At 42.5% G+C, this 288,358-nt stretch overlaps 6 protein-coding genes and 1 long non-coding RNA gene across 15 annotated transcripts in view; 4 read left to right on the forward strand and 3 right to left on the reverse strand.

Moving 5' to 3' along the window:
- The window catches only part of LOC111144515 (BCL2 associated athanogene 4), a 26,652-nt gene extending 24,685 nt beyond the window's left edge, over positions 1 to 1,967 (forward strand). For 2 of the 3 annotated variants that reach the window (XM_022498831.1, XM_022498830.1), the window contains one exon: positions 1 to 1,445. This exon is cut by the window's left edge and continues 125 nt beyond it. In XM_022498831.1, coding sequence (XP_022354539.1) covers positions 1 to 361 — 361 coding nt within the window. In that variant the 3' untranslated portion in view covers positions 362 to 1,445. Of the gene's footprint in view, positions 1,495 to 1,737 lie in introns of those variants that run through there. The other variant, XM_022498829.1, reaches the window with a different exon arrangement.
- A 12,176-nt stretch (positions 1,968 to 14,143) lies between these two features.
- Positions 14,144 to 38,516, forward strand: LOC111144418 (DDHD domain containing 2). Its single transcript, XM_022498703.1, has 18 exons — positions 14,144 to 14,354; positions 15,804 to 16,031; positions 16,763 to 16,953; positions 17,543 to 17,632; positions 18,173 to 18,293; positions 20,121 to 20,210; positions 21,565 to 21,700; positions 24,314 to 24,522; positions 24,797 to 24,864; positions 25,927 to 26,049; positions 27,410 to 27,505; positions 28,539 to 28,667; positions 28,775 to 28,930; positions 29,200 to 29,302; positions 29,441 to 29,611; positions 30,280 to 30,442; positions 35,522 to 35,629; positions 36,080 to 38,516. Exons 2-17 carry the CDS (start codon positions 15,812 to 15,814, stop codon positions 35,601 to 35,603), a joined length of 2,148 nt encoding a protein of 715 aa, XP_022354411.1. The 5' UTR covers positions 14,144 to 14,354; positions 15,804 to 15,811; the 3' UTR covers positions 35,604 to 35,629; positions 36,080 to 38,516.
- Positions 38,517 to 38,530: 14 nt separating this feature from the next.
- On the reverse strand, positions 38,531 to 44,586 carry LOC111144419 (phospholipid phosphatase 5). 2 transcript variants are annotated; one of them, XM_022498706.1, is made up of 7 exons: positions 44,484 to 44,586; positions 44,219 to 44,327; positions 43,635 to 43,671; positions 42,751 to 42,814; positions 42,146 to 42,270; positions 41,330 to 41,500; positions 38,531 to 39,693 (listed from the first exon to the last, which is right to left on the reverse strand). In XM_022498706.1, exons 1-7 carry the CDS (start codon positions 44,546 to 44,548, stop codon positions 39,533 to 39,535), a joined length of 732 nt encoding a protein of 243 aa, XP_022354414.1. In that variant the 5' UTR covers positions 44,549 to 44,586; the 3' UTR covers positions 38,531 to 39,532. The 2 variants fall into 2 exon arrangements, with proteins under 2 accessions (XP_022354414.1, XP_022354413.1); XM_022498705.1 differs by having other exon boundaries at positions 38,532 to 39,693; positions 43,635 to 43,725.
- A 90-nt stretch (positions 44,587 to 44,676) lies between these two features.
- LOC111144615 lies at positions 44,677 to 49,173 on the forward strand. The gene is made up of 2 exons (XR_002640416.1): positions 44,677 to 47,223; positions 48,143 to 49,173. It is a non-coding gene; the product is annotated as an uncharacterized LOC111144615 (long non-coding RNA).
- A 28-nt stretch (positions 49,174 to 49,201) lies between these two features.
- LOC111144613 (nuclear receptor binding SET domain protein 3) lies at positions 49,202 to 169,090 on the reverse strand. Of its 4 annotated transcripts, none has more exons than XM_022498998.1 (24): positions 168,732 to 169,090; positions 120,218 to 120,936; positions 112,627 to 112,698; positions 111,857 to 112,019; positions 102,925 to 103,079; positions 100,663 to 101,178; positions 97,872 to 97,998; positions 93,853 to 93,953; positions 91,687 to 91,732; positions 88,612 to 88,742; positions 88,106 to 88,234; positions 86,861 to 86,987; positions 78,246 to 78,443; positions 77,603 to 77,776; positions 73,208 to 73,354; positions 69,644 to 69,800; positions 63,714 to 63,916; positions 62,880 to 62,992; positions 62,031 to 62,300; positions 54,994 to 55,077; positions 53,353 to 53,494; positions 52,219 to 52,325; positions 51,541 to 51,745; positions 49,202 to 51,114 (listed from the first exon to the last, which is right to left on the reverse strand). In XM_022498998.1, exons 2-24 carry the CDS (start codon positions 120,890 to 120,892, stop codon positions 50,876 to 50,878), a joined length of 4,281 nt encoding a protein of 1,426 aa, XP_022354706.1. In that variant the 5' UTR covers positions 120,893 to 120,936; positions 168,732 to 169,090; the 3' UTR covers positions 49,202 to 50,875. The 4 variants fall into 4 exon arrangements, with proteins under 4 accessions (XP_022354706.1, XP_022354705.1, XP_022354707.1 ...); XM_022498997.1 differs by having other exon boundaries at positions 54,961 to 55,077; XM_022498999.1 differs by lacking the exon at positions 73,208 to 73,354 and having other exon boundaries at positions 54,961 to 55,077.
- A 5,277-nt stretch (positions 169,091 to 174,367) lies between these two features.
- Positions 174,368 to 192,891, forward strand: LOC111144421 (leucine zipper and EF-hand containing transmembrane protein 2). The gene is made up of 11 exons (XM_022498711.1): positions 174,368 to 174,595; positions 175,404 to 175,484; positions 176,780 to 177,230; positions 178,072 to 178,215; positions 182,390 to 182,527; positions 183,178 to 183,378; positions 184,452 to 184,571; positions 187,857 to 187,970; positions 189,903 to 189,995; positions 190,559 to 190,660; positions 191,612 to 192,891. Exons 2-11 carry the CDS (start codon positions 175,438 to 175,440, stop codon positions 191,672 to 191,674), a joined length of 1,473 nt encoding a protein of 490 aa, XP_022354419.1. The 5' UTR covers positions 174,368 to 174,595; positions 175,404 to 175,437; the 3' UTR covers positions 191,675 to 192,891.
- A 2,874-nt stretch (positions 192,892 to 195,765) lies between these two features.
- Positions 195,766 to 243,045, reverse strand: LOC111144420 (fibroblast growth factor receptor 1). 3 transcript variants are annotated; one of them, XM_022498708.1, is made up of 18 exons: positions 242,397 to 243,045; positions 234,473 to 234,651; positions 211,414 to 211,680; positions 209,934 to 210,023; positions 209,500 to 209,672; positions 207,042 to 207,165; positions 205,900 to 206,090; positions 203,823 to 203,967; positions 201,691 to 201,887; positions 200,462 to 200,607; positions 200,148 to 200,269; positions 199,578 to 199,688; positions 198,865 to 199,055; positions 197,989 to 198,111; positions 197,668 to 197,738; positions 197,199 to 197,336; positions 196,965 to 197,070; positions 195,766 to 196,856 (listed from the first exon to the last, which is right to left on the reverse strand). In XM_022498708.1, the coding sequence occupies exons 2-18, from the start codon at positions 234,561 to 234,563 to the stop codon at positions 196,680 to 196,682; spliced, it is 2,463 nt and encodes an 820-aa protein (XP_022354416.1). In that variant the 5' UTR covers positions 234,564 to 234,651; positions 242,397 to 243,045; the 3' UTR covers positions 195,766 to 196,679. The 3 variants fall into 3 exon arrangements, with proteins under 3 accessions (XP_022354416.1, XP_022354415.1, XP_022354417.1); XM_022498707.1 differs by having other exon boundaries at positions 201,685 to 201,887; XM_022498709.1 differs by lacking the exon at positions 211,414 to 211,680 and having other exon boundaries at positions 209,940 to 210,023.
- Positions 243,046 to 288,358: the final 45,313 nt, after the last annotated feature.

The raw sequence follows: 288,358 nt of genomic DNA on the forward strand, positions 1-288,358 counted from the left end.
AGTCCAGTATAGTGCTGAGCCTCAGCGGTATGGTAATGCCATCAGTGAACACCCCGGCACTCAAGATGAAAGTGATAATCTTCCTGAAGAGTGTTTATCTTCAGATGAAGGTACTCCGCCAAGTATTAAAAAAATTATACATGTGCTGGAGAAGGTCCAATATCTTGAGCAAGAAGTAGAAGAGTTCGTAGGGAAAAAGACAGACAAAGCATACTGGCTTCTGGAAGAAATGCTAACCAAGGAACTTTTGGAACTGGATTCAGTTGAAACTGGTGGCCAGGACTCTGTCCGGCAGGCCAGGAAAGAGGCTGTTTGTAAAATCCAGGCCATACTGGAAAAACTGGAAAAAAAAGGATTATGAAGGATTTAGAACAAAGGGGAAGCCTGTTACTAACTTGACCAAAGAACTCTTGATTTTGGTTAAAACCCTCTTTTTGAAATGATTGTTGGTGACAAGAAGCAATACATTCCAACTTTCCTTTGATTAAAACTTGAAAAACTGGTAAAGGACTTGAAAGAACATTTTAGTTATGAGTTGTTTTCAGTTTTCAGACCAATGAATGTAATAGGAAACTGTGGAGTTACCATTATTGCCAAGTAGACTCGCTCCTTAAGAAATTTGTGGATATCTACAAGCTGCTTCTTATCAGCAGGAGGGAAACATGCTTTATGTAACAGGCTTATCAAAAATCTACCAGATGAGACTGGATATAATCTGAGGCCAACAGGCTCTGTTTTTTTTTTAACCACCTGGATTACTTGTCACATTTTTGTACATTGTGACTGCTTTCAGCATACACTTCATGTGTAAATTACAGCTTGGGACTTTAGCCTTCTTGGACTTCTGTTTTGTTTTGTTATTTGCAGTTCACAAATATAGTATTATTCTCTACTTCTTGGTACGTTTTGTAGTAATATGTTTAATTATTCAAGAGACTATATTGACAGCCAGATAGTATGGCAGTTCTGAATGAATTTTTATCTTTTCACCACTTGAACATATTGCTGTGTGTAGTGAGTTCTTGAGGTAAATTGTTTCCTTTTTGTATAGATCGTTAAGGTGGAGTTTTACCACTTCTACTTTTCATGTTAATAGTGGAAGGCGAATTGGGAGATGGCAAGGGCAAAGGAATGAAATGCTTATGGCCATTTTCTTTTTTGCTTTTTTATTGTTTTTGGATAAAGATCCACCTTTATCTCGAAATTTCCTTCCCCCACCCCTTAATTATCTTTTCACTGCTGCTGCTTCCATGTAAAGCATTACGATAGATACAGATGAAAAATTAAAGCCACAGTGAGAAGAAATAACTGCAAAAGTAATAAATGTGACCATTTGGAAATGTGCTTCTCTATCTAAAATAATTAGCTTCACCATCAAGACCCCTACGAGCAGACTTCAGCTCAGTTTATATTCAGAAACAATGAGGGTAATAAAGGATTCATGCTCAGGGAATGAAAATCAGCCATAGAGTGGGAAATTTTCTTCTTTTAAAGGTAGATTTGGGACGCCTGGGTGGCTCAGTTGGTTAAGCAGCTGCCTTCAGCTCAGGTCATGATCCCGGCGTCCTGGGATCGAGTCCCGCATCGGGCTCCTTGCTCGTCGGGGAGCCTGCTTCTCCCTCTGCCTCTGCCTGCCATTCTGTCTGCCTGTGCTCGCTCTCTCTCCCTCTCTCTCTGACAAATAAATAAATAAAATCTTTAAAAAATAAAAAAATAAAAAAATAAAATAAAATAAAGGTAGATTTGATGTTTACCTTTATTTCCCTAGGATAAATTGTTTTATAAAAAAGATATTTATTACCATTAATAATGGTCATTTCAGAGCCAGATTTAAGAAACGGATATGGAAAGGGTCTTAGGTGGGCTTGCTTGGGTAGCTCTTTGCTGTGGTGTGGAAGAGATGAGGTAAATGACTTACTTTTTCTATCTAAGTGAGTTCTAGTATACAGTATCTGTTATTGGGAAAACAGCTGTTTCTTAATAAGATGTCCAAGTGATAACTGTTTTTTCTAGACTGTCAGGCCTATTAGTGATAATAAATCTATCAGCCATCTCCTTTTTTTTTTTTTTTTTTTTTTTTGGTTCAGTAGGCACCATGTCCAGCATGGAAGCCCAACGTGGAGCTTGAGCTTCCAACCCTGAGATCAAGACCGGAGCTAAAATCCAGGAGTCAGCTGCCCAACCAGCCGAGCCACCCAAGGCGCCCCCATCCCCTCTCCTTTTAAACAAAACCAGACAAATATATGATGAGAAAAAATGGAGTAAAAATATTGGCTGGGTCTTATGGGTGGGATGAGTGACTTTATGAGATAATATGGTGACAGTTTTATTCTAAGATTTTTATTTTTGGCCTAATACAGGAATGTTTAAAAAAGGCTTTCCATGAAAATTAGAAAATTGTACTTGAAACTAAAAATTTAGAAGGGAGAACCTTAAAGCCAGCTTAAAGGAAACCTGTGAGACAGTGACTCAGTGACTAATTCAGGAGAGAACACTATTATTTAACTGAGGGCCCAAGCTACCAATTTCCACAAAGTCTTGATTTTCACACACATACACACACACACACATACACACACACATGCAAACACACACACTGCAAATAAATGTGTATGTTTGCTAGCAGCTTTTTTTCTTGAATTTTGAGATTTTAGACCTCCCGAAGAGTTATAAAATTAGTAGTTTCTGTATGCTCTTCACTGAACTTCCCCTTATGTTAACATCTTCGAGAACCATAGAACAATTGTCAAATTAAGAAATTAGCCTTGATACAATACTGTTAACTAGAGAATTTAAAAAGTAGAGATTTTCTTGGTTTTTTCACTGATGTCCTTTTACTGTTCCAAGATCCCATGCAGAATTCTACTTTGCATTTAGTTGTCATGTCTCCATAGTGTCCTCCCAGTCTGTGACAGTGTATCATGACACCTGATGTCATAATGTGTTTCTGGTGTTGTTAACCTTAATTGCTATCTAAGGTGGTATCTGCTAGGATTCTCTACTGTAAAATTCCTACATTTTTCTTCGTAATGACTAAATATTCGCTGAAGATACTTTGAGACTATGCAAATGTTTCTGCTTAAACTACTGCCCACTTATTTTCATGTCCACTGCCAGATCTTGCTTGTGTCAGTTACTGCTGTGGTGTTTTAATGGTGATTTTCTGTTTCTCTCATTTCTTCTACATTTACTAGTTGGAATTCTTCTGTAAGGAAGAGTTAACACATTTGGATTTATATTTTTAATAAGATATTCAGGTTAAGTACAAACTTAGAACTTAAAGATGTAAACCATGTTAAAATGATTCCATATACCAATATCAAAGAAAGGAAAGCTTTGGTAACCTGTTTCAGAAAATATAATGAGCTTAAGAAGGAGAATAGTATTTATCATTTGGGAGTTTGGTTCAATATTTGACCTGGTGTTGACTCCAGACTGAATTCAAAATTTTCTTGGAGTTTCACATCTGGACTTTCTAAAAGTATCTAAATTTATATTACTTTGAGGATAGTTTTTGTCAAAGTCTTGAATAAAGTTACCCAGACCCAGCATGTTAAATACAGCTATGTCTTCTTTATAATAAACCATTATTGTTTCACATATAAATGCCAGCATAAATGTTTAGACAAATATGCCCTAATGAAGTATATGGATGGTGGGTTATGCTTATCTCTACATTGTTGGTATGGAATTCTTCTAAATGCTTTCAAAAATAGGGTTTTGAAAACAGTTCTTTAGTGGTTACTGTAATACCATTAAAGGTAGACAGACTTAAAGTTGAAGACTGTAGATTAAATTGTCATTTACAAAAAAGATTTTGGGGAGATGGATAGTTGATGACTGGGATTTTTCTTTTTCATCCTTTTTTTTTTTCTACTAAGTTATAACCTTAAAAACTGAAATAATTCTATGGAAGTTATAAGGGTAAAGAGTCAATTCTGTGACGAAGGCCATGCTCCTGCTCCCAGTCCCTTGTTTTCTTCTAAAAAAGCAAGCGCTTTCAATGGAGTTTTTAACAAATTCTCTCCATATTTTTGTGTTGTCCTATTGTTTTTTTAGTTGCTATATCACTTATTTCTGCTCTAATCTTTATTATTTGCTTCCTTGTGCTGCTTTTAGGTTTTGTTTGTTGTTTTTTTCCTTAGCTTCTTTAGGTGTTAGCTCCATATTTACAATTTTTATTTTTGTTTTAAACTTTTTTTTTTTTTTTTTAAATAATCTCTACACCCAGTGTGCGGCTTGAACTTACAACTCCAAGATCGAGAGTTGCACACTCTACCAACTGAGCCTTTCCATATTTTTTAATGACACAATTGTATTGCTTCTTTTATTTATCCGTTTTTAGGTCATTTCTACTAATTTTCTATTATAGAAGCTGAAGGTTTAGGTTTATCTCTCTGCTCTTACCATACAAACATCAGTCCTCATCCCCCAAAACTCAAAATCCCCACGCCCAAATGTAGTTATATGATGATTTTGTTTTATGTTTGTTTTATATGATGATGTTTTATGGCCATGTAAATGCTAACCAGAGCTGTCATGTTGTAAACTGTGATTACTTTTTCTTTCCTGAACAACTCCTTTTTTCCCCTGCAGTTAATCATTTGTCTTATTTATTGAGTTTGCTCATGAGTACTTATAATTTGACCTCAAACCCTCCATCATTTGTGTAAATCATACAAGATGTTCAGACAGACATTTTACCAATTTCACACTCCTGGAGAAGTCTACCCTGGAGTGTTCTGACCGGATAACTGGTATGTTCTGATTGCTTATTATCATTCTGGGATCTTCTACTTATCTTGGGGATTCTTTTTGCTTCTCCTTTTGGTTTCCTGTTTTCTGTACTTTATGTCCTTCTCTTAATTTATTCCCTCAGTTTGGTGGAATGTGTTCTCCAGTACCTCCTGCAAAAGGGTGCAGGAGAAATAGTTTTTTTTTATATCTTACATATTTGAAAATGTGTTTTCATGATCCTTTGTATAAAACCCTTCCCTGTGGAAGCTTGTATGATATTTTTGTCCCCGGTGTTCTGAAATTTCCTAACAGTGTAGCTTTGGTGTGGGTCTGTTTTTGTGCATTTTACTGGGAACATTTCATTCTGGAAACTCGTACCCCAAGTCCTATGACATTGTCTTGATTTTGTTAATTTTCCGCGTCCATCACCCTCATCTGTTAACTCTTTCTAGAATTTTTGCTGTTTCTGTTATAGACCTCTTAGACTGGTTCCTTTTTTTTTTTTTTTTTTTTTTTTTTTTTTAAGGGAGAGAGGGAGAGAGCATGGGGTGGGACAGAGGGAGAGAGAGAAGCTTAAACAGGCTCCATGCTCAGTGCAGAGCCGGGCACAGGGCTCAGTCTCAAGATTCTGAGATCATGACCTGAGCCAAAATCAAGAGTCAGATGCTTAATCCAGTAATCTAAGGGTAACCCAGGTACCCCTAGACTGGTTCTTTGATTCACTTTTCTTTTTTACTTTTTGCCTTTCTGCTGTACTTTGTGGGAGGTTTATTCCCCTTTATCTTCTAAATCTTCATTAAATTTTACATTTCTACTATATATTTTTAAATTTTAAGAATTTTTTGGTTCTCTGTTTTCCTTTTGTGGTTGTAGCATCTTCCATCTTCTTCCATCTCTGAGGACTATTAATGATAATTTCTCGGTGTTTCCTTTTTATGGAATAATGGATTCCCTCCATAATGGCTTTTTGCTTTCTTTTTTGATCTCCATCTCTATCAGGTTAGAGATATTTTCTCAGATGTCTGTTAGTTCTTGGTTGTGTTTTCCAGTATTTTACTAGAGACCCAAAATTGTTTCTAGAAAATACTTCCTCACTATTTCGTTTTTATTTTTTCATAATCTTTGTCAGAAGGGAATAGCTCTTTTAAATCTGAAATTAGGAAGGGAGGATTATCTGAATAATTTTCATTCGTGTGTAAACGGGAGGTTTTATACTCCATGTAGCTTTTCTCACCAGGAATAGTGGGCACATTTGTTGTCATGAAATGTGAGGCAGAGGAGGTACCAGCTCTGAAAGGGAGGGTTTAGGGGTTTCTGGGATCAGCGCACATTTTCTGTCCGCCAACTCTTAAATATCCTTTTTTTTGCAATATATACTTTGTCTTCATTGGCTAATGTTAAACGTAATATTGGCTGATAGATTATAGGACTCCTAGTTATATTTGGATTTCAGATAAATAACAAATCATTTTTTAAATGATTATGTTCCAAATATTTTATGGGCCATACCAATGTTAAAAATAACTGTTTTCCTGAAATTCAGATTTACTGGAGGTACTGTATTTTTTGAAGTTCTGAGATACTGGTAGATTCCCATGTAGTTTTAAGAAAATGCACAGCTTTCATGTACTCTTCACCTGGTTTCCAGCAATGGTAATATTTTGCAAAACTTAACTGCAGTGTCACAGCCAGCATATTGACACTGTTACACGTGTTACACTGTGTCACGAAACAGAACAGTTCCACCACCACATTTATTCTTACTATTGACCTTCCACAGGCACACCTACTTCTCCTTTCCTGTAACATTAACCTTGTGGCAATCACTGATCTGTTTTCCATTTCCAAATTTTGCCATTTTGAGAATGTTATATAAGTAGAATTGTGCAGTATTGTAACCATTAGAGATTGGCCTTTTTTCCCTCAAGATACTTCTCTTGAGATTCATTCAAGTGGTTTCACTCAGTTCTTTTTTATTGCTAAGTAGTAGTCTGTGATATAGATGTATCACAGTTTAACCTCACCTACTGAAGACATCTGAGTTGTTTCCTTAGGAATAAAGCTGCTATGTACAGTCATGTACAGGTTTTTGTGTGGACGTGGTTTTCATTTCTTTGGGGAAATATACCCAGGAATGCAGCTCTGGGCCATAGTGTAGTTGCATGTTTAATCTTGTAGGAAATTACCAAACTTTTCTAGAGTGGCTGTACCATTTTACATTCGCACCAGCATGGATGAATTTCTCTGCATCCTTGCCAGTATTTGATGGTGTCACTATTTTTTATTTTAGGCATTCTGATAGATGTGTAGTGATACCTCATTGTGGTTTAATTTGCATTTCCTTAATAGTTAATTATGTTGAACATCTTTGCAGGTGCTTATTTGCCACCTGTGTATTCTCTCCCATGAAATGGCTGTGTGTCTCTTTGCTCATTTTAGGGGGATTTATTTTAAAAAGCTTCTTATTTTAGAATAGATTTACAGAAAACTTAGGATGCTAGCGTTCCTTGATACTCTACGTTCTGTTAAAACTTGAAATTAGTATTGTACCTTTGACACAATTAATGGACCGATAAGCATAGATTCTCATTAACTAAAATGCATACTTTTTTCAGATTTCCTTAGTTTTTACCTAACATCCTTTTCCTTTTCCAGGATCCCATTCAGAATACCACATTACATTTAGTCTTCATATCTTTTTAGGAGCCTCTTGGCTGTGACCGTTTCTCAGACTTTCCTTGTTTTCGATGACCATGACCATCTTGAGGAGCACTGTCAGATATTTTGTAGACTGCCCCTCAACTGGGATTTGTCTCATGTTTTTCTCATATACATTGGGGCTCTGGGTCTTTGGGAGGAAGACCGCAGAGGTTAAGTGTCCGTCCCATCATATATCAAATAACTTATACTGTTGATGTTAACCTTAATCACCTGGCTGAGGTAGGGTTTGTTAGGTTTCTCCACCATAAAATTAACATTCTTTTCCCCTTTTTCATACTGTTCTCTTTTGGAAGGAAGTCATTATACATAGCGCCATGCTTAAGGACTAGGGAGTTACCCTCCACCTCTTCTCAATTTATCTACATAAATTATTTGGAATTTCCTTGCAAGGGGTATTTTGTCTGTTCTCCCATTTGTTTGTTTAATCAATTTCTATCAGTATGGATTTATAGATATTTATTTTATACTTTGTGTTATGATCTAATACTGCCTTAATTATTTTGTTGCTCAGATTGTCTTGCTTTGGCCATTTGGGAGCTCTCTCAGCTGTGTCCTTTTGACATACCTCCATCATTGTGTGTGACTTTTTTTTTTTTTTTTTTAACCCCCTTCCCTTTCTGGCACTAGAAGAATCTCCAGGCTCATCTTGTATATTTCCTGTTCTAGTCTTAGAATCAGTTATTTCTCCAAGAAACCCTGGTTCCTGTTACTGAAAAATGGTATTGAAACCAAACTTGGGCTCCATCATCTTCACTGCTGAGTTTTCAGAATTCTTTTTTTTGGCTAGAGACAAGTCCCTTGTCGGATGTGTGGTTTGCAGATATCTTATCCTGGTCTGCAACTTGGCTGTTCATCCTCTTAACCAGAGTCTTTCCCAGAGCAAAACTTTTTAATTTTGAAGCAATCCTGTTTATCATTTTTTTCCTTTTAAGGAATGGACTTTTGGTGTCAAGTCTCTTAAGAACTCCTGGTTTATTTAACCGTAGTTCCTGAAGATGTTCTGTTTTTTTCTAAAAGTGGTAAATTTTACATTTGCGTTTGCTACATTTACATTGGCTCTAAAGGGAAGGAAAAAGTCTTCCTCAACTCTCAAGGTCTTCCAGCTGGACTAAGAATTAAATTTACGTGGGACAGATTAATAGGAGAAAAACACCAAAGTATTATTACGTGTGCATGGAGGCCACATAATGAAACTGAGACCTCAAGAAGTGACCAAGTCAGGCAGTATTTATACTTTTTAGATAGACACAAATTTGTGATGAACTGACAGGACAAAGAAAACTTAACTTTAGGAGGTTCAGTTAGTGAGGAATTCTGAACAGAATTTGGGCTGTGGTAGTCAATTAGTAAAAAGTAACAAGGGTTGTTTACCCAGCCTTCTTGGCTGTAAATTTCCTATCTTTGGGTGATAAGGATGTCTCTTGAACCTCCTGGTGCAGGGAGGGTCCCTTTCACATGGAAGACTTATTTCCTGCTTTCAGGGGGAAGAGGAAGGTCTGAATGTCCTTGCACAGCCTGTCTCTTAAGTAACTTTTATTTTAAAGATTTTATTTGAGAGCACAAGCAGGCAGAGGGGCAGAGAGAGAGGCAGAAACACAGGGAGCCCGATGCAGGGCTTGATCCCAAGGGATGAAGACCTGAGCGGAAGGCAGACACTTAACCAACTGAGCCACCCAGGTCCCCTTAAGTAACTTTTATTTTTAAATAGCAGTATGCCAACATGGCCTATGGTAGGGCTGCCTGCTTTTGGCCTCTGCAGCTCAGTCTGACAATCCTAGCCAACAGGAAGCTTTTTGGCTTGATGGAAACCTCCAAGAGCTAGAGGAGAGCCAGCCTGGCATACAGCTTAAAGTGAAGTTCTCAGGTTATCAGCCTCCAAAACAGCCCTCCTTGCAAGAAGGCAGAAAAATCACAAGGGATGCATAAATCACTTTCCTCAAAGTAAAAACATTCTAAGATTATTAAAACTGAAGGCAGGAACTATTCAGTTGTGTCTATAAAATAATACAATGCATTTTCATGAATGATATGTGGACTTAACAACTTTGGGTTGGAGGAGAACATCACACTATTAATCACTGAGGTTTCTTCTACTTCTAACATTCTTATTTTATAAACAAAGTGGTATAGCCAAAATTATAGCTCGGGTCTTCTGTTTCTTGATTTAAACACCTTGCCTCAGCAGCAGCCTGTATATTCTAGATTAAAATGTAGATTCATGACCCCTCTGATTAAACTCTTCTAGTCAATCAGAATCTCTGGCTGTTGGATCTAAAAATCTACATTTTAAAGAATCTACTTAGTGAGGCACCTGGGTGGCTCAGTTGGTTAAGCATCTGCCTTCAGCTCGGGTCATGATCCCAGGGTCCTGGGATGGAGTGCCTCATTGGGATCCTTGCTCTGCTGGGGAGCTTGCTTCTCCCTCTGCCTACTGCTCCCCCTGCTTGTGCTCTCTTTCTCTGTTAAATAAATAAATAAAATAAAAATAAAGAATCTATTTAGCATATTCTTACATTCATTGAAGTTTGAGAATCACTGTCACAGCCTGAAGTCCTGTTGTTCTTTTATAGTCAGAATATCCAAGACAACTGTGCCGTGTTCTCAAACTCGGGTTGCTTAGCTGTCCACCAGGGATTGAGGACTTCTGCCTCCAAAAACTACCTTATCCTTATACCTAATGCCTTGATAGGCACTCAACACATACAATTTGAATACTGAAATATGGTTTATTTTGGAAAGAAATGGGAATTCAAAATCGAGGCCTCACAATTTCTCCTACTTTGGATATGAAATCCAGTTGTTTTATGACCTCATCAGACTCTGCTTTTTGTTCTTTAGACAACTTACTGGCAATTAGCATTATCTTTTGTATTAGAGCATGGAGTCAGCAAACTGCCTAGCATGAGAGACCAAATGTAACCCATTGCCTGCTTCTGTAAACAAAGACACAGCCACACTCGTCGCTTTACCTATTGTCTCTGGCTCCTTTGTGCTACAGTGGGAGACCTGTTCAGTTGTGACAGAAACCTTATGCCCCACAGAGCCGAAACAGTTATCCGGCTCTTTACAGAAAAAAGTTCGCTGCCCACCTCCACTAGAGGGAAAAAAGAAAAAAGGAATTTGTTTCAGATTTTGCCTTTTTAAGGTTTTTTTTTCCCTCCCCTGGTAAAAGATCTGATGTACAACTGCCAACAACAGCCAGTGAAAATTAACTGGGATTTTTTTGAGCACTTTATAAAATACTCTCTTTTTCTGAACCTATCTACCTACTGAGCCTTCTTGGGAACCTAAAATTTATACTAGTTAAGGGAGTGTTTCTCAAAGATCTCAAGTAGATCCCGTACTCTCTGTCTCTAAATCATCTGGAGTGCTTATTTAAAATGCAGATTCCCACCAAAGACCTAGTATGTGAGAATTTCTGGGGGGTATACCTGGACATTTGATAACTCCTTCTTTTGTAGCTATCAATGCATCTGGCTCCTGTCTCTGTTATGACACTCAAGATATATTTATTTGTTTACCTGCTTGTCTCAGGACTGTGAACTCCTTCAGGGTAGGTATTGTGTTATTCATTACTTTTATATTCAGGGCTGCAGGCTGGGCACATTTAATTGCTATAGTTCTCAAAAGGTAGTCCACGCATGCTGGGGCTCCTTTCAGGGATCATGAGATCAAAACTATTAAGACATGATTTGCTTTTTTTGCTGTGTTTCTGACATTTGCACTGTTGATGCAAAAGCAATGGTGGGTAAAACTGCTGGCAGCTTAGCAAGAATTAAGGCAGTGGAAATAAATTGTACCGTCATTGTATTGTGCACTGCCATGCGTTCATAATAAAAATAGTGCCCATTTCACTTAAGAATACTGTTCATGAAGTAAAAATTACTAATTTTATTAAATATTAACCCTTGGGGCACCTGGGTGGCTCAGTTGGTTAAGCATCTGCTTTTGGCTCTGGTCGTGATCCCAGGGTCCTGGGATCGAGCCCCACATCAGGCTCCCTGCGGGAAGTCTGTTTCTCCCTCTCCCTTCCCCGGTTCATGCTCTCTCTCGCGTGTTCTCTCTCTCAAATAAATAAATAAAATCTTTAAAAAAAAATTAACCCTCGCATTCACACTTTTTCATATTCTGTGTGACAAAATAGTATGCATAAAACAGTTCTGCATATTGAAGTATGCTGGTCTGTTGAGGAAAAAGCACTTAACAGGTGATTTGAATTGGTAACTGAACTAGCTACTCTGTTTTTCGTGGATCTTCATTTTTACTTAAAAGTACAAAAGAGGGGGCGCCTGTGTGGCTCAGTTGGTTAAGCATCTGCCTTCAGCTCAGGTCGTGATCCCAGGATCCTGGGATCAAGCCCGCATCAGGCTCCCTGCTCAGTGAGGAAGCTGTTTCTCCCTCTCCCTCTGCTTGCTCTTCTACTACTTGTGCTCTCTTTCTCTGTCAAATAAATAAATAAAATCTTAAAAAAAAAAAGGTACAACGGAGAATTAGGGCTAGTCAGATTTAGCTATTTGACAGAGCATCTCTTGAAAATAAAGTGAGCTTGTTACTTCAAGGGAAACAACTGATAGTATTTGTTGCCAATGATAAAATATGACCTTTCAAGACAAAGCAGACTTTAGAGAACTTTCATTTGCTTAGAGCTTGACAGCTTCCCAATACTTAAAGGCTCTTCTAATGAGACTGGTGATAATAAAAAATATATATATATTATATAATGAAATGTGTTAACATTTGGGGGACTGAATAGAATAGTGAACTGATATTTTCCAAATAACCAATGCTTGATGTCCGAAATCATGTATAGGTAAAAGATCCATTCAAAGTGCAAGATAGACCAATGGATTTTAATGTTTCGGAATACAAAATATTCACTGATAGGTTTTCAGATTCCATATTGCAACTAACCTTTAAGAAGCCACCATTTGTTGAACTTTAGTGTAGCATTAAAAAGAACAGCCATAATTGTCTGAAGAGGCTATTAAAATACTTCTTCCTTCTCCAACTACATAGTTGAAGGAGGTTGGGTTTTCTTCATATACTTCAACCAAAACTAAAGTTGTAATTTGAATGCAGAAGAAAATATGAGAATCTAACAATTTTCTATTAAACCAGACATTAAAGAAATTTATAAAAATGTAAAGCAATGTCCTCCTTTCCCCTGATTTTTTTCATTTTGGAAAGTTACTTTTCCATTAAAAAATTCATTTACAAGAAATGGGTTTTTAATGTTATTTTAAATGAATTAGTAAACATTTAAATTTGTTTTAATTTCTAGTAAACAGTGATAGATACAACCTAAATAACAATACACTTTAGGGTTCTCAACAAAGGAAAAACCACTGATATCGAGGATACAGAGATTTGGAGACAGGACCTAAATTCAAGGTCTGATTATGTCACTTAAACGAGCTTAGGTAATTACTTAGGTCCAGCCTCTGAAGACAAACACTATGTTTGGTATTTTGGCTCCATCACGTACCGATAGTATGACTTTGGATAAGTCATTTTACCTCTGTAAATAGGGAGGACTATAGTCTGTACTTAAAGTTGCGGTGAGGACTAAATGGATTACACTTGTAAAATGCTTACAAGCCTACCTAGAAACAGTAAGAGCTCAGTAAATGCTAGCTCTTACTATTAGCCTATGATATTAGCTAGTCATCTGACAAGATCCTAGAGAATGGGACAACTCTGGCATTCCTTTCCCTCTCCCTGGAGAGAAGTTTTTTAGGTGTTTTGAGAACGTTTAAGTAAACTTGTGGATATCGGTGTGTGGCTATTAACCTGTAAGAGAATTCATGTGTTATAAAAATTCGTTTTTCTTGGTTTCCGAAGAATTAACAAAACTGAAAACATCCCTGAATCCTTGCCCTATAGTTAGAAAATAGACAAGCGTCTTATTGAATACTCAAAGGAGCTGAGGTCTTCCAGAGAATTAAATACGCAGGACAGCAGGGCAGGGCCATTAACTTCACGACTGTGGGAAATTCAAACTTTTCACTTCAATTATGTCATCGTGTTTGGACAAAAATATCTCGTTTCCAGCCTCTCGTGCAGCTTTTAAATCTGGTGAAGCTCACCTCTACATTTTTTTAGACGTATGTTTTGGCAGCCTCGAAATCCTAAGAAACGTAAGCGGGAGGGGGCAAAGCCCCACAGATAAAGTTTTTTTTTTTTCTTCAAATGCCAACGGTATCCATTCTCTACACCCAGAAATGGAAGCTGCTGCTTGCGCCCTATTGTCCAATTGCTCGCCAGGGGCGTGGCATATGCGTCTCTTTCGGGTTCTCGGCATCTTTCCTGGCCCTTTAGTACAGTTAGAGTAGTTCCAGGGTCAGCGCGTGTCTTCCCATCTAGTCTTCTAGTCTACCAAGTGAGGGGGCTGGGCTGGTTAATTCTGAAGAAGCTTTCTTTCACTGAAACTCAAAATGTTCCCATACACCTACAACGTCTTATCCCCCATCCCCGCCTTTCAAAGACCTCCGACCTCAGACGGAGATTCCGCGCGCCGTCCGGGAGCTAGGGCACGCCCCACGCACCGCCCGCGCGCCCAGCGCTTCGGCTCCCTGCCCGCAGGAAGGAGCCACATCTCGCGCGATTCCTTCTACCTCTCGCGACACTTCCGGCCAGTCTCCTGCGGCCCTCCTTGCCCCACCCATCGTTTCCACGCCGCGGTTTGCACCACCTCACCTCTGCTCTCCGTAGCCCGACCCGCTGCTCGCCCGCTGGGAGCGCAGTGGAGCCCAGTGTTGGGCACGAGCCTGGCGGGGCCGCAGGCTCAGCCCTGCTGCGCTCCGCCCCGCCTGGGCTCGGGGAAAAGGCCGCCGCGGGGACATGTCGTGCCCCCCTCAGCGAGGGCAGGAGTGTGTGAAAGGCAGCGGGGCTGTCAGGTAAACCCGCGACGGCGTGTTGGGGTGGGCGGCTGGGCGGAGGGAGGCCACTGGGCTGCGGGTTGGAGGCATTGCGGGATGGGGATGCCGGTGGCGGAGGAGGACGCGATGCCTGAGGCAGAGAAGAGAGGTGCTTTGAGGACCACCACTGTGGCGGGGAGCGGGGAAGTGACCTCCATCCGGGTGAAGGGGCCAGGCTTGCCTTAGTACGGACTGCGCTTGTTCCATCGGTGGCTCCGCTCCTCTCTACAGGACTGGAAGCGGGAGGAGGCAAGCCCCCGAGATCTGAGGTCCCAGATCTGGGCTGCAGGAGGCCCAGGGTTGTGGGGGAGAGGGACGCGCCAAGGTGGCGGAGGTAAATTGGTGTCAGGAAGAAAGATAAAGCGGCCGAAAGCCTGGAGAGCGTTAGCCCAGAGGAGGCCAGGTGTTTGCCATCCCGCTGCTCTCGGTGCTGAGATACCAATAATGCTCACTCCCCTCAAATTGAGTACACTTGGGTGTGTGAAGTTCCTTGCCTGGTGGTCTGAGTGTTGAAGGGGTAGGACCACATAGGTCAGAGTCGTGTTTGAGAGAAGGAGGCATTTGAGGTCACTTGTTACTTTTCTCCTGAGACTTGGACGGTGGGAGTGGGTGCGCGCGTGCGCACAGTGGCTCAAACTAGGGTTCGTGTTTTCAGAATTTGTGTCCTAGTCACTAATTAAGTACACTTCAAGGATCAATAGAAGGTGACAGGGTCTTAAGTGAATAGTTTTACTTTCAGTATTTTAAGATTCTGATAAGCATGTAAGTGTGTAATGATAGGGGCCTGGAGCCTAAAATCTAGGTGTTATTAAGACGGAGTAAATTTTTTGCCTTTAGCAATAGATTTAGATTGAAATTGAGGTAAGATGTTTTGTTGCAATAAATTTTTGACCATGTGTTTCTTCTGATTCTGGGTTTGTCTTTTTTTTTTTAAGTCATTTTAATTTTATTATTTTAAAAATTGTATTTATTTGAAAGACAGAGAGTGAGCGAGAGCAGGAGCAGGGGAAGGAGCAGAGGGAGAAGGAAACTCCCCGCTGAGCAGGGAGCCCAGTGTCATGCAGGGCTCCAGAGCCAAGGGCCTTGAGATCATGATCTGAGCCAAACGCAGGTGCTTCACTGGCAGAATCATCCAGGGCCCCTCTGGTTTGTCTATATTAAAGCCACGCAATTTTCTGAGAGAATTGGGAAATCAGTGTAAGGTGGTTGGTCTGACTATAAAAAGCATTTTGTTTAAACCTCCCCCTCAAATTCAGCTGTTAATTTGCATGTTATTTCTGTATTCAGTTGTGTGGCCCTTGAGATTTTCTTTTCCAGAAATGACACCTTAAAATGACCAGTTGTGTGTGTGAGAGAGAGAGAGAAATTTCACTTTTAATAGAAGAAAAATGATTTTTCCCAATAGTTTTCTTGTATCTTGTCTTTTAGAGAGCGAAATGTCATCAGTGGAATCACACCAGGAACAATTGTCCCAGTCAGATCCATCCCCGTCACCAAACTCATGTAGTTCCTTTGAGCTACTAGACATGGACACTGGCAGTTTGTATGAGCCAGTTTCTCCTCATTGGTTTTATTGTAAAATAATAGATTCTAAGGAGACATGGATTCCTTTCAACTCTGAGGATTCACAGCAGCTGGAAGAGGCATATGGATCTGGTAAGATGGAAATGACTTCTGATAGATTAAGACTATTTCTCTCAGTCTAAGACAGTAGTTCTTGTATTGAGTGCTATTAAAAATATTAGATTTTTTTCTATTTTTTTTCTGTAGCATTTTTTTGGGCTGTTCTCTTCTGTAGCATATTTATATAGAAATAGAAGCTTTGCATTACTAACCAGTTACATTATAATATTTAAGAATTTGGTTTATATTTGAAAACAGTACTTAATTTCTGCATAGTTATCTAATAATATTTCTTATATTCTAGCATGTTTCAGTTTTTGTTTATGAAGAATGGGGGCATGTCACATTGCAAAAGAATGAATTCTAACTTGTTTCTTGTTTTTTCCTCTTTTATGAAACAAGAATGATGCCGGTAACTTTTATCATCATGACGGTCATGGTTGTTAATTTACTTTTTGGCCCCTCAAGAAAAAAATTCAGAAAGCCTTATATACTTTGTTTGTTTAATGGGACACTACTATCTCAGAAAAAGAACAAAACAGCATTTGGGTATTATTTTTTTCATGTTTCATTAAAACCAAGAATGGTTTTGATGGTTTGTGAATTAGTTAAAAAATATCAATTCCATTTTGTTTAATGTTTAGGCAAGTAGAATATGTTCATTCTTAGGTCTCATTACATTATTTAGAGTATAACTCAGAATTGTATTTTGGGAGGTTTATTTTGATATATGTACTTCTTTCCCCCTTTGCAATCCTTGATAGGAAAAGATTGTAATGGGAGAGTTGTCCCCACTGATGGGGGCAGATATGATGTGCATTTGGGGGAGAGGATGCGGTATGCTGTATACTGGGATGAGCTAGCATCAGAAGTGAGACGATGTACCTGGTTTTACAAAGGAGACAAAGATAATAAGTATGTTCCCTACTCAGAGAGCTTCAGCCAAGTATTAGAGGTATTCCTTTGAGCCCTTTTTACTTATTTTCATTTTTTTCTTCTTCTATTTAATAATCTTCTCTTGTGACTTGTTTTTGTGAAATTTCTAGAAAGAGTTTGGTTGTATCTGGATCACATTTGTAGCATTTCTTTTGCGAGTTAGTTTCAAGATAAAGTAGTTTTTATTTTCAGATTTTAAAATACTATGTAGAATGTTATGCCTTTAAGTTAAAATTTTTTCCCTAACGGTGATCATTGTTAATAATATTTAAATTATGACCACAGGATTGGTCTTTTAGCCTTTTATTTTTCTGGCTCTGGAAACAGTCTGAAATTTGCCTTCTTTAAATTGGAGTAGACATTAATATTATTGAAAGAAGTATATCAGAATATGAATAGTGATTTTATCTAGTCTAGATGATAAAAATAAGAGGGAATTTTGTTGTTACTATTATCTGTTGTAATTTTAAAAGAATTTTCAAATATTTGATACATTGGAGTTGGATATTCTTACCTAATTGTTTATCTAGCAGTATTCTCCTAAAAAAAAGTTCAGTTTTAATAGAAAAGCTATTAGAGAAATCTAATGAAATGTGTTTTCTGTTAAGGAAACATACATGCTTGCTGTAACTCTGGATGAGTGGAAAAAGAAACTGGAGTCTCCTAACAGAGAAATTATTATATTACACAATCCAAAGGTAAAGCAAATTAAGCCTTTCTTTCATGTGGGATTAAAGTTAATTGCATTACTAAGGAGAGCTTAATTGGTTTCTTTTTCATAGGGATTCTATTTAGGCTATCCTTTGGAAATTTTTACATTGCATTCACAATTATGAAACTTGTAGCCAGTGCCACCATTTTTTACCTTCTTCACCTTATACAAAACAATTTTCTTAGGGAAAATTACAACACTATAAATTAAGAATATCACTGACACATTATGTGGGCATATTTTACGTGTGTAGGGTATTATTGAAAGATGTTAGCCTGATTTTTTTTTCTTTTTTGGCTTTATTGAGGTATAATTGACAAAATCATAAGGTATTTAATATGTACAACATTGGCCTACTGTATTTTCAGGGTTCTCATTTCCAGCCATCAGAGTTGGGTATCAAAACTCTAGTTGAGATTTGACTATGTATTCTGTCTTGAAAAACCTGTTCCTATCCCTGAGAATGTATAAATAGAGATGTCTATAATGCAGAATATATTTATTGCTTTGATCTTTTTTATTTAAGCTTATGGTGCATTACCAGCCAGTTGCAGGGTCCGATGAATGGGGTTCAACACCCACTGAACAGGGTCGACCAAGGACAGTGAAGAGAGGGGTTGAGAACATTTCTGTTGACATTCATTGTGGTAATGTTAATTGTTTATTTTTTCTTCTGATGTACTTGTTTATGACTTAAATGTGACCTTTTTCTATGGTTTTGGATTACCTCAAGGCTTAAAAATGATTTAGTCATATGGGCTTATTATGAGTTAAGATTAGCATTACTTCATCTACTAAGAATCTTTTTTAAATTTTATTTATTTATTTTAGAGAGAGAGAGCATACAAGTAGGTGGGGCAGAGGGAGAAGGAGAGAGAATCTCAAGGAGATTCTGCGCTGAATGTGGAGCTGGAGGTGGGGCTCCATCTCATGACCCTGAGATCACAACCTGAGCCGAAACTTAGTCACTGAGAATCTTAATAGATGTAAAAATCTATTTTAAAGTTGCTAAGTATATATATTGTGGGATGGGTAAAATTTGGCAGTACTAATCAAGAAGTCACTTGGTACAAATAAACTGATTTAGTCCTAATTTTAAGAAGTGTGATTCTACCTATTTGATTAAAATTAATCAATTATTAATTCTGGTAAAATTAATGAATCAAAAATTAATTCTGGTAACTCCTGTTCTTGAAGATTGTGAACTAAGGAAAATTTTTTCAGTGAACTTTAGTGGTTATCCATCGCTATCTATCTGGGGCCATTTATGGTTGGTTTTATAATATATTTAACTGGATTAGAAAATTCCTTTTTATCTCTGAGAGGAGATGGCTTATCTTAGTCTTACTATAATTTAAAAAGATGAGTTTAGGGGCACCTGGCTGGCTCACTCAGGGGACTGTATGAATCTTGATCTCAGGGTTGTAAATTCAAGCCCCATATTGGGTATAGAGATTACTTAAATAAAAACTTAAAAAAATAAAAAGATGAGTTTAAAATTTTAGGGTTTATATATACACCAGACATTATTGGTATAATTGATAAAAATGGACTATTAGATAAAAGTATCCTACCAGTGTTATGTTGCCTGAATTTGATTACTGTGGTTATTTAAGAAAATATTCTTAGGAAATACATATTAAAGTATTTAAAGGGTTAAGTATTTAAAGAGGTATGATGTATGCAGTCTGATAATAGATGCAACCTGCTTCCAGATGGTTCAGAAAAATGAATGTGTGTGTAAACACACATAGAAAATAATAAAGCAGGGCGCCTGGGTGGCTCAGTGGGTTGAGCCACTGCCTTCGGCTCAGGTCATGATCTCGGGGTCCTGGGATCGAGTCACTCATCGGGCTCTCTGCTCGACAGGGAGCCTGCTTCCCTCTCTCTCTCTGCCTGCCTCTCTGTCTACTTGTGATCTCTCTCTGTCAAATAAATAATAAATAAAATCTTAAAAAAAAAAAAGAAAAAAAATAATAAAGCAAATGTAAGTGTTGAAGTGTCGAATCTATAAAAAGTGTATGAGAGTGTCGATACAATTCTTTCATGTTTTTTGTAAGGTTGCAGTTATTTCAAAATGAAAAGTTTAAAGTCTGAAAAATTTTTTTACAGATTTATGTCAAGATAAATTAGAAACATGGTAAAATCATTATTTTACTAAGTAAAATATAGGACTGTTCGTGTCCTTTAAATGTTCTGCTGGGGATGCCTGAATGGCTCAGTCGGTTAAGCGACTGACTTGAATTTGGCTCAGGTAATGATCTCAGCGTTACAAGATTGAGCCTCTGCTGAGCTTGTCTGTCTCCCTCTGTTCCTCTCCCTACTTCTCAAATGAATAAATAAATTCTTTTTAAAAAATGATTTTGTATTTTAATTTGCCCATTTTTATAACTTATTCTTTGTGAATGTTTGACTATAAACAGAGTTTAAGACTATTTATATGAAATGTTTTTTCTTTTTAATATCATTTACAGGAGAACCTTTACAAATAGATCACTTGGTTTTTGTAGTCCATGGGATTGGACCAGCTTGTGATCTCCGCTTTCGAAGCATTGTACAGTGTGGTAGGTTTGCAAAGCATGTAAGATTAAATCATTTAAGGGGGAATATTAGTCAGTGCTCCTGTGAGCCAAGATAAAGTGTTGTTTTTAGTCTTTTATCTGCATAATAAGATTTGGAGAGCTAAAGACAGGTGGCAAGGTAGTAAAGCTTCTTAACTTAGACCTAAAGACTGGTGAATTCCTTAGGCTAATAGTTTATACTCTTAACTAATAATTCTTGAATGAACAAGCCCTTAATCCTTATAAAATTGTTTTATGAATGTGATGGTCCTCTCTCTAACCACTCTAAATTTAAAGGGAACCAAAAAGGTGATATAGTTTATTTATTTATTTATTTATTAACATTTATTTATTTGACAGAGAGAGTGTGATCGGGGGAGGGAAAACAGGTGGGGATAGAAGAGGGAGAAGCAGGCTTCCCGCTGAGCAGGGAGCCTGATGTGGGGCTCCATCCCAGGACCCTGGGATCTTGACCTGAGCCAAAGGCAGACACTTAATGACTGTGCCGCCTAGGTGCCTCAATGATATAGTTTAAATGAATAACAGAAACTTAAGTCATTTTTGTAATTCATAGTATGATAAAGCTCTTGATGTTCTACTTGGAATATTTAGGTCATTAGTATAAGTTGATTTTAAAAGGTAGTGTCTTCTAAAACTTAATAGTACATATTCAGAGTCTCCCAACTTGGGAATCTTCTACTGGTTAATGCTTCTAAGCAGAAACCTTCTGGAAGGTTAAGACTGTTGTAGTATGAATTTCAAATAGCAGTTTGTTTGTTTTTTTAAATCTAAAATATTGGTTAGAGGTTGTTTATAAGAACCAGAAAGTTAGTTAGGAATCTAACTGTAAGGCCAATTGACACAGTCATGTGATTTTTTTGTTTTTTAAAAAATTGAAATAGTTCCCATGACACAGAAGTTTTGAAGTTAACTTTTTTTTTCTTTTTTTTTTTTAAGATTTTATTCATTTATTTGGCCGAGAGAGAGATCACAAGTAGGTAGAGAGACAGGCATAGAGAGAGGGGGAGCAGCCTCCCCGCTGAGTGGAGAGCCTGATGCGGGGCTCAATCCCAGGACCCTGAGATCATGACCTGAACCGAAGGCAGAGGTTTAACCCGCTGAGCCACCCAGGCGCCCCTTAACTTTTCTTTAGATAAAGTGTTTTGTATAAAATAATGTTCTGTGTTAAAGGAATAGCTTTTGTGCACTGATATTTCCTGAATACCACTTTGCTGTTTTTCACTTAAGTAAATATGTGTTCTAAGCAAACAGAGAGAGCATAATTATGTGATCTATTGCATCCTTATTCTATGAATTCATTGCTTCCCTGGTATGCATAAGTTAATGTCTTTTCCAGTTAACGATTTTCGCAGTGTTTCCTTGAACCTGCTGCAGACACATTTTAAGAAAGCCCAAGAAAATCAGCAGATTGGAAGGGTAGAATTTCTTCCAGTCAACTGGCATAGTCCTTTGCATTCTACTGGTGTGGATGTGTGAGTAATACCTTATGTCTTTGAGTTGTTAACTAAGATTATAATGCATTTTCTGATCATTGATATGGTTGGGATATTTCTGCTATAGCTAATTATATAAAAATTTGTTCAATGAGAAGTTTTTTGTACTTCTATGTCTTTTCTTAGAGATACATTATTAAATGCTGACCTGGTGAGGCGTAAAGAACTGTGTGTATTTTACAGTATGTCTTACTAGCTCGTTAGTATTTTCTATTATAGCTATTATTATTTCTTTAGCATTAAAACCAAACATTGCTTTATTCCTATAGTGTATAAGCATTTCCATCTTAGATGTCAAAGCCAGCCTACCTCAAGATGTACAAAGTATTTTGTTGTTCCTTTTGTGATCATATTTAGATAATATTTGTCCATGTTGGGGGAAAAAAAGGAAATTCCTGAACATTAAGTTATTAGCATTTATAACCTGAGTTATAATTCATACAACTTTTAAGTGATGGCTTTCTTAAGTCACAAACCCAGTTTTGTTTGTAGATTTTATGGTAATGTCAGAGAAGTTTGCCTTATATTAAGGATATTTTGGAGAGCCGTAGGCTCTCCAGAAAGAAGTGTGTTCATGATATAGTTCTAGGATAAAATGGCAGATGCTTTTCCTGAAGATAAAGGAAGTAGTCAGTATTATTTCCATGTTGGTCTTGGAAATGGCTTTTCTGATTCTGTGTCTCTCAGTTCTTAATACCGTATGATTTGAGCATATTCCATATGCCAGATGTTGTAGTATGGTGTTGCTTTTACTAGGCATAGAGTTCACATTCTTCAGGTTTGAGCTGATGCTAAGAGGTTCCTAAGGGCAAATTGCTCCCTAAACTACAGAAGCTGTTGAATCTTTGAGGACTCTTTCTGGGTATTTTGAGAAAGCTTTAACTGGAAGTTGATTTGGATAATGTCAGCATGGTTTTTCTTTTTGAGATGTTCTGTTTGCCTTTGGCATCTGGTAGTCTCTCTTTCAGCTTTCAGAAATTCTGCATTGAGAAAGGGAGCTGATCCACTTATCATTTGACTTGTGATCAAAAAACCTTAATGCTGAGAATTCTAGAAAAATCATCTTGTATTTTCTGTCTTTAAAAATTCTTTATTACAGAGAATTTTGTATACAAAAATAGCTTATATAATGAATCTTCATATACAGATTATGATTACCCAGGACAAACAAGCCTGAACACATGGTCAGTTCTGCTCTGTCCATTATTTTTCAACCTCTGTCTACTGCCCATCCTTCCACCATATTATTTTTGAACCAAATCTTATTATATCATTTCATCTGTAAATGTATGTTTGTATATCAGAAAGGACTTTCATTTATTTTTATTTTTTTATTAACATATAATGTATTATTTTTATTCAGGGGTACAGGTCTGTGAATCATCAGTCTTACACAACTCACAGCACTCACCATAGCACATACCCTCCCCAGTTACCATCACCCAGCCACTCTATCCCTCCCACCTCCCTCCCCACCAGCAACCCTCAATTTGTTTCCTGAGATTAAGAGTCTCTTATGGTTTGTCTCCCTGCCCGTCCCGTCTTGTTTCATTTTTCCCTCCCTTCCTCCCATGACCCCCGCCCTGCCTCTCAAATTAACTATATCAGAGAGATCATATGATAATTGTTTTTCTCTGATTGACTTATTTCGCTTAGCATAATACCCTCTAGTTCCATCCACATCATTGCAAATGGCAAGATTTGGGGGTTTTTGATGGCTGCATTGTATTGTATTCCATTGTATATCTATGCCACATCTTCTTTATCCATTCATCTGTTGATGGCGGAAAGGACCTTTAAAAATATATTAACCATAACACCATTATCACACCTAAAAAAATTGTTTTTTTAAAAGAGTTATTTATTTATTTATTTATTTGAGAGAGAGAGAGAGAGAGCATGCATGAGCAGGGGGAGGGACAGAAGGTGGGGGAGACAAGCAGACTGCCAGCTGAGCACCCAGGTGCCCCTAAAAAAGTTCTTAATATCAGCAAATATACAGTGTTCAAGTTTCCAGTTGTCTAGTAAATGTAATTTTATACACACACAATTTATTTATTTTGGTTAAAGACTTTATTTATTTATTTGACAGAGAGAGAGAGATCAAACACAAGCAGGGAGACAGGGAGGTAGAGGAAGAAGCAGACTCCCTACTGAGCAAGGAGCCCGACTTGGGCCTTGATCCTAGGGCCCTGGGATCATGACCTGAGCCGAAGGCAGAAGCTGAACCGACTGAGCCACCCGGGAGCCCCTTGTTGATTTGTCTTTTAAGTCTCTTTTAATCTCTTGATTACCTTTCCATCTCTTAGCTCCTTGTAATTTATGTATTAAAGAAGTTGTCTTGTAGAGATTCTTACTGACTTTTGCTGATCACATCGTTTTGACTTAATTAAACATGTCTCTGAGTCCTTTGTGTTTCCTATTAATAGATACTGTCTCTTGTATCTTTAAATATCTAAGTCTAAGCTTGAAGGCTAAGCTGGATAATAACTTAGAGGAGGTTATAGAATGTATTAGGTTTTCTGCTTAAAATATATATGTGTATGTGTGTGTATATATATATATGTATATATATATTTTTTCCCCCCTCAGAGATCTGCAGCGAATAACTCTGCCCAGCATTAATCGCCTAAGGCACTTCACCAATGACACAATTCTGGATGTCTTCTTCTATAATAGCCCCACCTACTGTCAGACTATCGTGGACACAGTTGCTTCTGAAATGAACCGAATATATACACTTTTTCTTCAGAGGAACCCTGATTTCAAAGGGGGTGTATCCATTGCTGGTCATAGTTTAGGTAACAAATGAATTCTCTGTGATCAGAGAGGACTACCACATATTAAGGACACCTGATTTTGAAGTACAATGTCTTCCCTGTATCACATTTAGAGGCCTAGAACTGGTCTGTGATGAAGAATTTGGAAGGGGTTGGAAGGGGGTGGTGGTGGATTGGAAAAAAAAAACTTTCTGCTTCATAGATTTTGCTACATGGGTAATTGGCTTAATACTTCTTGTATAAAAGCTGTGTAGTGCCAGTACTTAGAAATTGTCCCTTCTTTCTTCTGTTTTAGGTTCACTTATACTGTTTGATATACTAACAAATCAGAAAGATTCTTTGGGGGATATGGACAGTGAAAAGGTAATTTAGATACACAGATATACTTCTCTTGTACCATTTCTTAAGACGATTTTTAGATTTTAGACTTACTTTTTTGTCTTTTTGCTTAGTTTAGTCCCATACCGTAACACATTAATTTTACATTTATTTTAATTTTAATAGACTTATCTCTTGGTATCTTCTTGGATGACAGAAGCAAGATAGTCATAAGCTTCCACAAATATTTGCCACATTCTAAAATAACTATAGGTATCTTATTTTCCATTATAAATATGTACTTCTCTTCTGTTATTAGAATTATAGAATCATTGAACTGAAATGGAGTTTACATATGAGGAAATGAAGAATGAATTGGACACAAAGTGATATAATTTGTAGAAATTCCCTTTGAAAGCGGTGGGGGGACTTGGTGTTTAAACATCTTTTGTAGGGCACCTGGGTGGCTCAGTCAGTTAAATGTCTGCCTTTGGCTCAGGTCATGATCCCAGGGTCTTGGGATCAAGCCCTGAGTCTGGTTCTCTGCTCAGCGGGGAGTCTGCTTCTGTCTCCCTCCTCCGCTCCCTCTGCTTGTGCTCTTTCGCTCTCTCACATAAATAAATAAAATCTTTAAAACAAAACATCTGTAAAACAAAGTCCTGTGACACATTATAGTTTTGAATTAGTAGTTAGCATATACTATCTTGTATGTTTTCTCTTTTTATATAAGTGTCATTTCTATTGTTGGACTGTGAGTTCTTCCAGGACAGGGGCTTTATTTTAAGATTGTTTTATGTCTTAAATACTCTTTCTGTAATAAGAACTCAATGAATGTTTTGTTAATGAAGATGAAGAACACTTTGATAATATTCATGCATTCATTTATTTGAAAACATTGTTTCAACTAAAGTTGCAAACTTAGAGATTAACTACTTAATTTATATTTTGTACAAATTACAATTTATTTAAAGTTATGTATATCTTTATATAGAACTCTTTTTTTTATATAGAACTCTTATATAGTACATTATTTTTATTGCTGATAGTACTAATAAAGGACCATCTAAATGAATTTAGAGAATATGAGCTTTACAATTTAATTTTTAGGATGCACCAAATATTGTCATGGATGAGGGAGACACACTGACGCTAGAGGAAGATTTGAAGAAACTTCAACTCTCCGAATTCTTTAATCTCTTTGAGAAGGAGAAAGTAGATAAGGAAGCGCTGGTAAAATAATCTTTTAAAACTTCATGCTAGGGGCACCTGGGTGGCTCAGTGGGTTAAGCTGCTGCCTTCGGCTCAGGTCATGATCTCGGGGTCCTGGGATCGAGTCCCGCATCGGGCTCTCTGCTCAGCGGTGAGCCTGCTTTCCTCTCTCTCTCTCTCTCTGCCTTCCTCTCTGCCTGCTTGTGATCTCTCTCTCTGTCAAATAAATAAATAAATAAAATCTTTAAAAAAACAAACAAAAAAACTTCATGCTTATACCATTTTTAATATTTTTAGGTTTATCTTCATCTTAGTGCTGACTAAGAGCCTGCCCTTCAGAAGCATTTTAGTCATAAAAACTCTGTTATCATTAGTAATGTCCTAAAGCATTATTTATGTGTTTTTTATCTTATAAAGTGATCTTTGCTTTGTTGGAGACCAAAGTTCAGAGGAGCCATACTGACAAACATATAGTGATAGAGCAAAGACTAAAAAACAACATAGCTCAGAAAACAGAGTAAGAATAAATGACCACTTATCATTCCAGCTTATTTTCTCTTATACTTCAAGAGCCCTACTGTTGATATTTGCTTATTTGTTTTTGGTTTTCTGCCACTTTTTTTTTTTTTTGCTTTTTTTCAGGCTTGCAATACATTCATTCATTTAATAGGTATTTAGTGAATGCTTAATATGAGCAGGCATGCTCTACCATGTACTAGACTAGAGATAGAGTGGTCAGTAAGGTATTATGTAAACCATAAACATATAAACATAAACATTGTGTTTATGGCTTAGTGGGGAAGACACATATCAAATAAACATAATTAATTACAATTGTGGTAAGTTCTAAATTGGAAAATTACATAGTAGTATTAAGAATGTATAATAAGACTAGTAGTCTGGGAGGGTGAAGGAAAACTTAACCTAACCAGGTGAGTAGCACCTAAGCTGAGATCTTGATTGTTAGTTTGTTTCATGCTCAGTGTTTGCTGTATGTTCTTACTGCTTATGTCCATGAGTAGGGATAGAATCTTTCTCAGGACTGTGACATCTAAGCATGGAAATCAAGGAATGTTCTTTTGTCATGTAGGTAGATACCCACTTCTATAGGTTTTTTTAAATACATCTATATGTATAATAATACAATGTCATCTGTATTACTGTAGTATTGATACTATAGTACTGGTACCTTTTATTCTTCTTTAGGCTTTTATGAATAAAGTACTTTTTCCCCCTCAAAATTATTAATGATGTACCAGTAGGGACCCCTATTAATATAAAAAAGAATAGTAGTGCTTAGGTCTCATTCCTCTCAGAGAACAGGACATTTAATTCTTTTTATTTTGCCTAGAAATAAGGATATTTGATTTTCTGTGCCTAGGCTTTATGTACTGACAAAGATCTTCAAGAAATGGGAATTCCCTTAGGACCAAGAAAGAAGATATTAAACTACTTTAGGACCAGAAAAAATTTAATGGTATGTGTATAATATAGCTTGTAGGATTAAATGGTTTTTGACATCCTTATATCCTTTGTGATGTGGTTAGGCAGCTAAGCAACTTTGTTAACTGATCTTTGGCTCTCTTTAGAAATTAAACACATTTTCTTAATTGATATCCTTAAAAAATATTACTAGCTTCAGAAGTCTTGTCTCCCCTGGAGTCTTCCCACCATTCCATTTTTTTCCTTTTTTTAAAAATTTCATAATCACTTTATTGAAATATAATTCATATAACATACCATAAAATTGACCCTTTTAAAGTATACAGTTCAGTCATTTTTAGTGTATTTGCAGAGGTGTGTCACGATTACCACTATCTAATTTGAGAACTTTTACATCACCCTAAAAAGAAACCCCATACTCATTAGCAGTCACTCACCATTCCTCCCTCCTGTGAACCACTGGTCTACTTCCTGTCATGGTGGATTTTGTTGTTCTGGACATTTCATCTAAATGGAATTATACAGTGTGTGGCTTTTTGTGACTGGCTTCTTTTGCTTTAGAATAATGAATTTGAGGTTTATCCATGTTGTAATAGTACTTTTACATTTAGTTTTTTCGCCCACTAAATTCCTTTCCATATCTTAGCAGTTATTTTTCAACTTTGTAGCAGATTGCTTAGTTCTTATTCAAGGCCCAGTTCGTGGCCCAGTATCTATATCATTTTGTATACCCATAGAGACATTCTACTTAAAAGGGAATTGTGCTTCATTGAAACCCTTCGAGGCCCTCGGTATTCCTCTTCATCATGCTCTGCTGTTGTTTCTCTCATAATGGATGCCTAAAGTTTCAGCTGCCGCCCAGATAGCTGTGTACAGCTTTCATTGATTTAGAGCATGTAAGGATGTCCGTTCATCACTTAGGACAACTTTTGTTTTCATCAGCTTTATTTGTTTTCTGAGACTCTTCCTAGAATTATTCAAAACTTTCCTAAGTATCCTTTCAGACTGTGTATTTCTTTGGATATTTTTAGAACATAACAGCTCCACAGAATTATTTTATTCTTTAGGGTATTAATAGACCAACCCTGCAGCCAGCTTCAGGGGTGACTATATCCAACATCCTCAAAGAACCAGGCTTCTGCAGTAAAACCAATGCTACTGGAAATGGTGACTATCTGGATGTTGGCATTGGGCAGGTAATAATACTAATTACTTTGAGTCATTTCATTGCGTGCCCTTGGTATGGTAGGAACAGAGGTCACTTTTGTTATCAATGAGAGATACTTTTTTATCTTTTTTCCAGGTGTCTGTAAAATACCCCCGGCTCATCTACAAACCAGAAATATTCTTTGCCTTTGGATCTCCCATTGGAATGTTCCTTACTGTCCGAGGACTAAAAAGAATTGATCCCAACTATAAATTTCCAACATGCAAAGGTTTTTTCAATATCTATCACCCTGTAAGCATTGGACAGCTCTTGTCTTTTCACCTGAATATTAGAGCTTATTGATAAAGAACATATACTTTCCTGTTGTGTTGATTTGCTTTCTCCTATACTATTTTATGGTAATGAGACAATTTACAATAGTATGAACCTGAAAGTGATGGGGCAAAACAACTGAAGTTTTTGTTTTTTTATGAGCTTATGATTATTCTTGCCTGATACACAGTTCCTAAGGTGGTCTTTCTTCAGCAGACGTATCTGTAGCTATTATTTTTCCTATGTAGTTTGATCCTGTGGCCTATAGGATTGAACCGATGGTGGTTCCAGGAGTGGAATTTGAGCCAATGCTAATCCCACATCATAAGGGCAGGAAGCGAATGCACTTAGGTAAGTCTGAGTACAGAACTTTTAATTCTAGATGTCTGGTCGGTGCAGACTGACTGGACCTCATTCACTTCATTTAACTGTGTTGGACCCTAAACTCTTTGTAAACCATATAATGTTCTTTATTCAAATATGTTTCAGAATTGAGAGAGGGCTTGACCAGGATGAGTATGGACCTTAAGAACAACTTGCTAGGTTCACTGCGGATGGCCTGGAAGTCTTTCACCAGAGCTCCATACCCTGCCTTGCAGGCTTCAGAAACTACAGAAGAAACTGAAGCAGAATCTGAATCAAGTTCAGAGAAGCTGAGTGGTCAGTGATACTGTACACTTCAATTTCCTTCATTAGGTCTGATAAGAGTCCATAGTGTGTATTTCTTACTCATGGTATAGAACCAATACTATGAGCCCTAGTGAGCCTTCCCCTCTGCTAGTCTTTTCTATGGTCTCATAGCCACAAATTATGGAGAAACATTATTTGTGAGGAAAAATGTCAAGAGAAGCTGAATATCTGGTACAGAGGCTTTAAAAGACATTCCTTACTTGGGAACTCTGGAAGTGAGGTTAGGAGCCTCCTCTGTGAAGCACCTTGCTTTTATAGGGCAATGTCATGTATTATTGGTCCGTTTTATTTTCCTGGCTGGGCACTAGCTAGTATGCTCTCCTCTTAATTTCACAGTTAATGTTGCATTCTTTTTGCTTTAATTTTCAAATACGAAAGATTTCTATCCCTACTTCTATTTAGTTTATAAACCAGAGGCAAATGAATTAGCTGTCAGAGGTACGGGAAAGAAATGGGATTGAACAAATCAGTATGACTTGAGGAGAAGCTTTGAGGGGCTTGAGAGGAGGAAGGTGCAGAAAGCTTTCTGAGCAGAGAATACTTCATCCTACTGTAAACTTGGTAGTCTGAAGGGAAGTAAGGACAATCTTGGATGGCCGGAAGCTTTTAGATTGTTATTATGGGTCTTCTATGTCCAGATGTTAACACAGAAGAGACCCCTGTGACAGTTAAAGAAGAAGTCCCACCCATCAATGTGGGAATGCTGAATGGAGGCCAGCGCATTGACTATGTGCTACAAGAGAAGCCCATTGAAAGTTTTAATGAATATTTATTTGCTTTACAAAGCCATCTATGCTATTGGTAAGTGAGGTTTGTTTTTGTTTCTGAGTGTTGTTTCTTTTCTTTCTTTCTTTTTTTTGGGAGGGGTCTAATTGTTTCAAAGCTATTTGATAGATGTAGGAAAGGGAGGGTAGGCTAGTGTACATGTGGGATTAGAGTGATTTCTCATTTAGACAGTTATAAAACACAATTATATCATTTAAATAAATCTGATTTAAACACATTGTTTTTTTACTTTGCAGTTGGGTAGAGCATGGGCTGATGATGCCAGCAACCATGAGTTCAGCTAGTTTAGTTTTAAAAGTGGTGTCCTTTGGTCATTGGTGGGGGACAGGAAGGGTCCATATTATTGGACTGGAACAAATACATTACTGTTGCTAAAAGTATTGTAAACTCATTTGAAAGTATTTACAGTAGCTAGATCAGAATTTATTATTTTCATTTTAAGTTTATACTTTTAATATTTAAATATTTTTTCCAGATTTATTGAGATATAGTTTACACATTGTATAAGATGTTCAACATGATTTGATACATGTATATATTGTGAAATGATTAACACCTCCATCACTTCACATAATTACTCTGTGTACACACACACTGTGTGTGATGAGAACATTTAAGAATTACTCTCTTAGCAACTTCCAAGTATATGATATGGTATTATTAACTCTAGTACCATGTTGTACATTAAAAACCCACAACTTATTCAACAGAATTAATCATTATTAAATATGATTATCTGATGGGTTGTAGAATGGATTACTAATGCTTATTGAAATTCATACATTATAACAGAAAAGAACTTAATCACCAAATAAATTGAAACTAAAGAAAAAGATAGCTAGGAAAATAAGATGGATGGGTAATAAGGCTTCAAAAATGCATGCTTTTAGGTTTTTTTTTTTTTTTTTTTTTAATTTTTTTTTTTTTAAGATTTTATTTATTTATTTGACAGACAGAGATCACAAATAGGCAGAGAGGCAGGCAGAGAGAGAGGAAGGGAAGCAGGCTCCCTGGTGAGCAGAAAGCCCGACGCGGGGCTCGATCCCAGGACCCCGGGATCATGACCTGAGCCGAAGGCAGAGGCTTTAACCCACTGAGCCACCCAGGTGCCCCTTAGGTTTTCTTTTAAGATTTTATTTATTTATTTGTTCGAGAACAAGCAGGGGGAGTGGGGGGCAGAGGGAGAAGACGACTCCTTGCTGAGCAAGGAGCCCGATGTGGGACTTGATCCCAGGACCCTGGGATCATGATCTGAGCCGGAGGCAGATGCTTAACTGACTGAGCCACTTAAATTACGATTCTTTATTATTTTTTAAAAGTTTTTATTATATTTTACTTTTTAAAGGTTTTTTTAATTCATTTGTTTGAGAAAGAGACCTTGAGAGCGTGAGCAGGGGAGAGGGGAGGAGAGACAGAGAGAGGGAGGGAGAGAGAGAAGCAGACTCCTTGCTGAGCAGGAAGCCCTACATGGGGCTGGATCCCAGGACAATTCCAGGACTGGGGCTCAATCCTAGGACCCTGAGATCATGACCTGAGCCAAAGGCAGATGCCTAACCAACTGAACCACCCAGGTGCCCTGTTTTTTTAAGTTTTTATTTAAATTCCAGTTAGTTAATATATAGTGTAATATTAGTTTCATATGTACAATATAGTGCTTCAGTACTTCCACACACCTGGTGCTCATCACAAGTGCACTCCTTAATCCCCATCACCTATTTAACTCTTCCCCTCATGTACCACCCCTCTGGTAACCATCAGTTTGTTCTCTATAGTTAAGAATCTGTTTCTTGGTTTATGTCTTTTTTTTTTCCTTTGCTCATTTGTTTGATTTCTTAAATTCCACATATGAGTGAAATCATACAGTATTTGTCTTTCTCTGACTTACTTCACTTGGCATAATACTTTCTAGCTCCACCCTTTTCATTGCAAATGGCAAGACTTCATTCTTATTTGTGGCTGACTGGTATCACACTGTGTGTATATACCACCTATCACTATCCATTCATCTATTGATGGACACATAATTTGGCTGCTGTTGATAATGCTGCTATAAACATTGGGGTCCACGGTGGCATAGTTAGTTGAGTGCCCAGTTCTTGGTTTTGGCTCGGGTTGTGATCCTCGGGGTGGTGGGATTAAGCCCCATGTTGGGTTCTGTGCACAGTGCAAAGTATTCTTGAGACTCACCCTCCCTCTCCCTCAGCCCCTCCTCCCTATACTTCCTTGCTCTCCCAAGTAAATATATCTTTTTTTTTTTTAAGATTTTATTGATTTATTTGACAGAGAGAACACAAGTAGGCAGAGAGGCAGGCAAAGAGAGAGAGAGAGAGAGAAGGAAACAGGTTCCCTGCTGAGCAGAGAGCCCAATTCGGGCTCGATCCCAGGACCCTGCGATCATGACCTGGAGCTGAAGGCAAAGGCTTCAACCCACTGAGCCACCCAGGCGACCTTCAAATAAATCAATCTTTAAAAAAATTGGGGGGCACCTTCGTGGCTTTGTTGGTTAAGCCTCTCCCTCTGGCTCAGGTCATGATCTCTGGGTCCTGGGATTGAGCCCAGCATTGGGCTCCTTGCTCAGCAGGGAGTCTGCTTTCCCCTTTCCTTCTGCCTGCCGCTCCCCCTGGTTTTGGTCTCTGTCAAATAAGTAAATAAAATCTTAAAAAAAAAAATCGGGATACATGTATCTCTTTGAACTAGTGGGTTTCTGAGATTTTGGTTGTGATTGCAAATATTTTGTCTACAGATGAATTTGGGGAGAATTGACATCTGAATAATGCTGAGTCTTCTGATCCACAAACACAGTATCTCTATTTTGGTCTTTAATTTCCCTTAGCAATGTTTTGTAGTTTTCAGTGTATGTATTTTGTGTACTATAGGTTTTTTTTAAATTCTGCTTATTTATTCATGAGAAATCACATGAGCATGTGAGCAGGGGGAAGGAGAAGAAGGAGAGGGAGAAGCAGGCTCCCCACCAAGCAGGGAGCCCGATATGGGGCTCAATCCGAGGACCCTGGATCATGCATGACCTAAGCTGAAGGCAGATGGCCAACCTACTAAGCCATCTAGGCACCCCATGCTATAGTGTTTAAGTTGCATGCCTTGTATGCGCCTTTCTCTCTTCAGATCAATCTTTTGCCTTTTACTTGCCAAAAAAAAAAATTGCATTCCTCTAGTTATGAATAAGATTGAGCATCTTGACTTATATTTCAGGACCATTTTTGTTTCCTTTTCTGGGAGTTTTCTATATTCTTTATTCTCTTTTATATTGAAATGTTTTTTTATTGTTGATCAGTCTGTGATGAGTTGCAAATGCCTTTTCCCCAGGTTGTCTTTGACATTGAAAAGATTGATTTTTATGTGGTCATATTTGTTGATTTTTTTCTTTTCTGGCTTCTAGAATGTGTCATACTTAGATCTTCCTTATCCTCTGAAAAATGCCTTACCACAGTTTATTCTGATATTTTATGGTTTCATTTTTACATGTGAATGTTTGATTCACTTTGGATTTATTCCAGTGACAGGTTTAGATTGGCTCAGGTCATTTTCCAGATGCCTCTCCATTTGTCACAACACCGTTAGTGGATTTGAGAGTCTCACTTTATTAAATTCCTATATAGATTTAGGACTATTTCTGAACTTCTTTTCTCTTGATCCATTTATTTATGCACCAGGATCACACCATTTGAATATCTAGTTTAGCTAATGCCCCTAGACTGGCATAGGAGTTTCTTAACCTGAAGTCTGTGTATGGAGTTTCTGGGGGATAGAAAAAGCATATGAATCCAATGAAACTTTATTTATATTTTGGAAAAACATATCCAAAAAAAAAAAAAATATATATATATATATATATATATATATGCATATATATATATAATCTTTTCTGGGGAGAAATCCATTGGTTTCATTAGATTCTCAAGTAGATACATGATTCAAAAAGTGTTAAACCACAGATCTAGAGAAATGTTTGCTGTATGTCCTTAAGGCAGTCCTTCATGATGTTAATCAAAGTTCTTTATGAACTAGATATAAGTAATTGCTTGGGCACACACAGAATGAGATCTGGAAGATGCATGAGGAATTGGTAACTTGATTGTCAGAAGATGGGAACCAGTGGTTAACAGAGGTGGAAGTGAAACTTCATTATAACACTCTTTTAGATCTTGAATTATGAACTATATGATTGTACTTTTTTTTTTAAGATTTTATTTATTTATTTGACAGAGATCACAAGTAGGCAGAGAGGCAGACAGAGAGTGGGGGTGAAGCAGGCTCCCTACTAAGCAGAGAACCCAATGCGGGGCTCGATCCCAGGACCCTGAGATTATGACCTGAGTTGAAGGCAGAGGCTTAACCCACTGAGCCACCCAGATGCCCCTATAGTATATTTTTTAAAAAGGTAAATAACATTTAAAAAATTAAGGTGACCAACTAGATGGCTCTTCCATATTATTCCAAGAAGAAGCTCTGTGGAAAAGGAACAGTTCTTGGTTGGTTATTTACTACTAGCTTTTTTGTATTACCAGACATAATGCTAGACTTTTTTAAAAAAATCGTGGTTGACATACAATTTTATATTAGTTTCAGGTGAATTACTGCATAGTGAATTGGATAGTTCAGTGCTCACCATAAGTGTAGCCGCCATACATTATCACAATATTATCAACTATATTCTCTGTGGTATACTCTTCATCTCCATGACTTATTCATTTTATAACTTGAAATTCGTACCTCTTCATCCCCTTCATCTATTTCACCCATCCCCCCACCCCCCTCCCTTTTGGCAACCACATTGTTCTTTGTATGTATGAGAGTCTGGTTTTTGTTCATTTCTTTTGTTTTTTAGGTTCCACATATATGTGAAATCATAGGCTTTTGTCTCTTACTTCACTTAACATTCTCTAGGTCAATCCATATTATGGCAAATGGCAAGATTTCATTCTTCTTTATGGCTAAGTAATACTCCACTGTAAAATGAACTTTTGAGAAAAATGAACTGGTAAGGTGGTTGTGTAGATTACATGAGATAATATATGTAAAGCATCTAGTATAAAGGTTAGTTTCTTCTTACAACTTAAGTTTTTCTCTTTACAGGGAGTCTGAAGATACGGTATTGCTGGTCCTCAAAGAAATCTACCAGACCCAGGGCATCTTCCTTGATCAGCCTTTACAGTAAAAATGAACCATATATGGCTGCTTGATGTAAGTTTTTAAATGTCATGTATGCAGCATAGTCCCTACATATTGACACGTTATGAGGAACAGTGTAGCCTTGAGCTCTTTATAAACGTACTTTTCTGTTGCCTGTCACCAAGATCTAGGTTATTGTTCATTTTTAGAGGGACTCTGGTTAAAACTGCTGAGGAATAAGTGCAGTGGCCCATTTAGACCAAGAGTGTGTGTGTGTTTGCTGGTGACTTAGCCCAGTAACACCTGTCAGTTTAGGATCTAAACTCAGAATCTAAATAGTTCTGATCATTTAAGTTACCGTGGCAACAGTTACAATTTTAATGACAAAGAGCCCATCCTGAGATTTAAGTTCCTCTGCTTCTTAGATGTGTAACTAGAAAGTTCACGCATTAGACTCCCGAATTCTGCCTGGTCGCCTTCCAGTTGTGACTGCATCATGACCTCTGTTCCGCTCTTCCCTAGACACTGAAGGATCCTCCCCCAGAAAACGCGCCTGCTTGTCGCTGCAGTTTGCCTCTCCTCAGCCGCGTCATTTCCTGCACGTTGCCTGTCACTTACTTACCACTGGGTCTTTGGAAGATAATCTTGTTATCTCGGAAGTGAGAGGAAAAGCAAAGGGAAGACCCTATTACTTTTGACCACTGGCTTCATAGAAGCACTTGCCACTCTTCATAGTGGGGTTTGTTTGCATCTTTAATTCTGGATGACAGGTGCCGTCCTCTATTGCTTATTATTTGACATAGTATAAAGTCTGTTTTGAGTTTATTTTGGCTTGGTAGAAATTTTTCTAGGAAATTATTGCTTATCTTTAGGAAATGCTTCAGTTTGTAAGCAGGCTCCGGAGAGTCAGAAGGCATTTTTGGGGTGCGCTCATCTCATCGCTGTTCTCTGCATTTGGAGGCTAAGTGGGTGTGGAGCTGGGCAGCTTCCTTCGAGCAGCTTTTGTTTCCTACAAGTACTGTGTGAGGGACTGAAGTGTAGCTCACACACAGCATTGTTTACTCTCCGCAGCGGACCGCTGCCTGCAAGGAATCACTGATGCTATTCATTGTTTTCCCAGCTGTTCGAGCTGCTCTCAGAGTCTTCAGTGGATAATTTAGTTCACATTAGGTGCATCTTTATAAAGCAAAGATGTTATATATTCTAGACCTGGCCTTTTATATCATGCTTCGAGTGGGGAGACTCTAGATGAAATCTTAGTTATTTGATAGTAACTTCTGTTCTTAAGTTGAGGTCAGAGTTATAAGGGCTGACAAAACCTGAAATCCCATGGCCTTGACAGCGGACTAAAATCAGTAGTACATTTAAGGTGAAGTAGAATTTGTGCAAGTCAACCACGATATTCACTTGAGTGAAGGCAGTATTGTGTGTCCTCTTTGAAAACATTTTGTAAACACCATTGCCTCCTTAGGTACCCGTAATCCAGAGAGCTTATCTAACAGCCTCATGGCACAGGTCGTGTTGGCTGGGCAGGTAGCTTCAGCTGGGAGAAATATTTCTTACTCTGAAAGAAAAATCTGTGCAGCCAGTGCAGAGCCCGTGTCAGAACATGCAAAGTGAGATGTCCGTACCTTGCAGACGGCGGGTGCATGTAGACTGGTACTTTCCAGGGCATCTGCTCACTACTGTGCTGTGTATTCTTTCTCATTGGTCAGAGTTTGTCATTGACTTTGCAGTTCTCTTTGTGGCAGTCCTTTACCCTCTTCTCCAACTCCTATAGGCCTCTCTGTTTATAAAGTGGAATAGGCAGGCAAGCTGTGTCTTGTTTTTTATAAAAAAAGGGTTTTTTGGTAAATGTATCATGGTTATCCAGTGCATTGGCATTTAACATTTACTTAAGCCATCCGTGTGACAGCAGTGATCTCTATCCCTTTCCAGAGAAAAGGAAAGGGAAGGTTAATCATTGTCACCTTAGAGATGGCAGAGGTAGGGCTGGGGTACAGAATCCATTCCTGGCCTCTACTTGTCCATCTGCTTATAGACTAATGCTGAGCCACTAAGAAGTGTCAGATATATGGAATACTTTTATTTTCTTTACTATATCAGCTGAGTTTGAAGTAAGGGTGCATTCAATTATATTTTAAAGGGGAAGCTTTTGTCAAGTTGTTGTCTTCAAATTTAAATTTATTCTTCATATTAGCAGAATAGCTTAAGAGTAAACCAAAGGACAAGCAAGAAAGAATGAGTCCCTATAACCAAAGATGAACAGCGTAACCCTGGATAGCTAGATAAACCACTGTTGGTACTAAGAAAAGTTTTCTGATGGTGAGGGGCAGGCGACTGTAAAAGAGCTTCCTATCTCGTCTCTCCACCTACGGTATCATCATGGTTGTGTAGTACACAGGTTAATAAGCTTGATTTAAATTCTTTATTTAGCTGTGTTATTTGCACTACTTCAGTTGTATCATGTGCAATCTCTTGACCAAGCCTACTTTTAAACTCTGTAGAGTATCATTTTATACATAGTCCCTGCTACAGAATTTGTATTGCTTATCTCAGCAAGAGATTGTGTGCATGGGAAGATTAATAGCACTGATTAGCTTTCTAATATTTTGCACTTTTTGAAATGTTTGTTTTTTACATGATTCTATTTAAAAGTTTATGAAATACTGAAATAAAACCATATTGACCAGTTGCCTACTTTTACCTGGTTCGATCCATTATACAGAAAATGAATACAATAACCATTTTCTTCCCCTTTATGTTATTAAAGCTAATTAAAAAAGGAAGTTTGGGGTAAAGAACTAATATTTAAGTTCTTTTCCCTTGACTGGTGTTTTCATGATCATAGGCAGATGTAGTTCAGAATTAAAAGCACAGCAATTACGAAGTCAGTGCTGAGACTATTCAATATTTACAGATATCAGCCTCTACTATGGCTTAGTTGTATCACTTACGTCAGGTGGGGAATCCAGTATTTTACTTCAGAAATTTTCCAGCGCTTGAGTGATACTTTACGTACCAAAAACACCCACGTTCACCATTTTCTTTGTCACATTTATTGAAGGAAAAAGAAACATTGAAAATATAGAAAGAAACACATCAGACCAGGTCATATTTAAAGTATAATCACAAAGAGAAGGGCAGTTGTTGGTCCAATAGCATCAGTTCTGGTGATGTCCTGTAATTGTTCCTTATATCCCATTATGACGAAGGGACAGAAAAAAGTTCATTTGTTCTCCAGACAAGAACATTCTTTTCTGCCTTAGCCAGTTGCAGAATTGATGCATTTGGGCAGATCTTCAGTCATACATGGATGGAAAGCAGCTCATGAACACAGTTCAGGAGTGTGGTTTCAATACTAGCAACTAATGATTTCCACCTCACTTGTCTTTACCATTTTAAAAAATTTTTCAGTGGTTCAGTAAATAATTTATGCCCACAGGATTCAAAATGGACAGCAGTGTGTGGCTAGACTTAGATAAGACACATGTATAAGGCGGTAAAGAAGCCAGAACTGGACATTTTCCTATTTAAAGCTTGATGGAATTGTCACTAGAGAAAGTAAACAGAACTAAAATAATTTAGTTGGTCGTGCCCTGGGTTTTAAGAGCTTGAACTATGGAAAATGGAAATTTAACTGTGGGTTCTAGGGTATGTAAAGGCTTCTTTGTGAAAGATCCTTCAAGAATGGCATTTAAGTTAAATGTGAAACACTGTAGATCCTGGGATACCAATCTGGTGGGCTACTGGAAGCTCTTTTTATCAGAATGTGTGGCACAGAGTCGTGAAAATGAACCTTGAACCTTGACTCATGACAAATCCATATGAGCAAAACTGCATAAACATATGGAGACAGAATGAAGTGCTTGTGTCCTCACTTGTATCTCTTACGAGTTAACAGGTCAGACATTCTTGTCTTGGGCAGTTTAGAGGGGCTGACGCACCTAGTCTCCACTGAGGTAGTTCTAATTTCTAAATACTAAAATGATAAGGGTCACCAGGCTTCTGTGCTGTGGGCAGTCCAAGGTTGTCCTGAAACGGTTTATGACATTCTGCGTCCGTCAGAGGAGGATAATACTGCCTGTAGCAGACATAGGCAAATGTCAGGCCAATCATGGATCCAACTAGTACATCTAAAAGAGAGGAGATAAGGTACTTTCTTAATCATACTGGACTCTTAAATCATGTTAAAACACCACGCAGTGCTGGCGCACCGATATTGAGGGTTTGATTCCAAATCACTGCAATAAAGCGAGTATCTCAGTAAAGCAAGGAGGATGAATTTTTGGTTTCCCAGTGCCTATAAAAGTTATGTTAACACTATCCTGTAGTCTACTAAAGCGTACAATTGCACTAGATCTAAACAAAAGTATATACCTTAATTAAAAAATATTTAATTGCTAAAAAATGCTAACCATCATCTGAGCTTTCAGCAAGTCATAATCACTGATCATAGATCACCATAACAAATATAATAAAAATATTTAAAACACTACAAGAGTTAGCAAAATATGATGGAGACATGAGGTGAGCAAATGCTGTTGGAAAAATGGCACTGACAGACCTGCTCAGTGTAGGGTGCTAGAACCTTCCATTAGTAAAACACAATTCTCTGTGAAGTGCGGTACAGTGGGGGACACCAATATAGAGAAGTTGGCCCTCCAGGTTAACTCTACTTGTTTGGGTGCAAAAAAACCTCAATTTCAGGTTTATGGTTTCTTTAGGCTTTCTCAATTTTATCATATAGTTAACAGGATTATCTTCAGGTTCTTTCCTAAACACCAAGTCAAAACACATACTTGCGGGCGCCAGGGTGGCTCAGGTCATGATCCTAGGATCCACCCCCCACCCCCCCAAATTGGGCTCCTTGCTCAGCAGGGAGCCTGCTTCTCCCTCTGCCCTTTGTGCCTTCCCCCACTGTCTCTTAAATAAAATTTTAAAAATCCACATCTTTAATAAGTCTAAACCTTTTCCCAAGGATAGACTAAATTTTTTTAATTCAACTAGCCAACATATAGTACATCATTAGTTTCTGGGGTAGACTTCAGTGACTCATCAGTTGCATATAATGCCCGGTGCTCATCACATCACATGCCCTCCTTAATGCCCATCACCCGGTTACCCCATCCCCCCCACCTCCCACTAGATTGAATTTTTTAAACATTCAAAATAACAAAAGTTTCACTTACTGCTATTAACCCCTTTTTCACCACTTAAAGAGTTCTAGAGGAAGTAATAAACTGTACAGGAGTTGCCCTTCTTTAAAGAAAATCAGCTTATTCTTTAAAACAGGGCTCCTAAGGACTTCTGGGCAATATTATCAGCTTTTGTTTTTAATTACGGGTTTTATGTGAAGATACTCCGTAATCTGGATGTTTTACTATATCATTCAACAATCTTTGGTTTAACTACAATTTTATATTTTCTTGAATTTTAGTTTCTGAACAAAAATCTCATGATGAACTTTTTTTTTAACAAACTTTTTATTTTAAGACAGTAAATAAATTGACCTTTGAGGTTTGTTGTAAAAAATTTCTTAGAGGAACAAAATTCTTAGTTTATTCTGAACCTATGATGCTTCAAAATAACGGAAAAATTGGGACATTTCTCCTTGGTAATCTCTTTAAAAGGAAACTTGGTTCAGAAACCCAGACTATCCCATACTCAACTGTTGATTCATTTAACAGAGTCAGCGTCTCCGTGCCGAATGCTAGGGCTACGGCGGCCAGTGAAACATGCAGACGTACACGGCAGGGACACCCTGCTTACCTTGCCAGTGATGCTTATAGTCACATGTGCGGGACAGCGCAATCACAGATGCAAGGAGAAGAGGTGACAGAAAGGCACAGAACCGCCAGGACTTCCCACGGCCTTGTGGTGTGAAGCAATGTAACTTCCCTGCCAGGTAGAAGGAGGCGAAGGCCAGACCAGCAAATGCAACTAGAAGAGGGAAGACCAGTAAGCAGATGTCTTTCAAAGGAAGATTCCTTGCTCATCTGCAGACAGGTGGCTGCGGGCACACACGTGCTTTATCCTTTTTGGGTACACTTGTGGTACAGATCATCGATGAGGAAACAGAGGGAAAAATGAAGAACTTTATTGTGTGTCCCAAGTTAATAATATTTACCCTTGGGAATAGTGTCTGGAATACTAGCAGCAGGACTTTGGGGAGGGTTGCTTCTTGATGCCTTAGTTTCCTGATGTATAAATAGGAATCATAAAACTAATAGTATCCATCTCTTTGGGCTATTATGGTACCAAAAGAGATAAGAATAAAAAATGCTTTCCAAAGCACCTTCAATAAAGGTTAGTTAATATTTTCCTAGCTAGTACCAGATTGTGGGATCTAGATAAATAATACAAGACTCATAAAATGTTCAAATCTAATGAAGGTAAACTACTTCCTCTATCCTTGAACATCTGTCCTAATATTTGAGGCTCAGGCTTATGGAATCTTGGGGTTATTAAAGGAGGGGATTCTCTGGTTTTTAGCAAGAGTAGTGAGGTGGCCCCATCCTCATAAGCTTCCTAAACTAAAAGTGACCCCAAGAAAGCACAGATGCTGAGTCCACGCGGTATTCATACAGGAAGAATGTCCACTAGGGAAGCTCTTGCGGCCCTCATTCACCACGTCCTTCTCCCCTGTGCACGTCAAGTCGGAATGGGCTTGCCCGTCAGGGAAGCAGCGGTAGAAGAAGTCTGGGCGTGGCCTGAAAAAATAAACACGGTCTCAACACAGACCCCTTAACTTGGTTATATCAGATACTGTAATCCTGTTCACAGTTGGTCAAATAGTGTCCCAGGTAAAATGATGAAACTGGATTAGGATAGTCACCATTAAAAGAAAAGCTTTATTTCCAGGGTCTACATTTAAGGCAGGGGGGGGGGCAGTCCAGCACATGATTATTTTTTAGGGCAAAGAGCAAGTCACACTGCAGCTTCGGGGTATTCTAGTGGACACTGACCCCGCTGTGCTGGTCAGTGGGAAACACTGTTCAGGGCAGGAAAGAGCCCAAGTGTCACCCACAGGACAGCCATAGGAGAGGGAGGCCATGTTAGGTGAAAAGAACAAGGTCAGACTGAGGCTGGGGAGAGGAGGAGGAAGAAGATGGGTGGTGCCATGCCATTAACTATCTCCTGCAGATGGGAGGCCTGAGGCAGGCACTGGGGCGCAGACTCTGGTCACTCACCTGCCCACGATCAGTTTTATTGTGTTAGTAAAGACACCGTTCAGAGCCAGGGCAAGGCTGGCAGCTGGAAAATAAAGAAACTTACTGTTAGTGGGTTTTGCCTAGGAGAACTTGCATGGTCATGGTCTCTTCAAGAGAGCAGCTGTGGTCTTTTTTTTTTCTTTACAGATTTTATTTATTGGGCACCTGGGTGGCTCAGTCATTAAGCGGCTGCCTTTGGCTCAGGTCATGATCCCACTGTCCTGGGATCGAGTCCCCTATCGGGCTCCCTGCTCAGCAGGGGGCCCGCATCCCCCCCCCCACCCCACTCCCACTGCTCGTGTTCCTGCTCTTGTTATCTGTCAAATAAATATTTTTTAAAAATAAAAAGATTTTATTTATTTGACAGAGAGAGACACAGTGAGAAGAACAGAGGCAGGGGAGTAGGAGAGGGAGAAGCAGGCTCCCCACGGAGCTGGGAGCCCGATGCAGGGATGGATCCCAGGACACTGGGATCATGATCTGAGCCAAAGGCAGCCCTTTAGCGACTGAGCCACACCGGCACCCCAGCCATGGTCTTTTTGAGATAGGAACGGTCAGGCTCCAGCCAGAGCGGCGCAGAAAAAATCATTTAGGCCTGAACGTGGTGGAGTACAGAGAGCGCTTCTGGACTAGGCCGAATACGTTTCTGGGGTACCAGTCACTCAGCACATTGTTCACCTCGGAGGTCAACTATGTTCTCAGAGTGCCAGCTTTCTCACGGGTGACAACACGGGTACAGGGGAGACAGGATGACTTTAGGAACGTGGAACTCCGTGGCCTCCACAGAGGTCACACCTTCAGTGGCTGAGATGCCAGCACTGAGGAGACAGAGACCAGCCCAGCCAGGGAGGGCTCGTTCTTACCCAGGCAGGCTTGTTTGCTGTCTGTCGCACCAGCCTTCTTGAGACATCGGGCCAAGAGGATCAGGGACAGTGGGGAGAGAAATGCAATGACCTGAAACAGAAGATGGTAGAGGTTAAAAAAAAAAACCCCAAACCAAACCCCCAGTAAAACCACACAGCTAGTGGTTCAAGCAGTGCCGACAGGGAGGAGGGATGGAGGGGACAGCAGAAGTCACAGATCAGACCCAGGGGGTCCCTGTCAGTGTATGCAGTGGCAGCGTCTGCGGGTTGATGGGGCAGGCACCTGCTCCACCGGGAACGCCACGGCCATCAGCCATTACTCTACGTGACCGGTTACCTCAGTCCATCCTAAGGAGCAGAGCTCACAGAACGTGTCTTTTGGGCCAAAACTGGCATCCTGCGCTCTCAGTTTGGATCGTTATCATAAGGAAACAAGAAGTTGAGCCCCTCATCAAAGGAAGCAAGACGCTCCCCACGAAAGACCTCTCCAGATCACCCTGGAGCCAGACGGACCGCCGCCTGCTCCCTAGCATCGAGCTCGCCCTAAATATTAAAGGTCGGAAGAAGGCTAGTTCTCCACGCACAAACATAGGCTTGGTGGGGAAGTACTCGGCTTCCACATACGGATTCCGGTAAAGCCACATCTCCTCCGGCTGGATCAGCCTCTGGAAGGGAGGGAGGAGCTCCGTTACCCTAGAGGGGAAACAAAAATGTGCAGAGCACGTTGGTTTGCTTCCGGCCTCCCGCCGCTCGTCGGGACTTCCCACCGCTGCCCCCACCCCGCCCCCTGCACCGGGAGCCCCGGGCAGAGGCAGGGGCTGCCCGCCGCCTGCCGCCTTGGACGCTTACAGGAAGGCGGTGAACAGGGCGAGCCGCACGCCCAGCTCGGCACCGAGGGCCGCCACCTTCCCCATCCTGCCGTCAGCCGACAGACGCCGCGCTGACGTGGCAGCTCTTGCGGCGGCGGCGGGAGGCGAGGCCGCCCCGGGGAGGGCCGTCCCGGCGGTGGGGGGCCGGGCCTCGGCGGCTCGGGGCCGCGGGCTGGCGGACGCTGGGCGAACTGCACCCGAGGAAAGCGTCGCAGCCACTTCCCTGCCCAGGCGGGTCGGCCATCCCTCGGCGCCGCTCTGAGAGCCCCAGCTGGCGGCAGGAAGGAGGCGCCCGCAGTGCCATTCCGGCCATTCCAGGAGACACCGACCACGAGCGGGCGCCCGGCGTCTGGCCGAGCGGCAGGCCTCCGCGGAGTCTGCTAAGTCTCCGGGATGAAAGTGACGCATATCTCCCTTCCCGCCGTTCGCTCCATAGTCTCCCACCACACTAAGCAAGAAGCAACATTCTCCAAGGACCTTCCCTCTGTGAAAACACGACCAAGTTCCCGGCTCCAAGCTTATTTGCGACCGCATTTTGAAGGGCCTCGGGTCATCGGCAGGCACCGGGTGCCTGCCCCTCCCCATTCTGACCTCTCGCCCAGCAGTTGTGACAAGAAACTATAGGCAATGAACAAGTCCACAGTTCGATTTGGAACATACAGGACAATTTATTGAAGTCAATCTCAAGCAAAATCTGAAGTCAGTGGAATGTCATTAAGAACCTTTCCAAATTAATCCTCACGGAAGCAAAAAACACATCCGAATTCCAAAGTATTTGTAAAATAAAAAAAGGCAACATCTCAGTAAATATAATGTACAAAAATTTATGTTCCTACCGGCACACACAGTAGTAAGAAGCTTAAAATTCCAGGCAATCCTAAATATACAGTAACTAGTCAACAATAAGCTATCTATATACAGGTTAACCAAGCTTTACACGTTTCACACTATGCAGTAAAACATAGGCCATTCAACAAAACCCCCAAAATATCATATATCTTGAAGTCTATGTGGCAACATCAAGTCATTATACAGTAATGCCCTAGTGGAATGCCCCCCAGGGAAAACGAACACTAATCCCTTAGTGTCAAGAGCTTCTAGCCAAGTCACAGAAACTCAAAAGAGATTGACTTTAGTGAATATTGATGCTTTGTTATTAAAGACTCAAGTCTCAAGTGATTTAGGCAAAATAACATTTCACAGGATCTACAAATTTATTACAGATAAACAAAGTACAGAAATAACCAATCTACAAAGGTCATTATAGATAAAGATCACAAGAAAAAGAAAACAATCTGTAGGTATCTGTGTTTGCTGTGCAATATCACAAGTGGTTACAAATGAATTTCTCCTATCAATTCCAATTACGCACACACCCTTGTATAGAAAAAGGATCTTATTAGCTAGTTGTAATCATCATTTAATATCAATCATCATTTAGTATCTTGGTCATCGGAGGCAATGTGATTTTCTTTTTTAACAGAGGGTATGTGACAGCACAAATGAGATAAAGAGCAGTATTAATGACAACAGAGTAAAAGGTAAATTGTATCCAGTCCACTCCTAACCCGACAAGAATACCTCATACATACCTCGTCTCGGTGATCTGAGGGACACTGCGCGCCCCGCGTGCACACATCGAAGGTCTGTGGCAGGTGGGGGGGGGACCGGCGCCTGAGGGGGCTTGCCTGCCAACTCGCAGATCCGGAGGGTCACACAAGAAAAGTAAGGACTGAATAAATGACTTTGGCAACTGTTCATCTTTTTCGCTTTTTCTTACACGTAACTGACTTTCACAGGCTACAGAAGGGCAGGCTGCTCTCCTCCTCCCCACCACACACACATCTGTGCCACAAGCACCTGAACTTGTCACTTAAGCAATGGACTGACGGAGAAAAGAACGGAAATCGTTTCTGAAACACACACAGACTACACCCTGCGTTTCAGGAGTGTAACGTAAGTGCAAATTTTTGTTTTTTCCCCTACACAGGCATATATATTAAAAGGAAAGAAGAGGTGCATGGGGATGGGGTTGACAAAAATACAAGAGAAAGAACACACATGGGAAATACTCATAAAAATGCTGGTATTTCATGCAAGAGTCTCTTCCTCGAATGTGTACATGAAATCTGAGCTATCTGCTGTGGACACTCCATCCCATTCGCAGAACTTTGCCTTTAATCCAAGTTGAAGAGGACAAGAGACTAGGCAATTTGTTTTCAAAACAGTATACAAAACAATGCTTTCTACTTCATAAATTTAAAAATAACTGTAAAATAAAGGGAATCTGAAGAGTTTCAAGTACTTAAAAAACCTGAATTCAATGAGGCAGAGGTCTCAATGTTAAAGTGACTACTTCGTACCTGTGGTAAACATTGTCATTCCCCCTCCCTCACCCTGTTCTAACCCCCTTTTCTTCCTGTACCCTGCCCCGGGGGAAAAGTTGGTAGATTTCAGTACGTACACATTTCCAACTTTTCAATATTCATTAATACATGGCAAAGCCATCTAATCAGATCTCTCCCTAGCTTAGCTGAAAATGGAGGCGAGTTCTCCTCTCAGTTTACAGACAACCAGGGACCAACTGCAAGTGGCCTAGGCCAACGGAAATCCTTCCAAATGATCACTTTGTGTGTGCAGCAACCTGGCCAACTCCAGAAGTCGAATCTGCTCCGCCCGGCAATAAAGCCACTTGCCAGTGGCATCGCACCTCCTCCCAGGTGAGCTTCCCAAGCCCGAAGGGCTCTACCACAACCTGTGTCCTTATCCTCTTGGGACATGGCATGTGGCAGCTCCCTGATTTCAAGGTGAATGCTAAAGGAAGCTTTGTACTTAACAATGAAATGAAGGACCAGCCATGAAGCTGGGGGGTCCAGCGATGACGTTCTGTAGGGCTATCCTCTGCCGTCCAGGCTGGCTCTGACCCTGATTAGAACACGGACTGCGCAGCGAGGCCAAAAGGAAACTACTTCATGAGCCAGGGGAGAAACTTGTCCAACAGCCTGCCTGCTCTGAGAGTCCTTTACATGGTTATCTCAGAATTTCAAAACATTATTTACAAGCATGTTTCCAAGTATTATGTGGAAATAGCAGAAGGGAGCTCAGAGCCAGCCCCCCATTATTATTATTATTATTTTAGTTTTTACATTTGTTCCTGACTTGAACACACAGAGAGCTCCAACTTTCAGTGATTCTAAAAGTCAGCCTATTCTATATCTCAGGCCAGACCATTTCTGAGAATTAAGGTAGAGTAGGAACTTGTTAAGATAAAAATGAAAATAAAACCCACCTCCCTCCTGACTCTAACCCTGATTAGATATTAAATAAGAGAATCGCTTCCTCCAGACATGCTGGCCTTCCAGGAATGAGGGGCGGGTGACCACAAACCTCCTGACCCCACCACTGGCCACGGGCCAGCCCGTCTGCACCGTGCATGCCGGGAGGGCCCATTTCCTCTACAGTTGTAACCCATCAGATTTCTGAAGCTTTATGCTGATTATCAAAAACTTTACATTCACTTTTTCCAAAGAAGTAACATGAGGCTAAAAAACAAACAAAAACCACCATTATCCCATGATGCTTTAAGTTATCTCATTTTTGGACAAGAATAAAACCCCACCATTTCTGCTCTGACCACAGATTTGCCAGTGAACAAAACCAACTACAGACCACGAGAGAGCAACGCGTCCTTTGGCCCACCGGGTTGGTGAGCGCAGGCAAGCACGGCGCGTGCACACGCTGCGCATGGGAAGCACAGCTTTCTCCCCCAGCTTTCGCTTCCACAGCCTGCAACGTGAAGATACGTAAAACAGGTCGGTCGTGACACCACGGAGGTGTGAGGAGAGCTATGGGCCACTGACGGGACGAAAGCCTCTTTCTGGACCACTGAAGAGCACTCCTGGATGAAGCCTCCAGAGCTGTAGTTAGTAGCTATTTTGTTTTTTACCCTAATTTCTGAAATGGCAGAATGATCCTGTTAGGTACCCTCCCACCCCCCCAAAAAAAGATTTAAAAATCTCAGCAGAGCCATTATGACAAAATGTGACATGACGAGGAAGCTGCATGAAAATACTGAAACCTAAGGTATTTGTAAGTATACGGATGGACCCTGGCTTACCATACAAAAGTCATCAGATATTAAATAGCACTAAGTCCAAAACAAAGCAAGAAGAGAAGAGTTCATGTAGGATACGGTTTCAACAAGTTATATTTTGAACGTTAAAAGAAATCCTTCATATTAGTAAGTTTAAAAAAAAGCAAACATTTATCTCATATATATATACACACACATATATATATATAAAATAAAGTTTTAGTATGATAAAACCTAGATTTTCTTAAATTATTTTTTAAAAGGATATCAAACTATATAATTGCTCAAGAGCAAAGTTTAGTGTTTTGGTGCGCTGTGCTGCACGTTACTGTAGCCATTCGATCTGGTAACATGCACAGCATTTTCCATTTCGCTCTTTCTCCTGGGACCATATCTAATCAAGAGAATTCCTGGAGGCTCTATAAGTTACCTCAGAATTAATTGCTGGAATCAGGCAAATGGCAGTTTAGGAGCTTAAGTAAAGGAATTGTAGTGTGATATATATTTTTTTGTTTTATGTTTTTTTACAAGAGAAAATCCAGTTCAATTGCACATTTACATTAAAAAAAAAAAAAAACAGAGAGAGAGAGGCACAAAAGAGCTTTTTTTTTCTTTTTTCCAGAGAAGAACTCTAAATTGATAAGAAAAAAGGAACACACATAACTGAAGGAACGTGGCTGAGCATCTCCCCTCCCTCCCTTCCTAAGGTTCCTAGGTACTTCTTGAGGGAAAATAAATGCCACCAGGTACCAGCAATTGTAAGCAGTCAAAATTCACAGAGAAGGTTAACGTTCATTCAAGCTAGCCCTAGAATTCTACTTAGTACAGTGTGACAATGTCTGACATTACTAATTAGTTCATACAAGGACTACTGGAATATACATATCCCAAAGCATTAAATGCAAGTGAACTTTGTGGTTAGACATCTTGGTACATCGGCATCTAGGAGATCCAAGCGTCACAGCCAACCATTTTTGCTAACACTGCTTTCTTGGGAGCTTCCCTAAGTGCTTCCTAAGACAAAGTGTGTTTGTGTGGCTCTTACACACCCTGTAGAAAGGCTTCCCTTTCCTCAGTGGGGCAATTTTAATTAGTAGATAATACTAAATAGAAACTGTTTGCATATAACCGGGAGATGTCCCTACCCCTTCCACCCCCCAAATGAGGAACTAAACCAAAAAGACCTACTCAGATACAACTGTGACTCCTTTGTGTTGTTTTCACCAGGAAACATGGCCAGCAGGTGGCCAGCAGACAGGGAATGTTTGATTCGGGAAGGGAAGCAGAGACAGGAAAGGAAACACCCATAATACCCTCCAGGTCAGACTAGAAGCTCCGTTACACTGCACAGAATGACCCAACTCTGGGTCTGGGCCTTCCATCTCCCTTCAGCTGCCTCTGTCCACGTGTTGGAGCAACAGGCACGACCACTCCAACGCTGCATTCACCTCCACATAAACGCACTTCATCAAAAATGTCCACTGTCAGTGGAAAACATTTCAAACTCAGTGAGGGCACCTGTTTCTGTTTTTCCCCAGAACCAAAAACCACATTCTCTACCTTTCTAGGTAAAGGTATCCCATCACAAAGCTGGCATAGGTGCAAACCACTGAGGGTAAAAATCCACTGAGGCATTTTGTTTTCAAGAGGCCAGATTCAGGACTCGCACAGCACCCTTCTCTGAGCCAACAAAAGTCATCTGGGAGGAAAGAGAAGTGAGCCTACCTACTGCTCAGCGGAGAGGTATATAAAGGTCATCAGAGCCTTTTCTAGAGGGCCTGCTCCAAATGCTACTTCAAACACACACGCACACGCACAATGAATAGACTACCTGAACTACACTTCTCCAGAGTTTTAAAAAATGAAAATAAATAAAGGAATGAGGGCTACTTTTTTTGCTTTTTACACCCAAGGAACACATCCTAGACTTAAAATTTATCTCATTAACAAAATTTCTTTTTCTCTTCGCTGTTTTCAGAGTAAAGACATCTCTTTTTCCCCCCGCTGCAAAGGCATGGAAGCATAATAGAAGGCAAGAGAAGACCAAGGGAATTTGGCCGGCCACGAAAGAATCCCCAACCCACAAAACAGAAAAACAGCCCCAGGCCACGCGCTTCTGCCCCCGTGCTCCCGGCCCCAGCGCGCACGGCCACAAGGCGGCGCCCGGGGCAGGGGCTGTGCGCGTGGCAGCAGTTTTCTCCTGCCGACGTGCCACCGAGTCACTTGTTTCTTTTCCTTTTTTTCATCTCAATAAAAAGAAAAAAAAAATCACCACCCATTTATTCTTTCAGTTCTTCACGATCTTGTGACTCCAATTTGCATTTGATCTTGCTCCAGTATTCTGCGGACACAGGAGACTCGGGGTCATGCTCGGAGCAGCAGAGCCGGCCTTCCAGAGCAGAGGGGACCAGAGCGCCCTCTTCATGATCTTTACAAAATGAGTGTGGGCAGAACTCACAGAAGGAGACGGCAGCACGGCTGCACTCCTCGCACTGATGCCACGGGCATTCCCACTTTCCTACGGAGGGGTGCGAACAGAGAAAAGACCCCATTAGTGCCCCCTCTTGATTACCCGCAAAAAACCCAAGTTTGCACCATCTGCTGAGACTGGAGACTGAATTCAATTAGAAAACAACTCCAAATTCTGGCCAAACTTATGTCTGAGTGTACTATTGAGAATGGATGCGCACTGCATCCCAAACTCACCGCCAGAGAGAGGAGCAACTGCTCGCCATGGTAACAAGGCCCGGGAAACCAATCCTCCTGGCCTGCACCTATCCCACATTTGCAGACAGACTTTTCACTAGCATACTTGGTTTCTAGTGTTGGTTGTTCTGTTCGTTATCCATCCCTTGGCTCCTCTAAGTAGAGCAAAGTACATTCTAGGTGACACATCACTGGCCAAGACGCAAGTCAGGGAAAGGGTCCCGAAAGGCTCACTTACCATATGGTGGCTGAGTCAGGTTAAGGCATAAGAGGTGGTATGCTTTGGGACAGTCTTTTTTGTCACACATGACCAGCTCTCCACCATCTCCACATTGAAAACAGTAGTCTTCATGCATCTGCTTTGGTTCTGCTTTGATTTTTCGCCTCTTCTGCTTTAACTTAGCATTTTTGGCTTTTTCTTCGGCTGTTGACGCACATGTCGACTGGCAGGGAGAAGGAGAACACAGCGTGTGAGGCTCTACATGGAAGGGAAGCTCCCATAGCTTCACACTCATCTGAGTTCTCTTAAGCTCTGTTGTTCAGTTACCTAAAAACCAGCAGGAGGACTTCTCCCATAACAGTACTGTAATAAAAATAAGGCTTCATTTTCACTGATTTTTGAATACTGCGCTTTGCTTTTTTTAAATTGCAAGGATTCACATACCACAGAACTCACCACTTCAAAGTGGCTCATCCAGTGGTTTTGGGTATAGTGTGAATTTTTAAGAACTTTTTGAAAAGGATGTTGGTAACTCCAGATTCAATGAGAAATACAAACATCTCTTCAGAACCTGATGGATCTAAGATCTGCTTCACTGGAAAGTCAGAGAGTCTACACTCTGGTTAACATAATGGCTGCGAACTAAACTGGGGATCCATTCGCCGGCCTGGGGCACTTGCTCCCTGCACCACTGACCTTGGGCCGCACTCCCAGGAAGCCGCTGCAGTTTTCTGCCCCACAGTGGCATTCCGTTCTGCCGTTGCCCAGACAATCCAGGTTATAATTAAATGTTAACTCCATCCCTAAAGTAAGAGAAATAATTACTCATACTCGAGTCACAGGGAAGAGATATGCTGTCACACACGCACTCTCATAATGAAAAGAGAGACATAATTCTGACCTGAAGGCTTTTCTCTCACCCGTGCTCCACACTGAAGAGCGATGGGGGAGAAACAATAGAGAAAAACACCCCCATCCACCAAATACTGCAGAAAAAAACAGTTTATAAAAGCTGTCATATCCTTCTCATTGAAGTGGTCAGAAACTATGTAACAGAGACCAAGAATTGGAAATCTGTGCTCGGGAGAAAAGGGCTCTGGTTTAGCTTGCTTTTCTAAAGCTAATTTACATGGCTTTCTGAATGAACAGTAGGGCCATGGAGTAGCAGCGACCACACGGTCTCTGATGATTAATGCTTTAGAGTGTGCTCGGAGAAGAGCTCACAGTGCGGATTTACTAGTCACACCAAAGACTCAGGGACCCTAACTGGGTCGTCCAAGCTTGCTGCTGGGCTGGTCCTGAACAGAGTCCCGGGGATCAGCTACAGCTCTTCCCTTCTCACCCATTTCTCTAAACCCTGGCAGAGAAGCAGCTAAGTGTTGCTGGTAGGATGCTGGGCGGCTGAGGGAACAGGGAAGCAGTAACTGCCTTCGGAAGCTTTTCGAGTCTAATTTGAAACAGACTGATCTTTCAACTAAAAAACAAACAAACAAACCCTCCCCCAACACAAACCAAGAAAGCAGCTGATGTTAACCCAGTATGTTAATACTTTAAGAGAACAAAAGCTTAAACATCTGGTTGTATTGTGCAGACAGCAATAATTGGGAGAAGTCATTCAGGAGGGTCGTGGACACACAGGATTCTGTAACATCCTCTTGGACAGAAAGGCTCTTGCTCAACTCCCTTTTGCAGGACACGGATTTTCACTTCTTCGTGGCAGATAACAATTCCAAATGTAACCCCATTGTACTTGAATAAATACTTGAGCATCAAACCTGGAAGGATATTCTGCCCAGAGAGGGGCACATGGAGAACAAATAGCTTTTTTACCTGCAGGAATATCACAAAGGGCAAAAAGCCCCACTCTAACATCTCCATTCACTGTCCACTTTTGTGTTTCACAGTTTGGATTACAACTGTGGTTCATAAAGCGAGAATAATTTCCTTTGGGGCCAGCATCAATTATACGGTCCTTCAGAAAGAAAAGAAATGGAGGTAGCTTTGACATAAAATCAAGTACAAGCCTATCTCAGAAACATCCAACACCAGCCCAAGTCTATGGCAACTGCCAACTCCCCCAACACATGCTCTCAGGGCCGGTGACCAAGTTGTCTACTTTATTTGATGAGCTTCAAGCCAAGACAATGAAGATAAAGTGGAATTCAGTTTCTATTTTTTTAAACTTTGTTTCTAGACACAGATCACAGAAAAATGCTACTTAGAAAATGAACTGGCCGCGGGCATGCAGGAGCGCAGAGCTCAGCCAGCCGCCTGGGATGGGAACCATGCTGCTGGCTCTCAGCCCTCCTTTCCTGCAAAACCAGTGCAGGGGTAAATGGACAGGACAGCACGCCATAAAGAGGGACAGAGGAAGTATGGGAGACTTTCCTCTGAATGAAGATCCGGACGTTTGATCAATGGAAGGGCTATCACGTGAGACATACTCTGCAGTGGTTACCTGCTCCTCCTATTTTCACTTACACTGACGTTCAGAACACAGTAAAAAGCTCAACATTCTGGCCCTGAATTCAAACTCTGATCATCTGGATGAGTTCTGGTGGACGGAGCCTCCCAAGTTTCGTCAAGATGGCTGGAGGGCCTCCAACAGTGAGCAGTGGACTTGAAGGGCCACTCAGCCATTAGAAATAAATGGCATTTTATATTTATGAAATTTATGTTCCTGAAAGTGGTAAAACTGTCAAACAATGACATATCAGTTAAAATAGAGTTCTTGTAAGTGATTTCCAGTTCTTACTTTTAATGCTATTCTAACTCAGTTTCAGGGAGAGCCTGGAACATACAAAACATGGGTACTGGTCTTAGCCCGTCACTCAACTGTGACAAGATATCCAACAGATCGCTTGTCAGGGCTGGGTCTCAGCTTCCCATCCTCCGCAAATCAGAGGGCTGCTGAAGAAATGACCAAGATAACTGATGTCCCGAATGTGCGGCAAATGGGACTTATGAGCACATGGATTAATCTAGCAGCTTTACTGTCATTTCATTTATGATGGCACCCATTTGTCCTAACTCAGACACAAAATTTCAGTACACAGAACGATTCAGAGTTAGAATTTTTGCTAAATCAGAACTTGAATGGGGCTTTAAAACTTAGCATGAGAAAGCTGTCTCTGTCAGTGACGGAGAAACTGAGGGCCAGGTCCTTCAGTGACTAAGAAGAGCTGAGACAAAAAGCCCCGTATGTCCACGCTGGTCCTGGTCATCTGTCCACTCACATGCCAAGTGCAAGGCTTCAACAATCAGCCTTTGTGTAGCCTGCTATAATTAGCATAATATGGTGGCTAGCATACTGGCTACGGCAAAGCACCCTCATTCTCCAGAAAAAAACAATCAAATTAGAGGAAATGGAGTTCAACCTAAGCCCATGAAACAAAGACCAAAAATCCTTTTTTTTCTTACAAAAAAAAGCAATTTTACCTTGGTAACAGTTAACATATAAAAATTAGTTACACTGTTCTCGTGGGCTCTCTTGATTCGCAATCTGCATTCTTCTTCATCAATTAATTCGCCAACGTATTCATTTACAAATTCACCCTGCAGAGAAGCATGCACTCTGTAAATGTAAGACCAGTGTGTTCCCTTTGAGAGCATTCCTTAACACCCATGTGTAATCCAAGAGCATTAACCAAAAAGAATCCTGGAAATCAAACGCTAGAAAGAAATAGTAGTCATTCCCTGGCAGGCAGGTGGCACTATTTTTCTTGTAGCAGTGTCTCAAAAGGTGATAACCTGTCTTTTCTTGTGACAATATGATTTAGGACAACATGTCCAAGTGACATAATGGTGGGAGCCGGAGATAAGGCTAACTCAAGCCTTTGAGGGTGTATTACGCTGACTTTTACTAAGTGTACAGCATTAGGGTTAATGCCTGTTAAATGAATTCTTTTTTTTTTAAACTTTTTATTTTGGAGTAAATCTAGATATTCACAGGCAGTTGCAAAAATAGCACAGAGAGGATCCGTGTACCCCTCACTTAGCATTTCCTGAAGGCAGCATCTTACGGAGCTATAGGACTGTATTAAAACTAAAGATCTGACATTGGTACAAATTATAAATCTTACTCAGACTGCACTAATTTTATATGCACTGTGTGTGTGTGTGTGTGTGTGTGTGTGTGTGTGTGTGTGCACATGAGCACCACAATTAGATACAGAACTGTTCCATCTCCACGAAGACTCCTTGTACAGTCCATAATGACACCAGCCTCCTTCCCTCCTCCACCCCATCCCATGCCTAATCTGTTCTCCATCGCCGTCGTTTGGAGGATGTTCTGCAAATGAAATCACACGGTATGTGATTTTTTGAGGTTGGCAAAAACCCCCTCACTCTTAATTCTCTTGGGACCTGACCCATTTGTTGTGTGTGTCCGCAGTCCAGTGTGTTTTCTCCTGCTGAGCACTCTTTCGCCCTGTGGATGTACTGCGGTTTGTTTGCTGGTTCACTCTTCTGAGGCATGTCTGAATTATTTTCATATTTGGGCTATTACAAACCAAGCTGTTGTGAACATTCTGGTAAAAAGTTTTTGTGTACACATAGGTTTTCACTTCTCTGGGATAAATGGCCAGGAGTACAACTGGTTGGGTCAAATGGTGAGTTTATGTTTAGTTTTATAAGAAACTCTTTTCTGGAGTGTTTGCACCATTTCACATCCCCATCGTACTTTCCCACGGCGGGAGAGACCCGGGTTCTCCATATCCTTGCCAGCACTGCCGACTAGTTTTCATTTTGCTGTTCTCACAGGTGTGCAGTGATTAGATTCTTTTATTATTTTTTAAAGATTTTACTTACTTGAGAGGGAGAACGAGAGAGAGCACAAGCAGGGGGAGGAGCAGAGGGAGAGGGAAGAAGCTCTCAGCAGGGAGTCCAACACAGGGCTCAATCCGAGGATCCTGGGTTCAGGACCCAAGCAGAAACCAGGAGTCAGACACTTAACTGATTGTGCCATCCAGGTGCCCCATGACTAGCTTCTTTTAACATAAGGTAAATACTATAATTCAACATCTTGTGTTTATACATTCATAGTCATTAACCCTTTCACCCCAAAAGCATGGCTGATTCAATCCAGGACAAGAGCATTACCTACAGAACTTTTTGTCATATAGAAAAAGAAATGTCGTAGGAAACAATGTATTTGCTTATTGTTTCACCAGACTTCTTGTTCTTCCCACCCTGACTTCCTCCCCTATACAAATTTTCATTAGTTCTTAGAATTCATGGTTTAATCACTTAGATTCACGGTTCTTAGAATCACAGAATTGATAGTAAATTTCAGTAATCTGAAGAGAAGTACCATATTCTCTGATTTTGGCAAATCATTAAGAACATAAGCCAACATTCTTACAAATATTTAATCTTTCTCTACTGATAAAAACAAAAGATTGTCACTTCTATAATAAGAGAAAAAGTTAATGGGTCAAACTGGAAGGAACCAACCTAATGTCCTGTGCATGTCCCTTCCCTTGGAGGTCTGCTGTTAGTGGGGTCAGTGAGGCTCTGAGTCAGCCTCAAGGAGCTACATACTTGCTTCCACTGGGGAATGGTGGCCCCAAAAGTTGACCTCTGGGCTATGACAAAGAATTAGGTTAGAAAAAGAAATGTACAAATACCCAAAAAAAAAAAAGAAAAGAAAAAGAAAAAGAATTATATTTAATTGATAACTGCAACTATGTTTTCCTTCCAGTCCTTTCTCATGAAGGACGGAGGAGGGTATGCACATTTGAGCCCCATGCTCTGTCACCTTACCAGGCTTTCCCTCCATCTAGCCCGGGCTGTGACACAGCTGATGAGCAATTCGCACCATCACGTGGGACCACCGCCCTCACAGGTAGATTTCCTCACTGCCCTGTGTTACTATACTTATTTAATGGCAGGGTCGGTTTTGGGGTTTTTTTTTTAGAATAACTGACTGGATAAAAAGTCAGTCTAGTCTTTATTTACTTAAGACAAGGGAGGACTCCTCTTTATATTGGAATTAGCCCACTGCCGGTGCCATACATGCCAGACTGGGTTAATGGCAGGGTTTTTTTTAACTGAAACCCATAGAGCAGAACTGCAACCAATTGGCTATACATCATCTTTTCCACATATTAGGATTCAAGGTAAGGTTTCATTTAAAGAAATGGTTCTGTGGCTGTGAAAGCTTGAGTATCATGTATTATGGTTTATATTTACTGTCTTATGAAAATGAGTGAATACAGGAAAGTTAAAAGTGCTAATATCAATTTGATAACACTGTAAATATATATTCCTAGCTATTTTGTAAAAGAAATATTTCAGACGTCCTAAACAAACCTTAGCCTCAAAGAGTTGCTCACCGGGGTGCCTGGGTGGCTCAGTCAGTTAAGCATCTGCCTTTGGCTCAGGTCATGATCCCAGGTCCTGGGATCGAGTCCCCGTAGGGAGTCTGCTTCTCCCTATCCCTTTGCCCCTCCACCCTTTGTGCACGCTCTCTCTCTCAAATAAATAAATAAAATCTGAAAGAAAAAAACGAAAAACTAAAGAGTTGCTTACTGGACTTAAAACCATTAACTGTGGGGTACCTGGCTGGCTCAGTTGGCAGAGCATGGAACTTTTAATCTTGAGGTTGTGAATTCAAGCCCCACATTAAAAAATAAATAAATAAAGTCTTATAAAAAGACAAACAAACCCAAAGGACACCCATTAACTGTGAATTCAACTGTGAACAAAAATGTCCAAATGAAGAACTTTAAAAATGCTAGTAATCTGTCCTTAAAGACTATGGCAAAAAGATAGGGTATAATTCAGTATTTAATATATATATTTTTTTAATTTTTGAGAAAGAAATCACTCTGTAACAGGAAGTCTCTTACTTGGCTCTAGCACACATTTTCAGGAATCTGTTACATATAAAAAGGAGAGAACTGGCTGTGTACAATCAATTTCATATTTGGCTTCTGTCCCCTCAATTCACCACAAATCTTTTCTATGTTGCTACCCAGTCTTCGTGATTTTGCTTTTCAGGAATATATACTTCCAGCTATTTTGTAGAAGACTAACTGTCTTACATTAGGAATTCCTCAAGAGCTAACTGGCAGAATAATTCTAGCTGTATTTTTCTTTTCTCTTGATTATATCAATTTAATAAATTAGAATACATTTTAAAATAAATGCAATTACTCTTAAAAGTTGTTAACACGATATTAAACTAGATAAATTTCAGGATAAACCCTAAAACTCCCCAAGTCACAGGCAAAAATTTGTATATGTGATATGCATGGCATTAAAGTAACATCAAAAATTTTGCACTCTCAGGGCACCTGGCTGGCTCAGTTGGAAGAGTGTGCTCCTCTTGATCTTACAGTTGTGAGTTCGAGCCCCATGTTGAGTGCAGACATTATTAAAAAAATAATAATAATTTTTTTTGCATCCTATAATGACTTTTGTTTCATTAAGTAGGCTCCATGCTGTGTCCAGGGCTTGAACTCATGACCCTGGGATTAAGACCTGAGCTGAGCCAAGAGTTGGACGCAACCAACTGAGCCACCCAGGCGCCCTACCTACAATGACATTTTAAATGCTAATGGCCTTTGGCCAGTGGACGCGATCCATATATCTAATGCATCGGCGAATCCTGTTGGCTCTGCCTTCAAAATGTCAGCAATCCACCCACTTCTCTTCTGCTACAACCCTAGCGGTCCACACCACCATCATCTCTCTCGGATGATAATGATCTCCTTTTTGCTACTCCTTCCCCATGACCATAAATTCCCCAGACTACACCCAGTTATTCTTCTGAACCCCAAGCGTGGCACACAGGTACTTAAGATGGCCCCCAACATGCCTGTCTCCTGGGGCTCACGCTATGGTGTGATCCTCTGTCCTTAAGTGAACGGGTCCTGTGACGTGCTTCTAACCCAACAGACCATGGCAAAGGTGACAGGATGTATGTGATTAAGTGAGTTTGTTACATCAAGACGTTAGCATCCATTTGGAGTGGAGTGTCTCTCCCCCTCGCTGGCTGTGAGGAAGCAAAAATCCATGTTGGGGAACCCTATATGGCAAGGAATCGTGGGCAGCCTCTAGAAGCTAATAGCAGCAAAACAATGAAAACAACAACAAACCAAGACCAAGAAAACATCCAAAGCTCTCAGACCCACAGGAGCAAAGAGCAGAATTCTACCAATAGCCATGCAAGCAGGAAAGTGGACCTTTCTCCAGTTGAGGCAGAAGAATGAGAATCTAGTCCTGGACAGCATCCTGACTGAAACCCTGTGAGACCCTAAGGAGAGAATCTAGCCAAGCACTTCCTGACTCCTGAGCCCTAGAAACTGTGAGAAAATAAACTGTGTTACATTGTAAGTTCCCGAGTTCGCAGTATTATTGTTATGCAGCAACAGAGAATGAACACATCAAGTCAGATCAAGTCACTTCCCACTAAAATCGTCCAGAAGCCTCCCTCTTGTGGCCTCTAAGGCCACACAGGATCTAGCCCCAGGCCACCCTCTCCTGCATCTCCTACCTACCAACTACCCCTTTCCTCCTCCTTCGCCAGGTGCACTGGCTCTCCTGCTGTTTCTGGAGCATGCTAAGGCCTCTGTCCTTGCTTTTTCTTCAGTCTGGAATGCTCTTCTCCCTTATGTGCTTGCACAGCTTTCTCCCTCATGTTCACGTCATACGGCACCTCCTCAGCCCTCCTTACCCAAGCAGTCTGAAATAACAATCCCTGTCACCAGCCCTCCCCTTTGACTGCACTATTTTTTTCTGCAGCATTTTAGCAGTACTCAACATCATATATCTGTTTACTACCTGTCTCCAGCAGACCCACAAAGGTGTCTTGTGCACTACTGTTTTTCCAAATGCCCAGAGGAATCGCTGGCACACTGAAGCAGCTTCACAAACACATGCTTACTGCATGAGTCTCACCTCAAGCAATCTAACCTAGAGAAACGGGTGCCTAAAGGGCGCCTGCGTGGCTCAGTCAGTTAAGCATCTACCTTTGGCTCAAGTCATGATCTTGGGGTCCTGGAATCGGGCTCCCTGCTCATCGGGGAGTCTGCTTCTCCCTCTCCCACTGCTTTTCCCTCCTCCCCTGCCCCTCCCCCTGCTTGTGCTTGCTCTTTCTAATAAATAAATAAAATCTTTAAAAAAAACCTGGGTGCATAGAGATAGATGATCAAGAATGTTCATTATAGAATGAAATGTATATATATAAATTAATTAGAAAATAGGTGAAATAAGTTATGGTACATTTTACTATAGAATACAAAGGGACTGTTACAAAGAATGAGGAGCAATCTGTATGTACTGTCATTAAGCTGTATTTATGATACATGAAGTGGAATAAAATAATATGTATCATATTTATGTTTTTAAAAACCCTATAAGTATAAAATATCAGAATATGTATTTGTATATACATTTACATTTATAACTGTGTAGAAAAGGTTATAAAAGGCTACATGATAGCCTCTTAACAATGGTCATGTCTGGTGAGAGATGGAAGGGATGAAGGAATTTCACTCTTTATTATCTTTTTTGTATTGTTTCTCTTTCCTACATTATATGGTACTTCTTAATTACAGAGGTGATTTTTTTTTTTTAACAGGTACAAAAATGTCAAGAGTAGCTTTAAATGCCTACCAGACCTGCCTTCTCTCAGTGGAAGCCTCTCTGCATTCTCTCTCTGTGGGCACTAGGCAAGTAGGGGGAGGGGAAGCGTGGTGGAGGTGTGAAGGTGGAGGTGGGCTGGGGGCCTGGTTTTAAAATGCACACTGTTCAGGCCTGTCCCAGATATTTCAGTAAGACATTATTCTTGGTAAAGATCCCAAGAGATTCCCAGGATTTCTGAAGTCTGACAGTCACTGTTCAAACAGTAGGATTTGCTGCAGATTTTCATTTTTCTTTAAGTTATTTGCATTTAAAAATTTTTCTACAAAGACACTGCTCTGAAAAACTGCCTCCAAGTATAAGAATAAAGATAATTTGTAAGGGTCAAAGATCTCAACTTTGGCCAGTTGCTTTTGCATACATAATCTAATCCGAGACTGGCAGCAACCCTTTCAAATATGTGGGCAGGGATTACCATGTCCATTGGAGAGGGGAGGAAACTGAGGCTCAGGGAGTTGTGATTTGGCCCTGCCTGGCCTCAGGGCCAAGGAATGGTGACAAAGGCACGAAGTCCTGGGTTTGCTAGCTTTCATTCCACTATGTTCTGACTTTTGCACTTTTTTGACTCTGTGAAGCCTTTTATAGCTCTTTTGCTTAACAAGTAAACAATATTTCACAGTGAAAATGACCACTGTCCCTTCTCCTTTTTATACTTAATCACAGGACACCCAAAATTTATGTGTATTTTATTACTGCTTCTTCCTACTGCTTCTGCTTTACTCGAGAAGTGCCCAACCCTCACGTTGGGATGTTTCAAAATTTTGCCCTAAATTCCCATGTATTCCATCCCTAAGAGAAGATGAAGCATCTTCTGAGAGGCACAGGCCCTCGTCTGCCCCTCAGTCCCTGTCCCACGCTACCTTCTTAATGCTCCTCTTGGTCCTGAGGCCCCAGCCCCTTCGCTCTGTTTTGATGACCTCGGCATCAGGGTAGAGCCTCTTGGTGAAGCACTGGTTCTGGCAGCGCTCACCGGCCGGGCACACCTGCGGGTGGCACTCGTACTGCAGCATGCGGTTCAGGCACTCCGACTCCAGGCCGCACGGGTTCTCATCGGCTGGCTTGCAGTTGCAGCGGGGAATCTCGGACAGGTCTGCAACGTGGATCTGTACCTTTCCTATCACTTTGTTAGCCTAGAAGACAAAGCCACAAAGAAGACCAAGAATTTCAGCGGAAACATCAAGACACATCCAGGCGATTTCTGGCTCGGCAACTGCCTCACGGCATGACTCTGAGAAAGGCTCTTTCTATCTTGACCTCAATTTCCCCTGAAAAAGCTAAGAACAAGATGGCCTCTCCCAAGTGGAGAGAAATATCAAAGTCTGACGTAAACTCTCCCGTATTTATCCTGTGTATTTCTTCTACCAGTTGACAGAAATTTCCTAACTGAAGACAACTGTGGGCTTTTCTGGAGGAGCTAAACACCTACATTCTCATTTGGTTGCAGGACAACCTGGTCGGGCAAGGACAGGATTCCACACGGAACACGTTGCTCCCAGCCATGAGAGGGCTTATCAACGGCCTCCTCACACCCCAGCAGCCCCAGCTCCCATTTTATGCTTCCATCCAAAGCTCCCGGTCTGTTCAACCGAAGACTGGGGTGGTAAGTGGCAAAAGTTTTCATAAGTCAGAAAGTGCCTTCTAATGACTAAGACAGTAATGCGTTTCCTGTTGCCTGTCAAATACTAATGTTTTCATGGGCAGAGACTCACTTTGATGTGTTTGTAAGGAGGAGGTTTTCTTGAGTTTTTTTCAGTCTCTAGCGCTTCTCTGCTTTCTCTTTGTGCTTTCAATTCCTGGAAACGTTTTGCAGCTTCTTCCAGTGCTGCCAATAAAGACCAAACAAAGTATATAAACACTAAAAAGAAAACCCAAATAACTTCTGGGAGAGCAGCTTTACGTTGCTTTCTCAATGCCCTGGATCTGGCCTGAGGCTTTCTTTTTAAAATTATTCGGGAAATGACCATTTTCCACCAAGACACTGAAATAGGATATAACTCATTTAGGGCTAAAGTTGGGCGCTATGCAAGCTGCTGCCTCAAGGAGGAGGTCCTACTTCAATAATCAGACCCTTCCAAGTAAAGCAAAAAGAAAAAAACAAAAAAACAAAATACCCCCAACCAACCAACCAACCGAAAAACTCCAGCTTTTTACATTGTACCAGATTTAAATTCATTTTACTCTTACCCAGAAAGCCAAACTTCCTGGAAACTTGTTGCAAAAACAGTTGTAAGGCTCTTTGTGAGAAGATTTTACTGCTCTTCTGTGGCAAGGGAGCTTCACTTGATTAAAAAGATTATTTCCAAAATAATCTCTATGTTTGTAGAAAGATCGCAGAAGAAACTCCTTTCACACAGATGGCAGAGTCTACTATAATGAAATGTATTTCTCTAACTGACTGAATAAGATGTGGCTCTAACGCGACTGGATACGTAGGGGTGCTGGATCCTAACACCCGGTGAAAGTTCTCTACGCAAGTCAGGACATGGCGAGAAATCAACCGTGGAGTCTTAGTTTTCAGCCCCTATAAACATCATTCAACTTACCTTTCTTGAAGGTCTTGTTAATACTAGTCTGTCCCTCAGCAAAGCTTTTATCTCCTTCAACATAAGGGAACACTCTGCCCTGGTGTACCCAATAGTAGTCATGAGAACCAAAGAAGAACACAGGGAAGTCCCCCAAGTCATGCTTAAGGCCCTGGATGTTCAGTGGCACAGACCTGGGATTGCAGATCTCTGCTGGCCACCATCTGAAAACAAAAGCAATTTCAGATCAAGAGAATGAACAAACCATACCATTCTTTTACATGGCTGGTCCGGGGCAAGGGGGAGGATTTGTACCTGCAATTTTCATTCAGTTTCTAAGGACAAAAAATTCCTTGTTTATCTTTAACCCTACCAAACCACACATCATTTAAAAACATATTGAGGGGCTTCTGGGTGGTTCAGTTGGTTAAGCATCTGCCTTCAGCTCTGGAATTGAGCCCCACATCAGGCTCCCTGCTAAGTGGGGAGTCTGCTTCTCTTTCTCCTTCCCTCCGTCTGCCCCTCCCCACTGCTTGTTCTCTCTCTCAAATAAATAAATAAAATCTTAAAAAAAACCCCATACGTATTAGTGAATTAGTGAACACAGACTAAATAAACTATACCCTAAACACCCAATCTAGTTTTTTCTTTAAAAATTAATACTTGATGTAGGGCGCCTGGGTGGCTCAAATGGTTAAGCGTCTGCCTTAGGTTCAGGTTGTGATCCCAGGGTCCTGGGATCGAGCCCCATGTCGGGTTCCCTGCTCAGTGGGAAGCCTGCTTCTTCCTCTTCTTCTGCTCCCCTGCTCCTGCTCTCTTTCTCGATCTCAAGTAAATAAATAAAATCTTTAAAAGAATAAAAAAAAATACTTGATATAAAGAAATATGTATCATGAACATATAAGTTATAAAGCATAAAAAGAGAATAACAATGAACTCACTACCCAGTTTAAGAATCAGAATTTACCATTTTTACTATTTACTATTTTTTACTATTCCAAACCCAACTTCAATCCTAAAAACGTCATGTGTTCCTCCAAATTTGGCATTCTTAATACCAAGATTATCTTTCAAGGTATAAATGTTTATTTCTAGTAGTCAAGGGCATCATCTGAGAATAAACAGAAGCTATAGTAAAGAATGACCACTTCCATTCAAACAAACATTTTCGGGGCGCCTGGGTAGCTCAGTGGGTTAAAGCCTCTGCCTTCGGCTCGGGTCATGATCTCAGGGTCCTGGGATCGAGCCCCACATCGGGCTCTCTGCTCTGCAGGGAGCCTGCTTCCTCCTCTCTTTCTCTCTCTCTCTCTGCCTGCCTCTCTGCCTACTTGTGATCTCTGTCTGTCAAATAAATAAAATCTTTAAAAAAAAAAAGAAACAAGCATTTTCTTCTCTCTAATCAACCAGGGTAAATAATTTTTGGTCATATGTATGAGGTTTATGTAAGTATGTATTTCAGAATCGAATTCATCTCACATCATAATGTGAGATTTGGGGCAGGATGAAAACTAACGGTTTCATGCAATGACTGACTAGCACAACAATCACTAAATGAACTCTTTGTGAGGTACAGTTGACAATTTCCAACAATTGGGCCAGTGAAGGGTTAAGTTTTGGTAGTATGTAAAATAATCAGTATGAACAGTAAATACACAAACACTTGAATTTTTTCCATCTTTTACTTTACAGATGTCTGATAAAACCACTCACTTAATGAGTAATTATATTATTTAGAAGGTAAACAAAACATGATTACACTCCCAGATTTATAGTGCAGAATTTGAACATGTTTCATCTAAAAAGTACCCTATAGTCACCCAAGAATGAATTTTCAAAAAGATTTTATTTATTTGACACAGAGAGAGAGAGCACGTGCACAGGCAGAGCAGTAGGCAGAGGGAGGAGAAGCAGGCTCCCTGCTGAGCAAGGAGCCCAGGAGGGCTTGATCCCAGAACTCAGGGATCATGACCTGAGCTGACAGCAGACACTTAACTGACTGAGCCACCCAGGTGGCCCTAAGAATTAATTTAAAATGTAGGCAAGAGAGGCTTAGTTGGGTGGCTCCGTCAGTTAAGCAACTGACTCTTGATTTCAGTTCAGGTCATGATCACAGGCTCACAAGATCAAGCCCCAAGTCAGGCTCTGAGCTCTGCCCCTGCTGCCCCCCACCTCCGGGTCACGTGCTCACTTTTTCTCTCTTAAAAAAAAAGTGAGGAAATAAAAGTAGGCAAGAGTCTGTGTTCAAATTATTAAAACACTATTTTGTGTAATCAGTATTTCAGGAAATGGTTATTTCTTTCTTTCTTAAGATTTTATTTATTTGAGAGAGAGGGAATGGGGGGAGCAGCAGAGCGAGAGGGAAAAGCAGACTCCCCACTAAGCAGAGAGCCCCATGCAGCCTGGGATCATGACCTGAGCCAAAGGCAGACGCTTAACTGACTGAGCCACCCAGGTGCCCCAGGAAATGGTTATTTCTAACTCATTTTAAGGTATTAAGTGTGTACACAATAACTACATTCACTAGGACAATTAGGAAGGGGCACACTTTCTGCCAGGGGTTGTTCTGGGTCCTCCTCACTTCCCCCAGGAGGCTTCGCATTGGGGTAACCAGTTATTGAAAAGAAACAGCTTCATGTGACCCAGCTGGGCCTGACTGGAAAAAAAAATACATTAAGAATTAGTTCATGGGGAGGTGAACCATGAGAGACTATGGACTCTGAAAAACAACCTGAGGGTTTTGAAGGGGCAGGGGGTGGGAGGTTGGGGGAACCAGGTGGTGGGTGTTAGGGAGGGCACGTATTGCATGGAGCACTGGATGTGGTGCAAAAACAATGAATACCGTTACACGGAAAAGAAAAAAAAAAAAAGAATTAGTTCATGGATGGGAGTCTTTGCAAAACATGTGAAAATAACCTGACCTGCATATAGAATCTCATTGAGCTATGAACCCCAATGAGAGCACTACTTTGGGCTTTTTAAAAATGTAATGTGATTAAAATGTAAGTAAGAAAATTAAATTGCAGATACTTTCATATTCATAACTTTTTATAAAGGAAATATATAATGTACACCATGGTGACCACAGTTCATAATACTGGATTGTATACATGAAAGTTGCTAAGTGAGTAGACCTTAAAGGTTCTTATCATATCTCTTCAGAGACTGTTGCCATGGAGGCCTCATTTCAAAGGCATCTTGAAGCTATTAGAGCCACCTGGTTTTTTTTTTTTGTTGTTTTCTGTTTTACTTTTACTTTTTTTGAGGCAAAATTCACCATTTTAAGCATTTTAAGTTGTATACACTATGGTTGTTAGTACATTTGCAATGCTGTGCAACCCATGAGCATTCACCACCTACTCCCACCTACTGTGGCCCTTGGCAACCACTAATCTGTTTTCTGTCCCTAATGATTTGCCTAATTTTGTCATTTCATATAAATGGAATTGTTCAATAACAACAAAAAGTTCTTATTACAAGAAAAAAAAATTCTGTAACTATGTGTGCTGCTTAACTAGACTTGTTGTGGTGATGATTTCGAAACATATACAAATACTGAATCAACCTGAAACTAATATAATGTTATGTCAGTTATATCTCAAAAAAAAAAAACCCCAAAACCCAAAAAAGGAATTTAAAAAAGTAGACATTCTGAAATTTATGGGAAGATCTGAAGGCTTCTTACACTGTTTTAGATATTTCTTATATAGGAATGTTTTATCAATTGTCAAACTCACACCCCTTCCCACCCTGGAAAGATATATTTTTAATTATAAAAAGCAGCTGTGATTAAAAATTAAAACAATGCAGAAATGTGTAATAGAAAATTTGAAAATGCCTCCCTAATCTTATGCCTCATACTTTAACATTAGATGTATTTCTTTCCGGGTCTGAAAAAAAAACCATATCTACATCTACAATTTTTAAAAAACATATAAACACATGGAATGATAACGTATACGCTGTTTAACATGCTCTCTAAATTCAACTATATATCGTGGATATCATCTCATGTTACTACAGAGACCAGCATTATCCTCTTATGGTTATGGATATGTTGTAATTTATTTGACAAATCCCTCACTGACTGGGCATTTGGGTTATTTCAAATTTTTGCAATTAAAAATAATACTGCAGGGCGCCTGGGTTGCTCAGTGGGTTAAAGCCTCTGCCTTTGGCTCAGGTCATGATCTCAGGGTCCTGGGATTGAGTCCCACATCAGGCTGTCTACTCAGCAGGGAGCCTGTTTCCTTCTCTCTCTCTGCCTGCCTCTCTGCCTACATGGGATCTTCCTCTGTCAAATAAATAAATAAAATCTTTTTAAAAAAAGAATACTGCAATGAACACTCCTTGTCCAATTTTTTTCCCTTAAATTCCTTGAAGGGGAAGTGCTAAGTCAAAGCACAGACACAGTTAGTTTTAATGTGATGCCAGCCTGCCCTATTGGGGGGGGGCACTCCTTTCCCTATGCCCTCCCTAGCCAAAAAATTGTTACTCTTAAATCTTCGCCAATCTGTTAATTGAAGAAAAAAAAAAAACATTTTTGTTTTTAATGCACACTTATTTCTAGTAAGGCTCAACATTTTTTTTTAAAAGATTTTATTTATTTGAAGTGCGGGGCGAGGAGAGGGGAGGGGCAGAAGGAGAAGCAGCAGCAATCTCCCCACTGAGCAGGGAGATCAATGTGGGGCTCCATGCGGGACTCCTGTGGGACTTGAGACGAAGGCAGCTGCTTAACTGAATGAACCACCCACATGCCCTGAGGGTCAGCAATTTTTACATGTTTATTTTCTCTTTGCTATTCTTTGGCAAACTGGCTCTTTCCCTTCTTTGTCTCTGTTCTTGTTAAGGTATTTGTCTTTTCTTATTAAAGTATAAGTGCAAATTTTTTTACTTTGGCTTAACATTTGCCTTTCAAAACTTCCTATCTTTTGCCAGAAGTATAAAATTGTTTATGTATCTAACTGTCACTTTTTTTTGGGTGCGGGGAACTTTGAGGTTTTCTGTCATATGTTAAAAAAAATAGTGTGTATGGGGGATTGCTTCTCAACTGCAAGGCCCCTTATCTCAGCTAAAAACAAAATTTTTAAAGTTAAATAGGTAAGCAAGCAGAGGTATTTAAAACAGAGAAAATGACATAGCCATTGCTAAAATAGTACAGTATGTTTGTTATATATATAATATATATATAGAAGTATATAAAATCTATTTCTATAGAAATATATTTTACTTAGTATTCTAATCGAATAGTAGATTCTCATTGTGCTCTCTTGAATAGTATCTATTAGTAAAATGATAAATGTGCCTCAAAATGTAAAATGTGGAGTTTTTTAAAAAATAAATCGCTATTCCTGCTCAGTGGAGGATTGCTAAGGAGAGCGTTCTTAAAAGGAGAAAGTTTTTTGAAAATAATGACAATCACACATTCTTAGTCTTAAGAACTAAAAGCTCTTAATGAAATAATTTCTCTCTTTAAATTCTAAAAAGCTCTCTCCTTGCACGCAGTTTAAAGCTTCTAGCAGGAACTAAAATGGGAAAAGAGAGCTATTTTGGCCAGGATATAAAGTCTTCATTTTATGAGAAATCAATATGAATGTATTAGGACACAAAGAAAACATCTTCCCTACTATCTACATAAGACATTTTATTCCAAAATCTAGTAGTACATAGTTCATTAGTATAAAATAACTTTCAGAACATAAAAACAAGCCAACCAACCAATCAAAAAAAAAAAAAAAAAAAAAAAAAAAAAAAAAACACAACACAACTAACCTCCCAGTCCTCTAAAAACTAACTCAAAACAGGTTTCTCTTCTGTTTCTTTTTTTTTTTTTTTTTTTTTTTAAGGAAGTGGCTCTGTGTTGTTTTACCTATCTCCTTGCCAGTTTATATACAGATTATGAACACCTGTGTCTGAACAATGATTATTTCCTCTTTGTCCTTGGAAAAACTTGCCTGTAATTTCCCAATTTGACCCAAACAATCTGCTTGTAATGGAGCTTCTTGCCAGCTTTACAGTCATTACAGTTCCAGCAGCCTTCTGGCATTTCTATGCTCAGGCATTCCGGGTGGAAGGAAGCTGGACACGATTCACAGCAGAGCAATCTTCCACCTTGAAACAAATAAACAGTCTTAATAACTGAGAAAAGAGGAAAGAGAAAAAGAAAGAGGAAAGAGAAAGTTATCTTTTAAGTGCATTAACTTTGATTCAAATTGGGGGGAAATAAAGGGACTGAGTCAGGTCTATAGTGATGGATTAAAATAGAAAGCAAATGAACAGATTTAGCTATTTCCAGTCCTTTTCAGGGCTGCATGTCCAGAGACTCAAAGCTTCTGAGGAGGATGAAAAACATTACTGAGGTCTTTACCCCTCAGAAAGGTGGGCAGTTGAGGTATCAGTTTAGCAGGCAGCTAAAACTCTTAACAGATGACATAACAAGTGCATACAATCTTTAGACTGAATAGATTTGAGAGCAGATTTTCAAAGAAATATGTGGCAACTTACTTTCTTTTCTCCTTGGGAGCTAAGAAAGCAAGCAGTGGTCATCTTCATATTTTAATCCAGTACCACAGTTAACTGAATCCCTTTATAATAAAATTAGCAAGAATGAAGATAGCCAATAGGTTGACAGGTACTTTTTTCTTTCCCCATAAAAGAATGCAAAAAAGCAAAGGATTGTACTTTCTCAAATTGGTGATTACATTATCATTTCCCTTTCCAGTAAAAATAAAGTCAAACAAGCTATACAGCAGTGGTTTGCAACTTTTCATCACCAAGGATCCCCTTTCCCTTCCTCAGGGACTCATGTTTTTTTAATATTTTATCAAAAAAAAAAACAAACAAAAAAACAACAGCAGCAAAAAGTAAAAAAACCACAAAACCCAAAAAACAAAAAGCCAGCCCAAACAAACAAAAAAACCAGAATCAAAACCCCTGTTAAAGGTAACAATTTCTCCTGTTTTTATTAACCAAAGAAATATATAACTGCCAATCAGAGGTTCTGATCCCAATAGTAAAATTAGTCTTATCACATTAAGTTGTTCAAATCATAGCCAAATATAAAGAAACATATGCAGCCTTATTTTGCGCAAATGTGTGATTCTGTTAGATTTTCTGAAATATTAAACATAGTTCAAAAATTGTTTACATAACTTTTTCTGACTTCATATTGAGAACCACTGCTTTATAGCATAAAACTAAGTAAATGTCACTGTAGAATGAAGTACCACACTCAAGGAGATCCCTCTCCTAGCAAAATCCTTTCCTTTGAAATACACAAAATGATCTCTGGATTAAGACCAAAACAAGTGCAGCAAACAAAACAAAAGAATATTTTTAAGTGCAAAGAAATAAAAGAGATTTGGGGGAAGGTTAGCTATTTCTAACAGGTATTTCAACAAGTGACAGAGAAGGATGTTAACCACTGAAGATAAAATATAACATAGACATTTACAAAAAAAAAATTAATTCTATTGGAAAATCAGGTCCATAACCCATGAATATACTGAGATTTAAAATCTCATAAGCAAAAGGTTAAGAGCCCTCTACACAACTTTATGAAATCACAGCTCTAACCTTTTGAGGGTTTGCTATCAATTTTCCAGAAAATCTTTTCTTCCTGTAGACTTTCAAACGTCTAACTGATTAACAAAAAACAAAAAGAAAATCTATATACAATCAGGGATGAAATAAATTACTATATTTCCTCTGCTTAAAAGCTTCTGCTTTAATCATTGAGATTTTTTTCCCTTCGCAGTTTCAATATGGATTCATTGTTCCAATTCTCCAAGCTACAGATTAGCTGCCTGAATGCTCTTAGCCTAGGTAGGGAATTCTGTTAAATTTCAAGTAAATATGAGATAACTGATTTCTCCATCAGAAAGGAATGACCAGTAGGGAAAGCAGTCTTAGCAAACCGCTTTAGAGTACATGTGATTATTAGAGCTGATGTGGAAAAGTCAGCCTGGCCATTTTTTAACATAATGGAATAGTCCTTAATTAAAATTAAAACTTAAAAGTCTTGTTTCAGAGGAAATACAGACCCAGAATCGTCAATGAAAATCACCACGATTTTTAGACAAAAAATACACAAGAAAAATAGAAAAAATGAAAATATGAACAATCCACCTTAGTGCTATGCAAGAAAATTGCTTTAGGATGAAAGAAGTAAGACATGGTTCAAGCTAAGCAAAGAGAGGGCTCAAAATAATTTCAATTCATGTCAAGGTCAATACTGAGTACTGAAAACAACGTAAGAAACAATTGAATTAATCTAATTTTATAAAGGCGCCAGTAGGAAACAAGGCATTTCCCAAAATTAATGCCTCGGGTAGTCTAATTTTATTGCATTATGGAGTTAGTCAGACCGCTCTGTCCATCTCTGTTTTAGAAGTAGGTGGTATCACCAGTCAGGTGACATCCTCTGACTTCAACGGAAAAGAAACAAACAAGCAAGCAAGCAAGCCAATACTCTCTCCGAGCTACTTCTCCACAGGTTCTAGTCACACTGTTTAGTTAGTTGTATTTTCTTTTAGTCATGGGTTGCCATTTCAGATGTCTGACAAAGAAAAAAGACACATCAAGCAGGCAACACAATGAATGAAAAAAAATTTATTTCAAACATACCCAGTCTATTAGGTAGGTATTAATTTTTCTTTAAAGATTCTGAACCTGAACCCCAGATCATAAAGGGAATGTATACAGGTAAAGGCCTTCACCTTCGAGATAATTCATTTTACCCTCTGGGATAATAACTCCCTCAGTAATACAGTACTGTTAAATTACTTTTTCCCTGTGTTACAAGTAGGCTATGTAAAGCTAAATACAAGGAATGGGTTCCTTCTACAGGTTAAATTAACTGGGAGAATAGAAATATACATTTAGCTCTTGGTTCTCTGTAGATAAATTATCCATAAGCAATTCTTCAGTTGAACTGGGTCGCCTTTCAATACCCATTTGGGTCAATCTCCCCAGACTCCTAAGAGAAGGGCAACAAGTTTTCATAGCATCTTAATAAAAACATTTAAGAAACAAAAGGACAGCATAGACCCTAAAATCAAAATTTTAAGTATCAATTTCTTGGTCTCCCTCTCTTAATAACCTACCCTCGTTTTTTAGGTGGAAGTTCAGAACAATTTACGTCACGTCTATTCTTTTCTAACATGAATGGTAGTTCTACATCAGGCAGAAGAGAAAGAGCCTTTGGAATATCTTTCTATATATAAAGCAAAATCCTAGCTTTTCAATTTTAATAACCCACAGATATATGGAATGTGTGAGAATTTATTCAAGGAGAAGAGTAAGTAGGTAAGAATTTGTAATAATGGAATTATTTTAAGCCCTTTTTAATAATGTTGCAGCCATATGAAGACACAGTCACAACCACCAAGGTAGAATTTACCAAAAGCAACAGATGGTGTTTGACAGGCATACATTTCCCCCCTTCATTTAAAGAGAAAAAAAAAAAAAAAAAAAAAGGAAATGCAAAAATAAAAGAGATAAACTATTTTGATTATTACCTTTCTCACATTTCTTTTTGGAAGCTGACGAAGAAGGAATCATAGGTAATTTCATCAACTCTGCACGATTTGATTCATTCAGTAGGTAGTGGGACTTATAGGCATATGAACTGAACATGGGGTCTGAATGGTCCTGAACTATCAGCCCTATACGAAACAAACAGAAAGAGATGAGCTGCAATGAAACTACCCATGATTCCATGAGGGAAAAAAAATAAACCAACACCTATTACGTAGCTGTGCTAAAAGTTGGGGGTGGGGGAAAGAGAATATGAAGAAAAAGAAAGATCTGACGGAAGAGTGTTGCCAGAATTGTTTAAGGGAGTTTGAGCTACTCAGTGCCTTATCCCTTAAAAACCTACACACCCAGAAGAAAACTGCAAGTTAATTTGGAGATCTAAACTGCATCTGAAGTCATACTTAAAACCCCCTATGGAAGACAAAGCTACATTCCTTAATATTTACAAGTACTATGATGACAATCCAAAGAAATAAAATGACATATCACCTAATAGCAAATAAGAGTTATTTACATAACATGGTAGAGACACGGATCCACCTTCAACGTATCAAGTAATACCAAAAGGCAGAATTGAGTCTCTCCTGTTCTCTAGTCCTATCTTGAGATAATCTCAAATAAATTCTAGCTTTCTCTGCCAGATAATGAAGCTGTTCTCTATCAGCATGATACATGATTCTAAAGGAGCCACAATTTGTTGAACTTCACTAAGGTAACGCAAACCATTTACACTTTTTCCCTGCCATGATATAAAGTGATAACCAACCCAAGGGTTTATTAAGACAGTTCTTCTGATCTATCAATCCAGCTATCCTATTTGGAGGGAAATAGAAGATCTGCTCTAACCCACTTGTGACACCCACTTCTCCTCTCCCTCCCATCCACTTACCCTTTGCTGAGTTCATTACAGGCCACTCCTAAACCTAGGGAAGTGAGACCAGGGAACATTTCTGTTTCGTGATTAGACAGTTTACAGTGATCTGGACTTCACAATACAGATCATGACAGCAGTTTTATAGAGATCATTTTGAGAAGAGGTAAGAGTTTTGTTTTTCAAGGGGTTACCATTTACTTTTTGCCATGGGTGCTACCCTACACCGAGAAAGATTTAAGAAACATCTCCGACCTGGAGGACAGAATGGAACTTAAAATTGCTAACTGGTAATAGCACAAAAGTCTTCTAAAAAAGGTTATATAATGTCAAATGAATTTTATGCATTTAATAGAGAGAAGCAGTGTAGTGTAAAAAACAGTGGGACTGAAATGAGAAAGATAGGGTGCAAATGTTAGTCCCTCTATTTAAACTTCTGTGACCTTCAGGTAAATGATGTAATCTGTGCTTCAGTGTTCTCATCCACATAAAATGGGGAAATAACTCCTTAAGGCAACTGTGACAGTTCAGTCGGATTGCATATCCAGTAGAGTTCGATTTACAGATACCAGAAAATTGTTAGTATTTATTAAAATGAAAAGAAAGCCCTAATCTACCTTCTCCATTATAAATTACTATTACAAAGAAAGGGAGAGAATGTTAAGTAACTTGATTTTACAACACCCACCACTACCACCATCCCCCACCTGCCCAGATTGGAAAGAATCCCTAAAGGATGTATGTACACTACACTGAAATATGACTGAACATTCTTCTATGGCACCATGAGGGTCAGGGAAGGAGCAATGTTCCTCTGAACCTTGAAACATTTCTAAAAACATTTCTAGATATTTATTCAGTCCTTAAGAATTAGCTGAACGATTTTAAACAACCAATAACCATGAACTAAGAAAAATCCTTTGTGAGGAGGGCAAAACTCCACATAAGGCAAGAAACAAAAGCAAAACAAAGTTTTCTAATACCAAAACATACACAATTAAAGCCTCCTTTTATATGTGTGGATTTAGTACAATCAGGTCTCTTTTTTTTTTAAGGAGACCTCTGTAAAAACTGACGAGAGAGGGCGCCTGGGTGGCTCAGTGGGTTGGGCCGCTGCCTTCGGCTCGGGTCGTGATCCCGAGGTCCTGGGATCGAGTCCCGCGTCGGGCTCTCTGCTCAGCGGGAAGCCTGCTTCCCTTCCTCTCTCTCTGCCTGCCTCTCTGCCTACTTGTGATCTCTGTCTGTCAAATAAATAAATAAAAATTAAAAAAAAAAAAAACTGACGAGAGAATACATATTATTTACTTGTAAAAACTGTTGACTTAGCCTTCTCAAATCCCAACATCTGATCTATTTAGAATAAATTTCTATAAACTGCTGGAAAGGAAAATGAAAGTTTCTCTTTACTGTACAAAGTTTCAGTTAAAATATTTGAGAATTAAATAATCTTGATTACATAGGCATTTAAATATAGTATATCTTTCAGATATCTGTCAAATTGGTAAGATACAAATACAGATCCTGTAAAACATGAGTTTTCCCCTCATTTGCATTACTTCAAGCTTTTAATCATGGCATTTAAGCTAAATTTATAATGGTTAGTCTCTACAAAACTAGGCTCCTTGACAAAGGGCCATTTTTCTGCCTATCTTTAATTGAAAATACCGGTTTTAAATGTTTCTCAATTGTTGAATGAAAAGAAAGAAGTTCATATACTGATGGTACTTGATTCAGAACATACTCCAAGTAAGCCAACATGATAATTATAAAGTTGACACTTAAAATGTTGGCTCAGGGGTGCCTAGGTAGCCCAGTCAGTTAAGTGGCTGCCCTGGGATCGAGCCCCACATCTGGCTCCCTGCTTGGAGAGCCTGCTTCTCCCTCTGCCTCCCCACCCCTCTGCTCATGCGCACTCTCCCTCACTCTCTTGCTGTTGCTCTCTCTCAAATATATAAATTTAATAAAATAAAATGTTGGCTCAGTTACACACTCTCTAGCATGAGCCCCAGTAAAAGCAAGTAATATTAAGTGCCCAGCAACAAAGAATAAAACGTTTACAAGGCGATAACAGACTTCATGTTATCACTGACACTCATCTGTGTAAAGTCTCTAAAGCTAGCCATTCAGTTGATAACTCACTATTTCCAAACTACCATTACTTTCTTGGGCATGGGGAGACCGTAAAGACATCAGGGGTGACTTTTTATTTCTTTGGATGATTTTGAATCCTTTCTGCCACCTATTATAATGTGGCACAAAACATTTCAGACCTACTCCTCCAGGTAACAGCCAGGTTTCAGAGCAGAATACAGCTGTTCTGGCTCTGCTAAAGAAAGACACAATGTTCCCTCTCTAATGGGAGACAGCCCCAAGTGCTCACCACAAACTCTGGCAAACTGAAGGCTGTACATACAATGGACTCAGCTGGCTGCCAGAAGGGCTGCCACTTACTTAATCTTTTACTACCAACCTCCTCTGGCTATTTTTTTTTTTTTTTAAACAAAAGACACAAAACCAAAACAACTCAAGATCTGTCACACTACCTAAATTCTATTTTAAAATACTTTAGAGTACTTTCACCAAATTAAAAGAACTATCGCCTAAAGCCAAAAAACAAACAAAACCAAATAAAACCAAAACCAAACCAAACACCTCATCTTCAGTTTAGTCTAAATATAATTTAATAAGCTTGATACACCTTGAAGTCCTTTCAATTATTTCACCACTAGGGTACGTTCAGAAAACGTGGCACTTTTTATTTAAAAAAACAAACAACCAAAACCAAAAACAAACCAAACTGCATTAGGGGATATTCATTAATTTCTAAAATGTTTAATAAATACTAGAAGTTGTTTTATTATAATACAGCTGAGATACTCTGTAAAACTGAATATTCTGTAATATATTCAACTAAAGAAATTCTATTTTATATTTTTCACAAACTCAAGTTCACTGACCCCCTCAAGGACACAATATTGCTCTTACTTGGTCAGTCTCTTGGCATACTTAAATATCAACAGGTGGCAAGTAAGAAAGCTTGTGTTGCTGGCTCTTAGCTACCACTGCCACATATGCTGTCTTGGCTGTATCCCATCAGGCCTTCCTCAATGCCAGACCAAAATATGATAAAATACAACATAAACAATTAAAAAATAAATGTGCTCCTCTTGCCTTCCAAGTGAAATCTCAATCAGGCAAAAACTCTGGATTAAAGAATATGACATGGAAAGAGTCTACTTTGAATAGAATTGTTTGCAGAAGGGAATAGATTAATCTTTTGATGCTCCATACAGAAACACTAAGAGCTTATCTGTAATTCTAAATTATTCAAAAAATGCAGACATTAGTTTAGAGAAGAATTAATGTTCTAACAATTTGAATGTTTAATGTTACAAAAGGGACTACTGAAAAGTGTTACTCTCTCAGGGATATTACTGAAAGTCTAGTTTGATGGAGAAATATGCCAATGAACTCAAAGAAAGAAGGGGAAAGGACTGACACTCACCTCTCGCACAAACGAAACAAAAGCCTACATTTATGGCAGAGGAAGAACTGCTGCTCCGTTTGGAATGATTACTACAGATGAGCACGCAGGAAGACACAAATACGCTGCCAGCAGCAATGCAAGCATCTCCAGAGTGATAGGCTACTGGACATCTCAAACACCGCATCATGCGACCTGTTTAAAGACAAACCAGAAAAAAACAAAATCTACATAATTAGGAATCAGCTGGCTATAAATTAGCTTTTTGGATTTGGGCTCTTTTGGGTTCTGTGTGATGATGCTGTTATGGTAAGATAATATTTTTCTCCACACATGTGGTTCTGTTATTCCTACGCAGGACCCTAAACGCAGGACCCATTGAGAGATCACTCAAAGAAAAACTTGTTTGCTCCAGGGCTGGAGAGATGGTGGTCTCAGTATCACCTGTGAAAGAAATTTTCAAGGGTAACTTTGAATGTATGGAATTTTCTTCTCATGATCTGAATTAGAACCTAATCTCTACTTACCGTGCTATTATGGCTGAGTGGTTATATCTACAGATGCAGAGATGGATAATTACCTAATACTCTTTAAAATGATGTGCTTATTATTAGCTACTGCACTTGAAAAAAAACCTTAGTCCCCCTTTTTAACTCTGTTTTACCTTTACTTGCTTTGTAGATATCTTTCTCCATGGAACAGGCAGAGCAGCAGTGCTGAGGACAGCGGAACCCTTTTGATTCGAAGATGGCAGTGGGGAATTTGCGGACACAGGCTTCATGATAAAATTTCCCACAAGCGCCAACAGAACAACGCTTCACATCTGTACCAGACACTTTACATGAAAAACAAGGGTGCTGTCCTGAAAAATTGGTTGAGAAAACACAGATTAAATAAAGCGTATTCTTTTTAAATAGAAGCAGCAAATGACATCAAAGAGCTACTCCCCAAAGAGACGGTACTATTATGTGTAAGAATTTCACATACAAAAAAAAGGTATTGAAAAATAAGTCGCTAAATTAAAAGGTTATTTATTTTAATTCATTTTTAAATTTTAGTTAATTTACAGTGCAGTACTGGTTTCTGGAGAATTCGGTGATTCATCATTTACATGCAACACCCAGTGCTCATTATAAAAAGTGCCCTCTTTAATACCCATCACCCATCTAGCCTATTCCCCACCACCTCTCTCCATCACCCAGCAGTTTATTCTCTATAGTTAAGAGTCATTTATGGCCTGTTTCCCTCTCTCTTTTTAGTTCTCCCCTTCCCATATGTTTATGTTTTCTTACTTAAATTCCTCACGAGTGACAGTAGTTGTCTTTCTCTGACTTATTTCACGTACCATAATACCCTCTACCTCCATCCACATCCTTGCAAATGGCCAGATTTCATTCTTTTTGATGGCTGAATAATATTCCATTACACACACACACACACACACACACACACACACACACACACACACACATCTTCTTTATCCACTCATCAGTTGATGGACATTTGGGCTCTCTCCATAGTTGGGCTATTGTTGAAAATGCTGCTGTACACACTGGGTGCACGTATCCCTTCAAATCTGTATTTTTGTATCCTTTGGGTAAATACCTAGTAGTACAATTGTTGGATCATAGGGTGGTTCTAGTTTTAACTTTGTTAGGAACCTCCAAACTGTTCTCCAGAGTGGCTGCACCAGTTTGCATCCTAACAAGAGGGTTACCCTTTCTCTGCATCCTTGCCAACATCTGTTGTGTCTTGTGTTATTAATTTCAGCCAGGTGGTATCTCATAGTGGTTTTGATTTGTATTTCCCTGATGATGAGTGATGTTGAACATCTTTTCATGTGTCTGTTAGCCATCTGGATGTATTCTTTGGAAAAGTGTCTATTCATGTCTTCTGCCCATTTATTAAATGGATTATTTGTTTTGGGTGTGAGTTTGAGAAGTTCTTTATAGATTTTGGATATTAACCTTCTATCAGCTATATCATTTGAAAATATCTTCTCCTATTTAATAATAGGCTGCTTTTTAGTTTTGTTGATTGTTTCCTTCACTGTGCAAAAGATCTTTATCTTGATAAAGTCCCAATAGCTCATTTTTGCTTTTGTTTCCCTTGCCTATGGCAACATGTCCAATAAGAAGTCGCTAAGGCTGTGTTCAAAGAGGTTTCTACCTGTGTTTTCCTTTAGGATTTCTATGGTTTCCTGTCTCACACTTAAGTCTTTCATCAATTTTGAATTTATTTTTGTGTATGATGTATGAAGCGGTCCAGTTTCATTCTTTTGCATGTGGCTGTCCAGTCTGCCCAACATCATTTGTTGAAGAGACTGTCTTTTTTCTATTGGATACTCTTAACTGCTTTGTTGAAGATTAGTTGACCATACAGTTTGTGGGTCCATGTCTGGGTTCTCTGTTCTGCCCACTGATCTATGTGTCTGTTTTTGTGCCAGTACCATACTGTTCTGATGACCACAGCTTTGTAATATAGCTTGAAGTCCAGAATTGTGAGGCTTTCAGGATTGCTTTGGCTATTTGGGTCTTTTGTGGTTCCACACAAATTTTAGGACTGCTTGTTCCAGCACTGAGAAAAATCCTGGTGGTATTCTGACAGGGATTGCATTAAATGTATAGATTGTTTTCGGTGGTACAGAAATTTTAACAATGTTTTTTCTTTCAATCCATGAGCATGGAATGCTTCAAGGGTTATTTAATAAATTTGGCTAGAATAATTGATTTGCTATAATAACTGATCTGCTAGAATAACTGTTCATCAATTTGGAGATAGGCACTAAAAAAAAAAATTATATCTTCACTTCTCACTCGATAATAAAATTAATCCATAGAAAACCCAGAACAGAATTTTTCAAGGTATGGGAGGTGAGAATGGGAAGGTCTTCCCAACTAAGAATAAGTAAAAGAAATTACCAAAGACAAGACAGATTCCATTAGTCACTTATAATTTCCATATGTAAAAAAAGACATAAAACGAAAACTCATAATCCTAATATAAAACAGAAAATCACAACTGCACATCTTATTCAAACTGTAGTAAATCAAGAACAAAGAGAACAAAGAAAAATAAAATTTATTTATTAAAACAAATATTAATAATACCCACAGAAAAGACAATGAATGACCTTCTAAGAAGCAACAATAAGACTGAGAGCTGATAGCAAGGGAAAAATGGAAGTCAGAAAACAATGGGACATTATCTCTAAAGGGCTGAAAGAAAACTGTTACTAAGCCAGCATTTTATATCCAGTAAAAGCACTCTTCAAGAATGAAGTGAAATTAATATACATTGGGAAGGATTAAAAAACCCAACAATTGTTTTTTTGAAAAAGATTAATAAAACTGATATCTCTGGCAAGAGTGACTAATAAAGGGAGAAAAGGAACCAATATTAACAATATGAGAAATGGTACATCACTACAAATCCTACAACTATTAAAAAAACAAAAGGATATCACTAAATTTTTATCAATAAATTTGAAAATTTACATGAACGGACAGATTCTTAAAAATGCATAATTACCAACACCCATGAATAGTTTTATAAATTATTTAAAAATTGAACCTATAATTAAAAGCCTTCCTACAAAGAAAACTTTAAGCTCAGAAGGTTCTACAATCTGCCAAACATTCAAAGCTAGAAATAATGTCAATTAGAATAGAACAGGTAAAAAAAAGAAGAAACAGGGCAGATGTGGAAAAATACATCACATACGGAGAAAATATATGCAACAAATAAGCAAAGGTAACTGAACAAGATTTATACAGAACTATGAATCAATATAGAAACAGAACAGCCTAATAAAAAAGTGGGCAGGAGTGCCTCGCTGGCTCAGACAGTATAGCATGTGACTCTTGATCTTGGGTGGTGAGTTCAAGCCCCACATTGAGCCAGAGGGCTTACTTAAAAATGACTGACTGACTGAATAAATAAATAAATAAATAAAGTGGGCAGAATATGAAGAGGCAGTTTACAGAAAGCAGAAAGACAAACAGCCAATAAACATGTGAAAAAAAAAACCCTCAACTTCACTAGTAATCAGATAAATGTTAATTAAACCCAAGTAACATTTTAAAAATTCATCAAACAAGGAAAAAGTGTTTGATGATACAAACTGTGGATGGAGTACAGGAAACGGTGCTCTGATATATTGCTAGTAGGAGTTCAGGTTGGAAGGAACTACCTTATAAGGCTACAGGGCAGTATCCCTGTATCAATTGTACATTCACTTTCTGTGACCTAGAAGTTCTGTTTTTGCTGTCTATGTCGGGGAAGACTTGTACATGTAAAAGCAAGTTGACTGAAGCACTGTTTGTAAGTGCAAAGAACTGAAAGCAACTCGAATGTCCTTCAATAGGAGAATAGTAATATATGCATAGAACTGTAATATATGCATACTATGGAACACTATGTAGTAAATTAAATAGAACATATTTGTATTGACATAAAAAGAGCTCCAAGATAGTGAAAAAAGCAAGCTGCAGAACGATTAATACATTTTTGTTACCATACACACAAAAATGTTACATAAGTGTGTGTAGGTGTGTGTGGGTGTACACACACCTGCTTGAACTATAATTATAACATTTTCTTAAGATGGTATTTATATACTATTTGTCTAATTAGAAATAAATTTAAAATACTAACAAATGCAAGGAACATCTTTACTACCACAATACACAAATAGACAAACCATGAACCGATCATCCACTAGAGACTCAATAAAGATACAGAAAAAAATGTTTAGTTGTAAACAAAGAACTGCAAATTGTAACATTTTTGTTATTTCTTTTGTTACTCTTTGAAGGTAATTGTCTTTTCTGTGGGTAATTTTCTGCCTCTTTTATTAGGATAGGAGTTTTCACTGTGTGTCCATTTTACGTACAGAATTTTAAGTGATTATTTACTGGCTATTTGGATATCATCTTTTGGAAAGTGTTCAAGTCTTTTGCCCATTTTTCTTATAATGCTATAAAAAATCTGAAAAAAATGGAATAGTTTTTTTCTATTAATGAAATAGTTTTATGTTTTGATTTTTTTACAGAAAGATTTTATTTTGGAAGTACCTGACCTTTACAAATTGACTGAATTATAAAAATTCTTTAAAGGGGCACCTGGGTGGCTCAGACAGTTAAGAATCTGCCTTTGGCTCAGGTAATGATCTGGAGTCTCTGGATAGAGCTTCATATCGGGAGTCTGCTTCTCCCTCTGCTCCTCACCCTGCTCTTGTGCTCTAACAAATAAATAAATAAAATCTTAAAAAAAAAAAAATTCTTTTAAGTTAGTACTTACAATTTTGATGTTCAAATATGTATCTTTTATACTGGCTTTATTGTAAATAAAGTATGGTAAGGTTTTTTTGGTTGTTATCTTGTTACAAATCTATAATTTCAAATTTATATTAACATGTATGTATATATGAAAGTGATAGTATTATTTTTAAAATAACTTTGAGAAATTTAAAAAATTTTAAAGGTTAAACTTTGCCAAAATGATTAAATTGCCCTATGTAAAGAAAAAAAAAGGCTTTTATTTACATAATGATCAAAATAGGTCTAATATAAACAAAAACTGTTATAACCCATGACACTGTTATACTAATAGCTGAACTATCAAACCCCTTTAAGACTTAAGTTTAGAGCCCTAGGATATGAGTGCTTCTAATATCCTCCCTTCTCAGTAGGACAGGGTCTTCATTTATAATAATTAATAAGTAAACTTGATTATTATACATTTATTCACAAGGTCAAATGAAAGTGCTTTCTTTCCAGAAATCACATTTGTCTTAAACAATAATAAGTAATAGTATAAGGGGCTCCTGGGTGGTTCAGTGGGTTAAAGCCTCTGCCTTCGGCTCAGGTCATGATCTCAGGGTCCTGGGATCGAGCCCCACATCGGGCTCTCTGCTCAGCAGGGAGCCTGCTTCCTCCTCTCTCTCTGCCTGCCTCTCTGCCTACTTGTGATCTCTGTCTGTCAAATAAATAAATAAATAAATAAATCTTTAAAAAAAAAAGTAATAGTATAAGAACTTACTAGGTATGTATCCTATAATATTTTCTACATGCAAAGGATCTGTCTTTTGATAAACAGAAGAAAACTTTCTAAATGATCTTAAACGATGGTTTGAAACTTTTACTCCTAATCTGTTAGAAAGATAACAAATTAGTATCAAAGTAATTTTCATGTAATAATAAATAAATCGAAAGCAATTTTTTAAGTTTATTTATTTCAGAGAGAAAGTGTGTGTGTGTGTGTGTGTGTGTGTGTGTGTGTGTGTGTGTGTGTGTATGAGAGAGAGAGAGAGAGCATGCAAGGGGAAGGGCAGGAAGGAAGGAAAGTGAAAGAATCTCAAGCAGACTTTGAGCTGAGTGTGAAGCCCTACGTGGGTCTCAATCCCACAACAGTGAGACCATGACCTGAGCCAAAACCAAGAGTGGGATGCTCAACTGACTGAGCCACCCAAGCATCCCCAAAAGCAATTTTTAAAAAACTAAAAAATAATTGTCTTTCAAATTGTTGTTTAAAATGTACAATATAAAATTTAACATTTTAACCATTTCTGAATGTACAGTTCCATGAATTAAATACTCACTATTTTGCAACCATCACCACTATCTATCTCCAGGATTTTTTCATCATTCCATCCTGAATTTCTATACCCATTTAAACAATAACTCTCCATTTCTCTCTGGTTAAAACTAATTAAAAAAAAATAAAAATCAAACTCCAAACAAACAAACAAAACAAAACAATAACAAAAACACAGCCTTGGTAAAAACTGCTCTACTTTCTATCTCTATAAATTTTACTACTCTAGGTATCTCATATAAGTGCAATCAAATAATATTTGTCCTTTGTGACTACCTTATTTTATCCACAGTCATCTCCTCGAGGCTCATCCATGTTATACCATGTATTAGAATTTCATTTTAAAAAACATCCTACAGCATGTACACACCACATTTTATCTATCCATTCATTCATCAGTGGACACTTGGATCATTTCCACCCTTTGGCTATTATGAATAATGCTGCAGTGAATATGGGTGTACAAATATCTGTTTGAGTCTCTACTTTCTGTTCTTTTGGGTACACACCCAGAAGTGGAATTGTTGAATCATACAGTAAATCTATGTTTTAATTTTTTGAGGAACTGCCAAACTCTTTTCCACAGAGGTTGTACCATGTTACTTTCCTGCTGACAGCATACAAAAATTCCAATTTCTCCATATCCTGACCAACACTTCTTCTTCTTCTTCTTTTTTTTTTTAAATAATAGCCATTGCAGTGGCATCTCAGGTGATTTTAATTTGCATCTCCCTGATTACTAATGGTACTGAACATTTTTTCATGTGTTTATTGACCAATTTGTAGATCTTCCTTGAAGAAGTGTCTATCCAAGTCCTTTGCCCAATTGGGTTGTTTGGTTTTTTGTTGCTGAATCGTTAGTTCCTTACACATTCTGGACATTAATCCCTTTTCAGACATGGAATTTGCCAATACTTTCTCCCATTTTATGGGCTGCTTTTTCAGTTTGTTCATGGTGTTCAAAATTTTTAATTTTGATAAAGCCCAATTTGTTTATTTTTTTGTTTTGTTGCCCATGCCTTTGGTGTTGTATCTAGAAAATCAATGTCAAAACCAATGTTATGAAGTTTTTCCCATATGTTTTCTTCTAAGATTTTTATAGTTTTAGCTCATATGTTTTGGTCTTTGATCCATTTGAATTAGTTTTTATACACTGTTGTTAGGTAAAGTTTCAACTTCATTCTTTTGCATGTAGATACCCAGTTTTCCCAGCACCATTTGTTGAAAAGACTGTCCTTTCCCACTGAATGGTCTTTGCACCCTTGTCAAAAAATCATTTGACCAAATGTGTGAATGTTTACTTCTGGGATCCTTATTCTATTCCACTGGTTTATAATTCCGTCTTCATGCCAATACCACATTATTTTAATTACTGTAGCTTTGTAGTAAATTTTTATTTTTCAAATTAAAAAAAATTATTATTGTCATTATTTTTGCTTTGTAGCAAATTTTTAAATCAGAAAGTAAGTCTTCCAACTTTGCTCTATGTATTGTTTTTAAAAAAATTTCTCTTTTAAACTTTCTAATAGATGTGTGCCAAAGTAGATTATATCTAGACTTTGTTGGCACAATTCTGCTCTGCTGAGTTCTAGAGTTAGGAGAAAAGCCCTCAGAGTATTCTAATACCACAAAATATGGTCCTTCCTATCAGGAGTTTATAAGAGAGATTGCAACTTAAGTGCTTAAAGGGGCCAGGCAGATTACCTAAGTGACTGGAGCGATAGGATTTTAGAAAAAGGAATGATAGAGAATGTGGGGAACCAGGAATATGTGCCTGATTCTTGTTCACACACTGAAAACACATTTTGAAGGCCAAATAAAAGAATGTGCAGCTAATCTGACCCTGAGGCTGCCAGTCGGCAAACTGTTCAAAAATTTTACTGCAGAGTCTAAATGTAATAAATAATATTTTATATGGGGGAAAATACACGTTATATGCTCAAAACAGGTTTTATAGCTTAATTTGTCCATGTTTATGTACGTATGTATCTGTGTTAGGATATATGACATATGAAATATAACCTTCACCCTACTTAGTCAAGTCAGTAGAAGGCAATAATAAAGTGTAAAGAATCTGGGGTTAAGCTACTTCCCCGGCTTAAATCTCAGTTTCATTATACGTTGCCTTTTGACTGTGGGTAAAGTGTTAAACTTTCTCCACAAATTGTTTTGATCAGCAGTAGTCTGTATGAGGTGGGAGATAAGAAAAAATGGTGAATCCAAAACCCCCAGTGTCCAAAAAACAACTTCCAATAGTTCCACCTTTCCAATAAAAATATAGGAACCCTGGTTATAGATTGTGTTTGACGCTTATTCCAGTCTTTAATATTAAAGTCAAGGGACTTTAACCCAATCTATTTAACACAAAACTCACAAACCCATCTAAAAAATAATTCAATCTACATATTTTGCATAGTTGTTTTGATACAAATCCACCTCAATGATTTGATAGATTCACGATAAAAGCACTGGTAAGAGGGAATTTGACAGTAATATTGCTAACCACTCTTTGGATTTTAGGAATCTCAATCTCTGAATGGTCTTAATTTGTTGAAATATCTGTGGGAGTGGGGGATGAGAGCTACATAACAGTGGTAAGAGAACTAGATGTCATGGGGGATGCTGGCATGGCACATTCCTTCCTACCTGTCTTTTCGTATTGATCAAACTAAGTAAACTTACCGGTTTTACATTCCACACACATGAACTTTCCATCAGGGAGTGATGCCAATCCCAGGCACTCCAGGTGAAAGTGTTTGCAGCACTCTCCCTCACAGGGGATCAGAGAGTCACCAGAGCTTTCACAGATCTGCAATATGGCAAAAAGCAGTAGTTCTCAAACTTTAGCAGGTATCAGAATCACTTGCAGGGTCTGTTAAGACTCAGACTACTGGGTCCCTCTCCCAGTTTCTGATTCAGCAGATCTACAGTGGGGCCCAAGAATTTGCATTTCTTTTTTTTTTTTTTTAAAGATTTTATTTATTTATTTGACAGGCAGAGATTACAAGTAGGCAGAGAAGCAGGCAGAGAGAGAGAGGAGGAAGCAGGCTCCCTGCTGAGCAGAGAGCCCGATGTGGGGCTCGATCCCAGGACCCTGAGATCATGACCTGAGCCGAAGGCAGTGGCTTAACCCACTGAGCCACCCAGGCGCCCAAGAATTTGCATTTCTATCAAGTATCCTGACAATGCTGATGCTACTGGTCCTTGGTCCTCACTTTAAGAACCACTGAAGTTAATTTTTTTTTAAAGTTTTAATTTTAATTCCACTTAGTTAACACAATGCTATATTGGTTTCAGGTGTATAATATAGTGATTCAACAGTTCCATACATCATCCAGTGCTCATGATGACAAAAATAATAAAAATATAGGAAGACGCCTATATTTAATACATTAAAAAAAAAAAAAAAGAACCACTGAATTAGATAACTATTTCCAGACCCAATATGGTATAAAGTTTAAAAGGCATACTTGATCTTTCATGATTCCTTCTTTGAAATCTGCACTACTTGAACCTTTCTTCACAGGGCAAAGCAGTGTTTTTCAAAAAGGGCAAATATACATCACAAGAGGTAATACCAACTTAAATTTAGGAAAATGTTTTTTAAAATAAATCATCTGCCAGTTACTTTTTTGGTAAGTAAGCTCTAGACCCAACATGGGGCTTGAACTCACAAACCCAAGGATCAAGAGTTGCGTGTTCTACCGACTGAGCCAGCCAGATATCCCCCATTTACCTCTAATTGATAACTGAGTATCACAATGAAGATTGGCACTTGTGTGGGCAGAAAAGAGCCAGAAATGGCTTTTACCTATAGCTTTAAAGTAATGTAATTTAGAAAGATACTACTCTCTCCAGCTGAAGGATAAGTATATTACTGGCAGACTGTTAACAGCAATTATTTCAAGCTATCCGTCGCTGGCCTACCTGACACACAGTGTCCTTCTTACTGACTCCAACGCCTCTTCTTGACAAACTTGAATCCACGGACTGCACATCAGAAACATCTGCATCTGCAGTAGCGGAAGGGCTATCTACTTGCTTTCCAAAGCCTACCTACATGGAAAACATAACACTTTGTAAGAAAAATGAAACAAAAATTTCCTTCAAGTGAGGTGCTATGAAAATCCTACCAAGATTTGCTCAAATAAACCTTGACACCTCTTTTTTTTTCCTTTCTTTCTAAAACCCCTGGATACCATTTGCCTGATGTTTTGAGAGAAACAGTAGTTGAAATTTAAAAACACAGAAACTATGTTTGTTACATAAGAGATCAGCAAAATTAAGACATTCGTAAATTACAAGATAACCAAAATGATTCGTTCTGAGTATTTAAAAAATTCCGCAGTCTCCCCAAATAAGTCAGGCAAAGCATTTTGTACATCTTGCAAAGCAAAAGAGAGCAAGGTGCCCCGAGCCTTGAACATACTTACCTGCAGGTCACTCAGTCCTCTGGAATCGGAGTCAGAGGTGTCTCTGTACGCTGAGCTAGTCATTTCTACATCAGTTGAGGCGCGACTCCTTTTCTTTAGAGGTTTACAGGAATCTGAAATCTCGCTGGCACCTTAATACAACATACCGAAATTAATCCTAAAATAGTGCTTAAGGTTTGTTGTTTTCATTTTTGTTTGTGGGAGATTATTTCTTTCCCCAAACTCATCTGTAGTGTGGAAAAAGCACAGCTCTCTTTGTAATGCTGAAGTCACGAGTCAAAACTTCAGAAGCTTCTGACCTTCCTGATATTGAGTGATTTAATTTACAACCGCTCTATTAAAACATTTAATTCAGTGCTCCTGCTCTAAAGCTATTTTCAGTCAACAGAGCCTAAGTTTCAAGCTAAAAACCAATTCTTTCAAAACTACAGGACAGCCGATTGATTTGGAGCAATCCAAGGAACCATTCAATTTGGAGGGGGAAGACATAAAACCCAACACACTGTGTAGCTTACAAATATGGTCGCAGAGACATCTCCATCTTGTTTTTATTAGGGATGTGACAAATCTTTGATTTGTATTCGATTCGTACACGGATAGTGCCATTTTCCCCCGAATTTTGCAATTCAGTTGATTATTGCCCCCCGAATAAATTTTGGATGTTCATAATTGTTCATCTGAGACTTCCTTGGTGAAGTGGCATTTATTGTGACCATTAACAAGTGCTGCAGCACATCTACATATGTCATGCCATCTAGGAGGCACATTGCTGAGGGTTGTAATGGACAATCAATGTTCAAGTGCAGCCAAATCACGAAGAGCTGGATGAGAGGCCTCTATGTGGAATTTGTGCGGGAAGGAATAAATATGAAAAAAAAAAAAAAAAAAGGCAGAGAATAGTGTGGAATTTTTTTTAAAACTGTGTGTAATACAAATCCAGCCAAAACAATAGTGCAAAAAGTTACAAAGCAACAATCTCTTGGGCTAATGCAGTATAGGCTATACAGAAACAGCCACGATGAAATGTGCAGATCAGGCACGGTGAATACCAGGGAACCAAGGAGACGGTTAATATTTCAACCCACAGTTTGTGTTTTGGATTTTTTTTTTCCCCCAAAATTTCCATACAACAAACAGACATCTAGATCAGCCCAGCAAGCTATGGTGGAAGTGTGCAGTCCAGAAGAGACCATGGAGAAACAAGTCTCCTGAGGCCATGAAGATCCGCAACAGGCTGAGTGAGAGTAGCACTTGGAATATAGCCATGTTCTGTGGTGGAGGATGTGGGCCTCTTTAGACTGCTCAGATTACTGGAACCTTGTTATCACATCCCATTCTACAAGTTTTTTCACTGAATGTTTCCTTACATCTATAAATGAGGGTGCCTGCCCATGTTAACGCTGATTAAAAAACACAAGTACACAAATCTATCTCCTTCATTGCTGGTGTGTGGACCCAGAACACCACCACAAAGTATTTCCTTGGCCTAAAAGATCACTGGATTAACAAGGAGTTTTAACAGAGGAACAGGAGTGCTGTACTGAGAGGCTTTCGAAGGGAAAACACAGGTACCGCCATTTCCGATGAGTTTCTGAAAATGCTAGAAAAACGACAGACTGCCAAAGACAGCTGCCATGCTGTTCTCCATGATAACGGCACTAATATTAAAAAAAATAAGAGCTTTTAATGATTGTAATGTATACAGTTTGGGCTGTTTGGCAAAACCCTGCAGATGTGCATTAATGATGCTTTATTTAAAAACAAAAAACAAAAAAACAAAAACAGTCCATGTTGAAATTGATCAGTGTAAGTTAAACGGTGGTTTTTAGGCTGGACCCATGATTTAAGCTGTACCCATCCAGCTCAGACCAAAAAATAAAATAAAATAAAAAAAAAAAAAAAATCATCTGAATATTAAAGCAATTGTTCAGAGTCTTGAAGAAGAAACCAGGCAGGAAAATGCCAATAATGATGATTGGCGAAATCAAAATTGAAAACAAAGAAACTGTTTATCGAGCCGCCGACAAAGAAATCTTGCATGGAGACTCCAAGTCTGGAGTTTCTGGGATGAAATTGTACAGGAATCTCAGTCCACAGTTTCCTCAATCGCTGCGGAGACGGAGCTGTCACTGAATCTGACAGAGCCCTGCACTCCCCGGTCCGCCGACCCTGTGGAATGGTGGAAACACAACGCAATCAGGCCTCCTAATCTCGCAGCGATCGCGATGTCTTTTCTTGGAGCTCCGCCAAGCAGTGTTCCCTCCGAGAGGCTGTTCAGTTCTGCTGAGGATCTCCACGGAGACCATCGCTGCAGACTTCTCCCCGAGAATGCAGAGAGGCTGGTGTTTTTTTTTTTTTTTTTAAATAATGCAATTTGCCCAGAGTAAACTACAGGTATCAAATACAGTTTGAATGATCTCACCAAAAAACGCACGAATCATGCTATGGAGTTTGTACTGTAGTCAAATTGCACACAGAAAATACGGATATAAGTTTAAGCTTTCTTAAACTTTGTGCATATCTCAAATAAGATTTGCATAAGGTCATCTAATAATGGCCATAAATATGCTACAAATCATTTTAATTAAAAAAAAAAGATTTTACAGCACTGTCAAAATAAACGTGGCAAGATTTTTTTCAATCGGGTTGTCTTGTCTGATTTGTCATAGTCCATGTTTGACAAACATTAATAGCTACTATTCGGTATTCAGTCGAATACCAAAAAAAATGGATTCGTCACATCCCTAGTTTATAAACCAGTGAAACCCCAGAATCTTATGGAGAAAAGTTAGAAACAGTATCAAGTCTACATGGTGTTCTCCAATTTACCAAAACAAGTAAGACTTTACACATGGAGGTACAGAATAAGATCAACTCTAAAACACACACACACACACACACACACACACACACATACATACACACCAGGAAATACTTCAATTTCACACAAATTTTGGACTGAAGAGCAACAACAGTGATTTACAGAGACAAACAAAAATACATGAAGTACAAATAAGTAATTCTTAAAAATTGGTTTTAATCAAGGAAATGCAAGGCAACATTATAATAACTCACCTTTCTGTAATCCAGTCTTCACTGTAGCCTGAGGAACTGTTTCAACCTGTTTGGATAGAAAAATATACCATTAACAAGGAATTTTTTCACTTTTAATTAACAGAGGGAAAAAAACAATACTTCCATCAATCTAAGTAATGATGAATGATTAATGTATCTGAAATCTGAACTCCGTCCCATCTTCTGGGTAAAGTTTCTCTGTCTCAAGGTCAGGGAGGGTTTAAATCCTAGCTGCCTACGCTGAATTCCAAGTGACAACACACAGCCACATGCTCTCTAGCAAAGACTTTTCCCACCATTCCCTTGGTATATGAAGAGAACAGGAATCCTTTCCTCAGTGTCTGGGAGGCAGGAGAGGGGTTGTTTCTGCAACCAGCCCCGATGTTGCTATAAACCCCTCCCACCCCAAAGACGTTAGGATAAATTTTTACTTACTATGATACTCAGGTTAATGTAACTCACGCCACTTTAAGACCCTTCCGCGCCTGCACTCACAGCTAAGTTGCTGGGAATCAGGACCCTCTCTGTAGAGAGTGCTACAGGGCTCCATACAGCTGGAAGCTCAATACTTTTGCTGCTAGTACAAACTTAAGAAAATAAGTTTGTGATATTGCAAAAGCACTTTCTTGAGTGTCTTATGAACAGTGTCTTGATCCTACATTAGGAGAGCGAGATCAGAAGTTATTCTGCCAATGTATATGTAAAACACGTGGTAATCTGCGGCTTGAACCATTGGAATTAAAGAAATGATGCTGTTTGGAGGAGTTCCTGTTTTAGCTATGAATTGAATTTTAGGTTTCTTTAAGATGTGGTGAGATATGCATGTTGAAACACATTTTGTAAATATTTAAGGACTGTTCTAAGCTTTTTAAAAATTTTTTTTATTTTTTTTACAACAGGTAAAAAAACATACAACAGAAGCGCTTTTATAAGATACAATTAGTAATACAAATATAAAATCTTCTAAACAGTCACTGTTATTGTTCTACTACTAACTATAACATAGTGGCATTAACAATTTGTCCCACTTTTTATATTCATTCTGCTAATTAATTTTAAACTGACTGGTCACAGACTGAATTTGGGAACCAGCTGGAAAAATCACAACCTCATTTTGGTAATGAATGCTATAGATTTGCAAGAGCTTAGAAAGATTTTTTGGAATATAATTTCCTAAGTATGAAAGTTAATTATGGTAAATGAATGAAAAATTAGGATATTATTTAAATTTTAGTTAAATGATCCTGGGAAAATTGTTTTACATGCTTGGAGATACCATAGAGCACCCACAAAATCACCTTTTAAGTTTGTAAGTTTAAATTGTGAAGGAAATAATTTGAATAGAAAAGTCCACACTTCCATATTAAGTGGTTTTAAAAATATAAAGCTTACTGGAACTAATACTATTCAGAATTCTTTTTGTTTAACAGCAGCTGTCTGGGCTATAAAAAATGGATATTCTTCCACTTTAAAAAGTTAGGAGAAATTCTTATTGTGAGTTTAATTTCACGGAATAATGGTTTCTAAAACTTTCTTTGAAAAGGTAATTTAATATGCATATTACTACATTGATTACACTGGTTTAATACCCTTGAGTCAAATGTCCCTCTTTTTTGGTTTTTACTTATTAAATGGTGTTTCTGATAACTCAATCACAGGTGAGTGTCATTCCACTGGGAAAATAACATTCCAAAAAATCTGTGATACCAACAGAAAAACCAGATCATCTATGATTACCTGTGTCTTAAATATAATTCTCATAGTTAAATTAATTTGATTTGTTTAAAAAATAAAAACAATACATACCAGCAGCTTAAACAAAAAATCAAAATTTAAAAGGACAGGGGGGACTAAAAATCATGAAAACATGAAATCATTTTGTTCGTAACAGAAATTTCAAAATAAATGTGAGGAATTCTTTAAGAATCTTAAACCACTGGCTTCCCATCTCCTGAAGCCTGACTATTTTCTGTGAAAATGCCTGAAGCAGAATCACAGGGATGGCTGTATTAGAACTGGGCACTGGAACTTACTAGGACAGAAGCATAAGATAGTCCAGAAAAAGGAAACCCAGTTTGGGGAAAGTTTCTCTTTCTTTTAAGATACCATATAAGCCACAACATTTACAAATACAATGTTTTAACTCTCTACATGTAGGAAGCCAACCTGCTCCTTTTTGATCTTCTTCTTTGGCACAACCTCGGTAGATTTCTCTGATTCAGAACGAGTTCTAATCGATCTTCTCTGTTGCTTCTTCTCTACTGAGCCTAAGAGGTGATTTAAAGGAACAAACAAAAACTCATTTAAGGATGACTTGACATTCATTTAGTTAAGATTTGATCCAATTCCCTGCTTTTCTTATCCATTACTTTGTTTTATAATTGTTTTGTTTTACTTTTGATCTTTCAACTGTAAATCACTAAAAGTTCAATCTGTACTACATATTTTTCATTTTAACAAATGAATTAAATTAACCCTATATGTAAAATGTTTAACGGTGTTTGGTGTATCTATATGAATTTTTGCTACTGTATATTATTAACAACAACAGAGGAAAAGGGCACAAAGATGTGGCCAAAACCGCATCATTAATTTGGATGCCAAGGGGCTTGTTAAGCTTTAGAAATAACGAGTCATGAAAAACTTTCCGAAACAAGTTAGCAAGGTTTTTCATGTTAAATAGTAAAACAGAAACTAATAGTATTTTTTAAACAGTAAAATTTTTTGGAAGTAAACAGAAAAAAAGAAAATAACCTCACATGGACCCAACTCTGGACAGGATAAAACTTAGAATGAAGATCACAACTGGAAAGAACGCTAAGTCAGGAACGATTCATTCTGGAATCCTGAGAAGGAATGATGCCTGCGGTGCAGCTGTTCTCCATCTTTTCAGTGCTCGGACCACCTGCATGGTCCTTCCTACATAATAATCACCCTTCCACACCTTGCCAGGGGAGAAAGCTCTTATCAAAGCAGGCAGAAGTTACTTCAATAAAACCTTCCCCATTACCTTTATCTTTTGTGGTTTCATTGTTCTTGTCTATGTGTAAATGGTTTCCTTCACCTTAGTTCAAAGCCAAAACAAAGGATCCAACTATGTCTGTTTTGGGGAAGAAGGAGGTAGTCTGATACTAATGTATTGTTCCTGAGCTGTGTTAATTCCTAGCAGAAAAGTCACAAATGAAGGTGTTGGCTCCTTCCTTCATCCTCACTCTGCTGCTTATACTGATGGAAACATTCACTAGGACAACAGATATCCTACCCTCACAGACACCTGAGTATCCCAGAAATCCAGACTTTAGTATAATCATCAATCACCTATCAGGAAAGAGCAAAATGAAAATAGAAATGCTTAAAACAAAATAGCTTCACTTGTTTTGAGGATATCAACATAACTGTTCCATTAAGTAGAGATGGTTATTTGATCTATCTTATAGAAAATAAAGCAACACGATTTCTTTTAATTGTTCTGAAAGCTACCGAAAGAACACATAAAATCTACCATATTAAAACCACTAAAAAGTACTGCATTTGTGTCCCGAGAGAGAGGAGGTGACCATCTCTGGATAATAGTTTAGAAATCTATTATAAAGGCAAATACAATTCTTCAAATCACAGAAATTAGCAGTGCCACACTATGCGCCCCCTAAATTACTAGAAAAGGCTCAAGAATTCTGTCTAGTAGTTGACACCAACTGAGATGATGATACAACTGGTTTCTGAAGGGAGATCAAGTCTTTTCTCTCACTTTTCAACTACTGAAGTTATTTCTACAAGAAGCAAAATGGTCATTTAAAAAGGCAAAATATGCTCATCAACCACAGCTGGTAACTAAATTTAAACCAATGTCAAAGCTTTAGAGCACTCATTAATTTACAACCTAAATATAGCACCTGCTTAAAGAAGGAATTGCGCTTATTCCAGATGTAAAGAATTAGAACCTTCCACTTTACCTTTCACTTACAAAAAAATAAATTTATAGCAAAACTTTTTTTTTTTTTAAAGATTTTATTTATTTATTTGTCAGAGAGAGAGAGAGAGCGAGCAAGCACAGGCAGACAGAATGGCAGGCAGAGGCAGAGGGAGAAGCAGGCTCCCCACAGAACAAGGAGCCCGATGCGGGACTCGATCCCAGGACGCTGGGATCATGACCTGAGCTGAAGGCAGCTGCTTAACCAACTGAGCCACCCAGGCGTCCCTATAGCAAAACTTTAATCTTACAGCGAAAAGACTACATGAAAAGAAAATGTTCTGGGGCTCTTGGGTGGCTCAGTGTGTTAAAGCCTCTGCCTTCGGCTTGGGTCATGATCTCAGGGTCCTGGGATCAAGCCCCACATCGGGCTCTCTGCTCCCCGGGGAGCCTGCTTCCTCCTCTCTCTCTCTGCCTGCCTCTCTGCCTGCTTGTGATCTCTCGCTGTCAAATAAATAAATAAAATCTTTTTAAAAAAAAGTGTAGGGGCGCCTGGGTGGCTCAGTGGGTTAAGCCTCTGCCTTCGGCTCAGGTCATGATCCCAGGGTCCTGGGATCGAGCCCCACATAGGGTTCTCCGCTCCCCGGGGAGCCTGCTTCCTCCTCTCTCTCTCTGCCTGTCTCTCTGCCTACTTGTGACCTCTGTCAGATAAATAAATAAAATCTTTAAAAAAATAATAATAATTAAAAAATAAAAATAAAAAAATTTTAAAAAGTGTAATATTTAAGATCAATCTAATATGAAGAGTTTACTTTCTCCCTAAATAGGAGAATGTAGATATTTAAATAGAGATCCCCCTAGGCTAAGTATAACACTTAAACCAGACAAATTACAACAGTTTAGTTTAAAGAAAGATAACAAAATTGATGTACCTGACTATGGAGAGCTGAGGCCAAAAAATTCTTTAAATCTTCAAAGAAGGAACAGATGTTTTCAATTATGGTTAATTAATGCAAAATCTTTTAAGTCCACTTACTCATTTCTTTAACATCGTAATTTCATTTTTTTATACAGTATTGTGAAATGATACAAGTTGCAAATCTGGTTCTGGACTTTGCTACTCTCTCCTTACTTTAACACAGCTTCCCTTCCCAATTCAAATTTAGATAAAGGCATAACGTTTTGCATGCCCCATCCAATATATGGCCCATCTCCCCTGCCACCACCTCTCCCTATCTTGTAGCACCCCTTCACCTTTTTTTTTTTTTTATAGAAAAGCTAGGCCAAATTCTTTCCTGAACAATGATTGCTTTTATTTTAGCTCTTAAAATAATAAGAATCTTACTCAAAGTTTCCCTTACAAAACTATTTGCCCCTTTGTGCCACTGAGTCACAATTCTGCCTGAGTTACTACTGATTCAAGGCTACTACCTCAATTCTCAAGATTTTATTCCTTCTAGAAAATTATTTGGTCCCTTTGATTTGATTCCAAAAATTTTTTAAAAGAACAAGGTGAAACAAAGTCCTTTCTCCTAAACTAAGATTCTAAATGACCAAACCAGTTGACAATCTAACTCTTTTCTTGATGGCTGTAGGAAGCAGTAATACTGTTATATAAACCAAACCAACCAGAAACTCAGTTAAAAATAAGATACTTAGTATGTCAGTCCCTAAAAAAAAATTACTTTGACCATTCCAAAGGTACAACCTTACTAAATATAGGCATTTCTCTTTTAAACAAGAATAATATGGTTTGATTTTCTATTTGTGGTATCTGTTAATCAGAGAACAGAATTATAAGGAGAATTAGGCCCTAAGTCACCTACTTACTAACATCTACTATGCCTAAAAATAATTAAAAAAGCATGGGCATCTGTCAATTAGTTTCTAATAAAAGATTAAGAATGAAATGGTAAGGTGTTAATAGAGCTAGAAAAGTAAAGTTGTCATTTTCATGCAAAGAGAGATAATCAGATGGTGCATTTACTCAGATGTGTACAGATTTCATAACTATACTCTTTTTAATTTTAATTAAGTTTTAATTACAGAACCTTCTTATTAACTTAAACTCCTGTAAGAAAAATAACTTACTATGAATAAAGCTCCCTAGCCCCTATTCTTCCCTATTGAAATAAATGCTTTCATAACTTAATTTTTTAAAATATAATTTGATTTTGATAACTAAAAGTTTCTTAGGAATGCAGTTACCACGTTATAGCAAAACAGAACTATGACCTCTTAAAATGGATCTACATACTCTTCATTCCTTACCCACCTGTAGGACCAGATGTTGCTTCAGGAGATGATATATTCTGAGTCGCCTTTTCATTTCTCTGGTTTGGTGTAGAAATTATAAGTCTTTCCTGTCCCCTGACACTTATTTCCGTTTTGTTACCAATTCCCTTTAAAATAAGGCAAATTAAAAATAGGTGATTACCAGGCAAATGGCATTAATTGGCTTACAAAGACAGCTTAAGATGGTCATGATTTGCTTGAATTTTACACACTCTTTGATTGTAGTTAATTTATCATCTTTGCCGTTACCAGAGCAATTTTATTAAATTATCGGGATGTATTCTAAAATGTATAATGAGATTATGTGAGGAAAAAGAAAATGATTCCACATGAGGCATATCACTAAAAACTGAACCAGTATCACCTAGTTTTCTGTCAAAACCAAAATGTTTTCTTGTCTGAATAGTCTTTCCCTTTACCTCATCACAGGAAAAGAACTTGAGTCATTTTCATTTGGTTAAGTACCTTACTACACAAATCAAAATGTCAGCATGTCTTCTATTTTTTTAAGATTTAAAAAAAATTTTTTTTTATAAACATATAATGTATTATTAGCCCCAGGGGTACAGGTCTGTGAATTGCCAGGTTTACACACTTCACAGCACTCACCATAGCACATAACCTCCCCAATGTCCATAACCCCACCACCCTCTCCCTACACCCCTGCCTCCCCCCCGCCCCCCCCGCAACCCTCAGTTTGTTTTGTGAGATTAAGAGTCTCTTATGGTTTGTCTCCCTCCCGATCCCATCTTGTTTCATTTATTCTTTTCCTACCCCCCAAACTCCCCACGTTGTATCTCCACTTCCTCATATCAGGGAGATCTTATGATAGTTGTCTTTCTCCAATTGAAAATGTCAACATGTCTCAAAAGACAAGAATATAGGGGTGCCTGGGTGGCTCAGTCGGTTAAAGCGTCTGCCTTTGGCTCAGGTCATGATCCTGGAGTCCTAGGACTGAGCCCCGCATCAGACTCCCTGCTCAGCTGAGAGCCTGCTTCTCTGCCTACTTGTGCTCTGGCTGCTACTCTGCCTACTTGTGCTCTCTCTGTAGCTCTCTGTCAAAGAAAGAAATAAAATCTCAAAAAAAAAAAAAAAAAAAAAAAAAGACAAGAATATCCTTAGATACAGAAATCTGACATTCATGATGACCAAAATGTGTACCCAATAAGCAATTTGGAGCAGATAGAAGGCAGCTATAATTACAGCTCTGTCTCATTTTAGGTATTTTAACACAATGAAATAAAAGGAGTGGTTTGCAAATATATGCATTTTTAAGGTCTTCATTTTAAAAAGATCAGTTTGGGGATGCATGGGTGGCTCAGGCACTTAAGCCTCCAACTCTTAATTTTGGCTCAGGTCATGATCTCAGGGTTGTGAGACTGAGTCCCCCACCGTCCCCCCACACTAGGTGGAGAGTCTGCCTGAGATTCTCTCTCTCCCTCTGCCCCTGCCTGCGGACCCCTCATGTGTGGGGAGTGCTCTCTCTCTAATAAATAACTCTTTTTTAGAAATTTAAATAAATGAATAAATGAATAAATAAATAAAAATAAATAAAAAGACAACTTTATCCTCAATTTCATTTAAATAGCACTCTTTGGAGCACGGTGACAAAGTTTGATTTGTATATCCAAATGCAGATAAAAACTAGCTCCAAGAATGAAGCCAATTTGCATTAAAAATAAGTAGCAAGGTATTCCTTTGCTATTCCAAGCTGTCAACAGAACCAAGTGGAGACTGTAACTTAAGTCTTTCCAAGTAGTTTAGTCTTACTGAAATTAGTTGAACCTACAATCAGAAACAAATTAACAGAGAATCCTTATACTTCTCTCTAGTAAAATATTATCACTTGAGCACCGGGTGTCCTATGTCAGTGTTCAATCACTAAATTCTACACCTGAAACTAATATTACACTGTATGTTAAATACCTGGAATTTAGATAAAAACTTGGAAAAATATAGGACTGATGAGGCATACTTATATTTAATTATTTTCAGGTGCACATGACAATGTTAGGAAATAAGCAGAGGAAAAAAGGACATACACAAGGTGCCACTAAATTGAATTCATAAGCCTACAACTGTGGTAAGGGTTTGGAGGACAGTGAAGAGGTATATGGAATAAACATTACAAATGTTATCACACAATTTTAAAGTCTAAAAGCTAAAATATAAGTGTCCTAAATGGAGGTTCAGGGCTGGCTGATGGAGGTATTCAATTTGAAGAGGTATTTTTACCCATTACCTACGCTATCACCACAGTTAGTTGTTACAGAACAAACACAGTTCTGGAATTTCTCTAAAACGCATTAGCTCTCCCAAGCCAACATGAACCTAACAAAATTGCTGGTGCAACCAGACAGATTAACAGGGAAAATTATTACAGTGATTAATTCAGATAACTGAGAAAAATAATGTAATAAGCAGCACACTTTGCGGCTAAGAAAAACTAACTATACAAACTAGAAACAGGCAAAGTGCCGAGTTTTTTTCCACAACTTTAGGGAGCTAAGCTCAATTTTGGCTGCACAGCTCAAGATTAATCTAGTACAGATGGGATATTACAAAAGAGGGGGGAAAACGAAGGAAAACACAGTCTTTCTACCTTTTTTGCCCCCTCAGACACAGTAAACTAACCGTACATTTCAAATGCAGTGGTAAAAGGGTATTTAAATTATGACCTTGTGTTGTTTAATGAGGTTTCTTTTTAAATACCAAGGTTGAAGACTTATTAAATAATATTCCCCCAAAACACCAATGAAGAAAGGAGGTACCTTTGTCGAATAAACAAACTGATCGATAAATTTCCCATCTCCTGTAGCATTCTGAAGAGCAAACACTTGTTCAATCTTCACAACTGGAGACATGTTACACTTCTGCAAATCCAGGCTCCCTTTGTGCATTGTAATGGAAGCTGGTAAAGATTTCCTTGCGGCGGCCGTTTTCCAGGCTATTTTAACAGGAGGTGGTTCTTCCTCTTCCACACTAGTGTGCCGCCTCTGGCTCTGTCTCCGAATTTCAGTACTTGAGAGTGAGGAGGCCACTTCACCCGCATTGGTCTGTTCCGGCTGAGTATTCAGCACCGACCTTGGTCTTCGGGTTTTCTTAACTTCAGCTTTGGAGGTAACATTCTTCTTTGCTTGGGACAAAGCCTCCTCAGGCTGTTTATCAATATAGATAAAAGTATACTGTTCTATTCTTTCCTCTCGAGTCATTTTTAGTGCCTTCTCTGCATGGGCAATACCAATGTCCCACTGAGCCCGTTCTCTCTGAGGTCGGGGTTTCCGAATCTAAAAAAAGACCCAGGCAGATAAAAGACAGGTATTATTGGATACATTTCAATCTAATTGGTACATTTATACCAATATGTATTTCCCACATGATCCTGACATCTTTCCAGGTAACATAAATCAATATATTCAGGTTCTTCAGTCAAATACATGAAATGTTCCAACTCCCTAACTTTGATAAGTCAGTATTACTATCAGATGACATGCAGGTCTACTCTCTTCCATATTTCCTTTTTTGTTGACCACTCTTCTGGACAAGTTCCCCAAAGAGGTAGCCGTCCCTTCTCACATTACATTCATAAAAAGCTAGCAATGAGGGAAAGGGAAGAGATTGCAGAACGATTACTTTCAGTGGTCAATGAAACACTAACATTAAAAAATGACACCCTAAGGCTCCGGGGTACTACAGAGATCACAACAAAGCAAATGGCAGAGTCAGTATTTGAAGCTGTGCTGGTAGTTTGTATCATAATGCAAATAGGGGCAGAACGCAGAGAAAGGAGAGAGCCCAGAGGAACAAATGAGGGTTGATAAGACATTGGAAAGAAAGAATGTATGAGAGAAAAAATAAACCCGAACCGGTTTCCATAGGTCTCCTTCACTGTTGCTCAGAAGACTTTGAGTTGCCAAGACAGATAAGAAAACTTTGAAAGTATGAGAGATGACCAAAGCCATCAGGAATTACCTATGGCATTAGACTGAGGTAGCCCAAAATTAGCTAATGAAACTATGAGAAGGGATGGTATATGTGAAATGCTGATTTATAAATCTGTAAAATGTTGTCTGATAAAATTAATAAAAATCCTGTGTGATCAAATTTAGCTTTTAAAGAGTAAAAATATGATAAATTTCTGAACCACAAGAGACCCACCCTAAAATTAGTTAAGTTTTAAAATGTCAACCAGATAGATAATCAGGAGTTGCTGTTACAATTCTAAAATATCCACCACCACAAACATATTTCTTGGTTCCATCACTAAGTGTGTCCTTGGTTGAACAAGTTACTTAAGCTGTCTGTGCCTAGTTTCTTCATCTGCAGAAATAGGAATAATGGTATCTATCCCACTTAAGTTGTTATAAACATTAAATGAATTAATATACACAAAATGCTTAAAACAGTGCCTGTCTCATAGTAGGTGCTCACTAAATATTTTAGAAACTTCACTGTCACAAAACAAATTTTACTAGATAAGAATAAAGGGAATCATATAAAGATAATGAAATAGGAGAAAGAATAGAACTCCCTAGCAAAATCTGCGTTTCACTAGCAGCTACTAGTCTTATGTACACTAATTCAATTCAAAAACAGAATCCAATACTGTATTAAGCAGAGTTCAAGTTTTTAATAGTATTTTAATGTTGTTTATATGAAATACAAAACCTACTGGCATACAATACATTATTAAAACTGAACTTAGTGGGCGGCGTCTGGGTGGCTCAGTGGGTTAAAGCCTCTGCCTTCAGCTCAGGTCATGATCCCAGGGTCCTGGGATCGAGCCCCACATCGGGATGTCTGCTCAGCAGAGAGCCTGCTTCCCCCTCTCTCTGTCTGCCTCTCTGCCTACTTGTGATCTCTCTGTCAAATAAATAAATAAAATCTTTTAAATAAATAAATAAATAAATACAGCTGAACTTAGGTTAAAATAACATCATTCTAACAACTCTCTAAATTCAAGTAGGGAAACTTGTACTAAATTAAGTCCTCTAAAAACCGTATTCGATTGGTAATGTTAGTATGTCAGATACCTTTTGTTTCTCAGAGTGATTGCTGGCTTGTTTGGTTGCTTCAGCCAATAATTCTTCATACTGTTTATGACCTTTGTACTCTCGTACTCGCTTTTCATGAACCCATGCCCTCTCCGGCTGGTTGCTAAAAAACTGGACGTGATATTCCCGGGCACCTGAAAGCAAAAATTCTTATTAACCATTTCAGAACATAAGCATCCACATATACTCTGCCCAAAAGATGAACCTATGCCAGCTTCCCTGGCATCATTCCTATTAAAACTCATACGCTTTGGATTGTTCAAAGATATAATCCAACACCTGCCAATTACACAACTAATAGTTACTATAAAAAAAAAATCACTCCCAAATGATTAAAATTTGTCCAGCAAGTTTTAAGAGAAAGAAAATCAGAAATTCTAATTATCAGATTTGTTACCTTGGTTACACAACTTATTTTTCCTTGTCTCAAACCTTTTTACAAACAAACTTGGGAATAAATAATTTTTTCTTCAAAAAGTGTGTAACAGGGGTGCCTGGTGGCTTAATCGGTTAAGTGTCTTCCTTTGGAGGCAGGTCATGATCCTAGAGTCCTGAGATCAAGCCCCATGTTGCGCTCCTTGTTCAGCAGGGAGTCTGCTTCTCTCTGTCTGCCCACCCACCCCTCACCGCTGCTCACTAGCTCGTGGGTGCTCATGCCCGTGCTCTCTCTCCTTCAAATATAATCTTTAAAAAATATTTATAACATATTTTCTTGGACTTTAAAAGTGCTAGTCAAATTGCTTTTCTGGCTGTATAAAAGTGGGCTATACAGACTCAAGGGTGGAGAAGAGGCCACTGACTCTTTCAGGGATCCTGTGAGGTCAAAACTGTCTTCATAATAATACCAAGATGCTACTGTCTTTTCAGTGTGGTGGCATTTGCACTTAATACTACAAGAACAATGGTGAGTAAGACTGCTGGGACGTTAGCACAAATAAAGACAGTGAGTGACACCAAACTATACTAGTATCACATTCTAGTTACACAGAAGAGTAAGCATTTAGAAACTATGATAATTAGACATTATCATGACATTTAGGCACATGATCAGGGATCTTATACAACCATACACTGGCAGTTAAAACAAAAAGCCGCTTTTATTTAATGTCCTTGATGAAGTGGTAAAATGATTAATTTCACTAAATTTCAACCTCTGGACACTATCTTTTTAATATTCTGCATGATGAAATGGGAGGTATGCATAAAGCACTTTTGTTTACAAGGGTGACAGTTATCTTGAGGAAAAGTACTTGTATGACTGATTGAGCTGCAAGATCACTGGTCACTTTTTCATCATTTTTACTGGAAAGAATGACTGACAGAAAAACTATGGTTACTTGAACTTGAGCATTTGGCAGGTATTTCCTTTAAAACGAACAAAGCAAGTTTGCTATTTCAATGAAATCAACTGACAGTATTTGTTGCCAATGACAAAATTTGATCTTTCAAGCAAAAATTAAAATTTTGGAAAACCTGAGTCTTCCAACTTCCCAATAATCAAAGAATTTTCTGATGAAATAACTGGTCTTATAAACTAATGTGACTTTAAAAATATCTATAGAAGGGGCGACTGGGTGGCTCAGTCATCAAGCGTCTGCCTTTGGTTCAGGTCATGATCCCAGGGTTCTGGGATCGAGCCCCACAACAGGCTCACTGCTTGGCAGGAAGCCTGCTTCTCTCTCTCCCACTCCCCCTGCTTATGTTCCCTCTCTCACTGTGTCTCTGTCTGTCAAATAAATAAATAAAACCTAAAAAAAAATATATATATATGTATTTATGCATATACACACACATATATATATAAATATATATGGGGGGGATGGGGCCCCCCCTGAGTGGCCAGTCGATTAAGTGCCCAACTCTTGATTTCAGGTAAGGTCATGTCATGATCTCCGGATGGTGAGATCAGAGCCTTGCTTAAGATTATCTCTTCCTCTGCTCCTCCCCCTGGCTCCTATGCACACTCTCAATCTAAAGAAAAAAGATCTATAGAAAATGTGTCAACATTTGGAAGATATGTCTCACTTATTAAAGCCAATATTTTTTATTTAAAAAAAATTTTTAAAGATTTTATTTATTTATTAGAGAGAGGGAAAGAGAAATGGGAGTGGGACTGCATGAGGGGGAGGGAGTACAGGGGGAGGGGAGACAAGCATACTCTGTGCTTAGTGGGGAGGCCCATGGGAAGGCAGGGTCAATCCAGGACCCTAAGATTATGACCTGAGTGAAAGTCAGACAATTAACCAACTGAGCCACCCAGGCACCCCAAACCACTATTTTTTAAATGGCCAATATGTAATGTTATAAAATCATGAAAGGTAAAAGATTCATTCAAAGTGCAAGACAGAACCAATGGAGTCCAATGTAACAAAATACAAAAATGTTATGGATATGATTTCAGATTCCATATTCCAACTAACCCACCACTTGTTGAGTTTTGGTGTAGTATCAAAGAAATATATACACATTACCTAAAAAGTCTATTAAAATACAGTATCCTTTTTCAACTACACATCTATCTGAGGTCAGATTATCTTCATATAGTTAAACCAAAACAACAAATTTTAACAGATTGAATGTAGAAGCAGATACAAGAATCTAGTATCTAGCCAGTCATTAAAGAGATGTGCAATGATGTAAAATGATACTACTCTTCTCAATATTTTTGAGAAAATATTTTTCATAAAAATACAATGACAACATATAATAATTTTTAAATGAATTAGTAAATTTTTAATTTACTAATTTATTTTTAATTTTCTTAGTTTTAATTTCCAAATTAAAATAAATAGTAATAGATACAACCCATGTAAACAAAAGCTTTTTAGAGTCGTCAAACTGTAAGAGTGTAAGGGGTTATGGGACCAAAAAATCTGAGAACTGCTGTTCTAGAACAGTGCTACTCTCCAAGTGTGGTTCCCAGAACAAGCCAGTCTGTGACAAAATAAACACAGAAGAGTAAGCATTTAGAAACTATGATAATTTGACGTTGTCATGACATTTAGGCATATGACCAGGGATCTTATACTATATTTTTTTGCAGGGGGAGGGCCTTTCCTTTTTGTAATAGTTACTTTTAATGTATTTTACATAAGTATTGGTTCATGGTGGAATGGAAATTTTTAAGAAACGAACAAAAACTTTTTTTTTCCATACAAAGTTTGAAAAACACAACTCTACAGAAAATGTCTCAGGTTAATAGAGTACTGTATAATTGGTTTTAGTGAATCCAATTCAGGTAGGCAGAGGAAAATAATAAGCAGATCTTGACTAGAAAAACACAGGTATAAGCTTAAGTTGAACTCAGTTATCTGAAATCGACTGTATCTTGCATTTGAAAATTTTAAAATTTTATTAGACATTAATGGGAGATTACCTAAGGAAGTATTTTGAAACCAGATTAAAATTTATTATGTAAAATAGCCTATAAGAGAGAAATACAATTCAATTTCCATATAATCTGAGAAGGAAGAGCTAAGCACAAATTTGACTATAATTAATCAAAGAAGGTTTATCAAAAGTCCAAGGGTTTTTAGAGACAAAAAAAAGAAGAGGCACCTAGGTGGCTCAGTCTTGAAGTGTCTGCCTTCGGCTCATGTCATGATCCCAGGGTCCTGGGATCGAGCCCCCCATTGGGCTCCCTGCTCGGTGGGAAGCCTGCTTCTCTCTCTCCCACTTCCCCTGCTTGTGTTTCCTCTCTCCCTGTGTCTCTTTCCGTCAAATAAATAAATAAAATCTCTTTCTCTATATATATATAGCATACATATCTATATATCTATATATCTATATCTATATCTATATATATATATGTATAACCTAAACTAATAGGTGAGTTTGGAAAATAGGGTAGTGGGTACAGGTAACAAAGTTAAAAGAACATAAGGCATAATCTGTTTTCAAAAGTCAGTGAGTTATTCAGAATCAGAGTTTAAATTATAGTTAAAAACATGAAAACAAAAACACAGATGATGCAATCTCATTTTAATCTTTATTTTCAACTTCTTCCTCTATTACATCATTAGTACAGATGAAACAAATCAAACAATCTGCCTCTTTGTTATTATCACTTTATTTCCTGCTGGCCAAAGAACTATGAATGAAATAAAAACCTAAAGACCTGAAAAAATGAGAAGTAAGCAAATCTGTCTTTGAATAATAGGCTGAATTCCAAAAGAAAAATGCAGAGGAAATATTTTCTTAAAAAATTTATTTATTTTAGAAAGAGAGCGGGAGAGAGAGGCTGTACATGTGTGTACATAAGTGGGGGAGGGACAGAGGTAGAAAATCTCAAGCAGATGCCTAGCTGAGTGTGGAGCCCTCCAGGGGGCTCAATCCCATGACCCTGAGGATTATGACCTGAGCTGAAATCTCCAGTCAGATGCTCAAATGACTGAGCCACCTGGGTGCCCCAGAAATGTTTTTATTTAAGAAAAATAATATGAAGGTAAAACCATCTAGTTTCAAACTTTTAAAAAAAAGTTAGGAACAGAAGTTACAACAGGGGGCGCCCAAGTGGCTCAGTGGATTAAGCCTCTGCCTTCGGCTCGGGTCGTGATCCCAGGGTCCTGGTATCGAGTCCCGCGCCGGGCTCTCTGCTTGGTAAGGAGCCTGCTTCCCCCCTCTCTCTCTCTGAGTGCCTCTCTGCCTACTTATGATCACTCTCTGTCAAATAAATAAATAAAATCTTAAAAAAAAAAAAAGTTACAATAGGTAAAGAAGATTTGGTATACACATGCACACACACATACACATACAGTGGAATATTAGTCATCAAAAAATGAAATCTTGCCATTTGTAATGATGTGGATGGAACTAGAGAGTATTAAGCTAAGCAAAATAAGTCAATCAGAGAAAGACAATTGTATGATCTAACTCATATGTGGAATCTAAGAAACAAAACAGAGGAGCATAAGGAAAGGGAGGGAAAAAATAAAACAAGATGAAATCAGAGAGGGAGCCAAACTGTAAGAAAACCATAAGAAATAGACTGAGGGTTGCTAGAGGGGAGGGAGGAGGGAGATGGGGTAACTGGGTGATAGACATTAAGGAGAGCAAAGGGTATAATAAGCACTGGGTGTTATATGCAACTGACGAGTCACTGAACTCAACCTCTGAAACTAATAATACACTATCTTAATTAATTGAGCTTAAATAAAATAAATAAAAATAAAAATTTCATTAGGTATAATGATATCATTTAAAACTTTCAATAAAAATCTTTACTATCCTATCTATTAATTACAATATACATAAAGAAAAATAATTACTCTCAAATATTTCTTTTTTAGAGGAAAAGAGAGCAAGTGTGAGCACAGAGCAGAGAGAGAATCTTAACCAGACTGCATCCCCAGCACAGAGCCCAAAACAGGGCTCAATCTCACAACCCTGAGATCATGACTTGATTAGATTAGATTAATTCCTAAATTTAAATACTTTCTTTGAAATACAGATGCAGCACAAATTGTGCTCTCACTTGTACCACCCAAAAAAGCTGTAATTAGGTTTTCATATCGTAATTAAATGTGAAATTATATAATCTCAAAATCACTCTTTTCTAAGGAGAGAGAATTGAAGAGCCACAACTCTCACATGATAGAATACCTCAGATTGCTGTAGAGACCCAGACAGGTACATGGATTATTTTATTTAAGAAGGCTTTGCCCTAACAGACACCTGAAAAGATGCTCATCATCACTGATCACCAGGAAAATGCAAATCGAAACTACAATGATACCATCTCACACCTATCAGAATGTCTAAAATTAACAATATAGGAAACAATAGGTGTTGACGAGGATGTGGGATTACAATGCTGATGGGCATGCAAACGGGTGCAGCCACTATGGAAAACAGTATGGAGTATCCGCAAAAAGTTAAAAACAGGGGCGCCTGAGTGGCTCCGTTGGTTAAGCGGCTGCCTTCAGCTTGGGTCATGATCCCAGGGTCCTGGGATCGAGCCCCATGTCGGGCTCCCTGCTCAGCAGAGAGCCTGCTTCTCTCTCTTCCCCTCTCCCTGACATTCTGCTTACTTGTGCTCTCTCTCTAACTCTCTGTCAAATAAATAAATAAAATATTTAAAAAAAAAAAAAAAGTTAAAAACAGAACTACCTTACGATCCAGCAATTGCACTACTGGGTATTTACCCAAAGAATACAAAAATACTAATGCAAAAGGATACATGTACCCTTATGTTTATAGCAGCATTATTTACAACAGCCAAGATACGGAAGCAGCCCAAGTGTCCTATCAAACTAGTAAATAAAGAAGATGTGATACACACACACACACACACACACTCACTCACACACAGGGACTATTACTCAGCCATAAAAAGAATGAAATCTTGCCATTTGCAACAACACGGACAGAGCTAGAGAGTATAATGCTAAGTCAGATATCATATAATTTCACTCATACATGGAATTTAACAAACAAAACAAGCAAAGGGAAGAAATAAGAGAGAGACAAACTCTTAATTATAGAAAACAGACTTATGGTTACCAGAGGGGAGGTAGGTGGGGGAATGGGTTAAATAGGTGATGCGGATTAAGGAGTGCACTTGTGATGAGCACAGGGTGATGTATGGAAGTGCTGAATTACTACATTATATAGCTGAAACTGATAGAACACTGTATGTTACCTGGAATTAAAATTAAATAAGGCTTGGTCCTTTGGAAAATCTCTGTCCCTTTCTTCTCCCACTCATAGAAACATAGATTATTAAACCTGCAAGATACTTCAGAGGTTACTGAATCCAACACCCTTAATAAGTAATAAATGAAACAACTAGGACTGCCTTCCCCCAACCTTGGTAAATTATAACTAGGTGAATTCATTGTTTTCTTTTTAATATATAGTATGTTTAAGAGTAGGGGTTATGGAGGCGCCTGGGTGGCTCAGTGGGTTGGGCCTCTGCCTTTGGCTCAGGTCATGGTCTCAGGGTCCTGGGATGAAGCCCCACATCGGGCTCTCTGCTCAGCAGGGAGCCTGCTTCCTCCTCTCTCTCTGCCTGCCTCTCTGCCTACTAGTATCTCTGTCTGTTAAATAAATTAAAAAAAAAAAAAAAATTTTTTTTTAAATGAGTAGGGGTATGGAATAAGGTCTCTCTGAAACTATTCACTTATTCAAAACATAAAGATAATAATACTACCTACTTTGTAGTGTTGCTGCTATGTGGACTGCATAAAATATATAATTGCTTAACACAGTGCCTTGCACGAAAGTTGATATTCAACAATGCTGGGTTGTTGTTGTTGTTGTTGTTTTCACTTCTGCTCCACTGATGTTTCCAGTTACCCAATCTTGAATCAGCAGGGTATAATGACAGATAACTGCTTTCTATACCAGGGCATATAACTGGCTATGAAGCATAAAAGTTACAGATAATGGCTGATTCTGTCACAAATCTGACTTGCAAGACTTATGTAGACATTTTTTCTCTTTATAACAGTGAACAGGGAGCAAGACAAAAAATTTAAAGTAAAAGAAAAAAGAAATAGGCGCAAAGTTGTCACAAACAAGAAGAAATTCAACATGTAACAAGTGAGTTCACAAAGCAAATATCCAGAAATAAATTCCAAGCTCAAACCTTCCCCTGACTAACTAAGCAAGTCCTTTCCAAATGCTAGAATATCAGAAATCTAATACACATGTTTTAGACAAACCCATGGAAAAGAATAGAGAATAGTTAGAAAACATCCTTCCTCAACATTTATTAATATTCCTAAGGTAGGATTCTATAGATTCAAGCTGTAGTCTATGTCATATTGAATGTATAAAGATGTCTCAGCAAATTTGCAGATTCAAAAATGGAGTGGAGGGAAAAAGCATCTTGAAAATTTTATCAGGATGAAAAGCACTTGTGTGGGTAAAAAATTACTACTCAAAGGAGTCAATGATGAAATAAGATGTACAACAAAAGCATGGCCCAAATGCCTACTAAGCTCTATAAAACATCTTATTATTTACCCAACTGCTTTTTCTCTTTTAGAATTCACATGAGATGTCAGTCAGATAAAGGTTTTTAAAGAAGTATAGAAGAAATTATAAAACAAATGTAGGGTTGTTTTTTTTTTAAGATTTTATTTATTTATTTGACACACAGAGATCACAAGTAGGCAGAGAGGCAGGCAGAGAGAGAGAGGAGGAAGCATGCTCCGGGCTGAGCAGAGAGCCCGATGAGGAGCTCAATCCCAGGACCTTGAGATCATGACCTGAGCCGAAGGCAGAGGCTTTAACTCACTGAGCCACCCAGGCGCCCCACAAATGTAGGATGTTATAAGGGAAAACAAGGACCATATCAGTTGTAGAGACTTTCTGCCCATTAAGATGACCATGACTAGATCACTAGTTATTAAAAACTGATATTCTGGTGTCAGATTATATGCATATTCTTTTTTTATTTTTTTAAGATTTATTTATTTAGGGACGCCTGGGTGGCTCAGTTGGTTAAGCAGCTGCCCTCAGCTCAGGTCATGATCCCAGTGTCCTGGGATCAAGTCCCACATCGGGCTCCTTGCTCGGCAGGGAGCCTGCTTCTCCCTCTGCCTCTGCCTGCCATTCTGTCTGCCTGTGCTCGCTCTCTCTCCCTCTCTCTCTGACAAATAAATAAAATCTTAAAAAAAAAAAAAAAGATTTATTCATTTACCTTAGAGAGAGAGAGAGAGAGAGGGAGCATGAGTGGGGGGAAGGGCAGAGGGAGCGAACCCTAAGGCAGACTCCCCACTAAACACGCACCTAAGGCAGCCTCAACCCCATGACCCATGAGACCCTGAGCTGAAACAAAGAGTTACACGCATAACTAGTTGACCTACCAGGGTGTCCCTTATGTGCATATCCTTACAGTCATATACAACATTTAAGATTCAATTTTTTCCCCTAACCTTTAATATCTATTTGTGCCTTTACTTACCTCTCGTGTTAATTTTGGTATGAACCTCGAGCTGGGGATCACTTGAAACCATACAAGGCCACCAAGGATAGGTTCCCACCTTAGACCAAACAAGATCGCCAACCTGGAACTTAACACCAGCCGATGCTTCTGTTGTTGGAACAGAAGATAATATTGGCTGAACCTACAGGAAAAGGTTGTAAAACTTCATCAGCAAATTTTAAAAAAAGAAAAGAAACTATGAACAAAGTACATTAAACATGCTCACCATGTAAAATTTATCTTCAATTATACTTTCCCTAATACTTAACCATAACTAGCAAAAAGGAAGAGAAAGAAAATAATAAGCCCCACTCCAAATACTGAAAATAGGACTGATATTTCTGATGTCTCATTACTGATAAGGCATCTTGAGAATTCACATAATCCATTAAAAAATGGTCATAAATATATTTTTGTGATTTTGTATGGTGACAGTAACTACACTTATTTCAGCGGTCATTTTGCAATGCATATACATATCAAATCAATATGTTGTACACCCGAAACTAATATAATGATATATGTCGATTATATTTCAATAAGAAAAAGTGGTCATAGTTTTAAAAAGAACAATAATTCACTGAAAGTATCTACCTCTTAAACCAGCTCCAAGATTTATTTCAGTATAGTTTCTGAAATCCAGAAGTATGGAACTGTAATAATACGTATGGAATGTGTTATAATATAATCCCCCTGCTTTACCTCCTTACCCCATCCCTGGTTAGACAGTATTCAATACGGCAACTCACCAGGGGGTCCTCTTTTAGTACTGGCTCTTCTCTTGGTTTTTCGGACACAGTGTCAACCCTCTCATTTGGTCTCTAGGTGAAAAGGTATAGATAAAAAGAAGAAAATGGCAGCCAACCAAAGAACAGTGACATACACAAAAAGAACCAAAACTAAATAGGAAAGAGAATAAAGGACATTTATTAATTGAATAACATAGGTAATAAGAACACAACTGCTGCAGTACATGATGCTATGTCTTAAATTCATGTTCCATTCCACACCATAGCTATATCTCTCATTTCTTATTACTTTTTAAAACTTAGGTGTTGATTGTTGTTGCTGTTGTTTTTTAACCTAACAGGGTGCAGAAAAATGAGCACTCTCAGACTGCTAGTAAGAAGTAACTTGGAATTTTTCAGGAGAGCAACATGGCATGTATGAAAAACCTTAAATTTACAGACTCTGATCCAGCAAATCCACTTCTAAATGTATATGTATACTGAAAAGCATTGAGAGGTATAAATACACAAAAAGATACGCACACTAGTGCTATTTATAAGAGCAAATACTAGAAAACAATCTAGATGTCCAGTAATTTAAGTTAGCCTAATAAGTTATAGTATAACAAGATAGTGAAATAACATACATTTTAAAATGACATGGGAGGGGTGCCTGACTGGCTTAGCTGGTAGAGCCTGCAGCTCTTGATCTCAGGTTTGTGAGTTCAAGTGCCACATTGGGTGCAGAGATAACTTAAAAATAAAATCTTTTGAAAAAAATAAATAAAATGACATAGGAAAATAACAATATAATGTTATTTGAAAAGAAAAAACTGCAAAGCAGTTTGTATAATATGATTCCAATCTTGGAAAAATATTTTTTTAAATTTATTTTTTAAATTTTATTTATTTATTTGACAGAGAGAGGAGAAAGAGGCTCCCCGCTTAGTAGGGAGCCCAATGTGGGGCTCAATCCCAGGACCCTGGGATCATGACCTGAGCTGAAGGCAGACGCTTAACCCACTGAGCCATCCAGGCACCCCAAAATAATTTTTTTTTAATGTGCACAGAAATAAAAATTAGAATACTACCAGGTGATGGAAAAGTGATTGTTTTGGTGTGCCTTTCTGTATTTTCAAATTGTCTATGATAAACATTACTTTTCCAATCATAAAACCCACACATATATTACTTAAAAATTAATTTCTACAACCCTTTGGGAAGGGTACTTAGAAGTATCTATCAAAATTGAAAATATATCATTCTTCAATTGGGCAATTATATTTTAAGAACCTACAGAAAACAAAAGAACATCTAAGCAGAAGATGGTTAAGTATAGCATTATTTCATGCCATTAATCTATATGTCTATCAACATCTTCCAACTTTTTATTTTAAAATAGCCCATACATGCCTTAAGAGGTATTTGATACATTTTATACCAGAATGATAAAAGTAGTTATCTCTGGGGAATGAGGTTAGGGAAATGGTGAAGGAAGATCTATATTTTTGTGTTACATGTATTTCCTGTAAAAAGCATATCACTTTTGTAATTTAAAAGATTTTTTTAAGACTTCTCACTTGTCAAAGAACAGAACTTAATTTAGATGGCATAAAGAGATATACCCATCAAATTAAGTCTTAATTTCAATTTTAAAATATGGGTAATTCTAGAAGCTACTTAAAATTTTCAATTAATTGAAGACACTGTTACAAAAACAGCAAAAACAAAATTTTATTAAATAAAAAATTGTAGAAAGGTTTGTAACTATTAGGAAATGAGAAGCCAGACTAACATCCTAAACACCAATTATCAATCACTTATTCAGCAGTACCTATGACTTTCAAGGCACTGTTCTAGTAGGTGGGTATGCAATGATGAAACAAATAGATTTGATCACTCACCTCAGAAAGCTTACAGTTGGGTAGGACAGACAGACAGTAAACAATTAAAAACATACACTTATACAATGTAAATATATGAAGAGAAATAATGTGGGAGTGTGTATCTTTATTACTTTTTCCTTTTTTTTTTTTTTTTTTTTTTGGAGATTTTATTTATTTATTTGACAGAGAGAGACACAGTAAGAAAGGGAACACAAGCAGGGGGAGCGGGAGAGGGAGAAGCAGGCTTCCCACCAAGCAGGGAGTCCGATGTGGGGCTCAATCTCAGGACCCTGGGATCCTGACCCAGGCCAAAAGCAGACGCTTAACTACTAACCACCCAGGCGCCCCAGAGTGTGTATCTTTAAATATGAAGGTCAGGAAAGGCCTCTCTGAGAAAGTCCATTATGATCTGAGAGTCAGAGGAAGAGTAGTTAGTCTACTAAAAAGTGGGCAGAATATTCCAGAAAGAAGGCATGGCATGTGTGAAGTTTCTGGGGCTTAAAAAGTAGAAATTTCAGGAAGGCCTTTACAACTGACTTAATTACCCAAAGAGAGAGGTTATAAGATGAGAGAGGGGAGGCAAGCTATATTACAAGTAAGTATAGTCAAGCATTTTATATTAAGGGCAATAAAAAGCCACCAAAGAGGATTAGGTAGAGAAGTAACATACACCAATTTATGTTTTTTAAAAATCATGTTAGCTATTACACGGAGAGTATTTTGGAAAAAAAAGTAGTGACAAGTTGCTGATGGGCACAAAATTCACTGTCAGATGTGTCTGTGGTGGTATCATGACTATGTAATCTAATAGGACACACTCGTTGAGCAAGGAAAGAAAAATCTATGTTCAAATGAAAACTGTTTTCCAAAATGCTGGTATAAGAATAAAGCAGTCTACAGGTCCTTTGGGTAGCTTCACTTCAATCTACAGAAGTAGTTTAAGCCTTCACCTCCACTTCTCATTCTCAAGCTACCACAAGAAGACAAGGCCACTTGAGGAAGTACATACGCCACTAAGAAAGCGAGTCATCCTCCTCTGCACATTCAATCTTCGTGATGTCTGGGTGTAAGGGATCTCCTTAACTCCTTTTGAGGGCTGATAGATAAGGAGTGATTCATCTTTGCCAAACAACAGAATCCTACTATTATTTTAAGAACTGGTCTGAAGTCCATTAACCTTTTTCCCTTTCTGGATTAAAGACGGGATTTCCTTCAAAACTTTTTATTATTCAAATGTCTTATTTTGGGGGGGGGGGGTTATAAATTGTTTCCTTTTCCTCCTGGTTTGCATTTGCTACATGCAGTAATGCAATACTGCATTCCATTTGCACCCTTCCCTGGAGAAAAACTTAGTGGTTTTCTACCTTCCAGAAGATAGTAAGAAATCTTGAAATAGACCTATGATTTTATTAATAATGTTGTTTTTTTAGAATATTCCTCAAGATTAAAAAAATGATGTAAATTGGGCGTGTGGGTGGCTCAGTGGGTTAGGCCTCTGCCTTTGGCTCAGGTCATGATCTCAGGGTCCTGGGATCAAGCCCTGCATCAGGCTCTCTGCTCGGCAGAGAGCCTGCTTCTCCCTCTCTCTCTGCCTGTCTCTCTGCCTACTTGTGATCTCTGTCAAATAAATAAAATCTTAAAAAAAAAAAAAAGATGTAAAAAAAAAAAACAAATGTCTTATATTTTTTTAATGTATTATTATTATTTTAATGGTTTGTTCCAGAATGCTAGCTTTTGCTTCAGGCTAGCTTAAAACACTGTTAAAATTGTTTACAGATTCATCTTAAAAGGAAAACAATGGCAAGGGAGAGAAATAAGCCTAAGATTTATTCTAAGCTTTTAAGACTATATAAATAAAAGAAAGAAAAACAAGTCAAATAAGGATGATGCAGTGATAGAAAGGAAATATACCTTGTAAAATGTGCTAATGCATGCACAAAACAGAAATATCTAGGAGGCATTTAGTCTTATAGTCATACCACCCTGAATGTGCCTGATTTCATCTGATCTCAGAAGCTAAGCAAGGTTGGGGCTGGGGTGGGAAAAATATCCAGTGGACCCTGACTTGAGCTCAAAAGAAAGCAGAAAAGTAAGGAGATAAACCAACAGATAACATAGTATCATAAACACCAATTAAGGGGTGAAGTTTTTAAGACAACATGGTCAATGGAAGTCAAATACTGAGGAGTCAAGAAAAATGAGTCAGAAAATGCCAACAGATAAAATACTTCTGGGTATAACATCCATTTTCCTTTAGTTGCTGGAAGGATAGATAAGCTTAAAAGAGATTAAAATCAAGTAAGGACAAAAGATACCTTTTCTGGTACTAACAGTGATGCTTTAGTAAGAGAGCGTCAGAGAAAAAGATGACAATGAGTTAGCTCTCCTCAGTTTTAAATATTTGATTTTATGGGTATATACCTCTTTTTTTACATTTTTAGCTGATTCCATACGGAAAGACCCATATTCCAGGAAAGAATAACAAGAAGTTTCTTAAACAGGAAAAAATACTTTAAGAGAGCAACTAAAATAACATTATCCAAAATATTCCTTTTAAAAAATTTGCCCTAGTGCTTTTATTAAAACGCAAGAGATCTGGGGCGCCTGGGTGCCTCAGTGGATTATGCCTCTGCCTTCGGCTCAGGTCATGATCCCAGGGTCCTGGAATCGAGCCCCGCATCACACTCCCTGCTCAGCAAGGAGCCTGCTTCCTCACTTCTCTCTGCCTATCTCTCTGCCTGCTTGTGATCTCTCTCTCTGTCAAATAAATAAAAATTTTTTTAAAATAAAATCTTTTTAAAAAAAGAGAGATTTATTAGGATGAATAACATGCATCAAACCTGGCAGAATTCCAAATCCCTAAGAATTTTCAAAACATTAAGCAAAATTGTACATTTAAAAAAATCTTAAATCAACATTTAAGGTGGAAAAAAAATTCAAAGGCAATAAATTATTCATGCATTTTTCTTTTACTTTCTGAATAACCTTAAGTGCATAACTCTTCTTTTAATAACATATAATGTATTATTTGTTTCAGGGGTACAGGTCTATGAATCATTAGTCTTACACAATTCACAGCACTCTCCATAGCTTAAGTGCATAATCTCAAACACTAAAACGTTTATCTGTACAAAAAGAACATTTTGCATGTGAAAAGTTTCTAAGAATTTTAAGACCTAATACTCTGAAACAAACATAAAGTCTAACTTAGTGCTGATGGAACAGAAGCCACTATTTGGCTTTTTTATAAGTAAAAATGGCAAGCTAAGAGTTAATGAGACTAGTCTTAGTGGATAAACCCACTGAGGTGCTGGTGGAAGACCAATGTCTGAATAGGGCCTACACTCACATGCCAGAGGCATGACACCTGCCAAGGAGGAAGACATGCAGAAACACTTCCACATGTTTCTAATTTGATAGGAGGAAAAACAGCTAAACGAGCATTACAAAATATACAATTTCAGTAGTGATCTCAGATCTCTTGCTGCCGAGATGTCTGGACACATTTTATTGTTGAGAGATATAGTTAGGTTGTTCCAAATAATAGTCACTCTCTAGAAGGCCAAACAGCTCAGAATTGGAAATACTTGTAAGATCAAACACCAAGAAAAAGGAAAGAAAGAAGTAGTGAGAAATCACGAACTATTACCTTAAACGAGATTGTTTGTTCAAAAAAGAACCTATGAGTGGGCTTTGAAGGAACAAAATTATATATAAACGCAAATCCAGCTTAAGGACAAACGTTTCAAAGTTTTTCTCCAAGCACTCAGTTCTCATTATGCTTCTTTAAGCATCTGGGGAGGGGAGCTGTCCAGTGGCATCAGCAGACTCTCACTTGAGCTCCTCTTTCATTTCTAAGCCCTCTATAATGCTTAACACCAAGTAAGGGCTTGGACCCTTAGTAACAACCAGGAGGCACAAGGGTATCAAAAATTGAACACTTACAAGAAACTGTCCTAAGGGAAACAAAATAAATGTTGTTCAAGTTGAAGAAACCTAATTAAAACAACAACAAAAAACATAAGGTTACAAAACCAATTAGTTTGTGAACATCACTGGTCCTCTGTACAGTGCTGAAGCATGGTACTAACAACAAGCAAGAGCCTTGGGGGCCCTAGCTTTAAAGTTCCAGTATCAGAATGGAGTACAACTGTTACGGCATTCATTGCTTAAATTTGTAACTATTCCCCATGTGTGATAGATTTTAATTAATCAAAATTCAATTAACAAGAACTCTTTTTTTCTCTTTGGGAAAAAAGAGAGGAGGGAAAGGAGAGAGTAACAAAGAGAAAAAGGGAAAGAAGGATGGGAGAGGGAGAAAGGGGGTAAGGTGAAAAAGTGACGGGGGAGGGAGAGAAACAAAGGGGAGAGAGACAAACAAAACAATACAAAAAACCCTGGATTTTTCCCCAAAACTCAACTTTGTTCATACATTGGTACATATATATATGTATTATCTTGTTCCTCTTACTAGAATATAAGCAAACTGAAAGTAGACATCTTTAATCTCACTTATTGCTATTCTTAGGAAAGAGTCTAGCACAGAGTAGGTACTTAATCAATAATTGATAAACGAATAAATAAAACTACAGAAAAATGAGAAAAACATTTTGAAATATGTTTCAAATATTACACTGAGACTTGGGAGAGTCTAGAATCAGTGTAGCCTTACTGATTACTCCAGAAAAGAATTACATTTGAGCTGTATGAAGTACCTGAACCCGGCTACCAAGGAAAAGGTGAGTTGGTATGAAGTAAACACTTCTTTAAACAGAAGATAACAAATTAACCTATTCGGGCATACCAGATATAAAAGCAGACAAATGTTGCCAAATAGATACTTATTTTTTCCCATCAATGTCTGGGAAATGTCTTCAATTCACACCATGTATTAGAATACTAACTAAAAACTTCACTCAAGCTAGACCTGCTTTGTTACATACCTATTAATAAGGAAATTCATACTAAACCGCAGATATACTAAAAAGAATTTGGCAGCATGCATCATACCTATGAAGGATGACTCATAAAAATTCCACCTGAAGTTTTAATATATAGGAATACTAACTGGTTTTAATAAAAGGAGTCCCTCTATTACTTCAGTTTATTTATTTATTTATTTAAAGATTTTAATTTATTTCATAGACAGCGATCACAAGTAGGCAGAGAGGCAGGCAGAGCGAGAGAGGAGGGAGCAGGCTCCTGCTGAGCAGAGAGCCTGACGCAGGGCTCAATCCCAGAATCCTGGGATCATGACCTGAGCTGAAGGCAGAGGCTTTAACCCACCCAGTTGCCCCACTTCAGTTTATTTTGTAGCAAACACATTAGTAATGAGTATTAAGTCATTAACACTGGGAAAAGTTGGCCTAAATAAAAGAAAAAACAATACAATTAACCATCTTCTCTTTGCCTTTCCTCTTCATCTTTAGAAACCAGGAGTTCATTATAAACAAATAAAAATAAGTGAAGCTATTAGACAAAGAAACATAAGCAGCCTTAGTATCCCATGTTTTAAAAATATTTCTTCACTCTAATGATGTACATTCATTTAGTCAAAAAATTTTACTCAGCACCCATTAGAATATCTCAAGCTCCTTGCCTGGGATTAGGAGAAAGAAGTTATCAGAAATATTTAAATTTGAAGGGATAAAAATGGGAAAATATCTCTTGGACTTCCAGTAAATCTGAATTATTACAAAATTTTTCAAAAATATGTTTCAACTTACATTTTGTTCCTCTGGTTCTAATTTGGGGATTTTGTGTGACTTGCGCTCTTCAGATCTGGATGAGTCATGCTTGTTGCTTTTTTTCCTCTTTTCTTTTCTGCTTTCATGCTTTGATTTTGTGTGCTCACTTGCCTGTACTTCATTTAAAAGGTCTCCACAAAGGGAAGACTCAAACAATTCCCTGCCATTCTGGATAGTTTTGGTTATTTTTAGTTTAATTTCAGGTGAGCCAGTCTTCTTTGGAATCACAGTTTGTGGTACCGAAGGAGGAGGTGGTGGCTGTGGAGGAGAAGGTTTTTCCAGAATTTCATGTGGTCTTGTGTTTGGAATTTCTGAATGGTAATAGTCAGTGGGGCTAAAGTTTCTAACTGCACCAAAGCCATTGGCCGACCCATTGGGATACTGATTATATGACTGGTATTTGGTTTGAGTTTCATACATGCTGATTGATGGGGGGTAGCCATTTGTGAGTGGAGGAAGATCTTCTGTTGTAGGTGGGTACTGAAAGCCTTGCTGCAAGGTAGCTTCATATGGTGTCTGGCCACCATCTTCAACAATGTCACTGTTGTTATCAAAGGCATCCTCCTGACGGATGTTGGCGGAGTCAATGAGTTGAGGTGGTTGCTGAATTGTGTTTCCCATGATCCCTTGCATGAAAGAGAAAGAGAAATCCATTGTTCTGCTCCAGCATCCTTAACTTTCCCTTTCTCTCATCGGGCCTAAAGTTTTAAAAGAGGAGATTAAAAAGTGTTAATATTCTCACAGGCTAGAGGCTTTTCGATTGAAAAAGAATTCACTAAAATATCCTGTACCTAGTTTTCATATCCAGATATACACAAACACTAAATATTTTTAAAACAGGTAGCCAATATAATTCTGATACAAGTCAAATGCTTTTTACCTTAAATACTTATCTATTTGAAACCCTCAATTACTTCCAAAATTTTAGTAACAAAATATTATCCTCTTAGCAAACGTTCAAAATAGTTTTGCATTCCTTTCTGTTTCCAAAGTTAGAAATGACAAGTCTCAGGGTAAAACTGGTATTTGCAAAGTAAGCAGTGTTCTGACACATATAAATTAGGTTCCATACAAGCTTCCTTTAAATCACTCATGTTTTGTCCAGTAGTTCTCTTTGTTGTTACAAAAAATAACAAAATCTTATTGCAAATATTTTAAATACAAACGTAAAAAGGCCTATTCCTCCCTCTTGATCATTCCCATTCTTCTGTCATGGATAACCACTATAAATACTTTGATGAGTATTCTTCCAAATCTTTATATAGTTACACATAAAATTTTAAAAATAAGGTTGATTCTGTGATTTTCTTATTCAACTTGACAATGTATCTTAGATATATTTCTACGTCAACATGTATAATTTTCATATATGCTTTATTAAATAGTAACACAGTAAACAACTGTGCTATCTATACCACGATGTACTTAACCATTTGTGTACTGACGATCACTTAGCTGCTCACAATTGTTTGAAATTATGAACTGGTCTACAGGAAACTTTCTTGAAACTACATCTTTGGGCAGGTATGTATTCATATTAGACAAATTTGAAATTTTAATAGATACAGCACAGCCTATAGAATGGTTCTGCAGTATCAGTATACCATCATACCAGTAGTGAGGGTGCCTGATTCGCTATACTCTTGACAGTATTAGTTGTTTTTAACCAGTGGCATAAATATGATCATCTGGGGTAGTGTTACAAAATGTACATGTCAATCAACATCTATCTACTGATGATCTGATTAGATACATCTGGGGTGAGGCCTAGAGTATGAATATTTAAAGATCACATTCCAGCTGATTCTGATGCACCCTCTTAGCTGGGTCACTGCATTACAATCTTTGCATTGTAGTTATTGCATTATACTCTTATAATTATTGTACCTCCTCTAGAAGGTGCCTAAAGATGTTAATGTTATGTAACAATGTTGTAATACAGATAAGCATCTATTAGGAAATATTTTAAAACCACTCTGTGTTGTCATAAAGTGACAAGTCCACATCTTGAGACAGGATTAATGGACAGTTCAGATATTATTTTGATTATCTCATGAACATTTCTTCTAGAAAGCCCTAAAGGCCGAGAGGATTCTCTACTGTATTGAGTCTGATGACTGATTTTAGCTGCATGGAACACTGTGAAGAAGGACAGTGAGGTTACAGTCCAGTTTGATTCTATGACCAATTAATAATGTCTACTATCTTGATTGTTGTAGGATTTACCAGAGTGATAAAGCACGTAACCCAAAACAGCAAAGAAAAGCTGACAATACACTTTTCAAGGTGGATCCAATTAAACAGCTGCTGTTTACACTGCTAAAATGGAAAGAATTTTAGAAGCTCTAAAATTGCAAACAAATGAATACAAGAGCATACAGGAAATCAAACTGCCCTTATCGTGGAATGGGGTGCAGGGGGGTATTAGACAGCACTCTCATTTTTTGGCATCTACTCTGGGCCAAGCACTTTGTACATTTTCTAATTTAATCCTCGTAACAAATCTGTAGGATAGGTATGGTGACTCTTGGTTCATAGGGAAAAGAAACTGAGCTTCAGAGAGGTTAGGTGCCTTGCTTTAAACTATAAAGCAAAAAGGACAAAATTACTATTTGTATCTAAGTGTGTCTGATACTACACTCCATGATTTTTACCATGCTACCACTTCTACTTCACTCAGCCATAACTTCTGAGAGGATCTGATTCTTCTGTTCATGTTCTTTATTCCCAATCACTGCCAAAATGAAAACTAATTTATTCTATAGTAACTGCCACTAACTTTTTTTTTTTTTTTTCCTGCCACTAACTCTTAAATGGAGCTTAGTATGTACCAGGAACCAATCTCAGTGCTTTACATACAGCACATTCAAACCTCCCAACAACCTTCAGGTAGATGTTAACCTTAGTTCCCACTACAGACTGGGAAATTAGAGGCACACTGAGGTTAAATGACTTGTTCAAGTGCACAAGGCTAGTCTTTAATTGACAGGGCTGGGATTACATCTAGGCAGTTTGGTTTCAGAATCAGTAATGCTAACCAGTGGTAACATACTGGTAACACTGATAAATGTTAGGAATCACTTCTTTATGCATAGCTGAAGAATTGAAACATTACCCTAATCTGACCCTTGGCAAAAATGTATAGTTCACAGACAAAGAATTGTATGTTCTAAAATTCTATAAACACATGGGGCAACTATACAGGTGGAATTCAGAAGTTCTTTGAACTTCCAACTTGAAGGCAAATTAAATACTGACATTTGACAAGATGCAACCTGTGTTTTTGGTTCTCATAACTGTCATATACAAGATCAGCTTCCAGATTAGTCTCCCAAATTATAATCTACAGAGGTTTTCAGGCATATGTATTCAGAGAACTAAGGTTTCTAATGTTTCTGATTTAGTTCCAAACACAAACTTTTAAGAAGTTTGGTATTTTCCCCCTTTTCTTCTCTAGCCATAGAACCAAATATTTCATTTTAGTTTGAACTAAGAAAGGAAATAACATTACCATCTTAAAATTATATAGGAGTTTACCATTACACAGTATTTTCACATGCATTCTTATTTGATCCTCAAAACAATCCTGTAAGGCTGACAGGACAGGTGTTAGTTTCATTTTTTAGATGACTACATTTAATATTTGAGATGCTAAGTTTTCCAAGACCACAAAGCTCATTAGTGATTAAACCCGAAAAAGAATCAATCTCTTGCCCTCTTTACCACAATATCTAACTGCCAGAGAATATCCAGCTACCCAAAGACAACCACACTGTAGGAGTCAAATGTTCAAAACTGAATGAACTGTCCTTTCCCTAATTCATTTTTCCTTTCAGACTACCCCAGATTTGTCATTGCTTCCACTATTTCTCTAGCTTCCCAGGCTAGAAGCCTTAGTCATGTGGGTGGCTGATTCTCCCCTCTCAGTGAAGCCACAAAATGAGGCACTGAACAAATCTTGTAGTTTCTTCCACTGAAATCTCTGATCCATGTCAGGCCAAGCCCTCAGCACCTTAATTCTGAACTATGACAACTGATTTTCTAGATATTTCTCATCTTTAATTCCTCCCTGCACAATAGCTAGAAGATGTGTCCTTAAACCAAACTTTGATTAAGTCTACTCCCTTTCTAAGAAACTCTAAAGCCCCATACTATACCAAGTCCCTTCCACACCTCTCAAGGTCTTCCATAATCTGACTTTCCTACCAACTCAAACTGTATAGGCATGAATAAACTTTTCTGAGCATTCTCAGGCCCAAATAACTACAAAATGTGGCCTTCCTCACATATTACACTTTGTTTAATCCTACAAAGCAAAATATTATTCCCATTTTATAGATGTGAAGAAAGGGCATTCAAAAAGACCAAGTGATTTGCCCTTTTAACATATCCAACAGAAGCTGAAAAAAATGGTGAAACTCAGATCTTCTAATTCAATACTGTACTCTCTAGGGCAGCTGACACCTCATTTACAAATTATTCATACTTTGCACTTCTTTCCAATTATGTTCCATAGCCGTCATCCAAATGTATGTCTGACAGTTTCCCTTGTATCTCACAAGTATCTTAAAATACCCAATAACAAACTTAGTTTTTATTCTACTTCCATGTGTCTTCCTATGAGAAAAAAAGAAACCCCTATATCAGTTGCCCAAGCCAGATACCTGGGACTGCGATACATCCCATACCCTCACTTCTACTCTTCCCCAATGTATCAGTAAACTCCTGGAGTTTTATCTTCAAAGTATACATCTCATAACTGCCTATTTCATTCCATATATTTTCTTCTTCACACTAGTCCAATCTCCTCACTTAGTCTATTCCATAGCTACTTTTTCAGTCTTCATGCTTCTTCTCCTGCCTATGATCTATTTTCCCATATAACAGCCAGTCTCCTTTCAAAAATGAACCCAATTATTTGACTACCTCTCAAAATACAGCAAGAAAAAGGAACTACTGCTATACTCAATAACATGGATGACTCTCACAATGTCATTTTGAGTGAAAGAAGCCAGACACAGTGATTCCACTTATATAGTATACAATGTGATTTTATTTATATAAGGTTCAAAATAGGATAAAGTTAAGACTAACTCTATGGAGGGCGCCTGGGTGGCTCAGTCAGCTAAGCATCTGACTTCGGCTCAGGTCATGATCTCGGGGTCCTGGGAACAAGCCATGCATCAGGCTCTCTGCTAAGTGGGGAGTTTGCCTGAGGATTTGCTCTCTCCCTCTGCCCCTCGCCCAACTCGTGCAAGTTCTCTCTTTCTCTCTCATAAATAAACAAACAAACAAACAAACAAACAAACAAACTCACTCATTCTATGGAGATATCTGTCAAAACAGTACTTGCTTACTGGGAGGTAGAGAGAGTGGGCTATAAACACTGGATAAGACCAAAAGGGAGGTTTCTGAGCTGCTAGTTGTATTTAACATATTGATCTAGATAGTAGCTACATAGTCTTAAGCAAAAACAAAAGAACAAACCTTCAGGGCCTTCCCAATGCACTCAAATAAAATCAAAACTATTTATCACAGCCAGCAAGCCCCTGCATGGTCAGACCACAGTTCACATTTCCAAAGTCATTTACCAATACTCTGTGCTGTAAGGACTGCACTCCAGCCACATGGGCTTTTGTTCAGTTTCTCAAATACGCCAACTTCGCCTTTGCAATCAGGATCTTCACATATGCTACTCCAGCTACCTGAACACACATAATCCCTCTGAGAGGCCTTCTGAGATTCCCCGCTCATTCTACTGACTAAGCCTATTTTTCTCCTTTATAGCATTTACCATGATCTGTGTTATACGAACCTGTGTTTACCTTCTTATTGTCTGTCTCCCTTACTCAACTGCAGGCTCTAAAAAGGCAGACATGGGAAGAGACCATGTATGTCTTGTTCATTGTTGCTTAATTAATAAATGACAGAAACAGTCCCTATCTTCTGAGGGCTTATAATTAGTATATTCCCATTTACCTGCCAGATTTCTGGAGATATCACCCTACAGTATAACTTTACTCACCCACTAATTCCTTGCTTGGTAAAAATATGTTATACTCATTATAAAAAATAATAAATAAATAAATACATATTTAAAATACTGATACCCATAGTTACATGGTCAACTGATCTACCACAAAGGTGTCAAGGTTATTCAAAGTGAGAGGAGAGTACTTTCAACAAATGGAGCTAGAACAACTGACTGGATATTAGTTATGGGAAAACTGAGCCTTAACCCTTACTTAACATTATACCTGAAAAGAACTAAAATTAGCTCATAAACCTAATACTAAAGTCAGAATGATAAAACTTCTAGAATAAAAACATGGGACAAAATATACCACTGGGTTAGGCAAAGATTTTCTTAAACAAATACTATGAATGAAAAAGACTGACAAAGTAGACTTCAAAATTTAAAACTTTTGCTTTTCAAAGGACACGGTTAAAAAAAGAAAAAGGTAATTTAAAAATGGTAGCCATGAGGGACGCCTCAATGGCTCAGTCGGTTGAGTGTCTGCCTTCAGCTCAGGTCATGATCCCAGGGTCTTGGGATGGAGTCCCACATTGAGCTCCCTGCTCAGCAGGGAGCCTGCTTCTCCCTCTGCCTGCTCTGCCTGCTGCTCCCCCTGCTTGTGCTCTCTGACAAATAAATAAATAAAATCTTTTAAATAAATAAATAAATAAATAAATAAAAATGGTAGCCTGGAGAACAGGGGAAGATGGGGGAGTAGGAGGATCATGAGTTCCCCTTCTCCCACAGACATACCAGGATGACAACTACATGTCATGCAACTCACTCTGAAAACAAGCTGACTACCAGAACAGATCATTCACAGCTAAAGACATAAAGAGAAGACCCAATGTGAAGGGTAGGAGGGGCAGACAACTGGTCAGAAACCAAAAAAACCCCTGATGCAGTGACCTTCAAGTGGCAGGGATATCACAGGCACAGAGATGCTCCTTGAGGAGGCGACCAAGTCCCTGCACCAGGAAGACAAACCCCCATAATGTCTGGCTAGAAAATCCTGAGCTTAACTCTGGGAGATCCAGAGGGCCACAGAAAGTCAAGACTTTGCTCTTAAAGGGACAGCACTATGTCACTTGGTCTGAGACCCAGCAGAAGCAGCAGTTTGAAAAGTGCCTAGGTTATAGTGAAGGAGATTTATTGGCATTTAGGACAAATGCCAGAGGGGCAGGGATCTGTAACAGCTTTCTCTGGGAATGGAACTGCTGGTGAGTCATTTTTTTTGCCCTCGTTCAGCCTAGCCAGCTAGACACTTGCAGGAGCCAGGCCTGAAACTCTCCATCTACCCTGCTGACTCCACTTGCCGGCTCTGCAGTTTCCCTTGTGAACCTGCCCCATCCAATCCACCCATCCTAGCAGGGGCCCCTCCAAAGCAGCTCTTACCCCACCACACCCAGCAGACAACCTTCATCAGGAGTAATACTTACCAAAATGACTACCACCCACCACACCCTACAGACCAGCACCCCTTCAAAGTGACTTCTGCCCCAGGGAAGGGGGTAAGCCAGCTTTGCCCACCTGCACGCCCACTGTAGTTGTGGTCAGGTCTCTCAGCCAGCTTTGCAGGGGGCTAGCTCAACCTCTCACATGCCCTGAGCAGCTACAGTCAAACTTCTCAGTCAGCTGTGCTGGGACTGAATACACTGCAACCAGAAGGCCTGGGGGTCAGTCCTGCCCACCAGTGCACCTGCAATAGTTGTGGCTGGTTACTGCTGAGAGCTGGGCTAAGGGATAGCCCACCCACCAGCAGCACACCCACAGCAATCAGGGCCCAGTCACAATAGGAGGACAAATGCAGCCCACACAGGGGAAAACTCTGGAGCACCAGGTTCTGGTGACAAGGGGGACTGCACTACAGAATGTCTTCCAGGTAAGGCAATTACTTTTAAGACCAGGAGACATAGCTGACCTACCTAATACACAGAAACAAATAGAGAGAGCCAGACAAAACAAAAAGACAGGAATATATTCTAAATGGAAAAATAAAACAAAATCTCCAAAAAAGAACTAAACAAAATACAGATAAGCAGTCTATCTGATAAAGAGTTCAAAGTAATGGTCATAAAGATGTGAACCAGACTTCAGAGAAAAGTGGATGAATTCTAGGAGAACTTCAACAGAGATAGAAAATATAAAAAAAGAGCCAAGAGGATATGAAGACTAACTGAAATGAAAAATTCTAGAGGGAATCAACAACAGATTAGAAGCAGAAGAATGAATCAGAGATCTGGAAGACAGGGTACTGGACAGCACCCAGACTGAACAGCAAAAAGAAAAAAGTATTTTTTTAAAAAGGATAGGCGGGGCACCTGGCTAGCTCAGTCGGAAGAGTGTGTGACTCTTGATCTTGGGGTTGTAAGATCAAGCCCCATGTTGGGTGTAGAGATTACTTAAATAAATAAAGTTTTTTTAGAAAAACAGGATGGTGGGGCGCCTGGGTGGCTCAGTGGTTAAAGCCACTGCCTTCGGCTCAGGTCATGATCTCAGGGTCCTGGGATCGAGTCCCTCATCGGGTTCTCTGCTCAGCGGGGAGCCTGCCTCCTCCTCCTCTCTCTCTCTGCCTGCCTCTCTGCCTACTGATCTCTATCAAAATAAAATAAATAAAATCTTTAAAAAAAAAAAAACAGGATGGTTATGGGACCAACAGAACAACATCAAGCATACTAACATTTGCATTAGAGGGATCCCTTAAGAAGAACAGAGAGAAAAAGGGGCAGAAAATTTATCTGAGAAATAATAGCTGAAAACTCGCCTAACCTGTAGAATGAAACAGAAATCCAGGTCCAGGAAGCAGAGAGAGCCCCAAAGAAGCTGGACCCAAAGAGATCCACACCAACACACATTATTATTAAAATACCAAAAGTTAAAAATAGAGAATCTTAAAAGCAGCAAGAGAAGAGCATATAGTTATGGACAAGGAAACACCACAACACTATCAGCTGATTTTTCAGCAGAAACCTTACAGGCCAGAAGAGAGTGGCATGATGTATTTAAAGTGCTAAAAGGAAAAAACCTACATCTAAGAATACTCTCCCTAGAAAGGTTATCATTCAGAATTGAAGAAGAGACAAAGAGTTTCACAGAGAAACAAAAGTTAAAGGAGTTCATCACCACTAAACTGGCCTTACACGAAATGTTAAAGGGGGTTAGGAGTGGGGGAGAGATTTTAAAGAGACTTCCTTCAGCAGAAAATAAAGATATAATGAGAAGAAAATTATGAAAGGAAAAACCTTCACTGATAAAAGCAATACGTAAGTAAAGGTAGTAAATCAATCATTTATAAAGCTAATATGCAATTAAAAGACAAAAGTAAGTAAAGTCAACTTTATCTACAAAAATTAGTTAAGGGATACACAAAATAAAAAGATGCAAAATATCATGTCATATACATACAACATGGGAGAGAGAGTAAAAATGGAGTGCTCTCAGAATATGTTTTAACTTAAGCAACCATACACATAGGATGTTATTTATGAAACTCATGGTAGCCACATACCAAAAACCTGTGATACACAAAAAATAAAGAAAAAGAAATCCAAGCAAAACACTAAAGAAGGTCATCAAATCACATGGGAAAAAAGGAAGAGGAGAAAGGAAAGGAACAGAGAACTATAAAAACAAGTGGAAAACAATTAACTAAATGGCAATAAGTACATACCTATCAATAATTACTTTAAATGCAAACGGACTAAATGCTCCAAATGACATAGGGTGACTAAATGGATAAAACAAGACCTATCTATATGCTGTCTACAAGAGGCTCACTTAAGACCCAAAGACACATACAGAGTGAAAGTGAAGAAGTGGAAAAAGATACTCCATGTAAATGAAAAAAAAAGAAAAAGCTGGAGTAGTAATACTTCTCTCAGACAAAAGGGACCTTAAAACAAAAAACCGTAATAAGAGACAAAGAATGGCATTACATAATGATAAAGGTGTCAATCCAAGAAGAGGACATAACAATTGTAAAAACTCAATGTACTAAGCATAAAAGCACCTAAATATATAAAGCAAATATTAACAGACATAAAAGGAGAAATTTGACAGTAACACAATAGTAGGGGACTTTAACATCCCCACTTACATCAATGCTATATCATCCAGACAGAAAATCAATAAGGAAACAGTGTCTTTGAGTGACACAACAAACCAGATGGACTTAATAGATATACACCTAACATCACACCCCAAAATGTCAGAATACACATCTTTTCAAGGGTACACAGAACACTCTCCAGGATAGATAACATGTTAGGTCACAAAGCAGTCTCAATAAATTTAAGAAGACTGAAATTATATCAAACATCTTCTCTGACCACAACAGTATAGAACTAGAAATCAATTATAAGAAAACAACTGCAGGGGCGCCTGGGTGGCTCAGTGGGTTAAGCCGCTGCCTTCGGCTCAGGTCGTGATCTCGGAGTCCTGGGATCGAGCCCCGCATCGGGCTCTCTGCTCTCTAGGGGAGCCTGCTTCCTCCTCTCTCTCTGCCTGCCTCTCTGCCTGCTTGTGATCTGTCAAATAAATAAATAAAATCTTTAAAAAAAAAAAAAAAAAACAACTGCAAAAAACACAAACACACAGGGGCTACACAACATACTACTGAACAACCAATGGGTCAAAAAGAAATCAAAGAGGAAATAAAAAATGCCTGGAGACAAATTAAAATGGAAATACAAAAGGTTGCAGGGTGCCTGGGTGGCTCAGTCAGTTAAGTGTCTGACTTCAGCTCAGGTCACTGAGCTCAGGTCATGATCCAAGGGTCCCCGGATGAGTACTGCATCAGGTTCCCTGCTCAGCAGGAGCCTGCTTCTCACTCTCCCTCTGCCTGCCACTCCCTCTGCTTGTGTTCTGTCAAATAAATAAATAAAATCTTAAAAAAAAAAAAAAAGAACTACACTGGTTCAAAAAGAGGGAAATTTAGCGCAAGATAGGCTTACCAGAAGAATCAAAAATCTCATATAAATAACCTAACCTTACACCTAATAGAACTAGAAAAAGAGGGGGAAAAAAAAAAAAAGCCAAACTCAGTAGAAAAAAAGAAACAATAAAGACCGGAGCAGAAATTAAATGAAATTAAAAAAAAAAAAAAATAGAAAAGACCAATGAAACTAAAATCTGGTTCTTTGAAAAGATAAACAGATTCATAAGCCTTCAGCCAGAAAAGAGAGAACTCAAATAAATAAAAAATGAGAGATAAAAAGATAACCAACACCAAAGAAACACAAAGGATCATAAAAGACTACTAGAAAAATATGGCAACAGATCGGGTAACCTAGAAGAAATGGATAAATTTCTAGGAACACACAATCTTCTAAAACTGAATCAGAAAGAAAAGAAAATCTGAACAGACCAATTACAAGTAATGAAATTCAGCTGGTAATCTAAAAACTTCCAACAAAAGTCCATGACCAGATGGCTTCACAGGTGAATTCTACCAAACATTTAAAAAAGAGTTAATACCTATCCTTCTCAAACTTTCAAAAAAAGACGAAGAAGAGGAGGAAGGAATGCTTACAAATTCATTCTATGAGGCCAGTATTATCCTGAGATCAAAACTAGACAAAGACACTATAAAAGAAAAAGAAGAAAATGACAGAACATTATCCCTGATGATCACAAATGCAAAATCCTCAACAAAACGTTGGCAAATCTAATTCAACAATTCATTAACGGGATCATTCATGGGACACCTGGGTGGCTCAGTGGGTTAAGCATTTGCCTTCGGCTCAGGTCATGATCCCAGGGTCCTGGGATCAAGTTTCACATTGGGCTCCTTGCTCAACAAGGAGCCTGCTTCTCCCTCTGCCTGCTGCTCCCCTGCTTGTGCTCTCTGATGAATGAATGAATAAAACCTTAAAAAAAGGGGGGGGGATCAATCACCACAATGAAGTGGGATTTGTTCCATGGTTGCAAGGATGGTTCAGTATCAGCAAATCAATCAAAAGGATACACCACATTAACAAAATGAAGGATAACAATCATATGAACTTCTCAATAGGTACAGAAAAGAACTTGACATTCATTCATGATAAAAACTCTCAATAAAGTGGGTATCAAGAGCACATACTTCAAAGTAAAGACAATCTTGAGAAAGAACACAATCACCATATCATAATCCTTGGTATCACAATCCCAGATTTCAAACTATACTACAAAGCTACAGTAATCAAAACAGTATGGTACTGGCACAAAAACAGACACATAGGTCAATGGAACAAAATAAAGAACCCAGAAATAAACCCACACATATATGGTCAATTAATCTATGACAAAGGAGGCAAGAATATACAATAGAGAAAAGGCAGTCTTTCCAGCAAATGATGTTGGGAAAACTGGACAGCTTAACACAAAATACTGAAGCTGGATCACTTTCTTATGCCATACAAAAAAATAAACTCAAAATGAATTAGACTTAAATATAAGACCTAAAGCCATAGAACTCCTAAAAGACAACATAGGCACTAAACTCTTATACATCTGTCTTAGGAATATTTTTCTGGATCTGTCTCCTAGGCAAAGGACCAAAGCAAAAAATAAATAATTGCAATTCTATTAAACCAAAAAGCTTTTGCACTGCAAAGGAAACCATCAACACAACAAAAAGGCAACCTACTAAGTGGGAGAAGATATGTGCAAATGATATATCTGATAATGGGTTAATATCCAAAATATATAAAGAACTCATATAATTCAATGCCAAAAAACCCCATATAATCTGATTAAAATGGGTGGGAGGACCTGAATAGACATTTTTCCAAAGCAGACATACAAATGGGCAACAGAAACATGAAAAGATGCTCAACATTACTCTAATCATCAGGAAAATGCAAATCAAAACTACAATGAGATATCATCTCACACCAGTCAGAATGGAAAGATAAGAAACAGTAAGTGTAAGGGTGCCTGGGTGCCTCAGTCTGTTAGGCATCTAACTTCGGCTCAGGTCATGACCCCAACGTCCTGCGACTGAGCCCACATCGGGCTCCCTGCTCCACACAGAATCTGCTTCTCAGGGTGCCTGGGTGGCTCAGTGGGTTACACCTCTGCCTGGGACTTCAGCTCAGGTCATGATCCCAGGGTCCTGGGATCGAGTCCCACATCGGGCTCTCTGCTCAGCAGGGAGCCTGCTTTCCCGCTCTCTCTGCCTGCTGCTCTGCCTACTTGTGATCTCTCTCTGTCACATAAATAAAATCTTAAAAAAAAAAAAAAAAAGAATCTACCTCTCCCTTTCCCTATCTCTCTGCCTCTCCCCACTCATGCTCTCAGTGCACTCTCTCAAAAATTTTAAAAAAAGAAAAAAAGTTGGGGCACCTGGGTGGCTCAGTGGGTTAAGCCTCTGCCTTCAGCTCAGGTCATGATCCCAGGGTCCTGGGATCGAGTCCCACATCGGGCTCTCTGCTCAGCAGGTAGCCTGCTTCTCCGTCTCTCTCTGCCTGCCTCTCTGCCTACTTGTGATCTCTGTCAAATAAATAAATAAAATCTTAAAAAAAAAAAAAAAGAAAGAAAAAAGAAAAAAAGAAAGAATTATCCGTGATGTAGAGAAAAGGAAACACTTGTGCACTGGTTGGAGAGAATGTAAATTCGTGCAATCACTATGGAAAACAGTATGGAGGTTCAAAAAATTAAAAACAGAAATACAATACAATCCAGTAACACCACTCTAAACCAAAGAAAATAAAAACACTACCTTGAAAAGATACAAGCACTACATATACTGCAGCATATTATTTACAATATAATATAGTATATATGTGTATATACAACATACATATATTAATATATACATATATACATAAATTATATGTATATACAATACATAAATTTACATATTATTTACAACAGCCAGGATATGAAAGCAACCTAACTATCCACTGATAACATGAAGAAAGATGTGACATATATACACAGTAGAATATTAGCCCTAAAAAATAATGAAATCTTGCCATTTGGATAGGGTATTACGCTAAGGTTGAAATAAGTCAAAGACAAATACTATATGATTCCACTATGTTGTATTTAAAAAAACAAAGAACAACAAAAAAAAAATGAGCAAACCAAACCAAACCAAAACCAACCAACCAACCAAACACACACACAGAAACTGCTCATAAATACACAAACTGCTGGTTACCAGAGAGGAAGAGGGTGGGATTACAGGCAAAATAGGTGAAGAGGATTAAGAGGTACAAAATTCCAGTTGTAAAATAAGTCATAGGGATAAAAAGTACAACATAGGAAATATAGTCAATAATATTGTAATAAATTTGTGTGGTGACAAATGGTAACTATACTTACTGTGAAGAGCATTTTGTAATGTAAATAACTGTTGAATCACTGTGTTGTACACCTGAAACTAATATTTTAGGTCAACTATATTTCAATTAAAAAAAAATTACAGGAGTGCCTGGGTAGCTCAGTTGGTTAAGCATCTGCCTTCGGCTCAGGTCATGATCTCAGGGTCCTGTGATCCAACCCCGCAATGGGCTCTCTGCTCAGCAGGGAGTCTGCTTCTCCCTCTCCCACTGCCTCCTCTCCCCTGCTCATGCTCTCTTCTCTCTCTCTCTCTCTCAAATAAATAAATGAAATCTTAAAAATAGAAAAACCAAAAAATATTACAGAGACAAAACAAAAAGGTACACTATAGGCAGGGAGAAAATATTTACAAGGCACATATCTTACAAACAACATCCTTTATTCTGACATTCTGGAAAATGCAAAGACCCACTAAGGGTTCCCCAGGGTAAAAATGGGGAAAGGGTTTCCCAGGCAAAAATGGGGAAAGTGAATGATAATTTAAATATTTGTTACTCCACAGATCACATACTAATTCCAAACAGAAATAGATGCAATAGACCTGGCAGGCATCATTTTAACTAAGTGATTAAACACGGCTTTACCAAAAGCGGGACAACCTGGCATTATGAGCCTCATTAACACATCATCATCTCCTAAGTATTCTTCCCAATGCTTAAATTGAATCTCACAATGAGGAAACAATGAGACAAATACAAAAAGTGGAACATTCTCTCAGACAACTGGCCTGGGGTCTTCAAAAAAGCTAATGTTATAAACAAACAAAAAATGGAAAGATTCTTCTAGATTTTTAAAAAAGATTTTATTTATTAGGGGGCACAGAGGGAGGGTGAGAGGGATAAGCAGACTCCCCACTGAGCAGAGAGCCTGATGTAGGGCTCAATCCTAGGACCCTAGGTCATGACCTGAGCCAAAGGCAGATCCTTAACCAACTGAGACACCCAGGTGCCCAGATTCTTCTAGATTTTAAAAGATTTAACCACTAACGTAATGCACGAACTTTGACGAAATCACAAATTTAAATACACACACATAGGTTTTAAAAAAACATATTTTTGGACTGGCCTTTAATAAATGGAGCTATTAATTTTCAAGGGTATGATAAAAGTGTTTGGTTATATAAAAGAATGTCATGTTCTTAGAAAAGCATTGCTGAAATATTTAAATTGCCATGGGATCACAACTTTCAAATGTCTTGGGATTAAAAAATGACATATAAAGAGGCAAAATGTTAACCACTGGCTAATCTAGGTGTTGACTAATATTCTTTTAACTTCCCTAAACCTTAAAAGTGAAAAGCTGGGAAAAAACAAAATAACTTGGCTAAGGTTTGGAAGAAATTTTGAAAAGAAAAAGCTACCACTACTTAAGGCTGGCTCAGTTGGTAGAGCATGTAACTCTTGATCTCTAGGTTGTGAGTTCAAGCCCCGCACTGGGCATAGAGTTTACTTAAAAACAAGACAAAACAAAACAAACTTGACACCAAATTCTGACCAACTACGCCAAATATTCCACATTATTATCTTTTCTAGAAAGTCAAAGTGTGAGAATAGAGCCATGCTTTTTTATATTATCCAAGTGATACAACAATGCAATCAGGAAAGTAGTTTTGGTAATTTTTAAAAGAAAGACATTTTAGGACTATAACTAAATTCCTCTACATAGTGATTTTTGCGTGTACTGGAGTCTGACAGCTAGGGAGTAAACAGCAGATACACTGATCTAAATAGTTAAGACCTTAAAGAATTAGATGGCTCTCCAGTGGGCACTGTGGTTGAAAATACAGGCTCAGAATCAAACTCCTAGGTTCAAAACCCAAATTTAAGGCTGTTAGCTTCGCGACTTTGGCAACGTAATCTCCCTAAATCTCAGTTTCCTTATCCAGAAACTGGATATTTATAATTGTCTTCTTTGTACAGAATTGTAAGAATTAATAGTTAATCTGTGAGCAGTACTTTGGACACTGCCTGGAGTATAGTTAGAACTCAATACTTGGCTATTATTATCAGTCAGTGTGATGCTGGGTACAAAGAAATTGTGAAACACCTGATCTCCAACCTAAAGGCATTTACAATGTCTTTAGTATACCAGATGAGATTTTATGGGTTAGAGTCATAAAACAGTAGTAAATAATGGGAGCAATGCGAATCAGAAGGTGACTAAGAATTAAACTGTGTTACCATCACAATATAACCGACATCTGAGAAGATCATGTTAACTAGGAAACAAGGCATTTAGGCCATGAAAGACGGGGAGGATTTGGAAGTTAGGTGTTTCACACCCTCTAATTTCAAAACCCCTCAGTAGAGGCCATCAAAAATTCTCACACCTTTGTCCCTAATAAATCCCTGATAAAGATGGTATGTTTTAATTTTTTTTGTATTACTAAAATAATAATAATATCGGCTAGCATTTGAGAGCTTACTATATGTCAAACCATTCTAATTGCTTCATGTTTATTTTTTATTCCTCAAAACAAACCTCTGAGGAAATATGATGCTTAATTTACAAATGAAATATGAAGACCAGCATGATTAAGTAACTTGCTCATAATCAGACATCCTATAAATCCAAGCTCTGTTTCATAGCAACGACTCTTTTAAAAAAATTTTTAAAAACAGCATTTTATTTATTTGACAGAGAGAGACAGCGAGAGAGGGAACACAAGCAGGGGGAGTGGGAGAGGGAGACAGAGGCTTCCCACAGAGCAGGGAACCTGATGTGGGGCTTGATCCCAGGACCCTGAGATCATGACCTGAGCCAAAGGCAGAAGCTCAACGACTGGGCCGCCCAGGCACCTCCATAGCAATGACTCTTAATATGTAAACTAATTTCTCAAAATCCCTAAGTATATAAAGTAAGTAGCAACAACAACAGAAATGCTTACGTCTTACACTTCACACTTCCCCAATTCCACTCCCCAGAGTTAACAGTTTGGTGGGAGACTAAATAATGGTACTAGTCTTCTACCCACTTTAATATGTACTTCCAAGTAAATGAAACCACCCCAGGCAAACAATTTATGATAAATTCTTCCTCTGACCCATTTTTTTAAGATGACATAAGTCAGTCAATGAATACCTTTTTCTTAATTTGGTTGAAGCTGTTGACAGTTTTAAAAGGAAAAGTGTTGAAATTTGTCAACTAAAGCTTTAGAGCTCTTATGTATTTATTTACCAACATATTCAGGACAAGAATAATAGAAAGTTTATACACTCCTTAAGTCAAATCTTAGACAAAAGCTTAAAAAAAGAAGTGCGCCGTGTGTTTCAGATGAACAGGATGAAGCTAGGAACATCAACTAAGTATTCATGATGTGTTAAATGTAAAAAGTCAAAGATTTATATGATCTGTCATGATGCGTTTAATGTACAGTTTAAGTTACTTTCTACCACAAACTAAATAAAAGATGTTAAGAAAATCAGATGATATATAGTACCGCACTATATTTATCAAGAAAAATCTACATGTAAGTGGAGCCTGCAGACACGAGTATTTTTGTTGTTGTTGTTGCTACTTACCTTATATACTTAAAGGATTCTGAGAAATTAGTTTGCTAAAACCCATGCAGTGTAAAGACACATTACTCAAAGATCAACTATATTTTATTATATGTCAAAACTCCTTATGGTGATATCATTATTCAAGCTTTTTGGAAGTAAAAGTGGTTCTAAGGGGCGCCTGGGTACCTCGGTTGGTTAAGCGTTTGCCTTCGGCTCAGGTCATGATCCCGGGGTCCTTGGACTGAACCCCAGCATCAGCTTCCAGCTCAGTGGGGAGCCTGCTCCTCCCACTCCCTCTACTGCTCCCTGTCCTTGTAACTCTTTGTCAAATAAATAAATAAAATCTATTAAAAAAAAAAAGTGGTTCTAAGATGTCATCACATTGCCTATATCTGTTTTCAGACTCACCTACCCCTTAAATATATTCCTGGGTCAGTTAATTTGTAAATCTAAGCATATCATTTACCTGATTAAAATCCTTCAATGATTCCTAGAAAAAGTCCAACCACTCTGGCCAACGGAGCACTCGAAGCCCTCAAAGCAAGGTCTCTACCTAGGTCTCCAACTTCCAGTCACTTTGGTATGCTAATAATGTTAAACTACTGGGAATTAGGGGCACCTGAATGGCTCAGCTGGTTGGAGGGTCTGCTTTCCTTTCAGGTTGTGGTCCCAGGGACCTGGGATTGAACCCCGCATCAGGCTCCCTGCTCTGTGGGAGGCATGCTTCTCCCTCTCCCACTCCCCATGCTGTGTTCCCTCTCTGTCTCTGTCAAATAAGTAAAATCTTAAAAAAAAAAAAAAAAATACTAGAAATTACTGTCTACACTATTTCATACCACTATGCCTTTAACAATGTGATCTCTAATACCTAATATGCCCTTTTATACCCTTTTTTGCTTGACTTTTAACCATCTTCTGAGCTCAGAAAGTCATTTTCAAGAAGTAGTCACTTAAGCTCTAGGCTAGTCTGAGTAACTCTCCTCTATGTTCCTTAGATACTACTATGCATACCTCTTAGTAATCAGGAAACAATCAGTTTATGTGATTTTCTCAAAGTAGGAAGTAACTTTATTCATCCATATGCTCCTGGAGCCCAAAGTGAAGGCTAAGAGGTGGGGCTTAATGAGTCTTTTAAACTGAAATCTGTAAATTTAAGGGGGTTATTACATATAAATGAAATGTTTTAAACAGTTGTTGAGGATCTTTCCATGCAGAATACAAGAGAATATAAATGCAGTTATAGCCTTCTCAGGTAACATCCTTGGCAAAATTTGACTGATAACTGCTTACCTAGCCACTATTGAGATTTTACTTCTGGGCTAACCTTCCCTGCAAGGCTTAAAGCCCCAAGGGACTGGCATGAAATTAAATGAATTTCCAGAGTCTATTAACTGAAAAAAGACCAAAAGATATCAAAAACTTCAAATAAGCATATCTACTTAAAATCCTAGAGTTATCAAAACTGTAGAACTGAAATTCAGAATGTAGAAGCTCTCAAAAAACAATTTTCACAGTTATAGTTAACTGAATTGGCATGAACATCAATCTTAATTTTCCAAACCTATTCCAGTAATTATCAATCATAGTAGAATACAAAGTCTACTTGATATATCAACATTAGAAATTTTATGGCTAAAGAAAAACAGTGGAATATAATAAATGTGGTTTCCAGAACACTGAGGAAGAGAATGGTCTTCCTTTACTCCAGGTAAATAAGGGATCCAGATTTTTTTTTTTTTTTTTTATGTGAAGTGCTGCAAGGAACATTTCTCAAGGTTTACGATAAATCCACAGTTTATGGGTGTTTCTATAGTAACAGGAATGGAGTGCACGCAGTCTCTACAGTAATGAACCAGCTATGCTGGTTCTTGAAAACCTGGTATTTTTACTGCTTGGTGATTTCTGCAGTAAAACATTATTAAGAAAAAAATTTTAAAACACATGTTAAAAAATTAGAGGGTAATTTTGTCTTAGAGCAAAAACTTGAAGTACAGTACATAAAGCCAAGCTTAAATAGACACTCTTTGAGGTGTAATAAGAGAAAGCTACCAATTACACTCATATATTGATTTCTAACTGAATAATCATTCATGTTTGACAGTCAGAACTTGTATCTGAAATCAATTTAATACATATGCATATACCCATTTCTGCCCCCCAAAAAACTTTCAACTATGATTCATACTTAATGATAGAATAGCAAGATTTCCAGAAGACAGCATCAAGGGAGATTTTCATTACACTCTTTTTAATCCCAAATTCACACCAAAAGAAAAAAAAATGGGAAAGGGTAGTTCATTTTTTAAAAATATGGTCCATTATTTTCTGTAGATAGGTTTGCATGGGTGAAACCTGATACTCTTTTAAAAACTTGAAAAACATGCTTAATCTTTAAGAAAAGAGCCCAAATCCATTAATGCAAGGTTTTAAAAGAGATGCCCTTCTTTTTGGTTCTGTGTTCTAGTCAGAATTTAATTTAATGATATGATCAGAGTGATCCTTTGACTAGAAGTTAAATCCTGCACTGCCCATTTTGGTTTTCATAATTTAAAAATTATTTGTTAGTAATGTAATAACAAAGGTGTACTGTTAAAAACAACAGAGGTGGGGCTCCTGGGTGGCTCAATGGGTTAAAGCCTCTGCCTTCGTCTCAGGTCAGGATCCCAGAGTCCTGGGATCCAGCCCTGCAGCATCAGGCTCTCTGCTCAGCAGGGAGCCTGCTTCCTCCTCTCTCTGCCTAGTTGTGATCTCTGTCAAATAAATAAATAAAATATTTAAAAAAAAAAAACAGAGGTATGTTATTTTGCTTTATTATGTCTATTTTAAAATGATAAGCTATTCAGAGGTACCTGGGTGGCCCAGTTGGTTTTAAGACTCTGCCTTTGGCTCTGGTCACGATCTCAAGGTCCTGGGAATGAGCCTGAGTGAGCCCTGCAGAAGCATGAGTCTGCCTCTCCCTCTACTCCCATCCCCACGCACACCTGCACGTGCTCTCTCTCACGATCTCTCTCTCTTGGGATCTCTATCTCTCTCTCTCTCAGGCTCTCTCAAATAAATTAAAGAAAAATAAACCAACCACACCAAAAAAACTATAAGCTATATGACCTTTTTGGAAGTAAGTAGGAGATAAATATTTTTAGGAGGCCAAACACACACCTTTGAAAATCAGCAAACACAAACTGCTACTATTAAGTACGAATAGGATACAAATTACACTAAAAATCAGTATTCTTCTTTCACAAGTCTTCCTACATTTCAACTTAAAAAAAATATATATATATATATCAGGAGCACCTGGGTGGCTCAGTTAAGTGTCTGCCTTTGGCTCAGGTCATGATCCCAGGACTCCGGGATCAAGCCAGGTCTGGCTCCCTGCTCAGTGGGAAGCCTGCTTGTCTCTGTCTTCTCCCCTCTTGTGCTCTCTTGCTGTCTCTGTCTCAAATAAATAAAATCCTAAAAAAAAAAAAAAAGTCAAGGGTGAGGGTGGAAGTTATGGCAAAAAAAACAAAAACAAAAACAAAAACAAAATCACCCTTTTGGTTCTAAGAACTTGACCACGCCTCTGTAGCACCAAAAAGGAAGTGAACAACAATGTTTACCTTTTATTCACTAAAAGCAGCCAGACTTGATAACATCTAATCTAGCTCTGTTATAGACAAAAAAACAATAACCAAATCTGGTACAGTAACTACAGAAGTCAATGTCAATCTTTCAAACAAAATGGATCCTGCTTGAACATTTCTAGCAAGGAAATACAAATAAAATTACAAATGGAAGTGGTTGTTCTATTTGTCTTTAGAGGATCTTAACCTTTAAGGGTACAAAAACTGTATCAGATTTTAAGATTTACTCTTTTATCCACAAACAATATAAAGCACTTTTATTAGTACCTAAGTGTTAAATAGTTGTTGGGCACAGCCAACCACAGCTGTAACCACAGTGGTATAGCAGCACACTATTTTCCATGGGAATTTGGGCATTTTCTCTCAAACAATTTGTTAAATTCCCACAGTAATGCAAATGGTTGGACTTCTGAGACTTTGAGGCCATATATATTGATACTAACTCTTCAGATACTTCACAAATTTTTAGTTTCCTTATGACTTTTTTTAAGATTTTTTATTTATTTATTTGAGAGATCACAAGTAGGCAGAGAGGCAGGCAAAGAGAGAGAGAGGAGGAAGCAGGCTCCCCGCTGAGCAGAGAGCCTGATGCTGGGGGCTGGATCCCAAGACTCTGGGATCATGACCTGAGCCGAAGGCAGAGGCTTTAACCCACTGAGCCACCCAGGCGCCCCTTTGAAATTTTTAATGAAAATTTGAGGATATCAAAATTATGAGGTTTGGAAAGACTGCTGGTCAAACTTCTGAAGCATTTAAAGATATTTACTACCATTCTGGTTGAGGCTAACTCTGAAAGTTTAATGCTATGACTCAGGGGAAAACATCTTCTTTTCTGAACTACTGTTCAGTCATTATACTAATAAAGCATCAATTCTCCAAATGACACAAAAGGCTTACAACATTTTAGTATGTTAAATAAATGTTCTATATTAGTAAACCTTATCTGGGTATCTTGACTTAAAAGGTACTTTCCACAGTAGCCTTTTAAAAAGAACTCTCAGCTGCTGACTAATTTCTGAGTTAAAGTGGAAAATCTGCTTGTGTTAAAAAATAAACAATTCAGGAAAGAATGTATTCCCTTTATACGTTCATGGGATTTTACTCACTTATCCACAAAGATATAAAGCAAATTGTGTCATTTGTATACAATTACAGACAATAGCCAAATCAAAGTAGTCTCACTCCATCTAATTGAATAAACTCAAGATGTATCAAAAGAACAAAATCCTTGTAGAATTTGCTACATGACATTTATTCATTACCAACTAAGCAAAAGCACAAGATAAGCTACATTCTTCAATAATGGAGAAACAAAATATGAATTTAATGCTTAAACAATAAAAACAAAACAAATAAATACTGGTAATATTTTCTCTTCTTTCTCTCCACTATGGTACAGTATTTTTGTCCTACTTTCTTAGACAATATTATTCCTAGAGAATGCCCTGCAATCAATTGTACTCAATTTAAATAGAAAGCTGTCATGAAAGGCTACATATTGCATGATTCCATGTGTATGAAATGTCCAGAATAGGCAAATTCATAGTGACAGATGAGGGACTGGGAGAAGGGAGAAAACAGAGGCTGACTGCTAATGGGTATGGGATCTCTTTCTGAGGTGATGGTAATGTTCTGGAATTAGTGATGATGGTTGCACAACCTTGTAGATATACTAAAAACCACAGAAATGTATACTTTAAAAGGGAGAATTGTATGGTATGTGAATGATATCTTGAAAAATGCTGTAAAAGCAATCAAGAAAGCATCTGTGTATGTTTCCGAACAATAAAGTCTACAATATCCATTCAAAGAATGACTGGTTCATACACACGTTAAATGTGCTTAAAATAAAAATTTTTACACTTATTAAGCTACCGTAATTAAAAGGTGAAGTACTGGCAAAGGGACAGACAATGAAACAGTAAGATCCTAGACACGATCCAAGCCTATATGGGAATCTGGCATATAACAGAAGCAGCACTACAGATTACTGAGGAAAGGAAAGAAGATTCAAAGAATGGTATGGATAACTGCTTATCCATGTAGGAAAAAAATTAGATCCTCACCATATAGTATACCAACTCCAGGTAGGATAAAGATCAAATATAAAAAGTAAAACTTAAAAACTTTTATGAAAAAACAAAAGTACAGAACAGGAGATCTTCATGAACTTAAGGTGGAAGGACTTCTTAAATGCTAGAGTATAAATGTGATTAATAAAATCAGCAATCTTAATTTAAAAAAAAAAACTGTATGCCAAAGTTACAACACAAGTGAAAAAACAAGTCCCCAGATTGAAAGAAGATCATCTCAATGCATAAAACGAAGCTGGATTCTACCCTCAAACTTTCTTCCAATTCTAACTCTTGCTATGTTCACTGCCTCTTATCATTTATCGTCTGATTACAGCATCAACTTCCAAATTGTTCTTCCTGCTTCCCAAGCTGTCCACCTCCAATTCTGCTCCTATAGCACTGACAGTATTGCAAAACAAAGGCGAAAAAGCCCTTTTATAACCTCTTACGGCTCTCCAGGCTTTAGGATAAAATCCAAAAAGCAGAAGACCTTCCTTGATTTGCCTACTGTCCAGCCTCATCTCCTGGGGCTACAGCTTTCCCATCTTGCCCTCCACCTTTCTGGCATCTCCTCCTCTCTCATCAACAGCTTTAAGATTCTATTCAGATGTACTGAAATACTCCAAGAAGCTTTTCCAGACCACCTCTCACACATTATACACACTCTGAAGCCAGGTCAAGTACCCTCTTCTGCTGGCACAGCATCCTACCTATGCTTTACCACAGCACTTAATACACTGTAAGGAGCTAGCTTAACCTACAGGAAGTGTGTGTGCATGTGTGTGTGCATGCACGTGTGCATCTGTGAAACTCTGGATACCAACTGCTGTTACTTGTCCTCTGTGGGCTGAAACAATGTTGGGCCAAGGTTCCTGCCAGCTCCTCCTTCTTTCCCATTCTGGTGCTACTGCAGTGGGAAGGAGAACAAAAGTTACTGCCAGGTTGTCCCCACCCCAACCTATGCAGGCTTCTTTAACAAAAAACAACAACAACCGAAAAAAAAAAAAAAACAATTATTTACTGACCATCTACTATTTACTAGACACTAGGCTAAGCACTAAAGTTACAGGGAAGAAAATTCAAACATGGCTCCTGAAATTGTACAGTTACATTATTACTGGAGAGAGAAAAGCAGTAAAAGGCAATTGCTAGAGCTGAGGCTCAGAAATTGCTCCTGGTTAAGATTCATTTATTCATTTCATGTCGAGTATTGTATTATGTTTAGTCTTGAGTACTAGAGATAAAGGATGAGCAAATCAGAGTCCCTGGTGACAGAAAGGGACAAACGCCTGGATGGCAAGAGAAAACATCCAGGGTTAAGAAGCTGTGGGATGTGGGGACAGAGAGAGGATACTGGGGACCTCAGACATTTCCAGACTTAGAAAAACAAAACAGTTTTAACCTGTGGAAAGGGAGGAAGGTGCCTTTCCAAAAACCTACATTAACCATTACCTAAAAGGGTTTCAGCTAAGAACTTTCTTGGTTTCTTGGGGCACATGGCTGGCTCAGCTGGTGGAGGATGGGACTCTTGATCATGGGGTTGTGAGTTCAAACCCAACACTGGGCATACAGCTTGCTTAAAACAACAACAACAGGGGCGCCTGGGTGGCTCAGTGGGTTAAGCCTCTGCCTTCGGCTCGGGTCATGATCCCAGGATCCTGGGATCGAGCCCCGCATCGGGCTCTCTGCTCAGTGGAGGGCCTGCTTCCTCCTCTATCTCTGCCTGCCTCTCTGCCTACTTGTGATCTCTGTCTGTCAAATAAATAAATAAAATATTAAAACAACAACAACAACAACAACAACAACAACATACAGGGCACCTGGGTGGCTCAGTCGGTTAAGCATCTGCCTTTGGCTTAGGTCTTGATTCCAGGGTCCTGGAATGGAGCCCCACAGTGGGAATCCCTGCTTAGCAGGGAATCTGTTTCTCCCTCTTCCTCTGCCCCCTATGCCTGTGTGTGTTCTCTCTCTCTCTCCCTCTCTCAAATAAAATCTTCAAGAAAAAAAAAAAAAAAGAAAGAGAAAAGATCTTCTTTGGCTTTTTAATATCACAATTTCCAAATATCTAGATTATTAGAAGGGTCTTTCTTGATACGCTGCAAAACTAAATCATAAGCATTTAATGAAAGCACACTACATAATTCATGTAAATAAAAATGACTTAGACACTAGACAATATGAAAAGACTGGAAGTCTATGTTAAGGATGTGGGACTACTTCACCTTTGAATCCCCAGACCAACTACTGTGCCTGACACATTATCAATAAACAAATCAATTATAAACCAAAGAGAGCATCACAATAAGGGCCCATAGGATTGGCTTAACAATCTAAATATTTCAATATAAATTATAACCATTAACTAGTTTTACTGAAATGCCACTTTACGAGCAGCAGGCATTTAGAACTGACTGTAGAGGTTTGCTTCTTCCATTCTTAAGAAAGGTCATGAATAAAGCTAGTAAGTATCTATATTGTGATTATATGTCCAAAGCAAAACCAAACTAGCAGTAGGTAACTCAGGTCACTAAGAGGAAAACACAACAAAAAAATTTTGCCCCAATTATTTTTAAATTTTTTCAAAAGTTATGTAAACTTATTATTATCAAGTAATCCTTCCATTAGAAATTGGAGAAGATAGTCTTTTTTTTTCTTTTTTTTTAAGATTTTTATCTATTTATTTGAGGGAGAGAAGGGGGAGGAACAGAGGGAGAGGGCCAAGCAGACTCCATGCTGAGCATGGAGCCTGATGCAGGGCTCAATCCCAGGACTCCAAGTTCACAACCTGAGCCGAAACCAAGTGCTGCATGTTTGACTGAGCCATCCAGGCTCCCCTAGAGTAGAAGATACTTTATTACATGCTAGAAGCACAGAGTATAAACACATCACACAAGATAGTCATTGACAGACAAGAGATTTTTCTCTCAGGATACTAAACATTTAACATAACCACATTTAATACAAAGCTCACTACCATGAATCAAATAATTCTATGGGCATATATAAAATATTAACATATTAGGGTCCACATTTATTAAAACAATAGATATAGAATAAAATGAATCTTTTCTGTCTTTTGTTTTAGTGTATAAAAATTGCAGTCACGGGACACCTGGGTGGCTCATTCCATCGAGAGCCCAACTGACTCCTGGTTTTGGCTCAGGTCATGATCTCGGAGTGGTAAGGTCAAGCTCTGTGTGGGGCTCCACGCTCACTCTGTAGTTGGCTTGAGATTTTCTGTCTCTCTTTCTTTCTCTCTCTGCCCCTCCCCTGGCTTGCTCTCTCTCTAAAATAAATAAATAAATCGTAAAAACAAAAACAAAACGCCTGCAATCACTACTAATGATATCAAGAGAAACTGTCACAATATTATCACCATTGAGCATAACACATAAGAATCTGAACCTCTAGTAAAATGACTTTCCTTTTTTCATTCATTCATTCATTCATTCATTCATTCATTTATTTGACAGACAGAGATCACAAGTAGGCAGAGAGAGAGAGGAGGAAGCAGTCTCCCCGCTGAGCAGAGAGTCCGATGCGGGGCTCGATCCCAGGACCCTGGGATCATGACCTGAGCCGAAGGCCGAGGCTTTAACCCACTGAGCCACCTAGGTGCCCCGACTTTCCTTTTTTCAAATTATTTATAGACAAATACAAAAACCTGTACTAAACACAAAATCAATTTATATGAGAATGACAAGCTATATTTGAGGTGTCTTTGAGTAACTTTAGCCTCCAGAGAACTGCCAAATGTGTTCAGGTATCTGAAATTCATGTTTATCTTTAATTTTCAAGGCAAAGGGTAGCAGTGCCATCTTTAATCATGGAAAACCCAACCATTAAAACCAATCTAAGCTGACCCCTGAACAACGCGGAGGTTAGGGACTAACACCGAGTGCAGTCAAAAACCTGCAGATAACTTCTGACTCCCCCAAAATTTAATTACTAATAGCCTACTGTTGACCTTACTGATAACATAAACAGTCATTTAGTACATGTTCCATGTTACACACATTACATACTATATTCTTACAATAAAGCTAGAGAAAATATTAAGAAAACCACAAGGAAGAGAAAAATATACTTACAGTACTGTATTTATAAAAAAAAAAAAAATCTGTAAGTGAACCTACACAGTTTAAATGGTAGCAATCAATGGTCAACCGTACTTCAATTCTAGAAAACGTACAAGGAACTTACGATGTTTTGTTCATTGCTGTGCCCTATCCCCTGGTACAGTAAGGGAATGAGGAAGACTGCTAAATGAAAGGCTGCTAAATGAATACAGAGATGGCAGGAAACAACAAAGGAAATTACAACTGCTGTTTTACTAAATACTCATTTCCAACCAATAATGAAGGCAGAAGAAAATACATTTGGCTATCAAATAGAGCCAAAAGCATTGCCCAAAATCATAGCACTACTGTTTGCTGTAACAGGACTTCAACTTCATAATCTAAAATTATGCAGATAATTCCAGTATGTAACCTTCTTTGGAAACCTCGTCGAACTGCTGTGTTATGCTAACCTCTAAAATTACTAACATTTCTCAAGAGTCAAGTATGACTTACCAAATCAAATTTGGTCTTTTGTATCTAGACTTTACGTAACTCACTGATCAAGAAGTGATCCAAAATTTAAATACATGACTGAGAATTAGACTAAGAAGGCAATACATTTACCAACAAGTTCACACTCTGAAAGGGGTTTTTCCAACCCGATATCAAGAGAAACTAACATTTTGGCCCAGATAACTTATTCTGGAGGGGCTGTCATGTGAATTGTAAGACGTATAATAACAACCTGACCTCAACCCACTAGATGACAGTAGTACCACCTGCCAGTATTAACAACCAAAAATGTCTCCAGACCTTGCCAAATGCTCCCTTGGGGGGCAAAATACCCCCAGGGTTGAGAACCACTTTCCTAAAATGATGTTAATCAAAATGTAAATGCTTACTATCTCTGAATGGAATTATGGATGAGTTTTTTTCTTTTTTTGCTTTACCTTTTGCTTCTCTCTAGATTCTATAATAAGCATATAAAAATTCTAATATATTTTTCAAAAGAAAAAAATACCATCCACTAATTATAAACCAAGAAAATATTCGTATTTATTCAGCTTGTACCCAATTTTTAAAGACTAATGGGCACAGCTGGTTTTTCCAAATATGAAACATTTGGAGTATCTGGATATAAGTATCAAAATGTTAAACAAAAAACTGCAATTCAATAGACCCAGATTTTTATCTATATAAGTATCTCTTGAGGGGCGCCTGGGTAGCTCAGTGGGTTAAGCCTCTGCCTTCGGCTTGGGTCATGATCTCAGGGTCCTGGAAATCAAGACCCACACTGGGCTCTCTGCTTAGCAGGGAGCCTGCTTCTCCCTCTCTCTCTGCCTGCCTCTCTGCCTACTTGTGATCTCTCTCTCTCTGTGTCAAATAAATACACAAAATCTTTAAAAAAAAAAAAAAGGAAGAATCTCTTGAAACTTCAAATGAAGAATACTTTAAAGATGCTTTAAGTAGAACAGTGTCATTTACTGAGCACTTATGTCTTGTTCCAAGTGCTTTATAAGAATTACAACATTAAGCCCTAAGAAAAACTCTGTAAAGTGAATATTAGCATCTCCATTTTACAGAAGAGGAAACTGAAAAACAGGTTAGGTGGCTTGTCCAAAGTCATACAGATATTAAGTGATAAAGCCAGGAGTCAAACTGAGACAGTCTTACTTCATGACCTGCACTGTTTATCACATGCTGTACTGTCACTGACCACTAAGCCACTTTTCTGTCAGGTCTGTATTAGTTTAGAAAGGCAATGCTTATTGCTTCAGAAAACATCCCTTATTACTGTAATTAACAAAGACAATATCTTCAACTTGAATTGAGGCTGTGATAGAATAATGCCCCCCTACCACATAACCACACTCTAACCCCTGGAACCTGTGAATATGTTACCTTATGTGGTAAAGGGGACTTTGCAAATGTAATTAAGGATCTTACAATGGAGAGAATATCCCAGATAATCTAGGTGGGACCAATGTAATCACAAAGATCCTCCTAAGTGAAAAAGGGAGAGAGAAGATTCAGAGATCTGAAGACACTATACTTCTGGCTTTGAAAACAGAGAAGGGGGACCATAACCCAAGGAATGTAGGCAGCCTCTAGAAGCTGGAAAAGGCATGAAAACAGATTCTTCCCTAGAGCCTCCAGAAGGAATGCAACCCTACCCATATCTTGATTTTAGCCCCATGAGACTTCTGACATCCAGAACTCTGAGACAGTAAATCTGTTGTTTTAAATTTTGTTGTGTTTAAGCCACTAGGTCTGACATCATTTGTTACAGAGGCAACATATTAGAGTCTTCACGGAAAGCATTTCCAAACACTCACTTTGTTGTCCTTACTTCCACTAACATCCCTATAAAGCATATAAAAGGGAGAAGGTAAATTACCATAGATTCATTAGCCTAAGATTTGGGGAACTGAAACAAATATCAGTTTAAAAAGTCTTACCTATCACAACATAAATACTCCTACCTATGGATATAAATATACTAATGTCACCTAAATTTGTCCCTGCACAGCCAGAAAAAGCCATTAGTTGCTACCTTTTACATATGCAGAAGAAAAGGAAATTATTTCTTCCCATTCTGAAGGCACAGTCACTGCTGCTTTCTATGCTCTTGAGTTAACTTTCATTCTAATCATAGATGTGATGCAAATAATGAAAGGGCAGTAAAGCCATTTCCATACATGACACAATGTTATGAGTCCTTTTATTACTAAAATATATTTTGTAAAAGATTTTATTTATTTCAGAGAGCTCTTGAGTGAGTGCATACAAGTGGGGGAGAGAGGGGGGCAGAGGGAGAGGGAGAAGCAGACTCTCCACTGAGCAGGGAGCCCGCTCACATGGGGCTCTATCCCAGGACCCTGAGATTATCACCTCAACCAAAGGCAGACACTTAACTGAGCCACTCAGATACCCCTAAAATACTGTGTTTAAAATTTGCAATTTCTGATAACTAAAATCACTGGACCATACTGGATATTGTGAACAATTTTCACAAAACTATTGGGGGGGGGGGGAGCGTGGAGAAAATTTGCAGTAGTAAAGACAGCACTGTGGTAAGAGCTATTTAAAAAAAAATCTTTCAATTTAAACACAGGATAGCCAATTAAAAAAGAAAAGCCTCACATAGCTGTTCTAAAAAACTGTATTACACCAGTATTTTTCTAATGAATAACCTCTAGGTGGAAATGAATCTTGTAAAGGCAAGTAACAATAAGTTCCCTAAATAAAAAGGCTTTCATTTACATCTTAAAATGCTGTTTAACTATTTAAGAAAATGTACAGATATAAGTAAAAATAAAATCCTTCCCACACCTACCATGTTGGCATTTAAAAATCAGAAATTAAATCACCTAACTTACTGTAAAAGAATATTTGATTTCCAACTGTTTTTTTTTTAGATTTTATTTGAGAGAGAGAGTAAGCAAGAGAGAGAACACAAGCAGGGGGAATGGCAGAGGAAGAGGGAGAAGCACACCCCCCAGTGAACAGGGAGCCTAATGAGGGGCTCCATCTCAGGACCCCAGGATCATGACCCAAGTTGAAAGCAGACACTTAACCAACTGAGCCACCCAGGCGCTCCAACTACTTGCAGATAAATCGTAATCAGCCAAATACTGTTTACATCAGTTAAAGTGCCTATGTCTGCTACACAGCAATGTTTGTTCATAGACCCTAAGTCAAAACAACACATAGGAAAATCAGAAGTAGGCAGTGCTGCTGGAATGGTTCTCCTACCATTCCAAACCAATGGTATACAAATGACTTTCAGTAAACCCCTTAATCTCTAAAAGGTTCGGAAATGAGTCTCAATACTCAAAAACTGACTATGGAAATTTTTCTCTTTTCCCCTCTACTTTGTCAACTCTCTGATGCTTTATGTGGATGGGATTTATTTAGTACATATATGTATGTCTGGACTAAAGTTTGTTTTTAAAATAAGAGTCCCCAGAGAAACATTTCTATACAAAATCATTCTAAACCAATCACTTTAATTACCCACACCAACGTCGCTAAGATAATCAAAAGCTGAGGCTCACCTTGCTGATTTCCACATTTCACATGGTATGTTATTCCAGATATATATCTCATTCCTCACAGAATCCTTTTTGTTTGTGACATGGTTCATTATTGAACACCAACTATATGCCAGACCCTGTTCCAGGTCCTGGGAAATCAAAGGAAGTAAGATTCTGGTCTCATGGAGCTTAAATAAGCAAGAAAATTTCACATAGTGATAAGCTATATATAGTAATAAAGCAGGGCAATAGGATGCAATGACCGGGGGACTAGATGATATAAATAGGATTCACAGATTCAAATCTGGGAATTAGTCATATACAAAGATTTGAAGAGGGTAAGTGAAGAGGTGATCATTAGGTGTATCTTTTATTTCCTTTCAATTTCTGTTTGTTTCAGAGGCTTCTGAGCTACAGCTATAGTAAAAAGATTTAAATAATAGTTTAGTCAAGTATTCCATGTAACATGAAAAGTTTAAGCTTTAAATAAGTTTAATAAAACTGTAATATTCCAAAATACTACTGCAATGAAATTATTCTGTTCTGAATTTTTCAAAATAGCTTCAAATAGCTATTACTAAGTTGTTTTCTCTGACTGGATTTCTTCACTAAGACAGTATTTTGGAAAGAGATTTTAAAACCCAACCCCACAAAAACACAGAAATACAGTAATCATAAGAGCAAAGAATGTGAAAAATCTATTTAATTCTTTCCTTTATTAGGAGTGTCTAGGAATGGGGTGTCTAGGTGGCTCAGTAGGTTAAGTGTCTGACTTCATTCAGCTCAGGTCATGTTCTCAGGGTCCTGGGATCAAGCCCTACGTTGGGCTCCCCTCAGCAGGGTTTGTTTGTCCCTCTCCCTCTGCACACCATCCCCAACCCCAGCTCATGCCCCTGCGGTACAAGACTCGCTCAAAAAAAAAAAAGAAAGAAAGAAAGAAAAGAAAATCTCGGGATGGTTGGGTGGCTCACTCAGTCAAGCATCGACTCTTGATTTCAGCTCAGGTCATGATCACAGGGTCATGAGGTCTGGCTCCGTGTTGGGCTCTGTGCTCAGCTGGGAGTCTACTTGAGATTCTTTCCTCCCCCCTCACTCTCTCTCTGTCTCTAAAACAAAAAAATAAATCTTAAAAATATATATCTAAATCTGTGCTGGCCAAATGTGACTACTTAATTTTAAATAAGCCACCCAGGCGCCCCCCATCTTCTTTTTTATTTTTATTTTTTTTTTAAAGATTTTTTTATTTATTTATTTGAGAGAGATCACAAGTAGACGGAGAGGCAGGCAAAGAGAGAGAGAGGAGGAAGAAGGCTTCTTGCTGAGCAGAGAGCCCGATGTGGGACTCGATCCCAGGACCCTGAGATCATGACCTGAGCCGAAGGCAGCGGCTTAACCCACTGAGCCACCCAGGCGCCCCCTCATCTTCTTTTTTAAAGTAGATTTTATTTTTAAATAATCTCTACACCCAACGTGGGGCTCAAACTCACAACCCCGAGATCAAAAGTCACATGCTCTTCCAACTGAGCCAGCAGGCACCCCTAGATGTTATCTCAAAGAGCAAACAATTATATGAAATTCACAACCAGCATCTATTTACATAAACAAATAAAATTGTAGAGGGTAAGATCAGCACCACTGTATTTCTTTCTACAAAATTCTCTAAGTAATCAAGGTGTGTTAGACAAGTGGCACATTTTAATTTTTATTTTTAATTTTTCTGCGTCTAGGGGCGCCTGGGTGGCTCAGTGGGTTAAAGCCTCTGCCTTCGGCTCAGGTCATGATCCCAGGGTCCTGGGATCGAGCCCCGCATTGGGCTCTCTGCTCTGCTTCCCTCTCTCTCTCTACCTGCCTCTCTGCCTACCTGTGATCTCTGTCAAATTAAAAAAAAAAATTTTTTTTCTGAGTCTATACTACTAATAAAAGAGCAACACTGTTTTTAAAAGCATAACCGTACTACCTCACAATCTGTTTAACTCTAGTGTTGCCCCAAATATTTTTGAAATTTACACTTAAAAATTTTCCATGAAAGGGACGCCTGGGTGGCTCAGTTGGTTAAGCCACTGCCTTCGGCTCCGGTCTAATCCCAGAGTCCTGGGATTGAGTCCCACATTGGGCTCCTTGCTCAGCGGGGAGCCTGCTTCTCTCTCCGCCTCTGCCTGCCACTTTGCCTGCTTGTGCTCTCTCTCTCTCTCTGACAAATAAATAATAAATAAAATCTTTAAAATTTTTTTCCATGAAAACTGTGTGGATGACAGTTAAGGATATTAAAATATCCTGTATTAGGAAGTGACCTGCATGAAATTAATACAATGAATGAAATATAAACAAACAAATCACACAACCCTATATTTCAGTGAACTAGACAGTGTATCACTAAATACAACTACACAAATTTCATTCGACTATGATTTCTTTATTATAGAATGTTTTAGGTTGCTTTGTAGTTCTTATTTTTTCCTGACTAAACCACAGTACTACTGAACTGCCTTGTATCAATGCAAAACTTACTAGTAATATACCCTGTTTCCCTTATCTATTTGGTTTAACCTCAACTGTCTTCACTTTGTTCTTGACCACACCCAGCAAAAACAGACACAGTAATTACCACTTGAAGAAAATTTAAATTATTTTTCTATCCCTTACATCAAGGGTACTGGCTCACACTGAAAATTACTCAAACTAATTAACTCCTATCAGTCATCTTGTTCCATTCACCATGAAATCTAGTAAACTAACAAGCTGATCCATGTATCTTCCTAACTCTTTCACCAACAAACTTCTAAGTTATGGTACAGTAGTTTCTTTTTTTTTTTTTTTTTTTTTTAATTTATTTATTTGACAGACAGAGATCACAAGCAGGCAGAGAGGCAGGCAGAGAGAGAGGAGGAAGCAGGCTCCTTGCCGAGCAGAGAGCCCGATGCGGGGCTCGATCCCAGGACCCTGAGATCATGACCTGAGCCGAAGGCAGCGGCTTAACCCACTGAGCCACCCAGGCGCCCCGGTACAGTAGTTTCTTGAGATTAGTTCTTAAAATTGTGCAAATGTTCAAACTTGACTTTCTTTTACCTTGTATTCTCCATTTCCCACAGCAAGGCAAAAAGAGAATGTATCGCAGAAATGATACATAGTTTTTGAAATACTAAGTGATTTATTGTAATATCTAAAATCATAATTTACTGAGTTTATCTTTCCTCTAAAGACCAGTTTTTGGTTAATCAGGTTTATCACTTTAATACCTGAGGATCAACTGTATTCAACATTTCATCTTGAAAATAAGCAATAAAAGAACATAAGTCACTTCATAGCATACACTCAAATTTTACACTATCACCTATTTGCTTAATCAGAACACTAAGCATTGGTGAAGCTATAGCCATTATGCTGTTGTAATAACAATAGTGGAAGTAAATTTGGACTGGAAAGTTAACTTCGTGTTCGTACTTGCATCAGCACAAATTCTTACAACTGGGAAACACTCATATAACCCATGAAAAGATTCTGTTCAAGTATTAGTCACCATTCAACTTTTAACTTCTGTGAAAGAAAACGTAGGCCAACTGAGTTATTTCTTCATCCATTAAACATGGGACTAACAGCTAGCTCATTTTGCAAATATTTTTCTTATATTAAAAAAAGTCATTAGTTATCACCTATATGCTGGTACAGTTACAGGTACATTCTAACGATTCTGCTTTGCATCCCTGTAATTCCAAAAAGCAGTCATTTTCATCTCCAGAGATGATAACACTGAGCCTTTGTTGTTAGGATGGGAATAGGTCTCCTTGATTCTTGCCCTACACTCCACTGCCCACTGAGTTGGGAGAAAAAAAAAAAGATGTTTTGTTAAATGGCTTAAAGCAAACAGAATGACAGAACAACTTTCAGGGTGAAGGTCAGTGCAAAGCAAACCTCTCAATAAGAAAAAAATAGTTCCTATAAGATAACAAGTTTGTTACCGTTAACTATATAGGTATAGAACACACTTTCTATAGACATTTTCTAAGATAAAATGCTTCTAAATAAAATATGAATGAAAAGAAACATTTGAAAGTACATAAAACCTCTTTCAATAAAGCCATCTTGACTGGGCAGGAGAACGATTTTATAATTTAAAAAAATCTGCCACATACTTTAGTTTCTTAAACTTGAAGAAACTTTGCATGTCAGGTTTTCTTTTTTCTTTTTAAGATTTTATTTATTTGACAGATAGAGATCACAAGAAGGCAGAGAGGCAGGCAAAGAGAGAGGGAGAAGCAGGCTCCCCACCAAGCAGAGAGCCCGATGCGGGGCTTGATACCAGGACCCTGAGATCATGACCTGAGCCGACGGCAGGGGCTTAACCCACTGAGCCACCCAGGTGCCCCAATGTCAGGTTTTCTTAACACAGGAAATATGAGCATCTTCTTTTCATCAGTGACTTTCTAAACTCACTCATAAATGGATGTGGAGTATATTTCAGTCAATTATATCTCAATAAAGCTGGAAATAAAATTTAAAAAATAAATGCTAGTGATTACAAAGAAAAACTATCACACAAGCAACTGTGTTATCATATATATGTACTATACTTTAAAAATCAAATATTTAACAAAGTTTTCTGATACTGCTGGGTGTTTAAGTTGACTCAAAACTTTCTGGAAATATTCTAAAATTAATTGTGGTAAGGGGCGTCTGGGTAGCTCAGTCCACTGAGTGTCTGACTCTAGGTTTTGGCTTAGGTCATGATAATCACAGTCATGAGATCAAGCCCTGTGTGGGGCTCTGCGCTCAGCGGGGAGTCTGCTTGGAGATTCTCTCCCTCTGCTCCTCCCCCAACTCTCTCCCTCTCAAATAAATCTTTAAAAAATAATAAAATTAATTTTAACTGTGGTGATGGTTGTATAATTCTACCAATATACGAAAAAACAGTGCACTGTATACTTTAAATGGGTCAATTACATGGTATGTGAATTATTTCTAAACAAAACTTATTTTAGTACTATGTTGAATAGCAGTGGTGATAGTGAACAGCCCTGCTGTGTTCCTGACCTTAGGGGAAAAGCTCTCAGTTTTTCCCTACTAAGAATGATATTTGCAGGGTGCCTGGGTGGCTCAGTGGGTTAAAGCCTCTGCCTTCGGCTCAGGTCATGATCTCAGGGTCCTGGGATCGAGCTGCGCATCAGGCTCTCTGCTCATCAGGGAGCCTGCTTCCCTGCCTCTCTGCCTACTTGTGATCTGTGTGTGTGTGTGTGTGAAATTAAAAAAAAAAAAAAAAGAATGATATTTGCTGTGGGTTTTTCATAGATGGCTTTTATGATACTGAAGTATATATGCTCTATCCCTACACTGTGAAGAGTTTTTGGTGTTTTTGGTTTTTTTTTAAGATCCTATTTATTTATTTGACAGACAGAGATCACAAGTTGGCAGAGAGGCAGGCAGAGAGAGGAAGGGAAGCAGGCTCCCCGCCAAGCAGAGAGCCTGATGCGGGGCTCGATCCCAGGACCCTGAGATCACAACCTGAGCTGAAGGCAGAGGCTTTAACCCACTGAGCCACCCAGGCACCCCGTGAAGAGTTTTGATCAAGAAATGATGTTGTACTTGTCAAATGCTTTTTAAGAATCTATTGAGAGTATCATATGGTTCTTGTTCTTTCTTTTATTAACGTATTGTATCACATTGATTGATTTGTGGATGTTGAACCAACCTTGCAGCCCAGGAACAAATGCCACTTGGTCTTAGCCTCAGCAATCAGACACCAAAAAGAAATAAAAGCATCCGAATCAGCACAGAAGTCAAACTCTCACTCTTTGCAGATGATATGATACTTTTGTGGAAAACCCAAAAGACTCCACTCCAAAACTGCTAGAACTTGTACAGAAATTCAGTAAAGTATCAGGATATAAAATCAATGCACATAAATCAGTTGTATTTCTATACACCAACAGCAAGAAAAAAGAAAGAGAAATTAAGGAGTCAATCCCATTTATAATTGCACCCAAAACCATACAATACCTAGGAATAAACCTAACCAAAGAGGCAAAGAATCTGTACTCAGAAAACTATAAAGTACTCATGAAAGAAATTGAGGAAGACACAAAGAAATGGAAAAATGTTCCATGCTCATAGATTGGAAGAATAATATGAAAATGTCTAAGCTACCTAAAGCAATATATACTTTTAACACAATCCCTATCAAAATACCATCAATATTTTTCAAAGAAATGGAACAAATAATCCTAAAATTTATATGGAACCAGAAAAGACCCCGAATAGCCAGTTGAAAAAGAAAACCACTGTTGGCGGCATCACAATTCCAGACTTCAAGCTCTATTACAAAGCTGTAATAAAAAAGATAGTATGGTACTGGCAGAAAAACAGATACACAGGTCAATGGCACAGAATAGGGAACTCAGAAATGGACCCTCAACTCTATGGTCAACTAATCTTTGACAAAGCAGGAAAGAATGTCCAATGGAAAAAAGACAGTCTCTTCAACAAATGGTGTTGGGATAATTGGACAGCCACGTGCAGAAGAATGGAACTGGACTATCTCCTTACACCACACACAAAAATAGACTCAAAATGGATGAAAGACCTCAATATGAGACAGAAATCCATCAAAATCCTCAAGGAAAACACAGGCAGCAACCTCTTCAACCTCAGCCACAGCAACTTCTTCCTAGAAACATAGCCAAAGACAAGGGAAGTAAAGGTAAAAATGAACTATTGGGACTTGATCAAGATCAAAAGCTTTTGCACAGCAGAGGAAATAGTCAACAAAACCAAAAGATAACCAACAGAATGAGAGAAGATATTTGCAAATGACATATGAGATAAAGGGCTAGTATCCAAAATCTATAAAGAACTTATCAAACTCAACACCCAAAGAACAAATAATCCAATCAAGAAATGGGCAGAAGACATGAACAGACACTTCTGCAAAGACATCCAAATGGCCAACAGACACAGAAAAAGTACTCAACATCACTCGGCATCAGAGAAATACAAATCAAAACCACAGTGAGATACCACCTTGCGACAGTCAGAATGCCTAAAATTAACAAGTCAGGAAATGACAAATGTTGGTGAGGATGCAGAGAAAGGGGAACCCTCCTACACTGTTGGTGGGAATGCAAGCTGGTGCGGCCACTCTGTAAAACAGTATGGAGGTTCCTCAAAAAGTTGAAAATAGACCTACCCTACGACCCAGCAATCACACTACTGGGTATTTACCCTAAAGATACAAATGTAGTAATCCGAAGGGGAACGTGCACCCAAATGTTTATATAGCAGCAATGTCCACAATAGCCAAACTATGGAAAGACCCTAGATGTCCATCGACAGATGAATGGATAAAGAAGATGTGATATAGATATACAATGGAATACAATGCAACCATTAAAAAAAAAAAACTTGCCATTTGCAATGTCGTGGATGGAACTAGAGGTTGTTATGCTAAGCAAAATAAGTCAATCAGAGAAACACAATTATCATATGTGGGGGATCGTGGCGGGGTAGGGAGGGAAAAAATGAAATAAGATTGGACTGGGGAGGAAGTCGAACCATAAGAGACTCTTAATCTCAGGAAACAAACTGAAGGTTGCTGGGGGCTGCAGGGGTAGGGATGGGGGGCTGGGTTATGGACATTGGGGAGAGTATGTGCTATGGTGAGTGCTATGAATTGTGTAAGACTGATGAATCACAGACCCATACCCCTGAAACAAATAAAACATTATATGTTAATAAAAATAAATATATATAAATTAAATAAATGTTGAAAATGTAAAAAAAAAAAAAAAAGTATTTAAAAAAAAAACCTGGATGGCTCAGTCAGTTAAGCGTCAAAGACTCTTGGTTTCGGTTCAGATCATAATCTCAGGGTTGTCAGAGCAAGCTCACATGGGCTCTGTGCTCACAGAGAGAGTCTGGTTGAAACTCTCTCCCTCTGCCCCTCCCCCCGTTCTCACCCACAGGTGTGTGTGCACAAGCATGCGTGCTTTCTCTCTCAAAATAAATTTTTTTAAAAAAACCTCTGAAATGTTCGTATCTGTTATGTAATTCTACTTTTAGGAATTTATTGTAATGAAATAATCATAGTCATACAGTTTTTTATTTTTTTAATGTACAAGGATGTTCATCAAATCATAATATCCAAAAATTGTGAAGTGCCTAAAATACCATCAACAGAAAAATGGTAAACAGATATGGCACACCCATACAACAAAATTATATGTGAATTTTAAAAAATCACATTCTTAGTTAGAGGGTGCCTGGGTGGCTCATTCATTAAACGTCTGCTTTCAGCCAGGTCACGATCCCAGGGTCCTGGGATCAAGCCCCACACCCGGCTCCCTGCTCGGCAGGAAGCGTGCTTCTCCCTCTCCCACTCCCCCTGCTGTGTTCCCTCTCTCACTGTGTCTCTATCAAATAAATAAATAAAATCTTTTTAAAAAATCACGTTCTCAAAAAAATTGCTTTCACAATAAAGCATGTTACAAAATAATATTAATGTATAATTCCAGTTTGTTAAAAAATACATAGATGTGTAAGAAAAAAACACTGGAAAGATATAGAAATCTTAATACCTACTTCCAGTTGGCAGGCTTTCAAGTGATCTTAATCTTTTCTATATCTTACTGGTTTTCAATTTCTCTATAATAAACAATCCTTTCATAACTTAAGCACAATAAATGTTATTTTTAAACTAGCAGCCACTTTGAAAAGTACAAATTTTCCATTAAAAAGTAAAAACTAAAAGGGCTATCAGCATTTCTTAGGAATATTATGTGTGTGTGCATGTATGTATATGTGCGCAATGCTTTAATTAATACATTAACCTCAATACCTTAAAACCGTATCTACTTCTATCCCCAATAAACAAATTCTAATGATCCATGTTTTTTTTTTTTTTAAAGAGTTTATTTATTTATTTGACAGAGAGAGACACAGCTACAGAGAGAACACAAGCGGGGGGAGTAGGAGAGGAAGAAGCAGGCTTCCCGCTGAGCAGGGAGCCCGATGCGGGGCTCGATCCCAGGACCCTGGGATCATGACCTGAGCCAAAGGCAGATGCTTAACGACTGAGCCACCCATGCGCCCCTAATGATCCATGTTTAATTTTACAGATGATAACACAGAAACCATGAGTTGGCCAAAAGCATATCAATTCTACTTCATACACAAAGCCAAATTACCTAAGTTAGGTTTAAAAAAGTATTTTAAGGAGTACCTGGGTGGCTCAGTGGGTTAAAGCCTCTGCCTTTGGCTCAGGTCATGATCCCAGGGTCCTGGGATCGAGCCCCACATCGGGTTCTCTGCTTCCTCCTCTCTCTCTCTGCCTGCCTCTCTGCCAACTTGTGATCTCTGTCAAATAAATAAATAAACTCTAAAAAAAAAAAAGTATTTTAAATCATGTTTGTTTCCACATCTAGGAAAATGCAACACATATGTTCATTTCAAAATCTAAAATAAATATTTTTCATCTTTGCTAGGGGAAAAATGAGCTAGAATAAAAAAGAACAACATTCTACTGCATTATAGAAAGGAATTCAAGGGTATGGTAAAGCACAGCGAGAAGTTTCTCATCAGGGCGCCCGGGTGGCTCAGTGGGTTAAAGCCTCTGCCTTTGGCTCAGGTCATGATCCCAGGATCCTGGGATCGAGCCTGGGACCGAGCCTGGGACCGAGCCCGATTCTGGGCTCTCTGCTCAGCAGGGAGCCTGCTTCCTCCTCTCTCTCTGCCTGCATGTGATCTCTATCTCTCAAATAAATAAATAAAATCTTACCAAAAAAAAAAAGAGTTTCTAATCACAATCAATATGAAATACTATGTTCTAATGTATTTGGATCCTGCAGAAATCATAAAAGAAACAAACAGCTTAAAGTGACAAGATTACAATAACCAAATAAAGGCTTTAATTTATGTACGTAAATGAGTTGTAAAAATGTCTTTTTCAAAACCACATTGCAGAATGTTATGCAAATAGACTGTATTTGTCAGGTAGAAAGGAAAAAAATTCAAGTTTTTCTGCTATCAAAATCCTCAAAAACGAACATTTAACCCTACTGAACATAAAAGAAAAGTCTAGTAAGACAGAAGCAAAATAAAGTTAAGTTTCTCCAGTTTTAAAAAAAACTTGATTCACCTAGACAAAATACAGAAAAGGTAAGAATCAAGAGGCATCAAGGATGAAGTGTCAAAATAGATTGTCACTACAGATTACTTCTCAGGTTAATACTTCTTGAATGGTTACATTAATGTGAAAGCAAGAGAGTCAAAGTAGTTTTTATAAAATAAGATAACTTAAGTTTGAATATTAATATATAGGCAAATTGGATATTTTCTAGGCAAAAGTCATTGCTAGAATCTGCGCATCAATCTAAAACTAGTCATTAAATTCTACCAAAAACTGCAACAGAGATGAACTCTGAAAAAACAACACTTTGTATAAAATGGCATGATTCTTACAGAATTTAGTGTTATTTTTTATTTCACATTCATTAATATAGCACTAAGATTTCAAATCACTAAATGACTACACTGCTAGGAAACATTTTTTTAAATTACCTAGATAACACTTTTGATAATAACAAAAACTGATGATTCAGTTTTTACATTTCCTGACCCCTCATGGGTTAATTTTTCAGGTTACTTTCAGCATATTGTTACCCTGAAACCCTGACTACCACCAAGGTAATACCAGCTAAAGGAATGAGGTGGTTTCTGTAGTTTTCCTTTAAGGGTTTATTACCTAGGCAGTGACTATATGATGTTTACTTTCTAATTATTTGCTTATACTGTACACTTACGTTTTATGCTTTTTTTCTTTATATGGAATGTTTCACAATTTAAAAGTTTTGAAATGTTTCTTTTTTAAGGTGTTTTGTGTGTGTTTTTAAAGGTACAGTTATTCTTAAGACTCTACAGTTAAAAGGTACTAGTAATACAAGACTCAACAGACACAATACTATCTTGACCACAGCTAAAATGCCATTAAGTAAAAGCAAGCCTCCATATAAGACTTCTTAACCTCAAATTAATTTGATAAACTAAGTTTTGTTTTACTTACAAAATCAGGATACATACATTTCTTAAATTTAAAATATCTACTTCTATATTTTAAGATGTTCACACATTATACCAAAATTTAAAAAGTATGTTCTATGGTAGAAAAATACTTTATTGTTAGTTAATGTTTATTAAAAGAAGGATAATGCAGGCTCTGAAAAAAAAAGTCAAAAAACATATATATTTCTAAAAAAAAGTTTTTAAATAAGCTCCACCCTTAATGTGGGGTTTGAACTTACAACCCCAAGATTAAGAGTCACGTGCTCTACTGACCACCTGCCAGGCACCACTGAAAAAGTTTTTTTTAAGTAATCAGACAAAAATCTGAAAACCTTATTCTACTTAACATGTCAATCTATTTGGCCTGAGGATTTCCTGAAATCTCAATTTCTCCATCTTTAAATTTGGGTTAAATAATTCTTGTGCTTTCCAACTTCACATTTTAAAACAAAGTCAAGTTACTGTGTAAGGATGCAATCAAATATCTCAGAAAATGTAGTTAAGTGCAAGGTATTATTAGATAAATGTATCTATTTATTTATATTTATATATCATATATATAGAATTCATATTCTTATATAAAATTTTTTCATTGTCCTATTCACTTTCTCAATATAGCTCTAAATCTACATGGAAAAAAGGGAACCTGGTAAGAAATAAGAGTTATCATTGTAGATCAGTCAATGATGACACAGATGCACATCTTAAAAAATTTAACAGCCAAGAATCATTTTTCAAAGAGCTTTTCAAATTCAAATCTCATCGATGGGCTGATGTACTTCAGGAGTAACAACACATATCCATCTAGTAAAAATGGAACATTCTCTAAATTCACAAAATTTTAAATATGCCTTTTACTTTTTATGCCACACTGTGCAGGTACAACATAATACATAAGTGTTTGAAAGTACTTATCAAGTACTCAGTAAAGTCAACAATAAAAACCAAAATGAAAACCCTGTAAGCTTTTTAAAAATGTGTTAGGTAGTTGTAGTATAGATAGTTGTAGTATAATCAATTTTCTAAATTTACCTTTATTAACATTTATAAAAACATTAGCCTGCAGAAATAAGGTCACCATTCATTTAAAAACTCAAAAGTTGGGCATGTTGTTTATTAACAAAGGAATAAATCATTTCAGTTGATTTCATTTCATTTCTTTCAAAAAATAACAGACTCTATTTTTTTTTTAAGTAAAACTAAAAACACCACTGCACCAGGAAACAGATTTTATAGATACCAAATTCTAAATCTTCTTAAGGCTTTTATGACTTTAATTTTTTAAGTGTCTAAAACAGACTTTGTTTCAAAAGAACCCAATGAATAAGTATCCATGGTAACTTGTTTTCTTCCTGATAGACAAAAATAATTAAAAATAATCAGTAGTGCCTGCTAAGATCTTTTAAAACTTGTTTTCAATGAGCCATTTTTTAGCTCATTTTAAAAAACTTAACAGTGCCTCAATTTTCTTTCCAAGTTTCTTTCCACGACCATAATGGACCTCTTATTTTTTTCATTTCATTGTTATCTTATTTCATTGACAATTTTATTAAAACAGAAAAAAATTCTGCCAAAACCGCTTCATTATCCAAAGCACAAACTTTAAGATACTTGTACAAGGTTCATTTACGTATGAAAAAATTGTCTGTACATATGCTATATGTACAATATGGTGAACAAGTATGAAAAAAGCCAAACAAGATCCTTTGCCTCACTGAAACTTAATCCCCTTGCACTCATTATGCTAAACATGCCTAACCTTGAATATTCCCCCTCACCTTGAGCTTCTACAGAAAGCTCAAATACCTTCATAATAATGAAGTAATGTAGTGTGGTATAAAGACCCAGGTAACAAGTCTGTTACCAAAGCCTTGAACTTAACTTCCTTAGGCCTCTGTTTTCTCTCTTATAAAATAAAGTAGTTGGACGGTATCTCCTCCATTTATTTATTTTTTTTAAAGATTTTATTTATTTATTTGACAGACAGAGATCACAAGTAGGCAGAGAGGCAGGCAGAGAGAGAGGAGGAAACAGGCTCCCTGCTGAGCAGAAAGCCCGATGCGGGGCTCTATCCCAGGACCCTGGGATCATGACCTGAGCTGAAGGCAGCATCTCCTCCATTTAAATGGGCTGTTAGGGACTTAATTCAAGACCTGTTATATTAATCAAAACAGCAAAAAATCTGTTAACATCCTGATGTTAATCAATATTCCAAACAAAGGAATACTATATGACCCTTAAAAAAAAAGTTGTAGATCAGTATGTGCTCATTTAAAAGGCTGTCCCAGGGACGCCTGGGTGGCTCAGTTGGTTGAGCGGCTGCCTTCGGCTCAGGTCATGATCCCAGCGTCTTGGGATCGAGTCCCGCATCGGGCTCCTTGCTCTGCAGGGATCCTGCTTCTCCCTCTGACACTCTGTCTGCCTCTGCTCTCTCTCTCTGACAAATAAATAAATAAAATCTTTGAAAAAAAATAAATAAATAAATAAAAGGCTGTCCCAGGTAGCCTATTAAAACACAAAAGCAATATGCAGACCGTATGTATGACCCAATTTATATGCATTTGAAGACAAATCTGCATATGTATGTACAGATATTTTCTAGGAAAACTCAGAAGAAACTTCAAAATGGTTATGGGGGAAACAGGGTGTTAACTATTTTCCCCTCTACCTCTTAGCCTTTTATAATATTTGAAAAAAAATTTAAATAACGAACATATATTATCTTCACACATTTTTTTAAAAGAAATGAAAAGTTCTGCAGATCCAGGTTCTATAAATAGAAAGACCTGGGTTCAAATACTGACTTGGCTAGTTACCATCTGTGTGGTGTTGAGTTACTCAACCTCAATTTCTCCACCTGTAAAGGGAGTTAATAGTAGTAACCTCATACAACTACAGTGGAAGGATAAAAGGAAATCATACACGTGAAACACTCAGCATAGCACACTGTAAGAAGATGACTATTAGCAGCTTTGCTATGATTATTATAAATACTATAAACTCCAGAAACAGAATAGACTTGACATTCCACTCAATGATGGCCAATCTCAAAGGCAACCAATTTCCTTTACCCAAAATTCAACCAATCTGATTACAGTAAGAAAGAGCGTATTTATTAAAGTTAAAAAAAAAAAAAAGCCATCGCAGGTAGCAGGTGTGCTGATGGACACAGTAATCGGAGCAAAGTCTGGGTTTTAATAATTATCATCTAACTAAAATAGCCTTCTTCATTATATGGATACCCATTCAAGGAGCCAGAATACTTATAGCAAGGCAGGAGACCCTGATCTTGACCACTGAATACACAGGAATACACTTTTTTTCTTAAGTAATTGAAGCTTCCAACATGAGTTTTTTCTTATTTTAATATACCATAATTTCTTATTTTCCTAAAAATTTATGGCACTGATAGTTCATGCACACAATTTACCAATTAATTATAAATAACATGTCAATTGAGTGGAAGACATAAACATGAAAAATCTCTACAAATTCCAAAAAGCATATTGAAAGGCATTTTTGAGTGAAACTTCTCCTCACCGAATTCTTAAAGATTCAGACTGAGTATCATCAAACCAAAATACTCCAAGTTGTAAACCTGGCCTTCAAACTAGCAAATACCCTCACAAAGTACTACTCTAACAAAATTCAATTTCATTTTTCTAACAAACCAAGAATACATCCTAAACTTCTTTATAACAACTGAAAGGATGTTGCAGTAAGACAGGTTAAATCAATATGTAGTACAACTGGTTTGAGGCCATCATAGCACAATTTTAACAGGACTTTCTGGTATTAGACAACAGTTTCAAAATCAATATGATGGGTTAAAGTTTGGATCACCCCAATTACAAGTATAAAACAAAAACAAAAGGTCACACACACACCACACACACATTTAATCTCTTTCAATATGAAAAGAAAATAGGCTACACTTAATTTATCTACTGTTAAGTTTGTCAGGATTTAAATCCTTAGAACAGTAACCATTTCAAATTACCTAAGAGTTACATTTTGATACATTAAAGAGTTACTGTAGCTTTCCTCAGAGTAACCTGAAGTTCCCACCAAAAACAAGCAAACAAAACAAAGAAAACAAAAAACCAAAAACTGGCACCTCACTGAGGCTCTAAGAACTGCAAACAACTTCATAGATCATTACACTGTGCTGAACTGGCATTTGGAGACTGTACTGAGCTAGACACATGAAAGCAAAAGAAGGGATGGAGGAGAGAGAGTGCATAAAAAAAGAAAACACTTCTTAACACACCCATCACCTATAAGCGTGAACTACCAAAAACAGTATTTTAAAATACATGTATTTCTAATTTTCCAACATTCAAAATACAGCAAACACATAATCTACCACGAGCAGATCTTTCTACCCCTTCTCACCCCCACACGATGCTTTGCCAAGAGCACAAGCCCAAGAAAAATAACCAATGCAATTTCCTTGTTTATGTAAAGAATTTCAGAAAACATGTTGACTGCTTCTGAAGCTTCTAAAACAAATGAATTTTCAATAGTTAAGACTTTTCATTATCACATTTGAAATATGATAGTAATGATTCCTTCAGCTAGTAAAAATATAGTTTCCACTTTATAAAAAGGGTTAATATTACACTGCAGCTCATTAGCATGCCTTGTTTGCAACCAGAAGGAAGAGGGAAAGGGGGTGGGGGGAGCAGCAAAACACACAAGATGGAAAACATCACTACCTCCTTTGGTGGTTATGAATAATATTAAATTACCACAAGATGTATGGGTAGGGTTCATGAATAGAAAGGGGGTTAACAATATGAACTGGCCCCTTCCAGATTCACACTGATGTCGGAAAGAAGGAATTTATTTACACTGCAGTGCCTGGCAGCAAACATGGCTGCCCCTACCCCCTTTAAATCTGAACAGTCTTCACTCCCTTAGCAAAACCATCAAATTATGGCCATGTCTCTACTGTCTTGCTACCATAACACTAACACATCTCCTCCTCCCTCAAAGCAGTAAAACCCACACCTCCCCATTTCACAACAATCACAACACCATAACCACTAGCTTCTATATTCACTAGCCTTGAAAGAAAAGGCCCAGAATACACAGAAATACAGGAACAAAAGGCTTTCTCTTCCTTTAACAACCCCCTTCCCCTTCTTTTCCACCCACTCTGTGATGCTTGGTCGATAGTTCTCATCCTTCTCAACATTCAGCTAATTTCCTTCCCTATACCAATCCTAGGTCTCCCAGTTTCCTGAGTCCATTTCCTATCTTCCTATGCATCCTGTCTCAACAATTTCTTATCCCTTTTCCAAATCCACCTTTTCCTCCACTTCCATTCCCTCGTTTGTCTCTTGATGCCCCATATCTCCATCAAATTCTACCCCCTTCCCCCAGATTCTTCTTGTTTCCACACTGCACCCCCAAACCTATTTCTCAGTCCACCCAGGTCTCTAATCTTCTCCAAACCTAACTCTTCTTCTCTTCCCCTGCCCCTCCCCCGTTCCATCTCTATCCCCGCCCCCATCCCACCTCTACTCCCAATTCCCAGCTCAGCGCCACTCCATCTCTTACCCCAATCCTACCTTCCCTGCCCCACCTCCCTATCTCCTCCACAACCCCTACTTGGCCCTCTGCTTTACCTCCTAGACTCCCCCAGAAGCCTTTCCGGCCACCCGCTGGTCCTCCCATCCCTGTTGGGGTCTCTCTACCCGGGTCCCATCCCTAGGTCGCCCCCTCCTCGTCGTTCTCTCCTCAGCCCTTCCTTCCAACACACACACACACACACACACACACACACTCACTCACTTTACCTTCAGTTTGTTCCATTCTAACCCCCCGGCCGTGTCAGTATGATCACAGGAGAGACACGGAGGCCCGGAGTGGGGCTGAGGTGCGGGCAGCCGCCGGGGCCGCGGGGGGGAGGACACGGAACCGAGCTAGGCCGCATGAAATCCCCGGGCTAGATTTTCCTCGCGCCGGACGCCTCTGCCATGGCTGCCGGCACCGAGAAGGGCCGCGGCCGGGCCGGGCCGGGCGTGAAGCTGAGAGGAGGAAGGCTGCGGGAGGAGGGGTGGACAGGGGCGGTGGAAGGATGGGGGTCGCCGCGCAGCTTCTGCTGCTAGAGAGAAGACTGTGGCTGGCGGCCGGGCCGGGGCAGCAAGGTCCTCGGGGCTCGATTTGGCCTTCGCACGCCTCTCCGCAGCGACCAGCGGACAGTCCCCTTCTGCCTCCGCCTCGGTCCTGGCCGCCGCTCCCGCCGCTGCTGCCGCCGCCGCCCGCTCCCGCCGCCGCCGCCGCCGCCGCCGCGCACAAAGCCCCCCCACCCGGCTCTCGGAGCGCCGCCGCCACCGCCGTCGCCGCCGCCGCCAAATCCTCAGCCCCTCATTGGCCGCTAGCCGCGGCGCCTGCTGGGAAATGCAGTCCTGGGTTTGTGGCGCGGGCGGGGTTGGGGGAGCGAAAGGAGGAAGAGGGTAGCCAGCCGGGCGGAGAGGAGGGGCCCGAGAGAGTCTAGACAAGAAGTGAGACTGCAGGCAATAAAGGTAGAGGCAGGAAGAAATGATACGATGGAAAGTCAAAAAAAACAAAACACACACACAACCAGAAGACAGGTTAAAGGTTGGGCCTGTGAGGTAAAACTGCGTCCGTGCGTGTTCTTTGAGACTTATTCAGTTAACAACACATATTAAACACCATATGGTCCTCCTCAGAGGGACCCTGCTGCACACTCCCTATACGTCAGAAATAACCTACAAACGAGGCCGGGCTAAGATGACCGGGAAAGAGAAGAACACTTTGTGTGTCTCCTCGGCTGCCTTCTGTCCGACAGCTGTCAGAGTCAGAGCTTCCTATTTCACATGGGTCTGCGTCTGAAACCGTGGCAGCAATTTCAGACCTGAGCCGTGGGAGGCAGCGTCTCTCTCAGCCTCGGATGTGAGTCCCGGATGCCCCCCCCCACCCCCATCCCGCCCCACAATCGCAAGCGGTGGCGGCATCTCAGTCGCTGTGAGGAAGCGCTGACCTCCCTGGCGGGCACCGGGCCCCACACGCCTTCTTCCTGCTCGCGCTGCGGGCCCGGAGGCTTGTGGGTAAGGAGGAGGACGTCAGCGCCGACTGCAGCCGGGACCCCTAGGAGAGGGCTCCGTGCCCGTCACGTGCCTGGGCCGTCTGCTGCTCACTGCCAGGCCTTCCCTTCGAGGGATGGGAGGGCATTTGCCCTCGAGAGAGCTCACACAAGAATGAGCGGAGGAAACGAGAGTCAAAATTCTCTGTAACCCTCTGAGATCTCCCCATCCTAGGAAATTTATGTTAAACAATAGAAGGTGTGTGACACAATAGAGTAGCCTTGCCGGAGTGTGCAAAATTTTGTGATATTTCCTGGGGCCTGGTGGTGATGACTTAGAACGTTACGGCACAGAGGGCAGCCTGGGTGGCTCAGTGGGTTAAGCCTCTGCCTTCGGTTCAGGTCACGATCTCAGGGTCCTGGGTTGGAGTCCCCGGGGTCCCAGCTCTCTGCTCAGCAGGGAGTCTGCTTCCCCCTCTCCCTCTGCCTGCCTCTCCATCTACTTGTGATCTCTGTCAAAGGAATAAAAACTTAAAAAAAAAAAAAACTTAAAAAAAGAAAAACGTTGTGGCACAGAGACTTGAATGTAAGAAGAAAATACAGGCAACAGCAATCAGATGAGGAAACCTATCCTCTGTGCTCTGTTCTGAGAATAATAAAGCTATGTTACTACTAGATGTTATACTCTGCACTGACATTGTAGTTCTGGATCTGTTTGGCACGGCCACAAGAAATTTCTGATATCTTTGTCTTTAAATATCATTTAAACAAATTAAAAGATTCCTACAGATCAATTATTTTAATGACTACTAATTATGTTTCAGGTTTTTAAAAACATAAACCTTTTAATTATACTATAGATGATATTGAGAATTAAGCATTCCCATTACTGTTAATCATTAAATATTTCCTTCTTTCCCTTAAAGATTTATTTATTTATTTATTTATTTATTTATTTGACACAGAGGGAGAGGGTGCAGAAGCAAGAGGAGAGGCAGAGGGAGCAAGAAAAGCAGGCCTCTTACTGATTCTGGGATCATGACCCGAGGATCATAGGATCCTGGGATCATGGGATCATGACCTGAGCTGAAGGCAGATGCTTAACCAACTAAGCCACCCAGGTGCCCTATTCATTAACTATTTCTAAATGTATGCTTATGTAGTACCTGTTTTGTGCAGTACCAAGAGTTAAAGGAATCAGTAAAAAGCACATTTTTGTTTGTTTTAAATGTCTTTAGAAACAGACCTCTTTTAAAATTATATTGATTTATTTGATGAGACACAGCAAGAGAGGGAACACAAGCAGGGGGAGTGGGAGTGGGAGAAGCAGACTTCCCATCCAGCAGGAAGCCTGATGCGGGGCTCCATCCCAGGACCCCAGGATCATGACCTAAGTAGAAAGCAAATGCTTAAGGACTGAGCCATCCAGGTGCCCCTGGAACACATACCTCTTAAAGGGGGCCCCTTGAGCTTATTTCAGTTTGATTGTGTCTCCTGGAAAGACAGGTTAAATTGATCTTTTTTTTTTTTTTTTTATGATCTTTTCCACCTTCATCCTTCCTCTCCATCTTCCTGTATATTCCTTGTTTTGTTGATAAATTGTTGCCTTGACCAGATATCTGGACTTTTTCTTGAGGAGAATTTGGTAAGTTTTCCCCAGGGATTTTATTTTAATCTGTTTCTCTGCTGACAAGAGTTTAAAATTAAAGTTCTGGGAGGCAGATATATAATCTCTTCCTGTGAAACAAGAAAACATACTGTTAATAACATTTGATCTTGAGCTATATTTAGGGAAATGACCATTAAAGTTAATAATGTACATTTTTAGCATCTAACATCTTCTGAGGTTCAGATCACACTTTGTCTTCTTCATACAAAATGAGCAAACAATTCATTAAGACAGCAATCTAACACAATTCCCAGGGCCAGAGTTAAAGAGAAAGGAATTTTTTGTTTCTCTTCCAAAGATTATATCCAAAAACTCCTTACATGATAAATCACTTAATCTTGAAAGTCAAAAAATTTCCAGACCTGATAGCAGAAAGCAAACATTGCTTTGAACGAATGGATTTCAACAGGAAGGTTCTTAACCCTTCCCTTTTTATAATAGGATTGCTGACACGTGACTGTAGTAGAAAATCTAGCTCATCTTTCCAATACTGAGCTTGGAATCATTCATCTGGTTTATGAATACTTAATGATTTTACTGTGCCTGTTTGTAAGTGAATACAATGCATGAATAAGAATATTTCCTGGTATAAAATGTCTCCCAGGGAACTGAAAGGCATATTTTTGTATCTTTATGATCTTTTCCAGAAAAGTACATGTTCATGTTTGTACGGTGATTAATTTGTGGAATTAATGTGAAAATTATAACTACCTAGACTCTTCAAGCTCAAAATTTGCCATCGGAAATTTTCAGGAAAGGAAAGGGAGAGAAACCAAGGCTTTGTAGATTTTGTTAATTCTAGTAAACATAGAACGTGAAGTGAAACCTTTATGTGGAAACTCGGGTATCCAACATGCGCAAAGGGCCCTCTAGTGGCCAAACTGAGAAGTTCTGCCTATTTAACACGGTAGATCCATTTGGTTTTAAGCCGAAAAATGCTTTGTAGATTAAAAGCTGTCTACATAGACAACAACAACAACAACAACACAAAACCTTAAATTGAATACCCGCCATCTTTCATTCTTACAAATGTGCAGCCCAGATGAGTGAGTTCTGTGGTCAGCTCACATGTTAAGTACTCTCCCTGTGAAAACGATTCCTTGTTGTCTGGTAGTCCAAGCGGATCCACTAAACATTTTGTTTTCTTTCTAGAGCCAGATGAAACGGATGGGTAGAGGTAACAGGAGAGCGAGAACATTTCTATATCTATCACTTTTCCAAGACGGCTCAGTTACCCAACCTAGGAACTGAAGTGCCCCCAACCTGCAGTACCTACGTCACTGCACAGTTAGACTATATATCTTAAATGTTATTTGAGATTTCTCCACAAACTACTGATCACAAACCATACCTGTTAAGCGAGCATTTATAAAGCAAATTACTTTAGTGGAATTCAGATTTCCATATGAGGATTTCACAGCATTCCTCTCTTAGGCCCCGGAGAAGGGAAAGCGATGTTTTCCTAACCATTCCCGCCCTTTCTGCCACTCCCTCTCCGCGGAACTCTCCGCGCCATCCCAACCCCGGCAGTTGTTGATTTGTAAGGGTTGGGGGTGGGGAGAGTACATCAAAGTGATGTAATTCGTGACTTTAAGATGGTTACCATGGCGACTATCAGGCATATTACGCTATCCGTAGGGTGAGAGGTTCTTTAGCCTTCAACGAGCATTTTCGGGGACATTAGCCCACATGCCAGAGAGTGGAGACAGGCGGAAAAGCGTCAGTCTTGCCCCCTGCCGCAAGACAGACTCTGCTTAAACTAAACCCAACAGAGAGGTCATTTTGCCGGTGGGAACTGGACCTTGGCTACCTCCAGGGCTGCCGCACCGAAGGACGCCCTCCCGCCCCATAATCTGAGAGCTCATTGGTGGGTGGTGTCGTCACTCAGAGTGACGTAATGGGAGAGGAAAGAGGCGGAGCCATAGAGACTTCTCGGGCCCTTCTAGCTGGGGACCTGGGCGAGGGGGGTTTGGGAAGGGACTGGAGGACTGAGGCAGCCGTTCCGGGGAGCCCGCCCGAGGAGGTAGGGGTGGGCTGGCCAAGTCCTTAGGCTGTTACTTGGTGGACCTCGCCTACCTTTTTTCCTCCGGAGCCCGCTCCTTCCGCATCCTGCTCTTCCCATCAGGGCCCAGGTTTCCCGACAGCTTCCAGTTCCCCACCGCACTCGCCTTAAGCCCATGACCTCGTGCCCCTGCACGCCCCCCAGCTTTGGAGCTCAACCTCCATTTTCCCTCCTTCCGTGCTTCGCTTCTTCCTTTCTCTTCCGTACCCGGCGCCCGGCTTCTCCTTGTCCTCCTTCCATGAACCTGGATCGCCAACAAGGTTGTCCTCCCCGTGCCTGCACCATCCCCGCACCCAAAAACAAAGAACCGCCCCCCCCCACCCCGCTGCCGCAAACACAGTCCACCAACACACTACGTGCACAAAAGCCGACGGCGCGTTTTGCCCCTGTGTCGTCAAGGGCCAGAAGCAAGATAACCCGGGGAGCCTGGGGCCCCGCGTGTGGGCGCGGGCGGCGCGAAGGCGCAGGCGGGGCTCCCGGCCGTCCACGCCTAGGAAGTGGTTACCCACCGCTCAGGGCGGGAGTGCCCAGGGGCCAGAGAGCAGGTTAACCGCCTGATCGGGTGTGGCTTGCCTCCAGCCGGAGACCACCCTCCCTTAGCCTGGGTTTAGATGTTCCGAAGTATTCTTTGAACTCCCGTTCAAAATGTCAGCTCTGTGGTTGAGGTTTCCGTCCAGGAGAGGACCCTGGTCTGCGCCTTTTCCAGTTGCAGGAAAGAAAAGTTGACGCTAAGAGATACTACCAAAAAACACCTTGCTGCCCTTGGCTGAAAAGGACTACAGGATGGAGAAAGGTTTTGATAAAGCTTGTTTAAAGATAGCTCAGTTTGGACTCTGGAGAATCATCAGTACAGGAAACCGATTTACCTCCACTTGAATTATTAGTAGGTACCAAGTATTATCTTCACTGCTACATAAATGTGGTTAGTGAATACTTTTTTTGTTTGTTTGTTTAGTAGGCTCTGTGCCCAGCATGGGGCTTGAACTCATGACCCTGAGATCAAGACTTGCATGCTCTACCTTAGCCAGCCAGGCACCCCTGCTTTTCATCTTTAAAGTTTGGGGCAGCTTGGCCAAGTATGGGAAAAAGCTAACTGAAACAAATTCAGGATATTTTATCCTACCTGTATTTTTAGGCTACAAATAAGTGTGTATTGCTTAACTTCTTAAATACCTGGCAACTGGGGCACCTGGGTGGCTCAGTGGGTTAAGCCTCTGCCATTGGCTAGGGTCATGGTCTCAGGGTCCTGGGATAGAGCCCCACATCGGGCTCTTTGTTCAGCGGGGAGCCTACTTCCCTCTCTCTCTGCCTGCCTCTCTGCCTACCTGTGATCTCTGTCAAATAAATAAATAAAATCTTAAAAAAAATAAAATAAAATACCTGGCAACCATTCAAGTAAGTTACTAGGTGTTATTGACCAGAAATTAAAAAGTCTTTAAAGACCATATCACCATCATGAGCACCATGATGTTAGAGATCATTTCTATTTGTTGAGAACTCAAAAGTACAATTCTCAAATCCAAGCTGAGAAAACATTCAAGATTGTTGGAAATGATCTTGAGAGAGATTTTACACCTTGAATGGAATGTGGAAATTTTCTACCTCTGCAGTAGTAAACCCTGAAATCCTGGTGTCTTTATAACTGATGTGTTCTTAAAATACTGAATTACTTACTTAATCCTTCTGTCTAGGTTCCTATGTTGGCTAGTTGAGACAAATATAAGTATGGCCTTCTACAATTATAAAACAGTCTTAGCTATTGCCCGGACAAGGTAAGCCATGGAATCCCCACTTACCCTGCAATATTTATATGAACTTTTTTCTAGACCAGAAAGATATATGTAAAAAGATAGGCTTGTTCCACAACAAATGAAAGCTTTGTTGGCTTTAACTCTACTGCTTTTTAGGAAGCTGACATTTTATTGTATTTAAACTTACCCCAGTTTTTCTATATGCCTTAGAACTCAGACTGAGTAATCTTTAGATGTATGGCACAGGTAAGAGAGAAGATGTAATGGTTTTAGAGTGACACCTCTGTAACTGATGAATGTTGCGTGGGCCCTTAGATAGAAAAATGAGCAAAATGGCTGTCAAACAAGCCAGGCCTGGGCATATACCTGTGCTCGTAGGCCTGTTATCACTTATTTATTCTAAAGAATATTCACTGAGAACTTACTGTGTGCCAGATACATTGTACATTTTCCCTTTTGGCCCTTCAAAAAGTCTTTTATCTTGGCATGCTTCAAAAACAGTCTGAAAGAATGGAAAAGCCATCTCTTTGCCAGAAGAAATGTCTTTGCCAGGAACTTTCTTTGCCTAGATGGGTCTTATTTTTATTTTCAAACAATCTGATGTGCTAATTTAACTGAAGATTGTGAGCTGTTGCAAAACGAGAATATAGAGATCCCCAGCTGGGGTGCCCAATTTTAGTTCTTATTCCTAACATTCTTAAGGAATTGTAGGTGAAGGGCATTTGGGACATAAATGCCTCTCATTTGAGGGAGTCCATGGGCACCACACAGACAAACCAGTATTATGTTTGGTTAATTTCCGCAGAGACTGTGAAGTGTTTTGTTCAAGCAATATTCCTATTGTCAGCAGAGTAACCAAAGATGCAAGTGTTCCACCTGTTTTATTATAGTAGATAAAGACGACACTTTCAAACACAACCCCTGGCGGAAAAATGTTTGCTATTAGATTTTTAAATTAATAGTTGCAAAGTTTTGTGCTCATGTCAGCACTGCATATACTAAAATTGGAACAGTTCAGAGATTAGCATGGCCCCCGGCACAGGAATAATTCCAGAGTTTCTAACTTGTAACATAGCAATTATTTTTAGGAATTAACTTATTAATATTTCTCATAGAGTCTATCACTCAAACATAAAGTGACACTGTTCTTCAACTGGGGTAAAAAGTTATATTTCCTTCATTTGTGAATATCATCTGCTTTTAAAATATGGCTTAAAAGCCGCTGCTTTATTTTAACCATATAAATATTGATTTCTTTAGTTTGTAAGTTGATAACAATATGTGCTCAACTCAGAGGATGTTGCTCTTTATTCCAGATTCCCTAGCTATTTTGTCCATCCTACCAGCTCTTATTCCCCATCATTTGCATTTCTTCACTTGCCAGATTCCCATTTAAATAGAACATACATCAAGAACTGTGTAAGCAAGAAGTACTCGTATCCTAATCAGTCAGGCAATAAAGTACTTCACCTACAAGCTAGAATAATACAGAAGCTGCACACATCAACTTGCTGGTTCCAAAAGGTCCCTGGTAAACCTCAACTGCTCCAAACCCCAAAAAAGCATCAGGCGACAAGCCCTCAGCCCACAGAAGGAACTGGCACGAAGATTAAGGAGGAAAAGCGATCTTACAGACAAAGAATTATGGATGAACTTAAATATTATTACAATGGATTCTACTTGCTATGGATTGACACCAAAGTTGCTGCCAGAATGGTTTGGAGGCTGTTGCATGGACAGGTGCTGACCAGACGAGAGAGACGAAGGGTAGGCACGAATCATATTTGAGACAGAAAATGTAAAGTTAAATTGAATTATTCGGGAACCAAGTTTTTTTTTTTTTTAAAGATTTTATTTATTTATTTGAGAGAGAGAATGAGAGAGCACGAGAAGGGGGGAGGGTCAGAGAGAGAAGCAGATTCCCCAATGGAGTTGGGAGCCTGATACGGGACTCGATCCCGGGACTCTGGGATCATGACCTGAGCTGAAGGCAGCCGCTCAACCAACTGAGCCACCCAGGTGCCCTGGGAACCAAGTTTTAAACTCACTTGAGAAATTCATCCCAAAATCCCAAAGTAGGAATAGTAACTGATAGTGAGAACCACAGTTTCTTCCGGAGTTTCTTATTTGTCTGAAACGGACTTACTGTGCAACCTTAGGCAAGATTCTTGAGATTTGTGCATATTTGCCTACAAAGTGGTTATAATTGCGTTCTGATCTCCCCAAGGGGTTGAGAAGCTTCAGGTTTGATCTGTGCACCTGAAATAGAAAGTAGTGTTAATATATTAAGTATATGCTTTTGGGAAAAATCAGTTTTTGACAGATACTGAACTATTAAAGTACAGACTGCTAACATAGATGAACGCTAACAAGAGATGACGCCAGCAATGTTTTGATCGTCATAGATTTCCTTGAAGGTGTCTCATAGATGTTACTTCAGAGCAATGGTAAAAAGGAAAACTCTACCTTTCCATTTTATACACAGCTGCAGAAAATCTGTCTAGGGTTTTTAACACTTCAAGGACCAAGGTAGGCTTTTCTGGTTTTGTGTATTTGTTTGGGGCATGTCCTAAAATAATGAATATTGCGTATGCATTTAATTCTTTAGCTCTTGAGGACTTGTGCTGATTTCTTCCGCCTGGTTCCATTTATGGTTTTCATAATTGTACCCTTCATGGAATTCTTATTACCAGCATTTCTGAAATTCTTCCCAGAGATGTTGCCATCAACTTTTGAAAGTGAATCCAAAAAGGTATGTAGGATTTTTTAACTAAAAAAAAAAAAAAAAAAAAAAAAAATGGACCCTATTCTTTAGTTTTAAGTTTGTAGAAAAATTGAGTAGAAAGTACAGAGGGTCTTGGATACTCCCCCCATTTTCCCGGTTGTTAATGTCTTGCATTTGTGTGATCTGTTTGTTACAATTGAAGAACCAATATCTAGATAGTATTAATTAAATCTCCTACTTTACATTAGGCTTCACTCTTTGTGTTGTACTGTTGTATGGGTTTTGAAAAATGCATGATGTCATGGTATCTACCATCACCCACTGCCCTAAAAATGCCCTGTGCATCATCTGTTGTTCCTCCTACCTCCTCCAACCAATGGCAAGCACTCTCTCCATAGATTTGCCTTTTCCGGAATGTCATAGAATTGGAATCATACAGTGTATAGTCCTGTCATGGATCATTTCTTTCTATCACTGCATAATATTTCACTGTATGGATGTGCCAGGGGGTGTTTCTCTGCTCACCCGTTGAAGGGTATTGTGTTTGATTCCAGTTTTTGGCAATTATGAATAAAGCTGCTATAAATATCTGTGTGCAGGGGTTTGTTTTTTTATGATCATAAGCTTTCAACTCATTTGGATTCCTAAATACACAGGAAAGCAATTACTAGATTGTATGGTAAGACTATGTTTAGTTTCATAAAAAAATAACTGTCTTCTGAAGTCCCTGTACCATTTTTCATTCCCACCAGCAATGAGAGTTCCCATAGCTCTGTATCTTCATCAGCCTTCAGTGTTGTCAGTGCTTTGAATATCAGCCATTCTAATAGGTGTGAAGTGATTTCTCATTGTTATTTTAGTTTGCAGTTCTCTGATGACATGTGATACTGGGCATCTTTTCATATGCTTGTTTGCCACCTGTATGTCTTCTTTGGGGATGTATCTGTCTTTTGCCCACTTTTTAATGGAGGTATTCGTTTTCTAATTGTTGTCTTTTAGGAGTTCTTAATACATTTGGATACAAGTCTTTTAACGGATATGTGTTTTGCAGATATTTTCTCCCAGCTTGTGGCTTGTCCCTTCTCTTAACTGTCTTTCACAGAGCTAATGTTTTTGATTTTGTAATTAAATATAAGTTATCAGTATTTTTTTTCCCCCAGATCATGCTTTTGGTGTTGTATCTAAAAACTCATTGCCAAATTCAAGGTCACTTAGGTTTTCTCCTACATTTTCTTTTTCTTTTTTTAATTTTAAGTAGGCTCCACACCCAATGTGTGGCTTGAACTCATGACCCTGAGATCGAGAGTCCCATGCTCTACTGACTGAGCCAGCCAGGTGTCCCTCCTACATTTTCTTCTAAAATTTTTATAGTTCTGAGTTTTACATTTAAGTCTCGGATCCATTTTGAGTTAATTTTGGTAAGAGGTGGAACATCAGGACTAAGATTCATCTTTTTCTTATTTATGTGTGGATACCAAGTTTTTCTAGCATCATTTGTTGAAAAAAATGATCCCCTTTCCATTGAATTTAACTTGTTTTTCACCATTAAAAAAACAAAGGGAACAAAAATCAGCTGTTATTGCAGTGACTAGTTGAACAGTGGGCATGATTTAGCCAGACAGACCCTTTCTTTCTTGAGAGTAGTCCTAGAGGAGATGGGTCCTCGTTGGATGGTCACTGTGATGGTGACAGACTGGGAAAGCTAGGGGCCCCTTTGTTCTTTCCCTTCTGTGCCACTCTACTGGACCAAGGTCTGAAGGCACAACCACATGATGAGAGGATGAACAGGACAACTTTTAAATTGGATCAGGAAATGTTTTCTAGAAGAGGTAACTATGCAACCGAGACTAGAAGGATGGTAGAATTTTGCTGCAACATTTGAAAGGCTTTCTGGATAGAAAGAGTAGCACCTAAAATGGCTTACTTGTGTGAAAGAGTTGGACATAATCTGAGACACTGAATGCTGCTTTGTGGGTGGAGCAGGGAAGAGACAGAAGTGATGTGTTGGGGTCAGGTTGGAAAGCATCTACCACTCTAAGAAATTTAGACTTTGCCTTTGACCATGGCGAATAATGGAAGGTAAATTTAAGGAGAGGGTGGGTAACACAGTTAGATCTGTATTTTAGAAAAAACTATTTTGCTGGCTAAAAGGATAGAAGAGGGCAGGGCCAGAGGAGGGATTTCCCGATTTCCGGCTGGCATGCTATTATAGTAGCACAGGAGAGATTAAATTATGAAAGTGGCATTAAGAATAAAAACTTGAAGATACATTAGAGGTACATGTAAGGGGTAGAATCAAATTGGCATATTTGACTGGCAATGGTTTAGTTTACTTACATTTAAGATAATCAGGACCTAGAATTAATACCGTGGGATTCCAGGGAATGTGTTCATGAATTCAGGAAGGTGGGGGAGAAAGGAAGTGGTTTATCTAAAGATTCCTCATTCCTCAATGCTGCTCATTCCCCAGATACACATCCATACACACCATGGCTACAGTTTTAGAAGATACGTTCTCTCTCTTTTCTTTCCATGGACTAAAGCAAATGAGAAAATGAGAGAGAGAGAGGTGGTGTGGTGGGGGGAGGAAGTATGGGGGGGGGGGGATGGGAAGAAGCAAGACTTCCTATTTATGTCAGATCAGAGAACCCATGCATTTCTCTTTCATAGTACTTATTTATTATACTTTAATTTGTAGAATTACTGGATGATCATTAGTCACTAATGTGTGTCTTTCCCATTAGACTAAAAGTCCCATGAGGGCAGGAATTCTTATCTGTTTTTGCTCAATTTATCCCTAGTACCTAGTGCAAGGTAGATGCTCAATAAATAAATGAATAGATGGATGGATATGGATATAGGAAATGGATAACTAAATGGGTTCTAATGATGGTATTGCCATTGGCGTTGTGTGATTTTTTTTTGGTTGAGTTTTTTTTTTACAGACAGAGATCACAAGTAGGCAGAGAGACAGGCAGAGAGAGAGAGAGGAGGAAGCAGGCTCCCCGCTGAGCAGAGAGCCCAATTCAGGGCTCGATCCCAGGACCCTGGGATCATGACCTGAGCCAGAGGCAGAGGCTTTAACCCACTGAGCCACCCAGGCACCCCTTGGTTGAGTCTTTTAAGATTTTTCTAAAAATTCATGATTGCTATGATTGGCTAATCATTAGAATCTCTTGGGCAACTTTAAAAAAAAAACAAACACAGAAAATCTTATTCCTCTCCATCCCCGAGTCCTGACCATGGTTATTATTTTTTTAAAGATTTGTTTATCTATTTTAGAGAGAGAACGAGCGAGCACATGAGTGGGAGTGGCAGTGAGAAAGGGAAGAGAGAATCCCAAGCAGACTCTGCACTGAGCATGGAGCCTGACGCAGGGCTCAGTCTCATGACCATGAGATCATGACCCCAGCCAAGACTAAGAGTTGGATGCTTAACTGACTATGCAACCCAGATGCCTCTCACTATGGTTATTTCGACAATGCTACCACACTGCATTTCTGATAATAAATGAAGTTTTAGAAGTACGCATTAACATCCTGTCTTAAGAGTATACATTTAGGGGCACCTGGCTGACTCAGTCAGTAGAGCATACAACTCCTGATCTCAGGGCTGTGAGTTCAAGCCCCACCTGTGGAGGAGAGATTGCTTTAAAAATAATAATAATAAAAGGAATGTACATTTAATTCTCTTTTGTGTAGTACTTTGTTCATATCTGTTATAACACTTAAGTCAGTGTATTATAATTAATTGTATCTGTTTTGCACTGAAGTTATATGCTACTCTAGCATAGAGTTAATTTCCTAGTTTTCTTTGTTTGTGGCCCACACAAAATCTGGGACCACCCTGGGATTGGGGGCTGGCTCAGCTAGCAGCCTAGATGGTTTATACCAGACTAAGAGATAATATCTCATTCTAAATAATGACAAAGCCTTCCATTGAGGGGATATTTTGGATCTATCAAATATTTATGGCCATCGTATTAGTAAGAGATAAACGGTAAGATTAAGGTGGCAAGTTGCAGATAGAGACTACTTTTTATTTGGTTCTCACAAAACCCATTTAACTAGGTTTGAAAATAGTATTAAGTTGCAAAATAGGGATGAACGATAACAAGGGTGACAATTCTTTTCCTCTCATTTTTATCTAAGAACTTGTAAACCTGAAGGATCGATTAACTTTCTCCTCTTCCGTTATTAAGGAGGAAAAACAGAAAAAGAAAATGGCTGCGAAGTTGGAACTAGCAAAATTTCTTCAAGAAACGATTACAGAAATGGCAAGGAGGAACAGGGCCAAGCTGGGAGACGACTCCATACAGTTCTCCTCCTATGTCAAACAGGTGTCAGTCTCTTGTGGTTACACTTATAGGTACACACCTAGGTTGTGGAAGCAACGTCTAGGCTGGCGGTTATATGAAAGTTTCATGTCATTGTGGATCGTCCAAATTGTTCACAGTCTCTGATGGCAAATATCTAAGTTATACACATACAATATTGCAAACATTTACAGTAGTGTGTACAAAAACCTACCTTAAAGCAGTCATGTATTGGAAAGAACCGTAGATTTAGAGCCAAACTTCTGAACTACTCCTGATTGTTCAGCTGACTTAGGCTGACTTGGAGACTACCTTATGCCTCTTGGCCCCACAGGGCCCATTTCCAGATGTAAGACAGAGTCTATGAACATGCTTTGGTGTGTATTTCAAATAGTCTGCAGAGAAGGTTAAATTAAGAAATACATTTTATAATTGATAATTTTTTTTTAAAGATTTATTCACTTATTTTAGAGAGGGAGAGTGTACGTGAGTGGGGGGAGGGGGCAGAGGGAGAGAAATGATCTCAAGCAGACTCCCATATGAGCTCAGAGCCCAACCTGGTGCTCCATTCCATGGCCCACGAGATCATGACCTGAACCTAATGCTCAACCTACTGAACCACCCAGGAGCCCTACAAAATACATTTTAATGAACCTCTTTGTCCCGCTGCCTAGGTCCAGACAGGCCACAAGCCCAGCACAAAGGAGATAGTTCGATTTTCCAAGCTATTTGAAGATCAGCTAACCCTGGAGAGCCTAGATCGACCTCAGCTGGTTGCCCTCTGCAAGCTTCTAGAGTTGCAGGCCTTTGGAACCAACAATTTGCTCCGCTTTCAACTTCTGATGAAACTAAAGTCTATAAAAGCAGATGATGAAGTAAGAGCTGAACTGTAGCCGTCAGGGAATTAGCCCGGCTGGGAGATCCTTTAGGGTGACTTCGTGATAAAGAGCTGTATCTTCTCTTAGATCTTCCACTGGACGGGTTCTGGCAAACCACTGAGCAGTTTAAACAATCATTACCATGACAATCTGAACCCGGATTACTCATTTTAGGAGTTGTTTGTCATACTCTGACGCACTTTTCTGGAGAATGCCCTCATAAGCAGTGATTTAGTAATCTACATCAGTTAGGACCCGCTAGAAGGAACAGCAGCCCAGGAGGCTCCTGAGTCTTCCATTGCTAAGGACAGGGCTCTGCCCTCACACCTCAGCTCCCCTTCCTCAGAGCTGGTGCCGACATAAATATTCTGCTGGGTGAGTTAGTCTGATAAGAAGGATTGGCAAGACGTAATGCAGGGAGGGAGAGCCCAGCTTAGACATCTGACGGGGGAAAGGCATCGTTAACTACTAATTAGACTCTTAAAAAATGGAAAGAATGTTTCTTGAATCAGAATCAGCTGCTTTCAAGCATTCTGCCTGAGGGAGCAAGATTCCCAGAACTGAGAAAGCATGATCCCGGTGGCCTCATTTAGATTTCAGCTGTTGCTTTCAGAATTTTGGAATAAACAATACTGGTCCCAGGAGTACCCTAGTTTTGGGTCACACCAAGCAGAAACCGTATTATGTATCGAGCGAGTTTTGTGGACCAGAGTTAGGGCCGTTCCCGGATGGAGGTAGGAGGATGGTAAGGGAAAGGGCGACACTAGGACATCCAGCAAATGGTACACTGAGAGCTTTTCAAGTGGAATATTTTCTAATGAATCCTAAAGCTGCCATGAAGGGGAAACGCGCATCGAGAGGGGAGGGGATTACTTTGGTGACAAAGTGTTGGAGAGGAGTTATGGGACTATTTCTGATAGTGTTAATACCAGTTGGCAGAATTCCCTTCATTTTCAGCTGCTGCACCTTTAGCCTGCGAGAGGACAGGTGTTGCCCCTGATTTGTTGGAATTTGGGATTCGGTAAAACTGGAACCAAAAGGGCCAATACCATTCTTTATGTTACTTTCAGGTAATTGCCAAAGAAGGGGTGAGCGCTTTGAGCGTGTCAGAACTGCAAGCAGCCTGCAGGGCCCGGGGGATGAGATCCCTGGGTCTCACTGAGGAACAGCTGAGACAGCAGCTCACAGAGGCAAGTCACAGCTCTCCGGGGCCCTTTCCACTAGAACTCTGTCCCTTGCGCTTTGTAGACCTCACTCTGATTTCTGTTTTTCAGGCGAGCCATCCCACCTAATTTGCCTTCTTTAATTGAGCAGTGGGACGCTGAAGAAGCTAGATTTATTTTTGATGGAGACAGGGTACTCTATCAGTTTTCTTTCTTTTTTTAAGTTTCACTTAATTGACATACACTGCAATATTGGTTTCTGGAGTAGAATTCAGTGATTCACCATTCACGTACAATACCCAGCGCTTGGCACAAGTGCCATCCTCATGCCCATCACCCATCGAGCCCATCCCCCGTCCCCCCTCCCTCCATCAACCCTCGGTTCCTATCCTTAAGAGTCTCCTCTGGTTTGTTTTCCTCTCTCCTTCCACCCTCCCCCATATGTTCATCTGTTTTCTTTGTTAAATTGCACATATGAGTGAGATCATAAAGTATTTGTCTTTCTTTGACTTATTTCACTTAGCTTAATACACTCTAGCTCCATCCGTGTCCTTGCAAATGGCAAGACTGCATTCCTTTTGATAGCTGAATAGTATTCTATTCCTTCTTTATCTAATCATCAGTCGATGGACACTGGGCTCTTCCCGTAACTTGGCTATTGTTGATAACGCCGCTGTAAACATCAGGGTGACATACGCCTTTGGATCTGTTGCTGCATAAACAACTATCACAAACTTAGTGGCTGAAAACAGCACCCCATTTATTAGCTTACAAGTTCTTTTTTTTTTTTTTAAGATTTTATTTATTTATTTGACAGACAGAGACACAGCAAGAGGGAGCGCAAGCAGGGAGGGTGGGAGAGGGAGAAGCAGGCCTCCTGCTGAGCAGGGAACCTGTTGCAGGGCTTGATCCCAGGACCCCGGGATCATGACCTGAGCTGAGGGCAACCGATTAACGACTTGAGTCACCCAGGCACCCCAGCTTACAAGTTCTGTCAGAAGTGCAGGCTGTGTTTTTTCTGGAGGCTCTGAGGGAAGATTCTACTTCCAGGCTCATTCAGTGTGTTGGCTGAACTTAGTCTTTTGCAGCTGGAGGACTGAGGTCCCATTTCCTCACTGGCTGGCTGTCAGCCCCAGGCTCCTCAGCCCTGCAGGCCCCCTGCATTCCTTACCTCCAGGTCCCGTCCCTCTGCAAAGCCAGGAAAGGAGAGCTTCTCACACTCTAGCCCCCCATAGGCCTCACATATGAACTCTAGCTCCAGATTTAAAGGCCTCACGTGATTAGATGAGACCTCCTCAAATAACTTCCTGCTTTCAGTTCTGCTGACTTGGGGTCCTAATTATTTCTGCAAAATCCCTCACAGCAGCACCTAGATTCATGTTTGAATAACTGGGAGAAGGTGTGGTTACACTAGGGACTAGGAATCTTGGGGTCACCTTAGAATTTTACATACTCAGGGTATTTTAAGGGCCTGGGCAAAATTCTTGAATTCAAGGCCTGTTATGTGTGAATCCATCTGGAGGTCTAAGCCTTGCCTGAGGGCTTTACCTGGGACTACTTTCCAGTTAGTACCCCAAGCCAATATAAAGTGTTAGCTTTGGCAACAGACGTTTAATATTTTCCCACTGACAACATATTTTAACTAAGAGCATCAGTGTTTTTTTGTTTTATGATTTATTTATTTTAGAGTGAGAACACCTGCACACATGAGTTGGGGGAGGGACAGAGGGAGAGAATCTTAAGCATGGGACCTCAGTCCCCGCTGACCACGGAGCTAGATGTGGGGCTAAGGTGGGGCTTGATCCCATGACCCATGAGATCATGACCTGAGCCAAAACCAAGAGTCGGATGCTTGACCGACTGAGCATAGGCATCCCAGAGCATCATTGTTTTCAATCAAAGCAGTAACTCCTATTAATATTCTCATTCTTGGGGCTCCTGGGTGGCTCGGTTAGTTAAGCATCTGCCTTTGGCTCAGGTCATGATCCCAGGGTCCTGGAATGGAGCCCCATATGGGGGGGGAGCCTGCTTCTCCCTCTCCAGCTCCTCCCTTGCTTGTGTTCCCTCTCTCACTATCTCTCTCTGTCATAAATAAATAAAATCTTTTTTAAGAAAATAAATTTTAAAAATGAAATTCTCATTCTTGTAACTGTAAGAAATGCTATAAAACATACACAAATTATTTTGGAATAGGAGCCACTGTTGTGACTTTGAAACCACGTCAGGTAGCTATTTCCTTTTACATGTTGGACCTGCTCTGGCTGGAAGATGAACATATTGTAGGGAAAGTTTCTTAAAATCACTTATTTCTTTTTTTTAATAATTTTTAAAAGATTTTATTTATTTATTTGACAGAGAGAGATCACAAGTAGTCAGAGAGGCAGGCAGAGAGACAGGGGGAAGCAGGCTCCCCTCTGAGCAGAGAGCCGGATGCAGGGCTCGGTCCCAGGACCCCGAGGCCGTGACCTGAGCCAATGGCAGAGGCTCAACCCACTGAGCCACCCAGGTGCCCTAAAATCATTTATTTCTTGAACATAGAGTATTAAATGGATTCATACTGTCAAATAGCTTTCTTGAAAGAGTGTACATTTTTCCCACAAAGGAGTGAGGATACCGATCCAACAACATGTGATAGTCAACACTACGTATTACTCAGAAATTCCTGTGTTAGGATACAGGCAGGCATTTCACAGAAGGGAAACTCTTAAGATGATAATCATATGAAACATCTTAACTTCGTAAGAAGATAAAACAGATATCACATTCACCTGTTAAGTTGGCATAGATCAGTTTGATAACACACCATGTTGTTGAGGGTTAGGGAGAGGGGCACTCATGCATTGCTACTGAAAACCTCCACGGAATCTTTCAAAATTTAAAAATGCATTCACTGGGCACCTGGGTGGCTCAGTGGGTTAAAGCCTCTGCCTTCGACTCAGGTCATGATCCCAGGGTTCTGGGATCGAGCCCCGCATCGGGCTCTCTGCTCAGCAGGGAGCCTGCTTCCTCCTCTCTCTCTGCCTGCTTCTCTGTGATTTCCGTCTGTCAAATAAATAAATAAAATCTTAAAAAAATAAATAAAAATGCATTCACTTTGACCTAGAAATTTCACTTGTGTAGTATGACATATCTATAAAATTATCCACTGCAACACCATATATAATAGCAAAAGACTCACCCTTGTCCTGCCGCTGCTCCCCAGCATGTGCCTGGGGAAGCTGATGAAGCTAGGGAAGCAGTTGGTGATGGTGGGTCACACCCAGTTTGAACATGCTGGAATTCTGTCCTGTGTTATTCTCCTCCCATCTCCAGTGGCAGGACCTCCACCTGAAGGAGAACGTCCCTCCTTCTCTGTTGCTTCTGTCACGAACCTTCTACCTGATCGATGTGAAGCCAAAGCCAATCGAGATACCACTAAGTGGGGAGGTGAGTACCTGGGATCTGGATTTCCATAACTGGGGCCTCTCCACAAATGTCTTATTTCCTCTTGCAGTTAGGGTGGGTATTTCTTTTTGAGTATCTTTTGGCACTTGGTCCAGTGGACTTTAAAATCTTTTTAAAAATTCCTTAAAAAAATTAAAATTGCTAAAGCTAACTCTAGCTATAGGGCTCTTACTGTCTTTGTCCCAGCTCAATTTAGGAATCCAGTTTATTCCTTCTCCTGAACCATCTAGAGTCTTCGTTAGCGGCCTCTTGCTCTTCTGAGACTGAATGGTTCCTCGTCTTTCATGTCCATTTCATTTGTCGAGATTCCTATTAATTTTGAAGTGGTGAAAGGCCAGTCTAGAATGTAAACTTTTTGTCTTCCTTCCACTCATTTTCTTAGTCGTTTTGTGTTGCCTTTAATTCAGTAGCTCCCCGCCACCCCCTCTCTACCTCCAGCGTTTTACCGTAAAACCCAGGATTGGCCCAATCACTAGAGCATCTTGCTCTGGTCAGAAGGGGCCTCTCACTTCTCTGCTTTGTGGCTTCATGTCTAAGTCAGAATCTGCACAAGTGAGAAAGAGAGACCATTGTGGAAGATGCTGCATGTGTGGTGTAGCGGATGAATCCAATTTCTCTGGAGTGGGGACCCATCCGTTTTAATTTAGTTATGCTAGTGACTCCTTGGACAAGCCAAGGGAAATGATATGAAGTCCAGCATGAAAAATATACTTCAGGGAACACCCTCTTGCTTTGCCTTTCCATGTTTCCAGAGACTAATCAGATTTGGGCTTTGTCCAGGAAGGATTCTAGGGAGAGTGGGAGCAATTCCGGAACCCATACCATCTTTTAAAAGGCAGCCCACATGTTTCTTACTCTATATTTGGTCTTTAAGACTGACCAAATTTGTCATTCTTAGACTGCTCTCAGGTGCAAGGAAATCTTCGGATAGTACAATATCTCAGAGCCTAATCTATGTTCTCAGAATTTTTCTAGTGGGGCGTAAACACTTTAGCCAGATGTCGCTTTCTGGAATGTTTGAGAAAGACCTAGAAATTAAGGACAAAATGACAAGCTCCTAGGCATTTTATTCATTGCTTTTTTCTTTTTTTAATCCATGCTTTTAAACTTCTGTTTTCCATATATACAGAATGAGAATAAGTAGCATGCTAGGTTCTATACAGAATTTAGGGACATCAAGTTAAATATACTATAATTTAGGATATACGTAGCTCTTTTCCCTCCCAAGTACACAAAACAATTACTTATTTCCAAAGAGCAGTGACATATTTACTTTTCAAATCTAATTGTAATTCTCGAAGATAGGATAGCTAGCTGTTCTCAAAATACCATGTCTTCCATTTTCCTCGTGTTGCAGGAGCTTCTGTTAAGCAGCACCTACCATTTTAATAAATCAGACAAACTTACCATTATTAGACACCAAAAATGATAAAGGTATCAATTTTTACTAAGTTGTATCAATACTATTAGAAGCTGATGAGTAACTGAGAAAAGGCAACTTTTTTTTGCCAGACTGAAAACCGGACCAGAATTGGCAAATCAGTAGCTTAATGACCGCAGACTTTTTTTTTTATTTATTTTTTAAGTAATCTCTACAGCCAACATGGGGCTCAAACTCAAAACCCTGAGACCAAGAGTTGCATGCTTCAGTGACAGAGCCAGCCAAGCACCCCGACTGAGGAATTTTAGTTCTAGAATCTCATTCGAGGGCCACTTTGCATGTACGCCACTCAGTGCTACTAAGTTGCTTCTTCAGGGCCCTGCTTCCTACATTCTCCTAAAGGGCAGAGTTGGAAGAAGTTAGGGATTCAGTGAGTGGAAATCAAGTTGCACTAGAAAGCATTAACTACTGTAAAAGTTGAGTTGCAGGAATAGCAGAAAGCTGATGTTCATATAAAATACTTCTCTTCCTAGTCTTCCAAAACAGATATTCCCATGGAATCACCTCCTTCTCCTGGATCTAAGGAGACGCTGGTGGATTTAGCACCTCCACTGAAGGGAACTAAGGTTAGACTATTACTTTTCATTTGATTAATTAGGTTTCCCCATGAAAATAAGTTAATTTATCCTTTTTTATTATTTTTTTAAGATTTTATTTATTTATTTGACATACCAGGGGGAGGGGAGCAGGCTCCTTGCTGAGCGGAGAGCCCGATGTGCGGCTCGATCCCAGGACCCGGGGATTGTGACCTGAGCTGAAGGTAGAAGCTTTAACCCACTGAGCCACCCAGGCACCCCAATTTATCCATTTTTAACTCTTAATGAAACTGCATTTCAATACCATGGTGTTCTTTAATCAGGACTATTATTGTACTATTAGTACTATTGTAGTCTATTAGTACTATTGTACTATTAGTACTATTAATAGTACAATAATAGTACTATTAGTACTATTGTACTATCAGGTCAACATTTGGCTCTATGTAATTAGGTTCCAGATTTAGCCTTTTGAATCCTGTCGTGGAAGAGGTGGTAGTTACACGTTCCTGGGGGTCACAGCAGTGTGACTATAGATCTAAGACCCATTCTGTTTTAAATCAGTAACCCAACTCCCAGTTCTGCTGTTGAAGGATGAAGAATTTATGCAGCTGCCGCTGGTTCCGTCATCCCCCATAACGCCATCGACACCTATCCCGTTACCTAAGGGACCCATCGCTTCTGCTAAAGAAGCTGTGAGTATCTGAAAAAAGAACACCTTTGGTCTAGTTATTTTTAAGGGCAGTGAGGATCTAGAATTGTTACTATTGCAAAACACCACATGCTTCTTCCTGTCATCCAAACAGGAAGTTGTAGGCTGAACTTTCATCGTGTCATAACCACTACGTTTTTAAAATTCAGTTATCCAAAAGCCCCCTAAAAAACCCCCCAAAAACCCCAGCTTATCAACAAATGCAGTCATGGATGAGGCCTCAACACGTGAAGTCTAGAAGCTAATTACAATATAGGCAGACTCTTATTTTCTTTTGTGCCAGATGGAAATAGTTCCCATATGTTGTGTATTTCGCACAGGCTTCAAATGTCAGGAAATACTAGCAGGAAAGCAATTTAAATCTTAGGAGAAATGTATGTAAATAAGAAATTACTTATTTATCCACTTTTCCCCTTTGGGTGAAAGAATCTGGGACAAGGGCAAAAGCCTGACATAAGGAAGTGGCAGGGGTGTCCTGGGAGAGTTTGACCGGCTCTACTGGCCCCCAAGGGCCAAAGAAGAGAGCCAGCCAACACATAGACACCCAGGGCTGGACACACAGGGTCCTTGCTTGCAAGTCTTCTTAAATTTTATTATTAAGGTAAGTTGCAAACTTGGAGTTGACTTTGTGCTCTGTCATTTGATTAAGAAAACAGAAAAGGTGGGGCGCCTGGGTGGCTCAGTGGGTTAAAGCCTCTGCATTCGGCTCAGGTCATGATCCCGGGGTCCTGGGATCGAGCCCCACATCCGGCTCTCTGTTCGACAGGGAGCCTGCTTTCCCCTCTCTCTCTCTCCTGCCTCTCTGCCTACTTGTGATCTCTGTCTGTCAAATAAATAAAATAAAATCTAAAAAAAGAAAACAGAAAAGGGGCTCTTGAGGAACTTCCACATCTCGCTGTGAGCAGTGCCTAAAGTCCTTATGTTTTATACCTAGACACTCCAGGCCGAATCACAAAAGACAACGCAGAGCAGCAAGGCGAGTTCTAAAGGTGCATAAGGACCATGGGAGATGAAGCTCACTGTCGTCAGCTTCCTGCCCGCAGCGGTGGCATCCACGCAGGACCACCCAGCTGAGACAGATGCTCTGTGTCTGGTTTAAACAGAGATCAGCCGCGTCATCCTTGGGGCAGTCCTTTGAGGCCTTGTAACCTTTCCAGATGATGTCAGCAGTGGGACCAAGTTCAGACCATTTAGAAATGTAATCTCAAAGCCACCTTCCTCTGTACCATGACGTCATCCCACTAAACTGTGTGAAGCCCCCTCCCCGTGTTATTTTTGAACAGCTTCACATTCGTGTGCATGTCCTTTAAGGGAGGACATTTTTTTGCATAACGGAATCAGCTTGGCACCTTAGATTCCAGTAAGAACTTGGAAACTCCGAAACCACCAGGAGACCACCTAACTTTTTCAGGGATCCATCAGTAAGAATAGTGCCCTGGAAACAAAGCACCTTAATGGGATGGAATGGGCATATTCCCCAGTAAGGCCTTTCCGGATATGAAGAAGAAAAAGCTTTCTGGAGAAGAAAACAGGAGTTCAACAGACTGGCGATCCACAAGGCCTGGCTGCTGCTTGGCTGCTCAGAGGCTCCCCCTCTGGGGCCCCCGGAGCCTGCAGGAATCTGGGAGGCTGCCATTATTCCAGCACACGTGGCTTTCATTAGCCACCATTTTGCCAGGAAACATAATTACGGGTTTAAGACGTAACCATTTGTCTGTGCTGGGTGTATGCTTTTCTGGTGTGTGTGTCTTTCACAGACAAGACCATTTGTTAGTCATCGGGGTGGTTAAGAGTCTGACACAATCCCTGTGCTACCCAGTAACGAGTATTATGTTCAGATACTTATGCTCGGGGTTTTCGGGATGGTCAGTTCTGAGAAAACTTAGTACCTTGCCGTGCAGCTGACCCAGAGCTTTCTTCCTTTGGGGAGTGCTTAGAAAGAAGAGGTGTTTCGGTTTGTGGGTGATGAGATTGGTTTTCTTCGCTCTCGGTGAAATTGAAAGTGGTTAGATGGGAGTCATTGAAACCTAGTGCAACTCCAGTCTTCCTGTCTGGGATCACCTAAGTGAGGACTGTCATCAGTGCTTCCCAGCAAGATCTGTACTTTACGATGCTTTCTAAGCCTCCTCTCCACCAGAGGGAAAGCCCCACCCTGGCCTGCTAACACACTCCAGTTCCTCAAGAATGATGAATCCCTACTACGCAGCATTCAGTGGGTCTCCCCATAGGCCTAGCAAGGTGATTCACAATAAATTCTCCCATTTTTAAAACCAGGGGTGTTTATTTTAATTAGCTCACATTTCAAGTGTTGAATGTGGGCAAGGGATTACTTAACTTGTTCAATCCTGTTTTAGCGGAATGATTTATAAGGACTGCTAGGCTGTTCTGCAGTTCTTTCTGGCTTTTCCTACAAGGCAGAGTGGGAATGGTTACAGCAAGGGGCCCCTGGTCAGTTCTGGCTCCAGCTGGCTGGCCTTCACCTTTTTTCCTACATATAGGCATCTGAGACACTGAACATACCCCTCTTCCCATTCTTTGGATCATAGGTCAGAGAAGTCAGGATGTTTCTTTGGTCTCATCACCTAGAGCCCTTGGCTGTTGGGCTCTATGGGATTTTTACATCTAGCCCCTGCTGAAACTGAGCTAGCAGTGTTCTGGTAAATAGTTACCAACCAACTCTGGTTGGGGCACAGCCCTGGCTTATAGCATTTGCCTTCAGGCTGCCAACAAGAGGTCACTGAGGGAGTCAGGAAGAGGGGTGCCCCATTAGCACCAGCACAGTCATTAAATGGGTCACTTCTCTGCTCCAACACAAACATCTGGGAGGCAGTGTCCTTTATGTGGCCCTGAAAGCTTTTAGGTGCCAACCTGGAGGACCTTGCCCCAGACTGAATCTTCCTCAACAGCTGGGTTCTTGCTGACCTTCCATCCCCTTGGCTCTCCTCAGCTGAGAGTGGGGTGGGAGGCTATACCAGCGTGCTACAAAGCTTTCTCCTTCCCTGCACATGCCTAGGCTTTGCTGTGCCATCTGCGAATCATCCCACTGGGTGGGACTGCAGGCAGTTTTTAAAGGCCAGACCTCAGTGGTGCTGTCCGATTTGGCCGGCATCCCGTTCAGAGAGCATTCTGCCCCAACACAGAGGTGTTGGTGGCACCTGACATTTACGGACCCACACCTGTGCCACATGTAATTCTGTCCTTCAGTTGTTACGGCACCAGTCACACTGGTGACCTCAAATACACTGTCATGCTGTCAAACCTAGGCTGAAGATTTCCCAGTCACTACCAGTTAGCTCCCCAGAGGTCAGGTCAGACCTAGGGAACTTGGAAGCTGAGTGGAGCAGCCCCCTACGTTGACTGAGATCTTGGCCTGCTGGCTCCTCCCAGTGGAGACTGCGGGGCATGGCGGCTTCACCGTCACGGAAACAGATTTCTTGCTTCATCTGAAGGTCAATCTTCCTCACTTGAGGATCAATATAGTACATTAGTGGTGCCTAGGGACTGATGCTCTCCAGTCTATGGCAATTAGAAAAGGTGGAAAGGCAGTATTGATTAATGGCATGACGATCCCAGACCCTAATCTTTGAACCCTGTGGAAACCAGACAGATTCAGTGCCTCTGACAGCACAACGTCTTCATTAGATAGACTGGACTCCTTTCCTCAGGAGACCCCATCTGGTTATCTAAGTAAAATGGCCATTTCATTTTCTCTCAGGTCGATTTTACTATCTTTTATTTTAGACAGCCAGCTCCGTCTCTGGGGGAATTTGTGGGTGATTGGAGTGGTAACAGCAAGGACACTACGGCCTTAGTAACAGCGCCTTATGTTCTCCGGCACCTTCCCTAAGGCAAGGAAATCCTCCATCCACTCACACAACACTGCTTCAACGGAGGGCTGAGGTGAGATGATTGTCAGTATTTTAGAAGGAAAGACACCACTCTAAGGTCTCCAAGCAAATGATTTTAAGAGCAGAAATTCATTTCCTGGCTCTGTTCACCAAATGACGCCTTCTTTAAACATAAACACAAACTGTAATATGTTGACAAGACGCGTATTTACAGAGAGACAACGAGGGTAAGAGAGAACTTTACAACAGTGGCCAACACCACAGCTGCCCCCAAAAGAGCTAGCTCAGAAAGCAAACTTAAAGCAGCAATCCCGTTTGCCCTGCAGAAATGAAAGCGAATTGAACTTTCTTCCGTATTTCATGGTAACTGCGCAGAGAGTAAGCCTGGGGGGTGGGGGGGGGGGGGGGGGCGGAGTGCCTGCAGGTTCAGGGCTGAGGTTGTGAGGAGCAGGGACCCACATGCTGAGTGCAGCGATCACCAGCAGGTGGCAGAGAAAGAAAATTTCCAAGCAGCCAAACACCAAACATTCAGAGAATTTTTCCCCTTTCCTGGGGGATGGGGTGGAGTTTATACAGGAAGAAACTTATAGGAAGCCAAAATCTGCGATAGTTTCAACACACAAGTCTGGTCACAGACACAGGAAGAATGGCGGGGAGGCGCGCAGGTGAGAGAAGCAAGGCCAGAGGAAGCTGGGAGACATGAAGCAAGGGGTCCGAATGTCAAACTGATCTTAGATGACAAGTTTTCCCTCACACAGAAGTACAGACAAAACCACACCCACATAAAGGGGGAGACACATATCTGGGTTTGAGTTTCTGCAGGCCCTTGGTCCTGTAATCCGTAGCTTTCCTTTTAAATCCCTCTAGCTCCACCCCTTGGCTATTCCCAGGTAGGCCCCCAGCTCCCCTTCTGACCCTCCAACCCCACCCAACCCCACCAGTTTCCTCTAAGGAAACAATCTGTAGTTGAGGGCGGCGGTAGGGCCTTGGCTCGGGGCCCAGCGCCTCGGGTGCACTGAAGTTCCTGCCCACTACACAGACGTCGTCTTCTCTTCCTGCCTTTCCGAACAGCATCGGAGAGGTAGGAGGTTTGTCCCGGAGGTCTTGGTGCAGGACCTAAGGGGAAGCGGTGAGGAGGCACTGCAGGGAGCTTGGGCGCCCTTGGCACAGACACAACCCCAGGGCCCGGGAAGCTCGCTCCTTTTCAGCGGACATCCTCTCCCTTGTCACACAGCCCATATAAAAATGAAGCAGCAGCAATTTTTATTGAGGGACCTAAACTGAAAATAGGTTTAGAACATAATTTAAAAAAATAAAACAGCAAAAGTAGCAAAAAATATATGACCTTTTTAAAAACATTTTCCTTTTTTTTTTTCTTTTTCGTTTTTTAATATATAGCAACTGATGCCTCCCAGCCACCAGGAGCATCTTACCCGATGGGTAAATCTCTGGTAACGACCCTTTTAAAAAGACATGTAAATATATACTCAGATTTATACACTTTGTGTTTTCTTCATAGCTATATACAAAGCCCCCAGCGTGGGGCTGGGCCCCAGGGCCACGACACTGCTCCCAGCCTTCGCCTCCCCATCCTCTGGTACCAGGTATTTGGTCAGCAAAGCAAATTAGTATTAGAATTAATAAGCCCCTGGCACCATCTCTCTGGAGCAGAGGCCGCCTTCAGCCAAAGCCTGGAGCGCTTGACCTCCCCTCGCTACCACTGTAGCCCTGAGGACAAGGCCCCCACCACCAGAACTCAGGCTTACGGGTCACAGGAAGCAGACAAAACCAACACAGGAAAGCTCAGTCCGCTCTCGCTGGCATGCCTGCTTACCTCCCACTCCCCAGCCTCCAGGCACTGCGCCAAGGTGGCGGGGAGGGGTCTTGGTCCAACATGTGGGAGGGCACGAACTCGCCGGGAACAAGGCCCTGCCGCTCTGCACCTCTCTCTCACAAGCAGGTTGTGAAGAGGAGGAGGAGGAGGAGGAGGAAGAAAGGCGAACTCCGGGGAGGGGTGAAGGCCTCAGGTAGGCAGCTGGCTCCTGCCAGCAGGAAAGGGGCAAAGGGGAAGGCAGTGAGTCCCGCAGGGAGGGGTTAGGGGGTGAGGATTACAGCGGCGCGATGGAGTCTGGGCCGGGGGGATGGGGGTGCTAGTCAGCGTCGTTTGAGTCCACCATTGGCAAGCTGGGCTGGGTGTCGGGGCAGACAGGGTTCCTCCGGCAACGGCTCATGAGAGAAGACAGAATCCTCCCCCGAGGAGCAGGTAGAGCTTCGGGTGTCGGGAAAGCTCGGAGAGTACTGGTCCAGGGGCACAGACAGGTCCAGGTACTCCTGTGCAAGGAGAGACAGAAGATGTGGCACTCTCCTCCCCACGGCAGTGCGCACTCACAGAGGTGTGCTCGGGGGATGGTGGCCAAAGCTAGGATAGGACAGCCTCACCTGGTTGGAGGTCAAGGCCACAATGCGGTCCAGGTCTTCCACCAGCTGCTTGAATGTAGGTCTCTGAGAGGGTACCGCATGCCAGCAATCCCGCATCATCATGTACCTGGGAGAGGACTGTCGAGTCAGGGAGGGAGGACCCAGGCAGGGCCGCTTTATCTAGCTAGGCCCCTTTCTCCCTCTGTTCTTCCCCCAGGGCCTGGCCCAGGACCTCAGGCATCCTCCCACACTTACAGCTCATTGGTGCAGTTACTGGGCTTGTCCATCCGATGACCCTCCTTCAGCAGCTTGAAAAGCTCCTCCACAGGCACGCCAGGATACGGGGAGCCTCCCAGAGTGAAGATCTCCCACAGGAGCACCCCAAAAGACCAGCTGTGGAGGAGCACAGAGCCAGCAGGTCTCAGGGGCACAGGGCAAGGCCAGCCCAGAATCCTTTCCGTCTCCCCGGTGGCGTGTCACCCTGACCCCACCCTCCCCGAGCACAGACGCTTACGGGGAACGCGAGGGCCAGCGCTGGAGCTCGCACTGGCCTTCCAACCTCCACCGAGTGAACAAGGTAGGTGGACACGTCCAGTGTTTTGTTTTGTTTTGTTCTCTCCGAGAGGGAAGCAGACCCTTGTCAATCCAGAGGGGCACCCAGGACTTTACTACGCTGGAATGTTCTATCCCATGTCTCCCTGGCAACTGCTACTTTGAAACTCACACGTCACTCTGGTGGGTGTAAATCCGGTCAAACAAGGCCTCGGGGGCCATCCACTTCACAGGCAGCCGGCCCTGTATGTGACATAGGGAGACTGCGGGTAGCCCAAGCCCCGGTGATGCGGGGACAAGCGGGGGCGGCGCAGTTGGGGGGCGCACACATGGGACCAGATGTGGGAAGGAGGACATGTGCTTGGCTTGTCCCACCACACCACCTCTCAAGCAAGGCCACCTGTGCTGGGCCCCAGCCCAGAGACGGAAGTAGGAGAAAGCCCAGTGGAGTCCTGGGCAGAGGACCCATGGCCGTTCTGTCCTCAGCACTTACGTTGGTTGTCTTTTTATAGTAGTCAATGTGGTGGATGTCCCGCGCGAGGCCGAAGTCTGCAATCTTCATCACGTTGTCCTCGGTCACCAGCACATTCCTGGCAGCCAGGTCTCGGTGTATGCACTGTGGGGAGCAGAGGCCGTGGTGTGGGTGAGGGGCCGCTAGCTGCCAGCCTGCCCGGGGGCCTCGGCTCCAGCACCCGCGCTGTCCTGTAACGCACGGGGCATCCTCCTCCCGCCACACCACTACCCCTGGACCTTTCTAGGCCGCGGCTGGGAGGTCCCTCGCTTCCACTTCAAAGGCAGCCATCGAGCACCTCCAGCTCCAGGACCCTGAATCACCGGAGCAAGCCCTCTGTATGGGGCTCCCCTGCCACTCCTCCCAACTCATAGCTCTGGATTCGCACCCAGGAAGGCTGAACCTGTATGCTTCGGGCCAGCCAGCGTAGGAGTGTGCTCTCCAGCCCTGGCCCCCAGCTACAGCACATCTGCACTGCGCTGGGGCTCAGACAAAGCCTCCGTTTACTGAGTACCCACGCTGTACTTCACACCATCACACAAGACTCCATCCTGCCCCGCAACCATCCCACAACATATGGCTTATCATTCTTTCTTTGTGTTTGGAGATCTAGAAGTAGCTGCCTGGGGCTATACCAAGTGGCAATGCACAGATCTGAACCGTATCCAGTCGGGCCCGAACGCCACGCCCTACACTGGCTCTCCAGACTCCAACGTCCCTGAGAGCCTAAGAGAGCACTGGCAGGCACGACTCCAAATGCCTCCAACCCCACCAGAGGACACAAAGTCATGAACTGGAGTACCTGGAAGGCTCTGTTCCCACCCCTGCTTCAACCAGGGGAACCCTCAGATGCCATACCTTCTTGGAGGCGAGATACTCCATGCCTCGGGCCACCTGATAGGCGCAGGATACCAGGTCCTTGGAGGAGAGCTGCTCCTCTGGGTTGTGGCTGGGGTTGTAACAGTACTCCAGCCCAGGGGGCCTCCGGGCCTGCAGGTACTCTCGTAGGTTGCCTTTGGAGGCATACTCCACGATGACGTACAAAGGACCTGGGAGCATAGGGGTGGACTTGCCATCATGGAGGGCAGGCAGGTGCTCGGGCTCAGGTTCACCCCCAGGAAGCCCCACCCTCAATTGCATACCACATGTTTGTTCCCTAGGCCTACCTGCACCTTTAGGGAGCCTGGGAAATTCATTCCACTACCCCAAGAAAGCTAGGGAAATGATTCTTCCCAGCATACTCCAGGAAGCTCCTGAGCAAAGCTGGGAGGGGGGCTAATTTAAGCCATAGTGACTCACCTGGTTCTACCCACACACTATGTGTATGAGTCTAGATACCTGACTTCTCAGACGAATGCCAGAGGGCATCAGCCCAGACCCTGAGAGGTAACTCCAGCTACCGCTGAACTGGTGTCCCCTCTTAACCCCCTTCCCTAAGCTTTGCTGAAATGCCCGGTCACTGATTACGATCTCCACCCCGAAACACACTGTTATTCGAGGGGGAGGCCTAGGTTCTCAGCAGAGCCCCTGCGCTGACCAGGGCGGGAGAGTTGGCCTAGCTTGGCACCTACCGTCTTGCGTGCAGGCACCCAGCAGGTTGATGATGTTCTTGTGCTTCCCGATCATCTTCATCATCTCCATTTCCGAGATTAGGTCTGACAGGTCTTTCTCTGTTGCATCCGCTTTACGCACAAAACAGGAGGGCACGAGACTCAGTTACTTGGAAGGGAGGACAAGAGGAGAAAAGCGAAGGGAGGGGACACGGGGTGGATGCGCGAGGAGGCCCTGGTCTCAGGGACTTGCTTCTTTTTCCTCCCCATTTCACACCCCAATCAATTTTCCCTTCCCCCTTATGAGAGCTGTTGGCAACACATGCTAGGGTGTGGGACGGAGGACGGATAAGAAAAACCAGCTAGCTACGGTATCTAGAATGAACCCCTGACCGCAGCCCAGACTGATGTCAAGAACAAAGTGAGAATGTGGCCATGGCAGGGATCAGAATGATGAATCCAGGCAATGCTATGCGGGCCGGGTGGCAGGTGTGCACCGTGACAGGGCACTGCACAGAATGGTGGCCCAAGGCCCACTGTTTGCTTGGACAAGGAAGGGCTTGTTTTTGCAAGGACAGAGACATCACTTACCCTTCAACATCTTCACAGCCACTTTGGTCACACGGTTGGGTTTGTCCTTGTCCAGCCCAATGGCCTCCGCCAACACCACCTGCCCAAAGCAGCCCTCTCCCAGGGGTTTGCCTAAAACCAGCCTTTTGGGAAAACAAAGGGTGATGTGAGATGGGGCTGGTAAAATTTCAGCCTTGGAGGGACATCCCATCTCCACATCTCCAAATTCCACCCAACTGAGAGCAGAAAGTGTCAACTACTCTTTCTGGATGCATCTGGTACACCTTCACTCTGAACTGGGGGGCTTCCTCTGAAGCTGAGAGTTAAAGTATTACCTATCTCGAGGCAGCTCCCAGCGAGGGTCTTCAGGAAGCTCGTATTCAGAGACCCCAGCCAGCATGGGGGTTCCACTAGAGGAGAGCCGTGAGGGCCGAACCAGCAGAACCCCAGAGTTCATGGATGCACTGGAATCCGCTGACACCTACAGGGAAGTGTGGGGTCACCCTTCTAGCGAGGATGGGGTGGGGGAGGGGAGTGGGGGTACTGAGCCGCAGCCGATTCCCACAACTCCCCGTCAGGGCTTTCCACCAGTGGCAGGGGTATGTGTCTGTTATTTGATATTCTTTCTCCACACAGAGTGGCAGAAAGACCACAAGAGGTCTGAAGATCTAAGTTCAAAAATAGACTTATTTTGCCACCAGCTACCCTTTTCACTCACCTCTAACAGGAGCAGACCAAATCTATCTCTTCCAGACTGACATTTTGTAACCTATCATTGCAATCACAACTCTACTCTTGACCCCATTCTTTGTGAAAACCCTGCCTCAAATTATGCATCCCTTCCCCCTTTTCTGAAGATTTTATTTATTTATTTTGGAGAGAGACAGCAAAAGAGAGCAGGAGCAGCAGGGAAGGGCAGAGGCAGAGAGAGAAGCAGGCTCTCTGTGGAACCTGGGAGGGGGCTGAGCAGGGAGCCCAATATGGAGCTTGATCCCAGGACCCTGGGATCAGGACCTGAGCAGAAGGCAGACACCTAACCTACTGAGCGACCCAGGTATCCAGAATTATGGATTCCTAACTCCCAAAGTACCCTCCAGAATCAGCCCAGCTCCAAAGGAATGTTCCCTCCTTTCACACGCCTTTACCCTCTCTGTTCCATTTCCTTGGACAAGAGGAGGGTGGCATCCTGGCACCTGCCTCAGGTCCTCTCCTCTCTATCTCTGTACCTCTAACTGGCCCTCAGGGACCCTTTAAAAGTGCAACCAGAGTTGCACATTCAGCCCAGGTAGGACCTTCTCCCGATCCATGTGCTGGGTGAGCAGGGGGCTTGCAGCTGGGGTATGGTGGGCACCGAATTCATGGGCTAGAACTGCTTGGAACCCAACCCTGGAGCACTCGGGACAGTCCCCTGCCCCTGGCCCAGAAGCTAGGAAGCAAAGCTAGAAGTGGCAGGTTGGGGACAGAAGAGAGGGCAGGGCATCCACGGGTCCTGGAGGAGCCCCCGGGGGGCGCAAGGATAGAAGGCGGTGAGGAGTGTGCAAATCCCCTATCTACTTTCTGTTACCTGTCTGCGCAGAGGGATGCTCTTGGCCAGCTTGTGCACGGCCATCTGGCTGTGGAAGTCGCTCTTCTTGGTGCCACTCTTCATCTTGTAGATGATGACAGAGCCCACCATGCAGGAGATGAGGAAGGCCCCTGTGCAGTAGATGATGATCTCCAGGTATAGGGGCGAGGTCATCACCGCGGGCCTCTCTTCCAGGGCTGAGTCAGTGTGAACAGGGTATTAGCAGGCTCTGGAGGCCCAGATCACCAGGGTCCCAGCTTCGTAAGAAAGACCACCCCCACCTCCTTTTGTCTGAGAATTTTCAGGGCAGAAAAGAACCAAGCCAGGTCCCAGCTGGGACTGAGGTCTGGCACTGAGCAGATCAGTCAGCTTGTGATCTCTGAGTCTTCCTGATCCCGACTCGAATCCCCCAAGGGGGATGGACTAGAACTATCTTGCCACTTAAGGCCCATCCTCATTCATTCAGGAGCCCGCCTTGCTCAGCTGGACTGCTGAGATTGCCGGGGACCAGGGACCCCACAAGGACTTTCTCAGTCTCTTCATGGAAACCCGGTCCTTCTCCGCAGGGCCCCAGCACTACATGTAACCCCTGGTACGTGGGACAGAGGAACCACTTAGGAGTCTGTTGTCCCTGACAGCCCAGGGGCATCTTCTCCATTTCCATGTGCCATAGCACCTGACATACAGCAACGCATTGTGAGTTCAAGGAGGGAGAAGAGGGAGGGACCCAGTCTGTCTCCTGGGTCCTTGTCTTCTGCCTATGCTGCCTGGGTCAGGTCAGACACATAAATATTTGTACCTAGCTAAACCACAGGCAAAACTAACTTCATTTCCCACCATGTCTGGACTGCTTGAGATGACCATGTCCACTTTGCTGCGCTTAAGGATTCTACTCAGGCCCCAACTCCTAAAACCGAAGGAGGATATTGGGGAGGAGGCACTGTTTTCTTCTCTTCTCCCACCTTCCATTTAGAATTCAGCCTGCTCCCACAAAAGCCCATCCAGCTGAAACTCCTGTTCCCTTATACACGGGGAACAAGGAGGCTTCCCGGACACCCCTTCCCCACCAGCTTGAATGCCCCTCTTCCTTGCATGGCTTTCTTCTAAAGAAACCAGCCAGCCACAGAGGCAGGCACTCCAGGGACCTCCCCAGAGAGGCACCAGTGTGACCCCAGATGGAGCCTGAAGGAACCCCCGGAAGCCCAACAAGGAGGCAGCAGAGCTGGTAACAGGAGGAAGTGTTTCTGTTTTTCCCTCTCCCCGGTATGGACAAACGAAGACAACCAAGTGGGAGCACACACGGGACAAAGACAGCGACGGGATAAAAACAGAACACTTCTCTGCCTCAAGCAGGGGTCAGACCCTGCTGGCCAGGCAGGGCCGAGGAAGAGAGAGGGAGAGAGAGGAGGGCAGTGTCAGCACCGTGCCCAGACCCACGTGCAGGACACTCAAGAGGCAGTGATCACCAGCCCCACCACCTGAGCAGGCTGTAGGCTCCTTCCTTCCCAGCCCAGCACACACACCTCCCTTCCGGGAGCCCAAGAGGATACATGGGCAGCAAAGAGTCCCCTATTGCTTCCAGAGTCAGGCCTCACTTAAAGCTCCACTTCCCGCATCTGGGTGGATGGAGCCTCTCCTCCTGAGATCAGAGGATGGCGGGGGGGGGCTGGCCCTCTTCCTGATTAGCAACAAGCCTCTCTTTAGAGAATGCCTACATCCGGTTAGAGGCGGCGGCCCATGCCTCTCTTGAGGCCTCTGGAGCCAGCAAAAAAGGATCAGACTAGTCGGGGAAGGCTGCTGGGCCCAAGGAGGGAAGGAGCCTGCCCTGCATGAGAGCCCGGCTGCAGGTTAGCTCCAGATTCCACGCATGCATTGCACTGGCCAAGGGGGAGAGCCAGATGCGGGTATGCAGGTGGGAGGCCTCCGTGTTCCTGCAAAACGAGGACAGCTCCTGGGAGAGCTGAGGGGATTCGACCCTCAAGCTTTCAGACAAACCGCCAGGGCCACCTGCTGGCCCCCAGGAGCCACCCCTCTACCTCTCCCGGCTCTGTGTCTCCCCCAGCCCCACAATGCATGCTCCCCCCGTGCCCGTGGCGAGGGCAGGACATCGAGAGGAGAAGTACAGTGTATACCTTCCAGAACGGTCAACCATGCAGAGTGATGGGACAGTCCGATAGAGTTACCCGCCAAGCACGTATACTCCCCCGCGTCCTCAAAGGAGACATTCCTTAAGTGGAGCACTTCCATTTCTTTGTCGGTGGTATTAACTCCGGCAGTCTAGAAGAGACAACGGAAGCAAAATGGACAAGCACAGGACATGAGACCTCTCAGAGACACACAGAGGAAGGGAGGGAGGAAGAGAAGTGGGGGGGGGAAACCGGAGGAAGGAATGCTCCCCAGCGTCTCCTTTGCAACAAGGAACCACAAAAACCACCAGGCAGCGAGACCTGTTAGAGGAAGACAGTGAGACCCTGAGGGAGGGGCTCTGCAGACTTGAGACGCTGCTGGCTGGTTACGACCCTTCACCAGATGCTGGCAGCCCCTGGCCCGTCCAAGCATGCGGGCGGGTGGCGGGCAGCATGGAGAAATGGGGCCCGGCGACGGGGGCTGTTTGGTGTCAGGTAGAGAAAGTCAGAAGGCACACACAGGAGGGATGGATGGGTGCTGCAGTCACACGTGCGTGCACACACACGCACACACACACACACGCAAACGCACGCACAGCCTGCTGGTTTGCAAGGGGACGCCCGGCCCCTTCCCTTCTCCACCACTCAAACCTCCGTCTGCACTGTTGTTCAGCACGCGGCCAGACCGAACCCACAAATGCACACACAGCCAAGGAGCACACACAAGGCTCAGAGGGAACAGACACCAACACAGGACCGAACCAAAGCAGCCTCCCAGGCCGGGTATTTTTCCATGGCTCTGGGCTCTAGAAGTACAGCAGGGTGACAGGGAGAGTCGGGTGCTGGCTTCCCCATCTGCCCCAGCAGCATGGGGCCTGAACCACACTCCCAGCACAGGGCCCCATCCAGCTCCCCATTACCTTTTGCCACAGGTCTGGTGACAGTGAGCCACGCAGACTGGCTAGCTTCACCAATATAATTGGAAACCTTACACACATACTCCCCGCTCTGGGCCTCTGTCACATTGAACAGGGTCAGCACCTCCGCATCCGAGCTATTAATCCCCGAATGCTAGAACAAACCAACGACAAGCCAGTCAGTGGGGCACACAGAGACGTGGCCAGACTTCGCTCCCATGTAAGGTTAAGGCAGGCCAAGGGAGCTGAGGCAAGGGAGACGGTAGTGAGATTTACCATCTTTCCCTTCTCAGTAGGACAAAACTGGACTTCGAAGGCCCAAAGCATCTGACTGAAAAAATAAACTTGAAAATGGCTGCCCCTAGTCACACGTTGTATCTGTGTCAGGCCCGCTCGTCTGGGTCTAGGGCAGGTACTCTGAAGGGAGCCAAAAGCCAAGGGCCAAGGCCACGGCCTTGTTCTCTGACACAGCGGTTTCAGCACCAGTAGTGAAGAGAAGGGATGGCCGTAAAACTCTGGGAGGGCCAAGCCAGGGGAGGAGGAGGTCTAACTCTAGGACCAGAGTTAGCCAGCCCCCGGTTACTTCTTGTTACGAGATCCACTGGGGGAATTAGGCAATTACCTTCCCTGGATTAGTGGAGCATTCAGGGATAATGACAGTCTGGGAGTGAGAGGAAAAGGAAGAGAAGGCCATTACTCCTGATGCTGTTTACAATCTACCTGCAGCCCTTGCTTTTCAAACACAATTAAGAATCATGCCCTCATCGTTCACTCACTCGCCAGAAAGGACATGACTTGGGAGATAGGGTGGAAGCTGGGAAATGCTTGCTGGAAAGGCTTTGGTCCTGGGCAATGGAAAATCAGGAGTTCAAATGCCTTCCCTGAAAATAGCTGAGCCAAAAGCCTGAGCAAAGTCACTCTCATGGCTCTCCAGAAACCAGCAGTGGCCTCCCCACCCCTCAGTTCCCACTGCACAGCCACTCTGTGACCTGTCACTAGCTCTGGGGAATGTGGCTAGGTCCCTATTTAAAAAACGGAGCATGTGCCTGAAGGGTAAGTGATGCATCCCAGTCACTGGTACTAAGACTGACCATAGCCACTGGGGACCAGGGAGATACAGGTCTCCTTCCCAGCACCCAGCCCACAGGGACTGGGGCCTAGATTACCTTCAAGATCTGGACATAAGGCAGGTTGTCTGGACCAATCTTACTCCCATTCACCTCGATGTGCTTTAGCCACTGGATATGGGGCTGTGGGTCACTGTACACCTTACACATGAACTCCACATTGCTGCCCAGGGCCACGGTCTTGTTGGCAGGCAACCCTGCCTGCAGGATGGGCCGGTGAGGGGACCGCTCTGTGGAGGAAGAGACAGGAGAGACTCATGAGGCCCTGCCATGGCCCGCTTCTGGCTGGGATGCTGACAGAGGGCGTCCCCAAGACCGCCAAAGAGAAGTGAGCTCCCCTTGGCTTTTCCAGTGAGCAGAGCATTTCCAGTCTCTGCCAAGCCTTAGCCCCATGACTCAGAGCCGGGAGAGGGAAGAAGGTCTTCCTCCGCACGGCCATGCATCCATTTTCACAGGCACCAGAAGTCTCTCCTGCCTTAAATGGAGACCCTATCACTTTGGCCACACCCCCAGTCCTCCCTAACAAAAATTACACAGAGGAGTTTAGACTTGCTCCTGCAAGTGTGGCCCAAGAACAGCAGCACCAGCAGCACTCAGAGCTCACCAGCAGTGCCGAATCTCTGGTCTTTTCCGGCTGGACCAGAAGCTTCTCTTTATGTCATATCCTCAAAGCCAAGACAGAACGCTGGCGGGGCAGCTCTTTACCGTAAGATCTCTAGAGAATGAGGGGCTGCCGCAGCAGTATGGAGAGCCGTGCTGGGCCTCCTCGAGATTCCTGCGACGCCCCACAGTTGGCATGGGGCTGGGGTCCGGCACTACTGAGCCTCCGTCTGCTCTTCTGTGGAGCAGGAAGCATCGTGCCAACCTCGCAAGGCCCATGAGAACTGCCGCGGCCCAAGCCCCCACCCCCCAGCAGACTGTCCACGAAGCAGCAGCCACCGGAATGCTGTGTGACCCCCGCTCTGGTCACCCCTCACAGGACACCAGCCACAACACCTTTCACCTTTCAGGAGCCAGAGCAGCGTCCAAGCCTCTCAACTAAATGCACAAACCGGGCACGAAACCGGCTTCAGGTGACAGAGCTAACAGATGTCTGTCAGCCTGGACACTCTGGCCATTCTCTCCAAGCCCTGCTCTCTTTCCTCGCATCTCCTCTCACCCTGTCGCCACGGCCTTCTTACCCACGACGTCGAGCTGGTAGGTGTGGTTAATGCTGCCATATTCATTCTCCACGATGCACGTGTAGTTGCCCTTATCCGAAGGCACCACGGAGTCCATTATGATGCTCCAGGTGGCGTAACGGACCTGAGGGGAGACATGCCAGAGCGCTCCACCGCGGGTCTGGAGGAGAACGGAGGCAGAAGCGCCCGGTGGCACTTACCCTCCAGTCCCAGCCCGGGGCCCCCTGCAGCATGTGGGCCAGGACAGGGCACAGACCACCCCCTGGCCCCGCCCCCGGTCCACGTGTACTGAAAGAACCCATCAGGCGCATGGGCGGGCGGGTATAAGGAACTCTGGACATCGGCCTGCAGCAGCCAGGGCCACCTGCTCTCTGACCTACGTGCCTCCGCCTTCTCCCAAATGCACCAGGCTCTTCCCACTCTGCCCCTCCCGGAGTCCAGCCCAGGATGCCTCTGACCTCTTCTTCCAAGAACCCTCTCCTCCTGCCCAACCTTGGGTCAGAATGGTTCTCACTATCCCTCTGGGCCCCTGATCGCAGCCCACTTTTTGTGACAAGTGTTTAAGGATGCATGCCCTCCTGTTGGACTGGAAATTCTCTGTGGTCAGGAACACTGCCCTATTATCACATGGCAGTGCCTTGCACACGGCAAGTGTTGCATAAATTACTTTAAAATGTTTCCCGATTTTTCCTGATCTCTGCTTTCCTTTTCTTCTTAAAGATTTTTTTTTTTTTTTTTTTTTTAAAGTAATCCCAGGGTGCCTGGGTGGCTCAGTGGGTTAAAGCCTCTGCCTTTGGCTCAGGGGATGATGCCAAGGGCCTGGGATCCAGCCCCGCATCAGGCTCTCTGCTCAGCAGGGAGGCTGCTTCCCTTCCTCTCTGCCTACTTGTGATCTCTGTCAAATAAATAAATAAAATGTTAATAAATAAATAAATAAATAAATAAAGCAATCTCTACACCCAACATGGGGCTCGAACTTACAACCCTGGGATCAGGAATCGCACACTCACCAACTGAGCCAGCCACGTACCCCAATCTCTGCTTTCCTTGTACAAGATAAATGGCAAAAAAACAGCAAGGTGAGATGGGACAGAAGGATGATCAGAGTCTAAAGAAGGGATTAAGGAGGAAGAAGTTCTTCCTAGAGACGTAAATGGGCAAAGGATGCAGACAGACCATTCACACAGCAGGAAACAAAAATCGCTGATTAATATATGAAAATCTGAAGTCTGCTAACAAGCAGAACAATACATAAGAGAAGAGTGAGGTACTTTTCTCATCAAAGTTGTTGGCTCAGGTATAGGGAACTTGCCATTCCCATTGAACTAATTTTTTCTTTTGGGAAAGTAACTATTATCATAATAAAATAAAATTTAAAAATCACACTCCTGCTCATTACATCATCCTCCATTAAAGCAAATATCACAATAAATAAAATATCACATCTTCCTGATGTACTTGGAACTCTACTGCCCAGTACACTTTCTGGAAAGACATGTGTTCAGGAAATGTTCATGTAAAAAGAAATAAATGAATGAGTTAAATTACCTAATTACTGGAGGAGAAAAAGGTGATGCAAAATATGCATGAAGGGCTTAAAAAAATTCTTATACTTGGTCTAGTAACTTCACTCTTAAGCAATCTTTAAAAACACAAAGATTTAGGGACGCCTGGGTGGCTCAGTTGGTTGGGCAGCTGCCTTCGGCTCAGGTCATGATCCCAGCACGCTGGGACCGAGTCCCACATCGGGCTCCTTGCTCGGCAGGGAGCCTGCTTCTCCCTCTGCCTCTGCCTTCCATTCTGTCTGCCTGTGCTCGTGCTCTCTCTCTCTCTCTGACAAATAAATAAAATCTTAAAAAAATAACCCACAAAGATTTATGTACAAAGATATTCACCATAATATAATTTATAATAGCGAAAAACCAGAAAATGACAAATACTACAAAACAGGTCGTTACATTATGAGACATTTTAGTAATGAAATACTATGCAGCCGTGAAAAATTATCTCTCAACCACATGGCGAAAGACTCATGTTATAATGTTAACAAGCGACAAGAAATTATATACACTGTGATTATATAAAAACCATATACATAGAAAAAAAGACTGAAAAGGTTTTTGTTTTGTGAGAGCGAGCACACAAGGTGGGGGCAGGGCAGAGGGAGAGAGAATCTCAAGCAGGCTCCATGCCTAGTGTGGAGCCCGATGAGGGGCTTGATCTCCCAACTCTGAGATCATGAGCTGAGCATAGTTGGACGGTTAACACTGAGCCACCCAGGTGCTCCAAGACTGAAAAGATTTTAAAGCTTCATTTGCAGTTTCTTGTACCTGAAATTTTTCTAAAGTGCACTGCTTTTATAGTTAGAAATCATTAAACAATCAATGACACATAACAGGGATTTTCCAAGTAGCTTCTCCTGTTCCTCTTACGCCAACTTTCATATATACATACGTACCTTGTAGCCTCCAATCCTGTGGTCAGGTTTGAATTCTTTGCCATTTTTCAACCAGCGCAATGTGGGGTTGGGAGTCCCACTGGAAGGGCATTTGAACTTCACAGTTTTGGCAGCCGGCACCGCATGCAATTTCTTTTCCATCTTTTCTGGGGATGTCCAGTATGGGGCCACGGCTGCCCCGGGAAAGCCAACAGAGAGAGGCAGGGGCCAGTCAGGCTCAGGAGCAGGAGCCTAGGCCAGGACCCGGGGGTGTCCTGCCTACCTGCCCAACACTTGTGAACAGTGCCTGCTCTAACCAGGGCACCCCAGGGCTAAGCATCATGACCCCATGTGTCCTCTCCTCCCATTCTCCCAACAATCATCCAAGCCTCCCCCTTCCCACTCAAACCCAACGCCCGGCCCAAAGGGCAGTAAGGTAGGAAACAGTGTCTCACGCATACGGTTTGGTTTGGTGTTATCTGTCTCTTTCTCCTCTGAAGAGGAGTCATCATCATCGTCGTCATCCTCCGAGGAGGGGAGAGCATCTATGGGAAGCAGAAGTGGGCACTGAGGTCCCTTCGAAGGAAAAGGGCTCACTAGGTTTCCATCCATATCAACAGCCGGCCATGGACACGAAGGCCAGTCCGGTTACAGACGATTGCAGGTGCCCGTCCCCATACTGGACCCCAGTCCCATAGTGCCCTCAGTGACAGTCGCTCTGCAGGATGGAAACGTCATAGAACTGCAAGCTCTATGCCTGCCCCCCACCCTCCCCATCCCAACACAGTGCCCCTCTGTCCAGAAGCCTCGAGACTGGCCAGTTCCATCAGGGGCAGCTGGTCCTCTCAAATTCCATCCCACCCTGCATTCAGAGGTTCTCGAACCTCAGCACCACCCGCATGTGCTGGCTCTCAGGACGAGCAGCCAGGGAAACGATGTGTCTCCTTCTTGAGAAACCCAGACAGGTCTAGGCACACTACGGCCAGAAGCCATTTCTACAGCCACGGACCAAATAATTTCTAGTTGGTTTTTTCCACCACACGTGTGCTAACGTTTGGGGCTGCCCTTCATAACCAGAGCAGAGAGGAAGCCCACCACAGTCCGCAGCTGCCAACACTTCTCCACAAGGATCCACTCCTTTTAAAAGGTTTGACACACATGTGGTTACCAAATAGCGTTCATGCCAGATCTTTTTCCAGTCCCTCCTAATGCTTTTGGGGGTCTGGAGGGAAATAAAGGAGGCAAGTCCTTCAACTGGGGGCAGGTTCTAAATGATGCCTGGAGGAGAGGTGATGCCCAGCCCTCACCCTGGATTTGCACACATGGTGTAAAGAAAATTTCAGCTCTTCTTTGTTTAACCCTAGAGTTGTATAAAAGTCGTGTTCTAGAAGTGGCAGATTCCCAAAGTCACAGAGCTCTGGGGTTCCCTGGCTGCCCTTAATACAGCTCCAGAAGCTGGAGGACAGATGTTTTCCATGAAGCCTAGGAGTATGGCGGTGCACCTGGATCCTTCCCATCACAGTAGGGACCCACCTCACCACACAGTCCGGGGCTCTAACCCCTGAGCCAAGTACCAAGTCCAAATGGCAAGGGAATGACAGAATGGAAGCTGGCCGAGTCCCAGGTAGCACCTGGAGATCTGGGCAAGCGATGGTGGAAAAAATCAGTGTCCGACTGACCCAAGCGTATCAGCAGTCACTTCTAAGGCGGATCCTGGACCTGAGGACCAGATCTCTGACCTGAGGCCTACACCAGTCGGTCACCCCTGAGAGCTAAGCCACGCGGCGGGCGGGGAGCAGTGTTAGTGGGCAGCAGTTTCCGAAGCAGAGTGGGGGCAGATCTTGAATGGGCGGAGGTTCGCCTCCCCCTGAAACCAGCAGAGAGGGTGGGAGGGATGGATCTGGGGAGAGGGGGAGGGCAGGCTTTGCTACCAACCTGAGACATTGACGGAGAAGTAGGTGGTGTCACTGCCCGAGGGGCTGCTGGTCACACAAGCGTAGAGGCCAGAGTCGGCAGGCACGGAGTCCCGCACCTCCACCTCCTCCCCTGTGATGCGGGTACGGTTGCTTTCCACCAGCTGCACCCCGTCCCGCAGCCAGTTGATGCTCTGGACATCGTCCCGCAGCCGACAGCGAAGCTGCAGCGGGTCACCAGGGTGGACCAGGAAGGACTCCACTTCCACGGGGGCTCCCCAGGGCTGGGCTGCAGCCACCCACGGGGGCCGGGAAGAGGAACCGAGGATGGGGCAGGAAGAGGGGGAGAGGGAAGAGGGAGAGAAACAAAGGGAGTTAGGCTAGGCGAGCCGCAGGGAGCTGCGACATCCCGGGGGCTACAGAGCTAGAAGGAGGGAACGGGGTGGGGGTCAGTGGGGGACAGCTGGCCCCTGGAACCCCACCTCTTCTTCTCTACCTGACTCCCCCACAAAGGGCAAAAGAAGAAAGAGGCAAAGCCAGGAAGCAGCCACAGCAGCATTAAGCAGTTGACTTTCATTTCCCTCCATTCAAGGGGGGTGGGGAGGGGAGGAAGGCCAGTACCCCCCCCACAACCACCCCACACCAGGGCTTCTTTGTGTCCAGAATGCCCCTCCCTGCACACTCGGTTCTTTGCCAAGAGTGGTCACTTCCCAGGAGAACACCCCATTCCTTTGGACTAGGCCAGCCTCAGCACTTTCCCTAGTAACAGCTGAGCAAACCCGGTCCCTCAAAAATCCAACAGCCCCCACCTAAAGGAGAGAGAAGGTAATTTGTCAACAGGGGCTTTTGGGTCCAGTGATCCGGCAGGGAGGGGTCTGGGCCCTCAGTGAGTCCGATGTGTAAGACGTGAAAGTGGAAGAGCTGGCCCAAGGAGAGGTCAGCTCAGGGGAACCTCTGGCTAACAGGTGTCAGGCCAGAGGGTTCAGAGCTTTTGAGTCTATTAGGAGCGGACGCCTGCAGCTGCCACCAAGCCCACACTTGCTCTGGCTACAGCAGCCCTTGCACACAAAGCTCCTTTCTCCTCGTCCCACTGCCGGGCTCCCCCACTCAAGCCCCCGCCTTCCCCGCCCCCAACACACTGTCACACACATTCGCTCCCCCTCACCTCTCCTGCCCTGGATCCCGGGTGCTCCACGGCTCAACAGATCTGATGCGACCTGGTCACCCATCCATCCCTCTCACGACCAGCAACTAGGCACTGGGCACTGACAAAGAAGACCCGAAGCCAGGCATGCCCTGGAGGCCACTGTCCCAGACTGTTACCTGCTCCTGGGCACCCACTCTTTACTAGCCAGGGGGAAATGCGGCTTCTATTTCCATTCAGGATGCTCAGGGGTGCTCCCTCCCCGCATCTCTGCCCATCGAAGCCCTCTGACCACAAAAAAAAGTGCACCTGGGGGCGCCTGGGTGGCTCAGTACATTAAAGCCTCTGCCTTCCGCTCAAGTCATGATCTCAGAGTCCTGGGATGGAGCCCCACATCGCATGGGGCTCTCTGCTCAGCAGGGAGCCTGCTTCCTCCTCTCTCTCTACCAGCCTCTCTGCCTACTTGTGATCTCTGTCTGTCAGATAAATAAATAAAATCTTAAAAAAAAAAAAAAGTGCACTTGTTTTGGCTCCTATCCACCACCCGACTTATGTCTCCTGGGAGCCTTCTTTCATTCTCAGCCCCCCACGCCCCAGTTAACCATCAGCGGGCTCAGCCAGGACTCCTTGCAGGTCCCCAAAGTAGGAGCCCCAGAAACACACTCTTTCTCCCATCCCTGCACCCCAGGGCCTTTGGAGGCCCATGTCCTGCCGGCTCTCAGCTGCCCTCCAGGCCTCTGCCTGGCTGGGGATTCTGCCTCAAAGCCTCTTCTAGCTCCCAGTCTGGGTCAGGTGCCCTCCCACTGCACTGCACACTGAAGGAAAGTCCCCAGGATGGGGATGACACCCAGTACAGTGTCTGGCACTCAGAGTTGCCTAATAAATGCTTGTGAACAATGCATAAAAGGACATAGGCGCAGCCTCCTCCTCTTCCTTTCTAAACCTTTTTTTCTCCTTCTCCAATCCTCACTGTAACCAACTCTGGAGTTTATCCAGGTTTTTGCCAGAAACCTTACAAATGAAGGAAATGAGCCCCTGGGGCGTCAGCCAGCACCAGGGACTAACAGCTGCTTTCCTCAGAGGGACCAAGGCAGTAGGCCCTGACCCTCTTCAACCCAAGGGCTGTCTTAAATACTGGGTATGTGTGAGTCATCAAAGTGGGGGCGCTGCTTCAAAAGGGTTTGGAAGCCACTAGGCTAACAGTCATTTATATTTCTGTGAATCAGGTCAAGAGGAACACCACAAAGGTGAGCAGAGACCACATAACTGATTAAAAATAAGCTTTTGTGGGTCTTAAAAAAAAAGTTATTCTTTCCATTTTTAATGGTTTGTGGTTTTGCCAAAAGAAGGGAGAAGAAAAGCAGTTCAGACTTGACCCTTAAGAAAAACAGGAGACACTCCTATTGATCAAATCTCCACTCCCTCCAATGACCTCACTGATTAAATATTTTGCAGCTCCTAATCTGTACAAGCCATTGGTCAAATCGTCAACTCAGTAAACTCAAATTCTTAGCCTCTGGCATCACAGCCTCTTTTGGCAGGCCCAGGGGACAAAGAGGTGGTAAGGACAACATGGGCACTTCCCTGAAAGAAAGCAGCAAAGGGACACTGGCCTGGCTGAGTCCAGCTCTGGCTGATTTTAGTTTGGATCCCCAACACAACTTACGGGGATGTATGAAAAGTCTCAAGGACCAGCTTTCTTTTCCCTGCCACTCGGAGTTCCAGCTCCCTCGGAGACTCTAAGCCTTGGTGTGCTCTGTCCCTTTATTCTCCTCATCAAGATCCTGCACCATAAAATCAAAATCCCTGCTTGGCATTCAAGGCTCTCCTCCCCCACAGAGCCTTCTTCTCCCTACCTTCCACTTCAAGGCTGGCTGTTCTCCAGACCAACTGCACTCTCTCCTCACAATAAAACTGACTTTGGCTCAAGACCTTCAGCTCTGTGATGCTCTAGTCCTTCCCCCACTCCACCCTGCCCGACACTGCTCAAAGCGCACCATCAAAGCCGACAGGAAGCCTGCTGTTGGCCCCAGTGTTGCTACCCTAACTGTAACACAGTTTCTGTACAAACCACACAAATTCACACTCGATTACATACCATCTTGTATCGTTTCTTTTAAAAAACAACTTTGTTGAGATATATTCACCTACTATAAAAGTCACCCATTTAGAGCACAGAAGTTCAATTTTTTTTTAAAGTATATTCACAGAGTTACGCAACCATCACCACAATCTAACTGTAGAACATTTTCTAATCATCCCCAAAAGAAACCCCCCACCCACAGCCAGCCACTGCTGCTTTTTTCCTGAGACATCTGCCTGGCCTGGGTATTTCGCATCAATGGAATCACACACTGATGATCTTTTGCAAGCGTCTTCTTTCATTTAGCATAACGCTTTCAAGGTCCTTCCATGTTGTGGCACATCTCACTACTTCACTCCTTTTCATGGCCAACTAATATTCCACTGTATGGATGTTCTACATTTTATGAACCCGTTTATCAGTTGATGGACATCTGGGTCTACTGTTTCCTAAACAGTCCCAAGTGCCCATGTCTTCCTCTCCTAAGAAACAGCAACCAACTCAGAGCAGAACTGCCTGTTGTCATTTTCCCACACTGCCTAACAATGCCAAAGACAGAAAACACCCAATGAGGTCTTCAACTGAATTTAGCACCTTGGAAAAGCTAATTTTTTTTTTTTAAAGATTTTATTTATTTATTTGACAGAGAGAGATCACAAGCAGGCAGAGAGGCAGGTAGAGAGAGAGGAGGAAGCAGGCTCCCTGCTGAGCAGAGAGCCCGATGCGGGGCTCGATCCCAGGACCCTGAGATCATGACCTGAGCCGAAGGCAGCGGCTTAACCCACTGAGCCACCCAGGCGCCCCGGAAAAGCTAATTTTAAGAGGAACCAAAAATCAGCCCACAGCTCCTGGGTTATGGTAGATTTTTTTTTTTATGGCTAAGAGTGCTCTTGATTGTGTGTCAACATCTCTATTTACAAAGTAGGGATAATGCCACTTTCTTCTAGGAGGCAATGGAAAGGTAACCAAGCAATTGCTGGGTTTCCTGGGCCCTGCCTGTCTGCATCGCTGCCCTGAGTAACAGTCCTGACCTGGGGGAGTCCTATTTATGGTGGCTGATACAAGGATGTCCTTGCTCACCGGAAGCCTCTAACAATTCAGTCCCTACCCTCCATTCTCCTTTTGGTCTTTCTACTGTCCCCCATTTATGTCCCCACTGGGAAAGGCCCTTGTATCTGTGGCCCCAGTTCCTCTGAGCTGGCCTTTCTCTGGTCAAGACCAATGGGCCAGGGTTACACTTGTTAGGTTTCTGATAGCAAGAGAGGAGTGGACAACTTTATTGCGCTGGTCACGGAAGATGAAGGAAAGAAACCCAGTTTATCGCTTGGCCCCCTGAAGCCATGGTTCTTCCAATCTTGGAGAACCTGATTAGCTGGAATGGGGTTGCTATAAGGAAAACGGCAAACCAGAACACTTACTTGCTTTTAGCATCTTGTTTCCCAAGAGATGAGGTGGGAAACAAGAGGCTGGAGGACATTTGGTATCTGGATTCTGTGATGACCTTGCCTGAGGCTGGAAGTGTTGGGCCAGGAGTCAGGTCACAACATTCACTCTTACAGGTTTGAGGTGCATGTGTTCAAACACATTGTGGAAAAAGGTGCTCTGCATTCTGCTGCTCAAGGCACAGGGTCCCTGTTCTCGTCACTGGGCGAGGGAAAGTTAGGGTTAGGGATGGACCTGAATATCCCTAGAGGTTAAGACTGCCAACACCTTGGTCAATTCTCCAGAAACCGGGAGTGAGCAAAAACTCCTGCTTGGCTGCGTGAATGAGATCACTGTGGAAGGCTGTGTAGGCGGGATCCAGGACCCCCTTTAACGAGAGTAAAAGGGATTCGTAAGACCAATCACCAGTCCCTTCTTGTTTCTCTAACAGAGCCTCTCTATCCCCCAAGGAAAACCAAGAGCAGATCAGGGACCCACACTTTAGTAATCCTCAGAGAACCAGCTAGAAAAAGAGGAGGGGGGAGGGGCGGTGTTTCCCACGAGATCTCAAGTCCAGGAACAAGATGAATGTTGTTAATGGAGACTTACTGAGTCCCTCTTCCCTTCCTATATTCCTCCAAAATTCCAGGGCTTTGTAGTCCCCAACAAGCCAACAGGAGGTAGCATTTTCTGATGGCGCGACTGGCCAGAAATGTGCTACTGTTCCCTAGCAGGCAGTTCTGCCCTGGGTACATCCCATCAGAGCCAAGTGCTGGATTCAAAATCGTCGAGTCTTCTGCCAGCCGTGGGCACTGTGCCAGGTAGGGGAATGGGACCTGTGATGAGGCCCAAACCCATACACAAACCTTGTCATTCTTTTTTTTTTTTTTTTTAAGATTTTATTTATTTATTTGACAGAGATCACAATTAGGCAGAGAGAGCACGAGAAGCAGGCTCCCTGCTAAGCAGAGAGCCTGATGTGGGACTTGATCCCAGGACCCTGAGATCATGACCTGAGCCGAAGGCAGAGGCTTAACCCACTGAGCCACCCAGGCGCCCACAAACATGTCATTCTTAGGAAACAGTCCCTATGATAGTGACAGGCTTGGGACCAAGAATAGTGCCCTGTTTGGGTATGGCACTTGATACTCCAAAAGGCAGGTTTAGGGCTCCCCAGTGGCTCAGTTGGTTAAGCATCTGCCTTCGGCTCAGATCATGGTCTCCAGGTCCTGGGACGGAGCCCCGCATCCTCCACCCCCACATCCCCCCATCAGGCTCCCTACTCAGCAGGGAGTCTATCTCTCTCTCTGCCCCTCCCCACTGCTCATTCTAATTAATAAATAAATCTTAAAAAAAAAAAAAAAGAGGCATGTTTATTCATGTTCATTCCCATTTAAGTATGAAAAATGGAGACTCAGGGATTTCTCTTAAAGTCACACAACAGGGGTCAGCACTGGCTCTTGATGCTGGTTCTGCCCGGCCTGGGCCCCTCCAGTGTCTCAATTTTCACCTAGCACCGGGTAGAGTGACAGATGACCCACTCGAGGTACTTCACGTGGCTTTCACCACAGGTAGACAGCACCATCCTCCCCTTCCCGTGTCCCTGGCTCCATTCTGGATCAGTCACCAGACACCTTCTCTGGCTCCTGAGACCCTCACCTCTGAATAGTTTACAGCCGAGCTGATGACCTCTGATGACCCCTGCCTGACTCGCTGAGAAAATTAAAAACATCAGGCAAAGGGGGTTCCCCAACCCTCTCCTTGGGCCAGCTCTCCTGCTCACACATCAGCGCTCAAACCCTGACTTGTCTGCACGGGCACCAGCATTCCATGCCCTCACACCTCCTAGGCCCTTGGTGCATTTCTTCCTCCTCCAGAATCTGGAGCCACCCCCCCCCACCCAAGCTCAGCTGTCCAATCTCTCAGCCAAGCCAATGCCCACCCTGCCCCTCTTCTTTTGCTTCCTCCTAAAGTGCCTTTTCCCTCTGCTCTCTCCGTCACTCCTCCAGTCGTGAAAATTCACTCCCTGAACTGCAGTCTTCAACCCTATTCTTAATGTGCCCTCCCAAGACATACAGATTCTCCGGCCTTTATCTTGCACTTATTCATGCTGCTTGGCTGTGGGCTGGTCCATAAACGAGCATCTTCTCTAGCCTCTGTGCTGTCACCCACATCCTGCACTCCAGAGGATAACCCGCCCCAACAAAGCCGGGGCTTGTTGTCTTGGGGTCACATTTTCTGTCATCCCTATGAAATCCTTTTGATTTTGGATTTCTGGGTCAAGAAAATTAGGGGAGAATGGCCATTCTCTTCAGGAACGTGGGGGGAACTGGTGGTCCAGCAATGTTTACAGTCTTGGCACAAACTCCCCAGAGATAAATGAGGGGGCAATTGTGGGTGGGGGAGGAACTCGGGGTGGCTTTGAAGGCAACTTAAAAGGAACACAGAACAGCGCGGCAGGGCTCCGGGAACCCTCTGCAGAGGTTTTTTATTACGTTATTTTGGCTTTGAAATGGAACTGAAAACTTACTTTCGTCTGGCAAGGCCAGGCCGGAGCATGGATCTCACCGAAATCCCGGGGAACAACTATCCTCCCACAAGAGTTGGAGCAGAGAGGAAGCCCTAAAAACAGGGGATTCCCTGAACTCACGATGTCCCCAATATCTGGGGAAAGCTGCAGAAATGGGGGACCAGATGCATGTGTGATAGAGGAGAAAGAACACACCAAATCAATTAGCAGGGTCCCACACCCTCATGGGGCAGCACTCACCAGTCCCCCAACCCAGGGGATTTGGAGTGTAAGTTTTTTTTTTTTTTTCCTTAAATAGGAAAAGGGAAAGAAGTAAGAGGGAACATTTTGCATGCAAATGGGCCACTGGCAGAAGAACCCATTAAAATGTAAAAACTCCACATTCAGCCTGACAAAACGGTGCAAACTGCTGTGTTTGCCAGAGGGGCAGCAATACAGCTCCTGACAAAGAGGCCGAGGAACAATGGCGGGCTGAATGGCCTCTGTCAGCAGGTCCCCTTGCGCGTTGCCATGGAGACCCCACCGGGGCTTACTAAAGGTATTTCCTGAGGAGAAAGGCAGTGCACACAAGCCCAGGCAGCCCGGCTAATCCTGACAGGAAGCCATCGCCATTCAGCAGCCCAGGGGCTTGGGGCCGGAGTTTTGTTTTGTTTTTATTAAAAAAAGATTTCGGTCTTTTGTGTGTCCCACCTCATCACTGTAATTTAGTGCAGAGCCGCCGGCGCTGGCCAAAGCCTCAGCCAGGGCCCTGCGCCCGCCCAAAACAGACCCCCCAAAACAGCTCCCCAGTAGCTGGGCCAGAGGAGGCCCAGGCACACGGAACCCCACTTGGGAGACCCAGGTCGAAAGTGCCCTGGGCTCAGATAGGTCTATGCAAACTTTCAGACAGATGTTGTGAGTGGCATCAGGATGGAGCCCAGGGCTGGACCGCGTGTGCAGGCTTCTATCCCATACCTCCTTCTACCTGTGGTTTCCTCCCTCCTGGGGATGGTGTTCCTCTCAGCACCAGCATCCCTCATGTCCCCCCTACCTCCCACCACAGGCAGGGTGCTCTCCCGTTGGGGAGAAGGACTGTAATTAAGTGATTAACAAAGGAATGTGCCCAAAGAGTTGTTTTAAAAGAAATTTCCCTTCTTCCTCTCTCCCAGCTAAAGCTCTCACGCCAAGTGTTTACTGACACGCTCCGGATGGAGCCGGGGAGAAATCTCTTCCTATATCCATTTCCCAAAGCGATTCTCGGTATGTTTTGCTTCCCTCCCGCCTACCTTACCAGGAAGAAAAGAGCTGCTCAGGAAAGAGGAAAGTTCACCGAAGTCATGCTAGGAAGCCTAGAACCCACTCACCCCCACCCCCCAGCAAAGGGAGACACCCTGCAGCAGTGGGGAAGGGCGGTCTATGCTCCCAGTTCCTAGAAATTTGTGTCACCATTTCACATTTGGCACCAGAGGAATCCGGCCTTGGCAGATTCAGGGAAGAAAGCCAACAACACAGCTGGCGGTGGAGATAGAAACTCCTGGGTGACAACTGCCCCCCTAGGACACAGTTTAGGGTAAATTAACATTTCCTGAGCAAACTTGTAAGTGGAAGGAGCCATCCCCCATGAAGACGGTCAGATGAACGGGGCTCTGTTCATTTGCTGTGATTTGAAGCCAGGCCCGTGAGTTTGCAAAGCTCGCGATCTCGCAACTACACCTTCCCCCAAAGGAGGTTCTGAACCTTGCATTTTGATAGAATCACAGAGGACAACGGATCATTTCGGAGGTATTAAAACTGTGCCTACTAACTCCCCTGGACACCCGGGAAGCTTCTAAAGCCATGTTAGATGGGTCCTATTTTAGGAAAAGGTGCTCAAGAGCCTCTGTGTAATGATGGAAAACTCCGCCCCAAAGAACCCCAAACCCAGTAAGGACCACTTATGTGGGCTATAAGCTCAGGCAATCTGGACACAGAGGAGGAAGTCTACTCCTGCCTTTATTAAAAATCACATCCTGGGGCGTGCCTGCGTGGCTCAGAGGGTTAAGCCTCTACCTTCGGCTCATGTTATCAGGGTCCTGGGATTGAGCCCCGCATCGGGCTCTCTGCTCGGTGGGGAGCCTGCTTCCCCCTCTCTGCCTACTTGTGATCTCTCTCTGTATCAAATAAATAAATAAATAAAATCCGTTAAAAAAAAAATCACATCCTGAACTCAAAGCAAAAGTACAACCAGCACTGTTACAACACAGAACACCTTCCACTGAACTTGCTGGTGTGTGTGTGTGATTGTGCCTACGCGTACGCACGCAGAGTCCCCCTGCTGGAAGGGGAGCTCAGACCCTCCCACCACTGGCCCGAAGCCCAGGCCTCCCAGCCATGTGTCTGCAGCTGCAACCTGTCATGCACTTCCTGGTCTGGGCTCTGTAATGGAAAGATCATTAAGGGTGGGGGAGGAGGAGAGTGAGATGAATCAACAGGGAAGAGGTAACCCTGCAGCTCCCACTCTGCTAGGCTCTGACCTTAAAGTCAGGTCAGGTTCCTTAAAGAATGTACTGCCCTCCCCCCCCACCCCGCCCCCTACTAGGGCCCCTCGGAGGGCTTCCCCTCCCCCATGCTCAGCAGAGCTTCTTTGGGGAAGGAAGCACCAGCAGCTGGGCAGGAAAAAGTTGCAGCTCCCTAAACTTGCTGATGAATTAGTGGAAGACTCAGCTGTTCCAGAATTTGCCTTTTCACTGCACCCCCAACCTCAATGGATGATTGAAAGCACACTTCACCAAGGCTCTCAGCACCCCAGGGTACCTACGATCTTCCCTCCCAGTCCAATCTGATCATGGCATGGGGGGACCGAGTCATACAGCATCCCCGGGTCACCACCGGCTGCGGGGGGGCAAAGAATGGACTCTTCATAAGGTTACTTTTTCTCGATGTTAAAGAAATGCTTTTGGGGGCGCCTGGGTGGCTCAGTTGGTTAAGCACCTGCGTTGGGCTCAGGTCATGATCCCAGGGTCCTGGAATCAAGCCCGAAACCCACCCCCTGCTCAATGGGGAGCCTGCTTCTCCCTCTCCCTCTGCCCATCCCCCACCCCGCTCATGCTCTCTCTCTCAAATAAAATCTTTTTAAAAAAATGAGTGTTATCTTACAATATGAGAATAAAGGTGATAAACATCCTTTTAAAATGAAATGGTGCAGAAAGGTGGTTGCCAGGAGCTGGGGGAGGGGAGAATGGGGAGTTCACGTCTAATGGGAACAAGAGTTTCAACTGGAGAAGGTGCGAGAAAGTTCTGGAGACATACGGTGGTGAAAGTGGCATGACAACATGAATGTACTTAATGCCATAGAACCGTACGCTCAAAATCGGTGAAAATGATCCATTTTATGTTACGTATATTTTTACCACAAGAAAAAAACAAGGGTAATAGCAATGAACAGTGCTGGACTTTAAAAAAATGTTCTTACATGGCAAAACAGGTTGTTACCTTATGCAGGTTCCCAAAACCTGGGTCTGTGGCGGGGGGCAGGGGGTGGGAGGATTGTACTGGCCCATGAAATCTAAAAATCTGGGGCCACTGGTCTGTTTCAGATCTGCAGGACAGTGAGGACCCAGAGGCACACGTGGACCATATATTCATTTTCCTCTCTCTCCTTCACACACACCTTGAAAAGCGAGCATTTAGTGCTCTTTAAGAAACTGAAAGAACATGGTTCAGGGATTTTTCTACCTGAGATACTATGTCGGGTAGAGAGCCGGTCCAAAAAAACAGGACCAAAGGCTTGGGGGATGGTAGGGACCAATATCCACACTGAGGATTCTTTTGCTCAGACAATCTGGGGGATCTTGAACAACCAGAACCCTGCGGGGGAGAGAGAACTACTCTGGGCAATGTCAACATCCCGGATCTAAAATCCTTATAAAAACCACAGTCCCCAACTCTTCTTGAACCACGGGGGTAATGGCTGAGTACAGCGGAAAGAATACCTGAGTGAAAATCACTCAGACGACTGGCCCTACCACTTATGGCATGACTCCGATGGTGGAGTCATCTCTAACCCCCCTCCCCGCCCTGGCCTTGGACCTCCATTTCTTCACCTGTGAAACGGGAAGGCTGACTGACCTGAGATGCTCTGAGCCCCTCTGGCTCTAACCAACATTCTACTTTTCAGCTGGGCCTTAGGAGGAGGGCATCACTCACTGCCGCCCCCTGGTGCCTCCCTGAGCACACAGCTTCCTCTGGTATGAGGGAAAGCAAGAGACCTCAAGATAATTTGCCTTAAGAAAAGGGACTTCTGTTTTGGTCCCAGAGCTCCAGCCACTGGCACCTTCTCTTCATGTCTTCTCTGGGACTCGTGTTGTTACCAGAAGAAGCCTTAGAATGGACAACGGAGAATTGCCAAGAAGCTGTGACTGGCAAAGAAAAAAACTGGAAGCCCAGGTTTTCTAGAAGAATTCATTTCACTGCCTTTTTGATTCATGACGTATTATCCCAGGAAAACTAGCTAGGCAAATAAATCTTTTAAAAATGGAGCAGGAGCCAGAGGATAGTAAAAGAAATGCCACTTCCAGATGTACCCATCAGGCATTTATACAGTCCTGATTGCTCAAATGACATTGATGAAGGTTTGGAATGCCACAGGAAGAACTTCATTCAGTAGTTAGTTAAGGAACCTGACTCTTTTAAGGTTCAAGAGCTAATTCCTAAAACCAAAGGAAAATAAACCTTAATTCCCAAGGTTATATTCTAAAGTTTGACAATAAAGGAGCAGAGATTTCTGAATGCAAAAGGACCCTTCTAAGGGGCTAGAGAGCAGATCAGCATTCCAAAGGCGGTGATAATTGACTTAAAGCCCCACACATCAGAGGAGAGAAGAGAACGTCCTTCCCTGGGAGGAAAGCTTTCAGACCAACCTACTCCCCGCTCTTCCCCCCCAACGCCCCTCCACCAAATTGACTCAGGGCTCTTTCCCCTCTCCCACCTGCCTCCTTGCCAATCTTAATCTTTCTCTGTCCAGCCTCCCTGATAGCCCACCTTCTAGTCCAGGGGTTAGGGCTGTAGGCACTGTACCAGCCAAGACTCAAGTCTCAATCCCACCACTTCCGGACGGTTTAATCTCTGCATTTAATTAAACTTTTTGTTTGTTTGGCCTCTGAGTCAGATGCCTAAACAGTGAAATGGAAACAACAACCACCTTACAGACTTTTTTTTTTTTTTTAAGATTTTGTTTATTTATTTGACAGAGATCACAAGTAGGCAGAGAGGCAGACAGAGAGAGGGGGGAAGCAGAGTCCCTGCTAAGAAGAGAGCCTGATGCAGGACTCGATCCCAAGACCCTGAGACCATGACCTGAGCTGAAGCCAGAGGCTTAACCCTCTGAGCCACCCAGGCGCCCCCACCTTACAGACGTTTTTGAGAGATTAACTGACCCTGGTGGTTCTCAAAGTGTGTGGTTCCCGGACCTGCAGGGAACATGTTAGAGCTACCTAGCTTCACAACCAGGAGCTCTGGGTTTAAACACACCAGCCAGGCGATGCCGAGCCTCACACACCCAAGAACCACTCTAAAGGCTGAAATAAAGTGCTCCCTATGTGGCAGCAATAGCTCTTTCTCACAGTATTTTCCTTATCTTTCTGGTGACAAGGGTTTTATTCCCACCGTCTCCTTTTGCAAACTAGAAATATTAGGGATCTTTCGGCGCTGGGTGGCTCAGTCGTTAAGCATTTGCCTTCAGCTCAGGTCATGATCCCAGCGTCCTGGGATCAAGCCCCACATGGGGCTCCCTGTTTGGTGGGGCGCCTGCTTCTCCCTCTCCTTCTTCCTCTGCTTGTGTTCCCTCTCTCGCTGTGTCTATCAAATAAATGCTTTTTTTTAAAAAAAGAGAAATTTTAGGTATCTTTTTAAAAAAATGGATGGTTCCCTGTGTTCATGCATGGATTCATTGTTCAGAAAGTATTAACGGAACACCTAATGTGTAAATGAGATGTTCTAAGATGCTGATGTGAACAAAAGGCAAAACTAAGCCTCTGCCTTCGAGATGTACATACACACCCACAAATGATGGTCACTCTGTCCCTTCGCTTTAGGAAAAGGCCTTGTCCTCTGGTTTCAAATGTCCTCATAACCTGGGTTTTATGTCTTTACTTGACACAGTCTTTTTTTTTTTTTTAATATTTTATTTATTTATTTGACAGAGATCACAAGTAGGCAGAGAGAGAGGAGGAAGCAGGCGCCCCGCGGAGCAGAGAGCCCAATGTGGGGCTCGATCCCAGAACCCTGGGATCATGACCTGAGCCGAAGGCAGAGGCTTCAACCCACTGAGCCACCTAGGCACCCCTTGACACAGTCTTTTGATGACATTTCTTAAATGGGTCATTTACTGTGTCTGCAAATGTCTGGTAAGAATAATACTGGTCAGGGCTGGGCCTCACCCACAGTGAGGCTAGGGGCAGGGAAGGCATTCAGCCTCCCATATAACAGGCCCTTCCAAGACTTTCAGTGTCTTTTTCCCCAAAAGGTTACACAGAGTTACCAACAGAACTGGAAGAAAATATTTACCAAACAACTTTTAATAAATCTATGCCCTTTTCCTGGGGGCATACTTCAGACAGCAGACCACAAATTAATATTTTTAAAATTATTTTGTGACGAGTTCATCTACATTACAATATATATTTTTGTTTAAAACATTAATGTGTTGGGGCACCTGGGTGGCTCAGTGGGTTAAGCCTCTGCCTTGGGCTCAGGTCATAATCTCAGGGTCCTGGGATGGAGCCCCACAGCTGGCTCCAGCTCAGCGGGAAGCCTGCTTCTCCCAACACGCCCCTCCCCACCTGCCTCTCTGCCTACTTTGTGATTCTGTCAAATAAATAAATAAAATCTTTAAAAAAAAACATTAATGTGTTGAAGGTAAACACTAAGGTAACCAAAATTTTCAAGATTCTCCCTCCTCTCTGTATTTCCTCATGTCTTACACATATATATACTGTAGCCTCAAAACAATGTCAGCACTCCGGCCTGACATGTTTATTTCTACCCATCAGACATTGTTGGACCACAAGCACTTGGGAAGCAATCTAGGTGGTTTATGTGTCTGCACAACCCCACTGCATTCCAGAATAAGCGTGACCTACAAAGAAAATTCCCATGTGGCATCTGACACTTTGGGAACCTCTGATCCTAGACCTCCTCCAAGCAGGAGGGCTAGGCCGCAGTGGAAAATGCAGCTTCAATGGGGTTTTTGTTCTACTGATTATTCTAGGCTAGGGAACCCCTTCCATTAGGGCAGCTCACAGACCTATGACCCAGGCATAACCTCTGAGGAGAAAGCAGAATGTCACATAAGAAATGGCATAAGGCAAGCATGTCCAGCTGCCCTTACCCCAATCACACATATGTTCATAACACCCCAGAAAGGGAGACAGAGGGGCGCTTGGGTGGCTCAGTTGGTTGAGCATCTGCTTTTGGCTCAGGTCATGATCCCGGGGTCCTGGGATAGAGTCAGGCTCCCTGCCAGCAGGGAGTCTGCTTCTCTCTCGGCCCCTCCCCCCTGCTCATGCCCCTTTTCTCTCTCTCTCAAATAAAAAAAAATATTAAAAAAAAGAATGGAAGGAAGGATGGAAGGAAGCAAAGGAAGGTGGGAGGTAGAGCCTGATTCCTGTGAGATAAAGGTCTGACCAAGCAAATTCAAATGTTTAAATTCAAATGTTGGTCAGCCTGAATTTGGGGAGGGAAACCCGATTTGACACAGGGACACAGTTTACTATGCTGGGAAAAAATACTGAAGTCAGATCAACTTGAGTCTGAATCCCAGTTCCATCTCTCACCAACTATGACCTCAGACAACTTACTTATTAACTCCCTTAATCCCAGTTTCCTCATATGATTATGGGAATAAAACCTATAGTCATGGTATTAGAGTAAAGATGTAAAAATGTAAAGCATGCAGAGTGTGAAGGTACAATAAATAATATTTATTATTATTTTTAAAAGATCTTTACTGGCATAACCTTTCTGGGGCAATATGGCAGTATGTGTTCAAAACTTTTAAAATTTAAATATCTTTGGCTACATTTGTCAAGTATGCTCATTTAAGTGGAAACTACTGAAAATAACCTAAATGTTCAACAGTGGAGGACTGGGTAAATAAATAAATTTTGCACATCCATACAATGGAATACCATATAGTTATTAAGCATAGTGAAAAAACTTTCTTTGCATGGCAATAAATACTACATGCTTGGGGCACCTGGCTGGCTCAGTTGGTAGAACATGAAACTCTTGATCTCGGGGTCATGAGTTCAAGCCCTACATTGGGCACAGAGCTTACTTAAAAATAAATAAATAAATAATCCTACTATATGCTTAAGTTAAAAACCATATATACCATACAAATCCCATTTTTGAGAAGTCATGTTTGTATAAATGCAAGAAAAAATAGTCTAAAGAAATAGATTCACAGTTAGCAGTAATTATTTTTATTTATTTATGGATTTGTTTATTTATCAGAGACAGAGCACAGAGGTGTATGTTTGCAAACAGGGGTAAGGGCAAAGGGAGAGAGAGAGAATCCCAAGCAGACTCTGCGCTGAGCACAAAGCCCCACCCACACGAAGGGGTCAATCTCACAACCCTGAGATCATGACCTAAGCTGACATCAAGAGTCAGATGCTTACCTGACTGAGCCACCCATGTGCCCCAAGAGTGATTATTTTTAGGTAAAGTGAGTGTTAAGGTTTTTATTTCTTTTCATATGTCTGTATTTTCTAAATTTCCTACGATGAACCTCGATGACGTATCAAGTATCAATGTTTTATTTTTTTTGAAGATTTTATTTGAGAGAAAGAGCACGTACACAAGGTGGGGGGGGGGCGCGGAGCAAAAAGAAGAGGGAGAAGCAGCCAGGTCTCTGTCTCGGCACTGGGATCATGACCTGAGCTGAAGGCAGATGCTTAAGCCAACTGAGCCACCCAGGTGCCCTAAATATCCATGTTTTAAAAGAGCAATGAAGGGGTGCCTGGGTGGCTCAGTGGGTTAAAGCCTCTGCCTTCGGCTCAGGTCATGATCCCAGGGTCCTGGGATGGAGCCCCACATCAGGCTCTCTGCTCAGCAGGAAGCCTGCTTCCTCCTCTCTCTCTCTCTCTCTCTCTCTGCCTGTCTCTCCGCCTACTTGTGATCTCTGCCTGTCAAATAAACCAATAAAATCTTTCAAAAAAAAAAATCATAAAAGAGCAATGAAAATATTCTTTCTGAATGCCCAGAACTTTCCTCTATGGGAGGAAAAAACGAAGTGTTAAAAATTCCATATAATGTAAAGCCAAGTACTAGGTTAAAGTTACAGAGAAAGGGGAAAAAAAAAAACAGTAATTAATCTGGAGCCACAAGAAGGCTTCAAGCTATGCCTTAGGCTAAATCTAAGCTAAACCCTCAGCTAAGAGTAGGAATTACAAAAAAGTAGGAGAAAAAGATAGTGACAAACAGTTCCTGAACAGTTCCTACGAAGGAACCCAGATAAACAAGGGTTATGTATGAATGAATGCATTGTATAAAACAAGGAAAAAAGAAGAGTCTTGTTTGGCCAGATGGGTGGATGGATAGAAGAGAGAAAGAAGGGGGAGAAGGAAGGAAGGAAGGAAGGAAGGAAGGAAGGAAAGGAGGGGGAATGGGGAGGAGGAGGTGGAGAGAGTGAGTTAAATCTGTGAAGTCTATGAACAAATACTGAAGGGACCATTAGCCAGAGGCTAGTTTTCAATCCTACAGAAAATTTGGGAAGGGCTAAGCTCTAAACTCAACTTTCTTCGTTGATTAGATAGCTGGAAGTTGTGTTGGTGGATTTTAACCTCTCCCCCTGTCCAAGCTTGCAGCCACCGAGGCCCACCTTCACGGAACTCCTTGACCCTCTCACCTATTTGAGGCTCCACGCGCCTACACATCCAAGGCCAGGAAATTAGAGCCACAGTCACTCAAATGGCACTGCCAGCTGCCCCAACATTCACTTCCTTTTACACAACCCATCCCAGGAGGCTCGAGCGCCACAGCATAGTACGTGGGATAAGCAAGGAGCAGGGAGTTTCAAGCTCTGCCAGAGCCAGTCCTTCTCAGGGCTTGGAACTAACTGGACAGACGTCTCATCCCAACAGTGCACACTATGCAAGGAACACGCATCTGGTGGGCACCTCATTTGACGAGGGGAAAGGCGACAGTCCAAGCAGAGTGAGAACTAGGAAGGGGCGCTCTGAGGATAGGTGCTACCGTGAAGAGGAAAGAAGCCTACCACGGGGGCCTTCCAATAATGGTCTCCCCTACTTGGCTGCTGCCAGCTGGAAATCAGAGCAAACCTCCAAGTTCGGGAGCAGCCCAGACTCCAGAAGGCTTCTCCTGAGAGGAAACAGTTTGGGATTTACTCCAGTCCCTCAAGAGCCCAGGTAGAGCACTTAGCTTACAGCTAAACCACTTGGGGCCTGAGGTAAGGGGGCAGGGTGGACAGAGGGAGGAGAATGTCTGCCTTAAGTTGTAAATGAGCCATGATGTTTCCAGAATGAATAGCGAGACTTGGGCAGCTGAACTCGGGAGACCGGGAGCGCCAGAGCAGCTGGACTTTCCCCGGTCAGCAGGGACACAGCGGTCTTACTTCCAGGCTTTGGGGAAGGAAGCAAGAGGCAAAGGTGGTGTCCACAGGGTGAGCTGGGAGCCCCCAGCAGTCCCAGAGGAACAAGGCACTGTGAAAACAGGGCGCAGCTGCTGGTCAGGCTCTCTGACCCTGGACCTCACCCTCCCAGATAATGACTCCCCAGAACTCACTTCTCCCGAGGCCATCCATCACCGCCCCAGACACAAGCCATCACTCGCTGCTTCTGCCTGCCTGGGAGCCAGCACCCTGGCCGAGCCCTGCTGACCCACACACAGGCTGGGGCCACAGACTCCAGAGGAATCCCTGGTACTCTCTCTGCGGTTCCTACCCACGCCAGCCTCCAGGTAGTCCCAGAAACCAGGTGACAAAATCCAGGCCTGGTTCTTTGTCTGGGCTCCCTCCCCTCCCCCACCCACAGCAGAGCTCTGGACAGCCATTTGTTCTTCCCTGAGAAATTCCTCCTCCCTGACTTCGGGGAGCTGGCTGGCAAAGCCAGAGTGGAAAATCAGTGAAGCTAATAGTGTAGCAATGCTGAAGCCAGAGCCAAGAACACAGCCCTGGAGTGGCTTCGCTGCACTTGCCCAGCATGGTCAAGCAGGACATGTGAGCGCTCCTCCTTCGCGTTCTCCCATAAGCCCAGGAGCACTGAGTCTGCCCTACCCCCACCCTGCTCAGCTCAGCTCTGGGGAACACTGGCAAGCACACCCTTCCAAACGCATTCTAGCCTCGTCTTGGGGAAGAGAATGAAGGGCAGAGCAGATCCTCTGGGGAGACCTGGTGGGTAAGGTGCCTTCCTCTGACCTACAACCCTCCACCCTTGTCCCCAAGTGGGTCACTGGACATCACTTCACTCGCCTCCTGGCAGAGGGCGTAGAAACTCCTCTTGAACATCCAGTGTGCATTCGACGTAAACAGGTTCTTTTCACAAGAAGAAATTAATGTTGGGGGCAGATGGGGTGGAGGAACGCCCCTGAATGTGGGTTCCCAGGCAGCCACCGGCCACACCGATCGCTGCAGCCTGAGGCCAGTACTGGGATACCCTCTGCTGCCTACTTGTAGCCCCTGCACCCAGGCTTAAATGCATACCCCTTGGGGCCCAAGACCGCTGTGGGACCCGTTGGGGGGGTGGCCTGGGGCAGCCGCGGCCCTACCACCTGAAGCCAGGCCACGTCTCTGGCAGTTCTTGGAGCTTCTCCCCCACAGGCACAGGTCTCCGTGGAACACAGACAAAGCCTTGCTTTGTGGCTCCCAGCATCGGCATCGAGGGGGCTTGCAGCCAGAAATGGAAACGTGCGGCTTTTCCATTAAGTCTAACCTCTCCCCCTTCGCCTAGCCACCAGACTCCTTCAAATCCGGGTAAGTGGGAGGAGCTGTAAAACCCCAGCCCATTAAATCACTTATTAGTTGCAGGTTTCCAAGTAGGTAGGCAAGTATTTTGAGACTGCAAGTCTCGTACTGTACCCCTTGACCAAGGGGGTCTGGGGTGTTTAACCCATGTTTCAGGACTCCCACCCCCAACTGCAAGAGGAAGCCTAACAGCCAGTTTTGGACTCACCCACTCGCTTTTCCCAGTCTTATTCTAAAGGAGAGAAAGATACACAGACACATCCCTCCTCAAGTGGAAAAAAGTCTTCCAAGCTGGTGCTTATCTTCTGCCCCTCCGCCCACGACCCAGGTTCTGTCCATCCATACAACTCCCTCCCCTTCCCCTTGAGACTTGATCTGAAACAAGCTTCGCCTCTTTAAGATCCCAAACTAGAAAAAGGAAAGGAGAGGGCGGGACAGAGGGAGGCTGGTTTTCCTGGAACCCTTATTAAATCAACTTTCCAAGGACAGCCAGAAACTCCAGGCCCTCCCTACTCCCTCAGGAGCATTTGCAGGCTGGGGGAGGGGCTCCCAACACACACACACACACACACACACAGGGGAGGGGCTCCCAACACACACACGCGCGCGCGCACACGCACACGCTCTCTCTCTCTCTCTCCCTCTCTCACAGCAAGGCCTTTCTAAAGAGGGAAGAGCTCTCTGTGGGAGCCGAGTTTTGGGTTTAAACTTTTGGACAAACCCCTTAGACACAGATTACAGTCTTTTCTAAGGACAGCAGCAGCATTATTATTTAATAATCAGCAGGGCCAAGACTATGTGGTGATAATTTACATCTGTGAGGTACCTTATGGTTTATAAAGCATGGAGGCAGATTTTCCCTTCTGACTTCCCAGCAGTTCTCTGAAGACTGTGGGGCATGGGTTTTGCCATCACAAAGCTCCGGAGGGATAAACTCTGTGAAGGGCCGCCCGGCACCAAGATGGGGACTGTGCAGATTTCCACATCTGCGTCCTAAGGCATCCCATGCCACCCAGGAACAGCAAGGCCCTCACCATGTGGTGTCTTCTGTGTGGTCCCAGGACAAAGGACCCACAGCCACCATTTACTGCTCACAGCCCACAGCCGGCCACTGTTCTAAGAGCCTTGCATACACTCTTACTTGACAGTCACGAGGATCCTGAGGGCAGAGCTCATTATCGTCATTTTGTGTATGTTCCACACAGAGCAACCTTCCCAAGTCAACAGTGAGAAATGGTGGCAAAATCAAAACCAAGGCAATCAAGCAAACCTTAGGCCCACACCAGACTTACACACAGATGTTCACAGGAGTTTTATTAATAATAACCAAAACCGTTAACCCAAATGGCCATCCACAGGGGAATGGCTACACATTCGCCATGTAATGCCATTGTATGAAATTCCAGAAGAGGCAAACCTGGTCTATAGTGACCGAAAGTAGACCGCGTTCGACGCGGTCAAGGGCTGGGGGTGGGGGGGTGGGGGATGGCAAAAATGCTCGCTCCCTTGACTGACAGGACATCAGAACACACTGAACCATACCCTTAAAAATTGTAATGTAAATTATACCTCAGTTAAGTTGATTAAAAAAAAAAAAAAAACAGTGGTCTAACTTTAGTCTTCACTGCAGCAGAGCCTCCTAACAGCCCCCTCCACTTCCCCTGCCCCCTCCCTGCCCTTCCTGGCCTGTGCCTCCTCTACCTCAAGACCTTCAGCCCCCTGGTTCCACCCTCACTGCCTGGCCTTCCTTTCTAAGTCTGGATCCATGACCAGCAGCTTCTGGGACCCTCACTCACCCCACCCTAAAATTCCTATGCTTGTACCCCCGGCCATGCCCTTCCTGAGTACAGGTGCCCAGGCCTGAGACCCGCACCATTCACTTTCTCCACCCTCCGGGTCTCAGGCGCAAAAGGGCCTTTTAGAGAAAGTGTTTAAAAAAAAAAAAAAAAGGGTACTTGAGGTGCCCATTGGAAATTCATATTCTCAAACCTCATCCAAGACCTCCTGACTTCCTGGACTCCCTAGTTACCATCTACACTGTGGCTGATCCAAATCTCTATTCCTCACAAACCTCCTGCCCTCTGACTCTCATGTTATTTTGTCTCTGTCTCTGGTCTCCCGGAGTTGACAGCCAACCTACGGAAACGCATAAATTCTATTTCTAGAGTGTCTGCTAGTTTTTCCTTCCTTCACAAACTCACGCCGCACACCCTGGTTCCCCCCAGTAGCTGGACATTCAAAACAAACATCTATCCAGCAGCTGTGGGAGCAGCCATCCTCACTACCTAAACTTCACCTGTAGCTGCTTTATCTGAATGACCTCATTTCATGCTTTATTATTGTACCCATTTTAAAGCTGAGCAAATGAAGTTCAGTGCGCTTGAGTCATGCGTCAAAGCAAGTAATGCAGATATGAAATGGCTGAGCAGGATTCAAACACAGATGCCTTCCTCCCATTCATCTAAGTTCAACTGCCAGGTTAATTTTCTGAAAGCTTGACCACATCACTACCCGCGCTGAATCTTCTGAGATTCCAGTACAGTTTCCTCAGCAGGGTGTCAAGGCCCTCCATATGCGAAAAGCCCAGTTTCTCTAGGTGTTACTTCCCACTACCACCCGCTCACCAGGCAAGTCGGTTCTATACACACCTGATACATGCAGCCTCAGTACGCTTACTCATGTCAGTCCACCTGGAATGCCCTTCATCCCCCCTTCCAAACAAACCCCCACCTACCCCTTCTTGGCCCATGTCAGCGGCTCTGCTCTCCTCTTCCTCTGCGTTCCCATTGTGTTACGACTCCACTGTGTGGCTTGAACAGGGTCTACCTTGCACTTAGTTCCCCCTGCATCTGTCTCCCTGACAATAGACACCCCATGGGCAGAGATGATCTCTCCCACTTTGGGTCTCTGGCATGTTCTAGCTCAGGTCTAATGTTCAGTTCTGTGACTGAATGCACCAGTAATCTGCTTGCTCCAGTCAAGCGCACCTTTCACAAAGTCCCACGTGCCCTCCCTACCACTCTGTGAGCGGACAAATATGCTCACTCATGGTTTATCACTCCAACGGGTCCTGACAGCTGAGACCGATGGCCTTTTCAGCTCAGCGACTACATCACGTGCACACCTGTCTCTCACCCGCTGCCTGCCAACCTTCTAGACTGATGTGATCAGCCGCTGAGTCACAAGCTACAGGACCCTCTGGCAGCAGTCAGTTCTCACAGAGCGTTCTCACAGACCCCTGAAAGTGCGTTGCACCTGTAATTTCCATGAAGCATTTTCACAACTCCAGTAAATCCCATAGGCAGGTCCTTCCCATTACTAATCATCTCTGAATTTCCACCAAGCCATGGCTCTCCAGCAGCGTCCATGCACCATAATGCTCCCTGGCTCTCCAGCTCTTCAACATCCCTCCAGTAGTGCATTTCCAAAGCAAACCTCCCCACAGGCCTCCAAACAGACGTGGTCGGATATGATCAAGGAAGGAAAAATGGCAGGCCCTCGGCCATGACTACCCGCCCTCACAGAAGATGGATCTTTGGAACAATTTTCTAGAAGCCAGAGGTGTTTACCAAGCTCCCACATCCTTCAATATCCTCTGATTCAGGTTCTAAACAAACTCATAGGTCCCTTGTGCCCCATTTTATAGATCATCAAGTTGAGAGAGCCAGCTCTTAGATCCCCATCAGTTCTATTTCAGGAAGAGAAAAGCATAAACCCATCCTAAGCATGTCACCTCTGGCAAATGGCTGTCACTAGCCTTTGTGACCCCAAACCCTGCTGGAGCTGGGTATGTTTCTAGGTAGGCCCAAACCAGCCCAGGAATTGTGGAAGCCTCTCCTACAAAAAGGAGCCCTTTGCTCTACCTGGGCCGGAATCTCCCCCGTCAACACATCACCTCTGTCCTAGCCGGCTGTGTTTCTGAGGCCCTGAGTCCAGAGCGACCCCTCCGCCCATGCCTTACCTTGTTCAGGCAAGGTCGGGGCCGGCCTGGCGGTGCAGAGTGTGGCTGTGACCAGCACAGCCCAGAAGAGGAGGCACTTCCAGCTCCACATCCCAGTGCTGCTGTTAGAGGTTGGTGACCAGGCTCCACGTCTCCATGGAGACACCGTCTTGAGCTTGATCCTCCTTTTCAAGCTGACTCTGGGGAAAAGAAACCACCAACAGGTTAGGAAGGTCCGCATGGGAGGTGAGAAGGCAAGGAGAAAAAGAAGTGAAGGCATGTCACATAGTCACCCTGTCCAGAAGGGCGCTCAAAGCACCCTTCTGGACAGGGTGACTTCTTAAGGCACCACGAAGAGAACTGTGGTCCTGCCCGAATACTGCATTCGGGGTTATAGGCCTTCATTAGACAAAACAGTGCTTCAGCTCTAAAACTACTTCCTGAGCATGGGCAACATGCAAGCCTTGGTGGGAAAAGTGTCACGAAGTCCTCCAAGGCAAAAGCCCTGCAATCATGTGTGTGCTGGGCAAGTGAAGAGGCTCCTGAAAGTCCCAAAGAGTTCCGCACTTCGTGGGCAAGGGCTCCAGAGCATGGGGGGGCTGCAGGAGGCCTGAGTGGGCTGGTGTCTCTCCCAGGACAGACTCTACTTCCTCTAGAGCAAGTGAGGGGTAAAGAAGGTGAAGAATTCTGGAACAAACCAAGGACTGGGAAACGGGAGCCAAGTACCCTGTTGACTGACCCTCTCCAGACCTATGCGGCCAGGAAGCTGAAGTAAGTGGTCTCTTGGGTTCTCTCTTTTGGTCTCTAAAACTACACGCATCATGGGGACCTCTGGTCCTATCAACTTCCCATGCAGATAGAACACAACTCTCCCCAACTTATAAAGGACCTTAGGGTACATGCATCCATGAAATGGACGCAGCCCTCCTTTCCAACGCTGAAAGGTGACAGCTAATGTCCAGCAGAAATGGATCTAGAAGTAGGGCCAAAAAGGTCATACTGAAAAATCAAAGGTCCTTGCCAGGGCCCACTCAAAAAAGCACCCACTGCAGCCCTTTACCCTTCTCAAGTCTGGCATGGGGATAACATTTAAAATAATCTCCGAGGGTCTTAAGGAACAACACCGTTGCTGCTATGCACTGACTAAGTGGTAAAACTTTTGGGGCCCTGTTTGGGCTATGTAGGGCGACATCTCCATCTTCCTTCCAGGTGGTTTTTGTCCTAAATGCTCCAGGGAACCGTCCAAGTTATTTAGAGAATCCGCTTCCCCGGAACATGCCCTAATGTGGTGCTTCAGCCCTGCCTCCCCAGAGCCAGACAGGGCCCCTCGTGAGTCAGTCCCCAAGAGTGAGTCAGTCCCGGTTGGCAAAAAACCCCCCAGATTCTTGGCTTCATTCATATGCGCTTGCCAGCAGGAGTACACATGTGGCCCCGTGGGCTCCATCCCAAGGCTCTACTAACATTTTTTAATGATTTCAAATCACAGGAGAAATAAGCATTTCTCTGTCGATTTTCTAAATTTAGGGAAGGGACTTGAAGAGACAGAGCATTTACTGAATACCTACTATGCGTCAAGCAGGTACTCGCAAAATTTATACCTATAAAATTTCATTTCTTCTTTGCTCTAGCCTTGTGGGGGTAGGAATAATTATTCCCCTTTAGGCAGTGGAGAAACTGAGACTGCCCGAGGTCAAGCACTTTGCTCAAGGCCATGCAGCGGGTAGGCAAAAGCACCAGGACTCCCATCACGCGTTTTTGGCGTTTTCGGCATTGAAGGACAGGGCACAAGGAAGCAAATGGAGGTGATGGAATCCAGCTCTGTCCAGTACAAGCTCTTTTCTCCAAAGAACATCCCTGTGCCACAAAGAAACCAAGGAGACACAGGCAGATCCAAGGTCACTCTGCAGACGGGAGCACACTCACTCCTCTGGTTGAGAGAAGACTCTTGGAAGCCAATCACAGATGTGTCAGCTAGGACACAGGAGCCGGCACGATCCCTGGCCTGAGACAGACGCGATGCTTGATAGAGGACAGCGCTAAACCACATTCCACATCTCACCATGTCCCCCAAATACACCAAACCAAAGATGCACCAGAAAGGTGCACCTAGCTAAGAACCCCAGTCCCACAGGAACCAGCAGGGTAATGAACGAATCTTCCGTATCCAGTGGGAAAAGGTGTAGCATCCTGAGGTGATGAAGCTTGCTTTCACTGTAGCAGCCCAACAGCCTCTACCACCGCTCAGCCACTCTGTCCCCAGAAAAGCCTTCCCACTTCTTAACAACTGTGGGCTGGCTGCAGAACTCCTCTCTGCGCTCTGCTAGCAATGTACTCCAACTAATAGGGCTGCTTCTCTGCAGCTCATTCCCCCCCCACCCAAAAGGTGCGTAAGTCCCTTTCCCTCCTTCCCTCTGGGCCTGAAGGCCAGCATCTGTAAAACAAAGGATGTCAAGAAAACCCAACCTCCCAGCACTGGCTCCTGGAATGAGAAGGTTGGTGGGCAGATGCCCCACTCCACAAGCCTAGAGAAAACAGTGACCCAAACAACATACTATCTGGGACCTTGGAACTGCCACCCCTTCCTTCACTACACCTTCTTCTCCTACTACTAATTAATGAATTCTTAAAATCCCAGAGGGACAGTCTCCTTCCTTCACTGCTGGACAGATGTGACCTATAGCCTTGCAGGTGTCCTCGGAAGCTTCCTCTGAGACCCAGCAGCTGGCTTCATGCTCAGCCTCTCCCATACCCAGCAGGTCTCTGGGGACTCGAAGCCCCACTCCACCTGGGTACAGAGGTCCTCATGACAGGGGAGGCGGGGGGACAGACACACAACCTCTCTGCTCTCCCACTTGTCAGAGTCGGATGGCTGCTGAACCATCACAGGTGGTTATGAGGATCAAATGGGCAGCATCTGGTGAAAGTCCCTGCCGTCTCCTCTCTGAGTGCTAATCCAAGTAAGAATTATAAACATTGTGCTTTGAGTCTCTCCTTGACAGCACTCTCAGAAGGCTTTGGTAACTGGCAGCAGGAGGACACAAACTTCCCATCTTTACAAAGTTATTTCTCACTACCCATCTTCAAACCCTGTACTCTAGAAGTCCCAGGCAGTAACCACTAGCCATTCTGAGCCTCTGGAATGTGGCTAATGCAAATCAGGACGGGATAGACATGGGACATAACACTGCAGGCTTTGAAAACTTGGTGTGGAAACAAAGAAGGAAAGCAGCTCATCATTAATTTTTTATATTGGTTACATGTTCAAATGATAGCATTTTAGATATATGGGGTTAAATCAAACAGATCATTAAAATATCAACTGACTGGGGCGCCTGGGTGGCTCAGTGGGTTAAAGCCTCTGCCTTCGGCTCAGGTCATGATCCCAGGGTTCTGGGATCGAGCCCCGCATCGGGCTCTCTGCTTGGTGGGGAGCCTGCTTCCTCCTCTCTCTGCCTGCCTCTCTGCCCACTTGTGATCTCTGTCTGTCAAATAAATAAATAAAATCTAAAAAATAAAAAAAAAATAAAATATCAACCGATTAATAAAAGTGAATTCCACCTGCTTTTTACTTAATTTCAAATGTGGCTACTATAAAATCTAAGATTACATGTGACTCGTGTTCGATTTCTATGGGACAGCATACTTTAGGCAATCTCCATGTTCTGCCCTCTTCTTTGTCTTTCCTTCATCCTCAGTGGGCCAAACTCTCTTATTCTCTAAATCCCCCGCAAAATAAGTAAGTAAATACATTTCATTTAATTAAAAAAAAAAAGGCTATCTCTTCTACAAGTCTAAGCCTTCTCGCCGAGGACCTCATTCCTCTGAATTTCCAAAGCACCATGGGATCACAAGCTCCTTAAGAAGCGGGGTTGGTGCCTAACTTTTGCTAATACACTTAGCACCCACGCCATACACAGCAGATGCTGACACATTTGTTAACTGGGTGGATAAGTGAATGAAAGAAAGGCTGATTCAATAGAAACTGATACAGATACTCTTGCAAATGAGACATCTTCTAAACATTTTGATTCTTCAGAACTAAGAAAGTCAACACCAACACATTCATTTCTTTGGACAGGAATAAGACTTACTAATGTTTAAATTTTAAGTCTCTGTAAAAAAAAAAGGGGGGGGGTGTCCAAATGTCCTGGGGTGAGGTGTACCAAAAATGAATAATAGTAAGTGAAACACTAACTGCTCCACCATACTCTGGGAAACACTGCTTTTGAAGACAAAATGGACTGGTGGACCATCACCCTCTTCACGGAGTTGTTCACCCAGGCGACAGCTATTTACTTGGGTGGCTATTTACTTGGGTGGCGGGGTGGGGAGGACCAAATATATCTTCTTTAATTGCAAGGAGGAGTGGTGGTGAGGAGAGAAATCTCTGCTTCAGACAGACTCAACCTTAGGGGGAAAGCATATCCTAGACCAAGTCTGGTACTAAATCCTCTCTGGAAACACCAGAATCTTCTCTAAAGCTCCACATCTGGACTCCCACCAGCCCCTGGTGCATTCAGCCCTTGAACAAAGCTCTTGGGAAAGCAAATGCAAGACAAAATTTCCCAAGAGGAAATTAAACTCATCTCAAGGGATGAGGCTTTTTCAGAACAAGATATTTGAATCAATTCTACCTCCTTTGCCTTCAGCAGCAACAGGCTCAAACTTTTCCAGGAAGCTCTACCCTAACAGCCATTTTGATGGAAGAGATTTAAAAATGGAGGCAAAGAGGAGTATGCTCGGAGAAGCTGGCTGCTAACAGGAGCAAATCTCCTGTTTTAGGAGCCTTTTTTTTTTTCAGGGCAACACCCCAAATACAAAGCACACAACTGTAAAAACCCATGGGTTTTCCTTGGGTCTCCATGGCTGAAGGCTGCCTACTCAACGTTCAGCGTGCTCTTCCTGCCATCTGGAGTCCAACAGAGCCAAAGCCAGCTGAGGCGTAGGGAGGCCTGGATGGATTCTAATCTCCAGGACAGGTGGGACAATAACAGCATCTGCCATGCTCCTAACTCCATTTCCTCCTGTGCTTTTGCTTCATTTGCTATTTTATTGAACTTTCTAACATCCTTCGTGGCCAGAGGCCAAAGGAAAAGAAGCACCCAAGACTGTTAACTTTGGAACCAAAATTAGTGATGCCCACTCTGGCCTAAATCCCACTCGCGAAAATGCCTACAAAATGGGTATTTGGACCGGTGTAGTAAAAGCAGGCAGTGGAAACACATGTCCAAGATGCTCTCCACCCGGATGGCCCTCATTAAAAAGCTGACACTTGGTGATGACTAAGACTGAATGCAACAGATATTTCAAGGAGCTCGTCACTGATGCAGTCCATAACCACTGCAGCTGGAGCCAGGCCCCAGCAACCTCCCTGTCCCCAAACACCCTGGGCTCCTCTAGGGGTCAGCGGTAGCCCTGGAGCCTCACCCAACCGACTCGGGGGAAGTATGTAAACAAGTCAGCAGAGAGGCAGGACAGACAGTCGGCAATGGCTCTCCCTTGGTCACTGAAAGGAAGGGAGATGACCCAGGCTTGGGGGTAATTAGGCAGACCGAGACACGTCCCACGGGGCCCTGCTACTTAGCTTTTAAAGCCTCAGAGAGGAAACCAGGAGCCTGGGCCAACAGGGAAAATGGCCACTTTCTGCTAAACAGTCTCAAGGCTAAGGTTCTACAGTTTAGACGGGATTCCAAAAAAAGCACTGGTCCGGAGGTGCAAAGGGCAGGGCACATCTGCGGAGGAAACAGTCACCTTAATTACCATGTCTAGAGAAAGTGCGATTTCATTTCAGCCCCCAAAACTACCGCCCAAAGGAGGAAACCAGAGAAGTGTTTTCAATTTGAAAGAGACTGGAAAAGAGAGGGTGAGAGGGTGAGAGCAACCGACTCTCCCCACCCTCTTGTAACTTTGGACCATAGGGTGCTTGCCTACTTCAAAGAATATTACCAGAAACAAAACAAAACAAAACAAAACAAAAAACCACACACACACACACACACACACACACACACACACACACACACACACACACCCCACCAAACCCACAAAACCCTCAACAATCCAACACCCGCTTTCCAAACCTATAGCCGCTAAGAGGTAAAATGTCCCACTTTAGTTTCCAAGGGCTGCAGCCCACGTTAACTCCTTTAAAACGCACAGGGAGAGCCCCTGGCAGCAACAGCATCCGCCCCCCTCACATGCCCCCTGCAGCTGCGCCCGGGGCTCGCTCATGGGAGGGTGGAAAACGGACGCGTGACGCCACCACTGGGTGGCCAGACACCCGACGGCGGACTCCGGGACGGGGTCAGACACTCCGGCTGCTCCAGCCACCACTGAAAGGACGGAGAAAGCAATGCTTTCGTTCCAGAAACTTCCATCAGGGCCAGTTCCAGGCCAAACCCATGGCCAAAGAGGCCATCTCCAGCAGATGACTCCTTCGCAAGTGCCACCCCCCCCCCAAAAAAAAAACGGTTGGCCCCATCTCCTACGACGCCTTTTTCTGGCACAATCCAGAAAGCACCGCCACCATCAGATCCTAAATAACTTGGGATCCAGGGTAACTTTCTTTTCTCCCCAAATCCCAATGCCTCATCTCCAAGTCTCAGAAAATGTTAGAGAGGGAGGTGGGAAGGACAAGTTGAAGAATCCCAATTTTAATTTGGGTGAGGGGGAAGGGAGGGAATGGGATGTTAATGTGGCTGCGGTGTGGGGTGAAACGGAACCAGATGCGGCTGCTACATCTGGAAAATGGGGGGAAAAAAGTGTTGGGGGAGAAAGACACCGCAGTCATTTTTTTGGTGGGCCAACAGCTTCTGGGCCCAGAAAGGAGAAGCAAGCTTCACCACCGCCACCCCCTCCACACCCCGCCCGAAGGTGTCTGGCTGCCTTCTTAGGATATGTGTTAAATGAACTCCATCCACAACGTCAATGAATTCCTCTACAAACGACGGTTCCTCTCTTCCCAGCCCCAAACATAGCGGGAGGCGGGAGCGGGGTGGGCAGACGCTCTGAGCCGGAGAAGCAACATACAGCGCTGCGGAGTGAACCGCACCGGGCAAAACCCTCATCCCTTCCCCCACCTCCTAGAACCAGATTGGAACTAAACGTTCCCCTCCCCCAGACCCCATAATGGGGCTTAACATCACCCGCTGGGCGCCCTCCCTTCCACAAACTTCCGAAGCTTTCGGAGATGGACTAAGTAGAAGATAACCCCCTCTGGAAAAGGGAATTCCTTCCTCGCTCTCCGCTACAGCAGATTCGGCCATTTGGTGACGACACCTCCTTAAAACCTATTCCAGGAGAAGCTAACCTATCCCTCCACTTCCCTCCCTCTTCAAGCCCCTATCCACCCACCCCCAATCTCGCCCCCATACTTTCCCCGAGGTGGAAAGGACTTAGAAATACCCCGGGTACTCAAAGCTACCTGCTGAATTGGGGCGAGTCCCCAGTAGTGGACTAAAAAGAGATGGACTGGAATGCAAAACACACACACACACACACACACACACACACACACACACCTCACCTCGCTGCCCACTCCCGCCCAGCCTCCCCAGTCCGAGGAAACCGAGGGCCGCCGCCGCCTTCGCCCTGGCCCTGTCCCTCCCAGGACTCACCGCGGAGCCGCCGCCGCCTCGCCAGCTCCCCGGCGCGAGTTGGCGGAAAAGTTGGGCTGCAGGAGGAGCGGCGGGACGAGCGCGGGGAGGGGGCGCAGAAGGCGACGCGAGCGGGGAGCTGGGAGGGGAGACAAAAGGGGGGCGCAAAGCGCTGGGGAAGGAATCGGGAGGTGGAGGGGGGCGGGTAACGAGTGGAAGGAGGCGCCGGACCCGACTGGGCTGCGGCTGGGAAGCACGCAGCCGGGAAGCACGCAGCCGGGAGGCTCCGGCGCCGGGGGCCGCTCGGGACGCCAAGCCCGCCCCGGATCTGCGGGCGCCACGGCTCTTACCTCACTCGACGCTGCGGTTCCGCTTCTGGAGAGTCCGCCGTGGCTCGTGCGGGCGGGCGAGCGCCCGCGACCCCAGCTCCGGCCCGCCCCCCCGGGCTCCTTTCGGGTCCTGGCCGGGCCGCTAGAGCCCCGCGGCCGGCGCTCGACTCCCGGTGGCGCTCGACTCCCGGTGGCTCTCGGTGCTCAGCGCCTCCAGCCCGGGCGGGAACAATGGAGCCGAAGCTGGTGCCCCGGAGGCGGGGCGGGGGGAGGGCTCCCGTCCGCCGCCCGGGGTCTCCAGACCCTGTGGCTCCCCTCTCCGGAACCGGGCGGCGGCGCCTCACGCTTCTCGCAGACCCGGCTCCATCGCCCTGCAGGGGCCCCGGCGCCGCGGCGTGCCCGACTGCAGCACTAGGACGGTGCGCCCTGGTGGGCGCCCCTCGGACCAGCCAAAAGTCCTCGGTCTCCGCGGCTTTTCCAGCGGCGGCGCGCGCTCGCGGCCGGGGAAGGCGAGGTCGCCGCAATGCGCTAAGCGGAGTCTCGGTCCAGTCGGGACGTTGCCGCCCAGCTCCGGGCACAGCCCGGGCTCCTCCGCGCGCTGCGGCTGGACCAGAGTTCGGGCTCCCGCTCGCCGCCGCCCGCTGCCCAGGCTGCCGCACCACCGCCCGCAGGAGCGCTCCGAGCGCTGTGCGCCGGCGAGGCGCGAGGGCTCGCTGTCTCACTCCCACCCGCGCTAGTCCCACCCCCCTCCTCCTCCCCCTGCTGCTGCCTGCTGGGCCTTGTAGTTCCCAGCCGCGGCCCCCGAGAAGGGGGAGCCGGGTGAGCGGCGCGGTTCTCTGGCGCTCCTTTCCTGCAGTCTGGTCTCCCTGCGAGCGCGTGCCCTTGCCAGGAGGGCGCCCGAATTTCAGGCCGTAGACACCCGAGCCATTTGGCGGGTGAGGTGGGGCACCGGCTTTGGGTCGCACTGACTGTGCCTTGGAGAAATGATTCTTCTGGCTCTAAATCTCAGTTTGCTCATCTATGAAAAAGAGGATAATAGTGCTTTTCATATAGAGTTGAGGATGGAGGGAGGGCCTGCCACATAGTTAACACTCAATGAATACAAGCTGTTTTTATTCATGAGAAGGTTTACCCCCTCTTCAGACTCTTCCACCCCACGGTTCCCCAGCCACAGAGTTCAGGTTTCGTGGTCTATGGGAAGCAGGACCCTGTGAATTCTGCAGCACCATTCTGGGCCTACAGAAGTCTTCAACCTGCAGTGAATTTTAGGAAGCAAAGAGTGAATGGTGGGAGTTGGGCATGCTGTTGGTTTGGAACTTAATCAGAACCCTAGGAAAAGGTTCTGTGGAACCCGAGGAAAAGTGGCTAAAATGCCCTTTCCTCTGCGTCCTTCCACTATAATCTAGTGGCTCCCTAATGAGTCCTTTGGGAAACTTGTAAAAAAATACAAATTCTTGGACCTGCTCAGACCTAAGGAATCAGGCTGTGCCAGGAAGGAGCCAAGAGTCTGTATTTTCTCTGAGGTTCCCAGGGTGCCAGGTTGGAGCCATTGGTAGGGTATGAAAGACACCTCCATTCCGGTCTCCTGCTTATGAACTGTTTGATTTTGGACAAGTCCTACATCTGAAAAAAAATAAGTCTTGTTCAACTATTTCCCCCTCCCCCCCCATACACACACACAGGTTGGCTGAGACTCCCTCAAAAGGTTATGCAGAGAATCAAATAAAATAATGAATATCAGTGCACTGAAGTATTACACAAATAGAAGTCACTATAGAGGGGCCCCTGGGTGGCTTAGTTGGTTAAGCATCTGACTTCTGGCTCAGGGTCATGATTTCAGGGTCCTGTGATCCAGTCCCACAACAGGTTCTGTGGTCAGTGGGGAGTCTGCTTGGGATTCTCTCCCTCTCCCTCTGCAAACTCCCACTTGTGCTCTCTGTCTCTCCCAAATAAATAAACAAATAAAATCTTTTAAAAAAAAGTCAGGGTCGCCTGGGTGGCTCAGTGAGTTAAAGCCTCTGCCTTCAGCTTAGGTCATGATCTCAGGGTCCTGGGATCGAGTCCCGCATCGGGCTCTCTGCTCTGCAGGGAGCCTGCTTCCTCCTCTCTCTCTCTCTCTGCCTGCCTCTCTGCCTACTTGTGATCTCTGTCTGTCAAATAAATAAATAAATAAATGAAATCTTAAAAAAAAAAAGTCACTATGTAAGTGAACTTAGGGCCTCTACCTCATTGCCACCCCACCAACCCCTCAAACTTATAGAAGCTGGAATACTGAATGAGATAATCTTCTGCCCCTCAAATTTAAGGCAATGGTCTCAGTTATTTATTTGACCAGCAAGCGAAAGAATAGTGACCATCACAGTGTCATTTACATAGTAGGAGTTCAATAGCTATATGTTGACTTACCGGAGTAAATATTTAATAAATATCTGTTGAATGGTTGAGTAAATTTAAAACTAAAGAAAGAGCAGGAAGTCACATATTTGTAGAATCAAGAAACTTCAGCCGGCTTATAGGGTTATTCTCCCTGAAAGCCTATTCCCCTCATTTTTAAGCCTTATAGCTCCTGATCAGGATATGTTTATCCTCCCATATAAGCTGCTCACCCTTTGGGCCTTTCTCATTTTTCTTTAAAGTAGGTTCCATGGCCAGTGTGGAGCTCAATGAGGGGGTGTGGCGGGGGGTGGGGGGGCTTGACCTCACAACCCTGAGATTAAGACCTGAGCTGAGATCAAGAGTCTGATGCTTAACCGATCAAGCCACCCAGGCACCTAGGCCTTCCTCATTTTAAAGGCTCATTTAAAGACTCATTAAGAAGGTGAAACTCGGGACGCCTGGGTGGCTCAGTTGGTTAAGCAGCTGCCTTCGGCTCAGGTCATGATCCCAGTGTCCTGGGATCGAGTCCCACATCGGGCTCCTTGCTCGTCAGGGAGCCTGCTTCTCCCTCTGCCTCTGCCTGCCATTCTGTCTGCCTGTGCTCGCTCTCTCTCTGACAAATAAATAAATAAAATCTTTAAAAAAAAAATTTAAAAAAAAAAAGGTGAAACTCATGTGCTTCCCCCTTATAGAGGCCTTCCCTGCCTCTCCCAGCCCTGACAGTCCCTGAAACTCTCCTGATTTTCTGGTCTAACCCATTGATCTGATACTTAACTTTGCTAGTCATCTTTTTTTTTTTTTTTTCTACTCTCTCTTTCTAACTAGTTTCCAGACTGTATCAGGGCAAGGAGCTCATCTCTGTATCTGCCTAGCTGAGGACACTATTCAGGAGGTGTTCCATATGTATTTGGATTTGATGAGAGTAGCAAACCCAGGTTAGCAGAGGAGGAAATCTGACTGGAGGGAACAGAATTGGGAAGTCAAGCCATGGAGAATCCAGTGTTTATGTTAATATCCAATGACTAATTTTCCCACTCTATTACTGAAAGGGAATCTATCCCTTTCCTTTCTCTGAGTAAAACAGGGGTTTTTCAATCTAGCCCTTTTATTCTTCAGTTTTGGAACCATTTTAGAAGTATCTTGAACCCAAAAGAGGAACCTGAAGGATGTGTCCTTGATGAAAACAGAAAGAGAATGATCTAAATGCCTGTCTGCTGCTGAACAAATTTCTCTATAGATTTAGCAAGAAACCAAAATGAAAGCAAGCAGCCAACTTGATAGCTCTCCTTCCTCCAGTTCTCAAGGAAACAGCCAAAGACAGCAGAATGGAGAAGGTGAGACACCCAGAAAACGAATGGGCCATTCAGACCAAAGACATGGCTCCAGAAAAACGGAGAGCTGGTCGCTTTCATCCTTCCAGCCCAACTCCCCTTCCGTGCTGCTCTTCCCCCCTCCTCTTTCTGAAAAGCAGACCCTCCACGTCAGGACAGGCCCCGGGCCATTGGAGGGAGAGCATCCCCAGGGCAGCCCTGAGAGGCTCCAGGCAACTGGGGTCAGCCAGCCAGCAGCTCTGCCTGCCTCTGTCCTGCTCTGAGGACTCCTGGCACCTTGCCTCCCCACACAGAAATGTAATCTTCCCTCTGAGATAACAAAGAGTTGGGAGGGTCAGGGAGGATTTGTAGGCCCCTTGCCCTGCCAGCTAGATGTCTGAGGGGGAGACAAAGGCCCTCATGCTTGAGGACCTGATAACCAGATGGGGGCCTGTTGCCTCCTGGATCTGTGGGAGGAGGGAAATGGTGCTGAATGAAATGGAGGGAAACAGAGCTCTCCCCAAAGTCCCATCGGTTCTCTTTGTTTCGGAACACTGCAGAAAATCCCTTCCTTCTTCCCTGGAGCAACTTGTGCCCTCAGAGTTCTTTTATGGACAAGACAAGGGAACTCCTCCTCTGGCTCCAGCACTCCCCTGCTCCACTGGAGTTTCGTTATCTCAGGGCTCAGCTGTTCTCACCAGAGATGAGCACCCCCACTACATGGGCTGGTAGAAGTTAGGCGAGACAGGCGACATCTATATTGGGTCTGGCCTGGGCGAGAGAGCTGCTCCAGCCGGCTTTGGGAACCCCTCAGACCCAGGACTGGATGCAGGATGGGATGCAGGATGGGATTCAGGAGAAGCGATGAAGAACCCTCTGGAATTCTGCCTACAAAGTGGATGTTCACAGGTCCCTGGGAGCAGGGGGGTGGCCAAGCCTTTTGCCCCAGGCCCCCGGAGTTAGGGAGCAGCAGTCAGTTACCATCTGGCTGCCATTTGGTGACCCCTGGCTGTTCTCAGCACAGCTTCAGCATATCAGGAAAGGGAGGGTCTTGTTTGGCTTGGTGTTTTTGTAAATAACATTTCACTCTCTCCTACCAACTGGGAGTGGGAAAGGGACTTTGCAGTAATGGGGGCTCAGCTAGCCCTAATGCAACATTTATTCACTGAGCATTGGGGTGCAGAGAGGCCATAAGAGATGAGGGCACAGTCTCAAGGGGCACCCAGTCTTGTAGTGGACACCCAACATTACAAGCTGTGACACACCAGGCGCGCCTACAGAGTGTTTGGGAAGGAGAGATCAGGAGAGGAGTCAACTTGGGGCACGTGATGCTGGAATCTTAAAAGATGACAAACAGCAGCATCTGAAAATATACAAAGTCATCTGGGATCATTGAGGAGGACAAGACTGGACAGTACACCAGAGGCGTTGAAACTTCTCTATTATCTTGCCCTGGAGGGATGAACTTGGTCTCTGGGAACCAACAGGTCTGGGTTTGGTCGCAGTTCTGCCACTTCTTTCTGGTTGTGTGATCTCGGGCAAGCTCCTTACCTCTTGTCTCTTTCCTCAGTGGTGTAATGAGGGTCACAACAGGACCTGTTCTTTGCAGAACTGTTGAAAGGATTAAACAACATAATGCGCGTAGTGCACTTGTCACAGTGCCTGGCACATAGTACCTGCTCAATAAATGGGAGCCACTGTGGAGGTATTTGAGCTAAGGAGCTTTCCTGCGGCTCAAGACACCTCTCTTGGAGCCCATTTCCCAGGTATCTTTGTGGTGTTACCACCTCCCTCAGATTCTCTGTCCCACCAAGACCAATATATTCTGCCCTCCCTCCCGCAATCTTCCCCTTCCTTGTTGACCTCATAAGATAAGCAGCCTCTTTTCCTGTAGGTTTTACTGTGAAACAGGAAGAGAACAGCAAGAACACATACATAAAAGCTGACCAAACTTACAAAACCTCAGCGATCCTAAGAGCCATGGTCTCTTGTCTAGCTCTCAGACTCCCTTGAGAATGTTCACTAAGAACTTTAGCTGGCCTTTTGTCCTCTGCTTTTCTTCTGAGCTCCCTAAACTCTTCCCTCTTTCTGACTCCAGCTTACAAACCCTCTCCCGGTAAAAGCCAAAGCACTGTCCTGGGGGACTGGAGAGGTGACAGGTGGGCAGTGGCAGAACAGTGGACAATTTGCATTTCTGAGGACTCCCCAGGAGTAAGAGGATGGGGTTCCTGGGCTTCTGCCCTGCCTAGGGACAAAGATCAAAGTTGCAGGGTTGGACGGGGATATTTGAGGATTCAACTTTGAAGTGGATTCCATCCAAGGATATGCTAACAAAGTTGCAGATGACTTCTCCTGGGTTGTTAAGAACTTTTGGTGATATTGGAATGGGTGGGGTCAGAGAGGAAGAGAATTTAAAAATAGACCTTGTTCCCCCAGACTGGTTAAAAAAGATAGGTATGCATTTTAAAAGACTAGAAGATAAAGGTGTTTGGGAGGGTGTGGGAAAATGAGCCCTTGAAACCATCGTTGGTAGGAGTACTGATTGATAGCCTCTTTGGGGGGTCTTTGATTATGTTTATCAACATTTAATCAGTATATGTTTTACATACTCTTTGATTCAGTAATTCTTCTAGGAATTGAGTAGATAGATGTCCTTGCATATGCATAGGAAGACTATATACATAACAAATATACAAAAATAATCATCACAGTATTATTTGTAGCTGCAAAACACTGAAAACAGTGTACATGTCCACCATCTGACTGTTCCATAAGGGACTTGGTGAAATAAATCATGGTACATCTATAAATGCAAAATTGCACATCTGTTAAAAGGAAAAAGATGGATCTGTATGTACTAATATGGTGGGGAAAGAGCAAGAAGTTGTTTTTTTTTTTTTTTTTTTAAAGATTTTATTTATTTTTTTGACAGAGATCACAAGTAGGCAGAGAGGCAGGCAGAGAGAGAGAGAGAGAGAGAGGAGGAGGAAGCAGGCTCCCTGCTGAGCAGAAAGCCCCATGCGGGACTCGATCCCAGGACCCTGGAATCATGACCTGAGCGTAAGGCAGAGGCTTTAACCCACTGAGCCACCCAGGCGCCCCAAGAGCAAGAAGTTTTGTATTGTGGATATGAGAGATCATTTATGGGGCCCCTGGCTGGCTCAGTTGGTAGAGCTTGCAACTCTCGATCTTCGGGTTGTGAGTTCAAGCCCCACGTTGAGCGTGGAGCCTACTTAAAATTAAGAAATAAAATACGGTTCTTAAAAAAGAGATCACTTGTGGAAAAAAACATGGGCACACACATACACTCACGTATGCAGACACTTACACACAAAGATGCTTATCTATATGTAGATTACTGACAAGGAAACATACACATACACAGCTGGTGAACTGAATGACTAGGAGTTCAAGGGGTAGGAAGTGGACTTTTAGACTAAGCCCTTTGGCACTATTTAAAAATTTCATCGTGTACCTAGGCTTTTCCTCCCTAACTTTTAAACAAAGCCAAGGTCTATTAATTAAACTGTTAAGAGTGGTTTACATGGGCGCCTGGGTGGCTCAGTCAGTTAAGCGGCTGCTTTTGGCTCAGGTCATAATCCTAGGGTACTGGGATCGAGTTCCACGTGGGGCTCCCTGGTCAGCAGAGAGCCTGCTTCTCCCTCTCCCTCTGCCTACCACTCTGACTACTTGTGCTATCTCCCTGTCAAATAAATAAATAAAATCTTAAAAAAAAAAAAAAAAAGAGTGGTTTAAATGGGGCACCTGGGTGGTTTGGTCGGTTAAGCATCTGCCTTCGGGGTTCAGGGATCGAATCCCACTTCGGGCTCCCTGCTTGTGTGCTCATTCTCACATTCTCTCTCTCTCTCAAATAAATAAATAAAATCTTTTTTTAAAAAGTAGTGGTTTTCTTTGGGATGTGATTACAGGAGGCTTACTTTTTTTTATATTTATTTACTTGAGAGAGAGAGAGAGTGAGAGCAAGAGTGAGCATGAGAGGGGAGAGGGTCAGAGGGAGAAGCAGACTCCCCGCTGAGCAGAGAGCCTGATGTGGGACTTGATCCCAGGACTCTGGGATCATGACCTGAGCTGAAGGCAGTTGCTTAGCCAACAGAGCCACCCAGATGCCCACACTTTTTAACATACATTTGTATCATCTGAATTTTTTTGTGAGGAGCCTGTTCACAGGGTTATGTGTATAGTTGAGCAGGTTGTGTCCTGGCTGTGAGTAGGTCAGGGACTGGCATTTTTTGAGCTGCTACAGAGTTACGCCTGTGTGAAGGAAGAGGTTCCTTCTTCCAACTTGCTCAAAGGCATGCTGGCCCTGACTACTTCTGTATCAGCAGAATAACAATAGCGTATTTAGAACAAGCAAACATACAGTGAGTGATATAATTTTAACTTCAGGCAAAAGAGGAATCACGGAGAACTGCTCTGCCAGGTGCAAGTCCACTTGGACAACAGGTTTTTCTTTCTTTCTTTCTTTTTTATTTATTTAGTTATCTGGCAGAGAGAGAGAGAGAGAGAGAGAGAAAGTGCCCGGGGTAGGAGCAGAGGGAGAGGGAGAGAGGGTCTCGAGCAGATTCTGTGCTGAGCATGGAACCCGATGTGGGGTTCAATTTCACAACCCTGAGATCATGACCTGAGCAGAAACCAGGAGTTGGATCAGGGGCCCAGCATGGAGCCCCACATCAGGCTCCCTGTTAAGTGGGGAGTCTGCTTCTTCCTCTCCCTCTGCTCCTCTCCCCAACTCATGCTCTCTCAAACGAATAAATAAGATCTTTAAAAAATTATTTTTCTTTCTTTTTTTTTTTTTTTTAAAGTAATCTCTACACCCAAGGTGGGGCTCAAACTCATGGCCCCATGATTGAGTCCCATGCTCTACTGACTGAGACAGCCAGATGCCTCCCCCCCACCCCCCCCTTTTGGACAACATTTAAGCAGCCACTCTCTGGCCTTCACAAGACAGAGAGGGAGACAAACCATAAGAGACTCTTAACTCTAGAAAACAGACTGAGGGTTGTTGGAGGGGAGGTGGGTGGGGGGATGGGATAACTGGGTGATGGGCATTAAGGAGGGCACTCGATGGAATGAGCACTGGGTATTATATGCAACTGATTAACCACTAAATTCTACCTCTGAAACTAATAATACACTGTATGTTAATTAAATTGAATTTAAATTAAAAAAATAAAAATAAAACAAAGCATCGCGAAGGCCAGGAGAAAAAAAAGATATCTTTAATCCTCACTGCTGGTGGTCACCAGCCCAACCATCCTGCCAAACATCCCCTCCTTTGAGGAGAGACAGAGACAACATAGAAGCTGATCTTCAGAAACCTCAGATGTTTGGATAATGCTTTTGGGTTCAGGAAGGGCTGGCGACTCCTCTGATCATTAGTCTTTCTGAGACGTGCTTTTCTTTTTGCCAGCCAGGGCAGAGCCCATGCAGGACACCTGTGTGAGGCCCACCTGAGTCAGAAGCCCAGCCCTCTCCCATAATGCCCTGTGGCCCATACATGGCTTTGGGCAGCAGCTGAAGGGGATGGTCATTATGCATTTCTTTGCTAAGTCAGGTGGGGTGCATTTCTTTTTCTTTTTCAGGTTTTATTTTTAAGTAACTTCACCCAACGTGGGGCTCAAAACCACAACTCCAAGATCAAGAGTTGTATCCTCAACCAACTGAACCAACCAGCCAGGTATTGGTTCAGAAAGCAATCTTAAAGTTTCTAGAAAGCAATCTGGATGGGTGCTGGATCCTCTTAGGTCCTTCCAGGAAGCTTCTTCCTCAGGCTAGAGAGAGGCTAGTAATTCACCGTTGTGTTCCTATAGCCACTTGTTTGACTCTGATAGGTTTCTAACACGTGAGCTTATTTTCTAAGAAGCATATAGAAAATAGAATTAGCTGTGTTAGATTGGATCTCTCTGCTGGAGGCTTTTTAAAAAATGTTTTGTTTTGAGGTAACAATAGCTAATATTTAATGAATGTTTGCTGTGAGCAGGCACCTTGCTTTTACACAGCTCATCTCATTTAAACCTCACAACCATAAGGCAGACACAATATTTAGGTTCCATTTCACAGGTGAGCAAACTGAGGCTCAGAGAGAATCAACAGACCCACAAGTGGTCAGGTAAGGAAGCAAGGCTGAAAATCTGGACAGTCTGATTCCAGAGCTTTCATTGCCGGCCATTTCACCTTGGGAGAAGAGGCTGTCCTTTTTATTTTTTTAAGATTTTTATTTATTTATTTGACAGACAGAGATTACAAGTAGGCAGAGAGGCAGGCATGGGGTAGGGGGGAGGGTTTGGCGGGGAGCAGGCTCCCTGCTGAGCAGAGAGCCTGATTCGGGGCTCCATCCCAGGACCCTGAGATCATGACCTGAGCCAAAGGCAGAGGCTTTAACCCTCTGAGCCACCCAGGCACCTCTAAGAGGCTGTTCTTTTTTTTTTTTTTTTTTAAGATTTTATTTATTTATTTGACAGAGAGTACAAGTAGGCAGAGAAGCACGCAGAGAAAGAGGAGGAAGCAGGCTCCCTGCCTAGCAGAGAGCCGATGAAGGCAGAGGCTTTAACTCACTGAGCCACCCAGGCGCCCCCTAAGAGGCTGTTCTTGATTAATAGTGTCTCCCGAAGGGAATTTAAAATTGTTCTTCCTTTTAAAATTCAATCTCTCTCTCTCTCCCCCGATTTCTCTCTCTCTCTCTCTCTCTCTTACACACACACACACACACACACACACACACAGAAATCTTTAAACCACACCAAACAGAATTGTAACAGTTTGAGCACAAATTTGTTACTAATCTGCTTGAATCAATAGGCCTGCCATTTTTCTAAAACAGTTCGGCCTTGTAGGATGATGTTGTGAGTGTGTGTGTGTGTGTGTGTGTGTGTGTGTGTAAGGAGGGGGTGGTAAGAAGAAAAGCTGCAATCTGACACCTGTGGGCCCAAGTCTGAGTGTCACTTGGGGATGTCACTAGGTTTCAGAATCACTCTGCTCAGAGTTCAACTAGTCCTGTGGAGGGGTTGTGCAGGAATTAGGAGTTGAGGCTGAAGCAGGGGCTAGTGAAAAACATGGAAGGCGTTTTCAGGGGGACTCAACTCTGCCAGTGCCGAGACTGTATTTTAAGTAACCGTATCTCTGTTATGAATAGGCCCACAGAGAATTGAGATGGAAAGACTTTTTCAAATCAAATGTGCTTTCTGCTAGGTATGTTTCAAGTTTATTTTTCATTTTCATCTTTTTCCACACCCCGCACCCCTGCCTACTTAAAATTCCATCTCCTTCTGCCTTTCGAACTTTTGAGGAAAAAGGGGCAGTATTCTGATGAGAGGAGTTGCTTCATCTTTTACCCCGCTCCCGGCTTAGCTTTACCAAGAAAGCTGTTTGCCTCTGGCGCTCCCTCCCCTCTGTAAAAGGTCTCCCAAGCAGCCCTTGGGCCCCTGCCTCCTACCTTTTTTCTAGGAGTCTAATTCCCGTCCCTGGTTGTCCAGGTTAGAGCTGAGCTTCATACTGTGATTCCAAACCAAGGTTTTTAATACAGTAAGCATGGGGGGCCTGGCTGGCTCAGTCAGTTAGGGGTCCAGCTCTTGGTCTCAGCTCAGGTCTTGAACCCTGGGTCATGAGTTCAAGGCCCGACTACTTAAAAAAAGAAAGAAGTGCAGTAAGCATGATTAAAACAATCGGAGAGAATGTTTGTTGTGGCAAAAAGTTGAATATTGCAGGGGTGGGAGGAGGAAGAGAACAATTCAGGACGACAGGTGTTCAGCTTCTACTTCATGTCCCTGTCTGTCACAGGAGGGCTCCCCTCCACGGTAGCACCCTGGCAGGCAGTACCGGGGACCTACAAAGTCCTTTCCTGCGGGCTTAAGGGGAGACTCAGACAGACTCGCTGATGTGGCCTCAGCTCTGTGACTTCTTCCTTCCTGCTTTTCCGTTGACGCTCCGGGAAGGGAGCCAGGACGTTTGATGGTGTTTGTTTCTGCAGATTCTCCTCCACTCCCTTCTCTGCCTTCCAAATCAATGAGAACCAGAGAACTGAAGACAGGTAAGGAATTGCTGGGAACACACGGGGACCACGAATGCACGCCTGACTTTGTCCAGAAGGTGGGTTGTGTTGCCTCTGGCCCTGACTGAAGGAATTTTGTCCCAGGACTGATAAGCGGTCATGCCCTCTGCCTGCCCTCCTTTTCCTGTTTCTGCTTCAGGTGGCCTTTTATTTAAGCTCTAAAGCCTGTTGGAGGATCTAAATGAGACTTTCTCAAGCCTTGATCAAAAAAACAGAATAGGCAGAGAACTCTTCAGCCTTTTGCTTCACTGACTTTCGTTATTCCCCTGGGGCTAGGTAAACATTGGTCTATCCAGCTGGTGACTTTTTTCTTTTGTCCCCTTGGTGAGGTTAACAGTCTCCCTGGGCCTCAACTTCCTCAACTGCAAAATGGATGTATAGGGTTGTGAGGACATAAAAAACAATCCATCTAAAGCCCTGTGCCTCGTGCCCAGCGCATAGTAGGTGCTCAGTAAACAGTCTTGACCTGAGCTACTCGACAGTGTGCTGGGAGTCATCAAGGGGAGAGAAGGTCTGCACATTGCTCTAGCTTAAAATTCAGGCTTGCCACCCCAATGAGCAATTTTAAGGCTATCCTTGGATTTTATCCCAGTTTGGGTTTAAAGAAGTAGGGGTGGGAGTGGGGTGGTGGTTCCTGTTTCCTTTACATTCCTTATACTCACTTCCCACCATCAATGGCTGTCATCTGCAGCACCATACCCACACAGCATTTCATCCTGAAATGCACCCACAGCACCCAAGTCTCATAAAGACAGATAGATATCGAAGAAAGTGATGGAGGCAGAGAAAAAAAATGGTAAGCAGCCAGGGAGAGTGAAACAGACTGGTGATCTTCAAATTCCTTTTTCTCAATAAACTCCTTGGCAGTCTGTCTCTCTCTCTCTCTCTGGCTTCAGATTGTCCTCTTTGTGCCTCACAGCCAGCTTTTAAATGAATGATGTAAAGCTGAAGATTTATGAAGTGTCCACAGTGCTCCTGTCCCTGGCTGCTGCCCTTTCGCTCACCTCTCTCCTCCCGGCCAGAACCTGCTGCTCCTCCCCCTTTCAGTCCCTCCTCCGTTGCATTATCCTTCTCTAGGGGATCTACCAGTGAACTAAGGAGGACCCTCAGTATTTCCTGACCACGTTTTGTAAAACACAGAGCCCCATAATCCCCATTCATCAGGGCTGATTTTTTTCCACAGCTCTGGTTCCTAAGAGGTGGGGTGGGGGTGGCGAGGGCAGGCTGAGGGGTGAATGGAGAAGAAAAGGCAGACATGGCAGAGGCTGACCCTCCCCAGCCGTGGGGCTTCTTACAAACCCATTGGCAGCCCCAAGCCGGCCAGCCGGTCTGTAGGTGCCTTCCCCTAGGAGATACCCTCATGGGACCTCATGCCCACGACAGACCTCTCCAATTCTTAATGGCAGAGAAAAGCCATTTTGCTGGTGCCTGGGAACTTAAAAAAAACAAAACAAAACAAAACAAAAAAAAAAACAAAAAAAACTTGGGGGGACCAGCAGTAGTTACAATGAACTTACATGATAGGTGCTTTTTATTTTCAATCGCTAAACCTTGCTGACTCCCCCACACTCCCAGAAGCAGGGAAGGCATGCTTTAAGAGCAGTCTCCTTGGGGAAGGGGTGGCAGGGAAGGGGGAGGGGGGGCATGCCTGGAGGAATAGCTGTTCAGCTATGATGAGATCTAGGAGTAGAGTGGTCACATGGCATAGGGAAGGGTGTTTTTGTGTCTAAGACAGCGTGATAGAAAGGATGGAGTGCAGAAGGGTGTGGAGAAGGAAGCGGTCCAAAGGGAACGGGAGAATTGAAGTAGTTAAAAGACAAAGATGACAAGGAGGAAAGGAAGAGACCGACGTGGGGTGTCTGGGTGGCTCAGTCAATTAAGCATCCACCTTCCGCTCAGGTCATGATCCCAAGGTCCTGGGATCGAGTCCCGCATTGGGCTCCCTGCTTAGTGAGGAGTCTGCTTCTCTCTCTGTCACTTGCTCTCTCTCAAATAATTTAATTTAATTTAATTTAAAAAATGCTATAAAAAAAAAAAGGAAGAGAGGGACAAGAAATGCAGGAGGAGAATGAGAGAGGAGGTTGCCGCCCAGACGCTGCTGAGGAGAGAGAGACCTATTCAGGGAGCCTCTGCCACTTGGCCGTTGTGGGATTCCAGAAGGGACTCATTAGGGCCTGTCACATGGGCTGCATTGTCTCCAGAAAACAGTTCCGCCAGACGATCCCGATCCCAGGGCGGTCTGGGCAGCCAGGGCAGCTGTCCGGCTGCCAGGCTCAGGCTCCTGGGGCTGTGTGGGGAGCTGCTCCTCGAATTGTCTCAGTTACTAAATGACAGCCCTGGAGCAAAGCAGCCCCCTCACCCCTGGCTGATGGGACGTTAAATTCCAGAGCGGGTCACCTCCTTGGGGGTGGGGAGAGTCTATTAAAACTGTGCACATAGAACTCGAATCTCTGGACCTCAGAGTAGAGAAATTAAATCCCGTGCCTATCGATGGTAAGACTTTCTGTACACTCGTGGCAAAGGTGTCCAAGGTGAGTGAGACACAGCTCTCCCCACTGAGTGGCTTACTGCCTCTAGTTGAGGAGACAAGTCACCTCTTGGATTGCTGCCGCCAGCACTCCACCAGGACACGTCACAGTGACAGAACCTCCAGGGGAAGTTTCCTTGGCCCCTAAGGAGACAAGGAGAAATGATGGGTGGCTAAAGGAGAATGAGAACTTGCAGTCCATGCGTCGGCAATCACCAGCCCAGAGAGTGTTGGGCTCCACTCGCAAGCGTCGCTAAGCTTTAGGCTATGGAAAGCACCAAGCTTGGGTCCAAGGGAGGGTGGCTAATTTGCCCAGTTGGGGTTCCAATCGCAGGCTCTCAGGAGATAGGAAGCTGCTCTGGAGTCACCTATGAGTTCCCCAGTTCTGGAACTGACTTCCCTCTGTGATGAAGCTCTCAACAATCTGCAATGAAATGAGAAGAGGAAGATCATGGAGTGGGTTTTTCTCTATTTCTCTAAAGGACTCTCCTTAGTATTCTCAGATTGTGTCTCTACACCTTTGTTCATACTGAAACATGTTTTCTTTTTAAGGTGAGAGTAGAGGGTGCTGTTTAAAAAATATTCTTATTGGGCAATAAAATTTAGTCAACTTCGAGTCAACTGGACTTGTCCAAAATTTACGAATCATTTGCTCAAATCCTTTACGAATCATTTGCTTCAGACCTTCCTTAAGTCTGAAGGAAAACAGGTCCTACAAGTGCAAAGGACTTCTCCAAGGTCATGTGGCAGGTAAGCAGCCTCTGCCCTGCTGGGCCTGTTTTCCTCATGTTTCCCTTCATAGGGATTCCGTGCAACAGGGCCCGTGGCACGTGGGCACATGGGAAGAATGCTGCGTGGTCCCAGGAAGTGCCATGGCCTCCTTCTGTCAACTCTTCCCCTCTCTCTTTAGGTCTGGTACCGGAGCCCAGTCCTTCTTTTCTAACCCGCTGCCACGGGCTTTGGCTCCCCGCATTTGCTCCTTTGCAATGTTCACCTTGCCTCCCCTTCGAAGCAGGACAGCAGCCTGGCACTCCCCTTCATGACCGCAGAGTCGTGGGCATGGGGGCATTTCCTCAGAGTCCCCCCTGAGAAGGAGAAACGAAACTCCAAGTCAGCAGTGCTCCCAGGTCCAACCTGCACTAGATGGGCTTTGTGCTATGCTCCCTGGCTCATAAATTCTGTATTTATCTGGCTTAGCTTTGTGCTCACCTGATCTAAATTAAACTTCCTGAGAGGGGGAAAAAACGTTTCTTCTCTTTGTTCTAACTCTCCACCCCCTTGGGCCTATTATCTATCTCTAACAATGCAATGCACTCTGTTCTGTTCTATAAAGGTCAGATGGATTGAAGAATGTGGCAGATGGGAACAGGGAGGTGAGAAGTGAATGGTGGAGGGAAAGATGCTTGAAGCAAAGCTTGAGGTGAAAGAGGAAACCCTAGTCCTAGGAACACCCAAAGCTTAAAGAGCCCCCATATGCAGTCCCAGGACAGGGTTGCATTGGAAAGGACCCACGTTCTGACACTTCTGAACATGGTGGAGGGAGTTTGAAGCTCCCAGAAGTCAGAGAGAGGCTGAGAGAGACGGAGGAAGGCTCCTTCATATTCTGGAATCTGCCCAGCTCTCTCTAGGCTAGGCTACCGAAATGGGGAGTGGATTCACCCAGCCCTCCGGCTCCTAAGCAAAAACAATGATCTCGTTCCTCCCCCTTGGCATTACTGGGGGAACCAAGGCCAGCTTTGTGTTTACTAAAAGGAGGGTGGGGCTCAGACTAAAACAGAAGTTACATTTTGCCTTGGGGCAAAAAAACAAAAGTTAAAAAAGAAGAGCCTAGAGCACTCCCCACTCCAAGGCCTGCTTCTCTGCCAGCTTAAAGGGCTCTCAGCCCAGTTTGCAGATCAATGAGGACTGAATAGATCATTCAGCTTGAAATGGGGCCCATTCAGGCCTTTGTGCTGTGGCCAGAGGTACCGCCCTTCTCTGCTGACAGATTCTGCCAGAAGTGGGCCCATACTATCTTCTGAAATAAAAGTGTTCAGAGAGGGAAGGAGGAGAGAAGAGCATCAGGCACAAGGAAGCGCTAGTTATATTAGTAGAGAATTTCGTTATGGAGGAGCTTAGGTGCAGGGCAGCAGGTCTGGTCAGAAGCCAGGGCTCGAAACGTGGTACTTAACCTTAGGCTGAGAAAGTGTCCATTGTCCAAATTAAATATGAAGGAAACGCCCCCACCCCCAACACCTCCTTGCCCGTAAGTCCTATTTGGGACAACTTGTTTATTCTGGGTTTTGTACTAAAGGACAGTAGTCTGGATTTACAGAAATGAAAACCAAATTTTTTTACATTCCAATATCCATTAGGTAACAAGAGTGGACGGATTTTGGAATCAGGCAGGCGTTGGCTCAGATACCAGGGTTAGGGAATTTGGTCAAGGTCACCGCTATGATTTAGCTTTGTAAGCTTGGACAGTTGCCTGGCCTCTTTGAGACTCAGCTTCCACATCTGTGGAGTGGAGATGAAGAAGAATGTTACAGCTGGAGCTAAGGCAAAGCATTACATAACTTGAGGCATATGAAAGATCGGGTGAAGATCAAAATTGCTCGCTCCCTCCGGTTTTCTACGATCTACCTGGCTGTAATCAGACCTCTGAAAGGGGAACCTGAAGATGTATTTAATTCTCTCATTTCAAAAGCTGCATACTCCCTGTCCCCGTGTCTTGTCCCTTGGCGGCTGAGTGAATGCTATCGTGTCTTTACAACCCGCTTGTCGGCCACTAATCTGTTTAGAGGCAGCTTGACGTTGTGGAAAGAGAATCCAGAAAACAGGCTCTGTTCCTGGCTTCCTACTTACTAGTCACCTGGTCTCAGAGATGTCACTGACTCCCTGGGTAGGAAGGGCCCTTCAGTGTCATGTCCTCCAAGCACACCTCGTTTGGAAGCTTGACCCTCATTTCCTTAACGGACACTGACCCCGCCCCCAGTGTGGGCAGGTCCGGTTTCTTCTGAGGCCTCTCCCCTTGGCTTGCAGGTAGCCATCTTCTCCCTGTGTCCTCACATGGTCATCTGCCGGTCTGTGTTGTCTGTGTCCTCATCTCTTCTTTTAAGGACATGAATCAGATCAGATGAGGGCTTACCCTATAGAGTTCATTTTAACTTAATTACCTCCTTAAAGACCTCATCTCCAAATATGGTTGCATTCTGAGGTATTGGGAGTTAAGGCTTCAACCTATGGGTTTTGGGGGAACACAATTCAGGCCATAACACTCACTGATGTGTTGTTAGCAATTTTATTTGTTGTGACACTATTCAGATATGGTATTTGTGTGTTTTGGGGGGAGAGTGGGGGACCCTTTGTATATGAGAAATGAGATACTATAGGCCCTTTTTAATAAATAAATAAATATATATATATATTTGAATAAGTAAATATAGTCACATGTTTCATAGGAGAGGATACATGAATGGATGATAAACATAAGAAGAGGCTCTTGATGTTACCGGTAACTAGAGAAATGTAGATTAAGCTCAAAATATCACAACATTTTGTACCCACTAGATTGGAAAAAAAAAAAAAAAATTCAGTCTATTAATATCAAGTATTGGGGAGAAGGCATAGAAACAAAATCCCTTCATGAAGCTGGTGGGAATGTAAATTCGGACGACTACTTTGGAAACCATTTGGCAAATGGTCATTAAGCTGAAGGCGTATCTACCCACTGACCCAGCAAGACCACTGTGGGGATCAAACCCTAGGGAACCTTTCACCTGTACACCAAGAAGCAGGCCTAAGATGGTTTGTAGCAGCAAGAATGGGAAATAACCTGATGTCTAATGCCAGGAAAATAGATACATAATGTGGGTATATTCACTCCATGGATTGTTAGATAACAATGAAAATGAATTCATGTTGTAAGCATCAGCGTGGATGAACTTTGACCATGGTGAGAGAAAACAGAAAAATACAGACAATGTGACAGGATTTTATAAAGTTCTAAACAAGTAAAATGAAATAATGTATTAATTTGGGATGTGTGCATTTGTGTTAGTACCTGCAAGCCAACAGGACTGAGGTAAGAAGATGGCGGCTACCTCCGTGGACTCGGGGAAGGAGGTGCGGAAGTCTCCATGCTGCCGGTAATGTTCTGTTTCCTATGGATGGTGGTTCTGCAGGGCAGAATTATTATTCTACCTCAATAGATACACTGATTTCAGGTATTCTTTGTATATGTGAAGTAATTCATTATAAATAAAAAAGTTTTCAGGGGCGCCTGGGTGACTCAGTGGGTTAAAGCCTCTGCCTTCGGCTCAGGTCATGATCCCAGGGTCCTGGGATCGAGCCCCACATCAGGCTCTCTGCTCTGCAGGGAGCCTGCTTCCTCCTCTCTCTCTGCCTGCCTCTCTGCCTACTTGTGATCTCTGTCTGTCAAATAAATAAATAAAATCTTTAAAAAAAAATTAAACTTGCCATAAAAAATTTTTTTTTTCAAAGTTCAAAAGGTAGAAAAAGGTATACAATGAGAACTTTTCTGGGGCCCCTAGGTGACTCAGTGGGTTAAGCCTCTGCCTTCAGCTCAGGTCAAAATCTCAGGGTCCTGGGATCGAGCCCCGCATGGGGCTCCCTGCTCAGTAGGGAGCCTGCATTTCCTCCCACCGTCCTCTCCTGCTCCCCCTGCTTGTGCAATCTTTCTGTCAAATAAATAAAATCTTAAAAAACAAAACAAAACACGATGAGAACCTTTCTCTGAGGCAACTAATATTTTCAGATTTTGGTGCATTGTTCAGAGATCATGTGTATTTATAGAGACGATTTAGATTTATATCATCCAGAGATAAGCTATATTTGCCAGCAAAACATGCCTGCACATGCGTGTGTATGTGTGTGGGGGTGTTCTACCTCCCCTCCTTTTTATGCAATGGTAACATTTCTGCCAACTCCCTTTAAACAACACTATTAGAGCGCTTAGGTGGCTCAGTCGGTTAAGCATCTGCCTTTAGCTTGGGTTGTGATCTTGAGGTCCTGGATCAAGCCCCATGTCAGGCTTCCTGCTCAGCAGGGAGTCTGCTTCTCCCTCTCTCTCTGCCCTCCCCCCAAATAAATATAGTCTTTAAAAAAAAAAAAAAACCAACAACACTATCATTAGATAGTAAAAGATCAGGGTAAGTAGAAAGTCTGAGGAAGAGAAAGATGGGCTTATCTGTCTGTCCAGGAATTGAGTTAAAAAAAAAAATCAGGGACACCTGGGTGGCTCAGTTGGTTAAGCAGCTGCCTTTGGCTCAGGTCATGATCCCAGCCTCCTGGGATCGAGTCCCACATCGGGCGCCTTGCTCATCAGGGAGCCTGCTTCTCCCTCTGCCTCTGCCTGCCATTCTGTCTGCCTGTGCTTGCTCTCTCTCCCTCTAAAAAAAAAAAATCAAAGACAGAATTGTCAGTCATGAGTAAGGAGAGTGTCTGGATTACAGAAACTCAGCTTTGTAGCCCAGGCAGATGAGACATGGAGTTTGGAATTTGAACCTGTTTAAAGCACAGGGCATGGAGTCCAGTCACCTCCTGATTGAATCAACAGAAGGGCAGGGGCAAGCAATTCTCCCTTCTTGATAATGAGACCCCTGGGTTATAAGTGTCTCAGACAAACAACACAGACATGAAGAAATAAGGAGAGGGCAGGCTCGTGACCAAATAAAAGCAGAAGGCAAATACATCAAGAGTCAATAAAGTATCAACGTCAAATCTATGTCAAGCGCATGCCTGGAATTAGGGCAGACTGGTCCCCCAGGGCGGGGGCAGGGGGGCCGAGAAGGGGCGAGTGTTCCTTCACCGAAGGCGGGAGAGGAGACGGAAGCCTGGGAGTGGCGGACGAGGCTGAGTGCCCACTGAGGTGGAAGGTGGGTGAGGAACACCCCGGGAAGTACTCGGTTCAGACAGGGCCAACCCACGGAAGCTGCCAGTAGCTTAGTTGATCTGGGAAGACTTCCCAGAGGAGAGGCTTTCAGGAGCAGCTTGAATGAGGAGGGAAACAGGTTGGTGAACAGATTGGGGGCGGGAGTTTCAGGCACACCGCCGATCCACGCTGGCCAAACTCCAGAGGAACACTTGGTTATCATCTTTTCTGTTGTGTCTTTCACTCTTTTGTATTTCCTTAAAGATCCCAGAATCTGGCATGGGTGTTTGGTTATATGATAAGCTGTCAAGAGTGGGTGTGTGCTAAAATGCAAATGAAGTCTGCGGGACCGGTGGTTGATGCTGGAGGTGAGATGTAGATTGGGGTTCTGTACGGATGTCAGGCCCTGGCAGGAGCCCGCGGTGTGGTGCAGTGCACCAGCCCTGGGTGGGAGTCAGGAGCCCGGGGCTGCCGTCCCATGCAGACACCAGCTTGTGCCGGGACTCTGGGAAGTCACCGAATCACGCGCTCCAGCGTTGCTCAAGGACGAGAAGGGTATGTTGGACTAAATGAGCTGTAAAACTCTTCCCAATCCAAGCAACGCAGGAACTGACAGCCAAAGAAGCCAAGTTTCCCTGTTCAGCGGAACTGAATATCTCAACAGTCTCAGAGCTTGCAGTATAAACATCGTTTGTAATAGTCGGGCCTGCCATGTGCTCGACGCAGGGCCTTCCCGTATACCATTCTGCTGCACCTCAGAATGACCCACGAGGCAGGTGGGGCCAGTATACAATTAGCCCCGTTTTACACATGGGGAAATTGAGAACAGACTCACCTGTTCAAGGCCCCCCGTGCTAGACGCTGGTGGCACTGGCTGAGCCGAGCTAGACCCTCTAGACCCCCCGACTCCCCCTACTTGGAGTGTTACCTGATGTTCAGAGCATGTCCCATACTGGTGCTGGGACCAGGGTGTGAAGCCCTGAAACCAGGTTCACTCTCCCAGCGTCCACTTCAAGGTAACGTTGGGCCGCGTCTGAACCTGAGTACCACCACTGACAATGACAATATGTCTGCTTCACCTGGCACGCCCCCCTTACTTCCAGAGGGACATGCCCCGAACTAGCACCCAGCCCCCAGAGGACCCATCCTTTGGGCTCCTGAGGCAGAGGCAGCAGCGTGCCTGGCAGCCTCTGGGCTCCAGCGTGAGGGGAGTATCCTTACTTTTCTCTCAGCCTGGCTTCCTGTCTAGACATCTCGAATGGTCCACTGGATTTAGCATGCTGAGTTTGCCTGCCAGCTCTATCAAACCCACACAGTTCAGTGCCCAGTGGCTGCCTCCCCCTCACCAGGGCTGAGTCCCAGGAGGAGTGGCTGGAACCAAAGACCAAGGCTAAGAAACTGTATAATGAAGGCACCCGGGGGAGGATAAAGATGACAACACCCTTTGAGGCAGCTCAACATTCTAGAATTCTGTCCTTTTAAGAACTCACAGAGGCACCCTCCCTTTCTCTCACACACCTGAGGATGGGTTGTCAAGGCAACTTCTCCCCAGTCCCAGTATCCATAGTCCCATCCGTTTTCATGGCCACTGAAGCTGGCTGGGGAAAAGAAGGCTGTGCCTCAGATTGGAGACGTGAGGAGAGATGAGTCCTCAGGAATACCCAGTCCCAATCCAAGACTCTCTCCGTCTCGGACCTATCCTTGCTGAAGCCTGCTCCTTCCACATGAGGGGAAGCTGAGAACAACATCAGTCCCAGCTGGTTCTGAACAGCCCTTGTGCTCCCCCAGAGCAGGGCTCTACCTGCCTTCCTCGCCTCCTCTGTTGCCCTCGCAAGAGTCTTCAGAATGGAGGCCAGTGGAGGCGCCTCCCCCTCATGCCTGCCCTGGGGAAAGAGGTGTCAGCTCTGGGGCTCTACTGTGATTCAGTGACTTGAAATCAAGTTGAGAGAAACACATCAGATAAATCCCAAATGAGGAATTTTCTACAAAATACCTGACCAGCTCTTCTCAAACCCGCTAAGGTCATCAAAAAAGAAGGAAAGTCTGAGCAACAGTCACAACCAAGAGGAGCTTGAAAGAGACATTAATATGTCCAGTAGCCATGTAATAGGACAGGATGTTTACTGGTCTGGAGCCTATTATCAACACTAATAAGATCTAAGATGGGCAGAGTGCTCTTATGGCTTCAGAGCACAATTTTTTTTAAATTAAAAATTTCTTTTTAGAACAGTTTTAGATTTACAGGGAAAAAAAAAGATAGGACAGAGTTTCCATATACCTGCACACGGTTTCCCTGATTAGTAACATCTTTCTTTCTTTTTTTTTTTTAAAAGATTTTATTTATTTATTTCACAGAGAGAGAGATCACAAGTAGGCAGAGAGGCAGGCAGAGAGAGAGAGAGAGAGGAGGAAGCAGGTTCTCCGCTGAGCAGAGAGCCCGATGTGGGACTCGATCCCAGGACCCTGAGATCATGACCTGAGCCGAAGGCAGCAGCTTAACCCACTGAGCCACCCAGGCACCCCAGTAACATCTTTCATTAGTGAGGTCTGTTTGTGACAATGAGCCAATATATGCTACCTTATGAGTAACAAAAGTCCAGACATTATTCTGATTTCCCCAAAGTACTTTTTCTGGTCCATCATCTCATCCAAGGATCCGCATTACATTTGGTGGTTGCGTCTCTTTAGCCTCTTCTTGGCTGAGATGGCTTTCTCAGAATTTCCTTGTTTCTTGATGACCTTGGCCCCTTAAAGAATTTTGGTCAGGTATTTTGTAGAAGGTTCCATCAGTTCGTCTGATGTTTCTCTTATGATGAGACCGGAGTTAAGAGCTTGGGGAGGAAGAGTGTCACAGAAGAAAGTACCATTTTCGGCACATCACAACCAAGGGTACATCCTATTGGCATGACTTCCCAGTGTCGATGTTGACCTTGAGAACTTGACTGAGGCAGTCAGGATTCCTCAATGTCAAGTTACTTCAAAGCACAGTTTTGTTTTTTGTTTTGCTTTTTTTTTTCAAAGCACAGTTTTAATGTATGATTTCCTTTGATCTAATCTAATCAACCTTTGGGACTTTGTAGAGCCACTTCCTATCTCTAGCCTCTGGCTGCAAAAAGAAGATATGGGACAACTCTGAGGTCTTAAATCTAGGATCTAGACTGCACCCCAGGACTGCCCTCTGACCTACATAGTAGAGGATAGCCTTAGGACTGCCCAGGGTAGTATTCCAATTTTTCATGGCCACCTTCACGTAGCTGGGAGCAGGCTGGATGTGGCTCCTACTTTTCTAAGACTGAAGAAGCATTCCTAGAAGCTCCACCAGTAAGCAAGCAAACAAGTAGATGTTGAATGAATGAACAAGGTAATAAAATTATCGAGGACTAACTAATGCATAGTTACTAATGCAAATACATCCTTACTAAAGCGTAATTCTGTGGTAGGCACGATAGGCACAAAGAAGCATAAGACGAAAACAAAATTTTGTGTGGGAGACAAGATGTAAGCTGATGAATGGGGAAAGAATGCATTCCGCTGGCCCTTGGACACCACTTCCTCTATGAAGCCTTTTGTGACTGTCTCATCTCGATATGCTCATTTCCTCCTTTGAACCCTTATCATCCCATATCAAGAAATGGCTTTAGTGCCACTAACATTGCAAATGTAGCTCTTAGTTTATATGACAGGCCCTGGCCGATAGGGATTCTGCTCTTAAATCGGGTTTATGATCGAGACTCACTAACAAGGTACTGAATTGGTCTCAGTCTGAGACCACAAGAAATTGAAGTTTTGTAGGCAACACATGTGCTGGGCTCTGAGAAGGGAGAGATCTCAGGTGGCTTTTTAGAGGAGGCAAGCCTGGAAAGAGGACATGCAGAGGCCTTTCTTCTTCTTAGATGAGGGAAGACTCTTCGCCTCAGTGCAACCCAGGGGCCAGACCCTTACCACTCAGTTTCTCAAGGCTGGCTCCTCACCAGACACCTTCCATCATCTTACCCTTAAATCTTAGCTCACAACAGTCTCTCCACCGCCATGTTCTTTCCCCTCCTCCCAGATCACTCCAGCCCACAGTGACTCCCCCTCTTGGACTGTGCACAGTAGCATTCTGGTTTGAAAGTCTTGTTTAGCATATCCCACACCGCCCTGCACTGTGGGTTAGAATGTGAACTGGCTTGATGTCTCCTCCTGGCAATCCGACTCTGGGTCTCCTGGGGACCCCAGCTCAGCCCTGGCATAGAGGGGAGGCCTGGTCAAAGTGGCTGAAGGGTTTATTGGTTTCACAGTCTTTGGGGGCTGAAACCTTTCTTTCCCACCTGGCAGTTTATCGTATTTCCAATGCCCAATTGATTCTTCCTGTTTGGTTTCTTGTGCCTCATTACCCTCTGCCCTTCCACTGGTGGGAAGACGGTATGGAAGGAAACATGACTCTCATTTCTCCCATCATTGCTCCCAAGGAGCCTGGGAACTTGTCTACCGGTGCTACAGTAACACCCACAGATTCTGTTTCCTAGCGACTCTGGCAAGTTGCATCCCCAAGCCTTTCATAAATGAAGGAAAGTTCCCTTCTGTGGCTTCGGAAGTGATACTGGATTGTGACTGTGTGTACGTGCGTGACTCTGTGCGAATGAGTGTGTGTGAGGGTGTGTGTGTGCGCATTACGTGTGGGAGTGGGAACTGGGGATGTGTGTTATATAAGCACGTGCTTACTGTGGGAGCGTAGATGTGTGAGGGGGTGAGTGTGTGTGTTGCAGGATGCGTGTATTTGTGTGGGTGTGAGTGGGTGGGGGTGAACGGCGGGTGTGATCAGGGACATGTATGAGCATGGTGTGCTGTGTGTATACTGTACGTATGTGAGTGAGAGTGTGAGCATGTGTGTGTTGTGTGTGTGTATATGTAAGTGTGGGGTTATAGCTGGGTTGTATGTGTGTATGTGTGGGGGTGTGAGTGTGAGTGGTACAGGGATATGGGTTGGACATGCCCGTCTGCGTGGGTGTGTATGTAAGGGAGGAAAAGTCCTCCAGACCAATGCTATTGGAAGACTCAGGACTTCACTTACCCCCATGGGGAAAAAGCTGTGTGGCTCTGACCCTCCTTGACTGAAGTCTGGGCCCCCTGGGGCAAGGCCTTCAGTCCCTCTTCCCTTCCCACTGCAAGCCTCTCCCATGAATCACCTGTGCTCCAGGGGTCACCAGGGCATCTTTAAAGAGGTCAGTCACTTCTTTCCCAGCCTGGCCCTGCCCTCTTCTAGCAGGAGCAGGACAACCTTGTAGGATGCCAGGAAGTGGCTTCCCCATCCAGTCAGGACACGTTCCAAACCTTCGGAGTCCCCGGGCCCCCCAGCAAGGGAGATGAATTTGGCATCAGACCCCGGATGACAAGAAACTGCTGACACAGGCCCGAGGTTGTGCAGGCCCCACTGGGGTGATGGATGATGAGTTTCCAAGTGAAATCTAATAGAAAGTCCATGCATAATACATCTTTACGGGAGCACATTCCAATTTACATCCTATTAGCCGCAAAAGTCTCAGAGGCCCAGCAGCGCTGCCCGAGCCTTCCCTGGGAAGGAACCCAGAGCAGGGGGTGCCGATGCCAGCAGAGGCGGGACCCCACTGGGGGCACAGCGGCCACCACAGGACTTGACGTCTCCAGAGGGCTGTGCTCTCCCACACGTCTCTGGCTGCCTTCCCCCAGGTGGACTCGGGGTACCTCCGCATGTTCTTTATGAATAAGATCAAAAGACAGCCCGTCTTCCCGGTGCTGCCATAATTTATACTCACTGCCGGGCTGGCGGTCAAGGATATGGAAGAAAGTAAGCTGTGCCCAGTTTCCGAAGAGGTAAAGGAGGCTTAAAGAAGAGCAGGTTCCCTCCTGCGAGGGCTTGGGACCGTAGGGGACGTAGGGAGCAGATCCTGGTCCTGGAGCCCAGAAACCTGTTTTTGGATTCCTCCACCTTCTCTCAGTCCTCCAACTTCTTCTGAGGCAGGGGTGGGGCAGGTGGACAGGTGAGGCACAAGGCAGTGGGTTCTAAAAGGTGGGGGGTTAATCTGTGAATGCAGTTTGGTTTTCCTTTTGGGGCGGGGGGGGGTCAGTGCAGTTAAGCTGGACCTCTTGATATTTTAAGAAGAGAAAAGAATTCTGGAAAAACTGGGCTGGGAGCCAGGCTTGGAGGCGAGTGGAATGAAATCTGGCCCAGGAGAGGAAGACCCAAGCTCTGTGGCTATGTAGCAAGTGGCTAATTCTTCCTGACAGTTACTGGGGACTCCCCAGGCCCCTCAAAATACAGCAGAGGCCACACCTACTGCCTCCAAAGAGGTCTCCCCTGGTTCTTCATTGCGACAGGCACATGCTGTGGACAGGGGTCTCTGTGTCCTCGGATGGAGACTTGTTGTGAGCACTGCCCAATTCCAGCTTGGCCCTCTGCTTGGCTGGCTGCTGGCCTTTCCTTGTCTGCTCTGCAGCTCACTGCTGCCCTGATCGGAGGCCTTGGCAGTTCTGTGGGGCCTTCCCTCCCCATGGCGTGACTGACTGACTGACACTCTAGAGGCCCATACTCCTAAATTACTCCCTGTAGTTCATCGAGAGGCACAGGGCTGTGGTGAGGTGAGTCAGAGCCCAGGGCAAGGTCATCCTAGAGGGGTGTGTGCCCCACTGGGGATGTGGCCGGGCAGGGCACCGGGTGGTAGGGAGGGTCTATTCTACTATCTCTCAGAGCCAACAATCTCTCTCTCTCAGACACCAAGTAAGGTGGACATTTGGCCATTGTCTAGCAACTTGGGGTCCCAAACATTACTGGTTTTCCCTCTCAATTATTGCTGTAATTCAGGGGAAAGAATGTAAAGTGTTGGAGAATATCATTTGGATAATACACCCTGACCTGTAAGTACATGTCCATGAAGGGGTGAGTGTCCCAGTGTAGCTACAGGGATGGACCAGGTCACAGAGACAGGCCGGGAAGGCACTGGAAGGCCCAGATGGGTTTAGTTTTCTCTCCTGTAGAATGCCGCCTCTCTAGTCCCGTAGCTTTCTTGGGATAGTAAAAAGGGAAAAACAAAACAGAAATAAAGGGATAGAAAAAAAAGTATACGTGTGATAAAAGGTCCAATAGTGCTTTAAAAGTACTGTATCTATGGTAAACCGTTTGAGTATGACATTATTGTGTTTATATAACCTATTAGGCCAGCCTCTGCTGTATTAGCCAAGAACGTGAAAATGATCTGTTGTTGGGACAGGAATGTCATACTGATATGGCAATCGTCTGGACGTGCTGCCTTTTGAACCGATGCCAAATCATGTTAGGGCCTGATACCTGAACGATGGGCAGTGAGTGTCTGGGTACCTCTCCAGTTTCCAGAGGGTAGCAGATTTTACCACACGAGTTTCTCAGGTTCCATAGCCTCGCTGGAGCCATTCTGCCAGGGACACCCATTGTTTTCTTTTTCTAAATAGGTTTTGTGATGTTTCTCCCAAGACTTGGGTGCTTCTGTCAATAACTTCCACAGTAATTATTCATTTTCTCCAACAGACAGACTGTTTGCTCAGTTGGACAGGATTTGTTGAGGTGCTGTTAGACTCAATCCCAGCACATTCTGTGGTGGTTATTTTCCAGAGCATTCTGCAGTGTGTGCTGTCAGAGAGCGCTCTCCATTTATCAGCCCACATATGAGGGCTGACTGCCGCTGTGTAATCGTTCTATACATGTTGTATGACCTGTGGCAGACAGTGCTCATGCCCTCCAATTACACCTTCCATCATTTCCTCAGCTGGTTGTTGGGGAGCAAGTTTTCAGTTCTTATGCACCTGTCGTAATGTTTAGAGGTAAAGGCACGATCCTGGATCAACTGAAGAGAATTTCAATCCAGACCAAATACCTCGCTTTATTTCGGTCACAAGTCAGACATTGCTTCACCCATATGATTTTTTTTTTAATTTAAAGATTTTTATTTTATTTATTTGACAGACAGAGATCACAAGTAGGCAGAAAGGCAGGCAGAGAGAGAGGAAGGGAAGCAGGCTCCCCGCTGAGCAGGGAGCCCGATGTGGGGCTCGATCCCAGGACCCTGGGATCATGACCTGAGCCGAAGGCAGAGGCTTTAACCCACTGAGCCACCCGGGCGCCCCCACCCATATGATTTTTTAAAAAAGATTTGGGGCACCTGGGTGGCTCAGTCATTAAGTGCCTGCCTTCAGCTCAGGTCATCATCCCAGGGGCCTGGGATCTAGCCCCGCATCGGGCTCCCTGCTGGGTAGGGAAGCCTGCTTCTCCCTTTCCCACTCCTCCTGCTTGGCTTCCCACTCTTGCTGTCTCTCTCTCTGTCAAATACATAAATAAAATCTTTAAAAAAAAGAGATTTGTTTATTTGAGAGAGAGAGAGAGAGCACGAGTGGGAGGGGTGGGGGAGGGGGGAAGAATCTCAAGCAGACGCTATCTAAGCGTGGAGCCGGACATGGGGCTCCATCTCATGATCCTGACATCATGACCTGAGGTCAAACCAAGAGGGAGAAGCTTAACTGACTGTACCACCAGGGTTCCCTATCCATGTGATTTTTGCCTAAGCTGATTCAGTAGATACCTGAAGGTCTTTAGTTGTCCAGTTTATAATTTGCTAGAGCCTTCTTCCCCTCCCCCATCTTTTTATTGTGGTAAAACACAGGTAACCTAAAATTTACCATCTTAACTATTTTTAAGTGTACAAGTCAGTGGTATTAAATACGTTTGCAATGTTGTACAACCATTGCTACCGTCCATCTCCAGAACTCTTTTCAGCTAGGAAGACTGAAACTCTAAACCCATTAAGCAATGACCTCCACGTAACTGTTCTCAGCCTCTGGCAAACACCCTTCTACTTTCTGTCAGGGATATGGGTTGACAATTCTATGTACTTCCTACCAGTGGAATCATGCAGGATTTCTCCCTTTTTTTTTTTTTTTTGTGGCTGGCTTCTTTCACTTAGCATAATATCCTCAAGGTTCGTCCGTGTTGCTTTGTATGTCAGAATTTCCTCTTTTAAAAAAACAACTTTTGGGACGTCTGGGTTGCTCAGTGGGTTAGGGCCTCTGCCTTCGGCTCAGGTCAGGATCCCAGGGTCCTGGGATCAAGCCTCTGCATCCAGGCTCTCTGCTCAGCAGGGCTTTCTCCTCTCTCTCTCTCTCTCTCTCTCTCTGTCTGCCTCTCTGCCTACTTGTGATCTCTGTCTGCCAAATAAATAAACTATTTTTAAAAAAACAACAAAAAAAACTTTTTTCCTAACCGATTTGGCTTTGCAGTTTTCAGGTTTTCATGCAAAACTGCCATAATTTTCACAGACCAGCGAGGTTGCTATGATACTCACTAAAGACTTGCCTCATTCTGTGATCGTGCAGATCGTATCTATTGTCAGTGTGAATTACTTCCTTTCCACCTGAGAAACAGGGAGGTTTTCAATAGGAGCATTTCCACAGATAGTTAATCATTAACACTGGGATGTTCTTTTTTTTTTTTTTTTTTTTTTTAACACTGGGATGTTCTAAACAATGTCTGGATCAGACTGTTTTCTCATACTGTGAATATGTTCAAACAGACACATGAATGGCGATGGTTGCCTCAATCTCATTGCTTGTGTTGAGGGAAGTTCTTAGGTTTGTTTTTCCATGGGAACTAGAAGCATCCATCAGCTTTGCTTTCTTATTCATCTAGATGGTATCTACTGCCCTCAAGGCAGTGTGCCAAGTACCAGGGGTACAAGGGAAAGAGAGGCCCAGCCACTCTCTACACATCTGCTGGGACAGATGGACAAGACAACAGGTCGGATGGTGCACCCAACTGTTGTAAACACTCCCTCTTACTCGACTTCGGGGACTTAACTACCCTCCTACAGGACCCCGGAAAGTTGCAAGGCCTTTTGTGCAGGGACTAAAATCTTCACATTTCCCCCCAATAAAATCTTCCAGTGTTTTAAAATTTCTCCTTGTACTGAATTTTCAGTCATCTCCATGAGGGTTTCTCTTTGGAGTAAGTTGGGGGGGCAGAGGGGGACACCTCCAATTGGGACAATGCTGTGTCATTTGAAAAAGCTTTTCTATGTTATTCTATGATTTCGTATTTATGAAATTAAAGAAAAGAAGCACTTTCAGAGTACAAGTCAGGGAAGGCACCCTGTCTTCTGAGAGGAGGGTGGAGAGCTGTAGATTCTGTATCAGCGGTTCTTGGGGGGCAGGAGGAGCACCCATCTTCATCACTAAATGTTCTCTGGTTCTGCTTACATTTCTTCTCCGCATAGTGCATCTGCCCTTGGAGCCTGGGGACCTGGCTGACCTGTCAGGTGTACCTACTGGATCTGGAAACAAACCATCTTCTGGCAGACTGGGGAGAGTCATGCAGGTCTGTGCTGCCGTTTCCGACTTTTCAAAGTAGAGCCTTTCCCAGCACCGTCTCTTTGAAGATGGGGGAAGCCACACGGAGGATGGATGCCTAGTTCCATTAGGTCTGGAAGGCAGAGGCAGATTTAGGGAATATGAAATAGCCAGGAAAAAAAAAAACCCAAAAAACCCAAAACACAATTTGAATACAGAAAGGATTCCTTTGGCGAGGAGGGGCAGGCGGTGAATTGCAACCTTATCCCCTGGGACTCTGGCTCAGGACCAAGCCTCGAGGTTCAGTGAACCCGTTAGTAACATGAACTTGGTTGCCGTATTTCTCAGTCCAAGCTCATGCATTATTTACCTGGCATAAGTAAACCTGCTTCTCCCACTGTTGCTGGGGAAACCACTTTGATTTCTCGAGTTCTGTCTTACTCTCCAACTAAAATACTGCAGAATGGGAGGGAGCGAGAAGGCGATGTCAGGTCCCAGAGGCTCAGGGTGTGGATGGATGAGGGGAGTCCCTGATTCCCTCCCAGGAGCCCCCGGTGGTGAGTACAGAATTGGGGAGTCCCATGCGCTACCAAGGCCCCCTTTCCTGAGGGCCCCTCTCTCTTTTGCATGCCGTCCAGGAAGAGGGGGAGTAAGGAGCGAATCCCAAGGAGCCAGGCGTACCTCTTCTGAGGCCCTGGTGAAGGCCACTTGCTGGTCTCACACTGAGGGCTTTCCGAGATACACATCAGTTTGTGTGGGGGTGAGGGGAGAGGGAGGGAATCAAGTTTCCCCAGAGGCTGTTTCCCAGGTGAATCAGCCTTGGGAAGCCAACTCCAGAAACACAGGTAAAGTGGTCCTCTCCCCTTCCAAACTCCTCCAGTTCCTACTCCACGAGTTCACCTCCTGGACCAGACAGGACGAGCTTGGGCTGAGGGTTTGGGACCCTGGGTTTTAATCTCGGTGCCTTTATTGATACTGTGAATTGAAGCCAGTTACATAATCTTTCTGACTCTCCATCTCCCATAGGTGGAAGGTGGGTACTAGTGACGGCCATGCAAGGGATTTGTGCAGACTCTCCAGGCAGTGATTGGGAACTGGGCACCTGTCCCAGGCCCTGAGACACGAGGGGGCACTGCCCCAGGCCGCTGCAGGTTTCCCTTTTCTGTCCAGCACGATGCAGACGTCAGGCCTGGCTCCCTTCCTCCTCTTTCCTGTGTATTGATTTTTCCTTTCCTCTCTTTGTTCTATTTGTGGCTTCTCTGGCCCCTCACAATTGCATTATTTCTTCAGAAGTCACCGGATGAGGAGGTCTGTTTGTGTGCATCAGTGGCTCGGGGCCCCCTCCACGCCTGCCAGCCTGTGTTGCAATCCTGCTCCCTGACCTTGCTCATTCTCCTGGCTAAAATGGCACCTTGGAGAGCCTGTCCTGCTCCTCCCAGGTTCTCTCTCTGCTTTCACTGGGAGGAAGCTGCTCTTTGTCAGGTGAGTGTGGGGGTGTCTGCTTGGATGACGCAGACCCAGGATATGTCAAGAATATACTTATCTGTGCATTTACAAATATTTAGACCACAGCCATAAATTGGTGAACTTGGATTTTTTTGTAAACTACAATGAAACTATATGTTAAAAGAAAAAAAAAAACAAAACCCCAATTACTAGGTATCACTAACTTAACTATTTTTAATCTTTCCAGATTTTCTTTCTTTCTTTCTTTCTTTTTCAAGTTTATGTTTAAGTCTGTGTTTAGCTGCTACTGAGATTGGAATATAGGTGTTAATCACCTCTTTAACATTTCTGCTTTTGCATCAGGTGCTAAATGTCCCCCAGTGACTTGGTTTCTCTCCACTTAAGCCAGGTCACCTGCTCCAGACTCCTGCGCTTTCTTCTTTCTTTTTCTGAAATGGACAGGAAATCTATGTGTGTCACAGCACTAGCCCCCAGTTCTTGTAACTTTATCCCTCCAGAACCGTTCCCGTGGGGTCCCAAACTGGCCTCTTAACTGGAGAATGTGCCTTTCCAGCAAGTTCCCAGAAGATGCTGATGTTTCTGGTAGGAACCACTGTTGGAGGCAGAAAGGACAGACAACAAAGGGTTTGAGGCAGGAAAGCTTGGTGGCTTTGAGTACTGGAAAGGAATCCCGCACGGCTGGGGGGTGAAGGACAAGGACCGGAGAGATTGGCAGGGGCCACAACAGGCAGTGAGGACACACACAGACACAGACACAGACACACAGACACACACACACACGTGTGAGATTTTGAAGTGTGGTGTGTGGGGAGACTTAACAACCTGATTTACTTCACTTACCACACTGTAAGCTCTGTGTCTTTCATCTCTAGAACCTTCCACAGCACCAAGAACAGAGTAGATACTGGACAAATTTTATTATGTGCTAGACACTGCTAAGCTCTTTCTAAGTACTATATATCTCATTTAATCCTCCTAATGACCATGTGAAGCCATAGTTCTCATGAACTGTTTTAATCCCATTTTACAGATGAGGAAGACTGAGGCTTCAAGAGAAGTTATGTAACTTGCCCAGGATTATAACATAGACATAACTAGGAAATAGCAGACTAGTATGTGAATCTAGGCAGCACCATGCAGGAGCTGAGCCCTTGAGCTCCATACTGCCATCCTTCTACACCATCTTGCCGTCCTTATAAGGAACGAACAATCCTGAGAAACAGCCAGATCAGACATCATTATTATTGTCAATTTAAAGATGGGGAAACTGAGGCTCAGACAGAATATTGGTCCAGTTGGAAGAAGAGTATTGACCTAGATCTCTGGATTCCATCTATCGAGGTCTTGTCACAAAACCAGCTGCTAATAAACCACAGACTCTCACATGGGAGAGTCTCCCAAGTGCCCAGTGCTGAACTAAGGCAGACAAAGAAGTTTACCGAGAAAGAGAAGGTCCCGCCTGGCAGGTGTGAGGGCAAGACTGGTACCCTGCAAAGATGGAGCTGATAGCTTTGTTCTTAGGAAGGGCGTCTTGTCAGTGGTCTCCCTCCCTCCCTCCCTGGGCTGGGCTGGGGCAGCAGCTGGGCTCCTGGGCCTGGGGATGCCAAGAGGACCAGATATTCACAAAGCTACAGTCGGGTTTTGCAGCCATAGAGAAAGATACAGTCCTTCTCTCTGGGGAGGAAAGTTGATACTGTAAACACTCTGGGCTTTATCTTTGATCTGGTGGGTCATAGAGTTGCTTTTCTGCCCAGGTAGAGTTACCAGGAGAGGGCTGACCCAGGGCTTTGGAAAGCTGCATCCTGCTAAACAGATGGTGTGGATGGGGATGGGGGAGGCAGTAGACACACGTAGGCGGGGTCTGAGAATTACCCCCAAATCTGGAACCCAGACACTAAATTCCAAGCCTCAGGGAAGTTCCCAGGTTTAAAATAAATTCCGGGGGGTTGTAGCTTTTGCTCTTTGGCTTTCAAAACAGTTCCTTTCTAGATAATGGAAAATAATAACATGCATAATTTAAAAAGCTCCAAACATCCTTAAACTAAAAGTATGTGAAGGCTAGTGCCAGGCCCCGAAGATCTCTAAGTGTGAGATGATTGATGAAGGGTCCAGCTCTGGAACACTCTTCTGTCTTCCAATTAACTGTTCTTGATTTGGGGTCCTTTCTCGGGCAATGGATCATAGTTCTATTATTATTATTTTCAAGCTAACTTTTAATAGTGAAAGTGGCTTCTCTTATTCTGTGTCCTCTGCCTGTAACACTTTTGCTGCTTTTTTTTCTTTTTTGTCTCCGTGAACTCCTATATATCCTTTAAGACCCTATTCAAGCATCACCTTCCAAACTGACATCTCCAACTCCCCATCCAACTCCCAAAATCATTAAAACCAGCAAATTACCCTTCTATTGTCCTCCATCCAAAAGTGCCTCATTCCCAACTCCATATAACATGTGAGAGATTACAAGATGGACCACAGGACTTAAGGAGAAGAGGTTATTTCCTACGTATCATTGTATTCCCAACACCCAGCACTATGCCTGGCACTTAACAAATGATCTCAAATTAATACGGTTGAATGAAGGCTCTTATTTTTTCTGTATCAGAAGAAGAGCAAGGGGAAAGAAATATGTTTCATATAGACCAAGTACTATATAGGGGTCATTTACATATTATTTAATTTCATCTTTATAAGAAGTGTTTTTGTTTGTTTAAATCTTAACACAGTGACTAAGGGAAAACAATTGACTGTTGGAGGTGCAAAAAAAGACAATGTCTCTAGGAGTTTCAAATCTTATTGAGGGTGGAAACCTACATATCTGCTCATACACACACATATACATACGCTCACACACACCCCCTACATTCGCTCAAAGGTTATTAACATTGTAAAACACATTAACTTAAAAATACAGAATACAGCTCTAAATGTAATAGAAATGGAAAAATGAGAGGCTGCTGTGGATGTGATGTTTTTCAGGGAACCATAGACAGTCTCTCCCAGTGGCCTGTGTTCTCATATGCCACAAGAACGGGAACAGATTAGATACCTTCCAGCCCTCTGTTGGCTGGAGAACTGCAGAGCTGTCCATTTATGACTTTTCAAAAAGTGCTGTAACATCCATGATCATATTTTTTTTTTAAAGGTTTTATTTATTTATTTGACAGAGAGAGAGATCACAAGTAGGCAGAGAGTCAGGCAGAGAGAGAGAGAGAGAAGCAGGCTCCCCGCTGAGCAAAGAGCCCGATGCGGGGCTCGATCCCAGGACCCTGAGATCATGACCTGAGCCGAAGGCAGCGGCTCAATCCACTGAGCCACCCAGGCGCCCCCATGATCATATTTTTAATCCCCAAAGTTGTGCAGCTGATAATCGCATGGGACCTGGATTGTATTCTGTCTATGTCACTTATTAGCAGGGTTTCTACTTGACCAATTGGTATCTCTGTGTGGATTAGAGAAAGGTGCCCCTCCCTCCAGTAAGATTTGATTGACTTTGGTGTATTACTGCACAGTGTAGAAGCAAGTGTAGAGAGCAGTTCTATTCTGGCAGAGAGCTTTCCTAACCTCAGCTTTCCTAGCACAGCAGTCCTAAGGACACATGTGTGCCCACACCCTCGCTTTCTCATACTCCCTACCTTCTGCACACTGCCAGTTACATCCAGGCCCCCGGCAGCCATACTGCTGTGTCCACCCTCATCTTCCCACAAATAAAAGGGTGTACCAGGGTAAGGATGGTTAAGGAATCAGGTCACCAAGATTGGAGAGCCAGCCAGAGATTTAGCCTCAGGGGACACCTGAGGTATGGCTGGGATAGGCACAGCGATGCATATGAGAGTGTGCCAACAATGTATGTCTATGCCCTTTGAGCGTGCACCCATTCCAGTGCATGGTCGTGGCTTTTAAGTAGGAGAGGACTCTCTCCTGCAGCTTCAGGACTTGGGAGCTGGGGTCTCCACCTTCCTTTCACCCCCTCATGTTTGCAGTGTGAATGCCTTCCTGCTACCAGATCCTTTTACAGGGCTCATTCTGAATAAGGGTATACAGTGCCCCCTTGAACTTGAAGAAGTTTCTCAACTGTTTTTTATTTAGAAAGTTACAATAGTGTAGTTGTACCATAATTTATTCAGTCATTTCTCAGTTTACGAACATTGAAGTCTTTTCTTTTTCCTTTTCCTCTTTTTTTGGTGGGGAGGCTACTTCAAACAATGCTCTAAGGGCACCTGGGTGGCTCAGTCAGTTACGAATCCAACTCTTGATCTCAGCTCAGGTTTTTTTTGTTTTTGTTTTTGTTTTTAAGATTTTATTTACTTAATAGAGACAGAGAGCACAAGCAGAGGGAGCAGCAGGCAGAGGCAGAGGGAGAAGCAGGACTCCCACTGAACAGGGAGCCCAAGGCTCTAGGGACCTCGAGATCATGACCTGAGCCGGAAGTAGAGACTCTACTGTCTGAGCTACCCAGGTGCCCCTATCAGTTTGCATAAATATTGCTCATACACATATTATACTTGGACCAGAAAACTTGGTTTGTTTTACTTAATATACTTTTTGGTTTATAGCCTACTTACATATTTTATTTTTTTAAAAGATTTATTTATTTTAGAGAGAGAGCCCAAGCAGGGGTACGGGCAGAAGGAGAGGGATAGAATCTGAAGCAGACTCCCCACTGAGCATGTATCCTGACCTGAGGCTGGATCTCACAACACTGAAACCATGACTCCAGCCAAAATCAAGAGTGGGTTGCCTAACTGATTGAGCCACCCAGGCCCCCCATCAGCTCAGGTCTTGATCTCAAGGTCACATTGGGAGCGGAGCCTACTTAAACACACAAACAACCCATGCTTTGTAAACATTTTAACCTATTTCATTATGCATTGGTACTCTTATATCTATAACTTAAATTCCTTAAAGTTGGGTTATTACATCATTGTGTATGTATATCTTTAATTTTAGTAGCTTTTTCCAGATAATTCTCCAAAAATGTTTTAGTAATTCTCATTTCTACCGGCCTTGTATATGAATGCTTATTACCCCCCACAAGCTCCCCCCCCCCCCCCCCCCCCCCCCCCCCCCCGCCACTCTCACCAGCATGGCAGTCTCCATCTTTCTGGTATGCTGCCCATCTAATGTGTTAGATAATTGTATCTCATCATTGTTTTATATTGCATTTCTCTAATGGCAGTCAACAAGGCAAGTTGATTGTGTTTCCATACAATAATTGTCCACTTGCATTTCCTGTTTGACAAATTGCCTTTATAGTCTTTCTCCTTTGTTTTTGTTTTTTTGTTTTTTTCCTAATCTATTGGTGGACAGTATTTGTATATTAGGGCTATTAATTCTTGTGCTATAGTGGTTGTAACTATTTTCTTTCAGTCTTTTAGCTTTTAATTTTACTTAAGGTATCTTTCACCATATTTTAAACTTTAATATAATCAAATCTGATTAAAAAAATTTTTTTTTAAAGTTTTATTTAGTTAACTCTACCCGCAACATGGGGCTTGCACTCATGACCTCAAGATCAAGAGTCACGTGCTCTTCACATGGGCAGCCATGTGCCCCTCAAATCTGCCTTTCCCGTGTCTTCTGGTACAGAGGCCTGGCCTGGGCAGGTCTCCGATGCCCAGAGGTTATAGGAATAGCCACCATTTCTCATTCTAAAAATACACTTAAAATCGTGTTCCTTCCTCGGTGGGTGCTGGTGCTGTGGCTGGTGGCGTTGGCTGCTGCTCTGTTATCAAGAACCACGCGCAAGGCAGAGAGATTGAGGCCGCCACTCTCCCCTCCGGGCCCTGAGGGCTGGCGTGTCTAATCGGGAGAGCAAGCCCCACCCGAGCAGCACCGAGGCAGAGAAGGGGGTGCTGGAGGGGAGGGGGACGGCCCTCCAGAGGGTATTTGTCTAAATGACTGGGGGGGTCGAGGGCCCTCGGCTGCAGTGCTGCGGAGACTCACGCCGCGTCTGGGCCTCCCCCACCCCAGAAGAAGTCGTGATCGACTTCCGGTCCAGGGCGGACTCCCTCTGTTAACACAGGGTAAGAGCTGCAACTGCGGTCCACAGCGGAAGTCAGGGTGCCAAGCTGCTGGCGGCTTCCAGAGGTTCCTGTTGGCTCTTGCAGCCGCCTATTCCGGGGAACCAATGGGAGAGTTTCAAGAGGGAAAGCAGGACGGGAAGGAAATCCTGGGGTCTCCGAAGCACTGGAGGCTGGCGTTGGGGTCTCCGCTCGGGGCTGGAGAGTGGAATCCGTAGCTGGCCCTTGGAGGTCTTGCTCACTGGATCGTGCACACCTTCGGCTGCAGCCAGGTAGCTGCCCACGCGTGCATCCTCGTCCATGTTCAGTTTCATCACTGATCCCAGTAAGGCCCTTTGTGACCATTTCTTCCCTGGTTTAGAATCTGATCCAGGACCACACACTGAACTGCATTTCATGACATCTCCTCTTTAGTCTTTTTTAAGCTGGACACTTCCTTAGCCTTTCTTTGTATTTCTTGATGTTGACTTTTAAAAAATTTTTTAAAGGAGTTCAAATTAGACCTTGACATCTTAAAGTAGTATCAGTCAATCGTGGAGTAAAATATCCTTCACAGAAAACTTCACTTTTCTGACATTTCCTCCTGATTAGATTTAGGTTATGTATTTTGGGCGGAAAGATGCAGAGCAGGTGTTGTGGCCATCTCTGTGCTCTGTATCAGAAACACATGAGGGTGGTTTCTCCCAGGATAGGTGATGTCACCTTTGATCACTGGGGAAGGTGGTGACTTCCAAGTTTCATCACTCTAAAGTTGCTGTTTTTACCCTTTGTGATTAATAACTAATCTATGGGGAGATGCCCAGAGACTTTGTGAATATCCTGTTTCTTTCTTTCTTTTTCTTTTTTTTAAAAGATTTTATTTATTTATTTGACAGAGATCATAAGTAGTCAGAGAGGCAGGCAGAGAGAGAGAGAGGAGGAAGCAGGCTCCCTGCTGAGCAGAGAGCCCGAGGTGGGGCTTGATCCCAGGACCCTGAGATCATGACCTGAGCCGAAGGCAGAGGCTTTAACCCGCTGAGCTACCCAGGCGCCCCGAATATCCTGTTTCTTATCAAACTTTCACCCACTAGTTTGAGCGTTCATTGATGGTTTTCCAACTCCATTATTCCTTCTGGCTGACATTTTACTGTAGAGAAGAACTTTTCCTTTTCCTTCTCATGGATGAATGGATAGATGGATATTAGTATGAATTCATGGATTCTTATTTCAGCTATGGGTTATTTTCCATTACTATCATGACTGATTTTGTTGTTCAGATTGTCCCAGATTTGACCAATGGGTGTGGTATGGTTCTTCAGCCTACTATTATCTCACTTATTTATTCACAGAGACACCCATAACCTTTTTCCAACTTGTAAACTTACATTTTTTTCTGACCTAGAGTCATAATTTTAAAGGTGGAGATAACTTTAGACATCATTTTGCCTTGCCCTGGCCCCTTTATTTTACATATGGGAATTCTGACCTCAGAGAACTTAGGACACTTGTTCCAGGGCAATAGCTTGTTGGAGGCAGAGCTTGAACTGGAACCCAGGTACCTGGCTCTTATTCCAGAGTTTTTCCCAGAACACTTCTGGTCTCTTTGTCATCAAGGACCTTCTGTCATCACAGCTCTTCAGGCCACTGGAATTACCCACAGTCTGTGCAGGGAGGGCATCAGGAACTGATGGTTCCAGGGTCACTGACAAGATTTCTCAGATTTCTTGGGCATTTCCCCAAACCCTTAATCTTGGCCATGGGAGAAGAGAGTTCTTACAGTCTGCAGAACTTCTATCATTGTGTTGAGCAGTGTTCCAGGGTCTTAGGGTTAGGACCTTAGGACCTGTTTCTCAGTTTACAGCTTGCTTGTAGGTTTTGTCATCCATGTTGGATATCTGTGGTTGGCTTGCATAGCATCCCACCTTTGGTCTTTGGTGCTATCCCTACAGTTTTGGAGGGGGAGACTAATCCCCTATTCCTAGCCCATGGGATCTAGAACTAGTCAGTTGGGTCATCATCAACTTAATTAATTAAGGAATGGCCTCATGACACCAGCTTGGGCCTCTGACAGTCATCCCTGGCACTTTGGCTCAAACTATTAGAAAACAAGGACTTTCTTTTCATTGCAATAAGTAGCGGCAGAGAACTAAATAACCTGGGATTTCTGGGATAGTTTTTGCTGCCATGTCAAAAGAATCTGCCTGAAAAATGAAGCTAACTCAGAAAACAGGAAAACAGAGCTGAGAAATACAGAGACAGAATGAGTGCTGATTGACATTAGTTGAATTCTGATCCCACTGAGCCATCTACTCACAGATATTTTTAGTTGGGTGCCAAATAATTCAGTGTCTTTCCTAAGCTGATTTGTTAGGTTTCAGTCACTTGTAGTGAAAGTGAATAAGTTTCTCTTCATGCTTAGACCTCTTCATCCAGAGCTACAGTCCCCCAAAGGAATGAAGTGGACCCAGGCGGCATCTCCTGGCTGAGGTGCCCAAGGGACCTCAGAAACACTACTCTCCTGACCGGATGGGGAGCCTGCCTGGTACCCACTGTAAGGCCAAAGAGGTACGGCTTCTCTGAGGCATAGGCTCTCCCTGTTACTTTTCTCCTCTTGCTTCGTTCTGTAGTTTCCAGCTCATGCTTGTGTGTGTGTGTGCCCTTGTGCATGTCCCCTTTTTCTCCCACCTTGCTGGATTCTCCTAAGGATCAAATGGGCCGATGTAGGCACAGTGCCCAGCTCAGGGCCTGGCACTTATGGCAAAACCTCTTTCTCATCCCTCTTCCGGATTCAGGATGTGATTTAAGAATCTGTGACGTATTCCAATTTTCAGTGTCCTGGATAAATAATGAGGAGTTGGAGCAGAGCTGCCAGAAAGTTGCACTAGTTTTTTAATTAATTTTATCTGTTTAGAGTGAGATATCTCAAAGTCATGGACTAAATCTGTGTCACATATGTGTATGCAAATCGATATTTTTCTTTGGAGCTGACAGCTGAAGTCCTTGTTTTGTTCCATGACGCGGCAGCAGAGGCAAAATGTGCCATGTTTTCTCAAGTGATGGCTGCCAACTCTCCAAATGTCACATTGGGTGAGGCATTTCATGTCGGGGAGAGCTCCAGGGTTGAGTATGGCCAGTAACCACCTACAAACCTGTTTTTAGTCTCTTCATTTTACAATACATTTATTTTTATTTATCAAAGTTATAAAATAATTCATACTTACAAGTCAAATAATAGAGTATGTTAAAAAATACCATTCTTAATCCCTACTCTCTAAACAATGTAAGCAGATTCCTGTATAACCTGACACGTATTTTCCATATGCAGTTTTCTACATATAAACATTTTCCCCACATTTTCTATGTATACAAACATATATAAACATATATATATATATAAAGTCTACCCCTTTTAATTTTTTTTTTAATTTTTTTTTTTATTTGTCAGAGAGAGAGGGAGAGAGAGCGAGCACAGGCAGACAGAATGGCAGGCAGAGGCAGAAGGAGAAGCAGGCTCCCCGCCAAGCAAGGAGCCCGATGTGGGACTCGATCCCAGGACGCCGGGACCATGACCTGAGCCGAAGGCAGCTGCTTAACCAACTGAGCCACCCAGGCGTCCCCCTTTTAATTTTTAAATACAAAATAAGAACATACTCCGTAACTCGCTTTTTTTAACTTGATAATCACAGATCTCTTCTCAAGTCAACGTATGTAGATAGAACTCATTGTTCTTCATGGTTGCATTGTTTTCTTTTTTAATTTGTTTTGTTTCACTTTTAAAAATTTTATTTTATTTAAATTCAATTAATTAACATATAGTGTATTCTTGGTACCAGAGGTAGGGTTTAGTGATTCATCAGTTGCGTACAACACCCAGTGCTTATCACATCATGTGCCCTCTTTAATGCTTATCACCTAGTTACCCCATACCCCACCCCCTCCCCTCTAGCAACCCTCAGTTTGTTTCCTATAGTTGTTTTTTTTTTAAAGATTTTATTTATTTATTTGGCAGACAGAGATCACAAGTAGGCAGAGAGGCAGGCAGAGAGAGAGGGGGAAGCAGACTCCCTGCTGAGCAGAGAGCCTGACGCGGGGCTCTATCCCAGGACCCCGAGATCATGATCTGAGCTGAAGGCTTAACCCGCTGAGCCACCCAGGTGCCCCCTTTTGTGCTATTTCTTATGATCCACATATGAATGAAATAATATGATAATTGTCTTTCTCTGATTGACTTATTTCACTTAGCATTAATACCCTCCAGTTCCATCCATGTCATTGCAAATGGTAAGATTTCTTTTTTTTGATGGCTGAGTAGTATTCCATTACATATATATTGTACATCTTCTTTACCCGTTCATCTGTCAATGGACATCTGGACTCTTTACATAGTTTGGCTATTGTGGGCATTGTTGCTATGAACATTGGGGTGCAGGTGCCCCTTTGGATCAATACATTTGTTTCTTTGGGGTAAATATCCAGTAGTAGAGTTGCATTTTTATTTTATAGTTGTACCATCATTTATTTAACTAATCTATTTTTTAAAAGATTTTATTTATTTGAGAGAGAGAGCATGAGCTGGTGAGGGGCAGAGGGAGACGCAGACTCCCTGCTGAGCAGGGAGCCCAATGTGGGACTCAATCCCAGGACCCTGGGATCATGACCTGAGCCAAAGGCAGACACTTAAAGACTGAGCCACCCAGGCACCCCTTTAACTAATGTATTAATAGATTTTTCAAGTTATGGACAGCTTTTTGCTATTCCATATAATGCTGAAATAAATACCTTTGTGAATATATTTATTTATATTCAAGGAAACATTTGGCTGTTAACTTTTGGCCCATGTGCTACATGTGAGGGAAACTTGCTATATCAACATTTACTTGTCCTGTCTGTCTGTCCACTGCATGAGACAACATCCTCACTCACTTTCCCAAGGCCATGTGCAAAGCAGAACACTATTTGAAAAATACCATTCTGTGAGTGTAGAACTTGGACTCTGATGTAAGACCAGCCTTCCTCCAGACATGACCTGGAGCAATGACTTCTCTGTTCCTTTCCTTCACCCTGCCCTGCTATGCCCTCAGTGTCCTGGCCACCTCCACAGTCAGTGACAAGATGCTATTGGAGTCAAAGGGCTTTGAAGTCCAGATAAATGGGGTGATCAATCTCTGCTCTCCAGGGATGCAGGGGTGAGTCTGTGCCTTCTGAATGGCCTCAGTGGTGCTGGATATAGAGTAAGTACTTAATTAATATGAAATAAGAACAATAAATCCAGTGGTGGAAGTGATCCCTTTGAAGTTCAGGTCGACTCTGAGCCATCTGAGAAGGAATGAAATGGATAATTGAAATTCATAGATAATCCCAAAGCTCATCCTAATGTGTTCAGCCTCTCTACCTATTAAACCCTTCCTCAGAACTGCTAAAATAAATCCCTTCCTGTATTTATTTTTTTCATTTTTGTGAGGCAAGTGAAATTGAGCAGTGAAATGACCATCAGGAATGTGAAAAGAGAAAGAATCAGAGACCTAAGTGAGACATTCATAGATGTCTCATAGGCATTTTCTGAATCACAAAGTGTTAATAAGTCTGCCAAATGGTCTAGCCAGTGATGGACGCAGAGACCTAGGAATGGGAGCTCCCCGGGGCTGCTGCAGACCTGGGTGGGGTGCGAGTCAGGAGATAGGAGAAGAGGTAAGATGACTCTCAGTCTATGGCCATCTAGAGATGTCCCAGCTTTGCTTTTGAGGTAAGTCATGGATGTCAGCCTTTAGGCTGGACATCGATGTTTCTTTCCGTGGGAGGGTCTAGGTGCATTTTAGTTAAAAGGAGTGATCTCATCACATCCCTAAGGAAAATGGAAAAAGAATGCACAGTGTGGAGGGGGATGGAGGTCTGGGCAGTGAGAGGTGGCTGTGGTTGGTGGTCAGGGTGGTGGTTGGTGGGTCTGCACCTGGCTTTGCCTACAAGCTAACAGCGTGACTTCAGGACCTTGGCGTCAGCATTCTCTGTCACAGTTCCTCTCTCTTTAAAACGAAGGGGTTGAAATGTAGGATTCTAAGATTGGGCCATCTCCGACTCTGAAACAGCCCCACAAGCCTGAAGAATTTCACACTGTCTCTCCATAGGGGGGTTTCAGCAGGAAGGGGGGACAGATGGCTTTCTCTGGAACGGGTTCAGAAATGTGGTGTGTGATGTACGGTGTGAATGAAGCGTGGTGCCCTTTAAACACAGCTTCACCCTGGGAGTGCTCTGCACTCCGCTGTGCTGTCTGGCTTTCATTCACATTCCAGCATCACTCTGGGCATGGGCAGCCCTCTCAGGCGGACTCATGCACTGGAACACACGTGCGCACACACACACACACGCACACCAGCTCTGACACACACTCGATGACTCATGAACTGACAGGAGCATTACACACACAGGCTGATTCATCAGGGACATTTACACACACAGGCTCACACTCACTGTGACGTGGAGATGTGCCTGAGCCACTGTGATAGTCACTCCCCCAGGAGCTTGGGTTGACTATCACACCAGCGTCTGCAAATGATTTGCGTTCTTGGCTCCTTGGAACTGCCTGTTCTTTGTCTTACTGTTCACTGTTCAACCCTTTCCTTCCCTTCTACCCCCTACATGGCTACTTTTGGTCTCTTGCTCCAATGCTCCAAGGCCAGTTCCCTGGACTGAATCCCAGCATCTCCAAAGGTCTTTTCCAAGTCTGAGGCTCTGTTTCTGATCACTCCTCAGCTGTGCAGAGTCCTTTCCCCATGGGGTCCCCTCCCCTCCCTGACCTGGGCATCTCTTCCTGGCCTCCCTCAGAGGGTCTTGGCTCAAGGGTCTCCAATATCTGGGCCATTTGAACCAGCGCCCTTCCCTCGATGAGGGGACCCCAAGGTAGGTTACATGATATAACACTCCAGCACCTTCTGGAGTGTGGTCTCCAGCATCTCTGAGAGCATGCCTTCTCTTCCCAGCAGTCCAGGCAGAGGGAAGTGTTGGGACACCCTGAGAACTCAGCTCTAGGAGTTGAGCAGCACAGCTGTTTCTGAGGGTGCAGAGGAAAGAAGATACTGCACATCCAAAAGCAGATAATGGGCTGTCAGCCTTGGCTCTTTCCAAGTGCCTACTCCAGAGTAGGAACAGGCCAGAGGTGGGGAGAGATGGTGGAGGAAGGAGGGGCTCACTGAGCACCAGGGTCTGTGTGGAGTTGTCACTGACCTGCCTTCACCTGAATATGACTCCTGGCCATGGTTCTAGGAGGAACACAGGGAAACCAGTCCGGTGCTTGCAGGAGGAGTGGAGTGCTCTCTCCCTGGTGGGTCTTCAAAAATGAGAACGAGTATAGTGGAGTCTGGTGACCAGGCCAGGATCGGGATGTTCAGCATTTATTCAAGATTTATTCAAGATATTCAGATTTATTCAAGAATATCTACGTTCTCCTGGGCACGTTGCTCGTCACTGTGAGCGGCTGCTTCCTTGGCTATTAAGCGCCCTGATGGCGCTCCTCTTTCTGCCCCAAAGATGTGGTCCAGGGAATCCAGTGAGATTCTGCACAGGACTGTGCTTCCACAAATTCCTCTCTCCAGGAGGGAAAACAATTGGGGTCTTCCTTGTGGATCACGCTTCCACGGCTATGCTCTGGGAGAGTTCACATCTAAGTACGTGCTGGTTCAGTGATGCTGAGAACCAAGGGTCCCTGTGTACCTTGAAGCATGGAAACTCTTGACTAGCTGTTTATGGCTGAGAGTTGAAATGCCTGCTTTCAGCTCTGAAATTTTAAGGATCTAGTAACCTTGAGAGCATTTCTCCCTGTTTCTGTGTGAGAACTTAACTCTGACCACCTTCTATCCATCTGAAGGACTAGAATCTGGAGGGAACTACCTGCCTCAGTTGTAGACAGAGTCTACCTCAAGCCCGTACCCCTTGAATATCATCTGGGCCCCTCCCCACTTCAACCCTGGAGAAGGCCTGAGCAGATATAGTAAGAGAAATTTCCGGTTAACTACTTCCTTGCAGCTGATTTGCTGACTTTGGATTT

This window comes from Enhydra lutris, unplaced genomic scaffold, assembly GCF_002288905.1.
Source record: "Enhydra lutris kenyoni isolate GAN:26980312 unplaced genomic scaffold, ASM228890v2 scaffoldscaffold11, whole genome shotgun sequence".
Classification (NCBI taxonomy): Eukaryota; Metazoa; Chordata; class Mammalia; order Carnivora; family Mustelidae; genus Enhydra; species Enhydra lutris.

Coding starts and splice junctions, on each gene's coding strand:
- LOC111144418 (XM_022498703.1), top strand. CDS start 15,812: ATGTCATCAGTGGAATCACACCAGGAACAATTGTCCCAGTCAGATCCA. Junction 24,865..25,926: donor GGGATATGGACAGTGAAAAG/GTAATTTAGATA, acceptor TTTAATTTTTAG/GATGCACCAAATATTGTCAT. Junction 27,506..28,538: donor GGACCAGAAAAAATTTAATG/GTATGTGTATAA, acceptor TTTATTCTTTAG/GGTATTAATAGACCAACCCT.
- LOC111144419 (XM_022498705.1), bottom strand. CDS start 44,548: ATGGGGAAGGTGGCGGCCCTCGGTGCCGAGCTGGGCGTGCGGCTCGCC. Junction 43,726..44,218: donor TCCCCACCAAGCCTATGTTT/GTGCGTGGAGAA, acceptor CTTCTGTTTCAG/GTCATTGCATTTCTCTCCCC. Junction 42,271..42,750: donor ATAAAACTGATCGTGGGCAG/GTGAGTGACCAG, acceptor TTATTTTTTCAG/GCCACGCCCAGACTTCTTCT.
- LOC111144613 (XM_022498997.1), bottom strand. CDS start 120,892: ATGGATTTCTCTTTCTCTTTCATGCAAGGGATCATGGGAAACACAATT. Junction 91,733..93,852: donor AGAAGATCAAAAAGGAGCAG/GTTGGCTTCCTA, acceptor CTATCCAAACAG/GTTGAAACAGTTCCTCAGGC. Junction 63,917..69,643: donor GTCAAATTGGGAAATTACAG/GCAAGTTTTTCC, acceptor TTTTGTTTTCAG/ATGGTGGCCAGCAGAGATCT.
- LOC111144421 (XM_022498711.1), top strand. CDS start 175,438: ATGGCCTTCTACAATTATAAAACAGTCTTAGCTATTGCCCGGACAAG. Junction 175,485..176,779: donor TTAGCTATTGCCCGGACAAG/GTAAGCCATGGA, acceptor TCTTTATTCCAG/ATTCCCTAGCTATTTTGTCC. Junction 190,661..191,611: donor TCGCTTCTGCTAAAGAAGCT/GTGAGTATCTGA, acceptor TTTTATACCTAG/ACACTCCAGGCCGAATCACA.
- LOC111144420 (XM_022498707.1), bottom strand. CDS start 234,563: ATGTGGAGCTGGAAGTGCCTCCTCTTCTGGGCTGTGCTGGTCACAGCC. Junction 197,071..197,198: donor AGTAACTGCACCAATGAGCT/GTAAGTGTGGGA, acceptor GTCCTCTCCCAG/GTACATGATGATGCGGGATT. Junction 196,857..196,964: donor TGGCCTTGACCTCCAACCAG/GTGAGGCTGTCC, acceptor CTCCTTGCACAG/GAGTACCTGGACCTGTCTGT.